The sequence below is a fragment of the Zingiber officinale genome, chromosome 6B, assembly GCF_018446385.1.
Source record: "Zingiber officinale cultivar Zhangliang chromosome 6B, Zo_v1.1, whole genome shotgun sequence".
In the NCBI taxonomy this organism is placed as follows: domain Eukaryota; kingdom Viridiplantae; phylum Streptophyta; class Magnoliopsida; order Zingiberales; family Zingiberaceae; genus Zingiber; species Zingiber officinale.
In genome coordinates, this window is record NC_055996.1 from 136,555,456 (window position 1) to 136,840,393 (window position 284,938).

At 39.4% G+C, this 284,938-nt stretch overlaps 23 protein-coding genes, 1 long non-coding RNA gene, 1 other non-coding gene and 2 pseudogenes across 47 annotated transcripts; 10 read left to right on the forward strand and 17 right to left on the reverse strand.

The window, feature by feature from the left end:
- Positions 1-1,587: 1,587 nt before the first annotated feature.
- Positions 1,588-2,711, reverse strand: LOC121990711. The gene is made up of 2 exons (XM_042544796.1): positions 2,243-2,711; positions 1,588-1,985 (listed from the first exon to the last, which is right to left on the reverse strand). The coding sequence occupies exon 1, from the start codon at positions 2,703-2,705 to the stop codon at positions 2,286-2,288; it is 420 nt and encodes a 139-aa protein (XP_042400730.1). The 5' UTR covers positions 2,706-2,711; the 3' UTR covers positions 1,588-1,985; positions 2,243-2,285.
- Positions 2,712-29,053: 26,342 nt separating this feature from the next.
- LOC121991619 (cyclin-dependent kinase inhibitor 1C-like) lies at positions 29,054-29,476 on the reverse strand. Its single transcript, XM_042545603.1, has one exon. It carries the CDS (start codon positions 29,474-29,476, stop codon positions 29,054-29,056), a length of 423 nt encoding a protein of 140 aa, XP_042401537.1.
- A 4,646-nt stretch (positions 29,477-34,122) lies between these two features.
- On the reverse strand, positions 34,123-37,601 carry LOC121989784 (annotated as a pseudogene).
- LOC121991620 lies at positions 36,435-37,499 on the reverse strand. Its single transcript, XM_042545604.1, has one exon. It carries the CDS (start codon positions 37,497-37,499, stop codon positions 36,435-36,437), a length of 1,065 nt encoding a protein of 354 aa, XP_042401538.1.
- A 3,797-nt stretch (positions 37,602-41,398) lies between the features above and the next one.
- Positions 41,399-44,927, reverse strand: LOC121989785 (probable GTP diphosphokinase RSH3, chloroplastic). Its single transcript, XM_042544027.1, has 6 exons — positions 44,104-44,927; positions 43,835-44,020; positions 42,738-43,198; positions 42,498-42,656; positions 42,075-42,423; positions 41,399-41,825 (listed from the first exon to the last, which is right to left on the reverse strand). The coding sequence occupies exons 1-6, from the start codon at positions 44,731-44,733 to the stop codon at positions 41,568-41,570; spliced, it is 2,043 nt and encodes a 680-aa protein (XP_042399961.1). The 5' UTR covers positions 44,734-44,927; the 3' UTR covers positions 41,399-41,567.
- A 7,593-nt stretch (positions 44,928-52,520) lies between these two features.
- On the forward strand, positions 52,521-54,673 carry LOC121989786 (serine/threonine-protein kinase RIPK-like). Its single transcript, XM_042544028.1, has 5 exons — positions 52,521-52,925; positions 53,007-53,142; positions 53,332-53,468; positions 53,564-53,687; positions 53,791-54,673. The coding sequence occupies exons 1-5, from the start codon at positions 52,536-52,538 to the stop codon at positions 54,339-54,341; spliced, it is 1,338 nt and encodes a 445-aa protein (XP_042399962.1). The 5' UTR covers positions 52,521-52,535; the 3' UTR covers positions 54,342-54,673.
- LOC121989787 (vacuolar protein sorting-associated protein 26A-like) lies at positions 54,492-63,911 on the reverse strand. 6 transcript variants are annotated; one of them, XR_006114319.1, is made up of 13 exons: positions 63,798-63,911; positions 62,630-62,672; positions 61,497-61,571; positions 61,275-61,349; positions 61,084-61,156; positions 60,384-60,428; positions 58,731-58,842; positions 57,848-57,914; positions 56,994-57,038; positions 56,603-56,658; positions 56,344-56,519; positions 55,177-55,427; positions 54,492-54,911 (listed from the first exon to the last, which is right to left on the reverse strand). XR_006114319.1 is itself a non-coding variant. In XM_042544031.1 (13 exons), the coding sequence occupies exons 3-13, from the start codon at positions 62,630-62,632 to the stop codon at positions 55,249-55,251; spliced, it is 906 nt and encodes a 301-aa protein (XP_042399965.1). In that variant the 5' UTR covers positions 62,633-62,672; positions 63,377-63,456; positions 63,798-63,868; the 3' UTR covers positions 55,084-55,248. The 6 variants fall into 6 exon arrangements, 4 of the variants coding, with proteins under 4 accessions (XP_042399965.1, XP_042399966.1, XP_042399963.1 ...); XR_006114318.1 differs by having other exon boundaries at positions 54,825-55,068; XM_042544031.1 differs by lacking the exon at positions 54,492-54,911 and adding an exon at positions 63,377-63,456 and having other exon boundaries at positions 55,084-55,427; positions 63,798-63,868.
- A 56-nt stretch (positions 63,912-63,967) lies between these two features.
- On the forward strand, positions 63,968-64,040 carry TRNAK-CUU. The gene has a single exon. It is a non-coding gene; the product is annotated as a tRNA-Lys (tRNA).
- Positions 64,041-64,752: 712 nt separating this feature from the next.
- Positions 64,753-69,607, reverse strand: LOC121989788. 2 transcript variants are annotated; one of them, XM_042544034.1, is made up of 8 exons: positions 69,282-69,607; positions 68,470-68,581; positions 68,229-68,348; positions 67,350-68,159; positions 66,056-66,407; positions 65,433-65,514; positions 65,090-65,329; positions 64,753-64,972 (listed from the first exon to the last, which is right to left on the reverse strand). In XM_042544034.1, the coding sequence occupies exons 1-7, from the start codon at positions 69,513-69,515 to the stop codon at positions 65,123-65,125; spliced, it is 1,917 nt and encodes a 638-aa protein (XP_042399968.1). In that variant the 5' UTR covers positions 69,516-69,607; the 3' UTR covers positions 64,753-64,972; positions 65,090-65,122. The 2 variants fall into 2 exon arrangements, with proteins under 2 accessions (XP_042399968.1, XP_042399969.1); XM_042544035.1 differs by lacking the exon at positions 64,753-64,972 and having other exon boundaries at positions 65,209-65,350.
- A 2,760-nt stretch (positions 69,608-72,367) lies between these two features.
- LOC121989789 (bZIP transcription factor TRAB1-like) lies at positions 72,368-78,430 on the forward strand. Of its 4 annotated transcripts, XR_006114320.1 has the most exons (7): positions 72,368-72,492; positions 72,577-73,664; positions 74,289-74,360; positions 76,405-76,434; positions 77,323-77,393; positions 78,133-78,237; positions 78,416-78,430. XR_006114320.1 is itself a non-coding variant. In XM_042544036.1 (5 exons), the coding sequence occupies exons 2-5, from the start codon at positions 72,666-72,668 to the stop codon at positions 77,395-77,397; spliced, it is 1,176 nt and encodes a 391-aa protein (XP_042399970.1). In that variant the 5' UTR covers positions 72,368-72,492; positions 72,577-72,665; the 3' UTR covers positions 77,398-77,545. The 4 variants fall into 4 exon arrangements, 2 of the variants coding, with proteins under 2 accessions (XP_042399970.1, XP_042399971.1); XR_006114321.1 differs by lacking the exons at positions 78,133-78,237; positions 78,416-78,430 and adding an exon at positions 75,282-75,353 and having other exon boundaries at positions 77,323-77,545; XM_042544036.1 differs by lacking the exons at positions 78,133-78,237; positions 78,416-78,430 and having other exon boundaries at positions 77,323-77,545.
- A 4,756-nt stretch (positions 78,431-83,186) lies between these two features.
- LOC121989790 lies at positions 83,187-85,685 on the reverse strand. The gene has a single exon (XM_042544039.1). It carries the CDS (start codon positions 84,819-84,821, stop codon positions 83,505-83,507), a length of 1,317 nt encoding a protein of 438 aa, XP_042399973.1. The 5' UTR covers positions 84,822-85,685; the 3' UTR covers positions 83,187-83,504.
- A 242-nt stretch (positions 85,686-85,927) lies between these two features.
- Positions 85,928-109,141, forward strand: LOC121989792 (cold-regulated protein 27-like). The gene is made up of 5 exons (XM_042544041.1): positions 85,928-87,085; positions 87,979-88,173; positions 88,271-88,439; positions 108,675-108,773; positions 108,879-109,141. Exons 1-5 carry the CDS (start codon positions 86,993-86,995, stop codon positions 108,890-108,892), a joined length of 570 nt encoding a protein of 189 aa, XP_042399975.1. The 5' UTR covers positions 85,928-86,992; the 3' UTR covers positions 108,893-109,141.
- A 3,651-nt stretch (positions 109,142-112,792) lies between these two features.
- LOC121989791 (ethylene-responsive transcription factor ERF109-like) lies at positions 112,793-113,529 on the forward strand. Its single transcript, XM_042544040.1, has one exon. The coding sequence runs from the start codon at positions 112,838-112,840 to the stop codon at positions 113,432-113,434; it is 597 nt and encodes a 198-aa protein (XP_042399974.1). The 5' UTR covers positions 112,793-112,837; the 3' UTR covers positions 113,435-113,529.
- Positions 113,530-114,398: 869 nt separating this feature from the next.
- LOC121989794 lies at positions 114,399-115,307 on the forward strand. Its single transcript, XM_042544043.1, has 2 exons — positions 114,399-114,886; positions 115,143-115,307. The coding sequence occupies exon 1, from the start codon at positions 114,401-114,403 to the stop codon at positions 114,869-114,871; it is 471 nt and encodes a 156-aa protein (XP_042399977.1). The 5' UTR covers positions 114,399-114,400; the 3' UTR covers positions 114,872-114,886; positions 115,143-115,307.
- A 404-nt stretch (positions 115,308-115,711) lies between these two features.
- On the reverse strand, positions 115,712-118,906 carry LOC121989793 (monothiol glutaredoxin-S4, mitochondrial-like). The gene is made up of 7 exons (XM_042544042.1): positions 118,752-118,906; positions 118,005-118,120; positions 117,019-117,195; positions 116,821-116,920; positions 116,651-116,717; positions 116,166-116,244; positions 115,712-116,084 (listed from the first exon to the last, which is right to left on the reverse strand). The coding sequence occupies exons 2-7, from the start codon at positions 118,065-118,067 to the stop codon at positions 116,022-116,024; spliced, it is 549 nt and encodes a 182-aa protein (XP_042399976.1). The 5' UTR covers positions 118,068-118,120; positions 118,752-118,906; the 3' UTR covers positions 115,712-116,021.
- A 2,381-nt stretch (positions 118,907-121,287) lies between these two features.
- LOC121991621 lies at positions 121,288-122,229 on the forward strand. Its single transcript, XM_042545605.1, has one exon. It carries the CDS (start codon positions 121,288-121,290, stop codon positions 122,227-122,229), a length of 942 nt encoding a protein of 313 aa, XP_042401539.1.
- Positions 122,230-122,259: 30 nt separating this feature from the next.
- On the reverse strand, positions 122,260-130,760 carry LOC121991623 (zinc finger MYM-type protein 1-like). Its single transcript, XM_042545606.1, has 4 exons — positions 129,911-130,760; positions 129,487-129,541; positions 129,200-129,358; positions 122,260-122,332 (listed from the first exon to the last, which is right to left on the reverse strand). The coding sequence occupies exons 1-4, from the start codon at positions 130,758-130,760 to the stop codon at positions 122,260-122,262; spliced, it is 1,137 nt and encodes a 378-aa protein (XP_042401540.1).
- A 25,330-nt stretch (positions 130,761-156,090) lies between these two features.
- LOC121989795 (outer envelope protein 64, mitochondrial-like) lies at positions 156,091-165,187 on the forward strand. Its single transcript, XM_042544044.1, has 13 exons — positions 156,091-156,465; positions 156,571-156,726; positions 157,645-157,769; positions 158,916-159,041; positions 159,665-159,847; positions 159,991-160,129; positions 160,548-160,716; positions 161,354-161,488; positions 161,647-161,847; positions 162,809-162,936; positions 163,017-163,068; positions 164,313-164,382; positions 164,746-165,187. The coding sequence occupies exons 1-13, from the start codon at positions 156,206-156,208 to the stop codon at positions 164,826-164,828; spliced, it is 1,827 nt and encodes a 608-aa protein (XP_042399978.1). The 5' UTR covers positions 156,091-156,205; the 3' UTR covers positions 164,829-165,187.
- Positions 165,188-165,281: 94 nt separating this feature from the next.
- Positions 165,282-167,496, reverse strand: LOC121989796 (fasciclin-like arabinogalactan protein 1). Its single transcript, XM_042544046.1, has one exon. It carries the CDS (start codon positions 166,239-166,241, stop codon positions 165,465-165,467), a length of 777 nt encoding a protein of 258 aa, XP_042399980.1. The 5' UTR covers positions 166,242-167,496; the 3' UTR covers positions 165,282-165,464.
- On the reverse strand, positions 165,886-169,720 carry LOC121989797 (heat shock factor-binding protein-like). 3 transcript variants are annotated; one of them, XM_042544049.1, is made up of 6 exons: positions 169,571-169,720; positions 169,011-169,064; positions 168,443-168,466; positions 168,305-168,347; positions 167,783-167,911; positions 165,886-166,018 (listed from the first exon to the last, which is right to left on the reverse strand). In XM_042544049.1, the coding sequence occupies exons 1-5, from the start codon at positions 169,601-169,603 to the stop codon at positions 167,784-167,786; spliced, it is 282 nt and encodes a 93-aa protein (XP_042399983.1). In that variant the 5' UTR covers positions 169,604-169,720; the 3' UTR covers positions 165,886-166,018; position 167,783. The 3 variants fall into 3 exon arrangements, with proteins under 3 accessions (XP_042399983.1, XP_042399982.1, XP_042399981.1); XM_042544048.1 differs by lacking the exon at positions 165,886-166,018 and adding an exon at positions 167,647-167,711 and having other exon boundaries at positions 169,571-169,719; XM_042544047.1 differs by lacking the exon at positions 165,886-166,018 and having other exon boundaries at positions 167,647-167,911; positions 169,571-169,719.
- Positions 169,721-177,226: 7,506 nt separating this feature from the next.
- Positions 177,227-181,878, reverse strand: LOC121989798 (UDP-glucuronate 4-epimerase 1-like). The gene has a single exon (XM_042544050.1). It carries the CDS (start codon positions 181,793-181,795, stop codon positions 180,482-180,484), a length of 1,314 nt encoding a protein of 437 aa, XP_042399984.1. The 5' UTR covers positions 181,796-181,878; the 3' UTR covers positions 177,227-180,481.
- A 1,029-nt stretch (positions 181,879-182,907) lies between these two features.
- On the reverse strand, positions 182,908-192,996 carry LOC121989799 (protein TSS-like). Of its 4 annotated transcripts, XM_042544052.1 has the most exons (23): positions 192,673-192,995; positions 192,482-192,543; positions 192,123-192,215; positions 191,944-192,016; positions 191,385-191,735; positions 191,230-191,294; positions 190,983-191,114; positions 190,856-190,897; positions 189,561-190,091; positions 189,307-189,467; positions 188,679-189,165; positions 188,305-188,367; positions 188,115-188,216; positions 187,656-187,976; positions 187,463-187,555; positions 187,289-187,390; positions 187,093-187,197; positions 186,265-186,398; positions 185,880-186,063; positions 185,629-185,760; positions 185,436-185,548; positions 185,094-185,175; positions 182,908-185,010 (listed from the first exon to the last, which is right to left on the reverse strand). In XM_042544052.1, exons 1-23 carry the CDS (start codon positions 192,740-192,742, stop codon positions 183,220-183,222), a joined length of 5,289 nt encoding a protein of 1,762 aa, XP_042399986.1. In that variant the 5' UTR covers positions 192,743-192,995; the 3' UTR covers positions 182,908-183,219. The 4 variants fall into 4 exon arrangements, with proteins under 4 accessions (XP_042399986.1, XP_042399985.1, XP_042399988.1 ...); XM_042544051.1 differs by having other exon boundaries at positions 187,289-187,555; positions 192,673-192,996; XM_042544054.1 differs by lacking the exons at positions 191,944-192,016; positions 192,123-192,215; positions 192,482-192,543; positions 192,673-192,995 and having other exon boundaries at positions 187,289-187,555; positions 190,983-191,148; positions 191,385-191,526.
- A 22,087-nt stretch (positions 192,997-215,083) lies between these two features.
- Positions 215,084-219,519, reverse strand: LOC121989800 (pentatricopeptide repeat-containing protein At4g30825, chloroplastic-like). 5 transcript variants are annotated; one of them, XR_006114325.1, is made up of 3 exons: positions 219,397-219,519; positions 216,233-219,281; positions 215,084-215,669 (listed from the first exon to the last, which is right to left on the reverse strand). XR_006114325.1 is itself a non-coding variant. In XM_042544056.1 (2 exons), the coding sequence occupies exon 2, from the start codon at positions 219,255-219,257 to the stop codon at positions 216,372-216,374; it is 2,886 nt and encodes a 961-aa protein (XP_042399990.1). In that variant the 5' UTR covers positions 219,258-219,281; positions 219,397-219,519; the 3' UTR covers positions 215,982-216,371. The 5 variants fall into 5 exon arrangements, 1 of the variants encoding a protein (XP_042399990.1); XR_006114323.1 differs by having other exon boundaries at positions 215,084-215,677; XR_006114324.1 differs by having other exon boundaries at positions 216,222-219,281.
- A 2,298-nt stretch (positions 219,520-221,817) lies between these two features.
- Positions 221,818-225,354, forward strand: LOC121989801 (putative leucine-rich repeat receptor-like serine/threonine-protein kinase At2g24130). Its single transcript, XM_042544057.1, has 4 exons — positions 221,818-222,075; positions 222,382-224,370; positions 224,452-224,963; positions 225,213-225,354. The coding sequence occupies exons 1-3, from the start codon at positions 221,832-221,834 to the stop codon at positions 224,877-224,879; spliced, it is 2,661 nt and encodes an 886-aa protein (XP_042399991.1). The 5' UTR covers positions 221,818-221,831; the 3' UTR covers positions 224,880-224,963; positions 225,213-225,354.
- Positions 225,097-240,341, reverse strand: LOC121989802 (serine carboxypeptidase 24-like). 5 transcript variants are annotated; one of them, XM_042544063.1, is made up of 16 exons: positions 239,349-239,547; positions 239,080-239,244; positions 232,458-232,561; positions 231,931-232,381; positions 231,070-231,203; positions 230,837-230,961; positions 228,969-229,122; positions 226,872-226,979; positions 226,702-226,797; positions 226,532-226,624; positions 226,376-226,461; positions 226,005-226,267; positions 225,782-225,931; positions 225,604-225,699; positions 225,438-225,543; positions 225,097-225,352 (listed from the first exon to the last, which is right to left on the reverse strand). In XM_042544063.1, coding segments are annotated over exons 4-16 (1,557 nt in total). In that variant the 5' UTR covers positions 231,933-232,381; positions 232,458-232,561; positions 239,080-239,244; positions 239,349-239,547; the 3' UTR covers positions 225,097-225,208. The 5 variants fall into 5 exon arrangements, with proteins under 5 accessions (XP_042399997.1, XP_042399995.1, XP_042399992.1 ...); XM_042544061.1 differs by lacking the exon at positions 239,349-239,547 and adding an exon at positions 239,567-240,148 and having other exon boundaries at positions 225,438-225,699; XM_042544058.1 differs by having other exon boundaries at positions 225,438-225,699; positions 239,349-239,549.
- Positions 240,342-241,659: 1,318 nt separating this feature from the next.
- On the reverse strand, positions 241,660-246,199 carry LOC121991624 (annotated as a pseudogene).
- A 2,779-nt stretch (positions 246,200-248,978) lies between these two features.
- Positions 248,979-257,331, forward strand: LOC121989803. Its single transcript, XR_006114326.1, has 2 exons — positions 248,979-249,692; positions 250,825-257,331. It is a non-coding gene; the product is annotated as an uncharacterized LOC121989803 (long non-coding RNA).
- The last annotated feature ends 27,607 nt before the right edge of the window (positions 257,332-284,938 follow it).

Sequence of the window (284,938 nt, forward strand, 5' to 3'; positions counted from 1 at the left end):
ACCGAACCAGACCAAAATTGATTCAAAATAGCTAAGCAAGTTGGATGGAAACTGAAACACCATTCAAAATAGATGCACGAATTAATTGTTGAGTTGTTCTCAAGGGATACTCAATTGGTTAGAGGGTGATAGATATGTTAAAATGGAGTAAGAGATTAATTTCCGACGGATGCATGCTTTCGAAAAAAAAAAAAAAATCCCTTAGTTATTTGACAGTCGAATATAAACTAATCCTGTGATTTATCTTTTTTTAATATAATCTGAAGACAAATTGCTGAGCTATTTGATCTAGGCCCTATTTTTTCCTTTTGATAATTTCAATTACTCATATATGAGATGGTTTGTTTCCTGCGAATTCACAATGCGTGCGGTGCCTTGTTATAGTTATTCGATTAGTTTCTGCTATCTGGCTGGGCTTAAAACCTTGGAAAATTGGCTGACACCATGAACTCAGGTAGCTAGAAAGAGTTTAAAAATAGCATTGATCAATAACATTTCTAATTTAAGTACATTGTTATAGAAATCTAAACTAATTAATTTGGGTTGTCAAGTTAAGTTCATATTGCAATTTATTTGATAAGATAATTAGAGTATCAGGGATTATATTTACACTATTATATAATAGATTATTTTTTTCAAATTAAATTATGAACCTTCTAAGAAAATATGTCTGATGCGGATGATTCTTTTATCTCTTAATAGTTAGGAACGTTTTAAAATTCTGTTCTATGTAACTCCTTTGAATGATTATGATACCTCTGAGATGGTTTAACCCCATAATAGTAATTTGCTTCAGTAAAATCTGCCCGTTCAACAGGTAATGCCTTTCTATGAAAACTCAACATGTGTATCTTATTTGGGTTTGAAAGTGGATGATTATGCTCTTCAACAAACTTATTTATTAGCCATGCATTACAATGGTTTACTTTGAACTCAATACGGGTCAAACATTTTATTTTGTTCTCTCTAATGGTCAAGGTTACTTAGTTATCTCTTTCTCTTCTTCGAGAAAGACGCCCATTGTGTACACTAAAACCTTTTCTTTTAGCATATGAATTATAGAAATTAAATGCTTCCTCTGCAGAGTGAAAGACGATACCCACCTTCTGTTCTAGGTGTACATAATCAGCTGTCTCAGACATCTTTTTCAAATTTTTTACACATCCATGGACACCAATTGTAGGGGTGTAATTGAACCGAGCCTAACTAAATTCTTGGATATTTGAATTTGACTCGTTGATAATCGAATTGAGTTCAAACTTTATTTAACGAATATATTCATGGCTCACGAGCTTATTCGAACTTTTATCGAGTCTAAACGAATATAATAAATATAAATTATAAATTTAAATATTCATTAAAAACTAAATTATATATTTTAAAAAAATTATAATATTTTTATTAAAATTTATAATTTTATTCTAATAAATAAATTTAATATATTTATCTATATTTTTCATAAATAGAGTATAAAATCCATAAATTTAATATCAAAACTATTATTATTTTTATTTAAAAAATTGATTCATAAATTAACGAACATGTTCATGAGCTAACGAGCCGAATATTATGAAACTTGAACTTGATTTATTTATCTTAACGAGCCTAATTAAACGAGCTCAAACGAATTTTTATCGAATCAAACTTCGAATAGCTCACAAGAAGCTTGATTCATTTACACACTTAACTAATTGTACTTCTTGTCGTATCTTTGTCAACTACATGTTGTTTGGAACTATCTACAGCATGGACTATTTCCTCTGCTCTGCTCCATCGAAGCAAATTTCATTTTCTAACTGCTCCATCGAAGCAAATTTCATTTTCTAAAAAAGCACTAATTCTTTTTGTTAATCTATTTATTCCATCTGTACCTTCTCCCGATACATCAGAAGCCACACTTCCTTCTAATGACCTATCCATGATCTTTGTGCTTCCCACTGACTGGCCATCATTTTAGTATTTAATTACTAAGGGTCCATTCATATCTGCAAGAAAACAAAAAAAAAAGAGTAAAATTATCGATCAGTTAAGCTTGAGCATTTGACTGCTAGTAAGCACATCAGTACATGACTGCAAACTCCAACCAACACAACCACAACAATAGGTGTTGAAGTACTAGCAAACATACTAAATCAAGAACATAAAAAATAGTCAACTAAAGAGGGGACGATGACCCCCATGGTAAGACCATATGTGCAACTAACAACTTAGAAAGTTTTATCTGCCGTTAGCAAAACCTAACCAAAGCTAAAACAAGTGATGGGGATGAAAGGGATGACGACGGATCAGCGGCGGCGGCATCGGCGGGAGGGTTGTCGACGGGGACGACGGGGGACGATGACGGGGTCGGCGATGGGGACTGGGATGAGGTCGGCGACGGGGTCGGCGATGGGGACTGGGGCGAGGTCTGCAACGGGGTCGGCGATGGGGACTGGGAGGTCGGCGACGGGGACGGGTGCGGCGACGGGGACGGCAGCAGCTGGGTAGGCCGCGCCGTTTAAAACTGTGCTGGACGCGGCGGCAGCTTTGAAGGCCAAGGCGGCGGCAGCTTTGAAGGACAAGATTGCGTCGGCAGCTGGGTCGCCAACGAGGTGGCCAAAGCCGAGGCGTTCAACTTGGTAGGCCGCCGAGGCGGCGTCTAAGTAGGCCCTGCCAGCTTTTACCAAGGCCAGAACGACTAAGCGGCGATCGCGATCGAGATCCATGGTGGATGGTAGGGTTGGAAGGAAAGGGGGTTTAAATAGTTAAGTGGGATTTAGGGTTTGGAAAGGAATGGAATAATGGAAAATTAAATTGTTTGGTTTAATAATGTTAATTAAATCTAAAATCATAATTAAATTAACAATATATTATTTAAAAAAAAACCTTTTAGAAATTATTTTTAAAATATTTTAATAATTCTTTTAAAATCTTTTTAGAAATTCTTTAAAAATATTTAAAAACCTTTTTTAAATGATTTTGAAAAAAATTAAAAATTATTTTAAAATCCTTTTAAAAAATCTTTTTAAAATATTTCAAAATTATTTTAAAAACGGTTAAAAAAATCCTTTTAGAAAATTATTTTAAACATCCTTTAAAATTTTTAAAACACTTAAAGAAATACTCAACTAAATACAAAATTCAATTAAATAACATACTTAATTAAATACGAAACAAACTAAAAATAGAATATAGAATTAAAACCTAAGGTAGTAAATTATATTTCAAGTTATTAGGAATATGTTTCTAAAAATAGAATATGGAATTAAAACCTAAGGTAATAAATTATATTTCAAGTTATTAGGAATATGTTTCTAAAAATATAATATGGAATTAAAACCTAAGGTAATAAATTATATTTCAAGTTATTAGGAATATGTTTCTAAAAATATAATATGGAATTAAATCCTAAGGTAATAAAATATATTTCAAAGGTAGATCCGCTACCTGCTAGCCCCCACGATAGAGGGAGAGTTATTAGGAATAATAAATAAGAAAATAATTACAAAATAACATAGAAATAATTTTGGAGATAAAAATATATATAATCCTTATAGGAATAATATTACTTATTTTAAGGACAAATATGATATTTATTGTATTTGTATTTCCAAACCTCTGACAAACTCAAATAACAGTATTGACAATCATACTTAATCTCAACTTATAAACTAAGCAATAATATTAGAATGGCTAAATCCATTCTCATTCCAGTCTATAAAATTCATTCTCATTCTTATTCCTGCACCTAAACCAAACGCCACCTTAATTTCATTTCTTGAATCTTGATACGGATAGATATTGAACTTCTTTGCCCCTGCATCCTCCGTCTTGTATTTCTTGTTCAGGGACTCCTACAGCTCCTTAGCCGTTCTCTTCATGCTATACATAGCATACAGCGAGTCGGCAAGGCAATTGAGGATATAGTTCGACAAAGGAACTCAGAATGGGTCCATGCCTCCACTGTACTGATGGTTTGCGCATCAGCATCGTCAGCATGCTTAGGAAGGTCCTCGATCAAGAACCGAGTCAGATTGAGCGTGGTCAGGTAGAAGAGCATATTCTACTGCCACCTCTTGAAGTTCAGTCCACTGAACTTCTTTGGCTTTTTCTCCATGACTGATTGGCATAGTTCCAATTGGGGCGGAGGGGGCCTGCACGTGTTGAGTCTGTTGCACCTCAACATTCTGTTCCGTGGCCATCTCAACAGAATCGAATCTATTTCAAGATTGTTGGATTACAAATAATCTTATCGGAGATTTTTCGGGGTATTAGTTGAATTTAAATATATCGAATTTAAATTCACTTATTTGTTGAAAAGAGTTAAGCGGATGATCTCAGGCTGCTAGCAGGGGCTGGTTTCTGCCAAGTGATGAAGGTAGTCTACACTGTGTTGATCGGGCGGGCGTAGCAGATCAGAAAGGTCGACCGAGCAGTATGACCAATCGGGCAAAGTCTTCGTCAGATCAGAGAGATAGGTCGAGCAGACCATGAGGCTGGTCGGGCAGAGCAGACCGGCCGAGCGAGAGGCAGACAGATTAGGAAGATAGGTCTGTCAGGAGGCAGACCGATCGAGCGAGAGGCAGACCGATCGAAGCAGACGGGTCGGGAAGACATGTCTGTCAGAAGGCAGACTGGGCAACAGACAGGTCGGGCGGTAGATCAGTCGAAGCAGATAGGAGCCGGTCGGGCGAACAACTGAGCTCAAGCGGGTAAAAGACCGAGAGGGCAGATCGGCCGAATGGGCGGGTCGGTTGAGCGAGCACGTCAAATCGGCCGAGCGAAAGCCGGGTCAGCCGAGCGGGAGTCGGGTCGGCCCAGAGGGCAGGTCGGTTGAACAGATGGCGGATCGACCAAGCAGTCAGGTTGGCAGAGAGAAGGTCGGGTCGGCCGAGCGGGTAGGTCTGCCGAGAGGATCAACTAAGGCCTACAAGTCGCAGTTTCCTTGAAACAGATTCGCCCCTACCTCCGGATGTATTTTGAGGCTTACTCGGGTCGTCTGTTTCCCAGGATACAACGGTCTGACCGTGAACTCCACCAAGCACTGGTGATCACGGTGAACTGAGAGGAACCCGATCGCTATCACGGGCACTTTGCCGAGCAGGAGTTGCACGACAGAGGAGGGGAATGAGGCGGAGAACTTCTTCTTATTTCTTCTGTGTTTTTTTCCGCCTATGATAAGAGCCTCCTTATATAGGAGCTCAGATCAATGTCAGGGTTAATGGTCGATTAATGACCATTACTCACCGAGCAGTGCAACGTCCACCGTTTCACTCAATATTCCTCGGTCGTTTTGCTTCTACATTAATCTCGAATTTAATGCATCCGTTTCACAGCTGCAAAAATATCAACGTGGCAAAATGTTGGTTGCTCCACTTGGGCAAGTTTTTGCCTCGATCGGTCCGACATTCGTGTGCGCAGGTCGCGCTCACACACGAGTCACCTTGGTTTAATGCAATCTGGGCCCTGGATTTGCACCCACGCGTGAGAGAGAGCCTCTCCCCATGCATTTGTTCACATCCTCAATGTATGTGAATCAATATAAACCAACAAAAGTGCCTTGAAACTCCCAATGTGGGACTAAAGTTTCATTCACAATGGAGCTTCTTCACTTCCACCTCTTTCTCCATTCACACTTATTCAACATAGTCATGTGTCGATGTTTGCCTCGGAGCCATGAGAATAGGGTTTAGTGGTTATTTAGGGTTCGTGCTTTTCATATTTTTTTGGTATCATTAAAAAAATGGGCCCTTTCTTGGATCGGGCCCTGAGGCGGTTGCTTCCTTGGCCTCATGGAAGGTACGACTTTGAATTCAATTGTAAGAGAAATTTGAATCTCATTTCTTTACCATGTAATTCAAGAAACACATCATAGACTTTGAGTTAGAGTCGGTGAAAATAGTTTCGAAACATTTGTAAGAAAGCATGAACATCGGGCTATAATAGAAATTGGTGACATCCATATTGTCGTAGTAGATGACAAGTCGGCTTTTTGTAGGAAGAGAAGTCAAGCTCGCCAAGAAGAGAAGACAAGATAACCAACGTAGTTCGGTAGTCGTGATCGTGGCAGAGCGATATTCTGCTTCAGTAGAGGATTGAACAACAATGTGTTATTTTTTTTAAGCTCTAGAAAATAGGATTTCATCTAAGATAGACAATATAAATTATAGTGGATGTAAAATCATCTTTATTTTCACCCAGACTGCATCAAAAAAGACAGGTACAGTAAGAAACGATTGACGATGAAGTAGAATGTCTTGATCAATGGTACTACCTAAATATCTTAAAATGTGCTTGAAAGCATTCCTATGCTCATTAGTATGACGATACATGTGATGGATCGTGAAAGCGCTAGAGGGGGGGGGCAGGGAATAGCGATCGAAAATTTATTGTATCTGATCCTGTCCGAAAGCTGAATCAACGGACGCTAGGCACGTGGAGCTCTCCGGTTGCTGACGTGGGTCTTCGAATGCTGGTGCGAATTTCCGGCGATCCTGCAAAGAAGTCGGGCCGGGAAGGGGTTCTCGGCGGCGACCCTCCGACGCTCAAGTCAGGCAAGCTAACAGTGAAGAAGTGACTCCCAAAGTTGTAGAACGCGTACCTCCGACGAAGTATAAGGCTCTTTATATAGAGCGGTGAAAGAGCTCACGCACACCTACTGAGGCAAATACGTGTCCTTAGCTCATACCTCGGTATGTGTTTGTCAGAAAGCTTACCTGACACCATACTGCTACAGTCCCGGCACGTCTTCGATGGGACAGCAGAACACCTTACCGCCAGATTTGGAGTATGGCCTAGTCATAGGACTTGACAGCTGTTATAAGATGTTCCTTGTCCTTCTCTCCCTACTCCATGCCGGGGCGTCCGACCGGCCGGCACTCATCTCCCGTCCGACCGGCCGGCACTCATCTCCCGTCCGACCGGCCGGCACTCATCTCCCGTCCGGCCAGCCGACACTCATCTCACGTCCGGTCAGCCGGCACTCACATCACGTCCGGCCCTCCATATGCATCGGTATGTTGGGGAGATCCTCGGTAAGGTGCTATGTGGGGACTGCTAGCAATATGTTACTTTATGTCTACGGCCGAGCATGACTTCCGCTCGGCCCTTCGTTACTGTTCAATCGAGCGTCGGAACCCCGACCCCTGTCGGGGCACCTTTTACCATCGGTTATTTACCGATCGGCCGGCCGGGGGGTCGGCCCATCCTTCTCCGGTCGGCCGACCGGTCCGCTCTTCTCCGAACGGCCACCTGGCCCTTTGACTTCCACGTGGCGTTGACCCCTCAAAATGGGAGTCCCCTGTTCTAACCGCCGGATCACTTGCCTCCCCCTCAAGTCTAGTCGAAGGAGGCGAAGTCCGACTGACTGGACTGCCGATCTGACTGAGTAACAGCCGCTGCATTAGTCCGCTAGGCCAGGCTTAGGGATGCTCCTCCGTTCGGCGGTGTCTTGCCCGTGCTTTGTATTCCCTTGGAATCCATGCCGAATCCTCTCCTCTACTGCCAATCACGTGCGCTGCGCGCGGTAAGGGGCGCTCATTAAATGCGACCCGTGTCCTGCTAACACGTGGCGATCTCGCTTCTGTCAGCGTATGGCGGTGGCGTTACCTCCGATGGGACAGCCGCCGTTTGAAATGAACGGCTGGATGATGGCTTCGTTCTTCACGACCTGAATCGGCCGATGGAAGCTGCTTGCGGCCGACGTTATAAAGCTCGCGACTTCTCTTCTTCGCCGCATTTCGGCTTCATCGATCCCCGACGCCCCGCTGCTCCTTTCTTCTCCGGCGACCTCGAGGCCCCTTGCGACCATCCTTTTGCTCGTAAGCCTTTCTTTTCCTCGCTTCCTCCCTCCTTTTCTTCCTGTTAGTTGTCTCTATCATTCCGCCCCCTTCTTTCCTTGCTTTATTTCCTTTTCCTTTCATTCCGCGTTCGTTCCTTGATTTATACCATGACTAGTACCTCACAGCCGACCGCCGGCGCTCCCGGTCTTTGGTACACGACCATGGAGAGCCGGTTTGACGAGGAGGACGCGCTGCGCCTCGCTCGGACCTATGAAATCCCTGCCGACCACAACATAGTATTAGCCACTCCCGCCGACCGGCCTCCTGAACCGCCGCCCGACACCGTTCTTTTCTTCCGAGACCAATTTTTGGCCGGGCTACGCTTTCCACCCCATAAGTTTTTCTTGCAAGTTTGCAACTACTTTCGCATCCCGCTCGGCCAGCTAGTTCCGAATTCAATCAGGCAGCTGAGTGGGGTGGTAGTTCTGTTTAAACTGAACAACATCCCGTTGGACCCCAAAGTGTTCCACTACTTTTACTACCCTAAGTAAGCTGAGTGGGGTACTTTCGTTTCCCAATCTAGGATAGGTTTTGTCCTTTTTGATAATATGCCGAGCTCCAACAAACACTGGAAGGAGCATTTTTTCTACGTGCATTTCCCCGAGCCACCGGCCTTCCGTATCAAATGGCAGACGGCGATGCCAGCGCAACTGGAGCTCGGCAAGTTTAGGGGCGATCCGACCTACCTTCATGCAGTCGACCGACTGGTCGACCAACGCTATCACATCGACAAGCTGCTCCTTCCGGGAGTACTGTATATATTCGGATTGTCTTCTATCCCAGTCGATCTGCCTTGCAGCATGAGTAAGTTCTCTTATCTTCCCGTTTCTTTTGTTCTAACTGATTTATTCTTTGTTTCTGCAGTCGAAGTTATGTGGAGCGCAAAGGCTACCGAGCGGCTGAAACTGCGAGCCGCTGAGATCGAGGCGGCCAAGAATAGGGAGGTCGCCGAGCGGAGCTTGGCTCAGCTAGTCCGGCCAGCGGAGAGGGTGAGGGGACTCAGAGTGTCCCCGAAGCCTTAGACGCTTCTGCCTCTCTAGACGAGGCTACGGGCGATATAGAGCCCTCTACTCAAGTCGAGGTAGAGGGTCGTTCGGCCGACGAAGTTCCCCTGGCAGCTCGGAAACGCAGACGGCCAGAGCCAGCCTCTCAACCAACTCCATCTGATGAACCGCAGTCCGGGCGGGGCGATGAAGCTCCAGTGCTGTCCGGGACGGTCTCTATAGAGAGTACCCCCACGCCACGCGGCTCTCCTAGGGCTACCTCTGAGGTGCCGCCCGCCAGTCCTCCTCGAACCATGCGTCGCCTTAGGCGATTGGGCGACCTTCCTTCCTCAAGCGGTGAGCCGTCTGGTAAAGCGGCTTTGTCCCAAGGCGATCCGAGCGGCCCGAGATTGATAAAAACTGTCTTGCGCCTTCCGTCGGAGGAATATATGGCGGCTGCTAATCGGCCCGTGGTCCCTGAGCAGCAGATCACCCTCACGGGTCCTCTTGCCAAAGCCTGGGAGGATGCTCGGCTCCGAATTGCAATGATGACTCCCGGTCAGCTAGGCGACAGCAATTTACGACAGGCAACCGGGGTATGTTCTTTGCCTTGTTAGTTGTTTGGATTTAGTTTCTAACTTGCTCCTGTTCATTTGCAGAATTGGGTGGAGCAGATTGCTATCAGCAATCGCCTAGCCGAACTGGAGGACGAGCTGAAAAAGCTCAAAGCAACGGGAGAAAGCAGACAGTCAACGGCCGCTCTGGAGAAGGCCAAAAAGCTGCTGAAAGCCGAATGGGGTAAGTCCTCCGGCTTGTCGAGCGAAGTGGCTCGACTCGAGGCTTTGGTCAAGAAGCGGGACAAGGAGATAAAGACCGTGACCACCCGGAAGCGCCAAGCCATCGACGACATGGATATGATGAAGGTAGAGAACCGTGGGCTAGAGCAGCGAGTGAAGGAATTAGACGCCTTGCTCAAGACTTAACGGGAGGGCCGCTCGGCCGACCAGGTTAAAGCGGAAGGGGCTTTGAAAGATCTTCAGGCGGCCCTTGACGCTTCCGGAGCCACTCTTAAAGAATATCAAGATGGGGAGCCCTGTCGGTCGGCGGAAGCGCGCAAAGCATTCGTCCGCTCGGATGAATTTGGCGAAAAGTTCAGCGACAAACTGTCCTTAACTTTTGAAGAGGCGATCAAAGTGGCAGTGGAATATCTGAAGACCAAAGGCCACATACCTGCCGAGCTGTCCGTCCCCGAATATTTGGCGGCCATGATGGGCTCCATCCCCGACTCTCTCTTTAACTTTGATGATAGTGAATGAGGGGTTTATGTAATTTCTCTAAGTGTGTAATCTTTTGTATGCCTGCCGTTCGGGGCGAAAATTATAAATTTTGTCTGTCCGCCGCTCGGCGTAAGTGGATTGTCTCCTTTTGTTATTTGTTTGTTCGACCAGCGTCCCACCTTTACTTTCGTCTCGGTCATAATTTTCTCGCGTCCCAAGTACATTTGATAAAGGAGCCGCTCGGCCCCACACTTTCTTTATTCTTGCCTCATCGGTATGCCCGATCTGAGGTCGGCCTTTACAACCGAGTAGGACCACGCAGAGAGCTACCCGTCCTGCGGCTTTATAGGCTCCGGTTGCCCGCCTTTTAACGTCGATTTTTACCATCGGAGCTCGACGGTCTTCCGCTCGGCAGATTTATAGACGCCGGCTCGTCTCTCAATTTTTAACGTCGGAGCTCGACGGTCTTCCGCTCAGAGGGTTAATAGACGCCGGCTCGTCTCTCGATTTTTAACGTCGGAGCTCGACGGTCTTCCGCTCGGAGGATTTATAGACGCCGACTCGTCTCTCGATTTTTAACGTCGGAGCTTCCGCTCGGAGAGTTTATAGACGCCGGCTCGTCTCTCGATTTTTAACGTCGGAGCTCGACGGTCTTCCGCTCGGAGGGTTTATAGACGCCGACTCGTCTCTCGATTTTTAACGTCGGAGCTCGACGGTCTTCCGCTCGGAGCGTTTATAGACGCCGTCTCGTCTCGATTTTAACGTCGGAGCTCGACGGTCTTCCGCCGGAGAGTTTATAGACGCTGGCTCTCGATTTTTAACGCCGGAGCTCGGCGGTCTTCCGCTTGGAGAGTTATAGACGACGGCTCATCTCTCGATTTTTAACGTCGGGCTCGACGGTCTTCCTTCGGAGGGTTTATAGACGCCCGTCTCTCGAATTTTAACGTCGGAGCTCGGCGGTCTTCCGCTCGAGGGTTTATAGGCCGTCTCTCGATTTTTAACGTCGGAGCTCGGCGGTCTTCCTTCGGAGGGTTTATAGACGCCACCTCGTCTCGATTTTAACGTCGGAGCTCGGCGGTCTTCCGCCGGAGGGTTTATAGACGGCTCGTCTCGATTTTTAACGTTGGAGCTCGACGGTCTTCCGCTCGAAGAGTTTATAGACGGCTCGTCTCTCGATTTTAACGCCGGAGCTCGGCGGTCTTCCGCTTGGAGGGTTTATAGCGTCGGCTCGTCTCTCGATATTTAACGCCTCGGAGCTCGGCGGTCTTCCGCTCGGAGGGTTTATAGGCCTGCTCGTCTCTTGATTTTTAACGCCGGAGCTCGGCGGTCTTCCGCCGGAGAGTTTATAGCCGGCTCGTCTCTCGATTTTAACGTCGGAGCTCGGCGGTCTTCCAGGAGGGTTTATAGGCGCCGCTCTCGATTTTTAACGCCGGAGCTCGACGGTCTTCCGCTGAGGGTTTATAGGCCGGCTCGTCTCGATTTTTAACGTCGGAGCTCGACGGTCTTCCGCTTCGGAGGGTTTATAGACGCCAGCTCGTCTCGATTTTAACGTCGGAGCTCGGCGGTCTTCCGCTTCGGAGGGTTTATAGACGCCTCGTCTCGATTTTTAACGTTGGAGCTCGGCGGTCTTCCGTCCGGAGTTTATATCTCTCGATTTTAACGTCGGAGCTCGGCGGTCTTCCGCTCGGAGGGTTTATAGGCGTCGGCTCTCTCGATATTTAACGTCGGAGCTCGGCGGTCTTCCGCCGGAGGGTTTATAGACACGCTCGTCTCTTGATTTTTAACGTCGGAGCTCGACGGTCTTCCGCTCGGAGGGTTTATAGATGCCGGCTCGTCTCTTGATTTTTCTCGCCGGAGCTCGACGGTCTTCCGCTCGGAGGGTTTATAGACGCCGGCTCGTCTCTCGATTTTTAACGTCGGAGCTCGACGGTCTTCCGCTCGGAGGGTTTATAGACGCCGGCTCGTCTCTCGATTTTTAACGTCGGAGCTCGACGGTCTTCCGCTCGGAGGGTTTATAGACGCCGGCTCGTCTCTCGATTTTTAACGTCGGAGCTCGGCGGTTTATAGACGCCGGCTCGTCTCTCGATTTTTAACGTCGGAGCTCGACGGTCTTCCGCTCGGAGAGTTTATAGACGCCAGCTCGTCTCTCGATTTTTAACGTCGGAGCTCGACGGTCTTCCGCTCGGAGGGTTTATAAACGTCGGCTCGTCTCTCGATTTTTAACGTCGGAGCTCGACGGTCTTCCGCTCGGAGAGTTTATAGATGCCGGCTTGTCTCTCGATTTTTAACGTCGAAGCTCGACGGTCTTCCGCTCGGGTCGGGTGAATCTGCACTTCCTCTTTTTCTTCATAAATTAGAGAGGGAGGCTTTTCAGTTATAGTGTTCACCTCGATCCGTGGCGACTTCCGAGCGGAATTGGCTTTTGCTCGGACCATCTCGACGTAGCATCGCCGAGCTGCTAGTTGATCTCCCCGTACTTCTCCCACTTTGTCTTCGACGGGGAACTTGATCTTCTGGTGGAAGGTGGAGACGGCCGCTTGGAACTCGCTGAGCACCGGTCGTCCCAAAATGACGTTGTATGATGAGGGAGAGTCGACCACCAAGAAGTTTGCTGTCCGCGTCCTCCTGAGCGGCTCTTCTCCCAGTGAGATAGCCAGCCGGATTTGTCCGACCGGCATGACTTCATTGCCCGTAAACCCGTAGAGGGGGGTTGTCATGGGCAGCAGCTCGGTGCGGTCAATTTGTAGTTGATCGAACGCCTTTTTGAATATGATGTTGACCGAACTTCCTGTGTCAATAAAAATGCGGTGAATAGTGTAGTTGGCTATTACCATTTTGATGAGCAGAGCGTCGTCGTGGGGCACTTCAACTCCTTCCAAGTCCCCGGGCCCGAAACTGATTTCGGGTCCACTCGCCCGCTCTTGGCTGCAGCCGACTGCATGGATCTGGAGCTGCCGGACGCTCGCCTTCCTTGCTCGGTTGGAGTCTCCTACGGTCAGCCCACCAGCTATGATGTTGATCTCGCCCCGGGAAGTGTTGTTTCTATTTTCTTCCTCCCGGGTGGACGGTCTGGGACGTTCCCTAGACATCCGGAGATTCTCCCGCCTCGGAGAGCGATGCCGCTCGGGAGTCTGTTGTTGTCGTCTGTCAGCTACCGTCCGATCGGCTTCACGAGGCCTCTGTCGCCTGTCGGCTGATGGCGACCGTCGACCGCCGCCTCTGGGAACGGGGTGGGCGATTAGAGGAAGACTACGGCAATCCCTGGTGTTATGTGTGTCCGTCCGGTGGAAGGAGCAGAACATTGGGGTCCATCTCTTCTTTGGCTTGGGCCGCGCGGCAGCTACCTCTTGCACGTGGGACCTAGCATGGGGGGAGCGGATTGCTTCGGCCCTTGGTCCCCTGGGTGGCTGATGAGCAGCGTGCGACTTCCGTTCGGCAGGAGGAGCCCGCTCGGCTGGAGTTTCTTTTTTTCCGGGCCGCTTGCGCTTCCTCCACGTTGATGTATTCGTTGGCCCGGTGTAGCATGTGGTCGTAGTCTCGGGGCGGCTTCCGAATGAGTGATCGGAAGAAATCCTCATCCACGAGGCCTTGTGTGAAGGCATTCATTAGGTCTTTGAGGTGGCCGTTGGAATGTCCATGACCACTCTGTTGAACCGCTGGATGTAGGCTCGGAGCGATTCGCGGGCTTCCTATTTGATGGCAAACAGACTAACACTGATTTTCTGATAGCGCCGACTGCTTGCGAAGTGGTGGAGGAAGGCTGTACGGAAGTCTTTGAAGCTTGTGATAGATTCGTCCGGCAACCTCCGAAACCACCGTTGAGCCGATCCGGAGAGGGTGGTGAGGAAAACTCGACACTTCACCCCATCTGTGTATTGATGCAGGGTTGCAGTGTTATCAAATTTACCCAAATGATCATCCGGGTCGCTGGTTCCATTGTACTCGTCGATCGTCGGAGGCACATAGTGCTTGGGCAGAGGGTCTCGTAGAATAACCTCTGAAAATTAGCGGTTGATCCGCTCGGGCGATGCGTCCACTCGGGGGCTTTCCCTTTTCTGCTATCTCGTCTTAGCATTTCATCCGAAGATGATCCCCGATCTCGATTAGTTGCTGCGGCTTCAGGAGTGCGGAATAGAGCTCGATGGAATGAGACCGTGGCCTGTGGTGCTTCCGCTCGGCCACCTGATGCTGATGTGCCTTGCTGCTCAGGCCGCTCGGCTAGTGCCTTCTGTTTTTGTTCCACAAGCTTAGCGGCCCTCAACTCGATCAGAGCGTCAAGTTCCTCCGTGGAAAGCGTCACCGTGTGCTGTCGTCCAGCCTCGTCCATTGTTTCCGTTCGGATGCAGGAGCGTTCCCACAGACGGCGCCTAATTGATCCTGTCCGAAAGCTGAATCAACGGACGTTGGGTACGTGGAGCTCTCCGGTTGCTAACGTGGGTCTTCGAATGCTGGTGCGAACTTCCGGCGATCCTGCAAAGAAGTCGGGCCGGGAAGGGGTTCCCGGCGGCGACCCTCCGACGCTCAAGTCAGGCAAGCTAACAGTGAAGAAGTGGCTCCCAAAGTTGTAGAACGCATACCTCCGGCGAAGTATAAGGCTCTTTATATAGAGCGGTGAAAGAGCTCACGCACACCTACCGAGGCAAATACGTGTCCTTAGCCCATATCTCTGTATGTGTTTGTCAGAAAGCTTACCTGACAACATACTGCTACAGTCCCGGCACGTCTTCGATGGGACAGCAGAACACCTTACCGCCAGATTTGGAGTATGGTCTAGTCATAGGACTTGACAGCTGTCATAAGATGTTCCTTGTCCTTCTCTCCCTACTCCATGCCGGGGCGTCCGGCACTCATCTCCCGTCCGGCCGGCCGCCACTCACATCACGTCCGGCCGGTCGGCACTCACATCACGTCCGGCCGGCCGGCACTCACATCACGTCCGGCCCTCCATATGCATCGGTATGCTGGGGAGATCCTCGGTAAGGTGCTATGTGGGGATTGCTAGCAGTATGTTACTTTATGTCTACGGCCGAGCATGACTTCCGCTCGGCCCTTCGTTACTGTTCAATCGAGCGTCGGAACCCCGACCCCTGTCGGAGCGCCTTTTACCATCGGTTATTTACCGACCGGCCGGCCGGGGGGTCAGCCCATCCTTCTCCGGTCGGCCGACCGGTCCGCTATTCTCCGAACGGCCACCTAGCCCTTTGACTTCCACGTGGCATTGACCCCTCAAAATGGGGGTCCCCTGTTCTAACCGCCGGATCAGTATCGAATTAGAGTAAGCATGGCGGAAGAATAAAAGCAAAATAATGCTAACACAAATCAATTTATTTGGTTCGGAGCTTTGGTTGACTCATACTCCAAGGCCCGCACTCGTCGAGTGCTTTCATTGGGAAATTACTAATAGTTCGCAAAATCAGATTACAATATTGAGTACAAGAACTATTAAGAAAGATATCGACAATAATGAAAGAAAGAAAACTTTAGCAGGTCGTCGGAGAAGCAGCATCGCAGGAGGACAACACAATAGAGCAGTCGTTGGAAGATGTTGTTGTTGTTCATTGCTCCAGGGCTCACCCTCCTTATATAGGAAGCTCCGGGCACCCGGATCACTTCCGGGCGCTTGGACTGTGAAGTAGCCTAGCCAACCAGTGAGCTCCACGTGCGATGACTACGACTGGATAAGATTTGCACTCCGGGCGCCCGGACCCCCATTTTCCAGCAATCAACTTCTTGTAAGAAAATGGTAGTCCGAGGTAAATGCAAATTATACTATACTGTAAAACAAAGTGTTAGCACAGTTATGACAAAAGAATAGTAATTAGATTCTGTCTCACCGAGACCGGAATCTAGTCAAAATCTCAACTTAGATTTCCTAAATGGTTCTAAGTTGGATCGGCGCCTAAGTTCCCTAACTGGGAACGTGTCCTCACCAAGTCACTCCCTTCCAATGACTTACCTTAACTTACCTGACAAACGTTCGGTCAGCCCATCGACCCGTCTAGACTTCTTGTCAGCTATCAGGTCAGCTCGTTGACCTATCTGGACTTTGCACCAGACATCCGGTTAACCCGTCGACCAGTCTGGACTTCATGCCAAACTGTTGGTTGCTACTCGGAAAACCTATAGGTTCCACTGTACAAAAATTTTGTACAAAGGTCTGAACCTTTTCCTAGCTACCATGTGTTCTTTTAAATTAAATTTTGGATCGCCTGCGGAACTTAACACGTTTGATCCAAAACTTAATCTATTTGTTCTTTTAGGTTTTGACTTGGATCTCCTGCGGAACTTAACACGTTCGACCCAAGTCTCCTTAAGTTATTAATTACATTAAATATTAATTTCCATAAAAGGTTCCCAGTACTGACGTGGCGAGGCACATGGCCTTCTTGGATATGGGAGCAACCACCACCGACTAGACAAAACCTTTAATAGAAAGCTAATATTTAATTTCCTAAAATAACTTTAGGTTAACCAAAGAGAACAATCAAATCACAAGGAAAAGAAAAAATAAAAGAACACAACTTCGAAAAAAAACATATTCGAAATTCTAGAACGTAAGCCTCTTGTATTTAGTATTATTTCCATAAATAACTAGCATGATGCGGAAATAGAAATTACTAGTTATACCTTGTAGAAAAACCTCTTGATCTTCTACCGTATTCCTCTTCTAACCTCGGACGTTGTGTGGGCAACGATCTACCGAGATGAGAAACCACCAACCACCTTCTTCTCCTCCAAGCAAGGTTCGGCCACAAAGGAAGAACTTTACCAAAGAAGAAAATCAAAATACTAACCAAGCTCCAAGAGATGCTAGCTTTCTCTCCTTCTTCTTCTTCTTCTCCAAGTAGTATCTGGCCACCACAAAAACTCCAAGAAAGATGAAGTATTCGGCCACCACAAGAGGAAGAGAGGGAGAGGGTAATGGCCGGCCACAACACCAAGGAAAAAGGGAGAGAAAACAATAGAGGTTGTATCTCATGAAGGCACCCCTACCCCTTCTTTTATATTCCTTGGCCTAGGCAAATTAGGAAATTTATTTACAATAAAATTTCCTTAATTTCCTTGACATGATTTATTTGAGAAAAATAAAATAAAATTTCCCAAATAAACTCTAATGGCCGGCCACATCAAGAGGAAGCAAATTGGACAAGTTTCAATCAACAATTAAAACTTTCCTTATTTGTTTCCGGAAATTTTTAAAAATAAAATTTCTCTTTAAAAATCTCTTCATGGTTAATAAAAGGAAATATCTATAATTTTAATTTTATTAACATGTGAATAATTTTAAAGAGAAAATAAAAAATCTCTCCAATCTACAAATAAGGAAAGAGATCTAATCTCTTTCTTTAATCTTTTGTAAATCTTTTACAAGAGAGATATTTTAATTTTAATTCTCTTTAAATTATATCTACCACATAATAAAAATTAAAATTAAATTTCTTTTTTAATTTATTTTGGCCGGCCCTACTAGCTTGGGCCGGCCACCCAATTTTATACCTAGGCCGGCCCTAGCTTGATCCCAAGCTAGCTTGGCCGGCCCCTATTGGGTGGGTATAGAAGGTGGGTATAGGTGGGTATAGAACTCTATAAATAAGAGGCTACGATAGGGACCGAGAGGAGGAATTGGTTTTGGTCTCCCGATAAAATTAAGCATCCCGTGTTAACACACAACTTAATTTTATCAATGATAATTCATTCCACTAGAGAACTATCATTGAACTACCGCACCAATCCCAAATTACATTTTTGGGCTCCTTCTTATTATGAGTGTGTTAGTCTCCCTGTGTTTAAGATATCGAATGTCCACTAATTAAGTGAGTTACTGACAACTCATTTAATTAATGTCTAAGTCCAAGAGTAGTACCACTCAACCTTATCATCATGTCGGACTAAGTCCACCTGCAGGGTTTAACATGACAATCCTTATGAGCTCCTCTTGGGGACATTATCAACCTAGTATCTCTAGGACACAGTTTCCTTCTATAATCAACAACACACACTATAAGTGATATCATTTCCCAATTTATCGGCCTTTGATTCATCGAACTAAATCTCACCCATTGATAAATTAAAGAAATAAATATCAAATATATGTGCTTGTTATTATATTAGGATTAAGAGCACACACTTCCATAATAACCGAGGTCTTTGTTCCTTTATAAAGTCAGTATAAAAGAAACGACCTCAAATGGTCCTACTCAATACACTCTGAGTGTACTAGTGTAATTATATAGTCAAGATAAACTAATACCTAATTACACTACGACCTTCTAATGGTTTGTTCCTTTCCATTCTGGTCGTGAGTTACTGTTTATAATTTATAAGGTACTGATAACATCATCTTCTGTATGTGACACCACATACTATGTTATCTACAATATAAATTAAATGAACAACTACAAACAAATGTAGATAATTAGACCAAATGTGATTCTTTATTCATAATGAATGTTTACAAAGCTTAGGCTTTCAGTATACACTCCAACACAAACATCCGGTCAGCCCGTCGACCAGTCTGGGCTTCATGCCAGCTATCCGGTCGGCCTGTCGGCTTATCTGAGCTTCTCGTGCACACTTCGTCAAAGTGTTAGATTACTATGAAACTAACTTATCTTACTTTGTCATTCATCAAAATCTGAGTTAGACCGTTAGTGATAACTGCACCAACAATCTCCCTTTTTTTGATGCAATGACAACCGGGGTTAAGTTAGTGAAAAAATATGCAAAACATAAGTAAGTGGAAGACGTGGTTTTTAAGTTAGCCTTGTTTTATGTTTGGTATTTTGTTGCTAACTAACTTAAACCACCTAACTCTCTCCTTTGGCATTCATAAAAAAAAATGACAAGCATAGATAATTTTCGGGTTGATAATAAGCTAGAAAAACTTTAGAAAAAAAATTGGACAACAGTGAATTCTGATAAAATTTGTACGTTAACCTTGGGGAGTTAACTTAGAAAAATAAGTTAGTCAAAATATGTTGAAAATATAAGTTAAAATTTTTCAAAATAAAATTTTCTAAAATAATTTTCAGAGTAAGTTAAAATAATTTTTGTTTTGCAAAAATTCAACACATTTATCAAAAATAAGTTTTATAAAATTTACTTTTCAAAACTAAGTTGGTAAAATTAAAGCAAATTTTCAAAACATTTATCAAAAATAAGTTTAAAAAATTAAAACAATTTTGCTAAAGTATTTTGAGAAATACTTTTCAAAAATAAGTTTACAAAAACTATTTTCAAACAAGAGAAAATAATAAATATGAAAATAATTTGAATTAATCCTCCCCTGAACCTAACATTAATATTTAACGTAAGATTTTCAAAGTATTTTTTTTTAAAAAAAAATGAGGTAGGATTTTCAAAAGAGAAATTTGATAAGGAAAAAAAAATCTAAGCAATTTTTAATAAAAAACTTAAGGAAATAATTTTTTAAGTAAAAAAAACTTGGATCTCTTCTTGAATTTGATATTCTTCCTTAATTTATTACTTTTCCTTAATTTATCTCTCTCCCTTATGTTAAATTAAGATTTGGGTATGTTAAATTTTAAAGTCTTAACACATTTTTCTAAGTGTTTTAGGGGATTTAGTAACACTTATGTTTATCAAGTGTATTATTTACCTAAGAATTTCTATATACTTTTTTATATAAGTTTGAATAAAATAAGGTTATCAATAATAAATTATTCTAATTAAGTTAAGAATTTATTTGTTACTAACTCAATAATAAGTAACTCAATTTAATACTTATTTAATTAACACAACTTTAAATTTTATATTAATTGATTGAGTTAATTAAAGAAAGTCTTAGTTATAATATAATTTTTCATTTATTTCACTTTTTTGTTTTTAGATTTAATTTAAGTATTAATTGAGTTAAAGTTATTAAGCCAAGTTAAGTAATTTTGAGGTTCTTTAATTAAGATAAAGTAGTAAAAATTTTAATTAATGTTTTAATGTAAAATCAAGTTTGATTTAAAATGATTTAGAATAAAATTGATTAAGTTAAATCAAGATACTAATGATCGAGAAATGATCAATCTTAGTTCTTAAATAAGGTTAGACTAAATAAATAAATTTAAATTATTATTATTATTTGATTAATTAAATTTAAAGTTTAGGTTAATTGAATTTTGATTTAAATGATTTTTTAAAAGAATTTTTAAAATAATTTTAAAATGACTTTTTAAAATAATTTTCAAGGATTTTAGAAATAATTTTAAAAGTATTTTTAAAATAATTTTCCAAAAAAATATTTAAAATTATTTTAAAAATAATTTTTTAAAAGTATTTTAAAAATAATTTAAAGTAATTAAAAGAATTTTTAAAATAATTTTAAAGGATTTTAAAATAATTTAAAAGTATTTTTAAATAATTTTAAAAATAATTTTAAAAATATTTTTAAAAAGTATTTTAAAATAATTTTTAAAATAATTTTTAAAAGATTTTTTATATAAAAACATTTATAAAAAGAATTTTAAACATGATTTTGATTGAGTGTATTAATAGATTAATTAATCTTTTAAACAAGTTAAGTGATAAGTAGGTTAGGTTAATTTTTTTTAATTAAGATTAGGAATTAAGTAAATTAAATAAGTTGTTAATTTCAAATTGTTAATTTTGGTCGAAATTTAAGTTAAGTAATATAGATTAGAATTAATTTTAATTTTAAGATTAATTTTAATTTTAAGTTTAGGTTTATTTTAAATTTTACTTAATATAATTTTAATTTAAATTTTAATTTTAATTTTAATTTTAATTTAACTTTAAAATTTAATTTTAAGTTTAAATTTTAAGTTTAAAGTTGAATTTTTAACTTAATTTAAGTTTTAAGTTTAACATAAATTAATTAGTTTAATTTAAATTAATTAGTTTAATTTAATTAAAATTTTAAAAAAATTTTAAGTTAAATACATTTTTATTTTTAAAAACTTAAAAAAAATTAGCTTAAAATAATTTTTATGTTAAAAGAATTTCTAGAATAAAATATTTTTTATGTTAAAATAAAATTTAAAAAAAATTATTTTTTTTTTAAAATTAATTTTTTAAAAAAATTTTAAGTTAAAATAATTTTGCAAATAATTTTAAAGAAAATTTTAAGTGAAAATATTTTTTTCAAATTATTTTTAAGTTAAAATAATTTTTAAGTTAAAATAAATTTTAAGTTAAAATAAATTTTAAGTAATTTTTAAGCTAAATTAAATTTTAAAATATTTCTTAGTTTAAATTAATTTTTAAGTTAAAATAATTTTTTTGTTATACTAATTTTTAAAATATTTTTTTTAAAAATAATTTTAAAGTTAAATTAATTTTAAAATAATTTATATATAAAAAGAACTTTTAAATAATTTTTAAATTTAAAATAATTTTTAAGTTAAACTAATTTTTAAAATAAAATTTTATGTTATTTTTAAAATAATTTTTTAAGTAAAAATAAATTTTAAAATAATTTTTTAAAGTTATAATAATTTTTAAGATAAAATAATTTTAAAAATAAATCTTTTAAGTTAATTTTAAAATAAATTTTAAAATAAATTTTTAAGTGAAAATAATTTTTTTAAGTTAATTGAAAATAATTTAACTATTAAAATAATTGGAAATTGAATTTTTAATTTAATTTTAAGCTAAATTTAATTTGATTTATTTTATTTTTAATTTTAATTTAATTTTTAACTTAATTTGAATTTAATTTAATTTTAATTTTAATTTTAATTTTAATTTTAATTTTAATTTTAATTTTAATTTAATTTTAATTTTAATTTTAGTTTAATATAATATAATTTAATTTAATTTAATTTTAGTTTTAATTTTAATTTTAATTTAATTATAAGTTTAATTTTAATTTAATTTTGATTTTATTTTAATTTATTTGAATTTAATTTAAATTTTCTTTTATTCTATTCAATTTGATTTGATTTGATTCAATTTGATTTGATTTGATTCAATTTGGTTCGATTTGAAGTCCTTAGTTATTTCAACAGATATATATTTTCAATTAGGGAAACCTATAATTTTTTTGAGATGAAGTTAAGTTTAATTTTTAGGGTTTGGTTTAACACTTTAACTTTGTGTTGGATTCAGATTTAACTTTGAGCTCAACAAATAGGTATTCTTTGGATAAATTTCTGGGTTGGTGAGTCACATGAACATCATTAGAGTAACTATGCCTTCGAGGTTTTCTAAATAGTCCTATCCACTGAACTTAGTATAAAACTTTGGTCTAACTAGTTAGGATCCGTAAGGGGTAACTTCGGGTAGTTCCACTAAGCCAAATGCACCACGTCGAAGTCATATCTTCCTAGACATGCATAAATAGAGTTTTTCTAACGTACTATCATACAAAACTTCACCAGTACCGTAAGTCAAGTTAAACTATTGTCCTTTTTTAAACTAGTCCTAATTACCTTGCCGGGTAGATTAGTTTTTGGTTACCCTGTCGAGTAGGTTAGTTTTGGAGGTATCAGCTATTCTAGAGCCTCTCCTTAAATTATTGATCCGATTTAGGTTTTAGTTTTGGGTTTATGTCGATTACTTTTATAATTGTATTTAACTTGATGATAGTCTGATTTTTGGTAGGTTCTAAAATAGTTTATTTTTGGTTTAGTTGGTCTAGGTTTGTATTTTGGCTTTTGATTTAGTTTATTTGATTTTACATAGTATATTTTATCTTTGGGTATATAATATTAGTTAATTCCTACTTGCATGGTTAAGCATATTTTCGGAACCCAAGCTTTAATTTGTTGTTTGTGTTGAGTTATTAGAGATATAAACGACTTATTTGAATTCGACTTAGATCCAAGTCCAGATTTATTGTAAACAACTTTTTGATTATTTAATATAAGATCTAAATTTTTAGATCTAGTTGTAAATTTCTCTAAAAGCCCTTTTAATTTATTTATTTCTATTTTCAGTGTTGAATTTTCCTCCTCAAGTGTTAAATCTTGAGTTGGATTAGAATTCGTGATTTGTTCCTTGAGGTTTTGGTTTTCCACAAGGAGCATTTTATTTTCGTTTTCAATTATAGTTAACTTTCTATCTAAACATGCAATGACTTTAAAAAATTTCTTATTTAAACTAAGGGATACTTCTCGGGACCTTTGGAAACAAGTACGGACTCGTGCCTTGTTTCGGGTTTGGACCCATCTTCTGATTTGTCCTCTGATTTGCAGGCCATTAGCGCGAGGTGGCTTTGGTGCTTCTGATCTTCAACCTCTGATTCTTTTGAAGACGAGTCACCCCATGTTACTTTGAGAGCATTCTTCTTGGTTGTCTTTTCCTTTGAGGAACCTGCAAATAAAGTGATACCTTTCTCGGTTCTGGAGTTAGTCTGCTTGTGTAACTCAAGTTTGCAAAACAACTCGTCTAATTTCAACTTAGAAAGATTCTTCGAAATCTTGTAGGCATCCACGATGGATGCCCACATTGCATTTCGAGGAAACGTATTTAGAGCGAACCTGATTAAGTCGTGATTCTCCATTTGGTGGTCTTTCGCGTGAAGTCCGTTGAGGATGTCTTTGATCCTCTCATGGAGCTGACTTACCGTTTCTCCTTCCTGCATTTAATATTAAACAGTTTATTTAAAAGAATGTCACATTTAGTTACCTTGGAGTCGTTCGTTCCTTTGTGTAGTTCGACCAACTTGTCCCATAATTCCTTTGCATTTTAGTGTGGACCCACTCGGTTCAGCTCTTCCCTCATCAGCTCACATTGCAGTGTGTTGAGGGCTTTAAAGTCCGTCGAGACTTTCTTTCTCATGTCCGGAGTCCATAGTTTTAGGTCCAGTGGATTTCTGGAGTTGTCGATCGACGCCTTGTAGCCTCTGGTGACGCTAAACCACTGGTCGAAGTTGGTCTTCAGATAGACCTCCATTCGCTTCTTCTAGTAGGGAAAGTCGTCACCGTTGAATAGAGGGGGATGAACAGTGCTATATCTTCGTTTAGGGCATATATCTTACACACAAGAAAATGAGGAGAGGAATCCCAAGACTTGGTCTTGGATTAGTAGTGCAGTATTAAATTAAAAAGAATCTAAAACTGAATTGGTGTTGCACCAGTTCATCTTAATTGCTACGAAAAAACTTCCAAAAAGGTAATGATTCCAGTTTGGATTATAACATAAAACTTAAAGCTGAAAAAATAAAAAAGAATTTCACCCCTTTGTCTGACTGGTGGTTGCACCAAGTCAGAGCGGTACCTGCTCTGATACCACTTGTTGGATCGTGAAAGCGCTAGAGGGGGGGGTGAATGGTGATCGAAAAATTATCGTATCAAATTAGAGTAAGCAAAGCGGAAGAATAAAAGCAAAATAATGCTAACACAAACCAATTTCCTTGGTTCGGAGCCTTGGTCGACTCCTATTCCAAGGCCCGCATTCGTCGAGTGCTTTGGTTGGGCAATCACTAATAGTTTGCAAAATCAGATTACAATATTGAATACAAAAACTATTAAGAAAGATACCAACAATAATGAAAGAAAGAAAACTTTAGCAGGTTGTCGGAGAAGCAACGTCACAGGAGCACAGCGCAGTAGAGCAGTCGTTGGAAGACGTTGTTGTTGTTGTTCGTTGCTCCAGGGCTCACCCTCCTTATATAGAAAGCTCCAGGCGCCCGGATTCCTTCCGAGCGCTTGGACTGTGACGTAGTCCAGCCAATCAGTGAGCTCGAGATAAGATTTGCACTCTGGGTGCTCGGACCCCCATTTTCCAGCAATCAACTTCCTGTAAGAAAATGTTAGTCCGAAGTAAATGCAAATTATACTATCCTGCAAAACAAATTGTTAGCACAGTTATGGCAAAAGAATAGTAATTAGATTCCATCTCACCGAGACTGAAATCTAGTCAAGATCTCAACTTAGATTTTCGAAATGGTTCTAAGTTGGATCGGCGCCTAAGTTCCCTAACCAGGAATGCATCCTCACCAAGTCACTCCCCTCCAGTGACTAATCTTAACTTACCTGCCAAATGTCCGGTCAACCCATCAACCAGTCTAGACTTCGTGCCGGCTATCAGGTTAGCCCGTTGACCTAGCTGGACTTCATGCCAGATATCTGATCAGCCCGTCGACCAGTCTGAACTTCGTGCCAGACATCTGGTCAGCTCGTCGACTAGTTTGGGCTTCGTGCCAACTATTCGGTCGGCCCGTCGACCTAGCTGAGCTTCGTGCCAGCTATCCGGTCGGCCCGTCAACCTAGTTGGGCTTCTCCTACACACTTCGTCAAAGTGTTAGATTACTATGAAACTAACTTAACCTACTTTGTCATTCATCAAAACCTGAGTTAGACCGTTAGTGCTAACCGCACCAACAACATGAACTAAGATAACTTGTTAACCACATAAACAATATCAGGACGAGTAAGAGATAAGTACTAAAGACTATCTGCTATAGTATAATACTCAGACGGATCAAAGAGAATTATGTTGTCGTAAAGTGTAAGAGTAGGCATGGAAAGTAGTGGTGTGGAAACTAGACGAGCATCTATCATTTTGGTATGAACAAGAAGGTTAGCAATGTAACTGCGCTGGGAAAGTAATAAACCTAATAGAATAGTTCTAAGTCGTCTGGTGTATGGAGATATTAGGTACTTGGACATGTTCGGTGCCTCGGGATACTTGGTGCTCGGGCATGTCCAGTGTCTTGGGATACTGGGTGCTTCGAGATGTTTTGGGATATTGGGTGCTTGGACATGTTCGATGCCCTGAGATATTGGGTGCTTGGAGATGTTCAATGTTCTGGGATATTGGGTGCTCGGATATGTTCGACGCCCTGGGATACTGAGTGCTCGAAGATATTTAGTGTTCTGTGATATTGGGTGCTCAGACATGTTCGGTGCCCTATGATACTGAGTTAGGGGTGTAAACGAATCGAGTCAATTCACAAGCTTTTCGAGCCGGCTCGATAAATATTTGATTTGTATTCGAACTTATTGAATTTGAGTTGAACTCGAACCTGTTCAAACTTTTTTTTAAGCCGAACTCGAGCCCAAATTATTTAGTTCGATAATTGGCGAGCCGCTCATGAGCCTTAATATTTTATTAATATAATATAATTATATATTAAATAAATATATTTCGAGCCTTTCGAGTACTTATTTTTGAGCAATAGTTCGAATAGCTCTAGAATATGTTCAAATCTTTCGAGTCGAACTTGAACCCGAGCTCTGATTCAAACCGAATTCGAGCAAAAAATTTTAAATTTTTCGAGCTTCGAATCGAAATCGAAGTCGAATATAACTAATTTGAGTTGAATTTGAGCCTTAGATTTTTCTTCATATTCAGCTAGAATTGATTCGTTTACACCCCTACACTGAGCGATCGGAGACGTTTGGTGCTATGTGATGCTGAGTGCTCGGAACAAACTGACTATAAGCCTAATAACTTTCTTATGTAAAGGCATATAAAAGCGTCATTCTCCTCTCTCTTGTTGGCTGAGCAAATTGAACGAAGCATGGAGAAAGGAGAGCATCTAAAAAGTCTATCATCTACACACTTTCACCATAGAAATTTGAGAAAAATAAGAGACGAACCTTTTCTAATGATTGAAAGAGCCGGCGAACAGAAAATGTTTCCCATAGTTTAACATATACATTAATGTTTTTCTGCCCAACATCACCTCTATCAAACACTGAAGTGGAAGGTCTCTCTAGATGCTAAATCCTAATACGGAGAGGCCGGTCAAAAAATATTATATTAGCGGAGCAACAGGGCCGACAAGGCCGGTCGGGCCGGTTGGCCTACAAGACCCTGCCCTGTCAGCCGTGCAAGCCTCGCCGGCCCTGTAGGCCCACCGGCCCAGCTAGCCTTGCAAGCCCCGCCGCTTCGAATATTTTTTAAGTACAAATTTTAAAACTATTTTTCAAAAATTAGTTTGAAATTTTTTTGAAAATTGTGAGAGAGAGTTTTGGGAAAAAATCTAAGGAAATTTTGAAAAGTTATTGAAAATTAATTTTGAAAGTAGCTAAAATTGATGGATTCATCTCCCTTAATTAAATATATCCTAAAGTCAAAGTAGATATAAAATGCATAAATTTTGAAAATATTTCAAAGAGAATAAAAATATCTATAAAATAATATTTAAATAGAAGATAGTAGCTACTGACTCCGATTAGTCAAATTGAATTTTAGTTTCTAACTAATTTGTTATTAACTAGAATATTTAAATTGATCAATCTATTTATTTAAAGCCTAGATTTATATTGAAGTATTTGAAATCTTAAATTAAGTCCTAAATATCTTACATCATTCTATGTTTCACATACCAATTTAACCTCTCTGAATAGCTATTAAAAGCTTTAAATCTTTTTGCGATAGAGTTCATCGTATCTAAAAGTTAAAAGGTCGATGGGGTTTCTTGTTCCTTGTTTTTATTGTGGGAGAAATTCTTGAATGTTTTTTGATTGCATGATGGCATGGAGTGGTAGTGGATATAAGTGGTGGTTGCCAATGTTTTCGTAAGACACCAAATTCTTGATTTATCCTGATGATCGATGAAAAACTTTCGTGGGACCAGATTAATCATCCCAAAAATAATCAATGAGATTAACTGAGATTATCATTTTTTTTATTAATTAAAGAAGTAGAGTCTTGGTTATCCATATCTACCCTTTTAAATGGATGATTCAATTTATTGTTTTATGATTCTTTTAATATAAATAAAAGTTTTTTTCCGACATTATCATAATAAATCATTAATTTGAAGTTATTATTTTATCAGATATCATTGATGTTAAATCCCTGGGGCTATGGTCATTCTTAGCTATGATTGAAATTTTTTCAGCGTGCCAAATTTATTGTTACCAAATCTGGCTATTTATTATTATTTTTTTCAATGGGCTAATTTAACACAACATCTATTAGCGCAACATCTTGGCTTAAGTTAGGATTCAACCCGTTCCAAAAAAAAACTGTCTCTCAATTACTAAACAAATTAAACCGAATCCAACCAAACCAAACCAAAATTGATTCAAAATAGCTAGGCAAGTTGGATGGAAACTGAAACACCATTCAAAATAGATGCACGAATTAATTGTAGAGTTGTTCTCAAGGGATACTCAATTGGTTAGAGGATGATACTCAATTGGTTAGAGGATGATAGATATGCTAAAATGGAGTAAGAGATAATTTCTGACAGACGCATGCTTTTGAAAAAAAAAAAATCTCTTAATTATTTGACAGTCGAATATAAACTAACTCTATGATTTATTTTTTTTTATATAATCTGAAGACGAATTACTGAGCTATTTGATCACAGTGCGTGCGGTGCGGTGCCTTGTTACTCATATCTGAGATGGTTTGTTTCCTTGGAATTCACAGTGCGTGCGGTGCCTTGTTATAGTTATTGGATTAGTTTCTGCTATCTGGCTGGGCTTAAAGCCTTGGAAAATTGGCTGACAGCATGAACTCAGGTAGCTAGAAAGAGTTTAAAAATAGCATTGATCAATAACATTTCTAATTTAAGTACATTGTTATAGAAATCTAAATTTGCATGTAGAAAACTAATTAACTTTTACTCTTAATAGCTAGGAATGATATTAAGAGTAAAATTAAAGATCAGTTAAGCTTGAGCATTTGACAGCTAGTAAGCACATCAATATGACTGCAAACTCCAACCAACACAACCACAACAATAGGTGTTGAAGTACTAGCAAACATACTAAATCAAGAACATAAAAAATAGTCAAAAATCATCATACAAAAACTTGATAAGCAAAACGTAAAAAAAAAACATTTTATAATAGCAATGCAATCTAAAAGTGAAGTTCATCTAATTCAAGATTTTTAAGAAAATAAACTTATTCCATCATCATCTATGCCAAAAGATAAAACCTAAAGAAACAACTTCACAAAAGTCACATAAAGAGGGGACGATGACCCCCATGGTAAGACCATATGTGCAACTAACAACTTAGAAAGTTTTATCTGCCGTTAGCAAAACCTAACCAAAGCTAAAACAAGTGATGGGGATGAAAGGGACGACGACGGATCAGCGGCGGCGGCGGCATCGGCGGGAGGGTTGTCGACGGGGAGGTTGTCGACGGGGAGGTTGTCGACGGGGACGACGGGGGACGACGACGGGGTCGGCGGCGGGGACTGGGACGGGGTCGGCGGCAGGGTCGGCGATGGGGACTGGGACGGGGACGGGGACGGAGACGGGTGCGGCGATGGGGTCGGAGACAGCGACGGGGACGGCAGCAGCTGGGTAGGCCGCGTCGTCAGCTTCACAGGTGGTTAAAGCTGCGCAGGACGCGACGGCAGCTTTGTAGGACACGGCAGCAGCGGCAGCTGGGTCGCCAACAAGGTGGCCTACGCCGAGGCGTTCAGCTCTGTAGGCCGCCACGGCGGCGACTGCGTAGGCCTTGGCGGCGTTTGCCAAGGCCACAACGCGGCGATCGCGATCGGTATCCATCGTGGATGGTAGGGTTGGAAGGAAAGGGGGTTTAAATAGTTAAGTAGGATTTAGGGTTTGGAAAGGAATGGAATAATAGGAAATTAAATTGTTTGGTTTAATAATGTTAATTAAATCTAAAATATTAATTAAATTAACAATATATTATTTTTAAAAAAAAACTTTTAGAAATTATTTTAAAAATATTTTAATAATTCTTTTAAAATCTTTTTAAAAATTCTTTTAAAAATATTTTAAAACCTTTTTTTAAATGATTTTGAAAAAAAAAATTTTAAAATTATTTTAAAACCCTTTTAAAAATTCTTTTTAAAATCTTTGAAAATTATTTTCAAAACAGTTAAAAATCCTTTTAGAAAATTATTTTAAACATCCTTTAAAATTTTTAAAACACTTAAAGAAAATACTCAACTAAATACAAAATTCAATTAAATAACAAACTTAATTAAATACGAAACAAACTAAAAATAGAATATGGAATTAAAACCTAAGATAATAAATTATATTTCAAGTTATTAGGAATATGTTTCTAAAAATAGAATATGGAATTAAAACCTAAGGTAATAAATTATATTTCAAGTTAATAAATAAGAAAATAATTACAAAATAACATAGAAATAATTTTGGAGATAAAAATATATATAAACCTTATAGGAATATTATTACTTATTTTAAGGACAAATATGATATTTATTGTATTTGTATTTCCAAACTTCTAACAAACTCAAATAATAGTATTGACAATCATACTTAATCTCAGCTTATAAACTAAGCAATAACATTAGAATGGCTAAATCCATTCTCATTCCAGTCTATCAAATCCATTCTCATTCTTATTCCTGCACCCAAACCAAACGCTACCTTAATTTCATTTCTTGAATCTTGATACTGATAGATATTGAACTTTTTTGCCCCTGCATCATCCATCTTGTATTTCTTGTCCAAGGACTCCTACAGCTCTTTAGCCGTTCTCTTCATGCTATACACAGCGTACAGCTAGTCGGCAAGGCAATTGAGGATATAGTTTCGGCAAAGAAACTCAGAATGAGTCCATGCCTCCACTGTACTGATGGTTTGCGCATCAGCATCCTCAGCATGCTTGGGAGGGTCCTCGGTCAAGAACCGAGCCAGATTGAGCGTGGTCAGGTAGAAGAGCATCTTCTGCTACCACCTCTTGAAGTTCAGTCCACTGAACTTCTCTGGCTTTTCTCCATGACTAATTGGCATAGTTCCAATTGGGGCGGAGGGGGCCTGCACGTGTTGAGTCTGTTGCACCTCAATATTCTGTTCCGTGGCCATCTTAACAGAATCGAATCTGTTTCAAGATTGTTGGCTTACAAACAATCTTGCCAGAGATTTTTCGGGGTATTAGTTGAATTTAAATATATCGAATTTAAATTCACTTATCTGTTGAAAAGAGTAAAGCGGATGATCTCAGGCTGCCAGCAGAGGTTGGTTTCTGCCAAGTGATGAAGGCAGTCTGCACTGTGTTGATCGGGCGGGCGTAGCAGATCAGAAAGGTCGACCGAGCAGTATGACCGATCGTGCAAAGTCTTCGTCAGATCAGAGAGGCAGGTCGGGCAGACCACGAGGCTGGTCAAGCAGACCGGCCGAGCGAGAGGCAGACAGATTAGGAAGACAGGTCTGTCAGGAGGCAGACCGGTCGAGCGAGAGGCAGACCGATCGAAGCAAACGGGTCGGGAAGGCAGGTCTGTCAGAAGGTAGACCGGGCAGCAGACAGGTCGGCGAACAGATCAGTCGAAGCAGACAGGAGTCGGTCGGCCGAACAGCTGAGCTCGAGCGGGGAAAAGACCGAGAGGGCAGATCGGTCGAATGGGCGGATCGACTGAGCGAGCACGTCATATCGGCCGAGCGGAAGCCAGGTCAGCCGAGCAGGAGTCGGGTCGGCCCAGAGGGCAGATCGGCTGAACAGATGGCGGATCGACCAAGCAGTCAGGTCGGCAGAGAGAAGGTCGGGTCGGCCAAGCAGGTAGGTCGGCCGAGCGGGTAGGTCGACCGAGAGGATCGACTAAGGCCTACAAGTCGCAGTTTCCTTGAAACAGATTCGCCCCCACCTCCGGATGTGCTTTGAGGCTTACTCGGGTCGTCTGTTTCCCAGGATACAACGGTCTGACCGTGAACTCCACCAAGCACTGGTGATCACGGCGAACTGAGAGGAACCTGATCGCTATCACGGGCACTCTGCCGAGTAGGAGTTGCACGACAGAGGAGGGGAATGAGGCGGAGAATTTCTGCTTGTTTCTTCTGTGTTTTCTTTTCTGCCTATGATCAGAGCCTCCTTATATAGGAGCTAAGATCAATGTCAGGGTTAATGGTCGATTAATGACCATTACTCACCGAGCAGTGCAACGCCCACCGTTTCACTCAATATTCCTCGGTCGTTTTGCTTCTACATTAATATCGAATTTAATGCATCCATTTCATAGCTGCAAAAAACTTAACGTGGCAAAATATTGGTTGCTCCACTTGGGCAAGTTTTTGCCTCGGCCGGTCTGGCATTCGTGTGCACAGGTCGCGCTCACACACGAGTCACCTTGGTTTAATGCTATCCGGGCCCTGGATTTACACCCACGCGTGAGAGAGAGCCTCTCCCTATGCATTTGTTCACATCCTCAATGTATGTGAATCAATATAAACCAACAAAAGTACTTTGAAACTCCCAATGTGGGACTAAAGTCTCATTCACAATGGAGCATCTTCTCTTCCACCTTTCTCCATTCACACTTATTCAACATAGTCATGTGTCGATGTTTGCCTCGGAGCCATGAGAATAGGGTTTAGTGGTTATTTAGGGTTCGTGCCTTTCATATTTTTTTGGTATCATTAAAAAAATGGGCCCTTTCTTGGATCGGGCCCTGAGGCGGTTGCTTCCTTGGCCTCATGGAAGGTACAACTTTGAATTCAATTGTAAGAGAAATTTGAATCTCATTTCTTCACCATGTAATTCAAGAAACACATCATAAACTTGGAGTTTGAGTCGGTGAAAATAGTTTCAAACTTTGAGTTTGAGTCGGTGAAAATAGTTTCGGAACATTTGTAAGAAAGCATGAACATCGGGCTATAATAGAAATTGGTGACATCCATATTGTCGTAGTAGATGACAAGTCGACTTTTTGTAGGAAGAGAAGTCAAGCTCGCCAAGAAGAGAAGACAAGATTGCCAACGTAGTTCGGTAGTCGTGATCATGGCAGAGCAATATTCTACTTCAGTAGAGGATTGAACAACAATGTGTTATTTTTTTTAAGCTCTAGAAAATAGGATTTCATCTAAGATAGACAATATAAATGATAGTGGATGTAAAATCATCTTTATTTTCACCCAGACTGCATCAAAAAAGACAGGTACAGTAAGAAACGATTGACGATGAAGTAGAATGTCTTGATCAATGGTACTACCTAAATATCTAAAAATGTGTTTGAAAGCATTCCTATGCTCATTAGTATGACGATACATGTGATGGATCGTGAAAGCGCTAGAGGGGGGGAATAACGATCGAAAATTTATCGTATTGAATTAGAGTAAGCATGGCGGAAGAATAAAAGTAAAATAATGCTAACACAAACCAATTTATTTGGTTCAGAACTTTGGTCGCCTCATACTCCAAGGCCCGCACTCGTCGAGTGCTTTCATTGGGAAATTACTAATAGTTTGTAAAATCAGATTACAATATTGAGTACAAGAACTATTAAGAAAGATATCGACAATAATGAAAGAAAGAAAACTTTAGCAGGTCGTCGGAGAAGCAGCATCGCAGGAGCACAACACAGTAGAGCAGTCGTTGGAAGATGTTGTTGTTGTTCGTTGCTCCAGGGCTCACCCTCCTTATATAGGAAGCTCCGGGCGCCCGGATCCCTTCCGGGCGCTTGGACCGTGAAGTAGCCCAACCAACCAGTGAGCTCCACGTGCGATGATTGCGACGAGATAAGATTTGCACTACTCCGGGCGCCCGGACCCCCATTTTCCAGCAATCAATTTCTTGCAAGAAAATGTTAGTTTGAGACAAATGCAAATTATACTATCCTGTAAAACAAAGTGTTAGCACAATTATGACAAAAGAATAGTAATTAGATTCTGTCTCACCGAGACCGGAATCTAGTCAAAATCTCAACTTAGATTTCCTAAATGGTTCTAAGTTGGATCGGCGTCTAAGTTCCCTAACTGGGAACGTGTCCTCACCAAGTCACTCTCTTCCAATGACTTACCTTAACTTACCTGACAAACGTTCGATCAACCCGTCGACCCGTCTAGACTTCGTGTCAACTATCAGGTCAGCACGTTAATCTATCTAGACTTTGCACCAGACATCCAAAAAGAACAACGTCCATTAAACAAGCATGTAGAGAGAATTCTGCAATTTGGTATTTTTAAGAAAACAGGAAGAAAATTCAATTATCTCAAACTTACAATTCCATGAGAGATTCATATATCGAGCAAATTGGATTATTAACACAAATGCAGTGTGATTCTTGTGAACCAAGTTCTGTTGTATGAGCAATCGCAGTACGTGTAAAATCAAGGAAAACACACCCTCCGAATAAAATAGCCATGTCAAAGAAGTGTCTTTGGCCAAAAGGATCGACAAAATCCTCCAGATACAAAGATGGTGGAAAAGTTTGAGAAGTTGAACATAAACAACAAACATCGGAATTAGGGGAAAGTTAGTGATATCCTTCCTTTTGTCAATACAAAATTAGAGAGCAAGCAAATTGACTAAATTAATCTAGACTCGCAATAAAAAAATTTCAGAGTCAGGTGGATCAGGCAAGCCACACAATCTTAAAATGAATAACTATCTTTATTAGTTAATGATTTGCAACGATGATATAAATCAGTTTTAATCTATCCTATCAAGCGATTGGTGGATGATGCTTAGCTGCTGCTCAAAAGCCAAACAGAGTCTCTTTACTTCCTCTTCATAAAAATGCTTTGTCCAACATCTGACTTTCTCCATAGGATATCTTGGCAAAAATGGACTGGTATGGTGGATATTTTTCCATCACACCACGGACCTGAAACAAAAATATAAATGCAATCATGTTTAAGGTGTGCTTGCTTTAAATGAGAGAGAAAGAAAGTGACAATTTATTTCCTTCCAACAAGCTATATTGTCTACACCAAATTAGAGTGGAACTGGAAGGAAGAAAAACCAACCTTCTTGGTTGATCAACAAATGCCAACTGGTCCTTGACAGATAGGCACGATTTAGTCCCCAACTGAAATTTCGGCTTCTATACTTCTCTCCAATTAAACACAACAAGAATTATTTCTTTCCCAATACCTATTCCTTCCTGCAACTTAAATAACTTCTTTCATCCCTTTCTCTATTCCTTCTATGAGATGACTAACATATTTTTATCCCTAGATCTTTATGAGATGACTAACATTTCAAGAAAGAGCGGATTGGCCTTTTTCGATACTAATACAACTTAGGCAATATGCATCTGAATGTGAGTGATTTTGACACTTTTTGGATGAGATGTCACCATTCCCCACCTACATTAAAATGCAACACAATGGTGTAATGCAAAATCAAATTAGATGTCTTGTTTCTTGTTGACAGTGACTGTCAAATGGCAAAGTTGATGAAGGAATTAAGGAAGGCCCAACAAGTAATATGTGGTGACTGAGATGAATGGTAAGCTTCTTTTCTAACATATCCTAGCTACCATGGCATTATAGCAATTGATACACTCATTCCCTCTCCTTTTTTGTCACTTAATCTCCCTATAAATAATTGATGCCAGTCAGCGCTATTCACCTATGCTGACCTATACCTTGTGTTGGCACAAGTTGGCATTAGTGCATGGCCATTTGAGTTTGGGACTGAAATTGGTTCCTCAACACTTTGAATTCTGATCTTCTAGGATAGGTCAGTGTGTTTCATCAAAAAAATGTAAGGGATGGTAAGACCAACACAATAATATAGATCAAGTGCTTTTCCTTATAGCTTAAAATAGTATCACAACAAGTCATGTCCTGGAATCTTGTCAATGCCCTATATTATACCCAAGTGGGCATATTGGACTTAGGCAAATCCAGCCCAATCAAACTTCTGTGGGAGTGTTATAAATAAAAGAAATTAGTTTTTCCTAAAACTCAAACTTTGGAAATAGATGATCTAATTCGACAAGCAATTTAACTATCTTACCTGGTCAATATCCTCACAGATAGCAAGTTCTTCATGGCCATAGGGATATCTGTAAAGAAAAAAAAAAATCTATAAGAAAAGTGCAAACAACCAATACAAGCTAAATGATTATATGATAGAAGGGTGAAAACCATACAACAAACCGAAATTAGAATAAAGCTTCCGACGATCATCTCTAGTCAACTCAGTGCCAATGCTATAAAACCAAGCCCTCAATTAATGAGCAAAAAATCTCATGCTTACAAATTTTTTAACTTTGATGAATGTGTTGGGTAAAAAATACGATGAACATGGCCACCACTTGAATAATCTGAAGTTTAATTTTGGCTCACCTATTTATAGTAATATTGACAGCCCTTCTATCAGCTTCAAATGCAAGAAGGTCGGGCATGATTTCAGCAGTTGCTCCACCTAGTTTCTGTTTTGACGTAACAGTTTAAGCCAAAAGTAGTAGAACAAACTATCTTTTTCAATCATAGATATTGTGATATGTCATAAGTGTTTACCTGACAGAAGTTATAGAAATCATCAAGGTAGGCCTTGTACAAGGTATTCCTCATGATCTCTATATTCATATCATCCAAATCCTGACAGAGTCAAATAAAGATAAAGTCTTTGCAATTAAACAAGTATATGTTTTTCCAATTATCCTGGTGTAGATCAAACTACAGTGATGCTCATACAGCATTTTGAAACTCTTGATATTTTGACACCAGAAACTGTTTTCAACTGGTAAATTTCTGTCGGATGTCCAAACTCAAAATATCTTTCAGCTTACTACACAGCCACTGGCTACATGTGCGATTCAAACCAGTCGAGAATATCACCAATAGGCAAGCTGGTCATCTCATGGTATGCAAACGCAAGATTTAACTCCTCCTCTACATGATCAAGCCATTCATACTTCTCCATTGAGGGATCCTTTTCCTTAAGAGCTTGCTTCCACTGAGTCGCTCGTCCATCGTTCTTCAAATATCCCCTCTCATCAATGAAACCCTTCTCCTGAAACAACTCAAATACACTGGCAGATACTGCCTCATCCAAACCAGGGATCCTTTCCGTCAAAAGCGTACGAGTCAATGGGAACTCCAGACACCTGACCTCCTTAACAGAAACACCCTTCTTCTTCAACGAAGCCATGTTCTTCTCTATCAGCCTCTTTGCACGCAGGTCTTTAGGCATATGGACAAAGAGAGTGGGAGGATACCCAACTGGAACACCCATGGAACCGAACACCCCAGCTGAAATCATGAGCGCTACGCTGCTAAAATTCACCTCCTTTGCCAGCGCAGAAACAAAATAACCACCAGATGAAGCTCCCAGAGCTGTGACAGGAAGCTTTTGGAGCTCGTGGTTCTCAATCCACCATTGTAGTATCCCTTTAGCAATGCCGACGTCCTTCTCGATAGACCAGCATCTTCCGAGGCTGGAAACAACAACGACGGCGAACCTGCGACCTAGAGCATTGAGGACAATCAGCCTGTCTTCTGGAAGACCGACGCAGTGCGGGCAATGAGCGGATCGATCCCAGAAATTAGTAGCTCGGCAGTTGCAACCATGAGCTATGAAGACGACGGCCTGGGGGGACTCGGGAATTTGCCATATGACTTCGGTCCTGTTGACGAATTCGGCGGTAGGTTGGGATCGAACAGATGCAACAGCAACAACATGATTCCTTTCGCTCTTCCTATCAGATTGGGTCAGTGATCCAACCGAACCATTAGAATTCATGGAGGTGGCTAGAAGAATCATGCCGACGAGAAGAAGAGCCAGCAATCCGACAGCAATCGACCCTCCTCTTCGCTGCGCGCTCAGTGGCTTCTTCGCTCTCTGCGCGCGATTGGGGAGAGGCGTCATGATTTAGGGCAAGATCGAAGCTTTACTGCTGAAGATTGAGCACGCGATCGTGATGCGAAGAACGCGAAAAAAACATCCGCCAGAGAGGTGAGACGCTGCTGATCGATTGAGATCGAAATCGATAGTTAAAACCTCTTTCCAAATTGGGCCATTACGTGAGGGATTGTGGCCCACAGCAGCATTATATGCGCTGGACGAATCCATAGGAAAGCCCAAAACAATCTTAATAATTTACTTTTACAAATTAGTCCTTTATTTCCATGAATATAAGTTTTCACTATTGTATTTTAAAATTAAAATAATAATAATAATTATAAACTTTAATATATTGCTTTCATTTATACTAATTCTTTGGTTTCTACATTAACAGTATATTCATAAATTTTTGAAATTTTAATCGACTTACTTTAAAAAGTTCTCTCGTATGCCATATCACACAAATATGATGTGATGTCCAAACAATGGAGAAAATAATGTTAAACTAAATAAAGTGATCGACCATTAAAAAAAAATTTCTTTATTCTAAGGAACAAAAAAAAGTGCAATATAATATTTTTGGGTTTGAAAATAATTAACCATGCGCTAACTTCATTTTCTTTATTGGTATTAGTGTTGTTGTAACTTTCATTTTAGTTTGACATCTTGAAAGAATCTATCTTTTTCTTGATTAAATGGCCATTATCTCTCCTTTTAAGTCATAATAACATGGCTTAGCGTTTATATCTCAATCAACAAAGAACAAGTGATTGCTCATCGTTTATGTAGGGATCCGCTTCAAGTAGTGCTTAAATCTTTTTTCTCCAGTTACCTTACACATCAGGGAGAAGGGTAGTCTTGGTATAACAATAAATTACTATCATATAAAACAATAGATGAATCACGCATTGAGGAAAGTTTTGTATATTATACTATCTTTTATTTTACCTTACACACAAGGAGATGAAATTATTCCTTTGTTAGGTTTTTGTAGTTCCTACAAATTAAACGGTAGCAAATCTAAAAGACGGGAGTTATGGAAAGATCTAAAATGATTTTATATCTCAAGGGATCAAAATCAATCATCTTAATTAGTCTTATTCCAATATATACCATTGTGCGACTATGTGCGATTTTAATTGTAGAAGGAATTTTTTCCTACTGATACAGTGAATATAGTGGGCCATCCAAGTTGAGTCAAAGTCAAGAAGGTCAACTGATGTGACAGTCAAAAGCAAAGAAGTCAATAGGCACGTCTGGTCATGATCATTAGGATTTTTTTTTCTTTTTATTTAGGAAAAGATAAAAATAATATTAATTTAGGCATAATCAAATAAGGTTACATTAGCAATAAAGAGATCAGAAAGGCTACATTAGCAACAAACACATCTTTATTCTGTATGTTTGCAACCAATAAAGCAGGTTTAGTTTGCCTAGATTCATAATCTTCAATGAGTTCCTTCTCACGTAGTTGAGTTAAGGCCTTGAAGTATAAATTTTGGAAGAGGCAATTTCCTGTAGAAATGAATCTTAAAGAGATTATCCATGCTTTCAGTCCATTGTTTTGTCATCATGGTAGCACAAAATGAACTGTTAAGGCAAGGAAGAGCCCATTTCTCTCTGCTCAGGTACAAATCCTTCAACCATACACTACTTTGAAGATCATGTTTAGAAATCAAGTTCCGTGTTGACCTAGGGACGGATTGGCGGGGGCGCTGGGGGCGAGCGAATCGTCTTTTGCCACATGTTTAGAAATCAAGTTGTCCCATACCTCCAAATATCCTATCTTCAAAATCATTGTGAAAGTTGAGTTCATGGTTGAACACAGAATGATTTTTTGGAACAATTTTTAATATATGCCATAAACAAAACCGATGGGATGCATGAGGGAAAGAGATAGTAACCCTTGGGACAATTCAGCACATCAATATGTGAAAATTATTTTTAGTTTTCCACCAGACATAGCAGCCACAAAAGTATTAAATAGCCAAACGAAGAATCCTACAGACTTACCTAGAATTAATGCATTCCCAAATATAACAATTTTCTTATAATGATTCACATCAACAAATATTGCAAAAGGTATAGGTTGTCAAACAAGACTACGTCCCCAAAGTAGGCAAAATCATTTTTAGACCGTCCATCTACCCAGAAGAATTTGGTCAAGCGTTCCTTTTCATCAATTTGTCCTGCATAGAAAAATGATGGGTAATCAGATTGTTTATTTTTCAGAAAATATAGAACAAACTGTGCATTTCCTTTCTCCAGAAAAGTGTTGTAGTGGTCAAAGATGACTGATTCTTCATATATAATTCATTGTACTATGTGCCATGTAACTTCTTTGAATGACTATCATGCAACTGAGATGGTTTAACCCCACTATTGTTTATTGATAGTTGATACATCAGCAGAAGACAAAAGTTTAACCACACTAATTCTTTTTGTCAATCTGTTTATTCCATTTGTACTTCTCCCGATACATCAGAAGCCACACTTCCTTCTAATGACCTATCCATGATCTTTGTGCTTCCCACTGAACTGTCCATCATTTTAGTATTTAATTACTAAGAGACCATTCATATGGTGTGTTTACTATTATTCACTAATATTATTTCCGCTCTAGACAGCTAGCTACCTTCAAGGCAAAACTCCCACAAGAACCATACATCTTCAACCCAGGAAAATACTCAATAAACTTCCAATCATATTTATTAGAGGTGCATGCTTTAGGATTTCAAAAAGGCACAATGAATATTCATTCAAACATATATGCAAGAAAACAAAAAAAAAAAATTATCGATCAATTAAGCTTGAGCATGTGACAGCTAGTAAGCAATTCAGTCCATGACAAAAGATAAAACTTAAAGAAACAACTTCAAACATTTTTTTTTTGGTTTGTTTTTTATTTATTTTTCTTCGTGTAAAAATTTTCAGATTTCGTGTTCGTAAATAAATTTAAATTATTAGTTACAGATAAACTCTACACGGCAAATAATATTTTTTTTTAATGAAAAAAAAAATTAAATCAGACAGCAGCTCAATGTTTTACTCGTTTCTTCTTCCAAATGGAGGCGATAAAATAACATGGGTCGGTTAACAAGATAGCCATAACTGCTTCTAAATTCATATGTATTTTCCATCATCGGACGTTCCTTCTTCCCTTCAATGCCGAATGCTACAGTGTTGTTCTACCAGTTATTAATAATATATTTGTAGACCAAGACATCCCCGGCGACAGGAGCGACAGCAGGGGGGTGGGGGCGGGGGCGGGGGCGGGGGCGGGCGCGAGGGCGGCGGCGGGATCTGCAGCGGCGGCGGCGGCGAGAGGGGCGGAGGCGGCAGGAGCTATGGCAGCGGCTTGAGCAGCTACGTGTGCTGCTGTAGCAGCTAGGACGGCATACAAATCCATCTCGCTCTCGCTCGCCATTTCTAAATCCTTCTCAACCCCTCCAAATCACTAGCAAAATCATCCGCAATGCTTGAATTATAAAGCCACTCCACATATAACTTTTTGACCGAGGAATAATAATAATCTTACCTACTCTTTCGATGCTAGGAGACGCCTGCGACGAATACCTTTGCCAAGAAATTACCAACTCTATTTTTTTTCGATCTGACAAAATCAGGATACATTTTCGTGTTAAATGCCAGTCTGTAGTATCAGAACATGATGCATAGAGCGGTGCTTTTGGGCACCCCTCTGACACATCCCCTTCCCACCGCAAAGGTTACGTTTATACCCTTTGCATTTTCCTTCTTTCGTACGCTTTCTCTTGAACGAAGTGATTCAGCATCTTGTTGTCCAAGTCCTCACCGTCGAGGTGCGTGCTGCCGGCGGTCTTGAAATGAATTGATGTAATAGATGATTGGAACAACTATAGGCATCTGTTGCTTGCCAGAACAAATTGCATTGGCAGAAGCAATCCACTCAAAGCCACAATTTTTCAACATCTAAAAAATCTATAAATCTTGTATTCGATCATTTCTACATGTGAGCACATATTTACAAGGAAAAAAAAAATCATTAATTTGCATATGAACACTTGAAGAAATTAAGAATGAATGTTGGAGATTATATCAATGCTAATAAACTTATCCGCCTCTGCTTGAAAGAGTCAGTCCTTGTTCATACATGCGTTGGATTTCTTCCCTGCACTTTGTCAACGACTTGGTGGGAAGAGTTGGAGTCAGCTCCACCACGTCGCCCATTTTGAGCTTCTGATTCAAGTCGGTCGCCGCCGGCTGACCGTTTACCCTCGGCCTCAGATCAGACTTCATAGAGAAAGCACCTCCAACCCTCTCCATCAGGTCGAATAAGGTGGACTCTGCCGGAAACTCTAGCACAGACATCTGCAAACAAAGTTATCCTTGTGTTACATTTTGTTAGACTTTTGTTTAAAGACAAAGAACTAATAATTTCATTGTTAAGAACACAATGAATAACTAAGAAGAATTGGAACGGTAATCACAATTTGGTCTTCCATGCTCAATTGGCTATATAACAAGGAACCGATACTCCGACAAACTAAACTTGTGTGAATGTTTTTCAAGCTGTGTTTTACTCCAATTGTTTAGGGATGGGAGTATAGAAAAGCTCACCTTCTCATTCTCCTGCATTATGACATAGATAGGACCATCGTGGGCACACCGCTGAGTGTAGGAATAAGGGCAATCTTCAGAGTGACAAGGGAACGGGCATGGTGAGTCCGTCGAGTTTGTTTCTTGGTGCGGTCCTTCGACTTTTATCATTGTGCATTGCCAACTCAAGACCCATCTTGCCCATTCCACCATTTGAAGCACATTAGATGAGTGTCTCTTGTTTCCTTCCTTGTATCTCCAATGTGCCGCGAACCCGTACTCGGCCTGCAAATGCATCTCTTTCGTTCGAATCTGAACTTCAAAAGGAAGCATATCTTCACTCGAGACAACCGTGTGAAGAGATTGATATCTGCAAGTAATGTTTACAATGAATAAGGATTATCTATATATAAGTAATTTAGTTGATGGTCAACAAAAACTTACCCATTAAATTTGGGATGAGCTATATAATCCTTGAATCTTCCCATAACTTTGGGCCACAATTGATGAACAATCTCAAGCGCTTTGTAACAATCATCCTCGTTCTCGACTATTAAGCGTAAACCATGTATGTCATGGATTTGATTCATGCTCAACTTCTTCCTGTAAAAAAAGGGTCACTGTTAGATTCATAATAAACCCATTGTCAATAGAAGATGGCAAGTGGAGACCCATAAGACATACTTGATCATCTTCGAATAAATGCTATACAAGCTTTTGTGCCTCCCCGAGAGAGAATGGTAAGCAACATCCTCGTCTCTTAGAGCTTTTCCTAATTTCAGTACTGCAGATGCAACTAGTGCTTCGTCGAAGGAATTAAGAAGCTGCTTGGACAAATCTTTCTGCAGCACAGGATGCAGATGTTTGAAGCACAAGTTCTCCAACAGACCTTTCCAAGTTGAGATTCCCAATCTACTCGCCAGCGGAGCGAAGATTTCCAGAGTCTCCTTGGCAAATCTCTGCTGCTTGTCCATTGGCAAAGCTTCCAATGTCACCATGTTATGAATCCTATCTGCTAGCTTTATTAACACTGCCCGAGCATCTGCCATCGCAAGAAACATTGTGTGCAAACGATCGGCCTCAACATTTCTATTAGCGGTATTATTATCCCGAGCAAGCTGGCTCAAGTGGCTCAGCTTAGAAACCTGCAACAACAATTTATTAGCATATTCCTGTACAAGTCCAGAGAATGTTTCTAGTCATCACAACTACCACAGAACAAAATTAAAGAATGAATTTAAACAAACAGTTTGCGGAAACGAGAAAGTTTCAGTGCTGTTGTTCAAGTGTGAAATGATGCAAACTGCATAGATAGAAAACTGAAACATGGTGGGCAAACTGAAACAAAGGGATAACCAGAAGTTCATCATGACAACAACTAGCAACAAGATTGAAATATTAATATTTGCCACTGAACTCAAAATTATGAACTTTAGAGAAAAATGGAAATGGCAAAAACTATTCAGTATCATCAAACAAGCTAACTATTAATGTTTTCACTGAATTCTTTCCTGCATGAGGTCGTCTGCTTGACAATCAACATAGTTAGAGAGTAATATATAACTTCAAATTTTTATTAGCTTTACACTAAACTTTGACAACACTTTAAAGATAGAAAAGAAAAAACAATTTGTCTCCGCAAAAAGAAACATACGGATATTCATTTGCCTTGGACAGTAGAAGAACTATGGCAAACAAAATCACATTATTAGATTCATAAGCAACAAATATAACAGATGCCATAACTAAAGGAACATTTTGAAAGAATGAAAAAAGCATACCCCTTCCACTAAATCAGCTACCTCAGCTCCAAAGGACCTTAAAATATGGTTATAATCCATGAAAGAATCATCTAGAGTATCATGTAGAAGACCTGCAGCCACTACTGTAGCATTAGCCCCAATCTGCGCCAACAGTGCAGCTGTTTCAACACAGTGCTGCAGGTAAGGATCTCCGCTTGCCCTCATCTGTGATTAAGAACAAGAAATCTACCTTCTTAGCACACCATACATGTTAGGATCCTTTATTCTAACAAGAGAAATTTATTAACCTGCCCCCTGTGAGCCCTCTCTGCTTCGTGGAAAGCCTTAACAACGATCTCCTCATGGAAAATATCATGCCTTGACTGAGCCTTTGCAAGCAACTCTTCGGCATACCGATCGGAAGGAAGCATCATGTCCATCGTACAGTCATCAAAACCAAAAGGCAACTCTTCGATGCAGAAATGGCTGCCAGAGAAGCTGGGGGAATCGTAATCCAGGCAAGGGCTGACGGCATTCCGAACGAAACGCTTGAAGAACCCATCTTTTCCCGTTCTCCAATCGCTCCCGATCGGATTCCTCATCCGAGGCGGGCTCCGGGCAGATCCGCTCCCGCTGCACGGACCGTGGAACACCGACGCGGGGCTGTGGTCCCGGCACTTGAAAGGCGACGAAGAATACGAGTACGAGCTCCCGAGCTCGTCCGGCCTGTCGCATCTCAAATCATCGCCGCCGACGTGGCGCGTGGCAGCAGAAGACGAGAAGATGCGGGACAAGCCGCCGCCGATGGGCCTCGGAGCTGAGGAAGAAACATGGGCAGCGAGGGAGGTGGAGCGGGAGTTGAGATCGAAGTCCGCGAAGCCATAGATAGCTGCTCCAGCGGACGGGCTCGCGTAGAGCGCGATCGTCGGCACGGACATCAGGATCCGATATAAAAACTCGACCTTTTACCCTCCGCCACCGACCTCGGCGATCAGAAAACCTAGCTCCAACAGATCGGGATCTGGAGAATGAAATGGCGGAATCCAGTGGCGATCGGAATCGGAACCCCAGATATAGATCGGGGGAGGGAGGAAGGTGCGAGTCCTGGTTCGTTGGACAGCGAGAGCTCGATTGATTTCTTGCGCCGGGGGAGAAGAAGAATCCTGCTGCTGTTGAAATGACTAAATTGTCCTTGATTTAGTTCACTGGTTTATCTCAACTATTTATTTAAACTGAAATTTTCACTCTTCCTTACGACTCCGAATATTTAAAAAAAAAATACAAATGACCCCTTAATGTTTACAAATTTAACATTTTCTCTTTATTATCAAAACATTTCTTATCTAGTATATTCTACTTTTAAAAAAATACAAAAAAAAGAAGAGATATTTCGCTAGCAAAATAATCAATCTTAAAGGAATTCAAAATATTTTGAAATTTATGAAAGTCAATACCAAAATAAGCATAGGACGGAAAAAAATGTCAACTTTCTTCGAAAACACTACAATTTCAACGGTCAACTCCGCCGGCGGGTAAGAGTCTAAGACAGGAGGGCATATTCGTCAACGCAAGAGGAGACAGTAACGAGAAGATTTTTAAAACGGCACGGCGCCGTTCCACGTGGACAGCGCTGGGTAGCCACAGCGTCGACGCAGCCTTCTCTAAGTCCACCACGTGGGCCGCACACGGTCTTCGATGACGACCGTCGCGCGTTACCAGCCCAACCCGCTACGCTACCTCTCGATAGCAACCGTTACTTGCTTTACCAGAAAAATCCGGTACCGATTGTAACCCGTTACCAGCAGGAATTCAGCACGTGTGGAGATTGATTTCTAGACGCGGCACTGGCTGATGTCTCATTTGGGAATAATGCCAACGGCAGTGACGTCATAAACACGAGCAAATTAATTTATCCAAATAATGCTATTTTCCCATGGATATAAGAGATAAATATGGAATATCATATCTAATTTTTTTATTAAGTTTTTGATTGTCTAGACTTTTAGATTTTTAAATTTATTTAATTAGTGTGTCAATTTGTATTTATTAATAACGTAATAAATTATCTATTAGATTTTTTAATCCAAAATTAAATAGTCAATTTAGAATGAGGAGAGATCTTCGAAGATCTGACCCGTTTAGAATGGGCTGTCATTCAAACACATAGTTAATATCATATTTCTTATTAATCTACTAAATAAATAAATATTTTATATTATCAAATTTAATAATCAAACTTAATATCAAAATTTAAAATATAAAAATTTTAAATAATCAAATAAATTTAAATGAAAACACCGAGAATATCTAAATAAATAGAGCTCAAGTCAAGTTTAGTCGCTTATTTGATCATCACAGTGGTAGCTTAGTCGTGAGTTCACACCTAAACCCGCAAGTTGGGGCTATAGTTAGTTAGTCAGACAAATTGGGCCGGGCCCAAATCCAATAGCAATGCAACAAAATTAATAAAAAAAAGGGTAAATTAAAAAAATAATTTAAAATTTCGAATTGAAACAAATAGTGGTTATTTTTCTTAATCTAAAACAAAGTGATTTTTTTTACATTTCCGAGGAAAAAAAGAACTTATTATTAATTATTTGTCCTTATCGATAATAGTCAATTATTATTAAAAGACAAATTAAATCTGATTTTGAGTGATTGATGGTTCATTGGACAAGGACTGAGGAGTCTATTTGAGTTAGGAGGCAGATCAAACTGAGAGATTCGCATAGTTACTTTTAGTTAATTATTCATTTATTTATTTATTAATGAGCCACAAATATTCAGACGTTGTGATAGGTCGAAAATTAAAGATAAATGTAATCAATTTATCTACAATTAATTAATTTCCATATTTATTTAATTCAAATTGGATAAGGATTGAAGTCGTAGCTGATCGATGTTGATTGACCCTTATTTTGTTACTAATTAGTGGATTAGATTATCCCACTTAATTAATTAATTAACTAATTACTTAATTAGTATTCTCACCATCATAATCAAGGTGGTTGGCGAAAGCATCATCTTTGGATGCTATCCTGGTTTTCAAAACCAAATCGAAGAGTGAACCGAACCAAGTCAAGGTATCGCGGCAATCGATTCGATTGAACTTGAATCGCGATTGGTCGAACCGGCTAACTTCTTTCGCGGATATTGTGTTTGACTTGATAGATCTTTTGAGAACTTTAACCGAATTGACCAACATTTGATTTTGGGTATCAAAAACATATGGATGGAAATTCAACAAACTAATTTGTGGCCTTCTACCATCCACATTAATAACTAAAAATACAAAATTGTATAAATAATTATTTTATTCTTAGATACATATAGAATTAGAGATTGCATGTTGACTCCCTTCTAAAGTCAAGTCAACGTATGTAGCCCGACATGTCATAGTTGAATATTAATTTGTTTTTTCCCAAATATTTATAATTAAGTAATTCAAGGATTATTCTTTATTTTATCTTCTTTGTGATTAATTATTATTGTCTTAATTAATTAATTAACTTCCACCAGATAATTAGTATAGTATGTAGATCGATCGGGATCTATTAATTATTCCAACGCGTCTTTTACTTCTAGCATCCATTGCTCGTATTAACTTATGATTAATTTTATTATATGAATAGAGGGTGAAAAAGAGATCTCTTGATATGAAATTTTTGACTCTATTCCTACTACTAAGGACTAATCGATTGTTCAAGCTCGACCCTGAAATCGCTTAGTATGTCGATCGATCGGGATCTATTAATTGTTCCAACGCGTCTTTTACTTCTAGCATCCATCGCTCGTATTAACTTATGACCAATTTTACTAAAATTAACTATTGATGTGCGCAATTAACATGAGCTTTAATTAGGTAAAGACATTGACTTAATTGGTAGCCGACAAAAGGTTTTAACTTTATGGTTCTAGATGAGATTAAGCTTCCTTAAATTATTCTAATTAATAAAACAATTAGAGTAGGTGGAGTACAAGACTATGATCGAGTCAAAAGGCAATCTAGGATTTCGATTACAAAATTACTCAAAGTACTAAAATCCACATAATCTATGTTAAGCTAAAAGTTTCCAACCTATACCATCTAAATAAATAGTTTTTTTTCATTATCTGAAGAAATTTTACTAATTATTAAATAATTTAATTGAATTAGTTTAGAGAAAATGAAGTGACAACTAAGAAATTTCTGAAACATTATGTCTTTATATTTTATAAAGATCTTGGAAGCAAAATTATAATTTCTTATTATTTTTTAACTAACTCTTAATTAATCTGGTGAAGTCTAAATTAATTTGATAAAGTCTAAAATTAAATTACGTTAATTTTTTTTTTTCACGTCAAAAATAATTTCAAAGTTTATTAATAATTTCTACAGATATATCAATCAAGGATCTAAAATTCAAGATTTAGCTACGATGTATTATTAGGAATCTTTCTCATTAATCAATAAAAGATCTAAAATTTGAGATTCAATTGCGACGTATTATTGAGAATGTTTACCAAAATTTATTCATAGACAAGCGGTGTGAAATTTCACAACTGTGTCCCTCATCCAAAGCCTATTCATAGGAGGCCTTGTGAAATCACATGACATTATCTTCTTTCTCAAGAAGATTCACACTTTGATCATGCCCGGAGGCACAATCGTGACATGACTAGTGCAGGAGAGCCGTGTCTTGCCTATAAAAAGGTTGTTCTTCCAACTATTGAAGGAGATGAAGATTTTATCTTTGGGGAAGATCCATTAGATTTAGAGTTGCTCACCATCCACGCTCCAATTGATGATACGAAGTTATTTTTATCTTCTCCTTTATCTCCAAAAGCATAAGATTGAATTTAAAGATCTCTCATCGCATTGGCTAAGTTTTCTTCCTTCTTCTTAGATTTGAATTTGAAATTTGCAATTATCCTATTTTGGATTCATCTCCTCTTATTAAATAAATAAGATTCATTTATTTTAGCATATATGTGTAAATAAAAATATTTTAGTTAAATTGGTTTTATTTTTCAATTTTCAATTTTGAAAATATTTTTTATTAAATAATAAAAATATTGAGATTTGTTTTTTTTAATTATTAAATCAAATAAAAACTTAAAAAACAATTACTGAATAAATTTTGAATTTTGTATTTAAAAAAAATTAACCAATTAATCAATTTTATATTATTTCAATTTTAATGACAAATTATCCGTTTAAATAAAAAAACAATTAATTCATTTTCGAGTAATTTTATTGGTTCAATTCTAACCGAATATGGGATAATTTAAAAATATTCTAAATATTCATTCATAAAAAAGTGTTTTTTATAAATTAATTATAGAATAAAAAAAATGCACAGCACATTTTTTTTACGAGAATTATATTTTCGCGTCCTCTTTCCCAGTTAATACCCGAAATTGAGTCATTTTCAAATCTTAATTGCAAATAAAATTAAAGATTAAATATTTGATTTTATTTGTTTTTCTTCAAATCCACGTGCCTCAATGGCTTCGTCCGTTCACACACATTTAACCACGTGCGCGGCAGCTGACTGCGCGGTCCGAATCAAAAATGGCATGCATTGCAATTTCCACGTCACTCGCATAAATTAATGCGACATAACACGTTGCTCGCATAAATTAATGCGACATAAAATCCCCAACCACTCGACTTTAAATTAATTAATAATTAATATCTAAATCATTTTATACGTCTATTGAATTAATTTGGATAAGTTTATACGAATAATTAAGTGTTTTGTCTAGTTTACGAGTGTGGAAACTTCTCGAGTTTTGAAGCAATTTAATTTCAAAGATGAAAATGAAAGATTTTAAGGAATTAATTTTTATTATCAATCATAAATATTAGGTAGGCTTTTCTTTTCCTACAAGGAATCATTTAATATTTATCTTTTTTTTTTCTAAATTTAAAAAGTCATATCAAAAACAATGACAACTGAAATTCAATGAACCTTCTTATATATATATATATATATATATATATATATATATAAATTGGAAAAGAACAAATGAATAACGGTGTGAGATCAATTCTTCATCTCTGACAAAAAAATCAAATTCAGTGATCCAACTTTTGAAAAATAATAATAATAAATAAATAAGAAAAAAGGGGAAAAAATCCACTGTAGCAAAGTTTGTTTGATTCTCTCTTTTATTTGGATTTTATTTTGGATATAGAAAAGGTGAAAAAGAAATAATGATGACTAATTGGGGCAGTTTGAATTTGAAGTTGACTTTATCTATTTAGGTGCATTCTGTGCCAAATGATAAATAATATATTTTTTAAAATTTATTTTTGAAAAAAATTATATATTTCAATATTTGTATCTTTATTTTTTATTTATGATAGACATTATCTATAACACTAAGGACACGTCTAGATTTGGATGTGAAAGGGATGAGCTAAGCACTAAAATAAAAATGAATAAAAATAAAATCAATTCCTTGATGTTAAATTATAGATTATGAAACATCTATAGAATTTTTTTTAGTTCGGATCTTGGTCTCTACCTATTTCAGATGCTTTTTTTTTTTATTGAATTCATCCCTAAACAAATAAAAATATAAAATATTTTAATTCAGTGCATAAATTATGATTTTTTTAGTATTTTTTACCTTATAAATGTATTTAATAAGTTTTCCCCCCAACTTTAATCCTAAAAAAGGAAAAAAATCATTAGATATATTTATAAGGTAAAAAAATATTTAAAAAATCATATAATTTCTCTTGGAACTCTACAACAACAAGTCTTTTCCTGGGAATATGAATACTTTAACGCTATTAAGTTTTATCTCCTATTATATCATTATCTATATTTAAATAAATTTTATTTTTTTTATTATTGCTAACCAAGTCTTTTTCTCTTGGGACTTTATCATAAGTTTTTTCTAAGTCAATGAATACCATGTGTAAATATTGTTTTTGCTCTCGATATTTTTTAATTAATTGTTTAAGAAGATATATAGCTTCTGTTGTCGACCTTTTAAGCATGAATCCAAATTGATTTTTTTTCACTGTAATCTCCTTCTTTAATTTTTTTTTCTATTATTTTTTCTCAAAATTTCATAGTATGACTCATTATTTTAATACCGTTATAGTTTACACAATTTTGTACATCTTCCTTGTTCTTATATAAGGGAACTAGAGTACTTATCCTCTATTGATCCGATATTTTTTTTATTTTTCAATATAATGTTAAATAATTTTGTAAGTCATTCAATACCTTGTTTTCCTAAGTACTTCCATACCTCTATCAGAATATCATTTGGTCCAACGACTTTTCTATTGTGCACTTCCTCATTCTTACAAATATATAATTTCTTATAAACTATTCGTTTTCCCTTCACTTTCTCATTCACCACTAAGATTCTTTACTTAGTGGTGCATGTCCCTTTGACTCACCGAATACACTCTTAGTTACTATTTTCAACTTTGATATCATTTTATCCCATATTGTATTAGAGTCATCGTATATCTCACCTAATGCTTGTACTTCTACCTTCTCCTTAAATATATTTTACTTCTCATCAGTTAACTTCCACCATTTAATTATAGGAATCGTATATATTTTCTTTCTATTGATACTATATTTGAGGCGTATATCTAACACTACTACCCTATGTTGGGTAGTTAAGATTTTTCCAATGATGACTTTACAATTTTTACAAATTTTTTTATCTTTCTTCCTAACCTATGTTGAATTCATCCCTAAAAAATAAAAATATAAAATATTTTAATTTCATGCATAAATTCTGATTTTTTTTAGTATTTTTTACCTTAAAAATGTATTTAATAAAAAATTTTCCCAAACTTTATCTAAAAAACAAACAAAAAAAATCATTAGATATATTTATAAGGTAAAAAAATATTTAAAAAAATCATAACTTATATACGGAATTAAGGTATTTTAAATTTTTATTTATTTTTGGATGGATTTAATAAAAAATATCCGAAGTGGGTAGGAATTCAGAGAGAACCGGAAAGTATGAACTAAAAGATCCGTATAAAATTGTTTTTGGTTGAGGAAAATCTTATCTTACATCTGTTTCGGTATACGGTATTCGATTCAGTTTGAACTATAAGTTTATAGTATAAAATATGTTTTTGATTTGATGATTGACGATGAAGATGAGTCAACTCAGTGACGTGGACTACTTAAGATGCCACGGGAGCATAATTTACCATTGAGTGTACAAAATGGAATCCTCGGTGGCTTGGCGTAATGGCCAAAACGTGTCTTCGCAAGGCGAGCAAGCAAAAGCAACGGATGTTGACTTTATTCAATCCAACCACGTGTCATTTAAAAGTCAATGTTCAAAATCAAGCCAACATGAAAAGGTCATAGTAATTTTTTTAATATATGTATTAAAAAAAAAGAAAAAGAAAAAGGAAATTGCGGTTACGATGTCAATTCATGCAGTGCTTTACAAGTTTCCTCGCAAAGGCCCAAGCCATTCATTTCTTTGTATCTTGTTTCAAACGTGTCCTATTAAGTAAATAAATAAATAAATAAATAAAATTAATTAAACACCAGAGGAAGCACCAAACGCGCCCCGTTGTGGGAATGCTATTTTAATATTACATTTTAAAATATAATAAATATTTTTTAAAAATTGGAAAAAAAAAATGAGGAGGAATCCGAAAGCAATCCCACCAAGAACACAGCCTTATGTTGACCCAAATCGGTCTATAAATATGACCCACGCGGCGGGGGAGTCAAGATATCCATTGGGTTTGATGGCGGAGCAGAGTCACCGGCGCCGGTCGTTCTCCTCCTGGCTGATCAGCTGCTTGGGCGGCGGCGGCGGAGGAGGAGGAGGAGGAGGAGGAGGGGAGTACAACGAGAGCAGTTCGGATTCGGGTCAGAGGGTGTCGTGGGATTTGGACCCGCTGTCGCTGGAGGACTTATCGCTGACGCTGGCGGGGTCGAACCTGGTGGCGTTCACCATAGCGGAGCTGAAGACGGCGACGAGGAACTTCACCATGACCAACCTGCTCGGATCCGGCGGGTTCGGGCACGTCTACAAGGGGTTCGTCGACGAGCGGATCCGGCCGGGGATCCGGCCGCAGCAGGTCGCCGTCAAGTCGCTGGACCTCGACGGGCAGCAGGGACACCGGGAGTGGCTGGTGAGGATCAGAATTTTTCGATTTAAACCCCTCATAGTTTATCAAATTCGCATCTTTAATTAATTAATTAATTAATTGCAGGCTGAGGTCGTGTACTTGGGTCAGCTGAGGCATCCACATCTTGTTAAATTGATCGGATATTGTTGCGAGGATGAGCACCGGATGCTGGTCTACGAGTACATGCCGAGAGGGAGCTTGGAGAATCAATTGTTCAAGAGTATGTTTATCTTCTCTCCCACAATTAATTAAATTCTTGTTCAAACATTGCCATCTCGACAACGATCGGATCATGTTTCAGTAAAATCCTTCCAAAACTAGACAGTGACGTTTCTGAATAATCAACATCAATTTTATATCAATTTTTTGTTATTCATAATTAATGCGATTTTTATTGAACTCGGTGAAGGATTGCTTGCCTCGTTGCCATGGTCGACCAGGCTGAAGATCGCCGTCGGAGCTGCCAAGGGACTGGCGTTTCTCCACGAGGCCGAGAAGCCGGTCATTTATCGCGATTTCAAAGCTTCGAATATCTTGCTCGACGAGGTAATTAACTAATTAACTTCTTCTTCTTCTTCTTCTTCTTGCTTTGATCGTTCGATGTATATATTTATATCAGAGTGTTTTGATGGAAATCGCAGGATTACACGGTGAAGCTCTCTGATTTCGGGCTGGCGAAGGACGGGCCGCAAGGCGACCGGACCCACGTCAGCACGCGCGTCATGGGCACGCATGGATACGCAGCGCCGGAGTACATTTTGACCGGTATGTAGAGACCAATTACTACTCGATCGATTGGAATTGGAGTGTTCGTACGTCGTCGTCGTCGTGGATCTGTAACTAACGTTGACTTGGACTGGGCGTGCAGGGCATTTGACTGCGAAGAGCGACGTGTATAGCTTCGGAGTGGTGTTGCTGGAGCTGCTGGCGGGGCGGCGGTGCGTCGACAAGAACAGGCCGAACCGGCAGAAGAACCTGGTCGACTGGGCGCGGCCGTACCTGAACAGCGCGGAGAAGCTGAGGCGGGTCATGGACCCGGGCCTCGACGGGCTCTACTCCGTCAAAGGCGCGCAGAAGGCGGCGGCGCTGGCTTACAAGTGCTTGAGCCCGACGCCGAAGTCGAGGCCGAGCATGAAAAGCGTGGTGGAGGCGCTGGAGCCGCTGGTGAGCTTGAACGACGTGCCGTTTGACTCCTTCATCTACGTGGCGCCCAAGGAGGAAGACAAGGCCAAGGAGAAGGCGCAGCTGGAGGTGGTCGAAGAAAAGAATCTGCACAACAACCGCGATCAGAGGCACAAACAGAGGTTCCCCAATTCCGTGATCCACTCCGAGGTCACTCTCCATAAGGACGGCAAGAACTTGTTTAGGAACTCTCATTTTCGAAGGTCCAAGGGCCACAGCCAAGAGCGCGGGGCGTGAGCTCAGGCAGGCAGACAGGCATGCACATACATAAATACGACATACGATAGGTTGACTATGAGTTTACAGTGCTGTTACGTTCGTTGATGTTTTTGTTTCTTGCTAGTTTCGATCTGCTGTGAAGTGGATTTTTAAGGTGTTTTGAAGTAGTAAAACAAAAAAAAAAAGAAAAAAAGGAGAAGAACGTACGATCGAGAGAGGCCATCAGCTTGCAAGAGTTGTTGATGGTTGCTTCTTTGATTTGATTTTTCATGTTTGTTGTCGCCTCTTTCATTCCTTGTACAAATCTAAGTTGAAGTAGCACAAAAGTGTGCTGTTGATCTGTTCGAATACCTGCTCATTTGTTTGTTCGTTCTGTTTTCCAACAACACACAAGCAGAGCAATCGATTTCTCAGTTCTATACAGTTTGTTATTTGAAAATTTAAGAAAGAGTCGCTTCAATCCTTAGTTTTGATGATCCTTATGGTGCCCCTTCGTAATCCTTTCTTCTTCTTCTCTTCTTCTTCCCTATGAGCTGCTGGCGGGGCGTCATTTGTGAAGGAGCCGGTTGATTGCATGGCTGGTGGTGCCTGAGGTGTGTTCATGGAAATATGAAGTTAAATAGGAAGGGGTTTTTCCATAGTGTATCGAAAGAAAAGGCAGCATCTGCCAAATGCCATCATATTCTACCCAACTCGCAAGCAAGCATTCAATCGAAACCAGTGTTTTCTAGGATTTTTTTTTAGCCTGGCAAAAGAAGGATAAAAAATCACAGGATTCGACTAAAGAATATATCGACAATAGTAAGACAGAAATTTTAAAATTCACAAATAAGTGGTTCAGTCGTTTCCTTACAATAGTCATAAGGAAATCGGAAGCTATCCCTTGTACAAAGCCATGTATATGCTTTTCTTGCAACAATGAACCTCAAGGAGCTTCCTGAAGGCGGTACACAGTGATCTCTTGCTGCTTGAAATATCGCCGATCCTCCTCGTCCACAAGAACGAGATTCAAGAAATATTTAACGCTGAACTTGTTGTTGATGTTGCGATATGTAGGTGTTAACTCATAGGGGCTCAAAAACAATCTTATAGGGATCGATTCACCTGAGGAAAAAAAAAAAGAAGTAAAGGTTACAGAAAGATAAATTAAAAACAAGCATTTGTAGCAAATATACGTAGCAACACTTTTTTTCTTTAAAACTAAAAGAAAAAAATCTTCCAGAATAATATATGATTGGTTGACAAAGAAGGTTAGTACAAAACATGCATCATCGATTAAGTTTGGTTCCCTCTGATGCTAGTGTCACTTTGACATCAAGGTTAACAAATCATGATCAAGCCTAGGTTTACAGTTAAGACTGATATATCTGCCACATTGGTCGAATGGATCACATTAGACAAAGCAGTTCTTCAAAAGAAGCAAAACTAGGAACAAATAGACAAGATACTTCAGTCAACAACATGACTCATGACTGATTGAAATTAGTGTGACTAATACCGTGAGAAATGAAAATTGGTCTGCTAAACTGTTTTTAATTATAAAACATGTCAGTACCAAAATTAATGCCTTGAAACTCAAATCTGGGAAGAGGCGTGGTTGGCCGCGATTGGATTGGTGAGATCAGATAAAAACAGTTTGTGCCAAAAATGTCAAAATGCATTCCTCTCGGTCTCATTTTGAATGTGAGGAATAATTAAATCAAAATGTTTAAGCCCGAGTTAACAATGGTAAGAAAATACACATCAAAGAATTGGTAATGGTAGTAAAGAAAAAAAGAAGGGAATCATCTAGCAAGGCAAGACTTTGCTAAAAGTGGAACATGTCAAGGTGGTTCCAATTTTCTGATTATAATGTACTCTCATTGCTAGATTCTCCCAACATTTGAAGATTAAAAATATACGAGCACAATATATGTTCAGCCTTAGAAAAGTCTGAGAAGATGACAAGCCTAGCCACAAACCAAAGCTCTAGGAAACAGAAAAAAAATGGTATAGCACAATGTTTTGAAGTCATATATACCTCTAACTGGAGCACCATCCATTAACTCAAATTTTGCAAGTGTTTCTGTCTCAACATAAGTGTTGGGCCCTGAACCAGTTGATTCTCTACGTCTGATCTCCAATTCCATATTCTTTAGTTTTATTCTCACAAGAAGAAAGTAGATTTTCCCAATTATGACATCCTTGAGATGATACCTTCAGAAAAGTTCACATAAGTAAACGAGATATTATGAGAACACACAATGCAAAATGTGATTTTGGTATAGATATGAACTTACTTGCTTTTGTTGTATTCAAACTCTATGTGTAAACAGTCTTCAATTCCAACTTCCATCTGCACCACTATCCATGGCAACTTAGAAAAAACAACTAATCATTGAGCTCAAAAAATTTAGGCATGCTCAGAAACTACCAATTTGCACAGTTCATACAAGGATACCTTGATGTGCTATTTAAAACCAATTGAAGATTAAAAACAGGAATTATTACTGCACAACATAGAGGTGAAGGATTTAAAATTCTAAACTATAAAATCAGTTTTTGAGGGAGAAAAAGACACCTAGTAGAATTGTACCATAGAATACAACCCTAATCAAATTGCATACATTTGTATCATACACTATGAGATGATGAGAAGAGATAATAAAACAAAGTTATTCAACCACAGACCTTGATACTATTGTTAATTGTTGGTGCTGGGTTATAGTTGCGAACCTGAAGCAAAAAAACATTGAAATGAAATGAGTCAGAGTATGAAAAAGCAAGGGAAGTATTAAGTTTACTGAAGAGAACTTTCAAGAAAAATTAGAGAACATCTTGATGCTGCTACTCGCTAGCATATATCATGAAACAAACTTATGCCAAACCATAGTCATAAAATAAAAAATGGGAAATAGCTGCAAATTTTATCTCAATATCACCAGTTTTTTATCAGAATCATCTTAAGTAAAATTTGTCTTGAAAATTAACAGATTAGAAATTTGTAGGTACAGAGAATTGGAGAGTTTTGTTCACTCAAGAAAAAAAGCTACAGTGTGACATGAGAAGATGTATGGTTGATGCTGCCAGCACTCTCACCAAGCAACTTCACCTGTGAGCTTAGATGGAGAGTTGACAGAATCTAGAAAGTTAAGTACATGCCTACATGGAAAGTTTGGGATTTTGAAGAAAACATAACCATGACATAAGAAACAAAGCAGAGAAACTACAACAACGGACAATAGCTGTGCAATACAGCTGTTTGGAAATGAACATGCATCATCTTGTTAAAATCCTAAAATAAAATTAGTAGCTAGATCATAATTTTTTGGTATGCCAAACAACATGGTAAACAAACAGTTACATAATATATGCTGAAATGTACATGCAGTTGATCAGTCCATGACTCCACATCATGCATCTGATAGTTCAAACCTTAAAGCATCAGTTCATTTCGATTTTGACAAGAATTGTCATATAGTTCCAATTAAGATAAGATGCATTCATAAACTACAATGTCCAAAATCATGATCAAGAGCCTTTACCCAGAAATCTTGGTACTCCACAATATTGCTGACATAATTACGACTGATTGTCACTTTCAAAACATACCTGTGAGACAATGGATGACATGCAAATCAATTCTTTGTGTCATTGATAAAAATAAATTGCTTCTCTTGCATACTTTTTCACCAAAATTGAGACCAAAAGTGTAAACTGATACACTCATCATGCAGTTCAGGCCAAAAACTCAACAAGTACAAATGTTTTTTAATCAAAATTTTCATTGAATCCTCACTTATGTGGAGTGAGATGAAAACACGACGGTAGAAACAATTCAAACAAGCTAAATAAATTTCTAGAAGAATATGTCTGAGCATTTATTGAACTTCAGCTGAGGTCTTCTTGATTTTTCTATTTATCAATACACTGTTGCAAGTGGCTAGAGTCAAATTTGGTTTGAGAAAACAGGGCAAAACTTTCTTCCTTTGACCAACTTGTTATCTAAAACCTAAAAGTTACAGATGAGAAGGGGCAAAATCTTAATTGTCAGAGCCAACTGTAATGTTATTGAAATATGAATATAGGTTATGTTAAGGAAAAGGCACAATTGGGAATATCAAACATGATTAGCCTTTTCCAGCATTCTCATATTCTAGGACAAAACATTGATAATACAGAATGATTAGAGCATAATGCCAATCACCATAGAAATGAAATTTCTAAATATTGCTTCTTTTTTAACATGAAGTGATAATCATGCATGCCAATGTCTTGGCTATACTGTACCAAGGGTTTTCAAAACTATTGCAGGCTACAATGAGTTTTACATACAAATTTACTAACTCCAACACTCAGTATGCATGATCGTTCACAATTACTATAAACGTAAAAATTATTGACTCTAGAGAAAAAGGGTATATGTACCTTAATCGGACATTGACACCATTATATGACTCATAAGGCATCTCAACAGAAGAGAACTCAAAAGGAAATGTCTTCCTTTCATAGATTTCACCAGGAACATCAAGCTCACGCACTGCAAATATAAAAGTTATTAGACTTTTGAGTACACAATTTTAAAGAAGACCAGACACCCTGACATATGTAACCATATTGGTATTCTAAACCAATTATAACAAAGGTCATTCTACTTAAGCTTAAGCTCAAGTCAATAAATGAGATTATATATATATAAATATACACTCCCTTCTAGACAAGAAACTCCTATCATTCAAAATTTCATAAAATGTCTTTTTTTTTATAAAGAAGCATCCATTTACACACTCAACAGAGCACATCCCAGAATATGACAGATATCTGGCATCTCTTCAAGATAACAATTCCTGTCTACATCAGACCTGCATGTTTGCTTCTTCTCTCCCACCAAGATATCACCCTCACTGATACAATTCCTATCTAATTTTTGTTTTTCAGAATGCTATTCAGTTTCTTTGTGGTATTGAAGGACTACTCTGATAAAGGTGTCAAAGTTCCTCTATAGGGATACAAACACAGGGGACAGCACCAATAATTTTCTCTCTTATCTCGTGTGGGCAAACATTTTTATTTTATTTTATTGTTTACAAATTCTTCTTGAAGAAAACAAACAAAGTTTGTATTTTATATATATCTTCTTTTGCTTGGGATCTTGAACAATAGTTTTTAGACTGATGAAGTTAACAGGCTTCAGCACTTAGCAGGTGCCAATTTCAACTGCAACTGGCCTTTTTAATTGGCACAAGAAAGAACAAAAGTTTGAATATATTGGGGCTATGGTCAACTCTTTCAGTCTATGATATTTACAAATACCAAGTCTTTTTTCCTACCACTTAATCTTTTGCATGTAGCCTTTGTCCCTATGCAATTGATCGTACTTAGAATATGGTTATATCTCAAAGAGTAATAACAAAAATAAGACAAATTCTCTTCTTACAAACCTGATTGAAGTAATCATGTAAGTGTGATATTAGCCATTCAAGTAAACATCATACACTAGACAAAACTTTCTCAAGTGCATACCATTGTTTATTTTTTCCCAGTCAATTAAAGAATGAAATGAATGGAATATCGCCAAAACTATCAGTAATATTTTTTAAGCACCTATACAATCTAATCTTGCACAGAAGTTAAAAAATTACACCTAAGTTTTAAAAGAACAAATAGACAGAGAAATTTTATATAGAAACAGAATCAATTTCTTATCCTTCCAAACAATAAATACTCATATCGCCATAAGCAATAACTTTACGAAGCAGCTTGTGATCAACATTCGACATCTAAATATTTTACAACTTATAAAAAACCATAAATGCATGCTCCATTATTCACAGGTCGATAGCAAGTCTAATAATTCAAACTCAATATGAGCACTTCAACTATACCTTGTGAACAGCAGAAATACTATATCTTAGTTTAAATGAGAACCCTAAAATGCACCTGAGGCAATCCATGCATGCAAATCTGATGCCTAATAATATGTTTGATGATTTTGCAATATAACAGATACCAGAAAAGTGAAATATCCACTTTAAGAGTTTGTAATAGAACTGACACAAGAAAGGTCAAATATCCACAAACCTAGAGAGGTGAAGTCATAAAAATTTCCTCTGTCGAAATAAAGCTCTGCAAGGATACAAGAAAACTAAGAAAACAGAAAGAATAGTGAAGAAGAGAAAATACACAAAACATAAGCTCAAAATGTCCAATGTCCTAGCCTTAACACATAACAACAGTTTAACAGAGAATTTATGATGCATGAACTATCCAGTTATTTAAAATGATGTAAGTTTTAGAGGAATGTCAATTTGAAACTGCAAAGTAGAATATGCTGCTTTAGACTGAAAAATGTAATCTTACGAGTTAACAACCTGTACGATTGCTTATCTAAAGAATTAGGATAGATCAATGTAAGATAAAATAACTAACAATTAAAACAAACATGATACAAAACAAATATTGATCAAAATGGGCGGGACCATAATTTAAGTACTAATCAAATTCGGTCATAGAAAATTCTCCCAGGAGATTAGAGAAACAAGTACCAGTTCATTGTTCATCTTTTGTACCTCAAGGTTAAAGCAAGCAGTGCATTCTCAATGTTTCTAAGCATCACAGTCAAATTAAACTGGGAGGTTAGATGGTCATGCCATGGTTCTAATTATGGGAAGCACAAAAAGTGTCATTTATAATTTGGATTTGTCGTTTCAAACAAAAAAGATAGGAGAAAACAAGTGTGCAAGAATCAGGCATGTCTGCAAATCGATAAAGTGAAGCATACCGATCTGACCAAGGAGCTCAATTTTCACACCAGTATGTTCTAGTTTTTTCCCTTGAACTGGATCTATAGACACCTGCATATTGCATTTCCTCTATCATTTGTTACAACAATATTTACATGTGATTTCTCACTGTATTATATTGCACTACAAATTGAAGAAATAGAAACATTCCAAAATTCAGAAAATGTACCTCACCGACAATATTTTCTAGGCTTTGAAAAAGTGGAACAATTGCAGTCTGTCCATTTTCTTTCTTTATAGAAGCCTGGCAAGTACATTAACAAAGAAGAATCAAAGTAATAACCATGTCAAAAGCCATTCAGAACATATTGCAAGACTATCTCAAATTCACACCACTAGAATGAACAAAGTCATAAGAGTGCATAAATAGAAAACTCAATATGCTATTCACCTTCTTTCTGGTTTTCCCATCAATAAATGAAATTGTAATATGACATGGTGGCTTGAAAGCTCCAATAATATAATTCTGTAACATAAAGCACATATAAAGATGTCAGATCCAAACAAAAAAATATCTTGGGAAATTTGACCATCACAGAAAACCCATCATAATGAATTCACAAGAATGGCAAACAAAATTTGAGTAAAAAATGGATATGCTGCCTTTAAATGATCATTCATCAAATGGTGAGTAAATAGACATAACAATGTATCTGCCAACAATTCATAATTGAGTTTAACTATATGTTAGCCACTAGAACTTGAGTTGGATACATAGTGGCAATGCTTTTCTGACCAGTAAATTTGCATCTATGCCGAGGAATGTCATAAACAAGGATACACTATTATTACAGGATAAATGAACATGCACCAATACAGGTGAGAAGTTGATTTGTCACAAACATAACACTGGAAAAACAGCCCTCATGGAAGTGTAGTCTACCACAGTTATCACATAATGTATATGAAATCACCAAACAAACCACTGGTAGATAGTGAAGATTAAGACATAAATAACATACTTCCCAAAATAACCCATTCCTTTTTTGCTGAGACTGGCACCAAACCATGCCACTGTCATTCCAGAAAAAGTTAAACTTTGCAAAACTGATACTCACATACTTTGGTGCAGATCCTATACTTGTAGTAGCCATAAATCGCATAGTTATTATAATAAAATGAAAGCTATTAAACCAAAAAGTCAAAAGGAGCACTAACTTTGAATTATGAGAGTTGTCTTTTTAATTTGAACACATTTCACACAGAACACAAGAACCCATGTTTGGTTATTTAACTTCTTACATGATCACCTAGGAGATGGTTATAATTTCTTGTAATCTAGATAACTCAATTATTTATCTCAAGCAAGACCATGTGGATCTTGTTGTCAGCTTGAGTTCATCCCCACAATATTAATCAGAACATACTTATGATGGAAGTATCATTTTTTGCTCTCATACATTAAGAAATTCTTTCTTCAGCGTATATGCATCACGATCAAACCAGACTCATGATCATGACATTATAATAATGTAAGCACATTCATGTCCCATAATTTCCAATATATAAATTCCAGTAACATACCATTCTCAAGGCTGACTATAGGTAAACTCCTTTCAAAAAGGATCTGCACCCAAAAAATGCAACAAGATGAACCTAAATTGAAAGTAACAATCTAAAAATTCAAGTTTTCAATGAAGCCAAAGATATTAATACAGACATATCAAAGGCTAGATAATCTTAGATCTCTGTTCTCAAACTTTTTTAGTACTTCCAATTGGCAAGGCTATAAAAAATCACATGGAAGAATACAGTTGAGTTTGAACAGCGCAAAGGTAATAAAGCAGTAATGTTTAAAGAATAATATTTCAGTAGTTAGGAATTACTTTAATTAGTAACTAATCCTTGGAAGGTTGTTCTCATTCAACAATTTCCTACTAATTTCTGTCCATTGTAGGAAACCATAGAATTTATTTCAGCATTCGCTTCATTCTCTCAAAGGAAATAGCCAGAGGGATACAAACACACACTTATCTCCTATTCATTTACTAAGAGTTTCATTCCCTTGTAGGAAACATTCCCTTGATTAGTAATACAATTTTCCCATTTAAGTATCTAAATATATCATCTTTACTAAAGATATTTATAGTTTACGTTTCCAACCTAATGCTTAGTAATATAATACAAATAAGACCTAAGTTAATTTTCTGATAATCAGAAAACTGATCAGTGATGCAAAAAACTGTGAACAAGCCATGAAAATTTACTAATATTTAATAAATATTGGAAAAAAGTTGACATTTCCATTTACTAACGTTTCACAAAACGCACTTATTTGAGAAAATGCTGACGTTGTTATAATCATTATAAATTCTTCATAGCCACTGCCATCCCCTCGTCCAATAGATCTGCTGCAGTAAATTCATGCACAAGTTCTCTAAACAGTTTGTAAGTCTCATCAGATAGATTCAACAATCAAGTTCAGTTACACAAATCGAATGTTGAAAAGAACAAAATAACAGAAACCAATCGACCACTAGGCCGAGATCGGTCGGGCACCAGTGGGAAACATCATTTTTAGTTACAGTTTAACAATTTAGTCTCGATCGAATTGAGCAAACCATTCAGGCAAAAGAAAAAAAGATTTACGATTCAAAGCGAGGGATCGACCGGAACTGAGCAGGTCCGAGGATCGGCACCGTAGTAGGAGCAACAAAAACAGAAGAACGAGGGAACGAGGACGAGCGTTTACCTCGCAGGCGACGGAGCGATCGGCAGCGGAAGGGCCAAGGTTGGGGAAGAAACCAGCGCGAGCAACCACTTGTCTAATCGAGTCGTTCGCAGGCAAACGAAGCGGACGAAAAGGATAGAAAGTTGAGACTATAATCTATAATATTTTAAAATAATTAATAAAATCAACAGGCCCGTCTAGCTCAGTTGGTAGAGCGCAAGGCTCTTAACCTTGTGGTCGTGGGTTCGAGCCCCACGGTGGGCGATTTGTTTTTTAATTTTTTAACAGCAGCGCATGGCTGCCAAACTAAAACAGGAAATTATTATAAAACGACATAAATAAACATCTTAATAATACACACTGCAATAGTTAATTTTTTCGTTTTTTTAAAAAAAGGGTTAATAAACTCTGGAAAAAATGAAAAATTCTGTAAGTTAGAGGGGAAAGTCCTGAAAAACCAATTTACTTTACAATTTCTGTGATTTTATTTTTTAGTATCGCTTTAAAATTTTATAAAGATAAAAAATAAAATCTAGAAAAAAAACTCATTGATAAAATTTTAAAAATATTTTAAATGCAATTGCTAACTAAAGTCCATTATAAATAAAAATCACTTTTTGATGATGCCGCCAAGACAATTCAAGTGAATTGATTTTTTTTTTAAAAAAAATGAACTGTATGATATGATAAACTTAAAATAGAAAAAAAAAAGAAGCAAAATACAAAAATTATTGGTAAAATTAAACTCACATTCTAACGCAAATGTTAATACGATTCATGCGAATAAATCTCTTTTTTGTGAATTTATTTTTTTAATAGTATGACTTAATAAACTCTGAAGAGAAGAAAATTTGCTGCAAATCTAAACTGGTTCGGTTCAGTCGAACAGCAATGCTGTTCGATCAAAAGCATTCTCATTCAAAGAAGTATTCTGTAAAATAAATGGTATCCACCGGTGCAAATTGCAATGAGAGGATACCTTGAAGAAACCCTTGCATACTCATTGAGAAGCTCCTGCGTTCTGGGTTTATACATACAAAAGGGAAGAGCATTATTTGAAGTTGCAGAAGACATGCACTGATCATTTTATTTTTGTACATCACCATGTTCGATCTCAGCATCATCAAATGATGCGGTCATCCATGATCAGATCCTGTATCGTAAAGCATAAAATAAACCGGCTACGGTCTCGTTCCCTAGTAGAAAACAATGAGTTAGCAAGGCAAGATAACGCATGAATTAACAAGAAGTTTCATGAATGGAAGATTTGATGAAAACAAATAACAGAATAAAGCAGTGGATGATCAACTTACTGAAGAAGCTTTGGCTCGGTTGAAATTTGTTGTCTAGAAGGCATGGCAAGTGAAACACCCACTCAAAGAACTGATCTGTCCATTTTTGCACAAGGGTGAAACCTTTTTCATTGGCTTTGCTACTTGGTTGGCTTGACTGGCAGTCATAGCACTTCTCATCTCCTGGGCTTTCTTCTGTGCCGATCGAAGCTTATTCAGAATTCTCTCCATTGAGGAAGATCTTTTCCTTTCTAGCTTCATCTGCTACCAGATTAGTTGTTTCTAAATAAGCAAGCCGCTCAGTGAGAAAAATGATTAAAATGAAGAAATTTAGTGAAAATACGATAACCGAGTTCTACAGCACCTCTAGTTTTTTTATGTCTGCCTCAGCTTTTGCCTTCTGCAAGTTTTCCCACGCTGAGATCTTGGCCTCCTCTCTCTTGAACCTTCCAAACGTGTTGCAAAGTAGAAGAGTTGGAGATATTGTAAGTACATATCGCAAACAAAATCAAGTAATACCCTATCCAAAAGCTGTCTTTAGAAAATCAACAAGCAGGTGTAGTGAATCTGCTAGTGAAGAGATTGGTCATCTTCATCTATATATGGACCAATTCAAGCAATGAAGGTTTGCTTAAGAAGACCAAGGTTTACCAGATTAACCGCTGTCAGCAAACCAATCAATGCTCGGCCTTTGTTGTAAAGATTATGTGCATCACATTCTCCAGTTACACACAAAAAAACAATTTTGCAGAAATGGTATCATTCTAAGCTATGTAGATTGATTAGAGCATGGACTCGATTACTAACACTCATCTATATCTTGTTATATCAACAACAAAGAAGAAATATTTGGGTCTGGTATTTAGTCCTTTCATCAGAAAATCAGGTACTTAGAACCTAAAACCATACTGAGTTCAATAGTACCACTGAAGAGTTTGCAACAAAATATAGAAAGACTACTACAGCAAAAGGAAAAGATGGTATTACTTTGATATGGATTTTGCTGTGTCGGTAACTTCCCAAGAGGTATTGTTTGCCTCTATAGTTTTCTTCCATTCTATGATGCTTGTCGACTGCCTATCAGAGCCTCGTGCTATGTGTTTCCTGGACCACCTAGTTACAAGAACACGATCATCTACCTGCACATCCCTAACCTCAAGCTTTGTGAAGTGGCCCTCTAGTGCCACAATTGCGGGGGCTGAAGCTGGAGAGGGGGAAGAAGGCCCGTCATGAGAGACAGAAGTACTTCCATCTGGACTCATTTGTGTTGCCACATCCTTCCTTAAAGTTGCGACAGAGATTGTGGATGCTGCTTCTTTCATGCCATCAGACTTCTCATCTGTATAATGAACCGACAATAATCTGGTGAGTTGAAAAATTGGGATCAAAGGGTTTATTTTAGTTCCACCAGAAAGAAACCACATAATTCTGCCTAAAATAGAAAAAGTTATCCAAAATGATACGCCAGATGTAACAAAATCACTATGAATATGCTATAAATAGACTATAATTTTAAAAAATAATGATGCCACCCATTCTCAAGGGGCACTTGATAATCCTTCGATCACACACACACACAAGACTTCAAATGTTCTTCTCTATTTCAACCAATCATTCTTATCTTACTAATGGAATGTGAGCACAATAATTGCTGTTAGTGTATATATATATAATGCCCTAGATAATAAACATGGCACAGGAGAACAAAAAGAACATTTTCATCACAATTATCAGCTACTCTATTTTCTATATAATTTGTGACTGAATAATTGTCTACTGTTCAAGGAATTGAGCATGGAAACAAAAAATGAAGTTGATCATGAATTATGAATACAATATTTTCACCTATAGAAACTATAGGTTTTGGAAGACTCATAGGATGCTCAAATAGAATGGACCAAGTGTGACTTGTGCTTATGCTTGTGAAACAAGCTGCGACCTTAAAAGAAAATAATCTAGTAGCCCTGCCCTTACGGCCGAGAGATACCAGAATCCTCAACACTTTGGTCTGCACTTTGCAGAATAGTATTTGCTTAATGTCCTATAAAAGGAATTCAAATACATGCTTTCTCTTGTACAACAGACAAGAAAAAAAATCCACCTTTAATGATTAGTGCAATCTAGAACACAATGCTTTCTCTTGTACTTAGAGAACACACAAACTTCTATTGCACAAGGGTGAGTTTGCTTGTAAATGATATTTAGGGTAGCTGAATGCAATATAAGAAATCTGTTCGGAAAAAGCCATTGATAGAATCAAGAGTTTCACATCAGAGAGTACCTCGAGAGCTGGGAACAGAGGAAGATGACTCGATGAGATTGTCTGACCACCCATGGATGCTTGCTGATCTGAATATGTAAGAATCCCCAACAGTGGAATGAGTTTTACCACCCATAGCATGACCACCAACACCTACTACTCCTATTCCTCCACTGCAAACACTAGCACTGCCTCCTCTTCCTCTACCACTATTGACACAAAAACCTCGTTCTGGAATCAGAACTCCAGCCAGGAATGGTGAGTTGGCTGTAATATTTCCTACCCTGCTATTGTCACAGCAAGGCACCAGTGGTGAAGCTGAGTAGGTGTAGCCTAGCCCTACCTTGGCCTGAGGTCCAAGGGGTTCACTCTTCGACTTGGGGCACCTGTGATGCGAGAGGGGCAATGGAGACTTCCCAGCACCTTCAATTGGGACTGGGCTAAAGATCCATCTCTCGGCATCCTCCCATTTGGAGGGCAGAGTCCTCCCATTGACAAAAGGCAGGATAAGCCCACTGTTACCACGCCTACGGCAGCTATGAGCTGGCAAAGGCACTCTCTCAGAGCTCCATCCCTTCTGGTATGCAGCTGCTCTGACTCCATGCCTGTAGCTGGGAGTCCTGGGGCTCGGTAACATGCTGGACCTCCTCTGAGACGAGTTGGCACAACTTTTCTTCACCTCTGTTGCTACTACACCAACAAAGAACCTCGGGGAAATGAAAGAGGCATCAGCAATTTGGCTGTTGAAGTCAAGTGAAACAGGTCGCCTCCGTTGCAGCTTCCTACTGGTCAAAACAGCCTCCTCCGATCTGCATTGTTGGCCCTGGCATTCTGCAAGAAACCAAGTTCACAACTTTCAAAATGTGGCCATGGAGTATGGATGAAGAGCGTGCCACGAACCTTTGGGAGGATGGGAAAAACAATGCTTTGAAGGGTCCAAGGACGATACTTCTTCTACTTTCTCCTCTTTCCTTCCCTCGTCATCTTCTAGTCCCCTTTGTACAAAATCCTCAGCAGTCGCTGCGAGACAAGAGAAATGCTTCAGAGATCGAGCGTCTGCCATTAAGGAGTAGGCTAGTGGGGATGACACCACGCCAGCTGTACTAGTAGAAGGGACAACAATAAGAAGAACAGTACGGACCTTTGGATGGATTATCAAGTAATGGAAGGTAAACAGGGAAAGGGGAAAGCCTGGTTTCAGGATCTGGATCCGCAGGAAGGCCACCACCGGCGTGACTACGTACCGCCAAAGGCTGCATCAATCACAAAAAAGGTGGAAGGGACTCTTGAGCAGAGGAAGCCATATACCATGTCGTTACAAGAAGTCGTAGAAACAGAGTAGATGGACATGCAAAGGGAAATAAAAACAAATGTCTTTCTCTAGAACAAAATTTTGCTCTTCTATTTCCTTTTCTCTTCTGTTTTTTTGTCTTGCCATCTCTTCTTTCCTCTTCTAATTTTCTTGCAACGCTTAAGAACATAGTTCTGATAAATTCTCTTACAAAAGAATGCCTCTTTGTTCGAATGAAAGATTGGCCGACATAGATCGAATCGTTAAAACAAACTACCAGGAACAAAAATGCAACTCCAATTCAGAAAAAACAAACATTTTTTTTCCCAGAAAATCCCTGTACACTCTCGATCTTAGCTCTTACTTTAAGCGACTTTGCAATTTCTCTTTCAAAACACATTGGGGACCGACCTCGATGCTCACTCACTATTTTATTAGTTCTAGAAGACGAACTTGCCGCACTTTGACTTCCTTTCTAAAAAGTCCTACTTGTTTTCGTCCCAAGAAACGCTGCTAAATTGCCATGCAAAGACTACAATATCTACCCTTCTAAACCCCCACCACATTCCCTGCCTGAATAATAACGAGAAAGAATGGCCGAACAATAAAGAAATGGATTTAATAACGGGCGAAATCACGGGAAAGGGATTACTGATAGAGACCAAGTCATTGCGGTCGCCGCCATCAGTGAAACTCCCTGCGGCGGAAGAGTAAAGACTACCGCTGGCGAAATCGCCGCCACCATCGCCGCTGGAAAATCGGTGGTCGGAGGAGCAGTGGATCGGAAAGTCAGGGCTGCCGTGGTCGCTCCGTCCTCCTCCCGACCTCGATCTTCGCTTCGCCTTCCTCTGCGCCGCCACCGCCGAGCCCTCCGATCCCAACCCTACGGCCGGCATCCTCGGCTCCTTCGCATTCCCCTCGGATTCCAACGCCGGAACTGGACCTCGAAGGCACCGCACAGACTCCGCTTTTATTAATATTAAAACCACCAACTAAATTACCCACATCGGAATTACCCATTTAAATAACATCATAAATTAAATGACCAAAATAACACTGTGCATAAGGATAAGAGCTATCCTATCAAAGGGCATTTTCGTCCGAATGGAATCTTAGATTTCGGTGATGGACGCTTCCGGAGTCGGATCGGATACATTGTTCCTGACAGCATCTACGTAAGTCGTACCGTCCCATTGATCTACTTGTTACGTTGCGATTTTTTAGTGGCAAGTATAGGGCAATCCATCGCAGCGGATCGAACTTAGAGATACGATGCATCTCGATCCATGATTAGGACGGAATGGTGTTGGAGCAGATTAAATCGAACAGAGCCATAGTGTGGTCCGCGGAGTATCGGAAGCATTTCTGTTATGTGTTGGCGCCGCTAGTCACGAGATGGAGTTAATTGGCTCGTGTGGCTGGGCCCGCTAAGTGTGTCGTCATTAAGACCGTAATTAAGATTTTTGGATTTTTAGGATTAAACCATGAACCATTGGACGAACTCGACTTAGACAATAATATTCATGCAGTAACTTATAACTTCATAATAATTATAATGTGTAACAATTATTAAATCGTAGTCACTGTAACTTAGACTTATTGTATTAAATAATATTCATGTATAATAATTATAAATAATAACTATTATAATCCAAACTTATTTTATTCAATAATATTTAATAATTATTATAAAACTAATTATAATATAAATTTATCCTATGCATATAACTAAGTTATATCGATCATTATTACGGACCAACTGTCATGTCATATTATTTTATTTTTATATAATAATAATAATAATGTACAGCGTGCTTAACACAATTATTTAATTTACAAGGAACTCAGGATAGGTGAGATGGATTTGTTTTTAATATTTTTGCTAAATATGTGTGAATAGAGAAGAGGTAAAAGAGGATAGAAGTTTCATTGTGAATGGAATTTTAATCCCACATTGGTCTATGTTAATTCACATGCATTGAGGACGTGAACAAATATATGGAGAGATGCTCTTTTTGAGTACTTCGACAACTGCATTATCACCATTTTCTACGAGGCGAAGGCTGGCGACCTTGCGGGAGAAGATGGAGTGGTGGTGGCAATTCGAATCGCCAGTGAAGGCATTGAGTAGTTCAAGGTAGAGCCACTAAGGGACGCCGACAAGTGGTTGGAGAAGTGTCGCGCGATCGCGATGCAGAGGGCGGTGAGAACGAAGAAGAAGAAGAAAATAAAAAGAGGTGCCGTGATGAGGCCATACAGCGAAATAACGAAGAAGAAGTATTTTACAAGGAACTCAGGATAGGTGAGATGAATTTATTTTTAATATTTTTTTTATTGAATATATGTGTGAATGAAGAAGAGATGGAAGATGATAGAAGTTCTACTGTGAATGAGACTTTAATCCCACATTGGGAGTTTCATAACATGTTGGTTGATCTATATTTATTCACATGCATTGACAATATGAATAAATACATAGAAAAAGACTCTCTCTCATCTCACGTTAGCCAAGGTTCAGATTACACGTACTAGAAACTAGTCCCTATTGGTAGTCTAAGATTATCTTTATTGTAAGTTGAATTTAAATTATGTATAATTTTAAATTTAGTTAAATCTTCAAAAATCTCCAACGACAATTTTTACCCTTTATTTTTATTTTTACCTTTTTGCCCTTTTCCCAACAATTTTTACCCTTTATTTTTTTCCGATTCTTGTTTTTGACAAAAAAAAAAAAAAAAATTGAGTAGAATCTGTCGAGGCAGATCTGAAAGTGTTGACCAATTAGTGAGTTAGGTTTCGAAAGCCTCCAAACTGCGGTGGAGAAATGGCACTCACCTAATCACTCATCGGGATATCACTATCGAGAATCCAATGCAAGACTAACGAGACAATCAATGATGGCCCTAAACTGCATTTGTTTTATTTTCATAGTCCATTGTGTTGCTACTTTTGCCCCTGAAGCAGCAATGATGCAGTAACGTATTCTTAATTTAATTAAATCTAAACTTTAGTAAATTAATATATAAATTTTTTATAATAAATAGTTACTTAAAAATATTGGATTGATGTACCGTCATTCCCTACAAAAGTTTCATAATCTAGTTTGATGATCTATAAGAAATTTTAGTGGAGCCAATACAAAAATAAATTAATTGGCTTAAAATTAGACGCTAATAAAAATAAAATAATTTTTTTAACAAAAAATAAAGTATAGAAATGCTATTTCTCCATATATTAATGCTAAGTAAGTATGAACTTTCTTATAATGGATAAAGCTAAAATATCCAAAGTGTCAATTCTTATTGTCTTACGTGCATCCTCATCATAGTCAACATCGACATCGGCCAATAAATGATAAAAAAAATTATCGAAATAAAATAAAAATAAATCCAGCAGAAACTTTGTCTGGGCATGCAGCGAACGGCGAGGATGCTCCCATGTCGCGCCTTTCGATTCGATCAGCGGTCACCATCAGCCGTCGCTCGCGCTCTCCTCCTTATGACGCCACGTCGCACGATAGCCCGCACGCCCTTTAAAACTTATTACCGGCAGTTCACACGAGCCCTTTGCCGCCCGGAGAACCGCACCGGAAGTTTGATTGGGATAATTTTCTGGGGTCCATTTCGGGACCAATAAATGTACGGTAAAAGATCAGTTTAATCTGGTCGGGAGAAGCCAACACTTTCTTGCACCAGAGCTTTTTCCTCGGCCTGACACGTGGTTAGGACCACCACCACCTCCTCCGCATACAATTAATTATCAGGCAAGAGAGTTCCAGTGTTCAACAACCACGCGAGACGAGTCTTCTTCCGCTAACACGAACGGTTTTCTCCGCAACGCGATCAATGCGAAAGCTTCGATTTGGTGATCGGAGTAAGTTTTTCTTGTATGGATGCATGTGTAGTGTTTGATTATTTGAATTTTGATGGTTATCTTGTTCGGATGTGATGATTGTAGATGATTGGATGTGAATTTTGGTGAGGATTTGTAAGTTTTTGTGATTGGAGGTGGAGAAGAAGTGATTTTTTGGAAGGATCTGATCGAGAATGAACTTTAACCAGCATTTGGTCATGGAAGGAGGATGTGAAGTTAAGGGCGGAGGAGGAGGAAGTGGTTTGGCGCGGCTGGCGTCCGTCTACTCGCTGACGTTCGACGAGTTCCAGAGTTCGTTGGGAGGATTCGGGAAGGACTTTGGCTCGATGAACATGGACGAGCTGCTGAAGAATATCTGGACCGCGGAAGAGAGCCAGGCGATGGCAGGCGCCGTTGCGCCCGGTGTCGGAGAGGGCGGCATCCAGGGGCAGGGGTCTTTCACTCTCCCTCGGACTCTGAGCCACATGACGGTCGATGAGATCTGGCGAGACCTTGTCTGCCCAGCCCATGCCGCCCCGGCTCCCGCCGCCGTTGGTGTCTCGCAGCAACATCGGCATCCGACGCTGGGCGAGATAACCCTTGAGGAATTCCTGGTCAAAGCTGGCGTTGTCAAAGAGGAACCAGCCACCATCCTGCCGCCGAGGCCGATCGGCAATACGACGGGCAATGTGATCTTCAACGATCTACCAGTTGTGAACAATGCCACTGATTTTTCTCTTGGATTTTCACCGGCTGGCCGAAGCAGTAGAGGTTCTGGTGTGAGCAATCAGATTGTTGATAGTGCTGCGGTTAATTTGGCGATGATAGCTGCCAACGAGGCAATGCCATTTGCAGTACCGCGGAGCGTGGTTGATTTGGGGAATCAGGCTATTAGAAGGGGAGGTCTTGCAGGAGTCGGCGAAGCAGGGATGAATGGTGGATTCATGCCTGGAGCTGTTGCCTTGGGCGCAGGAGCAGGTACAGTTACAGTTGCCTCTCCAGTGAACCATGCGCGCTCACATTCTTTCAGGAAGAGAAGTCGAGATCAGTCTTCTGTATCATCAGTTCCATACCCTTTTAGCGGAGGGTTGAGAGGAAGGAAATCCAGTGCTGTGGAGAAGGTATTTGAGAGGAGACAGAGGCGGATGATCAAGAACAGAGAGTCGGCTGCTAGATCACGTGCCAGGAAGCAGGTTTATCTTCTACTGCACTTTCTAATAGAGTTAGATGTAATCCAATCTCTCTATCTTGCATCGATGTCATGCTTAGGGGTGAGCAAAAGTTCGATTAAACCGACCGAATTTAAAAATTCGGTTTGATTTATTCGGAAATTTGATTTTTTATTTCCAAAAAATCGGTTAATTTGGTTCGAGTTCGATTTTAATTTTTTTTATTCGGTTAAACCGAATATACTGAATTTTTAAACCAAATTGGTTTTTTAGACTATAAATTTTAGACTGAACTAAATTTTTATTAAGTCAAACTAAATTTTTAGAAAAAATCGGCTTATTCGGTTTTATTAAAAATTCGGTTTGATTGGTTTTTATCGAAAATCGGTTCGTTTCGGTTTGTTCAAAAAAATCAAATCGGTTCATTTAGTTTGGTTCGGTTTTAACCGAATACTCACCCCTAGTCATGCTATTGCCTCCTCGGAGAATTTCACACTGCATCCACTGCAATGTTATCATTACCTAGCCAACTACTTGAGCTTGATGCTTTCTATTTTACCTTTTCACTGTTGCACCAGTCAACAACTAATGATTCAAGGTTATCATTTGGGACTTCCTTACCATTTGTTTTGGCATGATCTATATCAGGCTTATACGATGGAGTTGGAAACTGAAGTGGCAGAACTAAAAGAACTAAACCAAGAATTGCAGAAGAAACAGGTAATCCTCTGTACAACTATTATTTTGATTAGTACATGCTAGGAGAATGGAGACAATAATAAAATATAAGAGCAAGTTTATCGATTTTTTTCAAACTGGTTGAAATTCTCGCAAGATTAATCTCATTTTGTTGAGATGAGCTGTAGTTTTTCTCTCCCCCTCCTTACTTGAATCCAATCCTGCAATTTGCCTTGTAGCTAATCAGGTTTAATCCAAAAGTTTGAAATAGACCCTTCTAAGATGTGCTGGTGCTGAGCCGACCTTAGAGTTTTTTCCTTTCATTTTTTTTTCTTTCCTAATGTTCCTGAGACCATGTTTGGCCTTGCGGAGGTTTCTGACACCAGATGGGTGGACTCAGCGACAAAGCAATATCGATTCCCAAAGAGGGAAAATGATATGATGGTTGTAGATTCTAATATATTTTATCAACACTGCAATATAGATTAATTATTTTTACAACACATAGCTTATTGCCAAAAAAATCTATAATATTTTTTTTTTGAAAAATAATCACTTTAAATCTAAAATAACTGTTAAAGTTAAAATAAAAATGTGAATATTCTGATTAATTCGGTTCGAGTTCGGTTTTAAATTTTTTATTCGGTTAAACCGAATAGACCGAATTTTTAAACTATAAATTTTAGACCGAACTAAATTTTTATTAAGCCAAACCAAATTTTTAGAAAAAATCGGTTTATTCGGTTTGTTCGGTTTTATTAAAAATTCGGTTCGATTCGGTTTGCTATTGCCTCCTCGGAGAATTTCACACTGCATCCACTGCATTGTTATCATTACCTAGCCAACTACTTGAGCTTGATGCTTTCTGTTTTACCTTTTCACTGTTGCACCAGTCAACAACTAATAATTCGAGGTTATCATTTGGGGCTTCCCTACCATTTGTTTTGGCATGATCTATATCAGACTTATACGATGAAGTTGGAAACTGAAGTGGCATAACTAAAAGAATTAAACCAAGAATTGCAGAAGAAACAGGTAATGCCTCTATACAACTATTATTGTGATTAGTACATGCTAGGAGAATGGAGACAATAATAAAGTATAAGAGCAAGTTTACCGATTTTATTCAAACGGGTTGAAATTCTCACAAGATTAATCTCATTTTGTTGAGATGAGCTGTAGTTTTTCTCTCCCCCTCCTTACTTGAATCCAATCGTGCAATTTGCCTTGTAGCTAATCTAGTTTAATCCAAAAGTTTGAAGTAGACCCTTCTAAGATGTGCTGGTGCTGAGCCGACCTTAGAGTTTTTTTCTTTCATTTTTTTTTCTTTCCTAATGTTTCTGAGACCGTGTTTGGCCGTGCGGAGGTTTCTGACACCGGATGGGTGGACTCAACGACAAAGCAATATCGATTCCCAAAGAGGGAAAATGATATGATGGTTGTAGATTCTAATCTGTTTTATCAACAGTGCAATATAGATTAATTATTTTTACAACACATAGCTTATTGGCAAAAAAATCTATAATATTTTTTTTCTGAAAAATAATCACTTTAGATCTAAAACAACGCTTAAAGTTAAAATAAAAATGTGAATATTCTGCTCTAAAAAAATTTAAGAAAAAATGGTAAATTTATTCTTAAATTTTGGACTGCGTTTAGGGGTGAGCAAAAGTTCGGTTAAACCGATTAAACCGACCGAATTTAAAAATTCGGTTTGATTTATTCGGAAATTCGATTTTTTGTTTCTAAAAAATCGGTTAATTCGGTTTGAGTTCGGTTTTAAATTTTTTTATTCGGTTAAACCGAATAGACCGAATTTTTAAACCAAATCGGTTTTTTAGACTATAAATTTTAGACGGAACTAAATTTTTATTAAGCCAAACCAAATTTGCCAAAAAAATCTATAATATTTTTTTTCTGAAAAATAATCACTTTAAATCTAAGACAACTCTTAAAGTTAAAATAAAAATGTGAATATTCTGTTCTAAAAAAATTGAAGAAAATTGTAAATTTATTCTTAAATTTTCGACTGTGTCAGACTATTTGATGAAATATCTTTCTTTTTGACGTCTTCACGTGTTTACAGGCAAAAATGATGGAGATGCAGAAAAATCAGGTGAACCATTTGACTCTATTCCAACTTTCAGTTATCATATCTTTAATATTTTCTTTCCTTGCCATGGTTTGGATTTTCTCTGTAATCATGGCAGTTATTATTTCCAAGTCTAATTTAGCATTTTAATCTTCATCTTGTTAACTCGAGCACCCTAAAAGTGTTTGCCATCTGAACTTTGACTTTGTTATAAATATTCTTTCAACTGCTAGGTGAGCTGGTGATATCATGACCATATATGGTCATGGCTAGACTTTCTTGAGTAGCATTGATCCTCAAACAAGAAGGACCACAGTGACCCAAGAGATAACTCCTCGTAATCGGAGTTAGCTTCACGAATCACATCCTCCATTGAATTCCTTGCAAAACAATATTAGTTGTAACATTTAAGACTCTTAAATCACTTTTATTAGTAGAACTGAAGATTTCTGGGTTTCCTGGATCTTCTTTGTTGCACATTTGGTTTTAAAATTTCTTTATTTTGCACCTTTTGTTTTTACAATCAAAATTATTGCTAGAAGAGCTAATTAGGAAGTTATCTTCTAGGAAAACATCAAAACTATTGGAATTGGTATGATTTGAATGCAGAATCTTTTGATCTAATAGAATATTAAAGTTGATTGGCCAATCATTTATCCAAAGGTGTTGGAAAATTAACTGTTCTATACATATATGACATTTTGGTCAAGTGTACTATCGCTTGACGTTTTCTTCAGTTGCTACCTCCACAAGTTGCTTCTAAAGATTGTGTTAAAGTAATTTGTTGCTTGCATATTCATGCTTACAAATTCATAGATATATCTTTGCACGATGTGAGAAACATTATTACTTCATATTTTTAGTTTTTATTTCATGTTTAAGAGTCTAATCTGTTCTATATGGGTATAACAGGTGTTGCGGATGATCAATCAGCAACCAGGGCCAAAGAAACCGTGCCTGAGAAGGACACAAACAGGGCCCTGGTAAAGTTGTGCATGGACAGTGATAACATGATATATCCTAGCTGTTTTCTAAAAGCGATCTTGTCTATATCAGTGATAGTGTCATCTCCTGTAAATTAAACAATCAATATAGACTCAGCATCATACTTATGAGTGCTTGGATTTCATTTCAATTACTGATTCATGTTATTTTACACTTTACACTGGAATTTTCTTTCATGCAAAGTCTTTTGCTCCTGAAGAATTTGCTTTTGGATGATCTTAGCAGAAACTAATTAGACGCATCCCATAGGATCTAGAACATCTGAGTTAAGTCCAAACTCATTGGTGTGACACTTCCCAATGCAATGTTTATTCCATAATCTGCACCTGATCTATGTCATAATGTATATCCATTGGTCTTGATGATTCATTATTACTCAAAGTCATCCACTGTTTTTTTTTCTTTGCGGTATAAGTTTTTTTTACTGAATCGTCTATTTGTGCATCTTTAGTTTTGTTTCTTTAAGACTTGATTGAAGTTGTATCCACTGTGCTAATACGCTGCATATCCACTCTGTGCTTGAGTCATCCTTCTGTAAAATTCTCTTGCTTGTGTAGATGGTATTTCTGCCTTCTAACCATTCCATATGCTTATAATTTGTTACTTGTTTTGTGACCAGCAAGAAATCATGTTGCACTATCTTTCAATGTCTTTTTTTTTGCTTAAAATGAATTATACTTTCTGATTTTTCATTTTGATATTGTGATGGGCATTTAGAGGGAGAGAAGTTGCTCTTTTGCTGTTTTGATGGTCAAGGTTCAAACTGCACGAGCAAGCTCCTTCTCAGTCCATAGCCCTCATCGGAAGGAAAGCGAATCTAAGGTATGATGCCTGTTCATAGTTTCATTAATCCAGCAAGTACTTCTGGTTTCAAAACTATTTTCACTTTCTTTTTTACGTTTAAATATATTCTGTTAGTTTAAATATTTTTACACACACATGCATGAGTGAGTACTTGGTGATGATGAATTTTAAAGGTGGGTTCATTTTGTTGGTGCAGCGGGGATCGGCAAGAGGGGGTGAATTGCCTGCGATTAGTTGCGTCTTCCGCTCGACTTCCTGCGCTCCTAAGTTCCTGCACACTTAGACATAGGGATCAAACAAACAGGACCTAACCTAAACTTGGTTGATCACATCAAAACAATCACGGGGTCCAACACATTTTGCACATTATTTCACCCTCTAAGGTAGGGGTCTAATCTAAGCTTTGTAGATCAAGAAAAAATGACCCAAAATCATATTTATAAGTACAGTAGATTCGAGTTCGAATACACTAATAAATCATAGAGTTCTTAAACTTTTTTTAGTACTTATTATTGCTAATGTTATTGTACCTATTTAGTATAAATATTTACTAATGACAGTTAAATTTTAAATAAATTATATATTTATATGATCAAATTGGATCAAGTTAGATTGAACTAGATATCTAAATCCAATACATATCTGCATATGTTATATTTTTTTTAATCCGACCTAAAAAAATAATTAAAATTTGAGATTGGATATCCATTAGATCTAATTATTTTGCCCATCTATTCTAACAATAAATCCTCGAAGATGAGAAGGTTCCTCATTCATGGAGACAATATCTGTTCTCAGAATCAATCTAAACACTAAAGTGGGGCACCTCCATTAATTAATTCAAACAATCATCTTCATTCACTGTATGGATCCAAGATTTCTTTCTTTTTCTGCTGCTTTTTCTTGGTCAACCAAATTATTTGATCGAACCCAATTCTTTATCTTTTTGCTCCCAATTAGGTTTGAGCAATCTGATGAAGCAAGTGTTTCTCTAGCTGGTCCACGACTAGGCTTCTTATTAATTGCCATACCCAGCCAAACGAGGATTCGTCCAAAACATTTTAATCAGTGCTGAATACCATGGTCTCCTAAAGGCTGAAACAGTTGGGAAACAAAGAATAGGGACAAAGCAGGTCTTCCAACCTCTAATGATTTTGACGGTTCACTTATGGCAGGCAAGCTTTTTGCAACCACTATTAGTCAAATGGGCTTGATAGGAGACTTGAGACCTAACCTACATTGTAACTGTTGGGGTTCAATCGAAGCGAGTTGAGAGAGAACCGAACTTGGTTTAGGTCTAGTTGAAGTCTGACCTCAAAACAACATTTGGGCTAAAGCTCAACACTATGTCAACATGAGGCAATAGGCAGTTGAGAGAATGTAGCTGTTGCTGCAGACCTCAGTTCCTAATTTGAAGTCAAAAACTTGCACTCCTATTCAGGGGCGTAGCTAGGTGAAGGTTTGTGTCAGCTCGTGCGATCTGACAAGCTTAACGTTAGTCGAAAACTGTGTGCCTAACGAGCCCAGGTCCTATTTAACAAACATTAGCTGACCAAAGCTTAGGTTAATACTGATTGATGGCAATGGACACCTTTTGGATCATGGCCAGATCCTATTTAATTTGGTCCGGTCCCCATCTCTAGCCAAACCATTGCGATTCTAAGGAGGAACAAATGAAGAACAGCCCAGGTGAAGGGTAGGGTCAGTGTTCCCCAGCACGGAGGGGGCACCTTAAAGGATGTGGAGTCCACATCTTTCCTTCATCCACTGTATCATCAGAAACCAAACAATTTTCTGGCTGATGGTGGTCGATGATCTCGCAATTACTTGATGACTGTAAGACTCCCATGATTTGTCGATGTTGCTGACGGGGAAGAAAAGGGATGGGGTATGTGATTCTGTCTACACAAATTAGGACACCGATATCTGGAAGAATTGATCCTCCATCCTCTGCTTTAAATCTGGGACAATTAATGGTGCCTGGTCTCTGTATGTGGAAGGTGTCCCAAATCACAGACTGCTTCCTTTTTATGTATCCTTTTGTGCCTTTGGATCTGTATGGCAAGAAAGAAACTAGTGGGAAAATGTAGAGCCAGTCTTGATTAATGCAAGTGATTTGGTAGGATTGGATCAATTTGTTTTTCAGTTTCTTGTTTAACTGGTCGAACTGATACAGTCTAGTCGATTTGGATTCCAAAACGTTGGATTTGTGTTGGAATGAGGCCATCGGCACCCTGTAGGTGAGCAATACCAGGCATTACTCTAAAATGGAATTTGATAATAAGTAGGATGTGAGACTCTATGCCTTAGTTTGGTTTATAAAATAAAATAGAAGTTTTATTTCAATAATAATGCTTCTGTATAGAATATTCATAAAAGAAGTCTAATTTGAGCATTTTGATGCCAACAGCGATGAAGATTATAGCTAGTTAGATAATTGCTCAAGGTATGAAGCAATAAATGAACTTGTAGATGGTAGTTCAGAGTAAGGTGGGCCACGTTGTCTAAGAGTGTTTTCTAAAAAACGCGTATTTTCCAGAAAATGAAAATGAAAATGGTGCAAATCAAACGCACCCTTAATTTCTTTATTTTCCAATCTTCCGCTGACACATTCTGTTGAATATATGAATTAAGAAGCGGTGGAAGAGAGATAGAGTTACATTTATATAGTTGAGATTTTAATTCCATATTAAAAGTTTCCAGAGATATTAGTTTATTTATATGGATTTACATGTATTAATAATATGAATAATTATATAGGAGAGACTCTCATATATATATATATATATATATATATGCAGGGAGAGAAAATTTAGGGCTCTGATGGTACTAATCTATCATATTGACTCGTGTGTGAACGTTGGACCAATCAGGATAAATTTTGCCTAGTAGAACAATTAACATTTTACCGTATAAATTTTTTGTTGCTTATTTAAGGGTGTAACATATGCATTTAATTAAAAATTAATACAGCTGAGTGAAATGTTGGCGTTTCACAGTTGATGAATAATGATCATTAAACGATCATTAATGCTGTCTATTGGTCTGAGCTCTTATATAAGGAGGTTGTATCCACAGGCAAAAGGTTACACGTATACTCAAAAAATTGAAGCTCTTCATCTATGTTCCCCTTCTCTTCTGTCGTGCATCTTTTGCTAGGCGGTGTGCCCGTGATAGCAATCGAGTACCTATCATTTTGTCATGACCATCAGTGCTTGGTGGGGATCATGGTTCATCGTTGTATCATGGAAAACAGACGATTCGAAGAAACCTCGAAGCACAGCTAGAGGTGGGGCGAATCTGTTTCAAGGAAACTGTGACCCTTATAGGCCTCGATTCATCTGTCCACTCGAATTCTGCATTCGCTCGACCGCTAACTCGGTCGGCCTTTGCGTTCACTCGGTCGGTCTTTTCGTCCGATCGGCTGCATGCTCATTTATCATCTCGATCACTTGGTATGCGACTCGCCCGTCCGGTCGGCTACATGCTCATCTAGCATCTCGGTCACTTGGTCTGCGACCCGCCCATCCGACCACTCAATTCACTCGGTCGCTCGCTCAGTTCGCTTGACGGCTCACCCAGTTCACTTGGCCATTCGCTCGCTTGCCTGGTTGCCCACTTGGTCAACCCACCCGATCGGTCACTTGCCCAACCGCTCGCTCGGTCAGTTCGCTCGGCCGTTTGTTCACTCGCTCGATCGCTTAGTTAGTTTGCTCGGTCGGTCACTTGCCTTGGCCACTTGCTAGGCTCTTCCTCCGCTCGATTGCATGCCCGTTCGATCGTTTATTCATTCTGTCGCTCTACTTGATCTACTACACAGCATGGTCGGCTACACTGTTCCCTCAACCAATCTGTCCACTTGGTTTTCTGTTTGCTCGATCAATTTGTGTTCAGTACTTGGCAAAAATCAATTTCTTCTAACAATCAGGTCATCTCGATAGATAAATTAAATTTAATTTGATGTATTTAAATTTAACTAATTCTGATCTTTGGTAATAATAGATCGGTCTGTCCAACATCTTCAATTTTATCTCCGTTTAAATCTGATTTGCATATTGAAAGAGAGAGATTTATTATTAGTATTAATCTCGGAATACTTAAATTGATATGAACTCACATGAACTCGCCCTTCTAATTAATGTCCATGTGAGGAACATTAATGGCGGTAGATTCTTCCTCACATCTATATGTTAATGATAGTTAACACAAATAAAAATTATTTGTATCATGGTAGATTGATGAAGTATTTAAAAGTAGATTAAAGTTAAGGATGTAGATGAGGAGAACGTCTTACTCATTTTTTACATCAATGACGGATCGTAAGAATAATTTACTTTTAACTCTTTGCACAATAAGATTTACTCTTATTAAATAGTTTTCTGCTACAATTATTCTTTTGCATTAGTAGTTTTTTTAATCTATAAAGTCATTAATATTATTGCATATTTACTATCAGATCACAATCAGTGTTGTAAGTAGGAATGTAAATCTTTGATCAAGTGAAACGTTTTCCTAGGGAGAACCAAAAAGAGAGCGAATCTTTGTTCTCTCTCTCCCTATCACGATGGATTGGGTAAATCTATGTTGGATCCCCCTTGGACTTTGTATCCATCTCAATCTTCACCACCTTGTCCCAGATCTATTCATTGTGCAAAAAAGATGGGTCCCATCGCCCAACGGCCCCCTAGACCTGATCCCAGATCTATTCATCCACATGGAGATGGTGGTCCTTCACCAGTTCTCAAACTAGTCTTCGGTCCTAGCCATTGATTGCAGTTCTATTTGGAAATAAATAAATACGTGATTTTTTTTGATAAATTTGAATTATTAAGAGCATATTTTTATCTCAATTAAAACACGCACTGTTTTTTATGCGCCCTCTCAAAATTAGTGCCAGATTATTTGTGTAGTTGTACTTTAATTAACTGTGTAAGTAGTGTCCAGAGATCGTGATTACTTTAATCCCTTCTTTTCATGTGTAAGCTAGGGTTTACTTTTTAAAAATAATTGTTTTTTAAAAAATACAAAGTTTGACTTGATTTAGCTTAGATCTAGAGTCCAAGTGACTCAAAAAAACAATCATGGAAAGGATATCTTAAACTGATCCAAAAACAATTATGATGAGATAATAAGCCGTATATATTGGAAGGACTACTGTAGTTTTATACACGTACATGTTCTCCGTTATACGGTGGCTTCCCGTTCCGTATGGATGCCCCAGTTGGTTAAAAGGAGCCAAAAAGTAAAACACAAAGGCGGTTATGGATTTGGACGTTGTCAGTAAGTCAGGATCGGGTTACCGCTTTCGCTAGCTTTTCCGCCTTCAGGGCCATCTCCGACGGTATCTTCACCGGGTCCCTCTTCCCCCGTCGCCGCTGCGGCCGGAAGTCGAATCCCAGTGCGTCGGAGACGTCGTCGGAGCTCCACCCTGCTCGCCTCAGCGAGTCGGAGCAGTGATCCGCCTTCACAAGCAGCGCGTCCAGCGCCGCCTCGGAGTCAATCGCCGCTGTCCCCGCCTCGTCTTCGCCGTCGAACATTCCGGAGGCTGGAACGCCAACGATTTCGCTCACTTCCGAGTCGTCCCAGCCGGCCGATCGGAGTACCGATCCGACTCTGTCCAGGTAGCCGTCGACCCAGCTTGGCAGTCGCCTCGGAGATCGGATCTCCACGAACCGATCCGGCGACGCCGATCTGCAGGAGGAGGATGAGGACGAGGAGTAGGAAGAAGAGGAGTTCCGGCGGCGACGATTGGAGCTGGCATCGCTCCAAAACTCGATCCACCGCGGTGTCCTCCCGGCCACGGAGTCAAGGCTCCGCCGAGCAGGAGGCGGCGGAAGCGGGGGATTTGGGGATCGGATCAGATGCGGCCGCGAATCGGAAACGGTGTGGAAAGCGGGCTCCCTTTGGAAGAAGTCGGCGAGGTCGAGGCCGCAGCAGAATACTTTGTGCTCGTCGACATAGAACACGGGATTGCCGGCGAGGCACGGGGTGGCGGGGAGGTAGCAGCGGTCGAAGAGTGGGATGAGAAGCGGGGCACGGCGAAGGGCGGCGCGGGCGTGGCGGAGAGCTCGATCGGAGTCCGCCGGGCAGGCCCCCCGCGATTTCGGCCAGAGCGCGCCGCGAGCGACTTGGAGTGAAGCGGCGGCGAGGGGTAGGTCTAATCTGGCGCGGAGGAGGAGGCGGCGACGGCCGGGAGCGGCATCCGGGCAGCGCCAGTCAGGGAAGCCGGGAGCGGAGGGAAGGCCGAGGACCAGAAGGGCGCGAAGGTCCGGTGGGAAGGATAGGCCGAAGTCGGCCTCCAGGCGCGCGAGCTCAACATCGGAGAGACCGGGGAGGACAGGAATGGAGGCGGCGCGGAGGCAGGCGAGGATGGATTCCGCGAGGGGGCGGAAAGATAGTAGGCCGCCGCGATGGGAGACGGAGAACGAAGGGGAGGAGGGCGCGGAGGCTGCGGCGCGGGCCGAGAGACGGCGGAGTCCGGCGGCGTGGGCGGTGGCGAGGCCGGCCATTCGTCTGTCAACATCCACCATGGCCTCGTTTAAATGAGCGCATAGAAGAGCTGGTGGGTGCTCTGTTTCTTCGGAGGATAGATGCGGCCGCATCGTATATATACGGGAGAAGCACACCAACGGAGTGGTGGACCACCCGCCGACCCAGGTAGTGATGCTTCTTTTTAGCTAACTGTTAATTAATAAATTATCATAAGTACGTAGTTTTACATCTAAAAAGCTTTAGATTGACATATTAATCACGACAAATTATGAAAATTTCACATAATTAAAGAAACATTAATTATCATTAATTGTTCAAATATATTATTTTGTCCCACACACTAATCATAGACAGCCTTCGAACCCATCACACTGGAATATTTAATTCCAGCATTTCAATTATGCCTTGTGTGTTTCCTTCACTTCTTTAATTGTGGTCTGTGGATCTTCATGACCAGCCAATTTATATTGTTCGTATTTACCAAAACAACGACATCATTTTCAATTGGACAATGATTTCACAATCATCAAATTTATTAGAGGTTAATTAATAATTTGTCATGCACCTTTTTGCATGAATTAATTTCATGGTGTGTAATATCACAGAAATTACGGGGTGAAAATAAATTTTATCACGCCTCTGCGGCGGTGCTATCAACATGAAATCCGAGTTCCTTTTTATTCATTTGATGGCATTTATTATTATTTTGTTCATTTATGTAGTATTTAATTTTGGTTGTTTGGTGATATTAATGTTCATTGTTTGGGGTGGGCTGGCCCAATGGGCCACCCAGAGTCTATCCATTGACTATTTTAATTTATTGCATGATCTATCCATGCTTAATAATGAGTTAGGTTTGGATCGGATTTCGCCGGCAGTGGAACCCCTAACATTATGAGGTTCCATCGGTAGAGATAGAAGATATCGTCCATTGTTTCACGTAAAAATCACCCCTTCATGTTAGAATTTCTGGATCCGTCACTGCATGTTCCTATATCCATTAAAAGATTAGATATTTTCTATACTAATAATTATTTAGATATATATATAGTCTACTTCTAATATTAATAAAAATAGTTAATGGATTTTTTAAAAAAATCTTTAATATATATATATATATATATATATATATATATATATATATATATATATATTAATTATTTAATCGAGTATTCAGATCCGTTATCGGTAGTTCCTCCATATCCTCTTCCATTTGGATTCAGAAAAATTATCTTCCATGTTCCTTACTGTTAAATATTTAATTTATTATATCACTTTTTTAAAGAAGAGTTTAAACTTAACTATAAACTTGTTGTCTTGTGATCTAAAGATGAGTATTAAAAATATTTTTTTGTAAAATAGAGTGAGAATGCGTATAATAGATTCTTTCTCGAAACTTCATATTGACGGGATACGGGAGCTTGTGTACTAGGATGTCCTTTTATTCACTTTTTTATTGTCAAGGTTGGCAATGATAATGACAAGTACCCACATATATTGAAGCATGATGAAAATGAGGCAAGGGAAGTGAATGGTTTTAGCTTTAGGAAAATATAATCATAGTTTAGAAGGTTTTTATTTAATATACCAGGACAAACACTAAGTAGAAGCCCTATTAGATCGAAAACAAGCCTATCGACTAAAAGCATTAAGTGGCTTAAATTTGATTTATTTTTTTTAAAGAACAAATTGAAATTATAAAATGTAAATTAAAATATTTAGAAACTATGTAGATACCTAACCTTCAAATTGGATCCGACAGGCCTACTATTTAGAAAAGAAACCTTTTTTAGTCCCTCCAACTTCAAGAAATTTTACCAAGTTGGCCGTGAATTTTGACAACTCCTTTATTATTTTTTTGTTTGAGCATTTGTGTTGTAATATTTGTTATATATATTTTTAAAAATAATCGCACATAACCACATAAAAAAATCTGAGGGAGTAAAATAAAATTTTCACATCAGTGAAACTATTGGATAAAAAATCTGACAATTGTTAGGCGAACTGTAGGACCAAACTGAGAAACAAAAAACAACAGGGGCCAAAAGGTAAAGTTCCATCTGATGAACGGCTCGGATGGACCCAATTGGTATATCTCCTCTTGATATTTTGCAGCGTAATAGTAGGCCGTTGCACTTTTTGCGCCACGTGTCTGAAAAGGTCGTGCCAACTCGGAGTTCGGTCTGACCTTTTTCCTTGCCTCTTCCCTTCCTCTTCCTCTGCCTGCCTTCTCATCTCTCCATTGCATCTCCCTCCTCCAAATCAACGTGAAAAATCTTCAATGGACGACGAAGAGATTCCGACGGAGGTTTCCGACGAGCGGCAGGAGGGCTCCGGGGAGGCGACCGGCGGCAGTGATGATAGCGTCAAAAGTGTAAGTTTGCATTCGACCTCCTTCCTCCTCTCCCTGTTTCAAGATTTCTTCCATGTTTTAATCGTCTAACACTCGAGAGCCTGATTTTGCTCTGAAAACCGTAGGATTTGTTCTTTTGTTTGTGAAATTTTGTGACTGTGATTTGGAATCTGTTTCAGGAGTGGTTGTAGAAGTTTAGGGTTGCGCATGCTTCTAAAGATTTGATCGTACCGCTCTTTAACGGATGAACCCTAGGTTGAACCGACAGATCAAATCTCAACCTTTTTTTAATTAATTTATGAATACAAATGAACAAAAGAAAACACCTGACACGAGTAGCAGAGATTTAAGCCTTTTTAACACGCACACAAACACACGAATTTAAGCTGACTGATGATATAATGTTGGAATTTTACCTAATTGCGGGCTAATATTAACTAATGCTTCGTTTTGGTTGATCAAAATTGTACCGTAGAAGATGACCACGAAGTGTTAATCCATACAGTGTGATTGAGTTGGGTTAAAGCATATCTCATCTTATCTTGATGATCTTGATGTCATGGAAACCGTGTAGGTCTAAGATCCACTCTTCCTGTGTTGTGTTGTGTTGTGTGTGTGTGTGTGTGTGTGGGAATGGGTGGTTTTTGACTCATAGAAGATTGTCGAAGAAGCGAAAAACAAGAAAGAACAAGCTATGGAGAATCAAGGTAACTTTTTTTTAAAAAAAAAAAAATTGCAATTTGATTTTATCTTGTTGTAGATCTTACATGATTAACTTGGGAAGATTTTCACAGCTATGGAGAAAATACCTACTGTGTTGGTGTATTTACATCTGTTTCTTTCTCACTTTGATGGATGCACAACTTGTTTTTGATTGTTTAACAATTCCCAGATGAAGTTGTGTTTGCTTCCAGGACTATCAAGCTCTCTTTCTACCCACAAAATGGACTGATGAGAAGCATAATTTATATTTGAACTCCATGGAATCATCTTTCCTTAATCAGTTATACAACAATGAGAATGGATCAAGTGATCTCCTTGATTTTCTGCCACCAAAACCTATGAAGAAGTTAGGTTCAACTTCCAACTTCTGCCAGTTCTCTTGCCAGGTTTTAAAGCCAGATTTCTTTTTCATAGAAAATTTATGAGGGGGAGATTTTACTTTTCGATTAACCATTCACAATCCTTCTTGTTGATCGCGTGTAGTTTGACTTTCTCGGTACAAGTTCACATAACTTTGTGAGGAAAAGGACACAATTTGAGATGAAGAATGAACTCATAAATCGAGCAATGCCTTCACTCAATGCAAACACAAATCAAAAACAGGCCGACTCTTCGCACATGCCAAGACAGCATTATGCAGGAAATATTGCAGGTTCTACTTCAAACTAGTTGTGGTGACTTTAAATTTGCTCTGTTTATTTCCTTTGATATTCTTCTTCAATACGATACTGATCTCCACATGATTATTTACTATGAACACATGACTTAGAAACAGAGAAAATTACGAGCTAATTTATTTTCTCAGTACATTATGATACTAACAATATTGTAACTAAAATAAGAAACCTTGCCCATTCCATATAGCAGATACTTTTTGGCATCATATCGTGGAAAATATTACACATTGATACTAGTCAATTTTTCAACAGTACGTGTAGTTGAGTCCAACTTTATAACACTAGTTAATTTTTCGATTGAAGATTGTTGTTCGGTCATAGGTATGCTCCCTTAAGTTGATCGATACAACGAATATTCATACTTAGGCTTCTTTGGGTCAGCGTGATCCGGGCTTACGTTACCCATATTTCTGAGAAATTGTGCAAATCCCTACGTATTATGGCTGAGCGCACCCCCATGCCTTTTAATTTCCCTCTATTAAATGTCGGCCCGTGGCAAGGTGTCACGTGTCCCGCCCCCCGCCGCCGCATGCCTGACGTGATAGGAGGATATCCTTTGACAATGTGACCTTTGGTGTTTCGAATTCAAAGGCCAGATTTCTACCTAGGTTTTCGCGACCTAGATCGAACGGCTCTGGTCGGCCAACCCCGAGGCTTATAAGCCCGGCCGCATCGCCTTCTCCTCCTTCGCATTCCCGTCTTCGAGCTCTTCGGCGATACTCCGTCTCTATTCTCCGGTGATATTCTTCCTTTCCTGCTCCTCCAGCGACCTTCCAGTTAGATTCCTTCCAATCGCATATCACCTTCTTCCTCTACACTTCCCCATCTTCGAGTTTTTCGGCATTTCTTTGTCTGTGTTCCGGCGATATTCTTCCAGTAGGCTTCCTTCTCCTCGCATCCTTTCGCTGCCTTTGTTTTTTGCGATGACGAGTTCCTCACAGCTGCCTGTCGGCGTCCCTGGGCTTTGGTACACATCTACCGAGTCCAGGTTTGACGCTAACGACGCTGAGAGTCTGACAATCGCCTTTGAGTTTCCTTCTGGATACAAAGTTGTTCTTCCTTCTCCTTCCGATCGGTCAAACTCTCCGCTGCCCGGCTGTCTTTGTTTCTTTAGGGATCAGTTTACCGTCGGTCTGCGATTTCCTATTCACCCATTCTTTCTCGCCGTTTGTAAATACTTACGCATCTCCCTTCATCAATTAGTGTCGAACTCCTTTCGATTGCTATGCAGGGTAGTTGTTCTATTCCGCCTGTACGACATTCCTCTCACTCCTCGGATTTTTCACTATTTTTATTATCCGAAATTGTCTGAGCCGGGGACTTTTCTTTTCCAAGCCCGAGTGGGCTTAGTTTTCTTTGACAAAATATTGACCTCCAACAAGCATTGGAGGGATAATTCTTTTTTGTATGCCTTCCCAAGCGGTCAGACTTCCCGACCCACTGGTAGCTCGAAGTGGCGAGTCAACCTCTCTTGAAATAGTATAAGAGTCGGTCGGAATACCTCAACGCAGCTTCAATGTTGGTCGGTCAGAAATATGACATCCACAAGTTGCTGCTGAAGGGCGTCCTCTACATTTTCGGCTTGAGTCCGATCCGCACCCGACTTTCATCCAGCCTAGGTATGCGACTTATTCACTCCTTCCTTTGATTCTAACTGATTTTTCTTCCTATTTTACAGCTGAAGTCATGCTGCGCGTGCGTCTAGTCGACAAGGCCAAGCTTGCGGATGCCGCGATCAATGAGGCGACTATGGAGGAGTTGGAGAGCCGCGGTCTGCAGCTGGTCGACTCTCAAGAAGATCCACAAGACGAGAGCGAAGCGGCTCCAGTCTTGGTGAGTGGAGGGGCAGCCAGCCGAACACCTTCCTCCGAACGACTTCCGGTCATTCAAGTTGAGGGGGCGTCGAGCTCGGCCTCCTTAGGAGAGCCGCTGATCAGGTGTAAGAGGCACCGGGCGAAGTCTTCATTACGCTCCACATCCTCGGTGGCGCGGTCCGCTAAACATGTTGAAACTTCGACCCCCGCTCCAGTTCAAGAAACTACGACCCCCACGTCGTCTGATCGGATGCCCTCGTTATTCGGTCTGCCGCAAGGGACTCTCTGCGCGTTGCCAGTGGCTTTCATGCCACCACCATCAAAGATCAAGAAATCTGGCATCCGTCTGGCATCCTCGTCCCGACCGTCCGACCGAGCGACCTCTGCTCAATCAGCCGTGAGCGGCCAGCGCCATATAACGGTGGTTCTTCATCTTCTGACCAAGGAATGGCACAAGTCGGCTAGTGCTGAATCTCGAGCCCCCGAGCACCAAATACTTATCCAGGGGTTGCTCGCACAAATATCGGCTGACACCCGAGCCCGTGCAGCGATGATGCCTCCGAAGGCACTTGCAGAGAACCACACCCAGATGTCCACTGGGGTAAGTATTGTATTCTTCTTAATCTATCTCTGCTCAACGTTTATATTTTCCTGGTTATTCGCAGTATTGGGTAAAGAGTCTGGCCATGTGCCAGAGGCTCGCCTTTCTAGAGGAGGAAGTCAAGAAGCTGAAGGCGTCGAGCGGTCAATCCTCCGCCTCTCAGGGGCAGACGAATGCTGGGGTGGCTATGCTGCGGGCCGATCTGGCAAAAAGCACCGAGCTGCTAGAGGCCGAGCGGGGAAAGAGCGCAGAGCAGGCCTCTCTGCTGGCTCGGCATAACAAGCAAGTCAACACCTTTGATGCCAAGATCGAATCAACTAATGCGAGGAAGCTCCGGGCCATCGAAGACCTGAACCTGAAGAATAAAAAGGTTCAGGCTCTCGATAAGAAGCTCAAAGAAACTGCCCTTCGAGGCCAACTCTCCGCAAAAAATGATGAGTTGGCCACCGCGAAGGATGAGCTGGAGGCCTCCCGATCGACCTTGAAAACTTATCAAGATGTCGAGCCTAGCGGTTTGAGACTATGAAGAGGAAATACATCCGCTCGGACGCTTTCAACGACAAGGTCACCGACTGGGCACTGCGCTTGTTCGACCTGGCAATAGAAGGGACATTCTGTTAGTTAGAGCCCTAGAGCCAATCATTTGATAATTGTTATATGGACTCATTGTATCATATTCTTGTATATAAATAAAGACATTTGTTTTTTGTTATTTAACTTACTTATATTGGTGCCAAATAACTAAGTATAATAGCGTTCTTGAGTAGAGGGTTCTTACCTATATCAATTGGTTAGTTGAACCGATAGTGAGATGATATAAGGAACACTGCTCTTAATCATTCCTAGTCAAGTATTAACATTCAGGGACAATGTTAATGTGACGAGACTAGCATGTAGGTCAACTCGATGACTTGATCTCACAAGTCATGGATGTGGAGATATCAAGTTGACACATGGGTATGCATTGGAGAATGTATACTGAATGACCCGCCATGAGAAAGTATCGTGGATCGTTATATGAGTGTCATATACTTTCTCATGTGGCTATTAGTATGACTACTAGTCCTTGGACCTGAAGTCACCATGGTTCCCTACATAAGGAGTTACGTACTTTGGCTTCGTCAAACGTCACCCGTAACTGAGTGGACTATAAAGGCGATTACCGGGTATGTAATAAATTATGCGGAGGGATGTGAGTGATGTAAATGGGATCTATCCCTCCTATATGACGGGAGAGACATCGATATTCTTGATAGAGTGAGACCACTAAGTGCATGGTCATGCCCAAATGAGTCAATATAAGATATTGAGTTCATTTGATCGAGTGAGTCTACTTGGAGTTCAAGATTTAGATTGATTAGAGGATGACACGGTCTATGCCTCATATTGATCAATCTAGATGTCTAGAATAGAAGGACACTTGTCATATATTGTGAAGAGTCACAATTAGTAGTCACAAGATGATGTTGGATCTCAACATTCTTATAACTTGGGTAGTAATGATGTGTTGCTAGATACCGCTCATTACTTATGCTTCTAAATGGGTTTAGGAGCATTACTAACGTTATAAGAACCTATAGGGTCACACACAAAGGGCAATTAGATGGAGATTAGGTTCATTTGATGAACCTAAAGAATTAGGTTCATGTGATGAACCAAATTGGATTAAGAGTAATCCAAATTAGGCTAATTGAGTTGGACTCAATTTGGTTAATGTGTTAAGTGAGTCTAATTTGGACTTAGACTCATTTAATTAATTTAATTCAATGAATATAGATTCATTAAATTAAAATTGACTTGAACCAATGGTTAGATTAAATCAACCAAGGGAGAGAAGTGGTCAAGTTTGACTTGACTTGAGAGGAAGATGAAGGGTCAAGTTTGACTTGACCATTTGCCACCTCATTGGTGAGTTGGCATTAAGTGGCTAATGGTGATGTGCCACATCATCAAGGCTAGCACATGTGTGTGCCACCTTATGAGGGAGATCAAGAGTTTTTGACTCTTGAAATTCCATGGAGTATATAAACCTTTTCCAAAGGTGGCCGGCCACTTAAGTGGAGTTACAACCTTGAATTGATTTTTCATTCAAGTCATCTTCTTCCTCAAGCTCTTCTCTTCTCCCCCTCTCCTCCCTTGGTCGAACCCTAAAAGGTGCTAGCACACCTTTTTGTTTGGTCTCTCCATCTCTTGCTTGTGTGGATACACATAGAGGAGTATCTACTTTGATACTCTCGAGATCCGGCGACGAACCTTGGACGAGCGGGATTGCGAAGGGCTTCGCATCAAGGGTAAAACTCTTATCTTGTAGATCTAAAGTAGATCTAGGCATAGAAAACTCGTATGTGAAAGTTTTACGTAATTTTATTTCTTCTCATGGATCTGTGGCATGGGGGTTTCGGAGTTTCCGCAATGCAAAAAGTGGTTTTTGCGGCCAGAAAAATCCAACACGTTCGGCCAACTCCAAGCAGACGGCTACGTCTCTGTTGTTTTATCGAGTAAGGTCATCAGTCGGAACAAGTTGACTGAATTGCTGCCCGATGATGTCTTAGATTACCTTGAGTGAGGTTGAGAGTTTCGCCTTTGTAAAATTTTGAAGTTTCAATGAATGTTTATCCGTTCGGCTAAGCGTTATCTTCTTCTAGTATTTGTTTTTTTCAACTCGTCTTTCGAACATTGCATAAGCTCGTGGCCTCGTGATTCCTCCGATCGGCAACGACTAGTCTATCCAGTCGATCGATCCGTTTTGTTCTTAGGATTGCTCATTATGATTCTGTGACCTTCCGATTGGTGATGGAAGTATTTTGAAGAATAGTCCCGAACGGTCACTCTATTTTGTGGTCGATCGTTCATCATTCTTGAGTTATAAGATCGTCGCTTGACCATTTATAGAGATGAGGTTTTAAGGTCGCCGCTCGACCGTTGGTGAAGACCAAGGTTTAAGGTCGCCGCTCGACCGTTGATGAAGACGAGGGTTTAAGGTCGCCTCTCGACCGTTGGGAAAGACGAGGGTTTAAGGTCGCCGCTCGATCGTTGGGGAAGACGGGGGTTTAAGGTCATCGCTCGACCGTTGATGTAGACCAGGGTTTAAGGTCGCTACTCGACTGTTGGGGAAAACGAGGGTTTAAGGCCACCGCTCGACCGTTGATGTAGACCAGGGTTTAAGGTTGTCGCTTGACCGTTGATGTAGACTAGGGTTTAAGGCCGTCGCTCGACTGTTGATGTAGACCAGGGTTTAAGGTCGTTGCTCGACCGTTGATGTAGATCAGAGTTTAAGGTCGTCGTTCGACTGTTGGGGAAGACACATCTGAAGAGTAGCATTCTTCGCTTTTATTCATATTTGTCCTGCGTTCAGGAAACATACAAAAATACATGTATTCACTCGCGCACCTCTCATTCAGCCCTATAGGGTTGGAGATAATTCGCGCTACACGACCTCTCGAGCTACCTTCCCTCCTCATCCTCCAAGTAGTAGGCGCCTGAGTGAAGCTTTTACACGACCTTGAAAGGTTCCGCCCATGGGGCTTCGAGCTTGGTGACGTCGCCAACCGGCTTCACCTTCTTCCTCACGAGATCACCCTCCGATTGTAGTTCTGTTTCATCCGTTGCCGGTACGCAGTTAGCCGAACAACTACTTTAGCTCGCATTTTGTCCACCAAGTCGAGCTCCATGAGCCTCTGTTCAACGTTTCCTTCATCGTAGTACTGCACCCGATCGGATTCTACTCCGACCTCCACGGGGACGACTACTTCGCCGTCGTATACCATGTGGAAGGGGGTTACACCGGTCCCCTCCTTCGGGGTCGTGCGAAGGGCCCACAACACATTGGGGAGCTCATCGACCCAGTTACCTCCGGCGTGGTCGAGCCGAGCGCATAGAAGTCTGAGGATTTGTCAATTGGCAACTTTGGCTTATTTGTTGCTCTGGGGGTAAGCCATAGAGGTGAAGGCCTGCTCGATGCTATAGCACAGACCATTCTCTGAGCCTTTGACCGGCGAATTGTCTCCCATTATCTAATATGAGCCGGCGTGGGATGCCGAACCGATATATGATGTTCTGCCAAACAAATTTAATGACCATATGCTCAGTTATTCTTACAAGTGGCTCGGTTTCCATCCACTTTAAGAAGTAGTCCACAGCGACGAGCAAAAATCTCCACTAACCTGTCGCCATAGAGAATGATCCAACGATATCCATGCCCCATTGGTCGAACGAGCAAGATATTGTGGACACATTCATTTCCTCGGTTGGTTGGTGCGGAAGGTTGTGATACTTTTGGTAGGACAAGCAGATGGCTATCGTCCAAGCGGTGTCTTCTTGGAGGGTCGACCAAAAATATTTGGATATGAGTATCTTTCGAGCTAACGCACGGCCGCTCGGATGGCCTCCGCAGGAATTGGTGCACCTCCCGCAGATGTATTTGACATCTTCCGATCCGACGCATTTGAGTAGGGACCTGGAGAAGACTCTCTTATAACTCCCGATCGCAGAAACTCTATCAGAGCCGTCATCCAGTCGTTCGGGAAGGTCATTCCTTCAATTCAGTCAATATGTGCCACGAGCGAGACCTGTTCGATCAGCTGCCCTATGACGATTGGTGATAACGAACTGACAAATTTTGCCAACTTATCTGCCATCTGGTTCTCTAATCGGGGGATCTTTTGTATAATGACCTCCTGAAAGTTGGTCTGCAGCTTTTCGAAGGCTTCCGCATAGAGCTTGAGTCGGGCATTGCTTATCTCGAACCTCCCGGATAACTGTTGAGCGGCCAACTGAGAGTTCAAGTGGATAAGGACTTCAACAGCTCCCACATGTCGGGTTGCCTGTAGGTCGGCTATCAATGCTTCATACTCAGCTTCATTATTGGTGGCGCGGTAGTCAAGCCAAACGGTAAGTTGCATCTGGTCTTCCCATGATGAGATGAGCAATATGCTGATTCTGCTACCTTGCCGAGTGAACGAACCGTCAACATATATCTTCCACGTTGCCTCCAGTTCTACATTCTGGACCTCTATGACAAAATCCGCCAAGGCTTGAGCCTTGATTGTCTCTCAAGATTGATATTGTATGTCGAATTCGCTCAGCTCGGCCATCCATTTGATTAGTCTTCTTGATACCTCGGGGTTGAGGACCCGTCCCAAGGAGTTGTTAGTCAGCACGATGATTGAGTGTGGGAGGAAATATGGACGAAGCCTCTAAGCGGCGAGAATCAAAGCATAAGTTAATTTTTCCAGACCGGTGTAGCGAGACTCTGCATCCTTCAATATATGACTTAAAAAGTATACATGTTATTGCTCTTGGTCGTTCTGCCTAACTATAGCCGACCCAACCTCATACTCGTTGGATGATAAATAGATCTAGAGTGGCTCACCAACAATTGGCTTAGTTAATACAGGCAAGGAGTTAAGATATTCCTTAAGCTCTTCCAATGCCCGATTACACTCGGTGATGATATAACTCAGGAAGCGCTCACTCTTTGCGCCGAACAGACACTTACTCGGATTTAGTTTTATTCCATAAGCCCTCAACGTTCGGCAGGTCTCCTCGATATCTGCGTATCGGTTAGCAGCTCGGAGACATTTTATTAATATGTCATCGACTTATACCTCCATATTACGGTCAATCTGCTGTCAAAATACCTTGTTCATCCGCCTCTGGTAAGTGGCTCTAGCATTCTTGAGTCCGAACGGCATGACGTTGTAGCAGTACACTCCCCCTTCATCGATGCTCATTTCGGACGAGCTTGCTTCGTTTTCGTCGTCTTGATAGCTTGCTATTAACGCAAGTCCGGATAAGGCCTCATTCTCTGATTCAAACGATGTTTCGTTCCATGTTGCCTTCAGGTTTTTATGCATGTTCGCTTGGATGGGCTTCTTGTTCTTTCCTTTATCCTTGTTCTTCAATTTGTGGCAGTTGTCTTTAACGTGCCCTTCTTCATCGCAGTGGTAGTATATGATTTTTCTTCTCTTTCTACCCTGCAGATGGTTAGATTTTCTAGATTTAAATAACTTTTTAAATTGATTTACCATCATCGTTGTTTCCTCGTCGTAGAAAGAAGATTCTGACTCTTGTTCATCCATCTTCGCCTTGAGAGCAATATTGTGCTTCGGCCCCTTCTTTAAATCTGCACATCTCGATTCATGGACTTCAAAAGTTGAAAATAACTCTTCTAAGGTAACAGATTCTAAATCCTTAGAGATATTATAGGCATCTACTAATGATGCTCAATTCGTATTTCTAGGGAAAGTATTAAGAGCGTACCTTAGCGAATCTCGGTTGCTTACCTTTTCTCCGAGATTCAAAAATCTGGTGATGAGCTCTTTAATCCTCGAGTGAAGGTGTGCAATGGTTTCGTCTTCTTCAAATCGAAGGTTGGTGAGCTGGTTGCGAAGTAAGTCCCGTCTTGTGAGCTTGGCTTCGGACGTCCATTCGTGCAGCTCAAGAAACTTCTGCCAAAGCTCATTTGCTGAGTTGTAGGGGTCGATCCGATGGACTTCTTGCGCCGGTAGGACGCTCAGCAGATGGAACTCTGCTTTGTCGTTTGTCACGTAGTCGACCTGCTCCTTCTTTGTCCACTGGTATTCTATCTTACCTTCGGGTATTACAAAACCGAACTTCATTATTAAAAGTAATTCAAAATCGGTTTTAAAGAATACCTGCATTCTCTTTTTCCAACTCATGAACTCCCCCTCGAATTTCGGTGGATATATGCTTGGTCCGTCCATCGATTCAGTGCTTCGATCGGTGGTTAGTCCTCCTGAATCGTCCTTGCTCTGATACCACTTGTTAGGACCCTTGGCGTCCGACTAGAGGGGTGAATATCCCTGTACAAAAACAAACAAAAGTACCTTCCTCGGCTTATAACTTAAACAAACACTTGCATAAAAATAAAAGATAAACTAAAAAGATGAGGCTCACAGATTTACTTGGTTACAACTGGGAAGGTTGTTAATCCAAAGCAGTTGAATCGCACTAAGAATCTCTTTCAGGTGGAGAAGCCTCTTACAGCAATGGACGCATAGAAAAAGAAAGCTAAGCAAAACAGAAAGCGTCTACAAGTGTTGTTGCACTATTTCTTGTTGTTTAGAAGCTTTGGGAGCAAGGCTGCTTATATAGTCTTGCTCGGGGTGTCTCAAAGGGTTCCAGACGCTTGGAGTGAGATAAAATTCTATCCCCGATGCGTCGGTCAAAGTCCACGTCGATCTTGATAAAATTTTAGTTCCAAGCGCCCCGAAGGGGAAAGTCAACATTTTGTTGACTTTCTCTCCGGGCCTCCAGCTTCGACTCCGCTTGCTTCGGTCCGAGTCTTCCGCTTCGGCTCCGCTCGCTTGGATGATTTTAACCATCCGGAATAGGGCTTACCCGAACCCAACTTCCAGCCTTCTCGAGCAAGCTTCCGCTCCTGGCTTCTCATCCCTTAGAAACGTCGCGCGCCTCTCCTTCTCGTCCGCCCGCGTACTCTTCCGCAGCTCCTCGTCCCTCAGACGCATCGAGCCCGTCAACTCTCTCTCGTGTCATCCTTCTCGCTAGCTGCGTCTTTTACCCGACACTCTGTGCTCCTAAGTTCCTGTACACTTAAACATAAGGTTAAATATAACAAGACCTAACCTAACTTATTTGATAACATCAAAATAACCTTGGGGTACCAACACATTTAACTCAAACTTTAATTAGCTACATAATGTGTCTTCTTTTGCCTAACTCATTGTGCGCATAATATGATACTTTATATGAGTTATATATTAGTTTATAACTCACAACAGCCTTAATCAGCCACATAAGTCATATAATGTCTTCCTTTGGAACGACATATTTTGTGTATGATCTGAACAAAACAAAAATTTTATTTTATAATTGTAAGTTAACTTAAACGTATATCTTATATAAAAGTAATATTCTTTTGGGCCGATTATTTTTAGCATAAATATACATCTATCAATACAAAATATACTAAACTTACATAAGGTAATTTTTTTTTTAACTGATACAATAGTTCAACTTAATAGGACGTACATTTTAAAGATAGAACTAAGAAAACATTCAAAACTATAATCGAACATATAATCATTTAATCAACTTTAATATTTTAAAATTAGATTTATTAATTAATATCATATAATAATCAATTGAAGCATTTTTAATCTATTATTCCAATTGATCCAGAAACTTACATTATATTATTATTTAATGGGTTTAATCTAGTTATGCAATGCATTAATCGATTCACATGCATTGCACTTAATCATGTAATCCAATAATCGATCGATTCGCATTCATACATTGGGCTGTTTCATGTAAAATCACTCTTTTAATAGATTACAAAGCAAACTTAATCATGAAAACGATCTTAATCGATCACCCTTTAACCTTTTAATCGATTAGAAATCATTGATAGTCAGTTCTATCTCAAGTTTAAGGCTGTTGATTGATTAGACATCAATCCCAATCAATTGAAAGTATCAATTGATTGGTTGATCAATTCTAATAGAATCTATCACGATTTCAACTTGTTAATCGATTAAAAAAAATCTAATAGATTAATAACATTTTTTTATAGTGGCTCGAGGTTTTTAATTGATTGGAAAAATTCTCAATCGATTGACGGATCATTTCCAATCATTTTTGTATTCGATTTTAAAGTGTTTAATCGATTAAACATCTATGATCGAACTTGTAATCGACAAGAATTGATCCGTATTCGATCCTCATTAGCCAATTGATTACCAAACTAATTGAATCGATTAAGGTCAATTGATCGATTACGTCAATCGATTCCAGATGATTTTGTTTGTAATTTTGGACTTGGTAATAATTAGGCTTGATAATCCATTGTCCGACCAAGGCAATCAATTACACAATCATGATTTGACCTAAAATTAGATCAAATGTGGTGGTTTTCAACAAAGAAGTGACGATTCACTCGCTGGTCTTCACGTTCTTCATGAAAACACACAAAACTCGATAACAGATGCATTAATTAGAGATTAATACGATTGAGCAAAACGTTGGCGTTTCACAGCTCGACGAATAATGATCATTAAACGATCATTAACGTTGCCTATTGGTCTGAGCTCCTATATAAAGAGACTGTGACTACAGGTAAAAGGTTACACAAATAAAAAAGAAGCAATCGCTCTCCACCTCTGTTCCCTTCCTTCTTTGTCGTGCAAGTGCAACTCTTGCTCGGTGGAGTGCCCGTGATAACAGTCGGATACTACTCAGTTCGTTGTGACCATCAGTGCTAGTGGAAATCACGGTTAACCGTTGTATTCTGGGAAACAGACGACCCAAGTAAACCTCCAAGCATAGCCGGAGGTGGGGTGAATCTATTTTAAGGAAATTGCGACCATCACAGGCCTTAGTCCATCGCCCGCTCAGTCTCTCTGCCCGGCCAGCTGCTCGCTCACTTGATCGACCACTCGACTTTTTTGCTTGTCCGATCGCCCATTCACTCATTCGCTCGGTTGCAAGCTTGCCCGACCGTTCACTCATTCGGTCACTCTGCTGCTTTGTCCGACCGGCCGAATACTCCCTCGGCCGAATACTCCCTCAGCCACTCGCTCCCTCGGTCGTTCTCTCGCTCGGCCACTCACTCGCTCGACCACTCGTTCGCTTGGCCACTCACTCACTTGACCACTCGCTCGCTCGGCAACTCGGCCGCACATTCACTCGACCTCTTGGGTTGCTCAGCTTCTCAATCTGCTCAGCTGAACCACCCGGTCAGTTGCTCTACTTTACCCGATTGACCGCTCTGTTCGGTCGGACTCTCAGTTCGATCGATCTGCTCACTTAACTGATCTACCACTTGGTTGACTTTGTCTGATCTACTACATAGCCCAATCGGCTATACTGCCCACTTGCTCAGTTTGCCCTCTCGACCTCTCTATATGCTCGATCAGTCTGCACTCAGCACTTGGCAGAAACTAGCCCCCATTGGGAACCTGAGATTATCAGCTCAGATTATTTCAACAGATAAGTTGAATTCAATTTTATGTATCTAAATTCAGCTAATTCCCCAGAATCTCCGATAGATTGTCTAACCATCTTAAAACAGATTTGGTTCTGTTGAGATGACCATAGAACAAAGTGTTGAGGTACAACAGACTCAACACATGAAGGCCCCTCTGGCCCGATTAAAATTATGTCAATCAATTATAGAGAAAATCCAGAGAAATTCAGTGGACTGAACTTCAAAAGATGACAACAAAATATGCTCTTCTACTTAACCACACTCAATCTGACTCGATTCTTGACCGAATACCCTTCCTAGCGTGCTAAGGATACTGATGCACAGACCATTAGTGTAGTAGAGGCATAAACTCATTCTGAGTTCCTTTGCCGAAACTACATCCTCAATTGCTTTGCCAACTCGCTATATGCTATGTATAGCATGAAGAGAACGACTAAGGAGCTATGGGAGTCCCTGGACAAGAAGTACAAGACAGAGGATGTTGGGGCTAAGAAGTTCATTGTGGGCCGATTGTTGGACTACAAGATGGTTGACTCCAAGACAGTGATCAGCCAAGTCCAAGAGCTTCAGGTGATCTTGCACGAGATCTACTCAGAAGGGATGGTTCTGAGTGAAACCTTCCAAGTGGCTACTATCATTCAAAAGTTGCCACCTGGCTGGAAGAGTTTCAAGAACTACCTGAAGCACAAGCGGAAGGAGATGAATGTCAAGGAACTCATTGTTAGACTTCGCATCGAGGAAGACAACAAGAGTTCAGAGAGAAAGCTGTTCTCTCAGACTACTGTGAAAGCCAATGTGGTCTAACATGGTTAAAACTCGAAACGGAAGAACCCCAAGTCTTCCAAGATGGGTAGGGATGACAATTTCACCCGAACCCGATGGAGGATCCGATACCCGACCCGAATGGAGGAGGGTATGGAGGGACTATCAATACCCGATACCCGACCCGAATACCCGATTAGATAATATATATACATATATTAAAGAAAATTTTAATACTTTACATCAACTATGCAATTACAATAGGGGCTATTGCAAAATTTTTTGGGTGTAATTGCAAAATTTACTTGCCAAACTCCAATTTGTGCCAAAACATAAAGATAGTTCATGTAAAGTGTTTGGATAGAAAGAAGAAAAATTAAAACTATAGAAAATATTCGATCCTTTAATGGGTATGGGTATACCCATCGGAGATCCTATACCCGATGGGTATGGGGACGGAGGATATAGAATCCGACCCGAACCTGACCCATTGCCATCCCTAAAGATGGGACCTAGAGGAGGCATCAGCAGAAGAAGTTCTCTGGGAAGTGCTTCAGCTGTGACCGAATTGGTCACAAATATTCGGAGTGCAGAAAGTCGAAGAAGAAGCAAGAGGTAAATCTGAACGAGAAATCAAAAATGGACGACCTTTGCGTCGTGGTCTCTGAATTGAACCTGGTAGGTTCAAACCCGTGGTAATGGTGGATTGATATTGAAACCACCAGACATGTCTGATGCAATAAGGAGCTGCTCCACAATTTTGAAAAAGTTAATGGAGATAAGTTGTTAATGGGGAACTCAGCGACCTCAGACATCATGGGCCAAGGAAAAGTGGTGCTGAAGATGACCTTGAGCAAGGACCTTACACTGAACAATGTGTTGTATGTTATGGAGATTCGAAAGAATCTAGTATCCGGATCACTATTAAGCAAGCATGACTTTCGCATTGTCTTTGAGTCAGATAAAGTTGTACTGTCCAAGAATAGAATATTTGTTGGAAGAGGCTATGCATATGATGAGTTGTTCAAGTTCAATGTAATGACCATTAAGCCTAAGATAAATAAAAATGAAAACTCTTACACTTATATGCTTGAGTCTTTTTTTTTTTTGCATACTAGAACATGTTAACTATAATGTATTGCGTAGATTAATAACTATGTAAAACATACCTATATTTCACCTTAACCCAAAACACAAGGGTGAGATTTGTGTTGAAGCAAAATTGATAAAGCCATCCTTTCAACATGTTGAGGAAGTAATGAACCATTCGGTCTAATTCACACCGACGTGTGTGACCTCAAAGGTACTCCAACATGTGATAGGAACAAATACTTCATTACTTTTATAGACGATAACATAAAATATTATTATGTGTATCTTCTCAAAAGTAAGGATGAAGCTATAGAGAAATTTGCTCTCTCTAAGAATGAGGTTGAAAACCAACTTAATAGAAAGATTAATGTGGTTCAAAGTGACCGAGACAGTGAATATGTATCACCGTTCGCTGAGTTATGTACTGAATATGGAATCAGACACGAAATAACAACTCCTTATACTCCTCAGCAAAATAGAATTGTTGAGCATAAGAATCGAACTCTAAAAGAGATAATAAATGTTCTTCTATTAAGCTTTGGACTATCAGAGTTCATATGAGGGAGCTATGTTAACAACTAATTACGTTTTAAATAAGGTATCTCGTAAGAAAATAGATAAGAGACCTTATGAGTTGTAGAATGAAAGACAATCGTCCTATAAATATTTACGAATATGGAGGTGTCTTGCCAAAATGTTGGTGCTTGATCCGAAAAGGATTAAGATAGAACCAAAGACTGTTGATTGCATATTTATTGGATATGCACATAACAGCAGTGCGTATCAATTTTTTTGTATGAGTTATAAATATCGGATATACACAAGAACTCGATAATATAATCGAGAAATACCTTGTTCTTTGAGCATGTGTTTCCATATAAGACCCGGGAGGATGGTAGCTTCTCAAAACGGGCATATGAAACACAAGGTGAAGAAGATGATGGACCAGTTGAGGTTGAGCCTAGACGGAGTAAAAGAGCTTGGGTGGAAAAAACCTACGAATCATATTTTATTACTTTCATGTTGGAAAGTGAGCGCCGAAGTTACTCTAAAGTTGTAAGCTCTTCTGACGGACCTCACCGGAGAAAGACAATTGCATCTGAGATAGAATCTATCTTGCAAAATCACACTTGGAAACTTGTGGATCTTCCTTCTGGAAGTAAACCACTAGGTTGCAAGTGAATTTTCAAGAAGAAAGTAAAATCAGATGACACAATTGATAAGTATAAGGCCAGATTGGTAATCAAAGGATACCAACAGCTAGAATACCTTGATTACTTTGATATGTATTCTCTTATGTCGAGAATAACTTCCATTAAAGTATTGTTGGTTATAGTCGCTCTATTGAATCTCGAAATACATCAGATGGATGTAAAGACATCTGATCCTGTCCGAGAGTCGAGTCGATGGACACTGGGGAGATGACGCTCACGTTGACTGGATGTAGACTAAAGATGACGTGGACCTCGAACGAGCTAAGCCTGCAACCACAAGTCGTTAGTGCCAAGCCAGGGAGGGGTTCCCTGACGATGGCCCTCCGACGCTCAAGTCAGTCACCGTCGATAAGCGAATGAAGTAGAGAATAGAAAAAGAGCAGCAGCGTATCTGTAGCTACAGTAATGAACATATCTCCAATGAAGCTTTGGGGCTCCTTATACAGGCCCCCGGGAGCGCGCATGTACGCTTGTCGAGGCGTGCACGCTTCTCAAAGCTTACCGTGAAAGGATGTGTTAGTAAAGCGTCCCTGATACCATACCTTAACAGCCCGAGCATATCTATGACAAGACAGCGGAAGCTTCTATCGTACGATCCTCCGCCTGACCATGTCGTCTGCCAGTAGCGCGAGTTCCCAGAAGGATATCACCAGCTGCTCCTTTTGTCCGTTACTAGGCCGAGCGGGGAAGCCGCTCGGCCAATCTGTCGTCCGGCTGATATCACGACTGGGTCGAGCGAGACGCCCGCTCAGCCAATGGTCTGCTATCCTGGCTCCGTCTTGTCAAGCGAGTGAGGGAGCGATACTTGGTCAGGGATGTGTTCGCTATTCGGCCGAGCGGGACGGCTGCTCGGCCTCCATTCAACCATACTTGAGCCTTTTGAGCGTCGGAAGCTTGGTATCTGGCCGAGCTGTCGTAGTGTCGGGTCGGGTATCCCCCGCGCCGATCTGGCAGATGGGTCACTCGATCGGACGAATTCCCCAATCTTTCTAAACGGGGATTTAGAAAAGAAAATCTATATAGAGTAACCTGAGGGGTTTTCTATGTCAGGACAGAAAAACAAGGTTTATAGACTGGTGAAGTCGTTATATAGCTTGAAACAAGTACCAAAGTAATGACATGAGAAATTTGATAATACTATGAAGGAATGTGGATTTAAGATTAATAAATGTGATAAATGTGTCTACATGAAAGTCACAGAGAATGATTACGTCATCTTATGCCTATATATAGATTATATACTTATCATTGGGAGTAATGATAAGATAATTAAATTCACTAAAGATATGTTGAACTCAAAATTTGACATGAAAGACATGAGCTTAACTGATGTGATTCTAAGAATCAAAATTCTTAGAACAACAGCAGGACTTGTTCTTAGTCAGTCTCATTACGTGGACAAGATTCTTAAGAAATTCACCAAGGGTGATACTGCATTGGCATGAACGCTGATATATATGAGTCAACATCTATCAAAAAATTAAGATAAAGGTATCTCTCAGATAGAGTACTCTCGAGTGATTAGAAATTTAATGTACCTAATGAGTTGTACATGACCAGACTTGGTACTGAGTAGATACACCAGTAATCTCGGTGTTGAGCACTGGAAAGGGATAACAAGAGTATTGAGGTACTTGAGGTATACTCGTGAATATGGACTGCATTATATGAGATATCCTGTTGTGATCGAAGGATACAACCATGTGAGTTGGCTATCTGACATAAAAGACTCTAAATCTACGAGTGGATATGTATTCACTTTGGAAGGTGCAACCATTTATTGGAAATCTTCTAAGCAAACGGTAATAACCAGAACCACGATGAAATCTGAGTTTGTGGCTCTTGACAAATATGGTAAAGAGGCTGAATGACTACGTTAATTCTTAGAAGATATTCCGAGATGGCTGAAACCTATGTCGTCAATTTGCATATATTGCGATAATCAATCAGTAATCGGTCGGGCATATAACCATCTGTATAATAGGAAGTCTAGACATATACATTGTAGACATAATATCATTAGACAACTACTCTCAACGGGAGTTATCATTGTTGACTATGTGAAGTCAAAGGATAACCTAACAGATCTATTAACCAAGGAGTTAAACAGAGAGTTGTCAGCGATCAGTGCAAAGGACATCCAACCTATGCTGGCTGGAGATCCCAAGAACTAGTTTCAAAAGGACAACTAATTTTTACTGACTAGACATACTATGGGGGATAACCCAATAAAACAGTGACTATATCATAGTAAGCCGATGGGTTTTTATTAATCAAGAAGAGTAGATGGGTACTCTCGAGATATCACCTATGTGAGAAAGAAATGGGACAGCTTTGAAAAGAATTGAAGGTACAATTCTTAGAGCTTTCTCACAGAACCAGATGTGTTCATGGCCAAGAACAAACACACTCATGAGAACTGAGTTGTATCAGGAACAGTCTTGGGTAAGATTTGACAATGGTTGCACAAATGGCAGAACAGTTCAAGAACGTCGTGTCTACTGTTAGCCAGTAAGTAAACAGATCTTCACAAGAGAAGGTTCAAAGGGTAAAACCTACTTATCCTATACTGGACTCAACTGCTGAATGTTTTCACATACTATATTTCCATTCATGTGGGGGATTATTGGATATATGTGATGTTAATGGAGAAGAGGTGGAATGGGAAAGATGTTTCATTGTGAATGAGACTTTAGTCCCACATTGGAAGTTTCAAGGTATTTTAGTTGGTTTATATTGATTCACATGTATTGATGATGTGAACAAATACATGGGGAGAGGCTCTCTCTCATGCGTGGGTGCGCAAGGGGTGCAAATCTAGGGCCCGAATTGCACTTAACCAAGTTGACTCGTGAGCGAGCATAACCTGCGCGCCGAATGTTGGATCGGTCGAGGTAAAATTTATCCAAGTAGAATAACCAACATTTTACCACATAGACCTTTTTGCTGCTTATTTAGGGTGTAATGATGCATTAATTAGAGATTAATGCAGTTGAGCGAAACGTTGGCATTTCATAGCTTGACGAATAATGATCATTAAACGATCATTAACGTTGCTCATTGGCCTGAACTCCTATATAAGGAGATTACGACTACGAAAAAGGTTACACATACAAAAAAGAAGCAGTAGCTCTCCACCTCTGTTCCCCTTCTCTTGTGTCGTGTAACTCTTGCTCGGTGGAGTGCTCGTGATAATAGTCGGGTACCACTTAGTTTGCCGTGACCATCAGTGTTTGGTGGAAATCACGGTTAGCCATTGTATCCTGAGAAATGCACGACCCAAGTAAACCTCAAAGCACAGCTGGAAGTGAGGCAAATCTGTTTCAAGGAAACTGCGACCATTGCAAGCCTCGATCCATCGCCAACCGTTCGCTCATTCGCTTGGCCTCTTCCTCCTCTTGGCTGCACACCCGTCTGACCATTCACTCGTTCGGTTGCTCTGCTGCTCTACCTGACCGGCCGAATACTCCCTCGGTCGATCTCTCGCTCACTCGGTCTCTAGCTCAGCGGCTCGCTCGACCGCTCACTCGCTCGACCACTTGCTCGCTCGGTAACTCAGCCGCACATTCGCTCGCCCTCTCGGACTGGTCAGCTTCTCAGTCCGCTTGGCTAAACCACCCGGTCGGCTACTCTACTTTATCCTATCGACCGCTCTCCCCGCTTAGCTGATCTACCACTCGGTCGACTCTACCTGATTTGCTACACAGCTCGGTCGGCTATACTACTCGCTTGGCTGGTTTGCCTGCTCAGCCTCTCTGTCTGCTCGACCAGTTTGCACTAAGCACTTGGCAGAAACTAGCCCCCGATGACCCAAGTAAACCTCAAAGCACATCTAGAGGTGGGGCGAATTTCTTTCAAGGAAATTGCGACCATCGCAGGTCTCGATCCATCACCTGTTCGACCTCTCTGTCCAGCCGATTGCTTGCTCACTCGGTCGTCCGCTCGGTCACTCGGCTTCTCAATCCATCTGACCACATGTTCGCTCATTCGCTCAGTCTCTTCCTCCGCTCGGCTGCACGCCCGCCTGACCATTCACTCGTTTAGTCATTCTGCTGCTCTGCCCGATAGGCCGAATATTCGCTCGGCCGCTCACTCGCTCGCTTGACAACTCAGTTGTACATTCGCTCGGCCTCTCGGACTGCTCAGCTTCTCAGCTCGCTCGACTGAACCACCCAGTCGGCTTCTTTACTTTACCCGATCGACCGCTCTACCCGGTCGGACTCTCTGTTCGACCGCTCAGCTGATCTACCACTCGATCGGATCTGCTTGATCTGCTACACAGCTTGGTCGGCTATACTGCCCGCTCGGCCTCTTTGTCTGCTCGACCAGTCTGCACTCAACACTTGGCAGAAACCAATCCCTGCAGATAACTTGAGATTATCAGCTTAGGTCATTTCAATAGATAAGTTGAATTTAATTTTGTGTATTTAAATTTGACCAATTCTCCATAATTTCCGAAAGATTGTCTAACAATTTCTATGAAAGCATGGCATAACAAAGTAAAACATAAACTGTAAATCATGAAGGAAATATCTAATGAACCTAAGTTTGTGAAACTTATATAAACTGTAAATCCGAAACCTAATGAACCTAAGTTTGATCACTTAAACGGGTTCTGTTCATATTCATATGTACAATTTATAAATAAACCCACCAAATATGAAATATCTCACAAAGATCTTACTATTAAAAGGATTTCTTTACAGAAGAGATACAGAGTTTGTGAAACTTATATAAATTAACATGGTTTTCTACAGAAGTCTCTGATCAGAACTTCGACATTGATTCTGAAGAACCAAGTGAAGAACAAGCGGCCAAGAGGACGAAATCCCATGCTGTGGAACCCCATGTCAAAGATGAGTAAACCTCGACTGCTTCTAGTAAATGCATTTGCAGATATTTAGCTTTCCCTAGTTCCAGGATATCGTTACTGAGTCTCTCATTTTCTACTGTGTTTGCAGACAGTTCTACTTAGGATGTTCGTAGCATTGACACCGATGAGGATCATAATATCCTCGGAAGGAAGAGAACGTTGCTTTCGACGCACATCATAATGGACCATAGTTTCAGAAGAACACCTAAGATTGTTTATCAGCCATATAATTAAGAACTAGATTGGAGATTGCAGTATTAGTTCCATATAACTTCCTATTTCTGGTCACATCCATAATGCAGTAGTCTACAATAATCTTACTCTATATGATGTAATAATTCGCAAAGCAATTGGGAGTTTACTTCGTACTTTCCTCCTTCCATCCACTGCTGCTGCAACAAGTTTTTTGTATTTCTATTGGGCCAGAAAAATACAGGCCCAATGAGAAGACTATCTCGACCCAATGTTGCCGACTGGGCCGAGATCGGCAGGCCCATTTATTGCTACTGCTTCTAGAAGTACTTTGACCTTCTTCGCCGAGGAAAATCCGCGCACACTGAGAAGTTGGACTGTGACGTCGAATCTGAATGAAAGAATCCTCTAGAATATTAACTGGAAATATTCGGTTCTAGTTTTCCAGTTTTACTCGTGTGGTCTGCTGCTGCTTCTTTATCCAGTTGGCGGACAGATGTAGCTCTCTATTCGGGCGGCCGCTTGCTGACTTGGTCGGACTTATTTGCCTGTCCGGTCGTCCGTTCGCTCATTCACTCAGTCTCTTCTTCGGCTCGGTTGCATGTTCGTTTGACAGTTCACTCATTTAATCGCTCTGTTGCTCTACTCGACTGGCCGAATATTCCTTCGGCCGCTCACTCGCTTGATCACTCACTCGCTAGGCAACTCGGTCATACATTCGCTCGGCCTCTCGGACTGCTGAACTTCTCAGCCCGCTCGACTGAATCACCCGATCGGTTACTCTACTTTACCCGATCAACCGCTCTATCTGGTCGGACTCTCTGTTTGACCGCTCTGCTCACTCGGTTGATCTACCACTCAGTCGGCTTTATCTGATCTGCCACACAGCCCGACTGACTATACTGCCTGCTCAACTTATCTGTCCCTCGGCCTCTCTGTCTACTCAACCAGTCTGTACTCGGCACTTGGCAGAAACTAACCCCTATTGACAGCTTGAGATTATCAGCTCAGGTCATTTTAACAGATAAATAGAATTTAATTTTATGTATTTAAATTTGACTAATTGTCCATAACCTCCAGCAGATTGCTTAACAATTTTGAAACAAATTCGGTTCTGTTATGATGACCATAGAACAAAGTGTTGAGGTGCTATAGACTCCATACATGAAGCCCCCCTCTGCTCCGATTGGAACTGTGTCATTCAATCACAGGGAAAAGTCAGAGAAATTTAGTGGATTGCACTTCAAAATGTGGCAACAGAAGATGCTCTTCTACTTGACCACGCTTAATCTGGCTCGGTTCTTGACTAAGGACCCTCTCAAGCGTGCTAAGGATGTTGATGCACAGATCATCAGATTTGGTTCTATCGTTATGACCATAGAATATAGTGTTGAGGTGTAATAGACTTCACACATGAAGGCCCCCTCCGCTCCGATTGGAATTGTGTCATTCAATCACAGGGAAAAGCCAGAGAAATTAAGTGGACTGAACTTCAAAAGGTAGCAGTAGAATATGCTCTTCTACTTGACCACACTCAATCTAGCTCGGTTCTTGACCAAGGACCCTCTCAAGCGTGCTGAGCGATGATGATGCACAAACCACCTGTGCAGTGGAGGCATGGACTCATTCTGAGTTCCTTTGCTGAAATTACATCCTCAATTGTATTGCCGGCTTGTTGTATGTTGTGTATAGTATGAAGATAACGGCTAAAGAGCTGTGGGAATCCCTGAACAAGAAGTACAAGACGGAGGATGCTAGGGCCAAGAAGTTCATCATGGGCCGATTCATGAACTACAAGGTGGTTGACTCCAAGATGATGATCAATGAAGTCCAGGAGTTTCAGGCGATCTTGCACGAGATTCACTCAAAATGGATGGTTTTGAGTGAAATCTTCCAAGTGATTGCTATCATTGAAAAGCTGCCACCCGGTTGGAAGGACTTCAAGAACTAGTTGAAGTACAAGCAAAAGGAGATAAATGTGGAAGAACACATTGTTAGACTTCGCATCGAAGAAGACAACAAGAGTTCAGAGAGAAAGCTGTTCTCTCATGCTACTATGAAAACCAATATTCTTGAGAAATTCACCAAGGGTAATATTGCATTGGCACGAACGCTGATGGATACTGTTAGGGTCGATTTGTAGCTAGAGGGGAGAGGTGGGTGAATAGCTTGTCGCGTTTCATTTACTTGCTTCGTGATGATGATATGTAGTGGATAGAACTCAAAGCAAAACTTACAACACTAACACAAGAATTTACTTGGTATCCATCTCAATAAGAGGTGACTAATCCAAGGATCCAAACACGACACACTCTCCATTATGAAAAACACTCCTTCTCGGTAACTACCAGAGGTAGAGAAACCTCGTACAAACTCACACAATAAAATACAACACATGCAAGAAGAAAATACAAGAATACAAATGAAAAACCTCTTTTTGCTTGACTTTATTGTTGAAGAATATCTCTTGAACCTTGGAAGTGTAGCAGCACTTGTCCCCAAGAGCTTCCAAAAACTGACGGAAAAGTCGTGAGCTTGGTGGAGAAGAATTGGAAGAAGCGATTTTTTTTTTTTTGTGTTAGAACTCGTCATCGCCTTTATATCTACACTTTTAGGGCTCCCAATCGATTGGACATTCTCCCAATTGATTGCCACGTCAGATCCTAGTGATCTCAGTTATCCAAAACCTACATCCTGTGCAACGGTCACATCCAAATCGATTGGGGGGCTTGAATCGATAGATTCAAAGCGTCTCTGTGCTCTCGTTAGAAAAGCCTGAATCGATCGACCGATCGATTTAGCTTTCTCGTATCCGCACGAGAAATCCAACTCCTAATAGATCGCTCGATCGATTGGCGGTGCCCAATCGATCGACTGATCGATTGAGGATCCTTCTATGCTCGCGACATCGCTTTCCAATTGATTGACCGATCGATTGAGCCTGTCTTCACTCGTAGCATACCTCCAATTGATCGACTGATCAATTTGACTACGATTCAATCAATCGGTTGATTGATTGACCCCTCTTTGTCTTGATTAACTCAAGTCCAAAGTTCCTAAACCCAACATCCGGTCAACCGTGACTTGTTGAGACTTCTTCATGCTTAGCATCCGGTCAACCTTGACCTACTGAGACTTCTTCACCAAATATTCGATCAATTCTTTAATCCATTTGAACTTTTCTTCTCGTGTCAAGTGTCTGATCAACCTTCCTAGATTGGAGATTGCAGTATTAGTTCCATATAACTTTCTATTTCTGCTCACATCAATAATGCAGTAGTCTACAATAATCTTACTCTATATGATGTAATGATTCGCAAAGCAATTGGGAGTTTACTTCATACTTTCCTCCTTCCATCCACTGCTGCTGCAATAAATTTTTTGTATTTCTATTGGGCCAGCAAACTACAGGCCCAATAAGAAGACTATCTCGACCCAATGTTGCCGACTGGGCCGAGACATCCGCAGGCCCATTTATTGCTACTGCTTCTAGAAGTATTTTGACCTTCTTCGCCGAGGAAAATCCGCGCACACTGAGAAGTTGGTCTGTGACGTCAAATCTGAATGAAAGAATCCTCTAGAATATTAACTGGAAATATTCGGTTGTAGTTTTCTAGTTTTCCAGTTTTACTCGTGGAGAAATTATTTATTTTAGTATTTATTATTTATTTTTGATTTTTCTTAACCTTCTAATTATCCACGTGTGGTCTACTGCTACTTTATCCAGTTGGCGGACAGATGTAGTTCTGGAATTTCATTCCTGTCCGCGTGAGTCAACCCTCTCCCTCGCCGCCACTTTATAATCTCTGCTACTTTCACTTCCCGCTCCCATTCCAAAACCGCCCTGCGCCGGCCATGCCACCGCCGTCCTCCTCCCGCTTCTCGCCGGAGCAAGAGACCTCCATCATCGTCTCCGCCCTCGTCCACGTCCTCTCCGGCACTTCCGCCTCCCCCTCCGACCTGATCTTCCTCGCCCTCCCCTGCCGCCTCTGCCGCATCGACGGCTGCCTCGGCTGCGAGTTCTTCGACGGCATGACGACGACGACGACCACCACCACAGCTAGAAGCAGCGGAGGGCCGGCGAAGGCCCCGAAAATTAGTGGAAGACAGAGGAAGAGCAAGTACCGCGGCGTGCGGCAGCGGCCGTGGGGCAAGTGGGCGGCGGAGATCCGCGACCCACGGCGGGCCGCGCGCAAGTGGCTCGGCACCTTCAACACCGCCGAGGAGGCTGCTCGCGCGTACGATCGCGCCGCCCTCGAGTTCCGCGGCCCCCGCGCCAAGCTTAATTTTTCACCGCCTTCATCCGCCGCCTCTCTGCCGGCGCCGATTAATAATAATCCGCCGCCGCTGGCGGCGGAGCTCGCCGATCTGCAAATGGAGCCGCCGTGGGACGTGATCATGATCGACGAAGACGATGATATCTGTCAATTTTTTTTAATTAGGAATAGATAATTGATTTAATTTATACGATTAATTTAAGTTCTCTTATTGAATTCACTGTAAATCTTCCTCTTTTTTTTTTTGTTTTTGGAAAATTAGTGTTAAATTTAAATGATACGAAATGTTTCCTTTGACTCGTTTTGAGCTGAGTGTTGGAAACGTATGAACCTGTCCTTGTCGCGGTAGGACATTTAAGTTGTCATTTAGATATTTACGATTTAAATTATGATATATTTGTAAGAATTTTTTCTTTAAATAAGGGGTGTAACTAAAGGATGCTGGGCTTCTGGATTGATCGCCATGTGCGCTTCCCGATTTACCCTGATAACCGGTGATAAATTTTCATGAGACCTAACCGATTACCTCATAGATAGTTAATGAGGTTAACTGAGATTTTTTAAAAACGTATGAACCGAGTCGGGCTCACCGCGTTTCTGAATCCGACCCTAATCATACATAGTCATCCCTAAAGTTTGAGGCAGGATCTCCTGGACCACTTTTTATGGTCCAGGGATGTGTCATTTGTATTTGCGATCGGATTGTGGTCGCGATTCGGCCGCAAATGGTTGTGATTCCTTCCTGGGTTCACCGTCTCCACCAAATTATAATTTTTGTTCAGAGCGGACGGTCGGAGGACATCCTCACTCGGCGCCCAATAACCTGACCACTTATTCACCACCGGAGATCTCCAAGCGGCCTGCGGCCGCCCGCTCCGAACAAAAACTATAATATGATGGGGACAATGAATCCAAAAAAAATCGTAAAATTTACGATCGAATCATGACCACAATCTGATCGTAAATATAAATGGTACCTCCCTTGGACCAGTCCAAGGGATCTGTGCTCATAAAGTTTACCTTATTCCTTAATCACTCTTTTTTAATATTTTTAATTATTATTTAAAGTTTTTAAAAATTCTAAAAATTATTTTAAATTCCCTTGAAAAATAATAAGAAAACCTAATTTGAGTCTTCTCCGATGGCAAATTGCTCGAATCCCACCACATCGATGAGCTCGGGCCTCGGCGGCGGCGATGGCGACGAGAGGGAGGAGGAACGTGCGATTGCGTGGAGCGTCTTCGATAGCGTCAAGGGCTTCCCTTCTTCGTCCCCGGAAGCCCTCATGGCGGACATCGACGCTGCTATCGCCGCCTTCGAGTACGCCCGCGCCACATCCGCCGCCGTCCGCCTCCCCGTTTCCTCCTCCTCGTCCGAGGGGGAGGCCGATCGGGATCGTCCGGCCGAGGCGGCTCCGATCTACGATAGGCAGGTCGCCGACGAGGCGTACAAGGCCGCATGCGCCTCCCTTGCCGCTGGGAAGGTCGACGACGCCATACAGTCTCTCCACGTTGCGCTGTCCAAGTGCCCTCCGGACAAGACCTCCGCCCTCGCTAAACTCCGATCTCTCCTCGACATCGCCTCCTCGCAGCACCAGAAGCAGCGGCGGTAGCCGCCGCATCAAAGAGTAATGCCCTTTCTCGATCAGTTGCTTCTCTTGTCCAATCAATATTCAATTTCCTCTAATTCACATGGTAAAATTGGATCTTGTTTTGATTTTTATTATGAGTTCCTGCACATGGTAACCTTGTTTTAAACCTTGACACTATCAGAATTATAGAGTAGAGTTTTGGAGAACTAGGATTGCATCAATTTCTAGACTTTTTCTCTCTGATATTGTTTGCGGTATGATAATTGATAAATATCTTCCCCTTCTTTTGCAGCAAAAGGTATAACCCTCACCCGGGACGGGAAGGGAGCACTACCACATGACCCATTGCAATAACAGTCCGAGGGCGATGTCTTCCTCTTCTTGAAACTCTTATTTGTATTTTTCAATGATTTGAATAACATCTGAAGAGATAATACCACTCAATTACTATCAAACTTGTCCTTAATGATCTTTATCCATTTCTTCCCCATACAATAAATGAAAGGGAAGACAAAGAGAGATAGATAGAGGGGAAGGGAGGGCAAGTATAAGAAAAGAAGAAGAGGAATTAACTTCTCTTCCTTAATTGTGTGAATCAGGAGAAGGAAGAAAATAGATTTGTTTCTCTTAATTGATTAGAGTTTAGTGACTAGCTAGTGTAATTTGGTATGGAGAACCATTTTGTGCACTTCCCATATTTTAGTTGTGATTCCGTTTCAAATGAGAATGATTAAATTAGGAGTTTTAAGATTAAAATACATTTAGAAAACAGAAACTGAATGGTGTAAGTTTTGAGTGGGAAGTAAACTGTTGGCTTGAAGAACTATTACTCAATTTAGTTTTGCAAAAAGTTCAACGGTGTATACATGAGATTATATTATTTAAGAATGCATATTCAACCTGTAAACAGTAAAATATTACACGAAATAGATATTTAAGACTTCTCAGGTGTTCTCATTTTATTTTATGTTACCAGACACAAAGCACTACAAATCCACATCGTTGAACAGTCTAAACAGTTACTGGGTAGAATGTTGAGCTTCTTTATGTTGCCAAATGAGCTTTTAGCAGGGGTCTGATTCAATGCCGATAACAAAAGAATCATCTCATCCGCCGCCAGCTACAAAACACTTGAAAAATTCCGACTGTGAAACACTTGGTTTATTTATTCTCAGGTCCTGCCTTGGTTGCCGTCTGGATTGACGCCCACCAGCAAATCTTTGAGTTCGCCCTTCTGGGGATAATGAACATGTAACTCAGCAAAAGAAGTGAACGAAGAAACTGTTTAGGTTTAGAAGTGTGCGTAACCATTCACCTGATGCATATTAAGAAGGATGTCTGATCCTCCAACGAACTCTCCATTTATAAACACTTGAGGAAATGTGGGCCAATTGCTGAAAAAGAAGAAGAAGAATAAAAGAAAAATATGATAGTAGATTGAACCAAGAACAAATTCACTTTTTGTCAATAAAGAACTTATCCAGAAAAGTACAAATTTACAGGTGACCTAAGTGACTTCTCAAACTAGAAATTCTGGTTAAGAATGAAGAACAGAGGTTATATCTTTGAATAAGTGTATGTTTTAGAGAGCTACAGCATTATTTAAAACCTTCTGTAAGATTCACATAACCTAGTCATTGCTAACAATACTAGTGACAGAATAAATGGTAACTTCTTTGTTTTGTTCCAGCAAATAGAGCACAAATTACCATTAAATGACAAAATAATAAGGGGCATCAAATGCACAACATAAGTATCCATATGGGAAGATCTACTAAAGTTAGAATGCTGCGAACTTACGTGTAAGTCTTCACACTTTCTTTGAGCTTAAGATCTCCCAAAATATCTCTAGCCTTAATAGGAACACCTGGAGCATCAATTTAAATGACGTAAAATGCAAAATTACGAAGTTAAATGAGTAGAAACCTCATATTCTCATTTAGAATTCAAATGAGTTCAAGGTAGCCTACCATATTGCTGTAAGACCTTCACAGCCAATGCACTGAATCCACATCGAGGTGCATCCGGCAGACCCTTCATATATATCATCACTGGACTTTCTTTCACATCCTGAAAACAATTGTAAAAGGCTTTTACAAAAAAAAATCGATCCATGTGCTGTGTTGAGTGTCTGCTAAAAAAAGGTATCTAGAAAACCTCATAAATACCTTCTCCACGATATCCAGCAAAGAGCCAGTCCTTTTGTTGGATGGCTGAAAGTCTTCATGTGTATCTGCATCGCTTGTTATCTTCGTTGGGTATGTGGTAGAGGTGGAAAAATCAGAATCGCCATTTTGTTTGGTTGAGTATGTCATGTATTGGAGACAATATGGACCAAATCCACTCTGTGTATAAAAATAGTAAAGAACTACATAAGCAGAATCCAGATATCCTCTTCAAAATATTATAAGACTAAAAGGAAGTTGCAAAGTGAACTGTAAATTTGAATTTATGTCAGTATCAATTGTTGGATTAACATTTAAAAAAGCCAAAAACAAATACGCACAGGGAATCAATCCTTTACAAACCGAGAATGAAATGACATTTATCCATTGATTGTCATACATCCACATGGTTAATGCTAAGCCCTATGAACAAGCAATTATGAGAAGATAAACTAAGAACATTGTGGGATATTCACCATTCCACATAAAAAGTAGAATTTAAATTGCAAAATTCTATTATTTTACTCTAGATCCTAATGAAAACCTATAATGCTTTAGATGATGATCCTGGCATCCTATGACCTGCATGAGCTATTTAAGATGAAACAGAAGATAGAAGCTTGCCATGAGTTTAGTGCTAAATAGGGATGATCATAATTTACTAATATCAAGATTCAAGAGTATGTAAATCCACGTTACTAAGTGAATATATGGAAGAATCCCTTATCCTCGCCGAGTACATGTTGCAGTCACATATTCATAAATAATTAGCTCCTAATGGGGAAAGTAAAACTTCCATTTGAATAAAAAATAAAGTTGCAATGTTGTTACCAGATGCTTATTCTACTTGTGGAAAAACAAAGTTTGCATTTCCAAGAACAAAAACATGACGATTTGTTCTGACTCTGGCTGTATTACTATTCTAATTCATGTTACTAAACATATCGAGTGCATTTCCAACCGGGCAGAGGCTTTGAGTTGAGTCTTACCTTTGCATTGTCAAAGGAACTTGTCATGGCTCTCAGGATTTTGGTTGAGATTAGCTTTGCCATTTGTATGAATGAAATTGACTCTCACAATCCCACTTGACAAAGAACAATTTGAGCTGCAAAATATCAAACAAACTAAAGCAATTACAAGATACTCAATATTTAATATGGCAGATGAAATCTGAAATTGCCTAAGCAATTTATTTTCAATTCTTATCTAAGTTTCCTCTAGTAATATTTGGTTTCAATTGGCTTCAAGTGTGATGAAATATAAAGTAATTCTATAACTCAAGCAAATGGTTTCTTCTCTGATTGAAAGAAATTCACATTCAAAAGAAGTGCTTTTCGAATTGGTGTATGTTACTTCTTATCACTTTTGATTAACCTTTGTCGTCTAAGCATTGTCCAACGCAATGACCATGTTAGTTGTTACTCAGGGATCTGTATGAATATGATCTTAATCTCCACAGATGAATTTGTTGCAAGCTCAGATAGAAGACACGAAAACAACATGGCAAAACCCTAACCTTGTATCTGAGAATCAAAATCATCGAGAATGCATGTTCCTATAAAACATACAGGCATTCCTAAGCCAGAACAAACCTAGATCTAGAAACCGTCGTCAAAAACCGACCGAGCAAAACAAGCAACTGCTTTGCCCTAGGTTTTTTTTTTCTCGCTGTTGGAAAACCCGTGTAACAAGGAATGAGGAAGCTAATTGGGCGGACAACATAGGAAAGAGCGTACCGTCGGTGGGTGATCCTGAATCGCGCAGAGCCAGAAGAGCGTTGCGGTTGCCGACGAGAAGCGGGGGCGGCGAAGCGGCGTTGAGGACAGAAGGCGAACTGCAAAGCGACTCGTCGGATGTTGTGTCAGAACTGATATGGCAATTTTACCCACGGTTCGGGACCGCGGGGAAAATCGGGTCGGGTTCTGATAATTTTTTCGGATTCGGATTTGTAGAATTTTTCATGTTCGGATTTGGATTATTACGGAACAAATCCGTCCTGATAATGGGAGACGCGGAAGAACCCGGGGTGCGATGAAAATTACTCGATACAATAATAATAATAATAATAATAAATATTATCTCATTAGCTAAGTTCTAATTCTAATTATACCACCCACTATATTTAAATAAAGTTCATCTTGATTTATCACGAATAATTAAGTTTTTTTATCTTCTTCTTCCTTGTTTGATATGCGTGTTTGTTATAATTTTACGTGTTTGTTATAATTTTACATCATCTAATTAGAACATTTATTGATCATCTAAGTACATGTCATATTCTTTTAAATTTATTTTCGGGATGAAAAGGGGATAAAGATGTCGATACCTCAAGGTAGTTTTGATGTGATCAACTAAGTCAAGTTAGGTCATCTTGGTATTTAACCCCTGTGTCTAAGTGTGCAGGAACTTAGGAGCACAGGAAGTCGAGCGAAAGACGCTGCTAGCGAGAAAGACAGCACGGAAGAGAGCCGACGGGTTTGCTGCGTCTGAGAGACGAGGTACTGCGGAAGAGTACGCGGACGGACAAGAAGAAAGTGACGAGAAGTGGGAGCGGAAGATTGCTCGAAGCCTGAAAGTTGAGTTTGGGTGGACCTTATTCCGGATGGCCGAGATCACTCAAGCGAGTGGAGCCTGAGTAGAAGACCTGGACTCAAGTGAGTGGAACCGGACCAGAAAATCCGGACCAAAAAGTCAATGAAGGCTGACTTTTTGGTTTCGGGAGGTCGGAGTTGAAAACTTAGCCAAACTCTACGCGACGCGAGCCGTTCTGACAGGGATAAAATTTTATCCTCTTCCATGCACCTGGAATCCTTTCAGGCGCCTCGAACAAGACTATAAATATAGCCATGATCCTAATAGTCTAGAACAACTGATATGCGAGTTTTTTTAAAGTGTTCTACTACTTTGTGTGCTTCCAACGTTTGTAAGAGGTTTTTCCACCTATGATGAAAGAAGAATTGTATTATTTCAGAGTCTTGAATTAACAACATTCCTGGTTGTAACCAAATAAAAAATCGGTATCCTCTTATTTTTTTGTTTATTAATTCTGTTTATACAAGTATATCATTATTTTAAAAGATGGAGAAAAGTTTATTTGTTATTATAGTGTAGACAATTCATCCCCTCTTGTTAGTCACACCGACCCTAAAAAAAGATAGGTATGAAAATTTATAGAGTTAGGAATAGGGATTTTCGGATAAAAGAGTCGGGAATAAGGATTTCTAGATAAATATAATTGGGGATGGGACGGAGAGGTAATTCAGGATGAGTAGGGCTGTAAATGAACCAAGTATTCGTGAGCAAGCTTGGTGTTCGACTTGATAAGAACTTGTTTATGTTCGTTTAATATACATAAGATTAATTAAACAAATAAGTTTGAACATCTCGTTAAGTTAAATAAACAAGTTTGAACACATATATATTCAACTTGTTAACGTTCGTGAAAAACGAACGTTGTTCATGAACAACGAACGTTATTCATGAATCATATTCATTAATAAAAACTCTTTTCAATATGCTAAATAAATAATAAAATAAATAAAAAAAATAAATTTAAATTATCAAACTCAATAATCAATCAAACACGTTTGAATTGAGAGTTTGATAACATCTAAACGAACCAAACTCAAGCCAAATTTAAATTGAGAGCTTGATAACATCTAAATGAACCAAACTCAAGCCAAGTTTCAAACAAGCTCAAGCTCATAAAAAATAAACTAAGTCAAGCTTAAACATTCATTTCAAAAACTTGATTCATTTTAAGTTCGACTCAGCTTGACTCGACTTGATTACCTTATCAAATAAATTTGAATACCTTAAAATTCGACTCAGCTCAATTTATTTACAGCCCTAAGGATGAGGATGAAAATAGAGATGATAAATATGCTCCAGTGTCATTCCATCCCGTTCCGTCCCATAGTCATCCTTATAGTCCAGTTTGAGTCCAAAATGATAATAAATTGAAACTTTGGGAGTATTGTAAAAACAGAAGACGATAAGGTCCGGACCGAAATGAAAACTTTAAGCTTTTTAAAGTATAATTTTTTTTCACTACCCGCAATGTACCCAATATCTGACACAGGACCATCCTACTGAAATGACTAAATTTTCCCATTACCTAAGCCCAATTAAAACGAGGGACTCTGTCTATTATTGTCATTTTACCAGGAAAGAATCCTTCGGGTAAAACATAAAAGTAGCGGAAAGTTTTCAGTCTTACTTCCGACACGAGATCTCCGGTGAGCCTCGCAACTCCCGGCGAAAAGATCAGCCATGAGCGCCGATGGGGGTGGCCGTGAGGAGGCGGCCCGGTGGCTCGAGATCGCCGAGAGGCTACTCCGAGCGCGGGATCTCGTAGGGTGCAAGCGTTTCGCGGAGCGCGCGGCGGAGGCGGATCCCTTCGTCGGAGGCGGTGCGGCCGATCAGGTCATCGCGGTTGCCGACGTCCTCCTCGCCTCCCAGATCCGCGTGAACAACCATGTGGACTGGTACGCCGTGCTTCAGCTCGATTATTCCTCCCCTTTTGACCGTCAGCCCTCTGCCGTTCTACGCCAGTACAGCCGCTTTGCGCTCCTCCTCCGTCCGGATCGCAACCACCTCGATGGGGCATCGTTTGCCTTCAACCTCGTATCTGATGCCTGGGCTGTCCTCTCAGATCCCAGCAAAAAAGCCCTTTTTGACTCCGAGCTCGACATCGCCGTTGCGGCCGCAGCGGCTCATCCACCTCCGCCTCCTCCTCCGCCTCCCCGTCATGATTCGACGATCTGGGCGGCGTGCACGTCCTGCTTCCATCTTCACCAGTATGGCAGCGAATACAAAGGCAAGATCTTACAGTGCCCTAACTGCCGGCGGACTTTCTGCGCCACTCCTTTGCAAGCCGAGCCGCCTATAGTCCCGGGCACCGACACGTACTACTGCTCGTGGGGATTTGTTCCCCTGGGGTTCGATCCGCCGGAATTTGGCGCTGGATGGAAGCCCTTCCGGCCAATCTTCCCACTCACTCCAGTCCTTCAACCTCCATCCTCGGAACAAAAACAGGCGGCCGCTACCCCTGTAAAGGCGACACCTTTAGCTTCCAGAAAGAAAACCATGGCTAAGAAAAGTGTAGGGGGGAGCATGCCGAAGAAGGTTTCGGTATCGGATGGTGGAACGAGGAGCTCTGAGAGGCTCAAGGCTAGATCGGCCACTATCGACATGAACATCGAAACTCAATGAATCGATTTGAGACCTCGGAGATCAAGAAGCTCAAAGCTTGCTTTCGATATGGTTGCAGATGGCACTGAAACCTTTCTCACTGCATTGCCTGATGCAACAATTCCTGAATCCAAAAATGCCTTAGATTTGTGTTCACAGGAATCATGTGTAGCTGCTGCTTCAGTTGATTGCCATCATGAAGAAATATGACTTCCAAACAACTTTGTTTGAGGTAATTACTACTTTTCTTAATTTTAATTCTGTCCTTCTTCTTTGTTTGTTTGAAAAATAAAAAATTGGCATTGAATCTTGAGTCCTGTTGAACTATCCTAGGAATGGAACTGATTGTTATATTGGTTCTATTGCTCATGTGGCCATTACATAATCTTATGCTGATTTAGTATTGTGATTCTGCTCTGCTTGTTCTCTATTTCTTGGTACAGCTCTGTAATTTGACAATGATGAATGTTTATTTTCAACTAGTAGTTACCTTGCCTCCATTCCAATGAGAATCTAGGATTTGATGTAAATAGAAGGCAATTTGATGATGGTTGTTGAGCTTGTTTGTCAAAAGTTCAAGGACACAAGTTAAACATTCTCATTGTTTAGAAGTAAACTTGATGAGTTTGAATCTCAAATAGAGCCTAGATTTTTTCTTATAGTTGACCTCAAACATGAACCAATGGAACTTACTCATTTCTCTTATCAGTTTAATGGATATCTTAATACCCAAATGTGATAATCCAGTGAATGTTGGGTTTATGACTCAATATTGAAGCAATCTTATATATGTTCTGCACTGATATTATTCATTCAGATAGTGTAGTAGCTAAACTATAACTAAGCACTACTGCAATCTAGAGTATCAAATATCTAAAGACTCAAGAATGATGGAGCAATAGTGAGTATCACATGTCCCAACAGATATGCCCAGTTTGCTAGAAGTAACACATTTACTATAATGGGTAGAGATCAATTCCCGGTGGGCGCATTCTCTCAGGAAAAAACTCCTCTCACCTTCTAGCCATTTGAGGGTTAGCTATATGTTGACCCCGTAATTTATCTTTCTTCACATAATCTGGAGACGAGTAGTGAGGGGCGTCTGGGGTGAGCGTAATCACCCTTTGCTACAATAGTAAGTATCACACTCGTATGCTGAAAATCAAAATGTATTAGAAGCTCCACGAATCATCGAAGAAACTCGTCGAAATGGTAGGGACAAAACCTATATCTGGAAGATTATTTCAAATTGTTTACCCGAAAAGGAGGAACCACATTTGTAGTTGATGCCTTATGCTAAAAACTACAGATGGGTTAGCTACTGGTAGATAAATTACCATTCATGCATGTGAGATTAGGAGGAAAGTAGCTACAACAATAATAATAACCAAGTTTTATTCTACAGATGAGATCGATTATATAGATCCTTTTATATCATTTGATTCTATCTTCTGCTATATCATCATTTGTATTTAAATAAATTTTATTTTATTATATTATTACTAATCAATTTTTTTTAGTTTCCTAAAAACGCCATAATAATCTAAATCTTAGTTGCCATAGCTCCTTGGGTGATTGCCATTCGGCGAGAGTTTGGTAGTGACTGAGGATCTCCCTGTTCATTGCATAGCAACAATAGTAATGCTTACATGTGATTTTGTTGTTTGAAATCCCTGAATCTGAATTCCAATTCTTCAAATGGATCAGATAAACTCTTTGGAAGATTTCCTAGTCGAAGTATGTTTTTCCCTGTAAATGGGATGCCAGCCACTCAGCGAGATTCATTAACAATGAAAGATGAGAAAATATCAAACTAAAGAAGCAAACAAACTTAAGATGCCAAATACTAAAAACTTCAACAATTAGATTCAGATTCAACAGTTAAAGAGCTGTAGAGTCACACACAGGCATATAATCAAACAGGTTGCAGGTGTAATAATGAAAAAAGATGATTGACATCATCATTGATCCTGTCTTAAAGTAGGAAAGATGACGCACTGGTTAGACCTGACCACGGTTCGGAACCGACGGTTCGACGGTTCGGAACCGCCGGTTCGACGGTTCCAGGCAGGTCGACCCTTAACCTTAACCGCCCAAGACGGTTACGGTTCACGGTTCAGAACCGCCGGTTCACGGTTCGGTTCACGGTTCGTCACGGTTCGTCACGGTTCAAGATTAATATGTTAATAAAAATTAAAAATTAAAAATTAAACATTAAACATTAAAAATTAGAAATTAAAATTTATTAAAAAAAGGGCTTGCACTTATTTAAGTTGCCTACGTATCCCTTTAGGGGAATCAAAGCCCACGTAGTTCTTTTACATTTTTATCCTTTTACATTTTCATTCACTTCCATTTCCTGTTCCTGTCGTATTTGTTCCTTCAGTATCAAAATCTTCAACTTCGTCATCTGAAAGTTGCATTCCTTGGATTCTTTTCTCCGCTCTGGTCCAATCGTCCAGTAATGCTTGGGCTTCCAATGAGTCGGAGACAAAGTTGATCGTCGTTCATCTAATATGTTGCTGCCGGCACTGAACGTCTGCTCCACAGCAACAGTTGACACTGGCGATCACGGAGAGAACGGGAAAGCTTTGAGCCTTCTGTGACCACCACTTTAAGATATCGAAGTTTTCGCTATCTGCTTCATTAAAATCAAAAGAAGTCGTAAAATAATTCTCAAGTTCTGTGTGGAACTTGAGGATCCCGTGGACGTTTTGTCCGTTCTTTTAATAAGAGTTGTGCTTTTGTAAGTTTTAAATTACTACTAGTAGTTTGTTGAATTTAGAAATATTAATTTGTGTTCCATATTTTGCATAATATTGATTATAAATATCATATAAATAAATTCTAACATTATATATAATATTAATTGGATCAGGGGAAGAAGAATCTTTAATTGGAATTAAAGCATCATAATATAAAGTTAACATTTCTTGTAAAACTTCTAATTTAAATCTAGGATCTAAAGCAAATGCAATTAAATAAATTTCAGGAATTAAATAAAAATATTTTTCCCATTTAGTTTTCATAGCTAAGATGCAAGGAGATAAAGATTCATTATTAATATGTTCATTTAAAACTAATACTATATTAGAAAAATTTTCTAAAACTAATTGAGCAGTGGGATAATAAACACAGGAAAGTTGTTCGGTTGCATCATTAAATACTTTTAAAATTTCACAAATACTACTACAAATATTCCATTGTTGTGAAAATAAATATATATTAGTATTAGTGTTTTGTGCAAAAAATGAACATAATAATTCTTTATATTGAAATGAATCTTGTAATAATTGGTATGTTGAATTCCAACGTGTTGGTACATCACGTGGAAATTTTTTAGGTCTCATTCCATTAATTTTACAAAACCTACCCCATTGTTTCATTATAGATGGATGAGACCATAAATAAGAAATTGCAATTCTAATTGGTTTAATATAACTTTCTAAAATTTTTAAACCATCTTGAACACATAAATTTAAAACATGGCATACATAACGAATATGAAAAAATAAACCTCCAATAATAGGTTGATCTATACAAGTGGTATTAGAACTAGCATTATCTAATGATATTGAAAATATTTTATGAGTTAAACCATATTCTTCTAAAATTAAACATAATAATTGTGCGATATTATGAGCATTATGTGATTCATCAAAAACTCTATAAGCTAATAATCTTTTTTGGAGATTCCAAGAGTTATCGATCCAATGGCAAGTCACACCCATATACGAATGTGTTTGCCAATGATCACTCCAAATATCGGAACATAAAGAAACTTTATTATCTAATTTACTAAATTCATCAATTAAATTCTTTTTTCCTTGTTTTACTAATTTTTTAATTGTACGAGTAAGTGTAGTCCTAGGAACACGTTTAGCACATGGATTAAGAGATTCTTTACAAAAATCTTCAAATGTGCATTTAGATCCAAAACTAAAAGAAAGATGTTCTACGGAAACAAATTTAGCTAATGATTCTCTTAATTTATTATCCGAATATAAAAATAAACCGAAATCGGTACTACCGCTAGTTGAAGAAAATCTTGATAATTGTGTTTGAGAACGGTCGAGTCCATATTCCGTCAGGTGCTTCATTTCTACATGTCGTTTCAACGACCCATAGCTGCCGCCGGCTTGGAATTTGTAGGAAGCATTGCAGTGCTTACATTTTGCACACATTTCTCCCGACGGAAGAGTGACATTCTCAAAATGTTTAGTGAAAATAGAAGACTTTAGAGGAGGAAGTTCCCGAACCTTAGAAGTAATTGCATCGGTACTTCCTTGTGTTTCGGGTGTCGGATTCAGAAGATGCTCGATCTCATCATCGGTGGATTGAATGTTGGGGTCCTCCTCCCGCGGATTCATTATTTGCTTTCCCTTCCGAGCTCGAAATGATGCACCTCTGCGGCCTCCTTCCATTGTAATTGAAAGCGAAAGCGTGTAGAGAATACGAAAATGAGATTAAGAGTAGAGAAGATGTGTGTGAAAATGATGAAATAAGCTCTCTATTTATAGAGTTTTGATAATAAGGACACTAAATCATAGCCATTGATCAAAAAGGTCAAATGATCCTAACCGTTGAAAAAATACCTAAAAAACCCTCCCAACGGCTACGAACCGCCGGTTTTACATCCAATGAACCGGAACCGGCCCGGCAACTTGCCGGGCCGGTTCCGGTTCGACCCGGTTACGGGCCCGGGCCGGGTCCGGGCCAGACCCGGCCCGGGGTCGGGTCTAGCACTGGTAGATGACTCTGATGTTGACTAGGCGAGGACTCTTAGCTGACAAAAAATGACTGTGAGCAACCTTGTGTGTCAAAAAGAAAGTCAGCAACTGACTCAGGGAGAGGTCCTTGGTATAGACACTCCGACGCTTAAGTATCAATTGAAGTCATACAATCAATTAATAGTGGATGTATAATGTAGTTTGTGTATAGTGTCTGCGTAATGCAAGCATATCAAAACGGTCCTGTACATGTAGATGGAGACCCCTTTTTATAATATTATTGTTCCTATGTACATGAATCTCGATGCATGCCAAAAAAGGATAGACCATAAAGATGTTTGGACATCTTTCTCAAAATGAATATGCGATCTCTGTGTTTTGCAGAGTAGAAACTTTTAGTGTACGATCGAGCCCTTTTTTATAGTCCGATTGACTGTCGCTTTCAGGAACGACCAGGTCGGATGAATGCTATCAGGGACTCGACCTTCGCTCGTTTGGTTGAGAATCCGGTCGGATCAGGTATCCAGTATGCCCGATCAGACCTATGGTCCGATCAGCTAAACCACTTAGCCGGAATAGTTGATCATGTATCCTCGAGTGATAAAGAAGACTTGGCTCTGGAAGATACTGACTCAGCTCGGGGCTTCGCCAGTATTGAGGGACTTATGGGCGGATCTATGATTTTAAGTTTGGGGGCTGTATAATGAAAATCCTCCACTCCTTTAAATCTAGAAACTATCTAAAGATACTTATCAAGGACCTAAGCACAGCCTTATGATTAAAAAAAAAACAGGAGACTAAATTAGCATTTATAGTCTATAGTCCTTAGTACATAAATCTAACATACCATACTATAATCACTACATAAAATTCCATGCATCAAATTACTAATTTGTGCTATGCATCCCATAAAGTGTGACACTTTCATGCTTTTTAAAATGAATAATGCAACAACATCTACATATTCTATTAACATTATATAAAATAAACACAAAGAAGAGTAAAGCATATTTACCTTCCCATCCATGCCATTGATTATAGCTGAAGCTTCTTCGCTAGATATAAAAATCACAAAACCAAAACCCTCTAGACCTTCTACTTTCCCTGCCAATGATGGACTCTAGCAGCATTGGTAAATACCAGTGAGTATAATCATGTATTGCAAAGATTAAAAAGAAATCAAAAAGACAATAACGACTTACCATCAACAACTTCACCATAATTCATAAATGTTTCGTCATCTCGGATGGGTCTAATGGCTAGCGCATGAGGTGTTACCACAATGAGGTCTGGGGTTCGAATCTCAGCAAAGCCGAGGTAAATACCTCCCTTATGTGTTAGTTATTATTCCAAAGACTAGTAGCCGCTCGTGATTTACCTCTTCCGTGTTGACCGTGGGACGGGTTGGCAGGGACACTGGGGGCGAGCGTATTCGTCTTTTTTACCACAATAAATGCTTCTTTTAAACTCATCATTAGTGTCAAATGAAAGACCTATGAAGTAATAAGAACATCATAAGTTGTGTAACAGCAAATCAGTAGCGATATTTTGAAATGTATTTTGCCAAACCTCTAATAAAATTTTTTGAAGATGACATGTATCGTATTGATTGGAATAATAATGGTCGGGAAGGCAAAGATTTCTTCAAGAGATTTTCAACTCACAAACACCATGTTAACATGAGAATTATATGGGCAATAAATCAGATAATTCTTTTTCAACTACAGAGATAAGCACAAATAATCAACAAATGTAATGTTGAATCATTCTGACATCCCTACTTCAACCTCACATCTGAAAAGCTTGCTAAATAACCTTGAAGTCAATAGCAGCGAGACTTAAAAGCTACGAGCTTGCTAAATTTAGAGAGCAACATATTGTTATTTTCAAACAGAAATACAGAATAGTATAACTAATTGTAAAATAGTTGCATAGTCAAAGAACAAACATAAAGTTACTATACATTCAATTAAGTATCAAATACAATTATCTAACTAAAAGGAATTCGACGTTCTTTTAAAATTTTGAAGTCTTCAATGATAGATTCTATGTTTACATTTCTAGCAATTTCTCGCTCAATATATATCATTAACGCGTCTGAGAGAAAATCATCCTCTATTTTGCTCCGAAATCTTATTTTCACGATATTCATCGTAGAAAATGATCGTTCTATAGTAGCAGTGGAAATTGGAAGAGTAAACACAAGTACAATCACTCTAAAAATGAGATTGTATGTAACAGACTTGTTAGTCTTCACCAACCATTGACATAATTCTGAAATAGTTGTAAGATTGTTGTAGTTGGGCCCTTTGACTATATTATACTCGTAATGTTTCAATTGCATCTCTAATTGCTCTTTTTCATCTCTTGTAAAGTCTTTGACATAGAACTTTTCAACTAATTTACATATATCCTCAACTCTGAAAGACTCCATTGCATATTAAGGATTTAAGGCATTACTAAGAATAAGTAATTCCATAGCATCATCATTAAAGCGCCCATTAATTTCTTGCAACTGTGAATCTATTGAAGCATAAAAAAGGTCTACCTGATAATGATGTTCAATGGTGAAATTGTCTTGACGAGCACGGGCTTGACCTCGTCTATTAATATATGAAGCATTGAAATCAGGAATATTAATATCTCGAAGTTCACAAAAAGATTTCACTTTTGCAAGCAAATCATTCCACTTGTTATCCCTCATTTGTTGAAGTAAATTCTTAGCAGATAATACAAACTCCATTGCATTTATAATATCCTGAAACTTACTTTGTAAAGCTTGACAAAGGATATATGTGATTCTCATGATTTTATTTCATCATAAACAGATATTGCATCTGCTCGTTGAGAAGGAAGTCCATCATCTATAACCTTAAACAATACCATACACGATGCACTAAACATCTTAATTAAGCCTTTCAACGATCTCAAATGAGAACTCCAACGTGTATCAGCAGCTCGTTGTAAAGTACCTATCTGATTAAGTCCACGCCCTATCTTGAGTTCATTAATAACAATTAAATGTGCAATGTCATCTGTATGAGCATTATTCAATTCATCATTACGCTTACACGAAGAACCAACAATATTAATTATAAAAGTTAATCTATCAAAAAATTGATGAATAAGTGTCACATTTTTTGATGTTGCAACTAAAGCCAATTGTAACCGATGAGTAAAGCAATGAACATAATAAGCACTTCTACAATCTTTTATGATTAAAACTTGCAATCCATTAAACTCGCCCCTCATATTACTAGCACCATCATAGCCTTGACCTCTAATATTTTGAACATCCAAATTGTAGTGAGCCAAAGAAGAATATATAGCATCCTTTAAAGTCAAAGTTGTAGTATCAAATACATGAATAAGCCCAAAAAAACGCTCTTGAATGAATCCATTAGTATCCACGAACCTCAATACTATAGACACTTGCTCTCTTTTTGACTCATCTCGGGCTTCATCAACAATTATGCAATACTTGGCAACTCCAATTTCTTCACGAATTACATTTTTCACTCTCATTGAAAGCACATGAAGTATTTGTTTCTGAATATCGTGACTTGTATACTTGGCATTTTTTGGAGCTTTCGCAATTGCCTTTGAAAGTTCGTCATTGTACATGCTTAGCACATTCAAAAATTCAAGAAAATTGCCCCGATTAGATGAACTAGATTTCTCATCATGACCTCTAAATGGAATTCCTTGAAGTGCAAGCAACAACACCACATGTATGTGACCCTTTAATCGAAGACGATTAGTTGCGATTTGTTCATCATTAAAATTGTCGAATCTCCTTGATATGTGTTGTGGTTGGTTCATCAAATCCTCATATGCCTTTTTAGTATTACGATGGGTGAAGATACATTATCTTTCCCTATATGGCTGAGGAAAGCACAAGTTTTTCCATTTCGAACTTTCTTCCAACTATTAAATTCATTAACAGTAAATGCAGTTTGATTTGAGCATCCTGATGGCTTGTTGAAGATAAAACATAGAAAGCAATATGCTTTATCTTTAGCTGGTAAATACTCCAACCAAGGAAATTGTTCATACCAAGTAGACTGAAATCTTCGTGGGTGCTTAATATTTTTATTTAGTGGATATTCTTGAAGAATAGGTTGGTATGCATTCAGATTCAAATAAGCTCGACGAATTTTCTCTCGTTAGTTAGGATGATATTCCCAAATTTGTTGACGCAATCCTGGATCACGCTCTAACACCCTGTTTGGAAATAATTTAAGTCATGGAATTGAATTGAATTTCATTATGAATTGAATTCCATAAGGAATTGAATTCAATTATCATGTTTGGAATGAATTGCAACTTAAGTTATGGAATTCTTATGTTTTACCATTTTATCCTTTTCTCTTTTTTCTTTTCTTTTTTTACAAAGAAGAGAGAATGAGGGCACAATGGACATAATATGGAGAATTGAATTCCCTATTTAAATCACACATAAAGAGGTGTGATTTACTTTTACCTTGTTTGATGGAATTGGAATTGAATTCCATATCCATTCTTAGCAAAAAAATCAATTCAATTCCAATTCTAAAAGGAATTGAATTCCATATCATTCCAAACATGCTGTAAAGAATCGAGATCAACCTGTTCAATTTCTGTACTTTTGAATCTTTTAGGAGAAAATTAAGATCGAAGATCATTGTTATTTGATCTTGTCGATGGGGTTATAGCAGTAGCCGGATTTGATTCATTTGCTCTCTTCCTCTGAAAAAACTTATCAATCGTAACGGATTTTTCCATTTAAAATATATGAAGCCTTTAACAATGAAAAACTCAAATTATTTCAAATCTGTGAATAATAATTAATAATAATAATAATATTAAACCAAACATTAAGTCAGTGAATAATAACAACATTATACAATAAAAAAAACACCAAGCTTTTTTTTTCTTTTAATCAAATATTAAATCAACAATTCCAACTTTAACTATTTCATCATTTAGGCACTTTAATTTTTAAAATCATAAGATTTAATTAAAATGCTTAAAAGTAATCATTTCATAGGAGAACAGCAAACAAAAGAATCTAGCAAAAAGGAGAAAAGCAAACAAAATAAAAGAATCTGATAAAATTATGGGCTTTACATAGTTCTATTCTTAGTAAAAAGTCATAACAGAGATAAATCTATAGGTTACTTCAAAGTCACAGGCTCACAACAACTAAATGGTAGGACCATTGATGGATACCTTTTACAATATAGTATGTTTGTTTGAGTGTGCATATATTATAGGTAAAAAAATAAATCTAAAGCAGTCTTCACTTTCAACAATCAACAGCAAGAAACCAAGAAGGACAAGGAGGGCCATGTAAAATTAATTATTATAATTTTTTTCTAACAAAATGTATGGAATTGTTTTTGTTTGGTCCTCTGACTTTGTCTCATGTGTTCTTTTCGCCTCATTCATAAATAAAGGTATTAGGTATATCATAAATGATAAATCTGTGATAAGCAGCGTAAGCTTCATAGTGAGGTTAGCTTATGGGGTAGAAAGTAGAAACGAAGATGGAAAATACTAAAAAAATAATTTTCTCTTGTTCCCTTCTCAGTTCTCAGTTTTAAGGGTTTCAAAAATCAAAACCCCAAGGACTAAGAGCAAGGAGAAGAATGAAATTGTACCTTTCTTTCGAACCGGGCTCAAGAATATTTTCGTCGCACTAGACCTCCACATCCAACGTCCGATTGCTCGTTCGAAGGCACCGGAGCAATTGCCACATGACGAGTAGGGTCTGTCGTCTGCAGCGGTGCAAGGCTACAAGCGTATTTGTTTCTATCCCAATTCCCAAATGAATTTATATTTAATATTCACTAATAATATTACTAATAATTAATATTATTATTAATAGGGTTTACACATGGACTGGGGGGTCGTGCCCCCCCCCGGTCCACGTGTAAATCCGCCCCTGGAGGGACTCGAGATCCGACCGACCCAAGGGTCCAATCGAATAACCTCTTGGTAAAGACAATCGACTACGTTGGCCCGTGTGCTAGGCTCTCCTTGACTTTAACTGTCATGTCAGTCGGTCTCCTAGACTTTGACCCGACTCAGGGGCCCCACCTTATTCGTCGTATCGCAAGCCTCCCTTTCATGTTTAATTGAAGGAGACTGCACGTCTGATTTGTTGGTGCAGTGAGCACCAGATGATCGAACCTGAGTTTTGATTATGGCAAAGGGCTCAAAGTTAAGTGGTGGTGTTATCTAACAAAGTTCATGGAGCTTGCAGGAAAGTCCTAAGTGATACTTAGGCAAAAGTCCTAGCTGCGGTTAGGCAGGTGAAAACCCTAGGGGGTGGTAACCCTAGGTCATAGGGGGTGGTAACCCTATGCGGAAAGTCTTGGCAGGTCGATGACTTCAGGCAAAAGTCCTAGGGGGTGGTAACCCTAGGTGGAAAGTCCTGGTGTCGCGAACCAGGTGAAAGTCTGAACTGGCCGGTGAAGCGGATGTTCAGCAGAAAGTCCGGAAGCATCGAGTGCCGAGCAAAAGTCCAGTCGATCTGGAGGATCGTACTGGCAACAGGTAAATCTCAGTGAGGACGCGTTCCCCGTAGAGGGAACAATAGGCGTCGGGTCGACCTAGGGTTTCTGGTTGGAAACCCGAAGTCAGACCCGGACAGTTCGAATGCTGTCAAAACTTTTATTATTATCATTCACTATGTTTCTGTGCTAACTTTGTTTTGCAGGGTATGTGTTTGGGACTAACACATTTTGCAGGAACAAAGGAGCAAGTTACAACTCGGATGAACAGTGTCCGAGGCGCCTCCATGGAGCTTGGAGGCGCCTCGGGTGCGAGCCAGGAAAAGGCCAGCGCAGCAGACTGGAGGCGCCTTGAATGGAGTTCAAGGCGCCTTGGACCGGAGGTTGAAGGCGCCTTGGATAGGCTGAAGGCGCCTTGAACCAGATAGAGTTCGACCAGGTCCGTGCTGATCCACGCGGGTGACTCGGCTCGTTCAAGGCGCCTTGGTGAATAGTATAAGGCGCCTTGAACCCTCTTTATAAGGGGTCTCGACCAGCAGCTCTCCACATCTTCTTCCAAGTGAACTGTTTGCTACAAGCTGCCTACGAGACGATCCCGAAGTGCTGCAACGACACCTCGACACCCCGGAGCTTCAGATTTAGTCTTTTGGTGTCGGTATAATCTTTTACTGCTTTGAATTGTAATTAGTTTGTAATAGTTTTTGCGAGCTTATAGTTGTTGCCCACGGAAAGCGATCAAGGATCGCGGGCCTTCGAGTAGGAGTCGATCAAGGCTCCGAACGAAGTAAATTCTCCTGTCTTTGTGTGCTTGTTTTCTTTATTCCGCTGCGTTTTAACTCTTACGATTCCGATAATCGTTGAAAATAGCCACGAGCGCTATTCACCCCCCCTCTAGCGCGTCTCGATCCAACAATTGGTATCAGAGCGTTTTTTCCCTCCAAAATTATTTTCGAAAAATTCATTTTCATCCCTTCACGGTTTATTAGTATTGATAAAATATTGAATTTGGCAAAATTTGAAATAATATTTTTTAAAATATTTTTTTAATAATATTTTATTTTATTTTTTTTTTCGAAACTGGTGAACTTCTATTTCTATCCTTCCATACCGCACTGCTAATCCAGGATCAAGTCCTGGTACATTTTTTTTGCTATTTTTTTGTGGGCAAGGTTCTTTTAAATGGCCCTCCAAGAAGGCTTTAGCACTTCTCGCCCCCCGCTCTTCTCCGGCGAAGACTTTACCTATTGGAAGAACCGGATGATCTACCATCTCAAGACGCAAGTCGAGATGTGGATCATCATCCAGACCGGTCTCGAGCTACCACTTGACGGCGCTGGAGAACTCGTTTCATGCACTAACTGGGATACCAGCATAAGAAAGAAGGTCGAAGCTGATGCCAAAGCAACCTGTATGCAGCAATGCGGGTTGACAAAAGAAGAACTGAGTAGAGTCGGACCATTTTCAAGTGCGAAGGAGCTGTGGAACAAACTAATCGAGCTGCACGAGGGCACGTCAGACGCTAAAGTAAGTAAGCGTGATTTAATTTTAAATAAATTATATAATATTAAAATGCAGGAAGGTGAGACGGCGAACCAGCTTCACGCACGCATCCGGGACCTACTCAACGGGCTTCATGCGATCGGCCAAAAGGTGGAAAACCGCGACGTAATAAGGTACGCGCTAAGTGCTTTTCCGAGGAACACTTTGTGGGCATCCATGGTTGATGCTTACAAAGTTTCCAAGGATTTATCCTCAATAAAACTAGATGAATTGTTTTCTGAATTAGAATTGCATGAGCAGACTAATGCACGCCCGGTCGAGAAAGGTGTTGCTTTGGTTGCAGGTACTAGCAGAACGCGTGAACCGACGTCAAGGCGCAAATCCAAAATAACAGAGGACGAAGACGATGAATCAGACGCAGAAGACGAAGACGAAGACGAAGTTATTTCCAAGTTGATAAAACTCGTACGGAAGATGTGCAAGTCGAAGAAGGCAACTCAAATGAACACAAAGGACAGATCAGATGTCACCTGCTACGGCTGTAACCAAAAAGGTCACTACAAGCCAGATTGCCCAAACAAGAAGAAAAGAAGAAAGGCATTGAAAGCAACCTGGTCCGAGTCGTCAGACGAATCCGAGACTGACAAGGAAGAAGAACCAACGAGCTTTCTCGCATTACCGGCGCAGGCTAACATAATTGACGAAATCGAGTCCGAACTCGAGTCCGAAGCCGAGAACGAGTCAGAAACAGAGTCCGAGCGAAGCCACGGATCCGCATCCGTTTCCGAAGGCCCGATCCCCACTGTAAGTTCTTTTCTCGCCGAAACTCAAATAGATGACTTAAGAAATTTAGTTCCTTATTTGCTTAAAAAATTAGCTAAATCCAACATCCGGGTTAAGTCGCTCCAAAAGGAAGTAATAGCCCTTAAGGAAGCGACTGACTCGAGTTCTTTAACTGAGTCAGTTCAAGTTGGAAGTTCAACTCAAGTCCAACAACTTGAGGAAGAAAATTCCAATTTGAAAACTCAAATTAAAGAACTCAAGGATACGTTAGAACGTTTTACGTTGGGTTCCAAGAATTTGGATCTGATTCTTGGAAAACAGCGTGCCGTTTACAACAAATCCGGACTTGGATTCAAGCCCAAAACTAAATATAGATCATATCTGTCGTTGGTAAATAGAAATAAAAGGAACATAATTCAAGCATGGGTCCCCAAGTCCAACCTCGTTAATCAAATTGGACTTGGACAATATTGGGTCCCCAAGGATCAGGTCCACTACCTCGATAGACCATATCGAGGCTATGATCCAGGGGGAGCAAGAAGGAAAACAATTTTAATAAATTAAATTTAAAATTCATAAATCTAAAATTCACAATTAAATTAAAATTCAAAAATTAAAATTTGAAATTTAATTCAAAATTCGAAATTAAATTAAAATTCAAAAATTCAAAATTCAAAATTCGAATTCAAAATTAAATTCAAAATTTGAAATTTAAAATTCAATAGAAGGAGGATCCAGAATAGCTGGCACTCCCAACTAAATTACCCGACTGGGTAACCGAACTTAATCTACCCGAAATGGGTAAACAAGAGTAGACTACCCGGCAGGGTAATTAAGGTTAGATAAAATAGGCTAGGTTTAACTTTACTAACAGTACTGGTGAAGTTTTTGGATGATAGTACGTTAGGGAAGCTTGGGCATCGCATGTCTAGGAAGATATGACTTCGACCTGGTGCATTTGGCCAAGTGGAACTGACCGAAGCTACCCTTAAATGGATCCTAACTAGTTAGACCAAGTTTTAGTATTAAGTTCAATGGGTAAGACTATTTGGAAAACCTCGAAGGCATGGTTACTTTAATGAGTTCCTTGTGACTCACCATAGCCCAGAAGTTTATCAAAAGAATGCTTACTTGTTGAACCCAAAGCTAAACCTGAATCTAACACAAAGTTAAACCAACCCCTTAAACTGAACCACAATTCATCTCACCACAATTATAAGATTACCTGATTGAAAATTTAGATCGGGTGAGATGACTAAGAAATTAAAATTAAAATTAACTTAAATCAAGTTAATTCAAAATTAATTTCAAAACTATTTTAAAACTTAATTTCAAAATTATTTCAAAAATCTTTTAAAAATTAATTTAAAAATCATTTCAAAAATCTTTTGAAAATTAATTTCAAAATTATTTAAAAATCATTTCAAAAATCTTTTGAAACTTAATTTCAAAATCATTTCAAAAATATTTTGAAAATTAATTTCAAAATTATTTAAAAATCATTTCAAAAATCTTTTAAAACTTAATTTCAAAATCATTTCAAAAATATTTTGAAAATTAATTTCAAAATCATTTAAAAATCATTTCAAAAATATTTTGAAAATTAATTTCAAAATCATTTAAAAATCATTTCAAAAATCTTTTAAAACTTAATTTCAAAATCATTTCAAAAATCTTTTGAAAAGAAAAACTTATTTAAAAATTATTTGAAAAATCTTTGAAAAACTTATTTAAAAATCCTTTGAAAATTCATTTCAAAATTGTTTGTAAAATTCTTTTATTCATTTCAAAATTATTAGAAAAATCTTTGAAAAACTTATTTAAAAATTATTTGAAAAATTTATTTAAATAAAAAATCTTTTTAAACTTAATTTCAAAATCCTTTGAAAAATCTTTGAAAAACTTATTTAAAAATGATTTGAAAAATCTTTGAAAAACTTATTTAAAAATCCTTTGAAAATTCATTTCAAAAATCTTTTGAAAATTCTTTTCAAAATCTTTTAAAATTAATTCAATCACTGTCAAAATATTAATTTAAAAGGATTTAAAATTATTTAATTATCAAATTCTGATTGCTAAAGTTAACTCTAATTAATTTTCAATAGATTCTCAAAAGTTTAGCATTTTCTCATTTGGAACTTAAATTTTCAATATTTTCAAATAATCTCATCTCAAACTCATTCATAAGCTGCACAGGTTTGATAATCTAGAATGGATGAGCTGGAATTAGGATAATATAAAGTTCTTCTTATGCTTGTACTCTAAGACCCTAAGAATTTAATTTGGCATTAATTAAGGGGGAATGAACAGAGTCATGCTAGTACTTTAAGGCTAAACAAATTCCTTTAGGGCTCTGATACCCAATCAAGTTAAATAATTTAATTTGACTCATGCTTGGACACCTAAACTCAAAGAAGTTATTAAGGCATTAACTTAAAATTTAAATTATCTATGCAACAATTCTTTTCAAACACCTTATGAATTGAGCTAAGTACTTCACCTAAATTTTTTTAAGTCTGAGTACTTAACTATGCTACCCTTTAGGGGGAGCTTAAATTAACTAGACTATTTCTCTCTTCTTAATTCTTTTTGATTTATGTCAAAGGGGGAGAGAAAAGTCAAAGTTAAGAAATCAAGAATGAAAGGGGGAGCATAAACTTTAAATTTTATTTATGCATTGATGCTTCTGGTTAACTTTCATTATTTATTCCTTTATTTAAAAGTTATGTTTTACTTAACTTTGAACCAAGATTGCCATAATCAAAAAGGGGGAGATTGTTGGTGCAAAGTGAACACCGATGATCGAACCCGAGTTTTGATTATGGAAGGGCTCAAAGTTAAGTGGTGGTGTTATCTAACAAAGTTCATGGAGCTTGGGAAAGTCCTAAGTGATACTTAGGCAAAAGTCCTAGCTGTAGGTGAAAACCCTAGGGGTGGTAACCCTAGGTCATAGGGGTGGTAACCCTACGCGGAAAGTCTTGGCGGTCGATGACTTCGAGCAAAAGTCCTAGGGGTGGTAACCCTAGGTGGAAAGTCCCGTGTCGCGAACCAGGTGAAAGTCCGAATCGGCCGGTGAAGCGGATGTTCGGCAGAAGTCCCAAGCATCATGAAGACCGAAAGCATCGGACCGGACACTGAGCAAAGGTAAATCTCCGAGTGGAGTAGGTGAGGACGCGTTCCCGTAGAGGGAAAGAGGCGTCGGGTCGACCTAGGGTTTCCGATTGGAAAACCCGAAGTCAGACCCGGACAGTTCGAATGCTGTCAAAACTTTTATTATTATCATTCACTATGTTTCTGTGCTAACTTTGTTTTGCAGGGTATGTGTTTGGGACTAACACATTTTGCAGGAACAAAGGAGCAAGTTACATCTCGGATGAACAGTGTCCGAGGCGCCTCCATGGAGCTTGGAGGCGCCTCGGGTGCGAGCCAGGAAAAGGCCAGCGCAGCAGACTGGAGGCGCCTTGAATGGAGTTCAAGGCGCCTTGGACCGGAGGTAGAAGGCGCCTTGGATAGGCTGAAGGCGCCTTGAACCAGATAGAGTTCGACCAGGTCCGTGCTGATCCACGCGGGTGACTCGGCTCGTTCAAGGCGCCTTGGTGAATAGTATAAGGCGCCTTGAACCCTCTTTATAAGGGGTCTCGACCAGCAGCTCTCCACATCTTCTTCCAAGTGAACTGTTTGCTACAAGCTGCCTACGAGACGATCCCGAAGTGCTGCAACGACACCTCGACACCCCGGAGCTTCAGATTTAGTCTTTTGGTGTCGGTATAATCTTTTACTGCTTTGAATTGTAATTAGTTTGTAATAGTTTTTGCGAGCTTATAGTTGTTGCCCACGGAAAGCGATCAAGGATCGCGGGCCTTCGAGTAGGAGTCGATCAAGGCTCCGAACGAAGTAAATTCTCCTGTCTTTGTGTGCTTGTTTTCTTTATTCCGCTGCGTTTTAACTCTTACGATTCCGATAATCGTTGAAAATAGCCACGAGCGCTATTCACCCCCCCTCTAGCGCGTCTCGATCCAACATGATTGACTAGACACTTTCGTTGTTTGTGTCCCTTGTCCTCCGATCGGACGTCTACTCTTTGTTCTGATGCCTCGACACTATCTGATGTTATACTTAGTTGATGGTGCTTCTAGCGTTCCTTGTTTCCCGACCGAGCGCTTATTCTCCATACCGTCACTCGGCTTGAACTGACGTCACTCTGTCGCTTAGGAAACATGACGCTTAGGAAACATAGCACGTCATTACTAATTAATGCTCGATGCGATCGGTATACCTTTTTATCATAAGCTTGCTCATTGTCTCCCATCCCTTATAAATGCAGCATGTGTCTTGCTATCATGCGTCACATGCCTGTGATCAGGAATATCCGATGTAACAGGTGACTATTGAGATTTGATATGATTGTTGGCAGTTCAAATTCAACTATCTAGATTAAATCTCTATCCGTCATCTCCTTGTCCGAACGATTGTGAGTGACCGTTACTAGGGTTTTTAAGGTTCAGACTTTGACACAGTTTTATCGTTCTCTCAAGCGTCATCTTCTTCACCTTCTCCTTCGTGTTGTCGCTGACAATTTCTTCTAGCTCTGTGTTTTCATCGTAAGTTTGTTTTCTTTCGTTATTTGTTCAACTTTCTTCCTTTCCTATGGCTCCCGCTCCTCTTGTCGCTATTTATAGGCCTTGGTATACCTCCACCGTCTTTGACTTCAATGACGGGGAGGTAGACTAGATGCGCCTCACCTATCATATCCCTTTCATCGATCAAATTGCTGCGATAGTTCCAAAATGGAGGCCCTGCTGAACTAGTCTAGGCTCAAGCAAGTTACAGAACAAGAATGTTGGTGCAATATTCCCTAGGTCAAGGTTGACCTGGTTGACTGTGCTTGAATTGGTTCAAGCTCGAGTTTTGATGTTTGAGTTTCGATGTTTGACAATACATGGAGACAAGACATGGAGATTGCAGGTGCAATTGTTCATGTGGTGATATTGTAAAAGAGAGTCAAGTAGGTCAAGATTGACTAGATACTATACTGGAAAATCCTGGTGAGTGAAGCCAGGTCAAAGTCCTAACTGGGAGGTTAGGCAGACTGGAAAATCCTAGTGAGTGAAGCTAGGTGAAAGTCCCGGTGAGTGAAGCCGGGCAGCTGGAAAGTCCCGGTGAGTGAAGCCAGACAGAAGGAAAATCCTAGTGAGTGAAGCTAGGTGAAAGTCCTGGTGAGTGAAGCCAGGCAGAAGAAAAAACTCTAGTGAGTGAAGCTAGGTGAAAGTCCCGGTGAGTGAAGCCGGGCAGCTGGAAAATCCTAATGAGTGAAGCCAGGTGAAAAGACCTAGTGAGTGAAGCTAGGCAGTATGGAAAGTCCTGGTGAGTGAAGCCAGACAAATGAGAAGTTCTAGTGAGTGAAGCTAGGCAGAAGGAAAGTCCTGGTGAGTGAAGCCAGGCACAGGAAATCCAGATAGATCAAATTTGATCAGACATCTGGTGTTGATAAGTCCAAGTGGGTCAAGGATGACCAGACACTTGACACGAGGAGAAAAGTCCAAGTAGGTCAAAGGGATTGACCGGACACTTGGTGAGGGAGACCTAGCAGGTCAAGGATGACTGGATGCTAGGCGTGATGTACCAACAGGTCATGGTTGACCGGATGTTGGTTTTAGGGACTCTTGGACTTGATTGGGCAAGTTCACATGTGCTGCATCGATCAATCGATCGATTGGCTCATGCCCAATCGATCGGTTGATCGATTGGGAGAGTGGCGATCGCACAGAACAGCTCTGGATCGATCGACCGATCGATTCAGAGCCTCCAATCGATCGGTCGATCGATTAGGAGTCACGATTCTGCACAATAAGCCCTGGATCGATCAACCGATCGATCCAGGCATTTCCTGAGAGCACAGAGGCGCTCTGGATCGATCGACCGATCAATCCAAAGCCTTCCCAATCGATTGGGAGCAATCTGATCGATTGGGATTTGACCGTTGGCGTGGATAAAGCCGTCGGCGAGCATTTTTCTACGTACTTCTTCCTCTCTTCTCCACAGGTGATCACGATAGCTTCTCCACAGCGAGTTTTCTTCCTCACCGTCAATTCTTGAAGGTTCTTGGAGGCTCATCCAAGTCAAGAGGCGAGTTGCAACAAGAAAAAGAAGAAACTAGGGTTTTCATTGTAATATTGTAAGATTCATTTGTATTTTTGCTTCCTTCTTTCTCATTGTTGTATTGTGATGTTGTAAGGCTTCTCCGCCTTCGGTAGTTACCGAGAAGGAGTGTTTTTATAGTGGAGGGTGCGTGAGTGTGTGGATCATTGGATTAGTCACCTCTTTTTGAGGTGGATACCAAGTAAATCCTAGAGTTAGCGTTGTGTGTGTGTTTCTTCGTATTTTTCGCTGTATATCTTTGAAGAAACAAGCAACGACGAGCACGAGATTGCGCCGAGCTATTCACCCCCCCTCTAACTACATATTTGGTCCCAACAAGTGGTATCAGAGCGAGACCGCTCTTTACCGGAATCATCGCTGGAAGGGCAACAAAGCTAGAGGGTGTAGAAGTTGGAGCAAATTTTACAAGTCGAAGACTTCATTCAAGAAGCTCAACTTCAAATGGAATTCAAGATGGACTTGGATTCGATACAAGGGTGCCTCCACCGTTCACCATGGCAAGCTTCGATTCTTGGAAATCAAGAATCGAGAATTTTCTTATGATGGAGATAGAGCAATGGTTTGCTCTCATGGAAGGCTTTAAGGCTCCAAAGAATTCAAAGGGCAAAATTCTCAAGAGGAGCAAATGGAGTCAAGACTAAATCCAAAGATGTGAGGCCAATGACAAAGTGACCAAGCTTTTGGTCAATTTATTGTCAAGCAACATCTTGGAGTAAATTGGAGATTTTGAAGATGCCAAAGAGTTATGGAGCAAATTGGTCAAGATTCATGAGATTCCCTCCACTGTACCAATCCACGAAACATCCAAAGAGGGAGACTCAATGGAGCAAGATCAAGAGGAGGAGAATTTCGAAGGTGAGAGATGCTCATCTTCTGAAGAAGAAGTCCAAGAAGCTTCATCTTTAAATGAATGCAATGAAGAGGGCAAGGAGAGGGCATACTCCTTGTTCCATGTACAAGATGAAGATGAAGAAGCCTCCACCTCTAGGATTGAGGGGGAGTGTAGAACATTGACACCGGAGCAAGAAGAAGCCTTCACATCCGGGTCAAGAGAAGAAGAGGATGAAGAAGCTTCCACCTCCACAAGTCAAGCCAAATCAAATGGAGGATCAAGTGTCATCCCTACACATGAAGGTATAAGTGTTTCAATTAAAAATAAAATCATATTATATGTTTTGAGTGTAGGGAACATGGGCATTATAAGAGCAAATGCCCCAAATTGGCCAAGAAGAAGGACCAAGTGGCACTAAAGGGCAAAGAGAAGCCTAAGGAGACCTTTCCTAGAACAAAGAAGAGCAAGGAGCACATTGTGTGCTTCTCTTGCAATCAAAAGGGACATTATCGGAGTCAATGTCCCAAGGGGAAGAGAGCGGTCAAGGCTCAAGGAGGAAGCACAACTCAAGGGGGGCCTCTAAGGTAAAATGAAAGGTATCATTTGTTGAGTCTGCCCCTTTAAATAATGGTAAAAATCATGATAATTCTAATTTTTTTATCATTTTAATGCTATTTACCATAGAAATAGGAAGCATGATAGCATTAAGGAAAAACATGTAACTTTTCATGCTAAAACTACCACACCTAGGGTTAGGAAGGTAGATGAAAATCTAGGTAAGAAAACAAAGAATTTTAGGTATGTGTCTAGAAACAAAAATGCTCATGGATTTAATGAAAACCCAAAAACTAAGGACTTAATGGTGGAAAATCAAGTCTTGAGGTCAAGACTTGATAAATTAGAAAAGACCCTAAAAATGATGGAAAATATCCTAAAAGGACAAAATGAGTATAGCCTAGGTCTAGGAGTACAAAAGCCATCCAATGGCCATAGAGGTTTGGGATACAAACCTAAAGCTAAGAAGGATGTAATTTCTTACCATAGGGTTCCATATAGTTATGGAACCAACCCTAGGTCAAATGGTCAAGTCAAAAATGTTGGGACCTTGACGTCCGCTAGAGGGGGGGTGAATAGCGTTTCACCCAAATCGTCACTTCCTACAATGGTTAGTGTGCACAGCGGAAATACAAGATAAACACTAACAATAGAAAGCAAACCTAACACGTTGATTTAACGTGGTTCGGAGATAAAGCTCCTACTCCACGGCTGTCTGTAAGGTGGACGATCCCGATCCGTCGGTGGATGATTCCCCGGAGAACTTCCGGCTAGCTCGCGTAGCTCCTTGTGGGTGGAGAAACCTCGCCACAACCTCGTACAAGCACGCTAGATCACTTGAGCACTTGGAGACTCTAATTAGGGTTAACCACCACTAATTTCATCAACTTCAACCAAGCTTCCAATGCTTAGTTATATAGGCCACGGGTTAGAAAATCCCGCCTACCAGTCGACTGCCAAAACATGCAGTCGACTGCTCTTCATAGAAATTCGACCGTTGCAGCCCAACGGCTCGATACCAACCCTCTGTTCGCTACCAGTCGACTGCTACAGTACTGCTACAGTAACGCTACAGTACTGCTACAGTAACCCCTAGTTTTGGGATTTTACCCCGAGTACATTCACTCAGCACTCGTTCTCGCCCGACCAACCTAGACCTAGCCTTCTAGCCTCCTCCATCAGCCTTGCGTCCCTCGGATGCCTCCCCATCCTTCACGTCTTGCCTTCTGGAGCTTCCATCGGCCTTGTCATTGTTGTCGGGTCTTCCTTTGCCAAGAGGTCGCGCCTCCGGGACTTCATCCATTGCCAAGTCACACTTGGACTTACGTTGCCAAGACTACATGCTTGGACTTACACCGCCAAGACTCATCCTTGGACTTTCCTCCTTTGCCAAGATCACACTTGGACTTACGTTGCCAAGACTACATGCTTGGACTTACACTGCCAAGACTCACCCTTGGACTTTCCTTGTTGTACCTGTATCCTGCACACTCACAATGCATATCAAATACAACAATAAACCTAACTTAAACCTTTGCTCAAACATCAAAACTTAGGGTACCCAGATTGCTCCAACAATCTCCCCCTTTTTTATGTTTGGCAATTCGTTTAAGTTAGGGAAACAATATAACAATACATATGCAAATAAATATATGTAATCTACATATGCATAAATCATGAAACCTAATCCTAGGCTCCCCCTTCACCTAAGCTCCTCCTTGAGCTAGGATTTCTTGCAAAGGTAAATATCTCCCCTTTTGCTAATAAATGAGCAATCGCTCCCCTTTCACCTAAGCTCCCCCTGGAGTTAGGATTTCTTGCAAAGGTATGTAAGTTTCCCACTTAAACCTAAACTTCTCCCCCTTTGCCATACATCAAAAAAAAAAAGCTCCAACAATATCCCAATTATTGGACTCTTTGACCTCTAATGACCATAAACATCATGTATTAATCCCCCATAAGATTACATACATGTTCACCACTCTTTTGGTCATTTTCTAATGCTTGAAAAACATTTTCAGACCGTATCAGTCGACTGCAAGAAGTACCAGTCGACTGGCCCCATGAAAACGAGCTTACAGAGACATTCTGTGCTCGTGAACAATGTTACCAGTCGACTGGTAACTGTACCAGTCGACTGGTACACTATTCATGAAAAAATCAGCCTTTTCTGGCCAACTTCAGAAATGCGCCAGAAATTCCACAGACCTCCAAAAGTCTCCAAATTTTGTGAAGAGGTCTATTATATCAATATCTACTTGGGAAAAATATATATAAAAATATATCTATCACCAATCCCAAAATTGACACAAAACACAAAACTAGCTAAAAAGTTCAATTGAACCTTGACCTAAAGTCCTAGTTTTGGCTTCCTCTTGATGTATTTACCCATACTAAACCATAATGCATCACTAGCATTAGTTTATATGGCATCTATACATCAAAAACTAATTTTCATGCAATATAAACCCAATTCATATTTCTATGCATGAAACTCAACTCAATTGTGTCAACCCACTATGTTAGAGACTTAAGTTCGTCTCCTAACCACTTAGCACATTTGATAACCCATCTACCATGGGTCCCAAAGGCTCTTCCTAACCTTAGGAATCTTAACCTTAGTCACCTCCCTTGGTGACTCATCAACTATGGCTAGGCCACTTCGGTGCACCTCGGGTGATACTTGGCCTACAAAACTCACCTTCTTAACCTTAGACACCTTGTCTTTGATTAATTTCTTCTTGTCCTTAATCTTGGACACCTCATCCTTGCTATAATTATATGCTACCCTAGCATATTCCTTCTTATTGGCCTTGGATGACTCTCCCTTGTTCTTGGTAACACCTTTCATACCAATGTCATGTGCTACTTTAACACTTGACCTCCTTTTGGTCTTAAAAAAGATTTTTATGTTTCCAAAGCGTAACTCCCCCTAAAAATATGGTCAAACTTCCATCATTGCACCAACAATGACTTGGGGTTCCTAAATAATTAGGAAAACCAAAACTCGAAGTTTTGAGGTTCAAAATTCAATAATGAAACTAAACCTCAACCGAAACTTCACTTTGGTTTTTCTTAACCAATCCATACTTGTTTTCATCATGAAAACTCATATAAACATTATTTAGGGTATACTTTATCAGGGAAAAATAGTTTTCTATGAAAATACTTCCTATTTTCAAAGATTGACATAAATTTGAAAACTCTTGAAAACTTCAATGTTTTCTCCTAATTTGTGTCTAACTTTTCAATGATGATTACTATCAAAAGATAGTCTTCACCAAGGTTTTTTCAAAAGTATTTTGAAATCATTTTCAAAACCAATATCCAACCACGTTCTTTGGGCTCAATGCACATGACTTGTACATTAGCTTTCCTAATGATTGGAAGACACATAACTATGTGTTTTGATGAACCTAAAACTCAACAAGATGCACTAGATCATCATCTTGAGTTTTGTTCACCATCTTAACATCTCACTTGTATCTAACGTATATTAAAACACATACAAGTCACCTTATAGTTCTTTGTGAGATGTATATTTGGTCTTGCCCTAAACTAAGGGATCATGCATCTCTATCTAGGCATTGTAAAAATCATGATCATCCATCTAGGATGTCACTTGATATGATCCCTCTTGTTGGAACACTTCCATACATAATAAATGTCTTTTGTCCTTAATTACAAGGAAATTGACATACTGCATGATGATTAATGACATACATCAAAATAAGCAATTTTCAAAAGCAAAGCATGTTATAGCTACATGACGTATGTATGGCATGACATGGTATTTTTATATTTTTCATAATAAAATGTGAATGCTAAATATGATTTCATGACATATGATGGGCAAACAATCATGGCAAGTTATCATAAATACAATTTACCTAGATTACCTATCTAAGTATTCTTAACCCTAGCTAACTCAAAATTTAACCCTAGATTGCCTAATTTTATCAAGAAAATGTCAAACCCCAACTTGACATTTCCTTAATTTCTTTCTAAATTTTTGCCATTTTAAGTTAAACAAATTCCCAAAGTATGACACATTTTACTCTTTCCAAGAGTAAATGAAATCAAATTAAAACTTAGATTCGCCTTTAACCTTCTAAGAAAATGTCAAAACTCCAACTTGGCATTTATTATCCTTTTCTAAATGTGTCAATTTAAATTAAGTTCAAAATCTCAAAGTTTAACACATTTTACTCTTCTAAAGAGTAAACATCTTACATTAGGACCTAGATTTTCCTTTAATTACCCTAAGAAGATACCAAAACCCCAATTTGGTATTTCTTATGTTTTTCCACATTGTGTCAATTTAATTCAAACATAATTCCTTAAGATTTGGCACATGTTACTCTTTCCAAGAGTGACAATTTGGATTAAGGTTTACATTTCCCTTAATTCCATAAGAAGATGTCGAATTCCAAATTTGGCATTACTTTTGTTTCTCTCTAGTGTGTCAATTTAAATTATATTTAACTCCTCAAATTTTGACACATATATTACTCTTTCAAAGAGTAACCCTACAATCCTTTTCATTTTCAAAGGTTAACAATAACCTTGAAAATGCTCTCAAGTGTCAACTTTAACAAGTTTGGATTAAATACCCTTCGAATTGGAGTTGACATTCTCTAAATCTATCTAGGGTGTAGAGAATATGCTCTTAGGAACCCACAACCTATTGGTGCTCCTTGGATGCTCTAGGTACTCACTAGGGATGACTTCCCTAGATGCCTTCCTAAGGACCTTTCTAGGCTTTTTAGAAGCCTTGGTCACCTCTACTAGGTCACTTCTAAGAATAACTTCCCTTGTAACCTTCTTTGTGACTTTATTAGGTCTTTTTGGAGCCTTAGTCACCTTTACTAGATCAACTTTAGGGATGACCTCCCTTGCGACCTTCTTTGTGACTTTGTTAGACTTCTTAGAAGTCTTAGCCACATTTGTCTTGTCAAAAGTACTCTTAGGGATTCCTTCTCTAGTATCTTTGACTTGACCTCTAAACCTAGGGTTGACCCCATAGTTATATGGAGCCTTATGAAAAGAAGTCACATCCTTCTTGGCTTTAGGTTTGTATCCCAAACCCCTATCGCCATTGGATGTCTCTTGTCTAACTTTTCCTAGGTTATGCTCATTTTGACCCCTAAGCATGTTTTCCATTCTTGCTAAGGTCCTTCCTAAATTATCAAGTCTTGTCCTCAAGACTTGATTTTCACTCCATAAATCCCTAGATTTTGGGGTTTCATTTAATCTTTGAGCATTTCTATTTTTAGGCTTATATCTAAAATCCTTGGTGTTATTGCCTAAGTTGTTATTTACCTTCCTAACCTTAGGTGTGATAAATCTAGCATAAGGAGGAATATATTTATCCTTAAGGTTATTATGCCTCCTATTCTCATGATAAATAGCATTAAGATGATAAGAGTTATTTCTAGCATGCTTTTTATCATGTGTCAACGGAATGGATTCATTAAATGATAGCTTGGTTTTTACCTTGGAAGCTCCCTTCTTCTCCCACTTCTTCAAGTGCGCCAATTTCTTGAGCTCTCCTCTCCTTGGGCACTTTGTGTGGTAGTGACCCCACTCACCACATGTAAAACACCTAATGTACTTCTTCTCCTTCTTCTTCTTGTTCTTCCTACAACTCACATTAGTTTCTAAATTAACTTTAGTGAGTTTAGGGTTTACCTTCTTTACCTTCTTGAGCGAAGGACACCTACTCTTGTAGTACCCCATCTTACCACACTCAAAACATTTGATGTGGTCCTTTGTGCTCTTCTTGGTAGTTGAAGTAGAGGGTTGAGCTTCCAAGATCTCCTCTTCCTCGGATTTCTCTTCTTCCTCTTCACTTGAAGATGTGGACTCTTCCACTTCTTCATCTCTTGAGGATGTGGAAGATCTCTCCTTTTCCACCTCTTCATTCTCTTTCTCTTCCTCCTCTTCCTTTTCCTCCTCGAATGTTGACCTCTTGTCAACATCGGATTGGTCCTTCTCTTCTTGGATCAATGAGTCATTCTCCTTGGGCTCTTCCACTCCTTGGATTTTTATTGGGTCTTCATGATAGACAATGATCTTTTTCCAAAGATCACTTGCATTTGTGGTTTCACCTACACTCAATAAAATATTAGAAGGTAGTAAATTATGTAAAATTCTCGTTACCTCCTTGTCCGCCAACGATTGCTCTCGTTGCTCTTCGGTCCAATGCCGAGGTCGGAGGTGTTTACCCTTCTTATCCGTAGGAGCTTCAAATTGGTCACTCAAGACAACCCATTGGTTCCAATCCATTTGGAACCATGTCTCCAACCGCTTCCTCCAATAATTGAAGTCTTCTTTGTCGTACGGAGGTGGAATTCGGATATCCCATCCGAGCGGTCCTTCGGACTCCATCTTCTTCTTCCTCTAGCTTCTTGCTCTCTTGGCAGTTAGTCCGTAGAAGAGCGACCTCGCTCTGATACCACTTGTTGGGACCTTGACGTCCGCTAGAGTGGGGGGTGAATAACGTTTCACCCAAATCGTCACTTCCTACAATGGTTAGTGTGCACAGCGGAAATACAAGATAAACACTAACAATAGAAAGCAAACCTAACACGTTGATTTAACGTGGTTCGGAGATAAAGCTCCTACTCCACGGCTGTCCGTAAGGTGGACGATCCCGATCCGTCGGTGGATGATTCCCCGGAGAACTTCCGGCTAGCTCGCGTAGCTCCTCGTGGGTGGAGAAACTTCGCCACAACCTCGTACAAGCACGCTAGATCACTTGGGCACTTGGAGACTCTAATTAGGGTTAACCACCACTAATTTCGTCAACTTCAACCAAGCTTCCAATGCTTGGTTATATAGGTCACGGGTTAGAAAACCCCGCCTACCAGTCGACTTCCAAAACATGCAGTCGACTGCCCTTCGTAGAAATTCGACCGTTGCAGTCCAACGGCTCGATACCAACCCTCTGTTCGCTACCAGTCGACTGCACCAGTCGACTGATGAAACCATCAGTCGACTGCTACAGTACTGCTACAGTAAATCCTAATTTAGGGGTTTTACCCCGAGTACATTCACTCAGCACTCGTTTTCGCCCGACCAACCTAGACCTAGCCTTCTAGCCTCCTCCATCAGCCTTGCGTCCCTCGGATGCCTCCCCATCCTTCATGTCTTGCCTTCTGGAGCTTCCATCGGCTTTGTCATTATTGTCGGGTCTTCCTTTGCCAAGAGGTCGCGCCTCCGGGACTTCATCCATTGCCAAGTCACACTTGGACTTACGTTGCCAAGACTACATGCTTGGACTTACACCGCCAAGACTCATCCTTGGACTTTCCTCCTTTGCCAAGATCACACTTGGACTTACGTTACCAAGACTACATGCTTAGACTTACACTGCCAAGACTCACCCTTGGACTTTCCTTGTTGTACCTGTATCCTGCACACTCACAATGCATATCAAATACAACAATAAACCTAACTTAAACCTTTGCTCAAACATCAAAACCTAGGGTACCCAGATTGCTCCAACAAAAAATACTAGGAAGGTTATTCCTAAAAGTATTTTTGCAACAAAAGTGACTAAGACTTCTAAGAAGTCCAAGAAAGTCACAAGGGAAGAAATCCCTAGAGTTGATCTAGAAAATGTGACCAAGGCTTCTAAGAAGCTAACAAGGTCACTAGGAAGTTATCTAAGGAAGTTATCCCTAGTGAATACCTAGAGCATCCAAGGAGCACCAATAGGTTTTGAGTTCCTAGGAGCATTTTCTCTACCCCTTAGATGGGTTAGAGAGTGTCAACTCTAATTGAAAGGGTAGTTAACCCAATCATGATAAAGTTGACACTCTAAGAGCATTTTCAAGGTTATTGTTAACCTTTGAAAATGATAAGGATAAATGACTTACTCTTGGAAAGAGTAAGATGTGCCAAAAATTTGAGTATTTGGATATAATTTTAATTGACACAAGAAATCAAGACTAAAGAAATGTCAAGTTGGGATGTTGGCATTCTATTGGGAAGTTATAGGCAAGTCTAAGCCTTATTTTAATTTTTTACTCTTTAAAAGAGTAATTTGTGCCAAAAATTTGAGGAATATGCTTAATTTAAATTGGCACAAAATTAGGAAAAACAAAAGAAATGTCAAAATTGGATTTTGGCATTTTCTTAGGGCATTTTGGGCAATCTAGGGTTAAATTTTAATTTAGCTAAGGGTTAAGAATACTTAGATAATTATTCTAGGTATTTTACTTATGCTAATTTGCCATGCTTTGTTTGCCCATCATATGTCATGACATCATATTTATTTTTGCATTCATGTCTTATTATGAAAAACACAAAAATACCATGTCATGTCATACATACATCATGTAGTTATAGGAAATTTTCTTTTGAAAATTATTTCTTTTGAAAATTATTTCTTTTTGATGTATGCCATAACATATCATGCATTATTTTAATTCCTTGTAATTTAAGGACAAATGACATTTATTAACAAATAACATCCTTGGTGGATGTTCATAACCTCAAGATGCCTAGATAGATATGCATGATCCCTAGATTAGGGCAAAATCAAACTTTACATCTCACAAAAGAACTATAAGGTGTCTTGTATATGTTTTAGTGCACATTAGATACAAGTGAGATGTTAAGATGATAAACAAAACTCAAGATGTTGATTTAGTGCATTCTTCTGAGTTTTAAGTTCATCAAAACACATAGTTATGTGTTTTCCAATCATTGGGAAAACTAATGTACAAATCATATGCATTGAGCCCAAAGAACATGGTTGGAAATTGGTTTTGAAAATGATTTCAAATATGTTTTGGAAAACCTTGGTGAAGACTATCTTTTGATAGTACTCATCATTGAAAAGTTAGACACAAACTAGAAGAAAACACTAAAGTTTTTACAAGTTTTCTAGTTTGTGTCAATCTTGAAAAATATGAAGTATTTTCTTAGAAAACTATTTTTCCATGATAATATATGCCCTAAGGAATGTCTACATGAATTTTCATAATTTTTTGAATTTTGTAGAATTTTTGGGGAGTTTCTGAAATTGACTGAAATTGAATTTCAGCCTTTTCAGAGCTTCAATCGATCAACCGATTGATTGAAGTGCCTCAATCGATCGGGCGATCGATTGAGAGGAGTTTTCTCGCAAGCAGAAGCTCGCTGGATCGATCAGCCAATCGATCCATGCAGTCTGAATCAATTAGTGGATCGATTTAGTAGGGTTTAATCGATTGGGAATGCTGATTTTGGCTGGAAAAGCCTGATTTCAGCATTTTGAACCACCTTTAGTCTAGGTAACCATTCTTAACCCCTCAAAACACATTTGTATACATTTAGGAGGAGTTTTCATGATGAAAACAAGGACGGATTGGTTAAGGAAGACTAAGTAAAGGTTTAGGTTGAGGTTTGGTTTCAATATTGAATTATTGAACCTCAAAACTTCTAAATTTGGATTTTGTAAATGTTTAGGGATTCCAAGTCATTGTTGGTGCAATGATAGAAGTTACGTGCATGTCTTTAGGGGGAGTCACTCTTTAAGGACATGAAAATTTATTTTTCATACACCTTGGAAGGTGGTTAATCTTCTTTAGCGAAAATGCTCAAGATTGGGTATTTGAATGTAATGAAGAGTGGATATCTTCATTATTTATGAGGTGTTTGCTCACGGGTGAGCATTTGATGACAATGAAGGGTATGAGACATTCATTTGTATCGTGTGTAAGTATACCAAGTGGTATGCTCAAGGATGAGCGTTTAGAATAATGAAGGGTATGAGACCTTCGTTATTGTGTTGTGAACAACGAGTGAAGTTGTCAACAACGTTGGGTAACTCTTCAGGGGGAGAGTTTTTGATGTGTGCCAATAGGGGGAGAATGTGTGGTTAAGTTAGACCTTCTTTACCTAAGAGGGAGTTTGTCCTCTAGAAAAGGAGGAGAATGAAGGAAACCATCATTCTCATATTGACATGAAGGAGGTTAAGACTATGAGATTAACCTAACTTACAAGTGGTATTGTCAAACATCAAAAAGGGGGAGATTGTTGATGCAATATTCCCTAGGTCAAGGTTGACCTGGTTGACTGTGCTTGAATTGGTTCAAGCTCGAGTCTTAATGTTTGAGTTTCAATGTTTGACAATACATGAAGACAAGACATGGAGATTGCAGGTGCAATTGTTCATGTGGTGATATTGTAAATGAGAGTCAAGTAGGTCAAGATTGACTGGATACTAGACTGGAAAATCCTGGTGAGTGAAGCCAGGTCAAAGTCCTAACTGGGAGGTTAGACGACTGGAAAATCCTAGTGAGTGAAGCTAGGTGAAAGTCCCGGTGAGTGAAGCCGGACAGCTGGAAAGTCCCGGTGAGTGAAGCCAGGCAGAAAGAAAATCCTAGTGAGTGAAGCTAGGTGAAAGTCCTGGTGAGTGAAGCCAGACAGAGAAAAAACCCTAGTGAGTGAAGCTAGGTGAAAGTCCCGGTGAGTGAAGCCGGGCAGCTGGAAAATCCTTGTGAGTGAAGCCAGGTGAAAAGACCTAGTGAGTGAAGCTAGGCAGTATGGAAAGTCCTGGTGAGTGAAGCCAGACAAATGAGAAGTCCTAGTGAGTGAAGCTAGGCAGAAGGAAAGTCCTGGTGAGTGAAGTCAGACACATGAAATCCAGATGGATCAAATTTGATCAGACATCTGGTGTTGATAAGTCCAAGTGGGTCAAGGATGACCGGATACTTGACACGAGGAGAAAAGTCCAAGTAGGTCAAAGGGATTGACCGAACACTTGGTGAGGGAGACCTGGCATGTTAAGGATGACTGGATGCTAGGCGTGATGTACCAACATGTCATGGTTGACCGGATGCTGGTTTTAGGGACTCTTGGACTTGATTGAGCGAGTCCACATAGGCTGGATCGATCAACCGATCGATTGGCTCATGCCCAATCGATCGGTTGATTGATTGGGAGAGTGGCGATCGCATAGAACAGCTCTGGATCGATCGGCCGATCGATTCAGAGCCTCCAATTGATCGGTCGATCGATTGAGAGTCACGATTATGCAGGATAAGCCCTGGATCGATCAACCGATCGATCGACCGATCAATCCAAAGCTTCCCCAATCGATTGGGAGCAATCCGATCGATTGAGATTCGACCGTTGGCGTGGATAAAGCCGTCGGCGAGCATTTTTCTACGTACTTCTTCCTCTCTTCTCCACAGGTGATCACGACAGCTTCTCCACAGCGAGTTTTCTTCCTCACCGCCAGTTCTTGAAGGTTATTGGAGGCTCATCTAAGTCAAGAGGCGAGTTGCAACAAGAAGAAGAAGAAACTAGAGTTTTCATTGTAATCTTGTAAGATTCATTTGTATTTTTGCTTCTTTCTTTCTCATTGTTATATTGTGAGGTTGTAAGGTTTCTCCGCATTCGGTAGTTACCGAGAAGAAGTGTTTTTATAGTGGAGGGTGCGTGAGTGTGTGGATCCTTGGATTAGTCACCTCTTCTTAAGGTGGATACCAAGTAAATCCTAGAGTTAGCGTTGTGTGTGTGTTTCTTCGTATTTTCCGCTATATATCTTTGAAGAAACAAACAACGACGAGCACGAGATCGCGCCGAACTATTCAACCCGCTCTAGCTACATATTTGGTCCCAACAAAGAAGTTTGCCCCATTTGTACAGGCAAGATCATCGGAAAATTGGTCCTCATTCTTCCAAACCTTTCTTCATGTATTCAGCAGGCAGTCGCCTTCAATGTTGATCGAGCTAAGCAAGCCGCGGACTCGGAAAGTTACATCCTCTCGGAGCAAAACCAATTTGCAGCTGGGGAATGCCATGAATGCAAGGAGCATCCTCCATCAGTGGAGAAGGTCTGAGCCCTTTAAAAATATATTTTTATATATACATTCAAATAACTCCTTTAACATATTATCATTTATAATAAATAATTAAGTTTATCATTATTTTTTATTTTTTTTATTATTTGTAAAAAATATTAGAAAATAGATCGTTAGATTAATTAGTATTTTTTTTTTTTGGCAAATTATTGAACAATTTAAGTTTCGTATTCTCTAAATTCTTAGTCAACTTTGAAAGTATCTAAATTATGTATCCGATATTCATTTTGCCCCTTCGCTGGTTCGATTTCACTCGTCTAACAATAGCAATCGATTCAATATATTTCTATGATAAAAAAAGATTTTTATTCCATTGCAATCGAATAAAGTTATTATTTATGGTCACATAAATTTATTTTAAATAAAGTGTGATCTGTATTTAAAAAAACACATGAAAAATGATGTTTGAGAGCATAAATATAATGAAGAGACTACATATGACTTTGTTCCATGTCATTCCGAGCTCTTTACGTTCATCAGTCGATTTGAACATGAATATATTTGAAAAATTTGATTCGTGTTTCAAAGTTCGTTGCCCTTAATATGATCTATCAAATTGATTTTCAAGAATATGAATATAATTAGAAGAATTAGAGTACATCGATTTAGAAAATTCAGAATGATATGAAATCAGGTCTTATATATTTTATCTAGTTCTCTTGATTCATACTTTCAAATATCAATTTAATATAAGATTTTTTAATCGTTGTTTTTATTTTATACTGAATCGATTGTTATACTATAGTAATCAATTTTACGATCAAAAGTAACCAAACGGAACGGAGGGGTAAAATGAGTATGGGTATCAGAGTATGCTATTTAGCTTGTTTTAAAGTTATGTAGGTAATTTAGATATTTTTAAAGTTGCATTGGTAATACTAAACTTAAACTACGTGGTTAAGGAATTTGTCGTTTTTTTTTTTTTTGGTTTTTAATATATATAGGGATCTCAAAATGTCAATCCACGGCTTCAGAGAAAGAGGAAGGCACGCCTTTTCTTTCCCTTTGTTGAACCCTGCTAAAACCCTACGCCTCCCTTCCTCCTCCATCCGATCGAGCATCTCTTTCGGCCGATTCGAGATGGAGCTTCCCAAGGGCTTGAGTCTGGGGAGGGGCGGCGCCTCCACCACCGCCAAGGTCGCGATCGTCGTGGGGATCACCGTCGCTGGCGTCCTGATCGTCGCGGAGGCTGCTCGCCGCCGCCGAAGAAGGTCGCGGCATCTCGATGTGAAGGATTTCGGAGCCTTTGTCGAGCGATTCGAGATATATCCCTCCCCCCAGCCTCCGCCTCCTGCCGCTCGCCACCGTTTGTCTGACCTCAAGTTCGCCGTCAGCGACAAGTCAGTCTCTATTTGTGTTTATATCCTCCCCCCCTCAACCTTCTATTGATACTTCCTTTTTTTTTTTTTATTTGGCTTTGGGCTGTGTGTGTTTATCATCTGAAGCTTTGAGATCGAGGGCTTTGTTGCTGCTGGATACGGGAATCCAGATTGGAAGAGGACGCATGAACCTGGTAGCCAGACAGCGGTAGTGGTGTCGTGGCTTCTAAAGAACGGGGCAACCTGTGTTGGGCGGACAGTCCTGGATGAATTTGCATTTGGGTTAGCACTTAGCACTCCAGTACAATATGACGTTTTTGTGTGTGTATGTATTATTTCAAAAAGCCTTTATTGGACATCTTATTAACAAAATTCTTTGACATACACATTGAGCAACCACACGGATACTTACGAATACATGTATTATCTATCTGCTTTCAAATCATTATGTAATACATAAATACATTGTAGAGAAACCAAAAAATTTATGTAAATTAAGTTGGCTAACGGAAGAGGATTATACAATTATACGGACACATTGTCATCACTCATGTTGTTAATCTAGTATTAGTTGTCTGACATATCTATGTATGTGTTTTTTTTTTAAATTTTTTTTTTATGTGGCTCAACAACATTGTTCGTTGAGCAGAAGTTTGCATTCTTTAGGTTTGCTTACTTTTCTGTAGGCTGATGGGAGGTGTTAATGCTGGCCATTATAGTAGAGCTTCTAACTTTAATGTAGCGATCGTTAGCAATTTTTTGATCATTAGTGAAACCAACAGAGACCAATGAATCTAGTGAAAGATTGAGGGAGTTTGAAGAATTAGATTGTGACATTAGACCTTAAAATTGGTTTAGAATGAAATAATATATGATTTTAAGGTTAGAATTTTCTGAATATAACTTAAAAGTTAGATGTGTAATTTTGATATATGAACTGGAAAATATTGTCTTTTATTTATTTTCCATTTTCGTTTTGTATTGTTGCTTAATATGTTTTGCTTCTGTAAAACATCTACTGTGAAATTGGAAAAAATTGTTCAGTTCTTTGGGATTTCTGATGTAACATTGAGGTTGGTGTTTGCAAGCTTTAATGATTAGGGATTGAGTTAGGTCCTTATTACCTGCAATTGTCCATATCTTATTGTAAGCTGCCTCTAATTTAATCAGAAGAGAATGATCTAATTAATGTTTTGACAGTGTTACAGGAGAAAACTTGCACTATGGTACACCATACAACCCAGAACTGCCATCTCTGGTCCCTGGGGGATCATGTAGTGGTTCAGCTGTAGCCGTTGCTGCTGAGCTGGTTGATTTTGCCTTGGGTATGTGAGCATTTAGTGTTTGGTTTTTCAGCAATTAAAACAACTAACCACTATGTTTCTAACTGTAATAAAATTATTTATCTTTATTCATAACTTGGCTCAACTTTTTAGTTGCATGACTAACCTGAAAATTGATCTGAGGCATTGTTAGGTTGAAATATTGAATAATAATTAGTTTCTCATTCATGTCCTTTTATGCTTCTTTTACTGCTTATTGGCCAATTGAAGTTTTTTCTGATTGTACTCATCCAAGGATTATAAGATATTTTTATGTCTTTTATGTTATTTGATTTGTAAGATTATCCACCTTTAACTTAGTTTTAAATTTTCTGTATAAGACAGCATAGCATAGATGGCTCATGTTTGACATTGAATTCATTAGATTTGGTTGCAGACTTCTGTCATTTCATTTGACTCGAGTGAGAATGGTATGAAAAAAACATGAAGTTTCATGGTGTTGGGGGATGACTGGACTGTAGTTATATATGTATCCCATGACATTCACTCTTAAACTACAAGTAACTTTTGGTGAATTTCACAGTTTTATCACGTGTTTCCTATCTAGAAAGGAGAGAGATAGGTGGGGATAAGGGAAAAGGATGATGGGAGTTGTCTTTCTCTCCGTTCATTGGTAGGAAACATGCAGAGGGAAGGAAACAATAGGGGAATCAATTACCCACCGCTTTCTCGCAAATCACCTTCTGCCCAGGTCCTGTAGAAAGAGATTTTGTTGGATTCAAACTGGCAATTTTCAAAAAATTTGTTTATCCTATTTTTAATTTTGATTTGGAATGTTTTTTAAAACTGAATTTCACCTAATGAAGATTGTTTTCTTCTTTCTTTCCTTTCATGGAACAATGGAAATGATTTCCTAGATTTCCTCCTAGTATCGTACTGTCCAGAGAAACACAGTCATGATATCAATTTCCTTCTCCTTTCCATTCATACTTCTATCCCTACATAGACTCTCTCCTGCACTTCCCCTCCCTTGTAGGAAACAATGCTTTTGAGTGTATTTGACGATGGCATGCTCATTGGCAGCAAATGCCCATGAACCAGATCTCAAGTATTTAGAAATTATGGTGTATTATTGTATTCATCATGTGACTAATATCATTGTTATATTGATAAGTCTGTGGCGTGCAGGTACTGACACTATAGGAGGTGTAAGAATTCCTTCAGCTTTTTGTGGAGTATTTGGGTTTAGACCTTCCCATGGAATTCTATCTATGCTTGGCATCTTAGCAAATTCACAAACCTTGGATACCATTGGTATGGTTACATCTAACTTGTAAGCTTTATCCTGTTTTGATGCACGTGAGTAGTCTGTCATGTAGTGCACATGTTCTCTTAGTCCAGAACTTTACTTTGTGAAAAATTGAAGTAGAGATTGATATATCTTGATCATTATGGTACCCAAAGAAATTTGTTATGTTTTCTATGATGGTTATGTTTGCTGTTGTCCAGTATTTGCTGAGCAGAGTTGCATTGACAAATTTTTCATATAAGTATAGAAATGAGCATATATACTACTAAAATCTAGAAGGCGACTAATTGATTCTATAAAATTAGATAAGCAGGCAGTCACAGACTAGAACGGCAGAGATTTTTTTTATGGCTAGTTTTGTATGCCATGACTGATGACCATGCTAACTTGTTCTGGACACTACCCTGCTTCTGTGGTTGTTCTCTGCATGATTATATATCTCAATTTTTATAATTTAAATGATCAGTTGGACTAATTTTTTTACTGAAAATTTGTTCCATCTCATACTTGGTTGCTTGATAACTTATCTTTGATGATCTTGTTGAACCAAAATAACTCGTTATGTAATACTGTTTATCTGCTCTAGAAATTTGAAAACTCTTTCTACCTGCAATACAATCTGTTTCAGGATGGTTTGCACGGGATCCATCTATCCTTCACTGTGTTGGGCATATATTACTTCAAGCATCACCATTGGGACTTAAACGAACACGGAGGTTTATATTAGCTGATGATTGTTTTCAGCTTTTAAGGGTTCCTAAGCAGAGGACAGTGGATGTTTTAAGCAAAGCTATCGAGAATTTGTCTGGATGTAAGCAAATGTCTTTCTAGTTCTGTTTTTCATATAATGGCTCTGACTTCTGATAAGTTGTTGGAATTCATTTCAATGTCTCTTACTGGGGAAAATGTGACCGTATGCTATGGATTAAGTAGTCATTTACTATTTTTGTGCAGACCAACCTTGTAAGCATATGAATATCAGTCAATATTTGATGACAAATGTTTTGAGTTTGAAGGAATTCACTGAACCAACACCTAAAGAAGGAACATCCATTTTGAAGGCAGTATCTTCAGCTATGGTATTGCTTCAAAGGTAAACAATCATCATGTGGTGTTGCATTGTTAACTGAATCTAATTATGGGACATGAATCTGAACTTGAATTTAAGGCTCTCAAATTAAGAATCACACCTTTCTAATTTTCCATTGGAAAAACATAGCATAAAGGGCCAATAAATTCCAGTTTTGCAGGAATAAATGCTCACTGCTAGTGGATATTATGTTCCTTAATTATTATACATGTAACTGCAATGAAGTCATTACACATTTTTTGATATATTGTGGTCATGTGTTCACTGTTTCCTTTAGACAGGATTTAGCTAATAGTCTTTGCCTCAGTTTTCTTAAGTAGATATTTATCCTTTTCTTTTTGTTATTACATTTTTACACTAGTATGTTTGAAACTAGTTGTCAAATGGTTTATATGGTCTGAAATGTTATTCACCTTTCCAGATGTGAATTCAAGTTAAACCATGAGGAGTGGTTTAATACAGTGAAACCCAGAATAGGAGTTCGTAATTCCTCTCAGGTTCTTGCAGCTGTGAATTCTACACAGGACAACACAAAATCTTTGTACAAAGTGAGGGCAGAAATGCGAAGTGCATTGAACAGTCTTTTGAAGGTGCTTCTCTAGCTTTTACCGTTTACATAATTTTTGAATAGCCTGTAAGATACTAGTGACAATCATGCCATTTCCTCTTTGCTTATGAATACCCTTTTTTTATTGTATTCTCTTTTGAAGGTATTGTCATCATAGGATTGTGTCTGATATTTACCTGCCCGACCCATAAAATAGAAAAGAACACCTTCAGTTACATGTTGCTATATCATTTATTGTTGTGCATTGTGTAACCTTGTTCTTATCATTAGTTTTACCAGGTTCAATATTCTGCATCTATGAAAGTCAGAAAAATGTGTTTACTGAATGAATATTTTGTGTTTTCAAGGCTGAACATGTAGTGATAGGTGTCTCATGATACCACTTAGTCTTAAGCTGCCTACTGAAAACAGGAAAGAATCTTTGCAATTCTAATGTTGCACCTGAGATTGCATCTTGGTAGAATGCATGTACCTTCCGATAATGATCTTCTGATTAATGATCTTCTGATTAATTTGCTAAGGTGATAGATTTTGCTAAAGTTACTCTGCTTAATTTCTCTTCTCAAAACACATCCTGCATAATGATCTTCTGATTAAAATTTATCTCTCTTTTCTATTTTTTTCCTACTTGGAATTTTGATTCCTTAGATATTTTGTAGGATGATGGAATTTTGGTTATTCCAACAGTTGCAGACTTTCCATTCAAACGTGATTTGAGAAAAAAATTGACTTGTGAGATTGAAGATAGACTACATGCACTGTTGAGCATTGCTGGAATGTCTGGCTGTTGTCAGGTACTTGATTGCATCATACTGCACATTAATTATGAAAGCCATAGCTTTTGTTGAGAAAAAAAATGAAATCTAAAATTAGTATGCATTTTGCAGTAAAGTTGCATGTCAGTTATCGTCAAATTGGAGTGACATAACATGTTATTTACTGCACTTCGCAGGTTACGGTTCCATTAGGAAAGTATGAGGAGTGCCCCATTTCTATTTCATTTATAGCTGCACATGGAGCAGATAAACTTTTGCTTGATACTATAGTGGATATCTACCCCTCTCTCCAAGAACAGATTAGTGTTGCATCCAACTCTGGGCCAATACCATATATCAATGGGGATATGGATGCGGCTGAGCTTTTAAAAGAAAAGGTTTCTTCTCACTTCCCTTCACTATGTATTTAATGTCAATGCAGCTAGACTCCATTTGTACTTTTTCCCCCTCTGCTTCTTCAGTTGATAGATGTTATGTAGTGCCATAAATCCTCATAGGTCTTGTTATATCATACACTTATAGTTTTAAAAATGTTTAAGTAGTATATGATCAAATTGCCTAATAATGTGCACATGGCTTGCTGAAAAAGCATAGCAGCATATTTGATTTTGTTAATAAATTATTTAAGTTTGCAGAATAAATATTTATAGTTTCTTATACAAAATTAGCAACCTTGTCTGAGAGGTGGAATTATCTTTTAGTTTTTGGGGATTGTGAAACACTATATATTAAGCTAAGTTTCTGGAGTGGTACTTGTTAACTCAACATTCATATTGCAGATCTGTAGTGATATGTATTCTACGTATTTGAAATGTTCTACATAGTCGACCAGTATAGATTGTTATGCATTATTATTTTTGTTGTATTATTTATTTGTATATGGAATTATTGATTGTATGGATTATTAGTATTCTTTGCCATATTTTTAGTATTTTTGTTGGTAAAAATAATTATCACGATTTATTAGTATGCACTGCATATGCTCTGTGTACTGTACAGACACATATACCATATGCCTTTTAAGATCTTGGTTCAACTGGAAATGTTTTCTGATCAATGTCTATCTCACTCAGATGGACCAAACTGGCTGTCAGAGATGTCCATGTCTAACATAACTATCTTTAAGGCTTATGGGTAAACGGTAATTAATCATTAATCCTGTAGCCACTTCAAAATCAAATTATTTTTTCCCTTGTCAGCAAATAATTTAAACAAATGGAGAACATGCTCGACATTGCCAGTAATTGTCAAATTACTGGCTGATATTTTCTCTTGTTGTGATTTAGAAATTACTATTCAAATTTCTTTTGTTGGTGAAACTTGGTGCTTGTATTACAGGGAAATGCTGCTTACAAAGGAAAACAGTGGAACAAGGCTGCTAGCTTCTACTCTGAAGCTATTAAACTGAATGATACAAATGCCACATATTACTGCAACAGGGCAGCAGCTTACTTGGAATTGGGCTGGTATATTTTTATAGGAATGGTTAATTGGCACAGTATGAATTACAAAACAATTGCATTCATAACAAACCATTGAATTGCAGCTTCCAGCAGGCTGAAGCTGATTGCAGCCAAGCTATTTCCTTGGACAAGAAGGTGAACACATTCTTACAACCATCTCTCCGTGTGTATACAGAATTGTGCATTTTTTCTCTTCAATTTGTGTATGCGTTCCTATTTCTTTAAATTGGTGAACTATTCTTCCATGTCAATTGTATTTGTGAGATTACATGCTTGCGTGTGCTAAATTCTTCTAGATATAGTTGGTCGTGCATTATGGACTAGAAAGCTGATTTGTTAGGAAGCAACCTACAGTAAGATAATTTAGCTAGAAAGAGTGGTAAATTTGATGTGTAGGATTATTAAAAATAAACAATAAAAATATTATGATCAGGGAACAAGTGTTGCTCTGATAGTCAATATATGATAGAGACATTTAGAGATGGCTAACAGATTCTATAGTTTAGACAAAAATAAATTAATTAGTGTTGAAGGTGCAAATGTTGGAGGGATACCAAAAAAAAAAAGTGATTTAATGTAACAAAAGTTGATCTAATTGCCTTGGTGTGAAGGAGTGATTCTATTGGTGTACATATTATTAGTGATATAGCATTGCATGACATGATGCATGCTCGTATCCCCGAATAGTTAGGAGTTAGGACAAATATAACTTTTGATGATGATGATAGTGATGTCTGATTATAAATAAACCCTTCGTAACCCTATTATTTTTTGCCCATCTTTAGATGTTTGATATGAGATTGCTGGTTCTAAATCTCACAATTAATTCAGTTGATGAAGCAATTTAAGTTTTGCATGTAGTCGGCTTTCCTATTTCCATATTTTTGACACAGCTCGAATTCTAGTATTTCTCTCTCAATTCAGTGATGGAAATTTGCTGAGACACATGAGTTCCTAGTCATGTTATGGACAGATTTTTCGAACTCATGTTTGCTAGTACTTGGCTATTTTTCTTTCAAGCGCATATTGGTCAAACCATCCACGCAATTCAAGGTTTCTATGATTATTTTTTGAATGACTCGGGTGGTATTTTTGTTACTGCATTTTAATTCTGAAGCCTATGTTTATCTCTTCGGTGATGCCCACTCTTAAAAAAAAAAAAAAAAGGACACGAAGCTCCCGTTACGCGGGGTCCTGGGAAAGGATCCATTGTACGCAGCCTTATCTTGCTTTTTGCAAGAGGCTGTTTCCAGGATTCGAACCCGTGACCTTTTGGTCACAAAGTAACTTTACTGTTGAGCCAAGACTCCCCTTAACTCTAGTATTTTCTCAACCATGTCTATTGCTGTTTTTCTAACTTTAAAATACTTCCTCTCCAGAATGTTAAAGCGTATCTAAGAAGAGGTACTGCCAGGGAAATGCTATTGTGTTACAAAGAAGCTCTTCAAGGTGAGAATCTTAGTATCTTTTCAATTAATTTTATTCTTGCCAGTGGACCACTTTAAATCATGCCTATTAGTATTTGTTCTGATAACTTGCAAACTTTCCATGGGATGTCTCATTTAGATTCGTTGTAGGTAGAGCAGGATGCAAACTATGGTAATTGTTCTGTTTTACATCAGAATTTTAAGAAAATGAACATTTTTTTTGGCATTTTAATTCCTTCATGAAACAAGGCACATCTGTAGCTACCAGTGTGTGTTTCCTCCCAAAGAACCCGAGATTGAAACTTTAGTCGAATGTATTTGCGAATGATCATTTGCAGATTGCTGGCTTTCATGATGTATTTTCCTATGAAATTTGTGTTTGTAGATTTTAAACATGCCTCGGTGTTGGAACCACAAAACAAGACTGCACTTGCTGCAGAAAAGAGATTGAGTAAACTAATTGGCTGAAGGCGATTGCATGCTTACACTCACACAAGTGAAATGTTCCTCGAGTTCAACAAAAATCCGACGCCAACGAAAATATTTTTGGCTTCCTGAAACAAATCCACTTCGTTCATGAAGTCACAATTTGCTGACTTGTCACTTTTATTTGTATCTTCTCCAGAAATTTTGTGATAATGAACTATGCAATGCAGAGCTTTGTCGTGCCACATTGAAGGATTTCATTGTCCGTTTCATGGAACGGAACCTAAATTAAATAGTGTTTCTTGTTTATTTCACGAAGGAATAAGTGTCTACTTATTACATCCATATTTTTGATGTGGAATGGACTGCTAGTTCGATCAGTAAAAATCGTAATTGGATAATTTTCTAGCCTGGATTTGGAGCATCAGATGCTTTTTTTTTTCTTCAGAAAAATCAATTGCAACATTGCTTTTTTGAAAAAAATCTTAACGATCACATCCAAAGTCTCGTTCACGCGAAATGCAATCCGACAAGCACACGAATTCAAATTAAACAACAAGAAGCACAATGAATTTCCTCCTCGCCGAATAAAAACAGTGCACAAGGAAAAAATAAAACCAAAAACGAAAAAAAAAAAACAGAAAGAAAACATAAACGCGCGGTGAAAGGCAACGTCGGTCAAGCCGCCGCTGCCATGGCGACCACCCCAACTGCCAACCACAAGTGAGCACTATTACTCGTGGCGGCGCTCTTAGAAGCGGCCTTCTCGTCTGCCGGCGCTTCCTGAGCACTAGTCGGCGCCTCCGCCGTCTCTGACGATGCTTTGGCCGGCGCCGCTTTTTCCGCCACCTCTGGCGCCGGGGCCAGTGCTGGCGCCCGAGCAGGCTTGAACAGCTCCACCGGCTCAAGCACCCCGTTGATCGCGTACACCGCGAGGGGGTTCTGGTCGACGAGCGTGGCGGTGATGGTGGCCACAATGACCCCCGTCCGCAGAGTGACCTGATCCCCGTCGTTCTGCACGGCAAGCTTGTAGTCCGTGGCGGCACCACTGGCAAGGGTGGAAACGACGCCATTGCCATCCTGCAGCATCTCAAAGGAGCAGTAGATGGGGACGGCATGGTAGAGCAGCAGCGAGAGCTTGGCGTCGGCTGTGAGGTTCTTGAAGGCCGGCAGGAAGGGGCGCATGGCATCGTCGACAGGGCAGAAGGCGGTGAGACCGCTTCCGAGGTTGTCTGCGAAGGACTGCACTGCATCAGGTACCCCTGAAAGGAGGCGGGAGAAGGTGGAGCAGCCATTTCGGGCCATGATGGCTGTGAGGTTTGCGTGTGACTCTGGCAATGCCGCCGCCACCGGAGAAGGGGCGGAGGCTAGGGCGGAGCAGAGTGGTAGTGGTAGGATGATGAACACAATCAGAACGTCAGAATGGAATTGGAGGAGTCTGGGAAGGAGCTCCATTGCAGGCAGCGGAGGAGTGAGGAGTGAGGAGTGAGGAGTGGGAATGGAATCGAAAGGTGGCGTTGTCGTTACTGAAAGCAAATCTCATGCCTCCCTCCTCCACGCCACAGTCACGTGAACGAGAACATAAGTGGCAATAAATCGATTCATTGTAAAAGTAAAAAATAGCATCCACCTGATTAAAGACCCAATTGAACCGGATTGGCCCAATCGAACCGGCCAGATTAAGACCCTTTTGCCATGGGACAGCAAATTCTTGGGATTTGGTTTGACCGGGAGTAGTCTTTAATCAGATGAGATTAAGGTAGAATCCACCTTAATATTCCTTCATGTTTAAAGCTGATAAAGATGGTGACAGAGAAAGATAAGTTCCACCTTTGGCACAATGGATAGATACTCTGGGTCTGAACTAGTCCTATTATAATAACATCATCACATTATCATTTTTGCCCCCTATGAGCTAGCACAGTTAATATTTACATATAGTGTTGCTATAATTGATTATGAAGTCGATTCCTAATGTATGCAAAAGGCCTGGACGAAATTCTCTATGATTTACCTCCCTTCCAGATCATATGAGACAGTCCTAGAAGAGCCCCTGAAAGTTATCACCTTGTGCTGCAATCAAATTATCATTCTTTCACATCCCTCCTTACTTTCCACCCAAGTAAACGAACACTTACTGAAATCAAAGGTCTTTTCTAACTATTAGAGAGGCTGAGCAAATTTCTAGCACATTTTAAGGTACAAGGACTTCTAGAGGATCTAGCTTTGACCCATTCATATTTAGCATTCTTTATGATAGATCTAAGGCTTTCTTAGCTCAAACAGTGTATATATATATATCCATGATGGATTTGCCCATTGAGATTGAGGGACCTTTAAGTAGTGACTCAATGGTGTGTATTAAGGTTAGATTAAGGACTTGCACGCTGGGGTAAATTTAAAAACATTATAAAATTGCTTCCGGAAATTAGGATTGACACCCACATATTTGGTGCAATTTCTAGTAGAAGGATCGATGACAAATCGAACCTAAGAAGGTTTACACAAGCTTTAACACAGAAATATGGAACTCAATCGATATTCAACTAGAGCTTTTACATTGTGAAAGCTCAGCATGTTTACAATCCAAGTTGATATTTTAAAGTGTATTATCAATTATAGTGATGGAGATGACAACTACGGCAATTAGGTGAAAGAGTAAAAATATACTGGAAAGATATAAATGTATTTTTTTTTTTTTGAGAAATAGATTTTGTTTCCTAATGAATTATCATTAAATAACGACCAAACAAGACTATTAAGACAATGAGTAATTATTTGATTGTTTCTTTCTCCCACGCCTTATCCCTTCTACTCCATTTAAAATCGAATTAAATTATGAACTTAATTACTATAGTGGTAAGAAAACCATAATAATGTAATTAAATTAATTGTTCATAATGATTAATTAGTCTTCCAGAAACACTGCCAAAGTATAAGTAACATATTAATGACAAAATCACACTCTTAAAAATAGTTGAGCCATGGTTGATTACCTCATGCAGCATCATGAGAGAGCTTGTCTTCCTGTGGCTTTGGTTTTGCTGCATCCTCCACCCCAATCTCAGCTTTGAGGTCGTTGATGCTCTGCTCCAGCTCATCAATCTTGCTTCCCATTTCATCTAGTGTATTGAAGTCAAAGAGAGGAACAAAATTGCTGATGTAAATAGGTGGAATGCACTACAGTTAATCAAAGATTGAAGTCTCATTTTGTATTTGTGATTTGATCCCTGACCAAAGTAAGATGCAAATTGGCACTCATCAGTGAAAGGAATCAATGGGGAAGGAGGAAGTGAGGAACGGGCTAACAAAACTTCTTGGGTCATGGAGGATCTTCCACCTGAATCCTAACTTGCAAACGAACTTGTAATAGACCTTGCCAACAATCTTCAACTCATTAACATGTATGTTGGTGTAAACCACATGTTCATTATGATTTTGTCTTCAAGAGTTCTAGAAAAGAAAAAAAAAAATACTTCTTAAAGTTATACTTCTTGTCAGACTAAGAAACAGGATATTCTTCAAAAGAATGCCCTCGGACATAGCCTGGAACCTATTTTGCTGCAAAAGGAGATTTAACCATCACATACAACATAAATGAAACTTATCAGCTAAGTAAGCAAAAATCTTCCTGAACAAAGAAAAAAAGATCATACCATTTGCACAAGAAGGTTTTGGACCTGCAAAAGCCCAAAAGAAAGGGGTTAACAAAACACCAATTTTACTTTAAGATTACTAAAAGTATATGCAAATGTCCAGTTTAAACTGTTAAAACCCATGAATGAGCCCCAATCTCAACCCAAATTGCCAAGACACTAACATGTGGTCTCTTGGTAATTAAGGGGTGGAGTTTATCTTCACCTCTCACATCCGCTCCTTTTCACATGCCCTCTTAGACCCAATATTATTTTCTAAAGATGAGGGTTGAAGGTCTAACTATGATATGTTAAAGCCTAAGAAAGAGCACAATCCAATCCCAAATGCAAAATCACCAGCTGGAGAATTTTTTGACATTTAAGTATGTTTAAAGATCTCTCAATTGGAGATGTGGGTTAAAGGGATGGACTTTATCCTCTCCTCACACATCCATTCCTCTTAAATAGATAAGTTTATATAGAGTAGAAGATCAACTGCTACATTAATAAAATTGGAATGTATAAACATCTTTGCTGGAAAAATGACTGTCTCTGTGAAATTCGAAGATAGACACACAGATAAACTCACAAATGCAGTCATGTCAGCAGTGCTTTGTGTTGGGTACTCTGAATCTTGTTCGACCTGAAATTAAAAAGAATATGCTGAACCCAAATATATATAAATATGTATAGTAAATGAAGAATGAATCCACGATTCTGAACTACATTTCATAATCATACTTTACTAAGCCCACAACAAATGACATTAACGCTATCAGGTACCAAAATGTAACATTTACAGAAACGAAAACCCCAAATACGAGCAATATGGCAATGCAATTAGGCTAACTATAAAATTAAGAGTAATTTATATATGGAATTATTAGGAATTAGTCATCCTTATAATCTTCTCCGTTTCTGAAACCTAACCATTTTTATTGAGATAAACTCGAAGAAAATCGAACCCCCAATGAGATTGCAAACATGGAACCACACAGTACGAGATCTTAAGAGAAAAAGCAAGTAAAAGAGGCCAATTGATTTCCTCGATCGTTCTAGGGCAACCGAGCGAGCGAGGGAAGCGATCGGAGAGATGAACACTGTTTAGATGAGAAGATTTAGGAGAAAGTAGACATCGATGGAACTGACCTTGACGCCTCCTCCGGTGTTCGAGCCGGCCATGCCGAAGCCCTCTCGTTTCTGGCTCTTCCTCGCTCTGTTTTCGGAGAAGGAAAAAAAGTGGAGAAGATGAAAACGAATGGGATAGATATTTAACAACGTAACGGCCGTTGTAACATGACTCAGGGAGGTAACCGGAAAGTCCGTTACATTGTCTTTTGCCTGTTATATTGAGCCAATGGAGTAAGTGCGACCGATTTCTGCACCCACCGCTGCTCTTCTTTCTTGATTGTCTGTTGAGAAATCACTAAGGATACAGTTGTACGAGCTTACAAAGGTCATCAGTCATCACCTCTCTCTACAAATGATTATGAGAGGAATCAACTTATGACCTCTGACCATCAAAATTTCTATGCGCGCGATTAATTAATGTATGACCATCCCCAAATTAGATCCTGTCCTAAGATTTTGATGTCCTCGTATCATCGCAACTTAAGTGGAATGTAGTTAAGGATTTGGAATTTTACTGAACTCTCTTTTAATATTATGGAATAGCCGTCAATGCCGCTAAAGTGGTGGTACCAATTGAATGCAATAGTCGTCTGACAAAGGTATAACAATGCTGTCAGACACACCAGTAGGCATTTCAGTTTGCTCCCTATAATTTAGAAAATAACAATTTACTATCTAGAGAGTATTGCATTACAGAACTGTAACATTTTTTTTGGAAATCTAAGGAGCAAACTGAAAAACACCTAATCACACTCAATTTTTTCTCTCGCCAGGTTGTTGTTGAATAAGTGTGAATGGAGAAAGAGGTGGAAGAGAAGAAGTTTCATTATGAATGAGGCTTTAGTCCTATATTGAGAATTTCAAGGTATTTTTGTTGGTTTATATTGATTCACATATATTGAGTTTGTGAACAAATACATAGGGAAAGACTCTCTCTCACTTGTGAGTATGTAGGGGGTGCAAATCCAGGGCCCAGATTTGCACAGAACCAAGTTGACTCATGTGCGAGCGCGACCTGCGCACATGAATGTCGGACCGGTCGGGGCAAAAATTTGCTCAAATGAAACAACCAACATTTTACTACGTTGATCTTTTTACTGTTGTGAAACGCTGCCTTTGATCTGAGCTCCTATATAAAGAGACTGCGATCATAGGCAGAGAGACACAGCGAAGAAAGCAGAAGCTCTCCTCCTCATTCCCCTCCTCTGTCGTGCCTCTTGCTCGGCGGAGTGTCTGTGGTAGCATTCGAGTACCACTCAACTCGTCGTGACCACCAGTGCTTGGTCGGATTCACGGTCGACCGTTGTATTCTGGGAAACAGACGTCTTTTGTAAGCCTCGAAGCACAACCGGAGGTGGGCGAATCTGTTTCAAGGAAACTGCACCTCGCAGGCCTCGATTCTCGCTTGGTCTGTCAGCTCGTCCGGTCGGCCAGTCTTTTGACAGCCCGGCCTGTCTGCTTCGCCCGATCGGTCAGCCCGCGCTCGACCTGTCTGCTCGACCCGGTCGATCTCTCTGACAACCCGGTCGATCTCTCTGACAACCCGCTCGACCTGGTTGCTTCGACCGATCTGCCGCTCGGCCTGTCTACTGCCCGGTTTACCTCCTGACAGACCTATCTTCCCGATCTGTCTGCCTCTCACTCGGCTGGTCTGCTCTGCCCGACCTACCTCGCGGTCTGCCCAACTTGCCTCTCTGATTTGACGAATACTTTACCCGGTCGACCTTATTGCTCGGTCGACCTTTCTGATCTGCTACGTCCGCCCGGTCAATACAGTGCAAAATGTCTTCATCACTTGACAAAATCAGCCCCTGCAACCACCTGAGATTATCAGCTCAGGTTATCTCAATTGTAAGTTGAATTTAATTCGAATATTTAAATTTAGTTAATACCCCGTATATCTTCGGCTACATATTGTTTGTGTCTAACAGTTGTTTATATAACGAACTCATCTCCTTCTCTGCAACTCAACTCGCATGCTCCTTCTCTTCCTCCTCTTCCTCTTCCTCTCCTCCTCGGATTCATCAACTTCCGATCACTAATCTACGATGAACTGATCACAACTGTATCGGTGGAGGCTGCAAAAGATTGCAGCAAAAGGCGAAACCCTCGCCCCCAGGGCCTCCACCGATCGGACCCACGGTCATTGTGAGGGAGGTAAATCGTAGCACCCGAGTTAACATGGGACGGACCGTGTGAGATACATGGATAGAGGATTTATTTCCCTATTGTCACTGAGTTTCGACCCGATGATCTCATTGCAACAATCTCCACCCCATGTTATCTCGGGATGACCCACGGGGAGAGCAAATTGCTCAGGGTGGCGGTGGCGGTGAAGGTGGCGGAATCAAAGCGACCGCGCCAGCGAAGGTGGGAAGGAGGGTCAAGGATCTGCAGAGGCTGGTGCCAGGCGGTCGGGATCTGACGGTGACGCAGCTCTACCTCCGCGTGGCGGTTGAAAGTCCAAGTCTTGAGGGTTATTACTGCACCAGCTGCTTAGTTAATCTATAATTAATCCATTCTTTAATTATTAAACGGTTAATTAAAATATAAAATCCGTTCACGAATTTTTCAAACAAAATCATTTGTGAAAAGTTAAGCTAGCAAAGGCTATTATGGATCATTTGAAACCAAACTAGCAAGAAAATAGAGAGAAAATAAAATAACATGAGTCACAATCAATTTCTGATAAATGCGCAACTGATCTGATTGAAAGCGGAGAATATGGAACGGCTAGAATGATATAGTTGAAATATTAATCGAGTTATCATGATCCAAAGGATGAGGGTATGATGAGTTATCTTTTATGTTGACCAAATCATTAGAAGATCTCTGGTCAACGGTATCTGCAGATAGCGACTAGGTTACTCTGGTCCCTGACATCCTGATACTCGAGGCAGATCCCAAAAATAGATAAAGAGCCGAATAAAGAATAGAATAATGAAGTGCATGGAGAATAAGTAGGAGTGTAAATAAATTAAGTATCGTGAACAAGATTGATGTTCGACTTAATAAGAGCTTGTTTATGTTCGTTCAATATACATAAGATTAAGTAAACAAACAAGTTTGAACAGCTAGTTAAACTAAACAAACAAGCTTGAACACATATATGTTTAGCTCGTTAACATTTGTGAATAATGTTCGTAAACAACATTTGTGAACAATATTCGTGAGCAATGTTTACGAATCATATTTATTAATAAAACTCTTTTCAATAAGCTAAATAAATAATAAAATAAAATAATCAAATAAATTTAAATTATCAAACTCAATAACCAATCAAACAACTAAAAATTTCAAACAATCAAACATACTTGAATTTAGAGCTCGATAACCTCTAAACGAACCAAGCTCGAACCAAGCTCAAGCCAAGCTCAAGCCAAGCTTGAACTAAGCTCAAGCTAAGTTTGAATTGAGAGCTCGATAACATCTAAACGAATCAAGTTCAAACCAAGCTTCAAACAAGGCTCAAGCTAATAAAACATAAACCAAGTCCAGCTTGAACAATCATTTTAAAAGTTTGATTTATTTTAAGCTCAGCTCGACTCACCTCATTTATCTTATCAAACAAGCTTGAACACTCCAAAATTCAGCTCGGCTCGTTTACAACCCTAAGAATAAGTATGGAAAACATACCCCGGCTCAGGGGGCGCCCTCTAGTAGACTGGTGAGTTGATCATGACGTTGATCCAGTCGTTGTGACTCGGAAGAGTGGATGAGGAGCTGGATCTGACGACATGGAACCAGAGACGAGATATGACAATGACACACAAGCCGAATGGTATGAAGACCGGAACATAGCCTCAGCTCGAAGGCCAGAACACCATATCAGCTCGAAGGCTAGAGATAGATTAGATCGAAGCATAATGGCAGCAATGGCAAGGAGGCTCGAACAACATCAGAGGTAGATGATAGTGAAGAACTATGCTGGAGATGGTCGGATCTACACCAGAATGGTCGACAGCGAGGCAGCAAGAGAGACAGTGAGTTGTAGCGTCTTAGAGGGCCACACGGGTTGACCGTAGTGCGAGGGCAGTGACCCCAGAGCGTGAGGACGAGCCCTCGACACTAGTGAGGGTCGAGGGTGGCCAAAGGCCGCCGTGGGAGGCGGTAGCCGCGGGAGGTGGCGGTGGCCTAGCGCGAGCATTGAGGGAGAGAGGACGGAGCCCTACTCAAGCTTCGACGGAGGGTGTGGAAGAGGGAGGCGACACATGAACCCTTGTGGCAGTGGCGGGTTAAAGCGCTAGCAGAGGTCGACGAGCGAGGAGGGAGGCAGTGAGTACCCACTGGCGGTGGCTTGGTCGTAGGAGAGAGAGAGAGAGGGGGCGACGCGTGTCGTAGGGGAGATAGTCTCAGGCGTCTTGCATGTGTGAGGGAGCAAAGAGACGGCGCAAGGCGACGGTATGCCTGAGGCAGTGACATTCATGAGAGGCGACGGGTGTGGCGATGGTGAGAAGCTGTCAGCATTCCTGTGAGAACACGGTTGCTATGCTAGCACCACATGGAGGGTGCAACGAGACCGTCGACGAGGCATCGTAGGAAGAAGAGGTGGCGTGAGCGTCGACATATGGTGAAGGCGGAGAGAGGAAGTCAGCGGCCATTGGAAACGACCTCGTCGTGGAAGAGAGAGAGAGAGGGTCAGTGTTGATGTTGGAGGTAGGCGGCACTGGTTAAGGGAGGCGCCGCAGTGGCGGTCTCATACATGAGATTCGGTGGCGACCTCTAGAGGCCATGGCTGCCTACCCCCAGCATCAGCGCCGACTCTCTCTCTCTCTCTCTCCCTCTCTTCCGCGACTTCCTCTCGCCACCTTCGCCGTATGTCGGCGCTCACGCCACCTCTTTATCTTGTGATGCCTCATCGACGGACTCGTCGCAGCCTCCGCGTGGCCCTAGTACAGTAGCCATGTTCTCACAGGAACGCTAATAGCTTCTCGTTGCCTCTCATGCACGCCACCACCTTAGTCATACCGTCACCTCACGTAGTCTCTAATTGCTCCCTCACACATGCAAGACGTCGGAGACGATCTCCCCTACAGCATGCGTCCCCTCTCTCTCGCTCTCTCTCTCTCTCTCTCTCCCTCCCACGACCAGGCCACCGCCAGTGGGTACTCGCTGCCTCCCTCGTTGCTTGTCGATCTTCGCTACCACTTCAACAAGCCACTGCCACGAGGGCTCATGTGTCACCTCCCTCTTTAACACCTCTGCCAGCACCTGAGTAGGGCTTCGTCCTCTCTCCCTCAGTGCTCGCACCAGGCCGTCACCACCTCTAGCAGTCACCACCTCCAGCGGCCGCTGCCTCCAGCGGCCCTCGACCCTCTCTAACGCCAAGGGCTTGTCCTCGTGCTACGATCAACCTGTGCGGCCATACAAGATGCTACATCCCACCTCCTCTCTTGTTGCCTCACCTGCGACCATCTCCGGCGCAGATCCGACCATCTCCGGCATAGTTGTGCACTGCCGTCTACCTCTAATGTTGTTCGGACCTCTATGACCCTGCTGCCATTATGCTCCGATATGGTATGTCTCCAGCCTTCAAGCTGATATGGTTTTCCAGCCTTTGAGTCGATATTGTGTTCCGACCTTCAAGCTGAAGCTATGTTTTGGTCTTCGTGCTATTCGACCTGTGTACCGTGTTCTGGCCTGTGTGTCGTTGTCATATCCCAGCTTGCATGCCATTGGCATATTTCGACCAGCGCACTGCCTTCCCGATCCATGTCGCGTTCGGTTTTTTGCCGTCAGATCCAACTCCACATCCGACTCATATTCATCTACTATTCCAGGTCACGATAACTGGATCAACGTCACGACCAGCTCACCAGTCTACTAGAGGGCGCCCCCGGGCCAGGGTATGTTTTCCATACTTATTCTCTACGCACTTCATTATTCTACTATTTATTCGGCTCCTTATATATTTTTAGGACCTGCCTCGAGCATCGGGGTGCTAGGGACCGAGGCAATCCGATCGCTGTCTGCAGGTAGCGTTGAGCCTTCTGACGACTTGGACAACATAGAAGACAGCTTATCATACCTTCCCTGTCCGGATCATGGCAACTCGATCAACATTCCCACCACATCATTCCAATCATTCCGTCTTCTCAACTTTCAGACGGGATCATCAACTATTATAAAAAGATAGATATCAAAAGAATTACGATGATAAGAAATAAATATTTTATATTTTTACATAACTCTACTTTTTACAACTATTCAACCCGAGGTTAAACTTGATCAAATAGATGGACAATCACTAATCTCTTGGAGGACAAAAAAAAAATTAACCAGGATAGGTAACATCAAGCTAACGTAATCGGTCTGATACTACGGAAGTTTTCCATCGACTATCAGGGTAAATCGAGAAACATATACAGTGGATGACCTAGGAGTCTAGCATCCCTTAGTTGCAAGTCCCATTTAGAGAAAAAAACTCCTGCAACTACATCGTAGAATCTCTTGGAGGACAAGATAGTAGATGAGGAATGATGTGGTGAATAGTTACGGGGGCTACGTGTATGAAGGGTAGGAGGGAGATTTTACTGTAGCCCATTTTTAGGGCTCGAGTGGTTCGCAGAAAGGACTCTCCGTTTTCTTCTCTGCACGAGCACCACCCACCTTTTTCACGCCGATGCCATCGGCTCCCCCTTGCCACCGCTTCCTCTCCCACGAGCAATCACCTCCTCTCTCCCATTCACACACACCGCCGCCCCACGCTGCTTCCGATGTCGCCTCTCCCTCTTCTCGTCTACTCTCTCTTTCTCTCTCTCTTAACAAAGAGGTCGATGGCGTCGCTGGCCAAGCGTCAACCCTCTCTCTCTCTCTCTCTCTCTCTCTCTCTCTCTCTTCCACGACTAGGTCGTTTCTAGCGGCCGCTGGCTCCGCAGTCACCCCTATCACATCCAGTGGCCATCACTGCCTCTCACGCATGAGGTCGCCTCCGATGCCCTCTGGACCACTAAAGGATGCCCCCTAGGTCCGAATACATTTTTCATGCTTATTCTTCATGTACCTTATTATTCTACTATTTATTCGATTCCTTATATATTTTTAGAATCTGTCTAGAGTATTAGGGTACCAGGGACCAGGGCAACCCGATCATTGTCTGTAGGTAACGTTGACCAGGTTTTCTGACGACTTGGTCAACATATAAGACAACTCATCATAGCTTCCCCTCCAGGTCATGACAACTCGATCAACATTTCAGCCACATATTTCGACCGTTCCACCTTCTCAGCATCCGAACGAGATCAATAAAGATATATTAAATAAATCAACTATAGATGACAAAAATTGAACAAAATTGCAAATTGATTCATAAGATTCAAATACATGTATATATTGTTCACTGAAAAGAAAACTATGCAAGAGCAAAGGTCCCTCGTGATTTACCCGCTTTCAAATAATATGGAGGGACCGACTTCATCTTTTGCTCCGACTCACAAACTAAAAAACATTTTGTGCATTTATCCACATATTGGCAATGATAGACATGTCCAGAGATCATTAGCTCGATCCTTAACTTCAAAATTCGTTTGGGGATCTCCAACTCAACCAAATGAAAGTTCATGTGGCACATCAAAACAATTTCAAGTTTAGACACATTGTCCTAATAGTTATGGGCACGAATATATATTCTCACACAAGTAAACAGTAAAAACTGGTACGAGGCATACTTAAAAATGAATGAATGCTCGATCGATCGATCGAATAATTATCATTTAATTATGCTTTTCTGTACATGACACAAAAGAGGCAGCAACATCTTAAACTACGTACTATGATGTGTTCAGTTTTGGATCACAAGTTGCAAGTGGACCTGGAAATAAACAATGAAATGAAAACATGTGGACTCGCAGAGCAGCAACTAATTTCAAGTCCTAAACTAGCAATATCTCCCTCTACATGATATGATAAACTTTGCATGGGCAGGTTGGCCAATAAATTGCCACCACTTCCCCAGCTGAACACTCGCCATCTTTTCCCTGCCTATTTATGCTGCATCAACCTCCACTCCCTTGGCCAGGATCTCTTCAATGGCAGGGAGAGCTTCAAGAGTTCGACCAAGGAAGAAGAGCTCAGCCCAGCATTGGGTGGTGAGGAAGCTTAAGAAACTAGAGGGAATGGTCCCTGGATGCCAAGGTGGTGTCGGAGTTGAGGAACTCCTGCGGAGAACTGCAGAGCACATTGTGTTCCTAGAGCTGCAAGTTGCTGTGCTAAGCAATGTGTGCAAAACTGGATTGCTGGATCGCGGTTGATTTATGAGGTTAAATCAACCAGAATTCTGTTTCGACCCTTTTGGTTGGCCATTAACTGGTTGAACTGGTTAGTCTCATTAGTATAAAAACTTAATATTTTAACTGAGCTGCCCTTGAGGTTAGTGATGTATGTGTTTCCCAGTGGCCGTGTAATAATACATTGTTAAAATCCTTAAATCAAAATTGGCCTAACCATAATTTCTCTTCATACTTGCCTTCAACATGTTCTATGTTTGCCTTAATGATTGATTGGTTAATTTAAGGGTGTTTTTTCACATTAATTAGTGACTAATGAATTGATTAGTCATGGCTGAAATATTAAGAGGTATTTTCTTTAAAAATTGTCCTTCTATTGATATCTTGCCTTTAAGGTTGATTATCAAAATCATATGATCCAAACTAACCTAAAAAATCTGAATCCCAATTAGGATTTGAGGCTGGAATCATTCAGTTGGTGGTTACTCAACCAACTAGCTCTAATAGGTATAAATTAAAAGGTTGTGTTTGGAGTGGAGTGATGCATTCCTATTGAGAGTTGTCGCTCTGTTTGGTTGTGTATTTAGTGAATCAAAATGAAATCCAGTATTCTCTTTCTAAATGTAATCAAGATTCCAGGTTGTAGACCCCTGAATAAAACATTACAGGCCTAAAAAATACTCAGAAGAAACCCATCCCTCGCTCGATCCTATCCCACTCCACATGAAAAACTCATAAATCGACTGAAAAATATTTACTTGCTAAAACATTGGGTATTATGGGTGGTTCTTATAACCTCTCATCCATGTATAATTTACTTGTGCATCAAACTAATTGTGGATTAACCTCTCATCCATGCACTGTGGCCAATTACTTGGCTGTAAGTTATAGATGTATCTGATCTATGAACAAGCTTTGCAAGTTGTGAATGTGTTTGACATCAGGTTTTGTAAAAAATGTCATCCATACATATGTTCAATGGATACTTTATATCCATTTCATTCTATAATGCAACATAGGAATGGAATTAAACATTTCACTAAGGATTCCTCTCTAATCCAATCTCATTTCCATTCCCATTCTATTCTATTCTATTCTATTCTATTCACGCCTACAGAACAACCCAACCTACAGTCTTTAGTAGTTTAGTGGTAGGATGGGAACTCGTTGTTTCAATGTAGTTTCCATCTAAATTTTTAACGTAGTAGTAATCATAAAGAATCTGGTTCTGTGATCCTTCAATGTTCTCCTTAGGTAGGTTTTGATCCTCACATCCTAACCCTAAAATAGAACTCAAGGAAGCATGTATCTATCCCAGGTAATATGCCATCACGATGTGATGTAATCAATTGCATTAACACAATCTATTATCTGATCATCAAAATTTCTAAGCACAAGAAACAAATTGTATCTACCATAGACAAGATTATTAGGGTCATCAATTTGGGTGATATAATGAACAAAATTTCCAAATACATAATATACACACCAACTTACAGGTTATTAAGGACTTGATCAATAAAAATTATGATAAAGGGGTTTTGTATAAACCTCTCAGTAAAGAATAAAATTCAAATAAGCCTTTGTATCTACCTCTCAGTAAATTAACAATAACATATGGGAACAAAATATGAAATCCTGTTAAACATTGGAATGCTGGAGTATTTAGAAAGATAATCTGCTCTTTAACAACCAAGTCACGGACTCGGCCAGTATATACATGGCTAATAACACCATTAGTCAGGATTCAATATATGTGCGTTTTAACATTTTCTATAAATCATCTAAAACTCCCTTATGTTGACTAAAATTGATCTGGAAGATATAGAAGCATGAAATTATTTAACAAATCCCGACGATCCAATTAAAAGAAGTCTGCAAAATCTAGAAGGGGGTCCAAATTAAAGAAATCCCCAAGCACAGATCGGCAAGATATAGAAGTATGAAGAACAAAGCGATTGTGATCGAACTGAGAAAATACAAAGAGAGAAGAAGCGATTCGCACCTCGCCATTGTCGGACCAAGTGGGAAGGCGACAGGAACGAGACCAGCCGCTTCTGCAACGGGTGCAAAATGGAGGACGTCAAGCGCCACGTAGGCTGAGAAGGCAGGTCGGTTCTGAAAAAGGGGGCTGTTCGCGAATATTCCAGCTGTGGACATAACACGCGCTGTAAAGGCTCGGAGAGAGAGTGTTACAGCTGCGCATCATCACTGATCAGGGACGTCCATTTGGCCCATGGCCAGCTGTCTCCTCCGCTGCGACCGCACGGAATCATTCCGTGTGGTTCCACTGAAGCTGGCGCTCACTCCCCGATGCACCACGCGGTGGACTCCCGATCGGCGCGTGGGCCCCGCGAATTCAGCCATTGATACGGAAGGTGGCATGATGGGTGTTCCCGGGCACTCATAAGTGTAAAACAACGCGTATATCTCGATAAGATAGCATCATTAATGGCGACAAATTTACAAAAGAGACACTGAGCTCCGATCTTCTCCGCCGCCGGCGATTGGGAGCGGGCGGATTGCCGGAGAACCAGGATTTTGATTAATATGAACGAAGGAAAAATACTGCGAATAGAATCGCCAGGACAGAGTGGAAGTAGAATTAATAGTTTCCTTCTTTCTTGAAGAAAGAATCCATTGTGATTTTTATAAGAACCTAAATTTGAACAAAAATGTAGAAAGGAGCAGAGGGAAGGGATCTTTACAAGCTTTTGGAAGTTCTGGCGGTGGATCTGGGGTTGTAGCCGTAGTAGGAGAGGTACCACTTGACGAACTTCTTGAGGCCGACCTCCAGGTTGGTCGTTGGGTTGTAGCCGAGCTCGGCACGAGCAAAGCTGATGTTGGCATGGGTGAAGGGGACGTCGCCGTTGCCGGGCATCTCCACCTCGTTAATCGTCGCCTTCACCTTGAGGTGCTGCTCCAGGATGCGGACGAGAGCCGGCACGGTGACCGGCGATGTGTTGCCCAGGTTGAAGATGCGGAACTGGGCTGGACCGCGCTTGCTGCCGCCGCTGCCAGTGCTCTTGGACGCGGTGTCGAGGGAGGCGACGCAGCCCCTGACGATGTCGTCGATGTAGGTGAAGTCGCGGGCGAGGTCGGCCCTGTTCTTGCCGCGGTAGACGGTGATGGGCTTACCCTGGAGGATGTTGCGGGTGAAGGAGAAGTAGGCCATGTCGGGACGGCCCCAGGGCCCGTAGACGGTGAAGAAACGAAGGCCGGTGATGGAGAGGCCGTAGATGTGGTTGTAGGTGTGGGTGATCTCCTCGCCGGCTTTCTTGGTGGCGGCGTAGAGGGATGCAGGACGGTCTGTGCGGTCGGACTCCGAGAAGGGCACCTTCTCGTTGAGGCCGTACACCGACGAAGACGACGCCCAGACGATCGCCGGCTGCGGATCAGCGGACTTGCAGGCCTCGAGCAGGGCGACCAGACCAGCGATGTTGCTGTGGACGTAAGACGCCGGGTTCTCGATGGCGTAGCGGACGCCGGCCTGCGCCGCTAGGTGCATCACGTGGGTGAAGGGCACGACATCGAAGAGCCTGGAGAGGAGGCGGGCGTCGTTGATGTCTCCCTCCACCACGAACACGCCGTGGGACGCCAGGACCGCCTTGCGGGCCTTCTTCAGCGACGGATCGTAGTAGCTGTTGAAGTTATCCAGCCCGACGACGCCGTCGCCGCGCTTGCGGAGGGCCATAGACACGTGCGTGCCGACGAAGCCGGCGGCGCCGGTGAGGAGCACGGACTTGCCGCCGGCGCGGCGGGGGGTGGCGGACGTCCGGATCTGCATCTCCCACCGCATCCCGCCCCAAGAGGAGTTGAAGTAGCGGGAGGAAGAATCGACGAAGCTCTCGAAGCTGAGGTAAGAGGCGGTCAGCGCGATCAAGAAGAGCGCCCACAGGAACATGGTGCCGGTGGAGGCGAAGCACCGGTGGAACTGGCGATTTATGGAGTGCGCCCGCTCGATCTTGACCTTCCCCGGCGTCGACGGGAACATGTCGTCTTCGTTCAATCTCATCATCTCGACCGATTTGGGGCGGATGAAATGGCAGGCCAGGCGTTCGACGAAATGTCTCACTGCACCTGCCAAAGGACCGTTCCCGCTGGGGCGAGACTTTAAATAGCAGATAGGAAAAGAAAGGGGAAAAAAAATTTAACCAAATTAATGCCCTTTTTTCCCAATTTATAAATAGCTGTCACGGCTATTTACCAAACCGCTTCGCTTGCTATTTTCGGGTGGATATAATCGCGTGAATATTTAATAATAGCAAAAATCCTTTAATTGGGCGCCGGGAAAACGGATTCACCGTCGAACGCGGTGGGCCCCGCAGCAATTAGGCGGTCCCACTGGGAGACGGCGAAGCGCCTGTTTCGCCGGGATTGGTTGACGGTGGTCAGGAGGTTTGAGTCGGCGCTGCGTTGTCGGCTCCCGATTGGATGATGCTGAATTTGGATAAAGTAATTGACACGGACGTTGAATTTGGATAAAGTGTTTGACACGGGGTGTGAATTATTTTTAAGCATTTTAACATTTTTAATTTATTTTGTTATTCAAAGTTTCTCTCGTCAAGATTGTTAAATTCTTATCCGCGAGTTGGCACTTGAATATGACTTAATATTAGAGAGGTATAGTTCGATTTTTTTTGTTGATAGATCATCGGTTATCAGGATAAATCGAAAAATGCTCGTAACGATCAGTACAATATCCTTTAGTTATGTATCTCATTTGAAGGAAAAATTTTTACAAATTCATTATACCTGAGATTCGGATTCTTACAAATTCAACCGCGGGTAATTAGATGACAACCTAGATACCTTACTACTGCATCATAGCCCCGAGACTTTTCGGATTATTTCATGTCCCTTATCTAGATCACTCGTTTGAGACTATGTGACAACTTCAATGCGAAGTTTGTTTCAAATTCTTGTTATTAAACTCCTACCCATATAGGATTAACATTATTAAGATAATGACGTTGCAATTATGTTGTTGATAAATATTGAGTTTTTTTTTTGGTTGTATAATTCATATAATAGTGATTGATAACTAGTTGCATAAAAAAAATCTAACTAAAGACATAATTTCCAAGAAGAAACCAGGTGTGACTGTAGAAAAATTGCAGGGGGGGAATCTGGAATTAGAATTGAATTTTATTTCTCACATTCTTCAATTATGGAGAAAATAATAGTTATGAACATGAGCCGGGTTCCTCAAGGTACATAAGTCAATTCTATCGAAGTACATAAACATCACTTATTCTGGAACAGGGCTAGCAAGGATTAACGTTAATGATAAGCCTTGTTTTCAGTTTCATTAAGAATTTAGCTTCCATGGCAATTTCTCCTTTTTTGATGCTTAATCTAGAGGAGAAGCAAAGGTCCGAGTTGTAGGTTGATCATAGCCAGCATCAACTTATTCTCGCTTAAGACCATGCCCCTTTGTCTTCAACCCACAACCTCAACATCAGTTTCGCTGTCGCTGTAGTCAGCCCAACATTTTTGCTTGTCGATAGACCTTGCTGATTCTGGTGCATTATCTGCTAGTTGAAGGTCATCAGAGATAGTAATCTGTTCAGGAGTCTCTTGTTCAGGAGTAATCTGTTCAGCGTTGATAGTAGCATCTGTACCTTCTGTAGATTGCTCAACTTTAGTGATATTGTCAGCTTCCTCACTTTGTGACTCAGAGGCAGAAACTGGAGTTGTTGATTCCATCAAACTTTCTGGTGATGAAGGTAAACATTGAGGGGAGAGTGAAATATTGTTTGCTGATGCTTGAGAGCCGCTTGGGGACACTGGGTAGTTGCTCTGAATCAATGGCTGGGTAGGAACGAATTCGGCGGCATTAGGATTCATTGTTGGACTCAATGAGTTACCATCCTGAGAAGCCAATTCACCATTCTGAAATGGCAGTTTGTTCCGATGACTGCGATAACCTGAATGGTTATAACCCCCAGTTATCCGTGGGCCATAGGGCACCCTTGATGTGGCAGACTGGTGGAGATGCTTATGAACAGGAATTACCACCATGGGAGGAATACTTACAGGAGGTGGTAAAATTCCTCCATGATCTTTGAAGCTTGGCAAGGGAACTGAGCTAAAAACTGGTATTGTGGATGGATTGAATGGCGCTGCAGCTGCAGAAAGTTTGCTGATGGGCTCTTTGGCTGTCTCATTGTTCTTCTCTTTTATTGGCTCACTTTCACATCCACTTGATACTAGTTCCTGCATCTCCTCACCTACATTGCTCACTTCTTCGGTGGAACCAGGGACATCAGGTTCGTGCATAGCAGCAGTTCCATCTGAAGCAGATGCTCTTAATTCTAATTCTTTCACTTCATGGCATATCACTGATATTTTACAAGATTCTTGCACTGCAGGAGCTTCCTTGCTATCTTTTTCTTCCACAACAGGACTTGTCTCCTGCAGAGATGTTTCTACCACAATAGAATTCATTTTCTCCTTGCTATCTCCTTCCACAACAGAGCCATCAGACTCTCCATGAGTAGATGCATGTTTGCATCCCTCAATATTTTTATGTTTGCTCATCTCCCCTTTAGAACCATAGTTTGTTTGTTCTCTTATAGCGTGTGACATTTCCATATCGTGGTTATCTGCGACCTTGATGATAGTTCCCGGAGCAGCCAATGCCACATCTTTATATGATAAGTTTTTCCTTGTCGAGGGACTAGTGTTTGCAATTGGCGAAGAAACTGAATTGGGAGCCATAGCAGTGGTGGCAGGATCTGCATCCATTGAAACAGGAATGTTGCTTGCTTTCTGATTGAAGCTTAAATTCTTGATGAACTTCTTTGAAGCAGGGCTAGTAGCAGCAGGCATACTATCATCATTTGCTGGTGTTCCAGGAGAAGAAATGTTGGGGGAAGTTCTAGCTCGATATCGTGGACTTTCTACATTGTTCAGCGAATTTGTATTGATTTTCGCCAAACTAGGTCTCCTTGATACAGATTTTTGGTTTGCGAGAGATCGTGCCTTTGAGAAAGCTTCTTGCCATCCTTCTTCAGTTGAATATTCCTCCATGGCATCCTCCTCTGGATTCGATCTTGACACATTAATGACGACGATATTGGGCTTCTCATCCTTAAACTCCATGGGTGGATGAATGTAGGAGTTGTTTTCCTTGTCATTGGTTGCCACCCATTCCTGCTTTGGCATATCAACCTGGTCGTCGTCAATCTCAACAGTGTCAAATTGGTTTTGTTCATTTCTGCTTTTTATCTGCAAAGATAAGAAAACATAGTCGACGCATGTCAAAAAGTACTTGTGTAGATAATAATGCCTTGTAAAGACCCAATCAGAACCTTTGCAAGGGCTTGCTTCTTTTGAAGTTCTCTGGATTTTTGTTCTGCTTCAGGGTTGATATAATCTAAAAGGTCAGACACACTGCATTGAAAGTGCAGCAGAAGTCAACGAACCGGATAAACTGTAGAGAAGCAAGACAGGGAAGTAAAGAAAAGACTATGCTAGATTTATTTTCAGAACAATGCTAGACTACATTTTGACAACCACTTCTGAAACTAACTCTACTAGCTTGGTCTTCAACAATGGCTTCATGAATTGTCAAATGGAAACTTCGTGACTTGTTTCATTTAAAATTTCTGAACCTCATCATGATGTTCCTGCTTAGTAATGGTTTTATTTACCTCAGATGACCTTTGCTAGCAATGGAAGCATCAGGCTTTGGAGTACCATTTCGTGCAGCTTCCTGTTGCTCGAGAGCCTTAGACTCGAAATACTCAAGCCATGCAGCAGCATCCTGCATTATAAGAGGAACACCATAGTTATGATCAAACAATGTAAATAAACAAAATAAATCTGTACTTATGGGACGGTTACCTGTGTCCGTAGATCTTCTGATCCAAGCTTTGCTTTAAGGATGCGGAGAGTTGTCTGCTCATGCTGGACACTTAAAGAATAAGCTTCCATCAAAGACAGAGCAATGGCAATAGCATGATAACTAGCTGCAGTCTGTGATATGAATATAAAGTCAGTACATATCCAAAAGTGATAAGCAATTTCATGGTTTACTCTGTAAGATAGAAGAGCGTAGGAAACAGAAATTATGATAAACGAGGATTAGTATTAACCTGTATATGATCACTTCCAAGTAGTCTCTGGTTGCATTTCAATGCCTCATGTAGGTATCTAAGAGCAACGTGCACATTACCTAACCCCTCTTCCATCATAGCCACATTTATGTAAGTTGCAGCAGTGTTAGGATGTGAAGGGCCACAAGTCAGGTGCAATAGGTACAATGCACGATTAACGTACCTATGATAAAAAAATCACAGAAATTATGCTATCACTATTAAGATTTCAAGTTACATGTCTATATGGATTATGATGAGCAAACTCATATCATGCGCCAAAATAAATCAATCGTTAAGCAACAAATTTTGAACTTTTGGCTTAGATGATCTATGCACTGTACAAAAATATATGAATAATGGTAAAAAAAAAGACTCAACTTACTTCAGTGCCAGTTCTGTATGCTGAAGACGATAGTAGAAAACGGCAAGATCACCATAGCTTTTCATTGTATCTGGATGATCAAGACCTAGTTCCCTTTCATTAATATCCAAAGCCTTTTGTTGATAGACGGTTGCCTAAGAAGAAAATGGAACTCATCTTATTGGCAATAATAACCTAACAGGGTAAAAGTTCTCCAAAACATAAACTACTTATACAATGAAAAAAAAAACAAATTAAAATATATAAAGTAGTTAGCCAGCCTAAAAAAGTGATTTCTTCTATGGAAAAGAACTCCGAGTCTGCATTTATTACTTTCAAAGCAAAGAGAGGGTATCCTACTTTTTATCTTCCAATTACTATGGCTTCAGCTTTTGATGCAACAAGCATTGCAAATTGGCCAAACAAGTTCTGTTCAACTCATTGGCTTTATCTTTTGGTAAACTAGCCTGCAAGTTGGTAAACTAGCTGCTAGACTCATTTGCCTGGATGGCTTACAGAAGATGTATTCTGCCAACTGACTGACTGACACCTGACAAATTCTCTAAAGTTCAATAATATCTCCGTTAGGCAGTTTTTCCTATATTGTGTGACATGCTGAGCATCGATTGCATCTATGCTCAAGCCTGGGAAGTGTTAGATTTAATTATTTTATCCAAAATAGGATTTTAGTCAGTAAATATTATTTTGAGAGATAAGATATGTGAATCTAGTTTCCACTTTTACATTGATTAATACTGCTCTATCCTTTGGTTTTCATGCTTAGAACCAATTCAATAGCATAGAGTATCATAATCAAATTTCTTGATGAACATTCTCCAAGGCATGTACCTGGTTGAAGTCACCAGTATGGTAGAGAACTACAGCCAAAAGACTGTATGCACCTGCCGTCGTTCTGTGGTATGGACCACATACTGCAACTAGTTTTGCTAACGCCTAGATTTTAAAAGGAAATAGAAGGGAAATGATTAGAAGATTTTTGAAGCTAACAACCATGACAAAAGCAATAATAAATAAAAACTTGTACCTTGGTCCCATAATTAACAGCATCCTCCAGTTTTCCTTTATCTAAAGAAGTTTTAGATGACTCCAGCAAAGTGCGTCCATCAGCTGATGCACAGGTAACGTGCTGCAATTTCAAGTCAGAACAATCGCTTACAGAAAATAAGACAAGATAATATCTAAAGCTACAAATCCTTACTTTGTATACAGGAACCATGCTCACAATGTCTGATTTCCTAAAAGGATGTGGAGTTTCAAAATCATAGTCTCTTGGTACTAGCTCAAGTCCTACCTGCAGCATAAAAAGCAAAAAGTGCTTAGAAATTAAATCACCAAGAACAATTTGGCAGGAAATCTCAGACAACAATATGACGACAGATACAGTCCAGGACCTTGTGGCAAAGACCACGTAGAATTGCATACTTCCTCAAGTCCTTGCGGTCCTTATCTTTCAAATTCCACCCAAATCGCTTTAATAGGAAAGTTTCCAGCCACTTATTTTTGAGACAGATGTCATTGCTCAAGTAAATATCTGCATTATCTGCAGGCACTGATCCAAGCAATACATTTAAACAAGATGCGACGGTCCCAGCCATGTTAGACATGTCACCAACAACTGCAATGACAGCTTGAAGTATATGCTTATAAGCTCGAACTATCATCTCATGCAAACAAAGGGACTGCACATGAGGGAGCTTGTCTGCAAGGTCAACCTGTTCAGAATGTGAATGGAAGGGCAGAAAACAAAAAACTTATTATCTTAGCTTTTATATTAAAGTTAAACTTAAGGCATGCATTAACAAAGATTTGCATTGGACTAAAAATATGTTCACTATTATTTAATAGTTTACCACACGTCCAAGTGAACACATCTGCAACCCCCTGGTATGCATAAAATCTGTCAACGTCCTACCATCAACAGGAGAAAGTTCGAGTGAAGCAAAATCTGCTACCTGAAAGAAAATTGTCATAATAATAACGGACTACCTTGCAAAGCACCAAAAGATATAAAGAACTAACGTGAAAGTTTAGGAATTATACCAACTTTGGCAGTGCAATATCCTCATAATACTTGAATGCCATCTCAATCAGCTCATCTGGTGACTGACATAAAATAATTCACAGGAGTCAAGATAATGCAGAAGATTGAATACATAATTATAAGCAACGTATTCTCGGAGCCAAGGTTTTGTTGAAACAAGGAACTTGATTCAAGTAATACGTCAGAGTAAAAGTCAATCCAGACAGATGGAATCATGACCAATTATACAACTAAAGTTGAGGATGATATAAGGGATTGAACAGTAAAATATTTGTTGTATGCATTTGAAAGAATCCTGCAGCTAACAAGAACAATTTCATGTAGCTCAGTTTTAGTGAAATACAACAATGAATAAGTCAGAGAACAGATAAACCTTGACATGAAGACCAGTATTAGATTCTTTGAGGCGTATGTAGTCTGCTTCAGGAAGCAATTTTTGTAGCATCATTTCCTTATCTTCCTTAAGTTTAAAACCATCCACGTGTTCCTTAATCAAGCCCATGCTAGGAGTAGAGTTTTCATTTGTAGAATCAGTTCCCCCATTATCCTGAACCTTCTTCTTTATCTGCTTTAATTGACCAAAATGTTTACCGAGCCCTTTTACGGTTGTTTCAACTATGCTGTCTTTACATTTATTGGAATCAGTATTCTCCGATTGATTCTGTAAATGCTGCACCCAGCAAGCCCCTAGTTCCCATCTAATTGGCATTTTCCGTTCTTTAGTTTCTTCATCTAACCTCAGCATACTATCTGCTAATACTTTTAGCACCAAGGACCTGAAAGAGTGTAAATCCTCCATGTCTGTACAATGGGATTTCTGGGCTCCACATGATGAGGACTTGTGCAAAAGCATTCTCAAGCTGAAAGGCATAAAGCACAGAATTCATTATCTTCCCCTAAAGAAAAATGAATCACAGTATAGATGCCTTAAAACAGACGGCCTATGCTCATACAAGGTCATCATGAAACAGTTAATAAGAGCTTATCCTCTTAAGTTGTACCTGTTGACATTTAAAGAGTTACTACCTCCCTCAGGCTGCTCTTCAATATGAATGTCTTGTTCAATCAAGGGACTTTCACCTGAACCAGCATTGACTGGAACTCTGACAACAGCAGTATAACCACAGTGTCTAACCACCACTACACCTAGGGTGGCAGTATCCTGCAAGAAAAAACATGCTACTTCAGGTCCTAAGTCCAAGGAAAACTAGATGCAATAAAATTAACCAAGTGGTGGATTTGGAAGTAGAATTACATGAACAGTTGCACTCTCATCTGCAGTGATTCCTTTTAGTAAATTTCGTTTACAAATATCCTTAGAAGACTTTCTTGGGGCTTGAATTCTGTCCAATTTAACATCCATTTTAGAGCTGGCATCAGCATTGTCCTTTGTAACTGTAATTCTTAGATCTCTGATTTGTTCTTCATGTAAAATTACAGCGGAGGGACCATATGGTGATTCATTTGAGCACTTGTTCTTGATGATTAGTTGTTGAATAGCCTCGACAGCTTTGATAACAGCGACATCAATGAATAAGCTGTGAAGAAGGAAAGCCTTCCTATCACGGACTTGCCTTTCCTCAGATGTTTTACAAGGCATTGCTGCAAGGATTGCAAATTCTTTGGCCCACGGCCTCTCAGCATTCTTGCCATCACGCCCCTGGCCGCCATTACCACCCCAAGTTTCATCTTCTGTAGGAAGAGGAGGAAAAATTGATGGAAAATCTGCAGCTATTGGAGGAACCACCCAAGTGTTTGCTCGAAATCCATATGGAAGATTTCCAAACTGAAAGAATGCAGAATGAACAGTATAAGCCTTAACCAACCAAAGGTTGCCGTTGTTTGCTTGATGCTCAGTTTTCAAGTGGCGATAAACTGTATCTAGAAAGATAAGCAGTTGCAAGAAAAAAAATGCAAATCCCTGCGATATATTTTGAACTTTGATACTCCTTCTAAGAAGTTCTCTACCGATAAAAGGAAAAAAGGCATCATAATAACTGAGTTTGTAAGGTGGAATGTAACTATTGTAGTATTGCTCAACTTAAGAATGAGCAACAACATGTATCTCACTTCCAAGCCTAGTAGTCTTAGATTTAGCAGTCGTCCCCGATTGAACACGCTTAATTTTGGATGCTACCATGGGCCAGCACAAAGGATACTGCCAAAACATTATAAATTTCGAGTACTATAAAAGAAATGACTTGCTCCTGTGTTTCTCCAATTATAAAGATTTAACTACACAGGCTATTGATGCCCGTCCTTTCAATCCAATAAACAAGAATGTTGTAACAGGAATATCCCAGCTAAGTTGGACATTATAAATGCAACATCATCACCACTGTTGAGCCGTGTTAGCCACAACAATTTAGGTTCGTCTAAAATAGATCTTATTCAATTATCAAACTCTTTCCAAAGATATATCATAGTAATTTTTTCTCCATTTCTTAAATCATATTTAATTATGTTAACTAAAGCTTTTCAGTCTTGATAATGAATCAAGTCTTGAAAATAAGTGGGAAAAAATTGACAAAGGGCTAAAAGTAGACCAACCTTATTGTGCTCAACGAAAGCTTTCATCAGTGACTTGTATGCCTATACGTACGATAACTCTTGGTAAGAAGGGAAACAGAAAACACTGAAGGGACCATAAGACCAAAAAGTTTATGCGAAACCTTACACTATCAAAAGCTCGGCTTATTTGCTGCAACAAGTAAACTAAAGAATGACTTATAAGAGACCTTCTTCCAGAGGGATAGAACCCATCTTTCGTAGAGATTATGGTCACAAGTTTCCCATTGCAAATCTTCACCTGTTCGTCGATTTGAAGACTAAGATGAAGTTGGCTGAAATAACTAAACAAATGTAGTATTTGTTGGACCAATCTGAACTACGAACACCAAAATAAAGGGGAAAGGATAACGCACATCAATCTGAAAGAAGTTATCTTCCTTTTTATCATCCACAAATGGTCGCGAAGTCCTCCTTATATCTGGAACAATTTAGGAGAATATAATTTCAAACTCCAGATCCAGTTTTATCACAAAAGAATATGTGCTTCTTAAGAGAGAATGGCACAAACATTGGAGCGGCGGAGTAAGGTGGGAGAACGAGAAGAACTCGTAGAATTGCCCGAGTTTGGGGGGAGGGTACAACGGATCGTCCTTGTGTACGTTAACCGTAGAGGATATGAAATCAACCTTCTTTCTCCCGGCAATGCCATCGGCTTCGTCTTTACATTCCTCCCCGTTTGTCTCGCCCGACCTCGCAGCGTCGCCGGGGCGCGTATCGCCCTTCCCTCCATCTCCACCTGCAGTAGGAGGACTTGCTGGTCCTCCATTCCTCTCCGGAGAAGCGCCGAACGCGGTCGTGCAGGCTATGACGTCGAGCAGTCGGCGGATGTGGGCGACGGCGAGCTCCTCCGTATACTCCTCTGCGAGAGAAGCTTTTATATTAATAGCAATCCCCTCCCTGTCTTCTCCCAGACAGGATCCACATTTTCACCCAATAATATATAGCCACAAACACAGCATGAGTTTCCCACCCAAAATGATAAGAATTTTGATTACATTTTTAAAAAAATAAATAAATAAATAAATATTATTTAAAATTAATATAATTTATTAATTAATTGTGTTTACCTTGGACGATAGTAATATGGCATGGCTTTAGTGAGACAACTTCCACCGTATCCTTTAACTTGTCTCCTCGTGTCTGTCATAAAGAAAATTAGTGAAAATTTATAGAGCAATTAAAGAAAATAAATCATTCTATTTTCTCAATAATAAAATAGTCAAATAAATATCAATAATGAAATTACCTCATGGGAAAGGGCGAAGTTGGTTAAGTGGCAAGTGTCCACGTGTACGGCCAATAATTTACGGACGTCAAGTATCTTATCCGTCGATATACCCTATAAAGGAAATCCCCTTAGATTCTTCCTGAAATTACAAATAACCTCTAAAAGATTTTTAATTATTATCCTGTCAGAATTAGAGGGTGAGATACTAAATAGGTAAATTAAAGGAATCAAAATCAAAATTTCTTTCATGCACGGTGGAATCCGCACTAATCTTGATGCAAAGTCAAGCAATTATCATTTCGCCCCCTTCCCCCTATAATTTATTGTTGCTGACTTTTCAAATTCATCCTCATTTCCCCTGAAAATGAGAATCGAACCTTGAGGGTGAGCAGCGAGTAATCCGGCGTCTCGACGATGACATCCACCGCCGCCGGCAACACTGCAACCAAAAGGCTCCGGCAAGTCAATGCGCAGACTCATCGCCGCCGACGGGAACCATCGAAATCAACGGCACCATAAGGAGGAAAAAGAGAAAAAGGAAGGAACAAGCAATTAAAGGAGCATTCACCTTTCTCTTCCTTCTTCTTCTTCTCGCCTTTGACTCTATGCGCCTTAACCTTCCCAGCCTTGGGAGCCATCTCTCCTCCTCTAAAGCTTTCAAATAGATTTCTGTCTTAAATTAAGCTCCAAGAGGGCAAAAGGAACTGAAAGTTACAAAATTTACATAAAGAGAAGGAGGAGGAGGAGGAGGAGGAGGAGGAGGAGGAGGCAGAGGTGGAATGAGAGGATAAGGTTGTTGCTGCAGCAGCAGAGAGGTTTAAGCAAGCAGAGCGTTTGAAGGAGAGCTGGAGGGGGGCTGTAAGATCTGGGAGCCCCTCAAAATCTATGGTCAATACTTCCTCATTTGCAAATCCATATCTTCAAGTTACACCCTTCTCCATTTTCCACTGCATTTTCTTTTTCTTTTTAATTTTTAATTTATTTTTGTTTTTGTACTGTTTGTTTATCTTTACATGGATTTGAGATAAGTAGTTGTTTGGAGTTTTGTGCTTGGTGCTGGAAACGCAAGGACCAGAATTGTGGTGGCGATTTCAGGAAAGAAAATATGGATGGATGGCTTTTGGTTGTGTGTTTGCCTGTGCTTCTTATAGTTAATCAGGGTTCAAATTCATGATTCATGTAACAAATACTCTCCTTATAATTCAGGTAGTATAAATTGATTTAATATATATATATATATATATATATTGTTATGCTACGGATGTTATTTTATGGATTGCTACGGACTAAGCTCCACGTCATTTTTTTTAATACCGCTTTTTATTTTTCATTTTTTTTAATGAAACTTTTTCTCTTTCCTTCGTTCTTGCAACCGAAGCTCACCGCGGCTCCACCCTCGTGCCTCCTCGCGCCCCGCCGCCGACCGGCAGCCCCGCAGCTGGCCTCGCGCCCTGTCGCCGACCGACCGCCCCCGCTGCTGGCCCGGCAGCCTCGCGTTCGGTCGTGACGCTCCGGAATCCGGCCGCGATCACGCCAGATTTCGGACACGATCGCGACCGGAATCCGGCGCGCGATCGCAGCCGGATTCCGGTCGCGATTGCGGCCTCGCCGGATTCCGACTGTGATCTCGTTGGAATCTGGCATGATCGCGTCCAGTCGCGATAGCGTCCGGAGTCCGGCAGCGATTCCCGACGGGTTCACCCCTTGAGCTATAGTGTGGGTGGGTCCAGACGGCCGGAGGCCGCCGGCGGTGGGCAGATGGTCGGTGGGCAGGGCGTTCGGCGAGAACGAAGAGAAAAAATAGAGAAGAAGTTGTATTTAAAAAATAAACAAAATATATAAAAAAAAATCAAATTCTGTGATTGCGAACGAATCCGCATGTCAAGGTCCGCATTTTAACAAAACTCTCTCTCTCTATATATATATATTTTAAAGCTAGGTATAAGATAATAATTCAAGTTACTATCATGTTGATTTTTCACATAAGCTCTTATTCACTGGAATTATTTTTTCATGCATTTGAAAAAAAAATATATAAATCCGTTACATTAACGATCCTTCTAATATCGAACTCACGGATATGGAAAGAGATACATATAGGTACATAGACATCAGGCGCATGATTGAGTAAATCATAAATCGTCAATTCTTGATAATCAATCCAGGACAGTCTCAAGGTTTTATGAGACCCTAAGTAAAAAATTTTTGAGACCTTTAACAATTTTTTTTTAAAAAATAAAATAAATTGAAAATTTTCCTCAACTTTTTTTCGGAATTGGGACCGATGGGTTTATTTTTTTTAAAAAAAATAAAATATTAATTTAAAAATAAATTTTTATATAAAATTTATTTTTTTAACTTTTTGAAATGTAAAATTATTATTAAATTTAGTTCGACTATTACTTGCACAAATATAATAAGTAAATAAAAAATATTAATTTTGATTTCAATCGATTAATTTAAACCGTATATAATAAACCAATACTTAAAAGTACTAATAAATCATATAAATACATTTAAAAAGTATTTAAAAATATATATAAATCATATCTTATAATTTTTTAAGTGCATAAATAATCATATTTATGATGATAGTAATTTTCTTGCACCGAAAAAAAGGAAAAAAAAGATACATCTAATTGTTAATAATGTATTTTTTCCAACTATGTTTAGATACATAATCTATTCCATCCATAATTTATCATTTATATAGAATAATAGATAATATTTCAAAGAAAGAATAAAAGAGTAAACAAAATACGGTAATTTACTAAAAGGCGTACTATAGTTAATGTATTTACCAAAAAGCGCATTACAGTTTTGTATTTACCAAAAGGCGGATTTTACCAAAATCAATCCCCAGATTACCCCTCTGGCTAACCTGGCAACCGCCTTTTTCAAACACATTTTTCCAAGCATCCAAGCCGAAAGTAGAATAGAAAAATAATTTGTGGTTCGGATACACGTCTTCTCACCGTCTCTCTCCCTTCGTCCCTCTGTGTGGTGTTATAAACTTGAAAGAAAAAAAAATATGAACCCTGCGCTTGCCATTACTGCTCGTGGTGGTTGGCGATTGCAATAGACCAGTTAGGTTTATGGCATAATTGCGTAAGAGTTGCTAGAGGAGACCAAGGACAAATTAAGTTAAGAAGGTCAGCCGAGAAGGACAAACTTCTTGCAAGAGGGAAATGAGTAGAAGCACACATTTAAAGATTTAGACATGTATGTATGGATTGTTTTACTGTAAAATAGGGTAGTGAAGGTAAATAAAAAGTACACCATTTGTCTGTGAAGGGTGGCAGCAAAAAGTGGTATTATGGTTATTTTTGGTTGTGTGGGGAATAATATTCAATAACACCTGAATTATGATGTAATAGAAGACTTAATCAATTTAATTCATGTTAGTTTTTGACATTGATAGTTAAGTTTGGCTAGGGTTTAGTCAGTGGTGGTCCTAGTTTACAAGAAGTATCTGTTTCAAAAGTAGCTTGATATCTATGAGATTATGCCCAACGTGGGCCTGATATCTATGATATCAGGCCCACGTAGAGCCTGATATCGATAATGTGTTATGTGGTTAAAACTTTGCTTTTACATCAGACCGTTCCTAGTTTGAGCAAAATTACAATTTAACTACAAAAAATGATTATGTAGTTGCAAATTTACTAAAATAGTTTTTTAATTTATTTATCAGGGATGATCATATAACTGACGAAATTCTATATGAGATATGGAATACTCCTGATGCAACTTCTAGCATTGGACATGCAGATAATGTAGGAGAAGTATCCAGAACAAATATTCCATCATCTTCACAGTATAATTGTGTGCATAACACAAATAGAAATACGAGCAGTAATTTCACATTTGATCTAAATGAAGAAGCTAGTATTCAAGAAGATGAGGTTCTGAACCCGTGTGCAACACTTGTTGATTACTATGAGCCTAGTTGGAGTGAGGAGGAAGGGTATTATAACCGAAATGGAGAGGAAATGCAATGCAATACAAATGTATAAGAATTCTTTGTCGATGATATGCAGATTGAACAATATGAAATATCTCAAGAGCAGTATAGTGACTTAGAGGAGGAGTTCCCAATAGCTGATGATCCATATATTCTAAATTCTCGATTGCTCCAAAGGCCAATTGAAGAGGCAACAGATCAGCATGAATTTTTTGTAGGACAGATATTTCAGTCTCGACAAGAGTTCAAGAATCAACTTGTGAAGCATGCCATGGTTAAACATATGAGATATAACCCAGTTGACACTCGGAAAAATAAAGTAAAAGCTGTCTGCTTCAATCAACCGTGTAAGTGGAGAGTAGTTGCCAGGGGGGATGTCGAGTTCATTGTTACGAAATATATAAAGGAACACCAATGTGGCACCATTAGGGAAAGTGCTGATCATCAAGCATGCTCTTCATCCTTTGTAGCTTCTTTTGTTGAAGAGCAATTTCTTGCTAATGAACAATACAAGCCAAGTATGATTATAGCAGATATAAAAGCCAGGTTCGGAGTGACCATATCCTACAGAAAAGCTTACATAGCTCGAGAGAAAGCGATGAAGAAAGTTGTTGGAGATTATGATCAAGCATATAGAGATCTTCCACTATATCTGCGTGAGTTAAGAGTAAGGGATCCTGAAACCTATGTTGCACTACACAGGAATGGGGATAATCAGTTCCAACGATGTTTTTGGGGTTTTGGAGCTTGTAGGAGAGTATTTAGGTCTTATCTGCGTAAATTAATTGGAATTGATGCCACACACCTAAGAGGCAAATATCCGGGTGTGTTGTTGATGACTACATCAATAGATGCTAATGACAATGTCCTCCCAGCAGCCTTTGGAATCGCTGAAGTTGAATGTGGGTCTGCATGGGAGTGGTTTCTGAATCATACGAAGAGATTCTTTAATGTTGATCCAGAGTCAATGAGTATAGTATCAGATAGACATCGTGGCATATAGCAGCAGTTAGGAAAGTATACCCTACTGCCCATCATGCTTTTTGTTGCCACCACATGTCTTGCAATATGGTAACAGATCTTGCAGTAGGTCAGGGGTTGCAACACGTACAAACACAACACTACAATATGATCTCATAATGCAGTCCATACTTGAAAAACATCCAGATGCTCATAAGTGGCTTCAGAACATTGACCCTAAAAGATGGGCTAATGCACACTTTAGTGGGAGAAGGTACACAATGCTAACCACCAATTGTGTAGAGAGTTTAAATTCTTTGTTCAAGGAGACGCGTGAACTTCCGATAAACAGGTTAATTGATAATACCAGAAGAAAGGTAGCTCAATGGTTCTGTAACCGTAAGGAGGAAGCGTCGAAATGGTATGTAGCGTTGACACCTCATGCTACCAAAGAAATGCAATCAAGGAGAGAGAAAGCTAGACGATATAAAGTCCACCCCTACTCTCAATCCGAAATGGAAGTAGAGACATGGGGTGCTTCATACATTGTTGATTTGGAGAGGAAATATTGCAACTGTGGGGAGTTTCAAATTTCAGGATTGCCTTGCTCACATGCAAATGTCGTCATAATTCACCGGAACATGGATACACTCCCATATTGTGAGCATTACTTTCATTCACATAATTGGAAAACGACATACATGGATCGTATTTACCCCTGTCGAAGCAAAGAATTTTGGCCTAGGGGTGTCAACAACATTATAGTGCTATGTCCACGTAGCCTTGTGCAGCCTGGTAGGCGAAAGAAGGCAAGGATCGAGTCAAAACATAATGGGAAGGTAAAAATCAAATGCAGCAGGTGCAAACAACTGGGCCATAATCGGAGGACCTGTAGAATGCCACCAGCCCCTGGATCTTGACTGAATTGTAAATTCGAGGAGTTGAGGCATATGTTTTGTATGAAGTACATAAATAGGTTTGTAAGACAAACAGTTGTTAAAAGTGATGTTTCTGTTATATACGTTTATGGAGTATTTAGTTTGTGTTACAGTTTTATGGTAGGTATGAGAAGTGTAAACCATCACCTGCAAGGCAGAAATAATACTTCACACCATATCTCCATTGTGTCAAATAAAAATGTGATACATTTCAATTCAACAGGAAGGGGTTCGTAATTTCAAAGTCACATTAATATGTAGTGAAATATAGATGTGTTAAAACATGCACAAGGGGAGTGTAGTAATTGATTCCATAGGGTAGAAAAGAAAAGGTGTGCACTGTTCCGTGCCAACTGGCACGGAGCTATACTTCGTAATCCATGGTGTATAAATTATGTTTGACAGCATAAATACCATCTCCCCACCATGACCTTCACAGGGGACTTGATTTCATGAAAATCCAAGTAAGGGAGGGCTATCAGTGGGTTTTGGTCAAAACCCACTGATGGACCTAGACACATCGGATTGGACCCATATCAGCGCTAGTGGTATTCTGGAGTTGCAAGGACTCAGAATCTGGTGGCAAATAAATGTTTAAATATTTATAGGTGCTGGGAAAAATTTAAAATACAATCAGCCTCCGTTGGTCCAGAAAAGGACGGCAATCAGGCTCACAAGGGGCCTGATATCCAAGCATATCAGGCCCAAAGTCGCCTTGGCACTTATAAATGGCAACTGGCACGGAGCCATACTTCGTAATCCATGGTGTATAAATTATGTTTGACACCATAAATACCATCTCCCCACCATGACCTTCACAGGGACTTGATTTCATGAAAATCCAAGTAGGGGAGGGCCATCAGTGGGTTTTGGTCAAAACCCACTGATGGACCTAGACACATCGGATTGGACCCATTTCAGCTCTAGTGGTATTCTGGAGTTGCAAGGACTCAGAATATGGTGGCAAATAAATGTTTAAATATTTATAGGTGCTGGGAAAAATTTAAAATACAATCAGCCTCCGTTGGGCCTGATATCAATCATCCAAGGATATCAGGCCCAACGTGGGCCTGATATCCAAGCATATCAGGCCCAAAGTCGCCTTGGCACTTATAAATGGCAACTGGCACGGAGCCATACTTCGTAATCCATGGTGTATAAATTATGCTTGACAGCATAAATACCATCTCCCCACCATGACCTTCACAGGGGACTTGATTTCATGAAAATCCAAGTAGGGGAGGGCCATCAGTGGGTTTTGGTCAAAACCCACTGATGGACCTAGACACATCGGATTGGACCCATTTCAGCGCTAGTGGTATTCTGGAGTTGCAAGGACTCAGAATCTGGTGGCAAATAATAATTTAAATATTTATAGGTGCTGGGAAAAATTTAAAATGCAATCAGCCTCCGTTGGGCCTGATATGCTTGGATATCAGGCCCAACGTGGGCCTGATATCCAAGCATATCAGGCCCAAAGTCGCCTTGGCACTTATAAATGGCAACTGGCATGGAGCCATACTTCATAATCCATGGTTTATAAATTATGTTTGACACCATAAATACCATCTCCCCACCAAGACCTTCACAGGGGACTTGATTTCATGAAAATCCAAGTAGGGGAGGGCCATCAGTGGGTTTTGGTCAAAACCCACCGATGGACCTAGACACATCGGATTGGACCCATTTCAGCTCTAGTGGTATTCTGGAGTTGCAAGGACTCAGAATATGGTGGCAAATAAATGTTTAAATATTTATAGATGCTGGGAAAAATTTAAAATACAATCAGCCTCCGTTGGGCCTGATATGCTTGGATATCAGGCCCAACATGAGTGCATATCAGGCCCAAAGTGGCCTTGACACTTATAAATGGCAACTGGCACGGAGGCATACTTCGTAATCCATGGTGTATAAATTATGTTTGACACCATAAATACCATCTCCCCACCAAGACCTTCACAGGGGACTTGATTTCATGAAAATCCAAGTAGGGGAGGGCCATCAGTGGGTTTTGGTCAAAACCCACTGATAGACCTAGACACATCGGATTGGACCCATTTCAGCGCTAGTGGTATTCTGGAGTTGCAAGGACTCAGAATCTGGTGGCAAATAATAATTTAAATATTTATAGGTGCTGGGAAAAATTTAAAATGCAATCAGCCTCCGTTGGGCCTGATATGCTTGGATATCAGGCCCAACGTGGGGCTGATAATATAAAAAGTAATATTTCAAATTAATAATAAATAATCTTACACATAAATCGAGGTGATTAGATAAAATAAATTAATGAGATATCAGGCCCAAGTTTCAATCTGCAAAAGTGCACACTCTCCTGCTTCGGTCTTCATCTTCTTCTCGAAGCCATTCAACGCAGCTCCGGGCCAAAACCCACTCTTCCTTCACCGGCGTTCAAGAATCATTTCCGTACGGAGGTCGGTTGCTCATTTAGTTAAGCTTTCTATAACCGGTTAACCTAGGGTTTGTGTGGGTGTGTTAGAATAAGAGCGTAGAGTTTTTCTGTGTTTGGTTATACAGTACGTAGGTTCGCAATGGCAACAAAAGAAGTCTCCACAAGTCTGTGTGCTGATCGACCAACTTATCAAAGTTACGTCAACAGAGGAAGAACTAAAAGAATGAATTGGAAAAGTACCATTTGCCACTTCAGAAAGTTTATCTCTTCTGTTAACCCGACTTCAGAACAAGAACAGATGATTCGAGGCACACCTTTTTCCTGGATCCTCGACCTCCCTGATAGTTCTTTTGTAAGAGCTCAGGTACAAAATATGTTTGATAACTGGGATCATGAGGAAAAAAACTTTATCTTCCATGGGAAGAAGCTCAATTTTACAAAGGTAGATGTGGGACTGATTCTTGGCCTACCCGACAATGGAGATATAGTTCGTCTCGATTTAAATGAGGCTTCAAGCGCACTGTACATGGAGTTTTTCCGAGAATCGGATTGTTCTGCCAAACATTTAGAGAAACTGATTAGGAAGTATAGATCAAACGACAAGCTGTACTGTCAGCTTTTTATCCTGTATTTTTTTACAACAGTTCTGTTCTGTGGGAGTAGCAGTGTTCTCAGAATACATGTGCTCTCCCTAATTGACTGTGTAGATGATTTTGAGAACTTAGCTAGGTTTAACTGGTGCAATGCAGTATACAGTTTCATAGCTCAACAATTAGACTCCATTGGATTGGAGCTTACATTAAGACCAAAACCACAGGTTGCTGATGCAACGCCCAAGGCCCCCTTGCTAAAGGGATTTCCAAATATTTTAGCTGTAAGTCCGATTACATATATAGCAAGATATGTGTAAAGATTATGAATTACTTTTATAATCATATTGTAGGTATGGGTGTGTGAGCACATTATTGATCCAGACCATCCAGAAAAATTGCCAAGAATACTACGATGGAGGTGGCCTAACTATCATGTTGACACAGTAAAAAAAATGATAGACCGTGTAACTGCAGATAAAATTTTAGTAGATTTAATTCCGACAGAATCAGAGTTTAATTTACTACCAAACCGGCCTCAGCCATCTGAGTATCTTGGGTTGGTTGGCCAAGGATCTTTACATCAAGCCGAAGAAGGCCAACTCCAGTGTGACGATACCGTAGATTGTAGTTTGTGCAAGGAAAAGGATAACAAAATTGAGAGTTTAAAGCAAGAATTATATAAAGCTTCTCAAAGTTTGGAGGAAGCTAATAAAAACCTGGCAACGGTGATAGAAGAAAAGGATAGTCTAGTAGCAGCAAAGGATATTGTGATTGCTGATATGGAAGCTATGCTTAAAGAAAAGGATCAACAAATAAGTGAACTGCGTAAAGAACGGGATACGAGTGGCAACAAGGCTGACACTATAAATTCTGACGTGGATAACAGAATTTTAACTGTAAAAGATAAAATCATAGCCGATGCCGAAAATAAGATTAAAGAGCTCCAACAAGTCATACAGAGCATATCAGGGGAGCCAAGAGCATCAGAAGGCATAGACCCAGCATCAGAAGGCATAGACCCTAATCTGCTTATAATTCCAACTAATTTTCGGGTAGGCCCCAAAAGAAAGAGAACCCAGAGAAGGTTGATATCCCAATGCACCAAAAAAAAAGGCAAACAGGTTGTTCTTAGTGTCGAACCAGATGCTCTTGCACCATCAAAGACAGAAAATACAAGTTCATCACAGATAGAAACACAATGTCATGAAATTAACAAGGTCAAAACCAAAATATTGAAGGTACGGTCGAGAGTAGGTAAGTTGTTATTTTAGAATCCTTAATGACATAGTATTATTTTAATTATCTCAGCAAGCAAAAACATTTTTTAAAAAGAGCAAAGATGATGTGATAGCCGATGCATTGTTGAAGCTCAGTCAGTTAAGGTAACGTAGTTGCCAACCTAAATTCTTAACCCACATGTCAACAAAGGATTATTATTGGAGTTTAATGATAATTTTTTTATTTTCAATTTATTAAATACCATTGACTGTATACTTGTGTGTAGGGTGACGGTGCAACCAATATGGGCAAATGATAATTTCTCCTTAGATATGCAATCTTTTATGACAATATTTGATTGGACACAATATACCAATGGGGATTGCATAACTGTTTATTGGAATATTCTTGCTAATGAAGCCAAACACTCTAACTCACCATACCACTCATCCATATTTTATGGGGTTGGATTCCCAGTATGTCCCTTATCTCATTGTAAATTGTTTAAATTATATATTGGATGCAGTCACCATAATAGCTCTATTATTTGTATAGGACTTGTTCGGAATGATGCACGTGGATGCATTGAAACAAACTGCAAAAACAGATGACGACAAGGACATTAGATATATTTTTTGTCCTCTACATAACCAAGATGATCATTGGCATCTAATGGTCATGGACCTGGAGGAACGACAAATAATTCATTATAACTCTCTTGGCACCACAGAACTTTACACTTTTTCAATCAAACTGTAAGTAACAAATTTCTTATATCCAATAATCATTGTTTATGTATTAATAACTATGGTTTGATATTTGTAGGTGTTGTTTTTTAAGGAGCTGAACTGGTCATACTATCACATATGGCATAAAGGTTTAGAACCATTCTCCGGGAGAGAGTATAAAACGATGCAAGTTATTGGCCCCACACAAAGCAAATCGTAAGTATTAGTGTATGTTCCATAATAATTCTATTTGCCTTTTCTATGATGGATTGTGCATTTGTTTTGTAGGTTGGATTGTGCTTTTTTTATAATGCGCTATGCAGAGAGTTTGATGTTCCGGAGATCTACAGACTTTGTACAAGCTGATATGAGAGCTTATAGATTTAGACTTGGACACAAAATCATGTCTGACAAAAATTTTAAACTATAGAAATAGTGAACAATTGTAATAATTTATTGTAGTAATGATTTACTGTTTGTGTAACTAAAATTTATGGTGAATAAAATTATTGTAAATTAAATTTATAAGAAAGGATACCATACCAAGGCCACTTTGGGCCTGATATCCAAGCATATCAGGCCCAACGGAGGCTGATTACATTTTAAATTTTTCCCAGCACCTATAAATATTTAAATTATTATTTGCCACCAGATTCTGAGTCTTGCAACTCCAGAATACCACTAGCGCTGAAATGGGTCCAATCCGATGTGTCTAGGTCCATCAGTGGGTTTTGACCAAAACCCATTGATGGCCCTCCCCTACTTGGATTTTCATGAAATCAAGTCCCCTGTGAAGGTCATGGTGGGGAGATGGTATTTATGCTGTCAAATATAATTTATACACCATGGATTACGAAGTATGGCTCCGTGCCAGTTGGCACGGAACAGTGCACACCTTTTCTTTTCTACCCTATGGAAGGTGACTATTAAAATTGATGTTATTTTATTATTTTGATCAGGCCCCTGTAAGAATGCTTGGAGTTTATATTAGGGGGAGATAGAATACTGCTTTATTAAATGATATTCATATCAGGCCCAACGGATGCTGATTGTATTTTAAATTTTTCCCAGCACCTACAAATATTTAAACATTTATTTGCCACCAGATTCTGAGTCCTTGCAACTCCAGAATACCACTAGCGCTGATATGGGTCCAATCCGATGTGTCTAGGTCCATCAGTGGGTTTTGACCAAAACCCACTGATGGCCCTCCCCTACTTGGATTTTCATGAAATCAAGTCCCCTGTGAAGGTCTTGGTGGGGAGATGGTATTTATGGTGTCAAACATAATTTATACACCATGAATTACGAAGTATGGCTCCGGGCCAGTTGCCATTTATAAGTGCCAAGGCGACTTTGGGCCTGATATGCTTGGATATCAGGCCCACGTTGGGCCTGATATGCTTGGATATCAGGCCCACGTTGGGCCTGATATGCTTGGATATCAGGCCCACGTTGGGCCTGATATCCAGGCATATCAGGCCCAACGGAGGCTGATTGTATTTTAAATTTTTCCCAGCACCTATAAATATTTAAACATTTATTTGCCACCATATTCTGAGTCCTTGCAACTCCAGAATACCACTAGAGCTGAAATGGGTCCAATCCGATGTGTCTAGGTCCATCAGTGGGTTTTGACCAAAACCCACTGATGACCCTCCCCTACTTGGATTTTCATGAAATCAAGTCCCTGTGAAGGTCATGGTGGGGAGATGGTATTTATGGTGTCAAACATAATTTATACATCATGGATTACGAAGTATGGCTCCGTGCTAGTTGCCATTTATAAGTGCCAAGGCGACTTTGGGCCTGATATGCTTGGATATCGGCCCACGTGGGCCTGATATCCAAGCGTATCCGTTGGCCTGATATCCAAGCATATCAGCCCAACGGAGGTGATTGTATTTTAAATTTTCCCAAGACCTATAAATATTTAAACATTTATTTGCCACGGATTCGAGTCCTTGCAACTCGAATACCACTAGCCGAAATGGGTCCAATCCGTGTCTAGGTCCATCGGTGGGTTTGACCAAAACCCATGATGGCCCTTCCCTACTTGGATTTTCATGAAATCAAGTCCTGTGAAGGTCATGGTGGGAGATGGTATTATTTATGGTGTCAAACATAATTTATACACCATGGATTACAGTATGGCTCGTGCGTTGCCATTTATAAGTGCAAGGCGACTTTGGGCCGATATGCGGATATCGGGCCCACGTTCGATACGATATCGAGCCCACGTTGGGCTGATATCAGCGCGTTAAACGATATCCAAGCATATCAGCCCAACGGAGGCTGATTGTATTTTAAATTTTTCCCAAAGACCTATAAATATTTAAATTATTATTTGCCACCAGATTCTGAGTCCTTGCAACTCCAGAATACCACTACTGCTGAAATGGGTCCAATCCGATGTGTCTAGGTCCATCAGTGGGTTTTGACCAAAACCCACTGATGGCCCTCCCCTACTTGGATTTTCATGAAATCAAGTCCCTGCGAAGGTCATGGTGGGGAGATGATATTTATGCTGTCAAACATAATTTATACACCATGGATTACGAAGTATGACTCCGTGCCAGTTGCCATTTATAAGTGTCAAGGCGACTTTGGGCCTGATATGCTTGGATATCAGGCCCACGTTGGGCCTGATATCCAAGCATATCAGGCCCAACGGAGGCTGATTGCATTTTAAATTTTTCCCAGCACCTATAAATATTTAAATTATTATTTGCCACCAGATTCTGAGTCCTTGCAACTCCAGAATACCACTAGAGCTGAAATGGGTCCAATCCGATGTGTCTAGGTCCATCAGTGGGTTTTCACCAAAACCCACTGATGGCCCTCCCCTACTTGGTTCTACCTGAAATCATGTTCCCTGTGAAGTTCTAACTGGGAAGATGGTATATTTGGTGTCAAAACGTATTTATACCCCATTTCTAATAAGGTATTGCTCCGTGGCAGTTGGCACGGAACCTAGTGACGTGCTCTGGAAACCTCCGTTGGTCCGAGCCTATTTGATTTTTTAAACAATCCCAACCGTTACCATGATTTCAGTTTTGAGAAGATAGAAATGGTGCGCATTACAACTTATATACATTGTCTCTTTCCACTGATAAGCACCAGCATTGCATTTTGTATTTTGTGATTTATATTTCTGACTAATTACTATGCAATATTATTAATATTCCAGTGACAGTTTCTAATCTTCTCATACACTACATACCATCGTATTATACAACAAAGACTACATACAAAGATATTAAAAGTCCTACACTACATAATAATTGCATTTACAATCTATACAAGTTTTTGCCTTATAAGACTGGATATTTAATCCAATGTTTGAAAATATTTATCCCTCAAAATTGCTACCATTACATCAATTCTAATCTTTTTCATGTCTCCTTGTTTGAAGTCAATCTTCATATCATTTAGGAGACATCGAATGTATTGCATCACAAAGAAGCCACAGTCAACGCTGTAAAGAACAACAGCATTTTAATTGTCAATAATTTTTTATCAATTATTTATATTCACACCTTGTGCTCGATTTACCTTGCTTGTTGTTGTGGACATTCAATTGTGCGAGAGACCCATCTATCAAACGGATAATGCCTTTCCAAGTTTGGATGAATAGCAGCAACGTGCTCACGACTATATAATTTAAAATCTGATACCTGAACATTGAAGAGGAAATTTTCATTTTCCATCAACTAGCATTTATATTAAAATACAAACAATATCATTATTATTAAATGCTCACCGCTGCTTCAAATTCATATTTGTATTTACTTCCACTTGCAAGAGAATTGTACTGATTGAACGTCATTGATTTGGTGTCGACCACTAGCAAGTGGAAGTGTGCATTATCACTGCACAAAGGTATAAATATATACCTTACCTCTTCATCTCGTCTATCCGTCTTTATCATGTGTTCGAAGGCAAACTTACTTGACGATTTCATTAATGACTACAAATATGCAAAGTCATACATACATAACCAACTAATAAAAAGAATTCTATTTTTAACTATAATCAAATCAATTCCTTACTGTGAAGAATGTTGAACAATATATTGACTTGTTGTATGTGCTTCCAGACGGGAATGCCCCCCTAAATAAAATTTTACAATACGTGTCGATTACATCCCCTCTTGTCAACATTTCTCCATTCACACCAGATAAAAGGGAATACAAATTTAAACAAAAGGGTGGTTCCTCCCAAACTATATCATTTGTAAACCTACAAAGTAAACAAATCACAGATTATTTTTACAAATTTCTTTTTGATAACCTTAGCCCAAATATGTAATCAGATATGCATATATTATACTTTACTATTCAACTATTTAATTTACGTACTTTATTTCCTCCAAGGCTTTTAACAAGTACGCCACCTCTTCGTCTTGTTTTTTTTTTCTTGGAAGACTTAAATTGCTTCTTCACATACTATGCATACAAACAAAAAAGGCAATTAGATAATCCATTATATCTAACAAATTGCAAAGAAATTTGCATATATCGTCTTACAGCAATTGCTTGTTTCCTCATTTTGTCATATTTGGCAAACATTTCTACATCCTTGTCTGCCTCTTCATCAGATTTATCTTCCATCATTTGTACAATATTAATTTCTTCTTCCATTTCATCCAAACCTATTTTTCCTTTCCCCTTGCCCACAACAACATATTCTTTGACAAATTTTTTTCCTTCTCCTATACTTGTAACTTTTTCCGCAGGCTCACTTATATGTATATTTCTACGCTGCCTCTTAGGTAAAGTTTTGAGCCACAATGGACTATCAATTGGAGTATCCCTGTAATCATAGCGACTTCTATCACGTCCTCTCCTACTTCTTGTTGTAACACCTACAGGTTCAATTTGAGGATCGTCTACAGGCTCGCTATATTGAGATTCCATGCCTTTTTTTTCAACTATTTTAAGTAACTCTTTCACCCTCTCCTTCAATTGCATGTTCTCCATTGTTAGCTCTTTATTTATGTTTGCTTGCATAATGCAATTACAACAATCCTTATTAATCTGCCTTCCTCCTACACTCACTTCAATTTGTGATGCCTCCATTGCATGTGGACTGTCCTCAACGCCAGCAAGGTTCTCAACCAATGATCTTTCATCTTGGTTAGGGATTAGGTTAATCACAACCTGTAAGAATATTAAACCACATGTTAAAACCATACTTTTTTACCAAACTATAGTCAAAGTATTCTAAATTTACCTCTTTATATGAAACTTGGTTAATCATTTCTCTCACCTTACTAATATGTGAAGGAATATTCCTCCACTTATTTATTCTGGCTCCTTTTATTTTGTATGGTTTTTGGATTGGAACATGCTCCAAAAACCATGCCTGATTCACCATGACAAGGGTTAACTATTTTATAATTGTTCGCAAAATATTAAAATTTTTCACACAAATTAAACACTTGCTGCCAAAAGACCAGCAAATCCCTTTAGGTAAGGGAGGTTGGTGTTAGCATGTTTTGTCTCAGTTGATGAAAATATGTCCCCAATCTTAGGTAATTGTGGAGCCATAAATTCATGGATTGATTCAACCCAGTTGAATCTATCAAGATTCTCAAAATCATCTACTATATCTATAAGACTTAACGGGACCTTATATGTACTAGAAGAAAATAAGACACAAACAAATATATACAAAATATAGAATTTGTAAAATAATAAAACATCATCTTCGACTTCAACGCGATTGCCATAAAATTTAAGCAACTCCTCAATTCTTGATCTAGTAGCTTCTTTTTTGTTTGAGAAGTAAGTTAGAAAAAGGTCACTGGATGCTTTAGCTGAATCAATCGGAATTGAAGCTCCTCGGTCTGCAATACCGAGCAGCAATGAAACGTCTCCTCTTGTGAAGCAAATCGGAACACCTGACCAAGTTAAATTATTATTAGAATTCTACCAACACATACAAAAGTATTAGGAACACCGTGGACATGATACAATGTCATATCAAGAACTGATACTCCATCGTATCAGGCCCACGTTGGGCCTGATACGGCATCGTATCAGCCCCAAGTTTAGCAAAAGCTTAAATTTTACCATACAACTACTTTGTAATTAAAATACAAATTTATAAATTGTACCTGAGAATCTAAAGGTTTGACTACTTGAATCCCAATTTTCAAATATATTTACCAAAATCCTACGGATGTGCTGCATATCTTCTATGTCCAAAAAAATACGAAAGGGTGACTGTTTGATCAGCACTATGTGTCGGTCATGTAAAATAACACCGCCTCCATGCGTTCCTTTATTCGTGGATGGTTGAAAAAAACTTTTAAAGTGACCGAGGACACTGTTCCAATGCAGTTTCTGTCCAACATCAACTGAACCCTATACTTTATAAAAATAAAAAAATTTAAATCATACTAGTTCAGCTTCTCAATATCACAGAGTTTGTAAAATGATAACCTTTACAGCTAATTGATGTGGCGAGGATGATGATTCACCCGATCGACGTCTTTGCGCCATTATGATACTAGCTGATTAATGTAATGTAGACCCTAGAATCCTTCACTGATGGCTCACGAACACTCTTGGTTTTTAATTAAACTGAAATGCTAGCTAGATGGCGCTTGAGAAAAACTCGAACTGATGGCTCACGAACACTAAACTAGGGTTTCACAAGACCGAGCTGCACTCGCATGTCACGAAGGAGGGAGGTACCCTAATGATCGTTTTTTTTTAATATCTAAGTTTTTTAAAAATATGGTTCGGATGCCTGGGAATTGATGACTGATCAGAGGTGTTGGTTGGCGGTAGGGTTATATTCGGTAATATACATCACTTACCTGCGCCTTTTGGTAAATACAAAACCGTAATGCGCTTTTTGGTAAATACATTAATTGTAGTACGCCTTTTGGTAAATTGCCGAACAAAATATTATCAAGTGAGGGAGGGGAAGAATGTCTTCTTAGAGAATAGAGAATGAAAGAGGGAAAAATGTAAAGCATCAATGAGAAAATTACTCAATGAAGTTCATCAGTTAATATAAAATGGCCGAACAAAATAAAATTTGATCTTATATTTAGCTCTAGATTGAATTTTAGAACAGAATAAAATAATTATAAGTAATATGTAATTAATTGATAGTTGTCATTGAAATTAATTGATGAGGGCTGGAGCGTAAATAAAGTTGGGTTAATCAAAACGTGGAGTAAAATCTAAACGGGGAGCTATAATAAATGACTTTAAATGTCATACATCTTGAAGCGTCCATCTGTGGCAAAATCAAAGCGTTACATGCTCGAGCGGCATGATGCATATTGTTCTATCGGATACAAATTTTAATTATTAAATCTATTTATTTTTTTTAATAATAATGGGCCCCAATATTATTGGGGCTCTAGTCATGGGTCCTAATGACCTATGCCTTGAACTAGGTATGAATCGCCCCTTAACCATTACGTCGTAAATATCACGTGTCCATCATCTATGCTATACACTATACTGGGGGTTTTTCATACACTTTAGGGTGTGTTTGGTTCAAGTTATCATATATAACCTTGGTTATGTGATTACCTGGTAATCACATAACCAAGGTTATGGGAAATAAAACATAATTGATCCTGTCCGACCGCTGAATCAATGGACGCTGGGCACGGAGTCCTCTCCGACTGCTGACGTGGATCTTCGACTGGAGGCACAAAGCTCCGGCGAACCTGCACAGAAGTCGGGCCGGGAAGGGGTTCCCGGCGGCGACCCTCCGACGCTCAAGTCAGGTAAGCAAGTGGTGGAAAAAGTAGCTCCAAAGGTGTTCAATGCGTACCTCCGGCGAAGTATGAGGCTCGTTATATAGAACGATGGAAGGGTTCCTGTGCGTCCACCGAGGCACATACATGTCCGAAGCCCATACTTCGGTATGTGTCTGTCAGAAAGCTTACCTGACGCCATATTGCTACAGTCCAATCACGTCTTCGATGGGACAACAGAACACCTCGTTGTCAGACTTGGAGTATGGCCTAGCCATAGGACTTGACGACTATCAGAAGATGTTCCTGTCCCCCTTTACCCACCGCCAGCTGGGACGTACGTCCGGACGGCTGGACGGAGACCGTCGTCCGGACGACCCTCATCCCCTGCGTCGGCCGGGCGGCATGCCCCTCACGTCTCGCCTGTCGCTTGCATTGATATGCTGGGGAGACTTCCGGGCGAGTGCCTTCCGCTCGGCCCTTAGACATTGTTTCAACTGAGCGTCGGAACCCCGACCCCTGTCAGGGCACCTTTTACTGTTGGATGCTCCTCGGTTAGCCGATCGGTCTATCCTTTTCTTCCGAGTCCGGTCAGCTCATTCTCCTCCAGTAGACCCCCCGGCCCTTTGATCTCCACGTGGCGCTGACCTCTTGCAATGGGGTCCCCTGCCTTGACCACCGGATCACTTGCCTTCCCCTCAAGTCTAGTCGAAGGAGGCGAAGTCCGACTGACTGGACTGCCGATCTGATCGAGTGGCGACCTATACCTTAGTCCGCTCGGACAGGCTGAGGGTTGCTCGGCCGTTCGGCGATATCTTGCCCGTGCCTTGGAAATTATGTTGAGGCGTCTGTCAACCACGTGCGTTAACCCGTAACTTGCTGACATGCGGCTACCTTTCTCTTGTCAGGGTATGGCGGTGGCGTCACTTCCGATGGGACAGCCGCCGTTTGAAATGAACGGCTGGATGATGACCTCGTTATCGACGACCTGGATCGGACGGCTGAAATTGATAGCGGTCACACTTATAAAGTTCTGACTTCCGCTTTCCGCCGCATTTCGGCCTCATCTCCTCCCGACACCTCGCTGCTCCTTTCTTCTCCGGCGACCCTACAGCTTCTTCCGATCATCTCCCTTGCCCGTAAGGCTTCCTTTTCCTTGTTGCCTCTCCTTTCTTCTCTCTATTAGCTATTTCTTTTATCATCCCGCACTCTTTCCTAGTTTTATTTCTCCTTCCTTCCATCACGCGTCCATCCCTGGCCTTATACCATGACCAGTACCTCACAGCCGACCGGCGGTGCTCCTGGTCTTTGGTATATATTCGACCATGGAAAGTCGGTTCGACGAGGAGGACGTCTTGCGCCTCACTCGAACCTATGATTTGCCGACCGACCACCACGTCATAGTAGCTGACACCACCGACCGGCCACATGAACTGCCGTCCGGCACCGTTCTTTTCTTCCGAGACCAATTTTTGGTCGGGCTGCGTTTTCCACCCCACAAGTTCTTCTTACAAGTTTGCAATTATTTTCGCCTTCCGCTCGGCCAGGTAGTCCCCAACTCCATTAGGTTGTTGAGCGGAGTGATAGTCCTTTTTAAACTAAACAACATCCCCCTCGACCCTAAGATTTTTCACTACTTTTTTTATCCCAAGCAAGCCGAGTGGGGTACTTTTATTTTCCAGTCTAGGATAGGTTTCGTCCTTTTTGATAATATGTCGAGCTCCAACAAACATTGGAAAGAGCACTTTTTCTATGTGCGTTTTCCCGAGCCGCCAACTTTCCGTACCAAGTGGCAGACGGCGATGCCGGCGCAACCGGAGCTCGGCAAATTTAGAGGCGATGCGGCATACCTTCATGCGACCGAGCGGTTGGTGGGTCAGCGCTATCACATTGACAAGCTGCTCCTTCCGGGAGTAATGTATATATTCGGCCTGTCTTCTACCCCAGCCGATCTACCCTACAGCATGAGTAAGCGATTCTGATCCCTCCTTTTTCTTTTGTTCTAATTGATTTAATCTTTATTTCTGCAGCTGAAGTTATGTGGCGTGCTAAGGCGACCGAGAAGCTCAAATTGAAGGCCGCTCAGATTGAGGCGGTGAAGAACAAGGAGGTCGCCGAGCGGGGCCTTGATCCAGCTGATCCGACCGGCGAAGTAGGTGAGGGGACTCAGGATGCCCCTGAAGCCTTAGCAGCTACTATCTCTCACGACGAGGCAGCGGGCGGCACAGAACCTTCTACCCAAGCCGAGGTGGAGGGCCGTTCGGCCGATGATATTCCCCTGCTCACTCGGAAGCGCAGACGGCCAGAGCCGGCATCTGCATCAATTGCCTTTGATGAGCCACAGCCCGAGCGGGGCGTGGATGCTCCGATGTTATCGGGGACCATTTCTCTAGAGAGTACTCCGACCCCACATGGCTCTCCGAGGGCAAGCTATGAGGCGCCGCCGTCCAGCCCTTCAAGAACTCTACGCCGTATCAGGCGTTTGGGCGAGCTTCCCTCCTCGTCCACCGGTGGGCCGTCCGGTAAGGCCGATGCTTCTCAGAGCGAGCCGAGCGGCCTGAATTTAATTAAAACTGTCCTGCGCCTTCCCTCAGAGGAATACATGGCTGCTGCTGATCGGCCATTAGTCCCCGAGCAGCAGATCACCTTGACGGACCCTCTTGCAAAAGCTTGGGAGGATGCTCGGCGTCGAATAACCGCGATGACTCCCGGGCAGCTCGGCGACAGCAACCTTCAACAAGCCACCGGAGTATGCTCTTTTCCTTTGTTCGTGTATTTGAATTTAGTTTTTAACCTGTTCGCTTTTGCTCGCAGAACTGGGTGGAGCAGATTGCCATTAGCAATCGGTTGGCCGAGCTGGAGGATGAATTGAAAAAATTTAAAGCCGCAGGGGACAACCGACAACCGACGGCCGCTCTGGAGAAGGCCAAAAGATTGCTAGAAGCCGAACGGAAATGAGCTTCCGATCTGGCAAGCGAGGTCGCTCGTCTTGAAGCGGTGGTCAAACAACGAGATAAGGAGATCAAGACGGCGACCACTCGGAAGCGCCAGGCCATCGATGACATGGACCGAATGAAGGTGGAGATCAGAGGGCTAGAGCAACGCATCAAGGATCTGGATGCCCTTCTGGCCACAGAGAAGGAGGGCCGCTCGGCCGATCTACTCAAATTTGAAGGGGATTTAAAGGCTCTCCATGCTGCCAGGGATGCCTCCCAGGCCGCGCTCAAAGAGTATCAAGAGGGGGAATCGGCTCGCTCTGAGGAAGTGAGGAAGGTATTCGTCCGCTCGGATGCCTTTGGGGAGAAATTTACTGACAAGATCTCCCTCACCTTTGAAGAGGCGATCAAGGCGGCTGTGCTTTTTACTATTATTATTATTATTTTAATGTTTTTTTTACTTTTTTTTTCTGGTATATTTTTTTACTTTTTTTATGTGCTTTTTTATTTTTTTAATGTTTTTATATTTTTTATATTATTTATTTTTTTTATTTTTTTACATTTTTTTACATTTTTTGAATTTTAAATTTTATTTTTAAATTTTTTAAAATTTTTAAGTTTTTTAAAATTTTTAAATTTTTATAAATTTTTTATTTTTAATAAAATTATTTAAATTTTTTTTAATTTTTTAAAATTTTTAAAAAAATTTAAATTTTTTTAAATTTTTATTTTTATTTTAAAAAAATTATTTATTTTTAAAAATTTTAAAATTTTTTAAACATTTTTTTTTACATTTTTTCTCTTTTTTCCATATTTTTTCTTATCGGAGGGTATTTTTGGTAAAAAAAATCGTTAACCCCGGAATCAAGAAAAACCTTAGTTTTCTAAGGTTTTCTGATTCCGGGCTGCATGACCCTTTTGCTGACGTGTCGGGCATGAAACATTACTCAGGAATCATCGAATATCTAAACCAAACAAGGTTTTTGTTGATAATCTTGAATGAATAACCAAAGTTATCAAGAATAACCATGAACCAAACACACCCTTAAAGATATCATAGAAAAAGGTTCACTTCACTTTAAAGAATGAGACATATTTTTAATCCTCCATCTAATCTACTCATATAAATATAATGTTTTCTGGATCACATAAATTGCATGTCAACTCATTTCAGGAAGATTCATTCATCAATATAGTCTCATCAAGTGAGCTCTTCTTTCTTCTTCTGGTTGGATTCTTCCAACATGGAGATATGATCTTGTCCTTTCAGATTTTTCTTGGCACCATTTATTGGATTACGATATCATCAATGGTTGGTCGAAGAAAGTGAAGACAAATAGGTAAATGGTCTTTTTTTTTCTTTTTCTCTTTGGTAGATTTTAAATTCATATAGAGATGTAAATTGGATTGGGCGGTGTGGATCCGACATTATATACATGTGTTGTGCTGACCCATATCGAGTTGCTGAACAAATTCTTCAAACATTCAACACACAAAGGACACACCAAATTTAGAGAAAATGATTCACATATACCCCAAACAAGGGAATTTGCAAGTGTTCCCTCGAAATCTCACATTGCATCGCAGAAAAAAAAGCCATAACGGAAAGAAATAGACTACAAGAATATTTGGATCGTCACACGAAATCATCACCTCTGACCATGAAATGAGATGTGAATTGATTGATAAACTTCACCAATCTTCAGTAAAATACCTTGGATTGACTAATAATGCCGCCTGTTGCTATTTCTTGCCGTCGAATGAATGCATCATTCGTGAAACACACATTAAGATTTGCCTGAGTATTGATTGTGAGACGGAACATCAAGTTGAATATTAGAACGCCCAACAAATCTCTCCCTCAAATTCAGACTTAATAAGCCCTGGGATCATCCATGTCAGTGTTTCGCTTGCTTGTGATCACCTTTTGGACGTACTTATTGCTTTATTATCAGTGTGATCATTCTCATCCAGAACTGCTATTTGCTAGTTTGTACTCACCTTCTAGAAAATTGCTCATCGTCTAGAGGCTCCCTGAACATTCACTACGGTGGCCCGAATCCTCAAGTAGCCTTCCCTTGCTGAACATCTGCGTTCCTAGCACAAAGGATAGTGTCTTTCATAGTTAAGCTTTCATTTTTTTTTCCCAATGAATTCAAAAGACAGCATAAATCTGTGTAAAACTTGTGTTAGTAACTATGAAGTGGAAACAGAAACACAGTTTCCAGTTCATGCAATAAGTATCAAAACATGTTCATTTGTCTGTAGAGAATGCCAAGCTATAAAAAAATGAGCATTTGGCCCAAATGCCAAGTTCAGACAAATTTAAGCAAGGTGCAAATGTAATAAATAATATTTCTTTTAAGAAAAAACTATGGATTATCTGAACAAATACAGTATGGAAGGGAAGAAGAATGTAAATCAGATTAAATAGTTGATTTTTTCAGACATTCCTATAAATAGTTGAATATCTATGAGATGAGTTATACAAATAACATCAGGAATCCTTGAAGATCAATATGAGAACTTGAATCTGTCTTGCTTAGAAATTGCTAGCCTATAGACAATGCTTACAAGATGATATATATAATTACATATGGACCGGAAGATGTAGACAAGGATAAGCAGTGAAGTCACTAACCTGAAGCTTACCTTGTAGAGAATTCTCATTTACAGCAAAAATAAAGTTAAGACAGATGGCCTTTTTCTTATATTCAGACACAAAAGGTCCTATCTGATTGGAGCAGAGTCATATTTATCATTCATAGCACGCAATTACTGGCTGGCAGATCTATGATGGGCAGAGCTCAGAATGAGATTCCATCTGCTTCATCCACAGTGACCATTTAACAGCCTCTAGGAAACTTTCGTTCTTTTGGAGGGAGGTTATGAGGTTGGAATATGTTATTCTGTCAGGTCTAATCCCTCTACTCCTCATTTCTTGTACCACATTAACAGCCTCTTCTACCATTCCAGCAATTCCATATGCCTTGATCAAGGTGTTGTAACTATACAAATCAGGTTCAAGCCCACGATTCTTCAGTTCAGCAAGCACACAAGCAACCTCTTTGATCCAGCCCTTTGTCCCGTAGATGTTTATCATAATGTTGTAAGTATAATGATCAGAAATACACTGAGCTTCCTTCATCTTACGCAAAATATCATGGAACTCCACCAGTCGGTTATCTTTTCCATATGCATCCAGCAGGCAGTTATATGCTTCCAAGGAAACAGGGTGACCTGAAGATTGCATTTTGTCAATAACAGTTTCCATGCTCTGGAAATCCTTGCTTTTTCCGTATGCTGCTATGATGGTGTTGTAGGAAATAACATCTGCCAACCCCTGCTTGTGGGCCACGCAAAATACTTTCCAAGCCTTCTTAAGCATTCCGGTTTTTCCATAGACATCTAGCATTACATTGAAAGTTACAGTGTTGATGGCACACCCATTCCGCATCATTTCCTCAAACAACCTTGAGAGCTCATCCACAGGTAAGGCACGGGCACAACAGTTTATAACACAATTGTACATTGCCTCATCCCATACAACTCCACTTTTAAGTATCCAATAGTAGACATTTGCCAACTTATGTGTCATGCCACATTGTTGATAGGTCCGAAGCATGTCACGGAATAGAAATGTATCGGGGACTACATTCTTCTCTTTCTCCATCATTTCCAATACCACACAAGCATTCTCCAGGGACCCTGCTCGGATATACATCCTCACCACTATACTATAGGCAATCATATCAAGGGTGACACTGTTATCTTTCAACTTTAGGTACAACTTCTCAGCTTCATTAAACCTATCCATGGCACTGTAGATATCAATCATAGAACATGTTATATGAAGATTTTGATTAAACCCAGAATCAGACATCTGCAGATAGATCTTGACTGCATTCTCGTAATGGCTAGACTCCTTGCAAGAACATATTAATAGATGATACAAGTTTTCTTCAAAACTAGTATCTTCCCATTTTTTCTCCTTTAAAACTCTTAAAGCATCATCAATCAATGAATTTTTCACATAGGCAATAGCTAAAATAGAACATGACGTAGCATCTAACAATATTTTCTGATAAAAAGATGCCTTTAGAATTTGAGGCACACTTTCTATCCTTCCTGCCTTTTCATAAGCCTGAAGAAGACTACTAACAATTGAAGAATATTGGCAACCTGCTATTCTCATATCTTCAAGTGTTTGAGTAGTGCCCATCACATCCCCATATTTAGCTTGCAGATTAATTAGAGTATAGAAGTTGGAAGAGTTTGGGTGAAATCCTAAACTTTTAAGTTTCTCATAGTACCACAATGCTTCCTCATAGTTGTCAGTTCTGCCAAAACCTTCAACCATGGACCTATAGGTGGTTTCATCGGGATTTAAACCAACACTTTTAAGATTTTGAAATAAATGCTTTGCAGCCTTCATGTTAGCAACCCTCCCATACCCAGTGATCAAGGTATTATATGCAATAATATTGGGAGGCATCCCAGTTTCGAGCATGGACTTCAACACAGCTTCAGCCTCTTCTGTTTTACCTTGTTGACAGTAAGCATTAAGGCGCACTAACCAGTTCTCTGTATCTGGAAGGATTTTCTCTTCGTTCATAACCCTGATGATATCTTCTGATTTGTGGTACAGCCTGAGGCGCGTGCAAATGGTGATCATGGATGAGTATGCTTTGATGCATTTCAATTTCAATCTTCTCATGTGACCAAATGCAAATTCAGCTTGAGAAAGACAAGACTTCTTTTGGTAAAGTGCCATAAGCATGCCAATCGTAGCAACATTAGGATCAATGCCCTTCTCCAACATCATGTGAAACCATTTTGTTCCCCATCCAACTAGCCCCCTTTTGGCACATACATATATTAGTGGATTGAAGACCTTAACATCCAATTCACACAGGGACTCAGAAGTCATTTCCTGAATTAACATACTGGCTCTAGACCAATCCTCCTTCCTCGCCAAGGCTCGCAATACTAAGCAATAAGCATCAATATTTTCTCCGACTTTTCCATACTGCCTCATCCATTCAAAGAACTGCACTGTCTTTTCCTCACTTCTCTTCTCAAGGCGCTTAAGAATAGAGTTACAGTGTTCCATACTAGAATCAGGATTAGCATTAGATTCTCCTGCATCAATATCGCCTTCAGCAATCCTTTTCTCAAACACATCCTTGCTTGTAGGAATAACACTTGAAACTTTCTGCTGTGATGCTTTCTGCATTCTCTGGAGCCGATTCCATATTTTCCTCCTGTTCCTTGGACTTGTGGTCTTATCCTGAAGATCCAACGTCTTTGAGACCGGATTCTTGAGGTTCATATTCCCGTCATTTTTGTTGACAGATCCATTGGCCAAAATGGACCCATCGTTCCTATCCAATCCACAAACCACAAAATTCTCCAATCGAACACTACGTTTGAGCGACAAACCACTCGCGTCTTCATAAGAAGAAATCAAACTAGTCTTCTCCCGATTACCTACATTCAGTCGGCTCGAACCCTGCTTGCCTGCTTTCTTCTTGCCCACGATGAACCTGAAGCCAAAGCCTGATTTTGATGAGTCGAAACAAAGCAAAGCGACCGCACACGAGTTAGGGTTCCCCAATTGACTGCGTTGCTTCAGCTCGTGGACATCCCAACCGGCAGCAATCTTCAGCGAACCCATGCGATCGTCTAACGAAACTGCAACCTGAAACCACAAACCAAGTACAAGAATCGATCAGGAAAACGAGCAGACCACGAATCCAAATGCACAGAAGACAGAATAAAGGGGCGATCGAAGGAGAAGAAGCGCTAAAGCGCACCTGGACAGCATGAGCGGATCGAAGCAGCAGGCAGAAGAGGAAAAAAATAAAAAGGATTTGAAGATTTTTAACACAAACTCAATTTATAGGGAAGAGCGGAACCAGCGATTCGTTGGTTTTCTTATCTCTCTTTTGTTCGCAAGATATTTCTCCATCGCCAGATCACGATGCACGTTGGATGGTCACCACGTGTCCCATACAAACGGCGGATGTATTTGGATGAATTGGGCTGCCATAGACCGAAACTGGGCCGGATCTAGGTCATCAAGTATAGGAAGGATAAACTAACGAATAAAACAAAACTAGGTCCTGAGTGACCGATCTAATCCCATACAAAATTTTTATCAGTCATTAGGGTAAATCGGATGATAATTTAGATTTCTATAAATATGTCATAGTTGGGGATTAAACTGTAGGTGATAATCTGGATGTCCTACCATAACATCATAACCCCAGGGACGAGTTTCTTCATTTAATGCTTACTATTTAAGTGGTGAAAAAAATTATTCATAATTTATCTTTCTATAAATGACTATGGAATCGATTATGTGAGGTACCGAAGGTTAACGTATGATCTTTTGTCACCAATGTTTGCTCGAATAGACCTCATTGGGTGTCTGACTTCCCTCGTGTAAAAAGTCATTGTGCTAGGATAAAATACCCCTCATGATTTACCAACCTATATTTAGTCGAGGGCCGAAGATACTAGGCTGCCTAAGGTAAACGTTATTACCTTTTGCTCAAATGTTTGCTCCGATAGATCTTGGGGTCCATTCTTAGTGGGAGCAAAATGTCTCGTTGGATCATGGATGTCTAACCTCCTAAATGTAAAGAGTTATTGTGTTAGGACAAAATATCTCTTATGATTTATCTATCTATATTTTATCATGAAATCAATAATAATGATCATTTAGGATGAACGATATTATTTTTTACTCTAATATTATGTCACACCTTTATCCAAGCAATGCTAGGCCCCCAAGTGTATTTTTTTTTTTAATTTCCTTTGACTTAAATACTTTATCCTAACTCTTATTCCCTAACTCATAAACACTGAACCATAAGCTGTAAACGTAAATAGACTTGGTGCTCGTAAGGGGCTCACGGATATATATATAACGTAAATAGACTTGGTGCTCGTAAGGGGCTCACGGATATATATATATATATATATTAGGTTTGACTAACTACTATAAATACTATTACATCAAAATATTTTTATTAACTTTGTCAAAATTACTAAAATACTATCAAAATTATTTTAATTTGACCGAAATCACTTTAAATTTTTTATCAACTATCTAGGTAGATAGTTCAACTGTTATAACAACCAATACAACGTAATAGGAACTGCTAAGTAGTTATTACAACACTGTAATAATGTAATAATATTATATTAGTTGTTACAATACTATAGCAACTTCTATAAAAATTTTAAAGTAATTCTAAGTAAGTTAAATGAATTTAATGGAATTTAAATGATTTTGACGATATTTTGATATAATAGTTTTGTATGTATTGTAATTTTGATTAGAATAAAATTACAACCCATGGTTTTTTAAACTTTTAATGGGTTCAAAAAAAACAAAGGTAGGACTCAGGTTCGACCAAAAGGAAATTCCGTTTCCGTTCACCAAATTATTTGATCACTCTGTAGTAGCTATAACAGTTCTAAGAATAATGATATTCTCGGAATAAAATATATGATGAAATTCTTATTTGACGATTTTTATAAAAGAGACGCCCATTAAACATAGGTGTTCTTTTTTATTTTTATCCTATATATTTAACTGAAACCACACTTGAAAATATAAAAATAAAAAGTATTTTCTGATCTTCAATCATTACTTGGAGGATCCATTGAGCAAGTAACACATCAAGAGAAAGGAACGAAAGAGATGGATCACTACTGGAAAAAGGGAGCAAGATGGATCACCTGAATTGCCTAACGCATTATCTTCACATCCAGAGGCCATCAAGAGCAGCAGCAGCAGATCATTCAAATTGCCTTTTGTCAAGTGGCGGCATCATCAACAAGCATTGGCCACAATGAATAATGGGACATCAGCCATCTTCTCCACCCTCTTTAGCATCTCGTGCATTACGACATTGTGGGAGACAAACCTTGAAAAGCCAAATGCAGTGCAAGACACATCACTTAGTAGCAATGACAAAAGATTAAGAACCTCCAGGAAAATATAGAAGTTTCATGTTCAAATTCTCTTTTCTTTTCCTTTTTTTTGATGATTTATATGAAATCTTTTCATTAGTTGACTTACCACTGAAGTGTGCCATCATATTGATAGAGATATCCACAGACCAGTTCCCTTTCATCCTCCTCCACCTTTGTGATTGTGGATTAGAGTGCTACATTGCATCATTGCTTAAGAAGATTGCAGCAGGTAAACACACACTAATAACATAACCTCGTCTCGATGGATTGCCACATGATTGTCTTGGTTAAATTTGCTCTCCTCCTCTTCATTCCATCTGTTCTTCCTTTGCATCAGAGTGGCACAATTTGGACAGACCAATCTGCGCTTCTGGAGTTCAAGAAAGGCATAATTTCTGATCCGGAAAACGCGCTCAGCAACTGGAGTCGGCAGAATCATGTCTGCGAGTGGAATGGCATCATCTGTAGCCTAAGCCCTCAAAGAGTGAATAGAGTTACTCTTAAAGGTAAGTCCTTGGTAGGCACCCTCTCCCCGTCCTTGTCCAATCTTTCTCAGCTCATACTGCTTGAATTGTCGGTGAATACCCTCAGAGGATCCATTCCTGTGGAATTTGGATCTTTGTCTCAGCTACAGGTGCTTGCTCTGAAGCAAAATGACCTACAAGGAAGCATTCCTGAGAGCCTTGGAATGCTTGCAAACCTTGAATTCATTGACTTTAGCTATAATAAGCTCCACGGCCAGCTTCCTGTTAGTCTTTTGTACAATTGCACAAAATTGAGCTATGTCGACTTTTCGACCAACTTGTTCACAGGTTTCATTCCTTCAAAGCTTGGATACCATCTTCCTTGGTTGACTAACCTTCTTTTGTATTCCAACCAACTCGTCGGTGGCATCCCTGCATACCTCACCAATTCAACAATGCTGGAGGAGATTGACATTGAGAACAACTCGTTCGGCGGGATATTACCATCGTACATCTTGATGCAGTTGTCTTCTTTGAAGCTACTCCACCTTTCCTATAACAATTTCTCTAGTGACGATCGCAACTCCAATCTTGTCCCCTTCTTTGACGCCATTTCAAACTTGACTCATCTGGAGGAGCTAGAACTGGCAAGTAATCATCTGGGAGGAGAACTGCCTGCAACTATTGGTCTTTTAGGTGTCAATCTCTCTGAGATAGATCTCGGTCACAATCAAATTCAAGGAACAATCCCTGCAAACTTGACAAAGCTTGTCACTTTGGAATGGCTAGATCTGTCAAACAATCTTTTGCATGGTTCAATTCCGTCAGAAATACTCCTGATGCCTAAGTTACTGAGGCTCTGGCTGTCCAACAACTCCTTGTCTGGAGAAATCCCTTCTCCTGCTCTAAGTCAAATTGGCCTCCTCGACTTATCAAAAAACAAGCTCAATGGTACAATTCCAGCAGCCTTTGCAGATCTAACTCAACTGCGACAGCTCAAACTAAGCGAAAACCAGCTCACCGGAACCATACCTCCAAGCCTAGGAGACACAAAGTTGGAGCTCTTAGACCTGTCCTACAATAGGCTCACAGGAGATATTCCAGCTCAAGTTGCGAGCTTGAGTTCACTGCTCGTATATTTCAATCTGTCACACAACTTATTACAAGGGCAGCTGCCCGCAGAGCTGAGACAGATGAACAAGGTTGGCGCAATCGATCTGTCATCCAACAACTTCAGCGGTGAGATTCCTCAAAGCTTGGGAGGCTGTGTGGTAATTGAGCTGCTGGACTTGTCGCACAACAGTTTACAAGGATCAATTCCTCAGTCAATTGGAAGCCTGTTAAGCATCAAAACACTGGACTTGTCTTTTAACCAGCTTTCAGGACCAATTCCAGACTCTCTGCGGCGCTGCTCCAGCCTCAGACTACTCGACATCTCCTTCAACAACTTCTCCGGACCCTTACCCGAAGGTGGAATCTTCAACTTGTTGACGTCTGATCGGATCAGAGGTAACCGTTTCTGTGGCTCGCTGCCTGGAAATGGAATTCCCAGTTGTCGACACAAGAGAGGCCTAATGCATTCTCGCCTGGGACTGATATTGCTGGTCAGCATTGTGACTGTCGTAGCTTTCATGGCCACTGTCATATGTGGAACAGTTTACATGATCATGAGAAAAAGGAGTAGGAGAAGACGCGAAGGAGACGATCCAAGCAAGAATCTTTTCTTGAGTATTACCTCGGGCTTTCCGAGAATTACTTACAGAGAGCTCGTGGAGGCAACGGGAGGGTTCGAGGAGAGCAGATTGGTAGGATCCGGCGGCTTCGGCCAAGTCTACAGGGGAGTGCTTAGAGACGGCACGGCGGTAGCAGTCAAAGTCCTACAACTGCAATCCGGCAACTCCACGAGGAGCTTCAAGAGGGAATGCCAGGTCCTGAAGAACATTCGGCACAGGAACCTGATGAGGATCATCACCGCGTGCAGTCTCCCGGATTTCAAGGCCCTGGTTCTCCCGTTCATGGCGAACGGAAGCCTGGAGAGCCATCTCTATCCGAAGGGGGAGCCGAGCTCGCGGCTGAGCTTGCAGGAGCGGGTCAACATCTGCAGTGACGTCGCCGAGGGCCTGGCCTATCTGCACCACCATTCGCCGGCCAAGGTCGTGCATTGCGATCTCAAGCCCAGCAATATTCTACTCAACGACGACATGACCGCGCTGGTGTCGGACTTCGGGATCGCGAGGTTGGTGATGACGGCGGAAGAAGGGAGCGCGGAGGCCGCGACGGCGACAGCCAACTCAACCGCCAACTTTCTCCATGGATCGATTGGCTATGTTGCTCCAGGTACAAACCCTAAAAATTCAAAATTGTCGCCCCTTTTAATGATTCGAATCATACATTTCATTGCGTTTGGATTCGACGCAGAGTATGGTTATGGGAGAAGCGCATCGACCAAGGGCGACGTCTACAGCTTTGGGATTCTCGTGCTCGAGATGGTCACCGGAAAGAGGCCGACCGACGACATGTTCGGGGAAGGCGTGAGCTTGCAGAGGTGGGCGAGGCGGGGGTGCCAGAGCAAGCTGGAAGCGGCGGTGGACGCGACGATGATGAGGGAGGTGAGCGATCGAAGCCAGGAGGTGAAGAAGATGTGGGAGATCGCGATCGCGGAGCTGCTCGAGCTGGGGCTCGTCTGCTCCAACGAGAGCCCAGCAGATCGGCCGACGATGCTCGACGCCGCCGACGATCTGGACCGGCTCAAGCAATACCTCGCCGGCGACGCCACAGCGACGTTCACGTCGAGCATCGGGATGTCGTCGGCCAGCGTCGGAGCCGCCTCGTCGGACTACGGGTAGCGATCAAGGACGGACGCGATTAACCCGATAGGAGCTTGTTTGCTTTAAGATTCGCGCGCGCGCGCGCGCTGCCCGTTTGCCAAGGTGTGAATTTGATTATATTTTCATAAAATAAAAAATACATTTTATATTAAAGTTTTCTCTCTATTTTCTTACATAATTCGAACTAGAATTTAACCAAATCTCATAGAGATCAAATGTTTCCACTAATCCACAATTTATCTTCCTTTTCATTTGTAAAACTTATAATATTTAGTGAATGATAGCGATATTAGCAAACAATTTAAATCGTTTGCTACTACAATTAATTAATTTTAATTATTGATTAATTAGGAGGTGGGCAGTGGTTTCCCTGCCAAGAATGAAGAGAAGAGTTGGAATGCTCTCTTTGGCTGGAGAAGTGGAACCTCATGGCCTGCACCTCTCACTGAAGCAAATGTCATCCCTTCATACACCTCAGTCCACCCTCCAACCTGAAATTCTTTTGTATATATAATTTTTTTGACAATTTTACACCAAAAACAATTAAAGTGAAGTCTTTTTTTCTTAGAAAATTACCTGCCTTTCCAAGTACCATGGATACCAAGGGATCTTGATCTTCAGCCTCAAATGGCTGATGGCAAACCTCGTCGCGGTCACAGGAACTACCGAATCGATGTCGCCACTGCAATGCACAATGGATATGGTTACACATTGTTTTCTTTGAGCAAGTGTGAGTGGGTACCTGAACATCCATATCCTTAGTCCGGCTGCTATCAGCTCTTTGTAGGTTGGAAGCATGGAAATCTGAGTGTCGGCCCATGTCTTGATCAAGATATCACTGGATGAGAGACCGATCGGTATTCATCGAAAATGGTTTTCGAACATACGCAATGTCGGATTTAGCTATTATGTGAACGCACCTGCATGCAGTCCATTTGTAGGGAATGCCCGTGGTGTTGGCGTGCATTGCCTTCTGAACATCTTGTCGATTGTAGTATTTCTCTGCGTAATTCTCGGTGCAAGGGTCATAGCCGAAGGAGGAGCGACCATGAATGAGAGTGTTCTTAAACCTGCAGCACTCGTTTCAATCTGAAATGAGTTAGGCCATTGAATCATTGCTAAAAGGAAAATGTTTGCACGAACCTTATTTTGTGTTGCCTTGTTGTGTTCTTGGGTGATGAAGCAACACAGGAAGGGGTGTAAATGCTATACTGATCTATATCACCGAACTCGTGGTTCATTGCGTAGCTAACGACGTGGTCACACTCGTGGGATGCTTTGGGAGAGCTGAAGTTGCAGGATGAGAGTATCGATCGATACGTTTGGTCTGAGATCATGGAGTGAGTCCACCAGTATGAGATCGTGCCAATGCTGTCAAAGTAATTGTCTGTGACTGCATTGCCTACCTGCCAAAATAAGCTTGTAAATAGATTGCATGAGAACGGCTTTCAGTTGCGCGATCTTATGGCTCGACCTCATCATGAAGAGAAACATGAAAAGTGTAGCTAACTCACAAGAATTCCTTTGAGGTTGATAAAAGGTTTCAAAGAAGCTTTGTTGTATTCAACAATCTTTTTAGCCAGTTGAGGCACATAGTGTCCTGCAACAAAGCCAAAACATAAAGATGGTATTAAATTCAATATTTAGAGAGTTTATATATATAGTTTTACCTGCATAGCTTTCTCCGGAAATGTAAAAATCTCGATTCTTGTATTGTGGAAATCTTGACATCCAATGGATCAAGAACATCAAGGCATCTTGAGCTGCAACAAATAGATAAATAAACTTGATTGAACATTTTCAGAGGAAAAATCTCACTGTTTGTTATCTCATCGATTACCTGTGCGTTCATCACCGGAGTTCTTAAGGTCGGACACGGTGTCGGTGTAGGAGAAACCAACTCCGGCCGGCGATTCCAAGAACAGTAAGTTTGCTTCTGTTGTTCACATAAGAATGTTTGTGCTGGGATTTGCATTGAACCAAGAATTATGCTGTAAATGTTTTGCTAACCTCTGTTCCATGAGAACTTATTGAGGTAGAGAGATGAACCGGTTTTGTTGATCCGGAATGGTCCAATTTCTTCGGATGCGCCGTAGGCCACCGACGAACATCCCGGTCCTGGGTTGAAACAAATATGCGACCGGCTCATCAAAAGCTTTATAGCTTGTAAAATATTTGGTTTACAGTAAAACTGCCCAGAGTATCATATTATTTTTGTTAAAAAAATAGAAAAAGAAAAAGAACATTACTAAAAATAAGATAAATAAATACTTACCACTAAAGCATTACATTGACAGATGGGACGAGCAGTGGGCACAAAGTTTGGAGGGTGGAACCAATAATGGAAGGTGGACACTCAAGAGTCACATTACAAAAAAGTAAATGAAAAACCTAATTTTGACTTTAAAATTTTTTTAAAAAATGCTCTTCACTTTAAAAATATCAAAAAATTACTCTTAAGTTTTTGGTGCAGTCAAACATGTAAGGTTCAACACACAGCATGATGATACTAAGCCTCCACTTTAGTTAATGGTGGAAGCACAATTGCATGCCCTTTGAAAATGAAGCAAACCAGCTCAGAGACAGAGACAGGCCATGGTGGAAAAGTTTTACATGGAAGCTTGAGGAGGGGAGACAGGGCAACTGCTAATTCTTTTTGTCCAGGTGAATAATCCAAAAGTTGGCAGGGAGAAATAATAATGCACAAAGCTGAGTAAAAAAAGTTGCCAAACAAAGCTGTTGTTTTTATGTGTTTGGTTTTTTTCTCAAGTTGATGATGGCCATGGGAAGAAGCAAAGAGAATTTTGCAGGAGGAAAAGTGAAGCAACTTCTTGCAGCTTTGCATCTTTTGTGCAGTAGAAACCAAATTAAGTGAAGTCACATGAATCTGACCTTCTGAAATGTTGAAGTAAAAGAAAGATAGAATTTACCACATCATTTAATTGGTTTGCACAATGTTTGTTTTTTTGTTTTCAGATAAGCTAAGGTCATTTTTTTTGTTTGTTTGTTTGTTTGCCGCATCAGTGGCGTATAGAAGTCTGTGAATGGCAATGCAATGATCTGACACAACATGGTCCTTGAGACTTTCAAATTTAAAATTACTTGTTCGAGTTCTTGACACCCTAACATTCAAAGAGTTATCTACTCTTACATTTATGAATCTGATAAATATAATCCAAGGATGACAAGAGAAAAAAAAAATAATCAGATGCATGCCTATTCTGGTAAATTTCTCATCAAAAACATTTTTAAAAAATAAATCAGTGGGACACACGAAGGCTTTGTTGGAACACATCTATAATTTGACCCAAAAAGTTATTATTGCACAAAGTAACTTCATCCTCCTACACCACCATATGTGATGCACGCCTCTGCAGACAACACTAGTGATCTACAGAGAATATGCTCTCTCACACAGACCCAACTTAATTTCCTTCACATTTTCATGAGTAGTCAAGCAGGTGGGCATGAGAAAAGCTGATGAATATATAAACAAGACATTATAACTTAACCCATATATTATGTGCAAGCAGTTAGAATAGCTGACAGCAGCAAGAGAAGAAGGAATCATAGAGGAAGTCTTGTACCTTTTGTCTACAGAATATTAATGATCCATCACTATCACTGCTTCCCAAGTTGACATATCATATATATGAGCCAAAATTGAACACTCAATAAGATCTCAAATATTGTGGATGTGCAGTTTGCATGAAAATCACACCGCAGTAGACAAAACCAGTACTAATTTACAAGGCAAAGTGGATAGTTTAAGCAAGCAATGCATCTAAACCTATTGGATTTCATGACACCTGTTTTGTCGGCTAGATGCTAGAGAACCTGCCACGTGGAAAGTGGAGTAATAAATTGTGTTTGGGCTGTGCATTTATTGCGTGCAGTTATTGTCATACCAACAACAGCCTCATCATCATGGAATCAATGCTATTTCCCAAATCAAATCAATTTACATGCTCAAGTTTCTTGATTAAACAAGCAGTTGCCACCATTGATTAAACAAGCAGTTTATTGAAAAAAATATATGATAAACTAGTACTTAATAAGTCAATCAGATATAAGGGGCCACTGAAAGATGTATGAAGAAAGACTGACCTCCATTGAGCCAAAGAACCAGGGGCTTCTTGGCCGAGTAGCTAGCAGCCTCCGTAAGCCAGTAGAAGAGAGCCCTGCCGTGCTCTTTGTTCACCGTAACATAGCCGGAAAACTGCAAGAAGGAGACTGGTGGCTGTCCGGGAAGGGCCGAGATCTGATCACGAGCTTGTTCATCAGTCATGGCAGTAGTAGACAACGGTAGGAGGAGGAAAGGCAAGATGAACAAGAGAAGCAAAGAGGAGAGGCATCTCCTCATTGTGAAAAGAATAAACTCTTGACCCATTCCCAAAGTGTGTGGTTATATAGTGTGTATAGCATATGGATCAACTGGAAGGAGAAGAGGTCTATATATAGTGAGAGAAAGGAGGACAAAATTTTAAAGGACTTAAATGCTTATAAAAGTTTTCACATGTATGTAGGTGAATAGGTAAAAGGTAAGGGAAGAAGACATTAGAATTTACTGCAAAGCAACAACAGTACCATAAATGCAAAGTTTGATCATGCATCTCTCTGTATCTCAACTTGCATTTGTTGTAATGTGGGTGTGGTCCAGCAAATTAGATGGCGCAGGGAAAGGATGAACAGCTGAAGACTAAAGTTCATTCACATCTAGAAGGCATTATTTGTAATTTACATAACCTTAATTCACTGTAATCTTTGTTTAAAAAATATTAGTTACCTAATGGTTACATAATATGTAACCTAACAACCAAAACAGATGGATTTAATAGATGAACCCCACTATGTTAACCTTTTCTTCTTTCTTTTCGTATACATTGTGTCATGGTGAAAATGGTGCTGCATGGTCACAACAGCAATGAAGGGACCCTCATGCCCTTCTTCACGAGGGATTTTGACCATTTGACTCAAAAACAAATAAATATCTTAGATCACTTTATTGCCGGATCCATTTTTTTTTCTCCTTGCCTACTAGCTAAGTTGAACAGATAAGGATGGGCAGGATGGAGCTTCCTAGATCAGCATATAATTAATACGGTGATACGCTAGGCACTGCATTTATTACAACATAACGACATCTCTCCTTTTAAGATGTAGCCAATAGAGCTGGTCAAACTTTTAACAGATCTTCGTACCCCAAAAGTCCACAGTGTCTCATTATTAAATCATACCCGGATTTATGGGGGAGTTTGCCTCACTTTCAGTGTGATATAGCAAGGTCTTTTGTATTTCTTATGTTTTGATACGATTACCTTACAAAGTTGAGATATATTGCATGCACTGAACAAGTTCAGCAGACATATTAAGATGTAGAAAGATGGCAAGAAGAATTTATACTCAAACTCGAGGTTGTTTTTTTTTTGGAGGCGAAATAAATGAACAATGCAGGATCAGGAGAGGAATCCATGGTCAAAGGGATCAGGGCACCAAGTCTGGCGAGTTCATTAATAAGCATGTAAATTTTCATTCATGTGCCTTAAGGTGCAAGACAGTTTCCCCTCTGTCTCCAAGGATTGGTGAGAGCTTTATAAAAGTTCAACGGCCAAAATTGGTTTAAACATAAATACTAATCAAGAGTGGCTTGCTTCTTAAGTTCTCCTTTCTCACCTTTCAGTAACAATTTTCAAGTTTGCACTATAAATGCATGCGACACTCATGCATGCATCCCCTTCAGAAAAAAAGACAAGGTGTAGTACTAAATGACAAGGGGTAGTACATACATGCATGTACATGAACATTTTAGTAATATCATATTTATATATTAATTACATGCATGTATTACAATTCATTTCTAACTGGCCAGATTTTGACCAACAAAATTTACTGAAAAGACAAATAGCTCACAACATGCAAGGAAAAATGTCATTTGAATTACTAGGCTTGAAAGTGTTTTTAGGAATTTGATATACCTCATCAATGAAATCCAAATATAATATACATGTACTTCTCGTGCACGCAAGACCAAGAAAATTCTTGTGTATGTTCCTTTTAACTTCAGTTGTCATTCCAACGCTTCTGCAGTATGATATGAAAGCTGGAAAGAAATAGCTTCAGTATATGAATAGCCTGGTTTCTTGAGCAGCAATAGTTCATTCCAATTTCCATCACATTGGGAGGAAGAGGAAGAATTTAATGGCTTAACTGTCAGACTTAAAGGAAGCTGAGTTGTAGGATGAGACAGCCAGCAGTTTCAGTATAAAGACAATTAATTGGTGAACGATGATATCATTTGCAGCAGCCCATGCACAAGAACTGTTACTGACCTGTAGAATGGGCCTGGCCAAAAAGTTTCAAGGGTAAGTCGCGTTGTCAGATAAGACTTAAGAGTTGACTGTAAATCCAATCTGTAATTTCCTATCTTTGATTGAGCTATAACATCTCTGGTTACAGAGAATGGATGATAAACTTATTAGGAACTTAATTCTAAGATGAAACAAAGTATGCTCCCACAGTGAATAACAATGACATTCTGACGAATTTGTTCCTGCATACTTCTCAATCTGATGAGCCTTCTGTTGCAACTAAATTCTGCCAAGCTTCACATAGTAAATAACAATAAGAATGCAATAATTACATCATTTTTTTCAATTGGATGCCGACAAGCCCTTTTGCCTCAAGGATGTTCTCCATGTTTGCAAGAAAAAACAAACAAGTTAAAAGAGCCCTATAAGCTAGAGAAATGCTGGACCACATAAACAAATGAGAGACCCCTATAAACTTATAAGCTAGAGAAAAGCAAAGGTTTACAGATTGAACCATAAATATTACTTGAAATATTAACTGCACATACTGTGGAAGACAGCTAGATATGAAAATGATTCACTATTCCAGATTATCAGATGAATGTACGTATGCCAGAGCATGAGATTTACAAACACACATGCACAAACGATTAAAGAAAAAAAAAGATTAAAGACAATTCAATTGATCATAGAAAATATTTGATGCTGGTTAAAATCCATATGACAAAATCTCAAGCCAAACATGGAGGGAAGATACATACATACGAGGGGGTGATTCAGTCTTGCATGTCAAATTATACCGTCTCCAATGTCAAAAACTTTTTCCTCGAATCATCCGTCACTATGCAAAGCTCACATAGCAGCTACTTCCAAACAATAATTGCATCATCCTCTCCTGATTTGCTTCGTTCAGTCTGGAAATCACCTCCTGGCATCCATCAAGAGAAAAAGAGGAGAAAGAAAGAAAACGGAAGGACATACTTTTTTAAAGAATTATGGAAATATTTATGCTAAAAAAGAGCCAAACTTGACCTGCTACAAGACAATACAGGAGGTCACACAAGTCGGAATAGACGGAGGTCCCGACAGGTGAGCTATCATGGGCAAGGGTCTTCACCAGGGTCTAGCGTCTGTCGTCGACGGCTCCATAATGGGGTATGGAAGCGTGGAGGCATCCTGACGGAAGTCCACTGGAAGAGGGTCACGATCAGCCTGAAGTAGTGATTCGGCGGTTAAACCCGGAATGAATAACTTCGTTAGTAAAGTATCTGGTTCGGCGGCCCTCTACCCTGTTCTGTTTGGCCCATTAACTTTAAGACGTTGGACGGGGAAAACCATCCACATTGCTACAAATTTCATTTCAACCTTCAAGAACCTGTACGGTGATAGAACCTGTAAAATGGTACTGTTAAGATCTTGTGCATAAAACTATATTCTTTTGTTAAAAAAAATTTGAATTCTCCATGTGGATTAGGCATAAGCCAAAACCATTCTACACGAGTATTTCTGTGTCCGGAAATTGCCAGTATCTTTTGGTGCCATTGGTGTAGTGTGGAGATAGAGAATTTTTATCAGACAAGATGTTATGAAATGATTCACTAGCAAACACTAGGAGATTTGTGGTATATTTTTCTTATGGAAAGAGAAGAAAGTAAGATAATGCAACAAATCCCCACTAAAGAAGGATGGACGCTAGAGCATTACCGCTACCATATCAGATAAAAAAAAAACATGAAGCAGTTATAATGAAGTGGAAAGGTTGAGCAGTGCCATTAACAAGGTTCACATTAAATGTAAGATTCGCAAATCTATATGATGGTTATTTAGTGCAAATTCTTTCAATCTACTATCTGATTTGTGTAAGATAAGTGTATGAAAATATATGCAGATTTAGAACTTCATACAAGCCAGAACTTGACTGTGGTTGTGTTAATATGATATATTCCAGGGTTAACCTTGTGAGCCAATACAAGATTTAAATGGAATTAAATCGATTCCTAAAAAGGGATGGCTAGATACTACAGAAGGTTGTAGAATTTAGGGATACAAGTTTTCCTCTAGGATTAAGTGTTCTCAAGGCGTTTGGTGCTCCTGAGGTCAGAATTAGCATAGGTTTTTATTTCAGTAATCATAACTACATAACAGAAGAACTTGGATTCATTAGTTTTCTGTAATCAAACTGTAAAATCCTATTCTGATTAGATGTAAATTGAATAGCATTATATTACATTAGTACGTTTTATGTTTCATGAGATATTTGTACTTTTGGCGTTGTGATAAATTAGAGAGCTCAGACAACTACAAAGTATATGCATGCATATATGGTGTTCACTCGATGAGAGAAAGGATATAAGCATTGTAATGGTATGCAATAATACTCTGGGTTATGCTTGATAAGAGTCGAGTTGATTAGGGTTGTTGGCTGAGAGTTCACTTGATGGTAAAGATCAATCAATCCAAAGCAACTATATAACATCCTATCAAAACTGAAAATTCCATGAATCAATCATAAATATAAGATTCTTCAGTCGTGTGACACATGTAATAAAAGTGGTGCAAACAACAATTGAGAACCAGTTCAATTACACTGCAAATTGAAATAGATCAACAAAACAAAGATGGTGTCCCCATCCTATCGATCTTTCTCGAATCAAGTAGGAGACTTACTTCCCATTTCAAAGGAACTTCTGAAACTGCCCTAGAGTCATCTATGCCTAATTGCCTATACGTGTTATTAGGGACTACTAGTACAATGATATAACATGAGACCAAGAAAACTATAAAAAATACATTAAGATTGTTGATGCAATTTCCCTAGGTCAAGGTTGACCAGTTTGACTAAGCATGGATCTTGATGTTTGAGTTTTAATATTTGACAATATATGGAGATTGCAGGTGCAATTGTCCATTTGGGAAGATTGTTGGTGTAATTCCCCTCTAGTCAAGGTTTGACCAGTTTGATGTGAAGAAGAATCAAGTAGGTTAAGGTTGACCGGATACTTGACTGGGAAGTCCTAACTGAAGGTTAGGCAAGAGCAAGACTAACGGGATGGTTGGAAGAAGAAGAAAATTCAAATGGGTCAATGTTGACCGGATACTTGGTGTGAAAGTCCTGATGAGTGAAGTCAGACGGTTAAAAAGCCCTAGTGCCAGGTGGAAAGTCCTGGTGAGTGAAATCAGGTGAAAAGTCCTAATGAGTGAAGTTAGGTGACGATGAAGCCATGTGGTGAAAAACCCTGGTGAGTGAAGCCAGGCATAAGGAAATTCAGGTGAGTCAAAGTTAATCGAACACCTAGTGTTTGGAAGTCAAGTTGGTCATGGAGTATCAAACACTTGGCACGAGACGGTTAGTCCAAGTGGGTCAAGGTTGACCGAAGATTTGGCACAAGGAAAAAAATCCAAGTGGGTCAAAGGTTGACCGGATACTTGGCAGGAGGAGAAGAGTCCAAGTGAGTCAAAAGTGTAGGATTGAAAAGAATTTAGATATCTCCACAATAGCATGATATTGTCCACTTTGGGCCTAAGCCCTCATGATTTTGCTCTTGGGCTCTCCCCAAAAGGCCTCATGTCAATGGAGATATCTTTTCTCTTATAAACCCATGATCTTTTCCATGTGTTTCCAATATGGGACTATGTTTGCAACCTTGCAACCCCAACAATCCCCCCCTCAAACAAAGGACCATAGGCTTCCCACATCCGATCCTCGACCCACCAGGTCTTCCTGCCCCTCGGTCCACCCGACCTACTAGGACTTCCTTGCCTAGTGTCTGGTCCTCTTGATCCGAACATAGGAGTCCCCACTTTGTTTGTTCGAGGTCAATATTGTACCCACATGGCTCAATCAGACCATAGCTCTTGTGCACAGTCGGTGGTTAAACCTTCTGGCAGTCCGGGCTCTGATACCAATTGTAGGATCGAAAAGAATTTAGATATCTCCACAATAGCATGATATTGTCCACTTTGGGCCTAAGCCCTCATGGTTTTGCTCTTGGGCTCTCCCCAAAAGGCCTCATGCCAATGGAGATATCTTTTCTCTTATAAACCCATGATCTTTTCCATGTGTTTCCAATATGGGACTATGTTTGCAACCTTGCAACCCCAACAAAAAGATTGACTGGACACTTGGTGATGAAGCCCCAACATGTCAAGGTTGATCGGATACTAGGCACAAGGAAATCCCAACAGGTCACGGTTGATCGGATGCTGGGCAAGAAACCCTTGGACTCGAGTTCAGGAGCTAGGGTTGTTGAATCGCTTAGGGTAAGCGATTCAGCAGGCCTTAAACGATCAGGGTGATTGCTCAAGGACCTCTCTATGAGGAAACAGAAAGGGTCGTAATCGATTACGACATGCTTAGTCAATTATAGTAATCGATTAAGCCAATTTTCGCAAGTGCAAAAAAAGGTACCTAATCGATTATGCTAATTGATTAGGCACATCTTAAGTGATTAGGGTAATCACTTACAGGTTTCTCGCGATCGAACAGTAGGGTTCTTAAGCGATTAAGAACACTTGAGCGATTAGAATAATCGCTTAAGGTTGAAAATATAGTCATTCTGAGCAGGATGCAAAGGCATAAGCGATTAAGGAGATTCTTAATTGATTAAGGCGCCAACGGTAACCCTAGAAAAAGGTTTTTCGTGCGCTGTTTCATCAGAGCTCTCGTCCATATTTCTCACCGACTTCACACCAGTTCTTGGAGGCTTAGAATGAAGTATTGTTGCACTTCCAAGTTCAACAAGCAAGAAGTAAGAAGCTTCATTTGTTGTAAATCTTGTAATATTTCATATTATAATAGTTTCTTCTTGTTCTTCTTCTTGTATTTTTGTGTGTGAGCTTGCACGAGGCTTTTCCGCCTCTGAATTATTTATGAAAAGGAGTATTTACATAATGGATGTGTGAGAGAGGGTCGGATCCTTGGATTAGTCATCTCATTTGAGGTGGATACCAAGCAAATTCTATTTGTTAGCCTTGGAGAAGCTTAGCTCCGAGTATTCCGCTGTAAATCATCATCATCGAAGCGAAGCAAACTCAGCAAAGATGATGGCCGCCCTATCAATTTTTTGAAAAGAAGTAAAAGATCTATTTCACACTTTGATGCATGGAATGTCAGAAACTACATCTTAGTGTTGTTCTAGACATTCCAAGTCATCTTGCATAATTGCCTTCATGTGTCATATAGACTATCAATATGATGATATATAGCAACACTCCACTTGTGCACAGTGTGCTCATCCAGCTCGAGAAAACAACATTGTTTGTCATCATCATACCCTTCAGAATCTTTCAGTGAATAATTCCAACATCTAGATAGTTGTTTGACAGGGAATTTGTACGAGTAGCTATTTTATGAAGCTAGTATCCTCAGATTTAGCAATTAATTTTAATATTTTTTGGATCACTTCCCCAAAATCTCACCTAATGCCCAAAACTGAGAAGCAACAAAAATATTCATATTACATAATCCACTCCACTAAATACTTGGTCTCTCCTAAAATCAACCTCAATGATATTTCCAACAAATTAACAAGGATCAATATATATAATAAATAAATAAACCATTTATCTTCTAGCTTTTGATCCATTGCCAGCAATGCTATTTGGTAGAATTTTATGCATCCCATTTTTTTTTAAAAAAAAAGACAGAAACTAATGTTCCAAAAATAATGGAGCTTGTTTAACCATTCCTTAACTGAAAACTTTCTCATCCATGGTTAATTGACTGAATAATGTATTCAATAGTAAGGATGTTTTACCTACCACCAATTCGAATACCGCAAGACAGGTTTCCTGTAACTTCTAATATTACCTGCATAGGCCTGTAGCAAGCACAGTAATTTGATCCAGAGAAACTGAACTTTCAAATTTAATGTGGTCCAAACAAGCTGGGGATGGGCGTAATTTCCTATTTTCCACCAAGAGATTTTCTGGTCTCAGTGGAACATCCAATAATTCAAGTTCACTACTGATGAGTTCCATGAACCAACAGCAACTTATTCTGTCGCTAGTATAGTTATTCCATTGCTTATGAAGTGCCTTCACAATTAACAAATACACACTACACACTCGCATGCACACATAGGCACACATATGCTATGAGTTTTCAATAATTATTGATAGCCTAGTGTAACAAAACAAAAGTTTGTGGATAACCAAGTGTAACAAGAGTTAGTTGATAGCCTAGAATAACAAAACAATTGTTGATAATCAGGATCCATATATAGTGGGTAAAGAGGTAGCCATGATTAATATATTTCTGCATTTAGAAGCCCAGTGTAACCAAACAAAAGTTTGTTGAATTTTAACATTTTTAACATTAGAAAGTGAGTATGATTTAATATATGAACCAAAACAATGGCAAAAAGGTTTAAATGAACTTGCCTATCTTAAAGAGTTGCCTTCCTTTTTAGATGTATAACACTACTTTTTTCCTTTTTTACTGTATCAAAGCTGTACCCATATACTGCCCAACTTACCTACCTTCCAATTCTTACCCAATTCAATTGTGAACTAAAGTTAAATGGGAGTAGGACATTAAGGAAATTGATCATAAAGAGGTGGTGATTAATAAACCATCTTTGAAGTTAACTTATTGTACAACCTTTTGCTAATTATCCGTACTTCACTGATGATCATTTTCATGTTTCAAATTACTGTCATCTAGAAGAAAATAATTCTCTAAGACAAAGATATGTAGGATCAATCAAATACTAGTGAAGTAAACAAAGGGAAAGTATGTCATCCTAATTGAGGTCAAACAAATACAATAATTAGACTTGTTCTATGAATTGTCGATATGCACATTGATATTCATTATATCGGTCATGTCTTTGCCATAAATTAGAAAAGGGAAAAAGCATAACCTAGCCCACCCAAGACTGAAACTGATTATTTTATTTTATTTTTCATTCACCCTCAATGTTGAGTGTCTAAGAACTTTTATCCGATTATACATATTAGGTGTAGTATTGTGCAGTACAACTAAATTATTAAAGAAGGTAATGTTTGTGGTCATAATATAAGAAACAACAAAGACTGAGCCTAAACTATCTGGGGTCGGATAGAAATAAATGAATGTAGCTATGTACATTTACTATGGTAAAAGATTTGAAGCATTCTCAACAAAATCAAATAACAAAAAAAGAATTTTAGTTACTTCAATGGAAGAATATAGAAACTATAAAACTTTGTTCTAGCGGCTATACTAAACTGTTCAATGATAGCTAATCTTTTCTGTGGTTAATTTTTTAAAATCTTAATTACAAATAAATGTGCTCTAACGACTAGTAATGAGAAGATAATCGATTCCAGTCATGATGGCATAGCAGCATTGCTCACATCACAGTATTCCCCATGGCACGAAAAAACTTAAAATCAATAAAGGTCCAATAATAATTACTAATGGGATATACATTCTCTGGTACGATGGCATGGTTCATCACTGTATTCCCGACGGTGTAAAACACCTTAAACCAACAAAGGTCCTCTACTACTTGTTATTTGATTAATAAAAAAATAATTACTACTTTTTATTCTACATTGAAGTTGAAAAACAGTCTTTGCGTCTTCCAGATAAACTACTAAAAAAATCTACCTATGCTGGATCATTTCAACATAATTGCTTTAAATTTTTTAGGTATAAATAAAAATTTGAATCTGCTGCTCATAATCGTGCACAGCTTGACGTGATGCGCGTGACAATTTGTTTGAATCTTTGCGACTCTTCAGTGTTATTCATCGCGCGAGGTTCCGAAATGAGATCAAATATGTAGCAAAAAATTAAAAAAAAACACAGGTTTATTACCACTCTTTGATAATTTTTCTTCGTAAGAACCATGAACAACATTGTCAAAGTTGGGCGAGAACAATACATAAAATCAGACGATGGGAGAAAAGAAGCTATTGCATACCTCGAGCTATCGAAGCCTTCTACCCAACATGTTATGAACCAAGGAACAAAAACTCCACTCGGATGCACTTGCTTCCTCAACTTGCTTCGCCACTGACCAAAAACGGAGCCAACGACCCAGAAATCGGGGACCAACATGTCCGAAGCAGCCTTCAGCTTCTTAAAACTTAGGTTAATAAAAAAAATCAAGAAATAACATCAGATCTAGCAATAAAATTAAATGAAAAAACTTGAAAAGCACAGGAAAGAGGAGAGAGAAACAAGACCTACTAAGAAATAGAGGCAGAAGCTTATCGAGAGCGTGAAATCAGAAAGTCATAAGAACGTATTAGAAAGCAAGCAGGGAGGAGTCCACAAAAAAAACCCAAAAAAGAAAAAGAAATTCGAAGACGAGGAAGAAGAGCTTTGAGAAAGAAAACAAAGTTAACAGTGATGTCTGTTAAATCCGCACAAGAGGCAGGAGATACAGATTGGGATGTTATGCGTACCTCCCCTCAATCGTTATCCAATTCCAGTCGCCATCCAAAGTATTATTCATCTCAAAAGTCACGCTTGCACACGCCGATCCACCTTAAAAAATTTTTTTTTTTTTTTCCATTTCTTCGGTCTGATCCATCAGGTTTAGCATTTTCAACAACGATTATTAGAAAGGAAGAAAGCACGATCAAGTCCCCAAGACGTTTACGCCATAAAATGATACACTGCAACCCCTGCCTCGGAAACCCCATCGGATGGAACGTATCGGCCAGAGAGCAGCAGATGGCCGACACGAGATAAGCAAGACCAAGTCCATTGCCAGCCCTCGACCGTTTTTCTATATCATCTCCAAAGGGGGAACAAAAGGAAGACCTCGATCGATTAGTTTTCCCTCACCGGCGTCACCGCCGCCGGCCCGGGGAGATGGAGATGACAGAGAGAGAAGTGAGCACGCCACAGCGACAGCACCACCGCGATGCCGTCCCCGCCGTGTGCTCACTCTCTTCTGTCAACCCAGATCACGACCCCGGCGGCCGATCGCCTCGGCGCAATGCAACCAAACAATCAACCAAAATAGATCGAATCACACAGATCGCAAAACAAAACACGGATCGATCGAGGACGACGACGAAGAGAGGAGGAACCCATAACCTTAAAGCTAGCACCGTACGCGGTCGCCGTTGGCTGCTTTCAATTCTATTTCTAGGGCAAGGCATTCGTGCATCGCCTCGCCTCGCCTCGCCTGCGCTCAGCCGATCCTTTTATCGCTTGTCACTCGCACGGGTCGCCATTCGAGGAGCGTGGCTTACTGATTTCGTATTAAAATTTAATTACATTTTGCGACATTACTTTGTCCTCTCAATTATAATTAATTAATTAATTAATTACGTGGTGGAGTAGACGACGACAACGAGGAGCGAGAAAATCAGTTAATATTTCTTTAATATACATCTTTGTTTTGGCGGATTGCGGACGACGACGACCGTCCATTCGTCCGGATGTGCATGGCGTACGTCTCCGGGCCGTACGATCAATGGAGTGCGGGGCACCTTGCGGACGAGGCTGGTCTACCCGTATCTGTACCCGCGGCGCGGTGGTCTCCTTGACAGCTCCGCCGTGGGACCCTCTTTTTAGAGAGAGATAGAGAGTGCGTGTCTGTGTGTGGGCCCCGGTGTCAGGATGGCGATGGGTGGTCTCCGCTGTGTTTCCCTGCGCCATGGGGGAATTTGTCCTTTGGCGTGCGGCATTATGTTGGATAAAATGCCTCTATTTTAGTTGGTATTAGATAATTTAATTTATACTGAAATTGAGAAGTATTCACATTAGGACGACATAAAAAAATTTATTCGTTAATTTTTATCTTACCGCTACATTATTACCTGAAAGCAAACAAAAAAAACTGAAAATGCTGGTAGAAGATTATAAATTTTAATTTAGACTTATTTCTTTCACAAATTTTAATTAATTTATTTATTTTCTCATTATAAATCCGTAAAAGATTGATATATATACCTCGTGAGAAGCAACCTTCAATTGCCATATCTCAACATAAAATAATAATAATAACCCTCACCTAAGACCCTCCAAGACTGTGGTCTTCATGCGATATAAATCGTGAACGTTTCACCAAATACAATGGCCATTTGTATAAGATCAGATAATCCGTAATGCATTTTTCACATTGAAAATCCGCATAATCTATTACAACAACATCACATAAATATCACCTCTGCTAACTCAAGTCATGGGGCACCTTCAGCTTCCATGTCCGCATCTTAATTTGGGAGAGCAACCAGATAAATGACAGTTGTACTATTTATATAACTGGAAAAAAGATTGAATGAAATTTCACTCATCAGCAAAGTCAGCACTGTCAGTAAAACTCAGTTCAAAACTTGAAATCAGTGACAAATTTCTTCTTACTAAACTGGTATCCCAATCAATGCAGTGGCATAACTCCCTTTGGGAGAAAGGCGGTCAAAATGTTTCTTCCCCTTCAAAGATCTGAACATAATCAGGAAATGTCGACAAGTTTCTCAGATGAATTAGAGACCCATGGAGAAATTTTGATCTGACATTCATGCTGTCATTGTGAATTATCAAACTAGACCTGATCAGAAAGGAGTGAATCAGTTATATTCTCAGGAGAAACGAATTGCTCGGAGGCATCTGCAAGTGCTGTGAGTGTGTTAAGAACATCATTCGTATCGTCCAAGAAAAACCGGGCTTGGCTTGGTTTCTGGCCGACAGTGCAACCAAATATGGATGCATCAGGAGCTATCAATTTCTCTGCTACAGGTCCTGCAATGTTTTCAAACATGTCCTCGTTCGATCTATCATCGCCAATACATAGCACGAAATCAGCTGGTCTTCCTTTCTCAGACAATGATGATAGAATCTTTTCGGCCACTAGACCTTTGCTAACGCCCTGGAGAAGCAACAACAGCATGATGAGATGCTTGAATGCGAAACAAGATTCGTAAATAACAAGTATGCAGTGACAGTAGTTTGCAATGGTAGATAGTAGCATGCGAGATACAATGTCTTCAAATTATGTAGGCTACATATAGTTCAAACTTGTCAATCAGAAAACTCTAACTTCTAATCATGGTTTAAGTGTTTCAGTGAAATAAACCTGGATTAGAACGCAATGCATCTGAGAAATCAAACTCAATGCATCATGCAGATGCATACCTGAGGCTTCACTTCCACGATAAATTTGCCGCTCTTCACTGAGACTGGTTCATTTGCAAGCACACTTTCTAGATGGTCAAGCATCTCCTTTGCCTGAGCAGAACCAAAGTCTGGGTCTGCATCTCTATGGTGCCAAACTAAAGTACTTTCTTTGGTTTCAATACAAGATCCATCAGTAGACTCTATATAGATTCATCACTGGGTCAGCTATCTGCATCCATGTAAAGTCAGTGGTCTGACTATAGGTTTCCCATTCTTGATCTTGGGTCCACCTGCATATATCGAGAAGACACGAGGACACCGATATTATTTATTCTTCTACTAATAGAGCAGCATAAACTCAACACTACGAGTAACAGAAACAAATTCCAGAAAGGCAAGAAATTTCTTTGGTTAATTTGTGTTGATTAAGGATATTCATGTTGTAGCAAACTTTTCCTCACAGTTCAGTAACAGATAAATAACAATCACCACTCTAATATGCATTAGATACTTAGCACAGATCTTGGTGCCCTTCATGATCAATAACGCAATCACTATACTCACTAAACATCATAAGCAATATGCACAACAAAAGAGATCTAGATTTGTTAGATTATTTCTGCAATTTGAGCACCATACACCCAATGAGTTAATTACTGCAATTTATCAGATAGCATAGCACAGTTACAGCAACAAGAAATATACCTGATGAAGTATCCATGCTCTGCTGCAATATCGAGCTTCTCGCATGGCAGAAACCATTCATCTAGACTTTGTCGGCCTCTTCCACTGACAATAAAAACTACATTCTGCTTATCTTCACAAAGGGTACTGACTATCCTAATAACTTCTCGGCTAGGCTTCTTGTTAATGGATGTTTGTGGCACCAATGTTCCATCATAATCCAACAGGATAGCCCTACTCTTAGCCTTTGTATAAGCGGAGGCAATCCCATCAGCATGAAGCTTTCTGAAATTGGGATCGACTGCAACTACTCTAAATCCAAACCCGAGACCACTTCCCCAGCAATTCCTACTGAAATGATCCTTGCATGTTCTCTCCAAGCCCTGCATGAAGCTCTTTGACCAATAAGCAACATTGTGAGTGGAGACATATCGGTAGTGTTTCTCGTGCCGGAGTTCTTTTTCTGCATCAGAAAGAGAGATTGCCTCATTCAAAGCTTCTCCTGTAGTCTCTATATTCCACGGATTGATCCGAATCGCACCGCTAAGGCGCTAAGGGACGGAGAGCAGCCAATGAACTCTGAGACGACCAGCATGCTCTTTGCTGGGCTTTTAGCCACTGAATCTGCGGAATCAAAGATCCCCTGTCTGCAAACAATGTATTCATAGGGAGTTAGGTTCATCCCATCCCTAACCGCAGTGACAACCACACATTCTGCAATACTATAGTAAGCGACCTTCTCGACAGCAGACATGGAGCGCTCAATTAGAACCACTGGGCTGTACCCTTCGTGCCCGAAGGTCCTATTGATCCTTTGGCAGCTCTCCTGGATCTCATCTTGTATTTCCTTCAGATCCTTTCCTTGCGCCCTGGCCGGATTGGCAATCTGAACAAGAACAGCTCTCCCCTGCCACTTGTGGTGAATCTTAAGCATGTGTTCAAAAGCCAGCAGCTTGAGGTTGATTCCTTTGAAAATGTCCATGTCATCGACGCCAAGGAGCACGGTCTTTCCGTCAAACTGCTGGCGGAGATCATCGACCCGTCACTACTTGTCGGGGAGGTGGAGCACGGACTGGAGCTGGCCCATGTGAATGCCAACAGGCAGTATTTTGATCCCGATGGTGCGGCCAAAGTAGTCGAGGCCGATGTAGCCACGCTTGGATTGGTACTCGATGCCAAGTATGCGGCTACAGCAGGAGAGGAAATGATGGGCATAATCGAAGGTGTGGAAGTCGATAATGTCGCAGTTGAGGAGGGCTTTCAGAATCTCTTCCCGGAATGGAACCTTGCTTCTTCTTCTCTCCCTCTCCTCCACCTTGGCCGAAACCTTCAAGGGTACTAGCACACTCTAACGGTTTCTTCTCCACCTTTTTGTTCGTGTGGATACACATAGAGGGGTATTCACTTGACACCCTTAAAATCCGACGAACCTTGGACGAGCGGGATAAGCGAAGGGCTTCACATCAAAGGTATAAACTCCTTAACATGTAGATCTAGGTTAGAAAATATGTACACGAAATTTTTATTCTTTTAATCTTCGCACGGATCCGGTGGAATGGGATTTCGGGGTTTCCGCAACGCAAAAAGCGATTTTTGCGGCCCGAAAGTCCCAACACTCTGAAGGCCCCAAAGATGGAGATTCCAATAAAGTGCGGAAAGCCCACGACCGACGACTAGAAATCTGCGGAGTCAACTCCAGTGTAATGCAATTAGAAGGTCCTCATATTGGTTTTAGGTCTCAAGATCTCGAGGGAGTAGAAGTTCCTCATAATGATTCCTTGGTCATCAAAGTCATCATTGCCAACTGCAGTATATACCAAATTTTTGTGGACACAAGAAGCTCGGTAAACATCATCTTCAAAAAGACTTTCGATCAATTATAAATTGATCAAGGAGAACTTTAGCCCATGACAATACCTTTGTGTGAGTTCACTAGATATGAAGTACAGCCGCTCAACCAGATCCAACTGACAATATCTTGGGGAGACTTGCCTATGATAAAAATTTGACGAACCAGCTTCATTGTGGTGGATGCTCCTTCAGCTTATAATATCATCTTGGGGAGACCTGTTCTCTATGACTTCTGAGCAGTGATTGTTGGTGCAGTTAACACCAATGATTAATTTAGATTTTAATGAATGATAAATGGTTAAAGTTAGGTTTTGTGTGATCTAATACTCTTACCAAGTGTGCAAGACTTGACGGGCCTGCGAGACCTGACACTAGGCTGAAATCCAGCTAGGTCTATTAGACCTAATAGCTGCTAGGAAGTCCAGATAGGTCAAGGTATGACCCGATATCTGGTAGGAATCGGTTGGGTCTGCGGAAACTAATAGCTGACCGAAGTTTAGTTTCTTGAACTTGACAACTGACAAGAAGACCTGGTAGGTCAAAGGAGAGTCGAGAGATTCTGCATGGTAAGTGAGGTAAGTCACCGGAGGAGAGTGTTCCAGTGAGGTAAGTCCTAGTTAGGGACTTTAGGCGCTGATCCAACTTAGATCCATTTTAAAAGTCTAAGCTGAGATCAAGACTAGATACTGCTCTAGAGAACATGATCTAATTAATAATGCTTATAAATTATGCCAATTCTATTTTACAAGTTCTATTATTTTTTCTATGCACAAATATGTCTTTGTAGCAGTTTGAAGCAAAAGAAGCCTCGGATATATATTGTTCACCAGAGGCATCTCAGATGATTGGAGGCACCTCGGAGCAGCTAGCTGAAGCCTCTGAGTTGGAGGGGCCTCAAGTGGAAGGAGGCGTGAAGGCACCTTAGTGGTAAGGAGGTGCGGTGAAATCAATGAGCACACCAAATGCATTGAGTGGTCGACCACTTCAAAGGAGGGGTTTTAAACCTCCATGGGATATCAAGAGTCACAACTCTTGATCTCCCTCATGATATGACACACACATAATTCAACCTTGATGATGTGGAACATCATCATTGGCCCACCTAATGCCAATTCACAAATGAGGTGGCAATGGTCAAGTCAAACTTGACCTTTCATCTTCCCTCTCAAGTCAAGTCAAACTTGACCACTTCTCTCCCATGGTTGATCAAATCTAACCATTTGATTCAAATCAATTTAATATAATGAATCTCTATTCATTGATTAAATTGATTCAATGAAACATAACCTAAATTAGATCCATTGAACACATGAATCAAATCGAGTCCAACTCAATTGGTTTAATTAGGATTACTCTTAATCCAATTTGGTTCATCACATTGATTGCACCTGATCCAGAGCCAGGTTCTTTACCTGTCCAAGAGAATACCACATTCACTATTCTCGACCCTACAGGTACCTTTCAGGATGGTAAGGTTAATCTTTCTTTAGAATCTTTAGGAAATACCATGGAGATAATTCATTTTGATTGTAGTGGATGTGATACATCTTGTGATTCACGCTCTGTTGATTTTGTTAATATTTCTAGTCATTCTCACACAGCATGTGTGCAGGGAATGCATCCTTTTCTTTTTGGTGTGCAGGATTTCTACAGATATTTCATTTGCAGTAAATCATGCAAGGATGCATTCTACCACGTGAAGAAAGCTCTAACACTGAATGTAATAATGAAGCTTCTGAAGTGGACACTCCAACTGAACCGTCTTCGACCACCGGAGGAAATTTTTGAGGAGTTGAAGGTGAAGGGTGCGAGCCTTATTTCACCTACAGTCATTCCACTTCCAGATTGCTTCTGGAACTGAATTGACTCCAACCACTAGAATTTCAGGGGAGTCTGTTCTATCTCACTTTTACTTTTTCTTTTTGCTTATATATATGTCTTTACTTTCTTTGCTTTGTTTGCTTATGCTTGGTTGTTTATTTTTAGTTGCCTAGTCTTGTTGGTTTTCTTAATAAATTCCCTATACATTCTTTTTATCATCTTAGAAATTGTGGAAGCTAGTTAAATTTGATTGTCGAATTTGATGATTTATTGTCATGATTGGATTCTTGGATTACATGTGATTACAACTTGATAATGGATTTCATGTTGATAGATTGAGATGATAATGTTGATATACCTAATGAGGATTTTTGAGCCTATTATTCCTATTTATGTGTGATGCACTTATAGTTAATGTTACTCTAGAACTTGCTTTATTCTTTCGAGACCACATTATCATAGGCTTGCATGATTTTTATGAAGGTCATCTCACTTATTTTTATTCATCCATTTTGTTATCACATGCTTCTTGAATAAATTCATATCACTCGTCAACTCATTCTTTTCTTCCTTCCATTTATTTCGCCGATTTACTTCTTTTTATTCTTCTTTGGGATGTGGATATTTTTTGATGTTAATGATGAGTGTTTTGTCCAGGACGGTCAAAAATTTAAGTGTGGGGAGAGAAATAGCTTAGTAGAATTTATGAGAGGCATAGGTGAACCATGCTATTTATCTTTTTATTTGAGCTATTGATGATGTTGTATAGTGATGCACATCGTGTTTTGAAAAAAAAAGAAAAAAAATACAGAAATGAAAAAAAAGATTCAAAATAGAAAACATAAATGAAAATGAGAAAAAAAAAGAAAAAAAAACAAAACATGAACAGAAAAGTGAAAAAAAAAAACAAGAAAAAAAGGAAAAGAAAAAAAAGAGCTTTGACATGTTGTGCTATTTTTGTATTCATATGTGGTTGAACTTTTTGTTAGTGATAATCTTTATTATAGTGGCATTGAGATTTTATTGCATATCATTACTGTATTTTCATTGAAAAGCTATAGTAGAGGTTGCCTACATGTTTATTAGATTTATGAAAATTTTTGACATGTGATGTTTTGTATTCACTTGTAGTATAATTTTTATGAGTGATAATTTTTACTTTAGCGATATTGAGATATTATTGTATATCATGTGTAGATTTTTAGTGTGAAATGCTAAAGTAAGAGTTGTTCACATTTCTATTGAATTGGTGAAAGATGGTAGAATTTTTTGTGAGTAACAATCTTTATGGTAGCAAAATTTGGATTTTATTGTTGATTATGAGTAGATGTTTATTGAAAAGCTATCGTAGAGATTGTTCACATTTTTGTTGAGTTTTTAGAACTAGCTTGGAAGTTTGGATGAGATATATTTTTAGGCATTGTTTTCTTGTACTCAACTATGTAACATTCCAATATATTCATGTCTTCCACTATTATCTTTACCTTCCTTATTTATTCTCTTATACTATCGTTTGCTTTGATTCATGTTTCCGTTATATTTCAAATAATGCTTTCATTATTTTATTGTGCACTCGTATGTATATAGTGGTGGAGATTAGAAGTAAAGCAAGCATATGGTAGTGCATGAATCCATGAGTAGCTTGAGTGACCTCTACTATTGCATGCACAAGAGAGGAGAGCCACCATCACTTTTCTTGTGAGGTTATTCTGTTATCATTCTCAATTTATTGATTGTGGATTGAAGTTATCATGCTTGTTAATTAGTGTGTGAATTGAATTCATGAATGCTTAAGTCATTTGAATTGAACAATCGTAGGTAACTTTCTTTTCACTATTTTCTAAGCATGATTAAGAATTGCTAGGTGGATACATTTTGTTATTTTCTTCTTTTATTTACTTGCTTGAGACGTGCAAGAATAAGCATGAGTGAGTTGATAAGTAGTATTTTTATGTGATATTTTAGCTCTCATACTTAGCATTTGCATCCTTTCATCACTTAAATCTTGCTTAATATCATAATTCATGAGTTAGGATATATTTGTGAGTTTATTATAATCTTTATCTAATTTTGATATTATTTCATGATTTTGTAGGGAATTAAAGAGGAGTCATAGGCATGAGTTGAGTCAAATCATTTGGAGGCAATGCTAGGGTTGAGCATGAGCTAATTTGAAGAGCTTAGTTCATTTCATTCCAATTTGGATCAAGAAAAAAGAATCCAATCCAATCACAACAATCCACTTCTAAGCCTACACTTCTAAGCCTAATTCTAAAAGCCCAATTTCAATCCTTATTAGTTATTGGATCCAGATCTAAGCTCTAAATGGACCCAAACCCGAAACCCATTAAGAAACCTTCCCTAATACATTCACGCGGATGAACAGTGCCCGACCCCCTTTCTGTTCGCGTTTTTCTTCTTCTGCTAGGGCTCGCGACCACCGGCGGCGTCCCCTTCCTCCTTTCTTCTCCTCACCACCGGCCGGCGGCATCTTTTCTTTCCTTGCCGCCGGCCGGCCAACTCTTTCTACTTTCTTCTCTTCTCATCACTGTGCGCGTCTCTTCCCCGCACGCCGACGCCCCCTTTCCATTTCTTCGCACGATCTTCTCCGATCCGACGACGACAACAACTCCGGCGGCCTCTGTGAGCGACGGCGACCTCATCTTGGTGTTATCTGACGGCGTAGTGTTCTCCTCCGGCGGTGAGTTCCCTTGTCTCTCGACCTTGTGCCGGCAGCCGACATCTAGGGCTTCGGAGTGGTTTTCTTCCAGTGAGGCGTTTCCTCTCCGGTCCTACTGCAGAAGATTCCCTCGCGGTTGTGGGTTGTAGAAGGAGGGAGTTTCCGGCGGCTACACCAACCTTCATCCCAATTTCCGGCAGAACTCACTCACTGTGTGCTGTGGAGATTTTCTGTGGATGGCGTTCCGAAGCAGAAGAATCATCCATTTCATTGAGCAATTCCATTCCAATTTCAATCGGACACTACACTTCACCATTCGTGATCAGCGGTTAGTCATGTGTTGCTGTCCACCTGTTATGGTGTTCCAGATCTGGGTCTCCGTGTGACGACGGAGGTAGTCGATTGGTGGTTGATCACAAGAAGAGGTTTGGATAGTGTAGTTTATTTTACTGTTTAATTGTTACTACTTTCGTGTTTGATTTACTGTTATTTCCTTATGGTGCATGTTTGATTGTTATTTTTAGTACTTTGTTTAGTTTCACTATGTATGATTGTTGATTCTGTATCATAGTGTGACAATGTGATGTAGGTTATCAATTATGCATACTTAGATTTCATTTAATCGCTGTTAAGTTCATTTAGTTTAATTGCACTTGTCTTTGTTTGATTGCTGCTTTCTTTATGCATGTTTCTTTTGTAGAAGGGATCCTCACAACGTAGAGTGACACTGCGCTGTGAGTTAATTTTTGCTGGTTAGTTAGAATTTCATTTATTGCATTAGATTTAGAAAACTCCAAAACAAAACCCTCCTTGTTCGATTTTGTCTGAAAACAAATGTCCTATCACTAGTTTCACGTGAGAGACGACCCGGTCCTCTACTATACTACCTTAGTGTAGGTTAAGAGGTTCGGTAGATTAGAAATGAATTAATTTGATCCTGCGCAAGTGACAGTTGCGCGCTTATATCAAATTTTAAAAAACCATATTTCCATGGATTGAATCATGCTTATGAAGGTTATTCTATTTTTCCCCACATGTTTCTTACTAATCTCCTTGTTAATCATCAATATCATTTTCTTTCTTTCATTTCTTAATCTTTTGGATGTGGATACCTAGATTGTTATATGATGAATTATTTGGCCAAGATGGATAAAGTTTGAGTGTGGAGGAAGATTTCGCATGAGTTTGAAATTGTAAAGATTTTGTAAGGATTTACGAAGCTCGGTACATTTTCTTTGTGTTTAAGTTGTGTGGGGAAGATGTTGCTTTATTGCTTTAAGAATATTAAAAAAAATGAGAAGTCACAGAATGGATTTTGAATTCTGTACCAAGAAGAGTTTGGAGCTACATTGTGTTACAAATTTTATTTCTTCTTCAGTCATTCAAAGATTAGTTCAATCTTTACAGTAACTCAAAGTTTCTAAAATAGACAATTCAAAAATTCAATTATTTGTGCCAAGTTGTTGATTTTTTGTGCCAAGTTACTGATTTTTGCGCCAAGTGTTGACACTGTTTTTGAGTTACTAAGGTTTTGAATGTAAGCTCTGAATATTGCAGTGCTTAATGCAATCATTTTCCAAGTTTAATCCTTTGAACAGCAATATGAAATTATGGAATTGGACACTGTAGATGGAGATTTTCATACAGGAAATTCAGAGTGTAACTTCACTCAAACCATTAGGGAACATGTGTAGAAGGGAAGACTTTAGAATGATCCATAAGTTAATGAAGTTTACTTGATAAACGTGTGAACCATTTGAAGTTGAAATTGGAAAGGGCAGTGGAGAGGTTGAGAAATTGTGTCAAATGAGTACCAAAATTTTGGAGCAGCACTAAGTCATTGAAAAACTCAAGTGGAGCTCTTGTACTTTTAGTAACAAATGGTATGATGTCTTACCATGACCTCCATGAATTATATATCTGAATTTTAGAAGCTTGGAATTATTGAAACAGTGAAGGGAAATTCAGAAACTGTGAATTACTGAAACTGAAGTTAGAAAACTGTGGGTGACAGTGAGCATGTAGTGCTACGAAGCATGAAACTGGAAGCTGCTGTAATGAGAAGTAATTTGTTGCAAATCAGATAAAGTTTGGCGGTTTCAATTTGGAATCAAGTTGGAATTTTCTCTGTCATCTTTTGCTATTAAATCTTTAAAACTCCATCGAGCTTAATCCCATATCTAATCTGATCTCAGAAAAAAAAAACTCTGTCAGCAGAGTTTGTCAAGGCAGAATTTGGTGCCAAAATGTTTATGTTATTTTTGGATAGTAATAATCTTACCAAGTGTTTCAGTTCATGATGGAGAACAGTGGCAAAAAGGGAGCAAGAGCTGAATGAATGGCAGTCTTTGACAATGACAATTTCAATTAAAGCTCAACTTCTGCACGACTCAATGCCTGCAACTTCTTTGGACCTGATTTCTCAGCTGTGATTCTGAAACTTGTTGAGCTAAGTTCATTAAAAATTATTGATGGAATGCATACTCTTCTTGCTGATGCTGAGGAAACTCAGGAATAAATTGCATTACATAAAACATAATCTGTATCAACTCTTGTCTGCCACATAGCTCTTGTGATTCTTAAATCAGTGAAATGCTCAAAAATCAGGTTTTGATGCTGGAAGAGTGAAAAGATATATTAGATTGAAGAGATGATGGATTTTCAGAAATGAAGAGAGAATTGTTTAAGAGATGATGAATTATATCTCTCATTAGCAAATAGTGAAGATTAAAATGTGAGTTTTACATGGATAGATGTGTATGTTATGGACAGATAATAAAAATTCTGAAACTGAAGATTGAAGTAGCAAGGTTTAGGAATCAGTTTAATGTCTGAAATTTTCAGAATTGTTTATACACCTGTTTCCTGGAGTTCTAAATTACAGAAACTTCCTAAGCAGAGTATGGAATTGATTTCCAAATGGCTGGAACTATTTTACTGATTTTAAATCTTTGAGATCGAAAGTCCTAAATCTGAAACCTGTTGTTGCTGTAAGTTGATTTTCTGAATTCTAAAAATCAGTGTATTAAATTCTTATCAGCAGTTTTTGAAATTAGTGAGACAGTCACGTGAAGCCTTGGAAATTTCAGAAACGGAAGCAAAAACAGTGAGAATTGCAACTGTTGGTTATCTGATCATTATGGATCAAGATTTAAAATTTAATTGATGAGTACCATTCCACTCATGAAGCGGTTCAGAAGGTAATATGAATTCTGAGAATTTGAAGTTGGAAGCTGCAATTGGGAGTTAGGTTCAGAAATGCAATGCAGTAAGGCAGCACAGGAATTCAGTTTTAGGTGTTGTATCAAATGTGTATCAATTTTTATCACCAGCTCTCAAATAGTGAGGAAAAATAGAGGAGCTTTGGCATTCATAGTAACAAATGGAGTTCATTTATTTCCATGTTTTCTGCAATTGGATGGAATTGATTTATGATTTCTGAAATACTCAAATTGCTGAAATGAATTCTGCTGGAAGCCGCTGTTTGCTTTTAAATGGTTGAAAATAGTTCTGTTTGGTTGCTTTAATGCAACAAAATGAAATAATCTTATCTTCCAGCTAACCAAGGGATGAGTTCTAATTACAAAAGAGGGAAACAGTAAGAAATGCAGCTGGAAGTGAAGCTGAAAACCATAATTCTGAAACTGAATTCTGTTTTCAAGAAAGTTCAGTTTTGTGCCAAAGTTTTCTTGATGTTTCTAATCTGAAATGAATGGAATTCAATCTCCTCTTGATTCAATATCAAATGAGCTATCTTCCAAAGCTAAACTTGCTGAAAATTTTACTAAAATGACCTTGTATCAAAATCTTGAGACTGCAAGGTAGATTCAGAATTGAAACTACAGTCTTATTTTAAAATTTCTATTTGGGCCTGATTTTTCTTTGTATTTAGCTATGAATTCATTCCATTGGATTCTTAGTTTCTGGAACAAGTAGTAAAGTGAATTATAAGATGCTAGAGTTGAAGGAATTAGCTGGGACTGAAGTTGATAACCCAACTAATACTATCTCAGTGCAGAAATGGTATCAGTATGAAATGCTGTTTTTATTGGAGAACAAATCTGCTGTTTCCTTAACTACACTAAACATAGGAAAACATCTTTGAGCTGAGTGAGAAACAAGTGCTAAAGGCAAATGAAGAAACAGATTTTAAAAGCTATTATTGGGAGTTATATTCACAAAGCAGTAAAGGCATTAAGTTGAAAGACAGAATTCAGTTTTCGAGTTGTATCAATTGCGTACCAATCTTTTATCACCATCTTTCAAAATAGTGAGGCAGAACAATTAAACTCTTGTATTATCTGTAACAAATGGTTTTCATCTCTTTCTATGACTCCTCAAAATGTATGGAATTAATAGAGGATTTATGAAACTCTCAAGCTGCTGAAATGCAGAAACAGTGATGTGTTAGAGCTACTGGTAACTTGATCAAGAATAAAAATTTGAACTATAATTGGGGAGTACCATTCTATTCATGAAGCACTTCAAGATGGTATCATAAACTTAAGTGCAGCTGCAAATAAGAATGGATCAAGGAACTGAAACTGTAACAGAAATGAAAGGCTGCTGGAATTGAGCTGCACATTGCTACTGCATGGAAGTCAGAAGCTAATCACATTTATTAAGAGACATATGTTGTAGAAGAGATTTGGGAATGTTAAGGAAATCAAATGAAGCTTAATCTGAAATAAGAACTCTTGTGAAATATAGTGGGTTGTGGGGAGTTTGTATCAAAGTTGTATCACAATTCAAGAGTAGAATTCAAATCAGTTATGATCTCAAGTGAAACTCTATTAATTTCAGTAACAAATGGTTTCTCATTTCATTCCATGGCTTTTCAAACTGAATTTTGTAGAAACTAGAAGCATCAAGTATATGAAAATAGAAGATTTGAAGCTGCAGAATTAGTGGTTGACATGCTGGAAATCTGAATAGTATGGATCAAGATTCAAAATTGATTTAATAGAGTAGACTGTTAGAGAGTTGCTGATATGCATATATGAAGTACTAATGGTAATTGAAAGGAAGTTAATGGAAGTAACTCGAACTCTGAACTCTAAAATTTGTCAAAACAGAATAGCAGTGAGTAATTTTAAGTAGAGAACTTGACTTCCACAGCTATTTGATGTTTCAACACGCTCAACTATGCTTTAGTTTAATTCTTTCTTACCAATGAAGTGCAAATGAGGAAACAAAATTTCGGAATTGAAACGAGTGACAGAAATGCTGGAATGCAGTTTGGACTTTGAAAGAGTTGTACCAATCAGTGAAAATGATACTCTGAGCTGAGATAAGTAAATTTTAGTTCTTGTTAATTGCTTGCTAAATGAAGAATCAACCTGGGAATTCTGTAACTCTGAAAACAAGTTGTGACAGTTCTCTTACAAGTAATTTTCAGAAATCAGGTTTGTGATGAATTTTGGGAGGTTGCTGGATGGTGCACCAGTGAAGAAATTGTGAGAAGTTTATTAGCTGCTTATTATAGTGTTACTGTTGATTTGAAGGGAGTTCTGATTTTCCAGAAATTAAAAGAATTAGAAACTGATAGAGCTCTAGATAGAAGACCAATGAAGTTGTAAAATGAGGTATCGGCAGCAACAAGCTTGTTCTGAGATGATCAGAAATAGTATCAAATCTGCATATTTGAAACTGTTTTATTAACTTAGAGTAATATTATTGAGTTTTATTGCTTGAGATGATCAAAGTTTTAAGTGTGTGTTTGACATTTGGTGAGCTTCTTTGAATGTGATTTCTGAATTAATTGTATTGTGTGATTGGAACTTTTGGTACTGGATGGAAATTCATTTTTAAGCAAGTTTGATGAATGCTCAAGAAGGTAGTAGTAGCAAGTTTTGGAAGATTACATGAGTTGAGTTTTCAAGTTACAAGCTGAATTTGTTCAGGAAATTTTTCACTTTGAAGTTGGATCCGAATTTTGGAAGAATATTGAAGGCTATTTAGTTTGGATAACTACATATAAAGTAAAGATCAAGGCTTGATCAGAGAAAAAGGTGGAACAGAACTGAAATCTTTTCACTTAACAGATTTTGTGCCAAGTTGTTAAATTGTGTTTTGGATTTAATATGAACTGAATTTAAGCTGCTAATTACTGGGTACTAAATGAGAAAGGTTATAGAGCTTAAATTTCAAAGATTGAACTGAAAGTTTTGGGGAATAGCAGAAATTGGAGATGAAGTTTGAAACTTAGATGAAGAAGTGCATGAGGCTGAAATCTGTTTAGTATGTAGGAGCTGTAGTAACTTGATCAGATTGTTTCTAATCTGAAATGAATTGAGAACAAGTTTCAGCCAATGGAGTGTAAAACGAAACTTTTACAGAGACCCAATTCTTCAAGATTCAAACCCAGACACTTTGCCATTCAAAATTCAAAAATAACAAATGCAAAATCAGCTCACTTCTTTGAAATTCTGGAATTTATTACATTGTTATGGATTGAAAAGAAGCTGAATTTGGGAAATAATTATTGAGCATTGGAGAGTAAATCAGAAAGAAGGGACGATAGTTGAGCATGGTCAAGAAGTTCATCTATATAGCATTCTTTAGTGTCCATGTCTTCCATTATACCTTTGAATTGTATTTTCCTTATTTTTTTTCTTATACAAATTCTCATTTGATTTGATTCATGCTTTCTTTGCCATCATTATAAACCTTCATAATTATGTGTTATAATGCTTTGGATAGTGGTTAAGAGTAAAAAATAAGCAAGCTTATGGTAGTGAATGAAACATAAGTAGCTTGAGTGATCTCCACTATTGGTTACATTTGAGATTAGGATGAGAGCCACAAAACTTACCTTGTGAGATTTAGCTGTGAAATCATTCTCAGTGCAATCAGTTTGGATTGAAGTCATTATGTAGTTAACCAAGGTAAGATTTGAGTCCATGAATGCTTGAATTGTTGAAACTTGACAATCCTAGGTAACTTGTTTTAATTATTTTCTAAATATGAATGAGAATTATTAGAGGGTACAACTTTAGTTGTTTCTTAAGTTTTGTTCATTCGCACGAGATGTGCAAGAATAAGTGTGGGGAATTTGATAACTCATTTATCTGGCATATTCTTTTGAGTTGATATTGGGGTTATTGGATTTAATTGCATGTGTTAGTATACAATTTTTATCATACATGTATGTGGATGATTATTTTGAGCTTAAGTGCATTTCTCTTTTAATTCATGATATTTTCTCACAATTTGATGCTTGTTTTGTAATTTGATGCTTGTTTTGTATGACACTTAAATTGACTCCAAGTGGTGCATGATCATGGGTCAATAAGTGGTTCATCTAACCAAATGAAGAAGCTCAAACTCAATTTGATTCAACCCATTCCAAGGAGCTTAACCTAAGTCAAACTCACCTCACCAAAACCCTAAATTCCCCACTAAACCAAACCTAAACCCAACCCAAAGTCCGGTTCAAAATCTAGTATAAAAACCCAGATTTCGCGGATGAACAGTGCTTGTGCTACTGTTCATCCGTGACATCTTCTTCATCGCGCGCCCCTTCTCCACTTCTAGATCCATCTTCCGGTCAACTTCATCGGCGACGAGGTTCCCAGCTACTGGCGATCAGCTTCCGTCCATCTGAGCTCGCTTAAAGGCGTTCCTGCGGCGACAATTCGACTCTGGATGCTCTGTTTCCGTCGATGAACAGAGGCGTTCCTCCGTTTTAGCGATTTCACCCACAGCAGTGTCCTCGGCGGCATTACTCCTGTCCCGATGACATCCCATTCTCTAACAGTGCCTCATCAGATCAGAACTACAGAGTTTCATAATTGGCAGTTTGTTCTTCACAACTTCGCAGAGAGGGTTTCTTTGCGCGATTGCTGGTGAGATCGAACTGAGTTTAGTTGCTGAGATCTTCTTCGATTGTCGAAGTGAGGTTTCACCGAGCTTCCTTGTGTGACGGCAAGGAGAAGTTTCTGTGTAGAGTGGTTTGGTGTGGAGATGGTTTAGGTTTTATTTTTGCATTCTTTTTATTGTTGATAGATTTAGATTTCAATTTGTATTATTTGGATTCAGTAATCAAAGTTCTTTTTAGCTTAAGTGTTTGAATTCAAGTGTATTGGGTAATTTAGTTTCAATTGAATTTGAAGTTGTTGTTAATCTTGCTTTAGCTTAGATTGCAATACTATTGAGTAGTTTAGTTTATGTAGTTAAGATTTAATGATTGCTGTAGATCAGGTTTCATTTATGTCTTACTATTTCATTCTTAGTTTAGTTATGTTGATGATGAAACCCATTGCGTAGCGTGACAATGCTTCATGGATTGATCATTGACACTTAGTTAGATTGCGTCCAAGCATTAGATTTCATTTACGCAATAGATTAGTTTTCTATTTGCTCTATTTTAATTTGTTAGTTTTAGAATTCAAATCCAATCCCCCATTTTCATGTCAAAAATTCCAAAATTATAAATAACAAACAATTCCATATTACCATCCTACTGTTAGTTCGTTGAGAGATTCGACCCTGGGCTCGTTATTACAACATCATTGTATAGTTAAGGAGTTCATTGAATATAAATTGTAAAATTTGATTTACGGGTGTGATAGACTCATCATCAACGCGCATAGGCACCTCTCACACGAGGAGGCACCTCCAATGATCAAAGGCACTTCCCCGCGTGAGAGGCGTTTATGCACGTTGTGTAGGCAAACAATCCTCTCTCTCTCTATATATACACACACATACACCACACATACTAAAATGATATCGTGTCCAACTCTTCATACGCGATTGGGCGTCTGGAATCGATCCAGGCGCCTCAATTGTTAAATCAACGTTTTTTTTACTGAGGCACTTGAATGCTTCAATTGTTATCAACGTTTTTTTTTGTGTTTTTTTTAGCTTAGAGTTAAGCCAATTAGATTTTGTCTTCAGGGTTCAAGGATTGGACTATAGTGTTTAAGCTAAAAAAAATTTTTAGATGCTCATGAGATATATTATATAGTATTTAGGGTGCAATTTTTTAAAATATTTTTTAAGCTTTTAGTTTAGGATTTGGGATTTAGGGTGCGTAAATTTTTTTAGGGTTTAGAATTTATAACTTAGGGTATACTATTTAGGGTTTAGGATTTTTTTAAAAAAGTAATGCTTGAGGCACCTGGATTAATTCTAGGCGCCTCGAGCACCTGTCACACATATGTGTTGATATATATATATATATATATATATATATATATATATATATAGAGAGAGAGAGAGAGAGAGAGAGAGAGAGAGAGAGAGAGAGAGAGGTTATAGTCTGCACACCCATGGTGGGCACGGTGGGCGACCCTCACAAGTCGGGGCGCCAAGATCAAATTCGGGACCCTGATCATGTTTAGCATGAGGGGCGCCCACAGTGGGCACCCATCACTGGTGTGCAGGGTAAAAAGGTCATTGATGTGGCGGTAATAAGGAGCCCCCTGGCATGGGTTAACTGCCATGGTGGAGGGCAAAGTCAAGGTGGTCAACGCTCATGTGTCAAAGGGCCGAACGGTAGAAGCTTGTAATGGTCGGTCAGGGAGATCGGACTGCTAACCGAGACAGGTCCGAGCCGACCGCACATTCGGCTCGAGATGAGGAGCAAATAGTCAACACTCAGTATGACACAGCAGAATACCGAACGGAGGGAAGTACAAGACGAAAGGGGCTCAGCCTAGCGACTACCCCACTTGGCCAAGCAACAGGCCCTGGTCACGGACGGAGCAAGAGTCCCAGCCGAGCATCTGCCTCGCTCGGCCGAGCAGCGGGACATGACTATGACTAGAATAGAACCCCGGCCGAGCGGCTACCCCGCTTGACCCAGCGACAAGCCCAATGTAATATCTCCCGACATCCTTTAGGGAAAGAGCGTCACTGACACCAAGCATGGTGGACAGGAAGATCGTACAACGGAAGTTTTCACTTCATATCAAAGATATGCTCGGCTTGTTAAGAGATGGTGTCAGAGACACTTTACATACAAGTCTTTTCATGGGAAGCTTCAAGAAGTGCGCTCGCCTTGGGAAGTGTGCACGTGAGCTACAGGAGCTCTATATAAAGGGTGGTCTAAGCACCGACGGAGGTATGCTTTTCATACGCGAGATACACTGCTTGCGCTACTGTTCTCATTCTTGTTGCTCCGCTTTCTACTATATCACTGGTGATTGTCTTGAGCGTCGGAGGACCAACGTCGGGGACCCCTTCCCTGACTTGGCATCGATGTTACTTATTTTGGAGGGAAGGTCATAGCGCGGTCTACAGTTAGTCACCAGAGCAGCCACATCCCCAGCTTTCCATCTCCCCAATTTTCGGATAGGATCAATCATGTATATAAATTGCTGGTACAATCAACCTACAGGATTTCAATGTTGACAATATATCTAAATATGGTCAATTTGACCAAGAGTTGATCCAAACAGGACTTGATGTTTAGAAGAGAGAAGTTTAATTAGATAACTAGCAAGGGAAAGTCCTATTCAGAGGTTATGTAGGTAAGAAGTCTACTAAGTGACTAGTACTAACTAGAGGTTAGACAAAGGATTGTCCTAACTAGAGGTTAGGCAGGTGAGAGGTCTTGATGAGTAAAGTCAGGCAGTGAAAGTCCTGATGAGTAAAGCCAAGCAGTGAAAGTTCTAGTAAGTGAAGATAGGTCCTAGTGAGTGAAACTGAGTGATGAAGTTCTGGTGAGTGAAGTTAGGCCGTGAAAGTCATAGTGAGTGAAGCTAGGGTCTAGTGAATGAAACTAGGTCGTAAAAGTCCTGTTGAGTGAAGTCAGACGTTGAAAGTCAAGTTAGGTGTGGAAAATCCTAGTGAGTGAAGCTAGGCAGTGAAAAATCCTGGGGGGGGGGGGTGTAACCATAGGTAATGAGAAGTCTTGGAGGAGTAAACTCTAAGCATTTATGACTGAATGGTTTTCGGTCTACCGCGCATAGTCGATCGGACCAGCAAATCTTGAATACTACTAACACTATTTTACTTTAATATTTTAGATCTATTGTGCTAACTTAGTATTGTAGGGAAGTCTTAGTTGATCAGGTTGATCAATACTAAGCAAGACCAAAGAAAAATTTAAACAGTTCTAGAGGACCGGATGTTTGGCAGGTAAGATCAGGTAAACTACTGGAGGAGAGAGATTCATTGACGACGAGTCCTAATGAGACTGTAGACATTGGTCCAACTTAGATCTATTTTAAAAATCCAAGTTGAGACCAAGACTAGATTCTGATCGTGTCAGACAGGATCTAATTCATATTATTTTGGACTAACATGTTTTGTAAGAGTTTGAGCAAAAAATAAGACTTGGATGAACAGTGCTCAAGGCACCTCAGCTGATTGGAGGCACCCTGAGTAAGGCACTTGAGGCGCCCTAGATGGTTGGAGGCACATCATAGTAGATAAACTTCAATGATAAAATATCAATCATTGAAGGTGCCTTGGAACTAGTTGGAGGTGCCTCGGAGCTGGAAGCGCCTTCAAGCCTAATAGAGGCACCTTCAAGAGGATAAATGTCGATTACTTGAGATCATATCAGAGTTGTTGGAGGCGCCTTGGATTATTGAAGGCGCCCTCAATGCTGTTTAAAAGGGGCCTTGGCTAGCACTCAACACAGCTTCTCTACAAGTTTTCAAATCATTTCTGCTACACCATCTCGCTGATACTACTATGTTACAACTCTACTACGCCCCACTGTTGTAGACACACCGACATCGAGTTTCATTCTTCAACTACATTTTCGTGTCCATAAAATTAGTGTTTTTAATTAAGTTATTATTGCACTTGCATAAGAGAGTGTAGGTTGTTATACTCTCTTCATTTGTGTATTCGACATTTCTATCTGAAGGTTTTTCGAAGGATAATTTAGTGGATTGCCCAATTGATACTATCCAAGAGATCGTAGACCTTGGAGTAAGAGTCGTTGAAGGCTTCGAACTAAGCAAAATCAACTCGCATACTGAATCAAACCTTCATCCAATTAAAACCCACTTAATAATTGGGATAAAATTAGAAGGGTGTCTCATTTTTTTGAAATCATTAAATGGCCATCCAACTTTGATTTTTTATTAAAAGGACATCCAATCCTTGTAAAATGACATAGATGTCCTTTGTCACGTTGCATGTGCACTCTTGCCTATTTTCTCACCTAAATTTGGTCATGTTGTAGCAATCACAAAACTGTAGCTACTACAACTTGATGCCGAGCAGAATAATAATTATCTTGCGGGCTAATAGAAAATGAGATTGAAGGAGAAGACACCAAGAGAATTACGAAAAAAGAATCTTTATTAAATATAGAGGATAATAGCTTAAACAGTTAAACATGTTTTTATATAGAGTCTAGACTTTAAGACTTAAAAATGAAAGAAATTATAATATATAGATTTCAATTTCTATCTTGAAAAGAAAAGAAAGAAATTTTTTAAGAAAAAGAAAATTAACATAAAGAAATTATCAAAACAGGACGCTTATATAGACAAACCTTAACCTATAAATAGAAGAAATATCAATAATATCTTAAATATCATTAAAAAAATTTACTAAAACTAGTAAATAATATGTTTAGAGGCAATGGTGTCTTTTGGGCTTAAAACTTGATAGTTATAGGTTCTATGGTAATAAACGTATATTTTTAAACTCTACACGTGTGAACACTGATAAAATCTGATAGAATAATTCTCTGGACCTTGCATCCCGTAACTTGATAATTCGAAGGACACATATAAAATTCCTCCCCCAAATGGGTTATTCACAAAATTTATAAATAATCTTTCATTAAAAATAACATGTCACACGAGTCAAGACATCCTTGTAGGTCTAGAATATTAAGTTATTTTTTTTTAAAAAAATAACAATTAGTGAAAATTTCACATTAAGTCCAAGTATAAAATTACAAGTCACAGAATACCCAAATATCTAAATTGAATATTCATTAATACTTGAAAGGAACAACTTAATATAACACTTCTTTACTATATATTAACCATTATTGGCTAATAATAAGAAGCACATCCTTTAGCTCTTACCATAACACAATGTCATAAAATTCAATGTACAATGCAAAAATAACGAACTAAATGTATAAAAAAGAATGCGATAAATCTCAAGATCCACATTGAACCTTACCCTAACACTCTATATACATCAATCACAAAAGCACATCTCTTAATTGCACTAACCCTTCTCTATATTTGACTTGAGAATTAATCCTTATCTTTACACGGACAAAATTTCATTCAATCACCAAAATTGAATCAAACCTCTATCCAATCAAAATCAAAATCAAAACCCACCTAATAATAAAGCCTCGCAAATAGTCAAGACTTAAGGGATGCATTTATATATTAACTAAATTAATATTGATAATTGAATTCAAAACATAATACATATCTCAAAATAAGTCTCTGAATAATCAAATAATAAATATATAGGATCGTTGCGCTAGAGGGGGTGAATAACGCTCGTGACTTTCACATTCGTTTAAAACAATCGAGTAAAACATAGCGGAATAAAAACAAAAAAACGAGCAAACATCGCTAACACTTTGATTTACTTGGTTCAAAGCCTGTGATGACTCCTACTCCAAGGCCCGCACGTGAGAGTGCTTTCGATGAACAATCACTAATCAATCGAAAGTTACAAAAATGATTTACAATTGTAGTACAAGTAACTAAAAAAAGAATAATACCGACGACTTAGAGGATTAGATCTTCAGCGTAGTCATTATTAGAATAGCTTTCGGGCGTCGAGGAAGCGAAACTTGTTCGAAATGTTCTGAGTAACACGAAGAAGCGAAACTTGTTCGAAATGTTCTTTTTGAGCCACTAGTCGAAGACTTCTTTTATAGGTTGTTCTGGGCGCCTGGACCCCCTTCCGAGTGCCTAGATCGTGTTGACATGGCATGCTTTCGTCAAAAATTGATTTTGAAAAATTATCCACCTCCGGGCGCCCGAACCATGATGTAGGCCCATCCAATCTTGTGATTGTTGTCCTTTTGTGCGTCTTTATCTTGTTGCTTTGCGCGATCTTTTTTTTTCTCTTCCTCTTCTTCCGCACATTAGAGGTTGAGAGGTGTTACCCCCTCTTTGCGCAACAATGGTATTAGAGCAATGGTCCAGACCAGATGCCATGTGAGGCGGCTTTGAACGAAGTTGAGGATGACCTAGAGTAGGTCAAGGTGACTGGGATGTTCGCGGGGAGGACTGAAGTAGGTAAGGTTGACCGGATGCTTGCGGGAAGGTCCGAAGCAGTTTAGGGTGATCGGATGTTCGCTTGCGGGGAGGCTTGGAGTAGGTCAGGGTGATTGGATACTTGCGAGAAGGTAAGTAAGTCAAGGTGACCGGATGCTCTCAGGGAGGCCCAAAGCAGGTCAGGGTGACCGGATTCTCGCGGATAGGCCCGAAGTAGATCAAAAGTGACTGGATTCAGCTACTTGCAGGGAGGCCCGGAATAGGTCAGGGTGACTGAATGCTCACGTGGGCCCGGACCATGAGAGTAATAGTGGTCCTTCGTTTGAGGGGAGGATTGTTGAGGTTTAATCAAAGTCTCACATTGGAAAGATTTGATAAAGATCATGGGTTAAAAAAAATGCATGATATCTTCTTTGGCATGAGGCCTTTTGGGGAGAGCCCAAGAGTAAAGGCATGAGGACCTAGACCCAAAGTGAACAAAATCATGCCATTATGGAGACATGTGGACATCTTTTTGGGCACAACAGATGGTATCAGAGCTTTCCAACAAATAGGTCCTCTTGCCACAGTGAACACGTTAGAGTGTATACTAAAAGCCTAGCTTTTGTAAACATTTATTTTTGAAATAAAAGAATCACATTGGTCAATATCTACGTTTATTTGTTAAATGTAATTGTTCATTTAATTTATATAGTAGATAACATGGTGTGTGGTGTCACACACAGAAGATCATGTTATCAGTTTTTTATAAATTATAAACAATTGCTCACGACTAAGATGGAAAGGAACAAACCATTAGTATAGTCGTAGTGTAATTAGGTATTAGTTTATCTTAACTAAAAAATTACACTAGTACACTCTAAGTGTATTGAGTATGATCATTTTAGGTAAGTTCTTTTTTGTACTGACTTAATAAAAGAACTAGACTTTAGTTATTATGGAAGTATGTACTCTTAATCCTAATATAATAACAAGTATATATATTTAATATCTATTTCTTTAATTTATCAAAGGGTGAGATTTAGCTTGATAAATCAATAAGCTCAATAAGTTGGGAAATGATATTATTTATAGTGTGTCTTGTTGATTATAGAAGGAATCTGTGTGCTAGTTATCTAGGTTGAGAATGTCCCCAAGAAGAGCTCATAAGGATTGTCATGTTAAACCCTGCAGGTGGACCTAGTTCAACATGACAATGAAGTTGAGTGGTACTACTCTTGGAGCTAGATATTAATTAAGTGAGTTGTCAGTAACTTACTTAATTAGTGGACATTCGTTATCTTAAACACAGGGAGACTAACACACTCATGATGAGTAGGAGTCCATAATGTAATTTGGGATTGGTGCGGTAGTGCGATAATAACTCTCTAGTGGAATGAGTTATTATCGATGAACTTGAGTTGTGTGTTCGGGGCGAACATGGGATACTCAAGTTCATCGGAAGGTCAAAACCAATTTCTCCTCTAGGTCCCTGTCGTAGCCTCATTATAGCCTCAAGTCCATCCAAATATAAGCTCATCTTGGTGTCCAAGAAGGGGACCGGTCTAATGCTTGGTGACCAAGCAAAGGCCGGCCACATCCTCTTCCAAGGGGGTCGGCCCTATTGTTTGGTGAACAAACTAGTAGGGGTCGACCACATTAATCAAACAAGGAGGGTTGTTTTGAATTTTTAAAAATCTTCTCTTTGTAGAAAACTATAAGTTTTAAGAGAGAGATTTTAAATTTAAAACTTTCCTTATTTGAATTAGGCCACATGTTTTAAAAGAAAGTTTAAAAATTTTAAAACTTTTCTTTTTTAACCGTCCTCATAGTTTAAGAAAAAAAGGAAAAGAAGTTTTAAAATTTAAATTTTCTATCACCATGTTAAAAAAAAGAGAAATTTTTTATAGAAGTTTTAAATTTTAAAACATGATTTTAAAATTTTAAAACTTTCCTTTTTTAACATTCACTTTAAGAAAGAGAACTTGTAAAATTTTATAAGAGTATTTTTTCTCTTGTAAAAATTTTATAAAAATTATTCCTTTCCTTATTGTGGTCGGTCATCCTTGCTTGGTGCCCAAGCAAGGGGCCGGCCAAATAAAATTAAAATAAATCATCATCAAATTATTTTTGGTGATTGATTCAATCAAGAGGAAAGAAAAGGGAAAATTAAAAGGGAAAAGGAAAACTTGAGGAAGATTTTAATTTTTGTAAAAATTCTTCCCTTATTTGCCTTGGGCAAGTAATATAAAAGAAGGGGTGAGAGGTCTCATGAGACACAACTCTTATTCTATTGCTTGGTGTTCCTCAAGTGGCCGGCCCCCTCTCTCCCTCTCTTCTCCCTTTGCTCTCTTTTGTGTTGTGGTGGTGGTGGCCGAATATTACAAGGAGGAGAAGTTCTTTTGGGTGGTTTTCATCTTGGAGGATCGTCGCCCACACGACGTCCAAGGCGAGGCGAGGAATACGACAGAAGATCTCGAGGTCATTAGCATACAAAGAGAAGGTATAATTAGCAATTATTTTCTGCATCATGCTAGTTTTTCTTTTTGTAAGAATTCTAAACACAAGAGGCATTAGATCTAGTTTTTTTTCGAATTTATTTTTAAGTTTGTGTTTTTTTTACTTTGTCGAATTTGTGATTCGATTGTTCTTTTTGGTTAACCTAGAGTTATTTAAGGAAATTAAATATTATCTTTCCTTAAAACGTTTTGTCTAGGCGGTGGTGGTTGCTCCGATATCCAAGAAGGTCATGTGCCTCGCCATGCAGTCCTGGAAGTCGATTTTGGAAATTAATATTTAATGAAATTAATAACGTAGGTGGATTTGGATCAATAGTGTTAAGTTCCGCTTGCAATCCAAATCTAAACCATTAAAAACAGATAAGTTAAATTTGGAATCAACGATGTTAAGTTCCGTCTGCGATTCCTAATTTAATTTCTAAAAAACACAATTGGTTATTTAAGGAAAGATTCGACACTTGTATAAAATTTTTGTATAGTGGAACCGGTACGTTTTTCCTAGGATTAACCAACAATTGATATCAGAGCTAGGGTTTGCTTCTGTGTGTTTTGGTTTTCAAATTAATTATGCACATGTCATACATAATTTAGACAGGATAATAGTAGGATGTGCTAACTTTATGGTTGCAGGCTCCAACTATTATGACATATAGATATTATGTGTGATTGGACCCTCGGACATGTCAAGGGCATTATTTTTATGTGTGCATTATTGTATGTAACTAATATAACAGGAGCTATATTAGCCCTAGGTTTTAGAATTTTATTTTTTTCGATCTAGATTACATGTACATTCCATTTATGAAATATAGGATCGATATATATAAAATTATATATTTGTCGCGGATCGTATCTTTGTGAGGCATGGTGCTATTAGAGGACCAGAGGCGCAGTGGAATAAGAAGCAAGATAGATGCGACAACTCGACCCGATGGCGATGGCTAAAAATGGCAGCGGCTAGGGTTAGAGCACACGGAGGACAGTGATGGAAAAAGGTCATAATAGTTGAAAATTTTATTTCCATATTTATTGCTTTTATTTACTGTGATGTGTGTATGTGCATTGGATGTATGCTAGCATAGGTTAAAAATCCTCATTTTAAATAACTAAGTGAGAGAGGGATTTTAATAAATCCCGCGGTCTCCATTACTAGTTTGTAAGTGATGCAAATAAACTCGCGCGTTGACTCTGAGTGTCTTCCTCCATATCGGATGAGTTTATTTGTGGATCACTAGATCAAACTTCCATTTTGGATGACTATAGGAAATTAATTAAGAGCGTGTGATCTTTCCCATCGGAAGGGGCACAATCTTATTAATGGACTAAGTGTCAAGTAATGGTATACACTTAGGTACGTCTAATAATATCCTCCCCATCGGAGTCACTGCTATTATTTGTGTGACCAAAGAAAATCAACTATTAATTATTTGTCATAGGTTGACAAGATAATTAATGGGTAAAACTCTCCTCTTACAAATACTCAATTTTATATACGTCCACACTATCGTAGCATGCAAAATTCACGATGTTTGAGGTGTTGGTAAATTTATATAATATTGTTTGAGGAATCAATGTTATTTTAAATTTAGAGTTTTGACCATAGTTTATTTTTTGATTCTTAGGATGACTTTCAACCCACTGGTCATCATACTGAAAGAGAACAGACTTACTGGTCCAAACTATATAGATTGGAAAAGAAACCTGAACATTGTCTTGACTGCTGAAGGCTATAAATTTGTACTGTCAGAGGTCTGCCCAGATACACCTAACAGAGATTCTACCCCAGAGGAGATTATCATAGTAAATGGGTAAAAGCTGATGAGATGTGTGGTGTTACATTTTGGCTTCGATGTCAAATGTATTGCAACATCAGTTTCAGGACTTACCAACATCCTATGATATAATGAACAATCTCAAGAAACTCTTCAGGCATCAGAATCGGGCTGCTAGGCAAGAGGCAATGAGAAAACTGATGACAGCCACCATGACTGAGGGGACTCCCGTTAGGGACCATATTCTCAAGATGATGACTTACTTAAACGAAATACAAATGCTTGGAGGGGAAATTGATGGGGAAACCCAGGTCGATATTATCCTCCAAACGCTGCCTAGAAGTTTTGAGCATTTTTGCCTGAACTATAATATGAATAAAAGGATGTATTCATTGGCGGAACTACTGACAGAACTTCAGGCAGCCGAAGGGTTATTTTGTCAATATTCTCAAATTCACTATGCTGAAAATGATTCTACTTCTAAACCGAAAGGCAAGAAGAAGAAGAAACAAAATGGCTCAGCAAAGAAGGTGAATAAACCTCAAGGTGCAGGACAAAAAGCTGGAATAAAGAAGTCGAAGGGCAAGTGCTTTATTTGCAAGCAGACTGGACATTGGAAGGCGGACTGTCCTCGTAGGAATCAGAACAATAAAGGTATATCTCATGCTCTAGTAGTTGAAACATGTTTAGCGGTGTTATCTACTAGCACCTGGTGTGTAGATACAGGAGTCACTGATCATGTCTACAATTCTTTGCAGGGGTTCCAGGAAACCCGACGACTATTTGAAGGAGAGATAACCGTCTACATGGGTAATGCTACAAAGGTGGCGGCTGTTGCAGTGGGAGACGTCTACTTATCTTTTGATAGGAATAGAAATTTGGTTTTAAGAAATTATCTTTATGCACCCAGTTTTAGAAAGAATTTAATTTCAGTTTCTAAACTGTATTTGGATGGATATTCTATTTCCTTTAATAACAATGTGGTTATAAAGAGAAATAGGGTTATTATCTGTTCTGGTGCATTGGTTAGCAATTTGTATACTTTAAATCCAATTTCACCCACAAAGCAACAAATGGAAATTAATAACACATTTTCTAATTCCAATAAGAGAAAAGAACCTTCGGAGATAAACCAAGCGTATCTTTGCTATCTAAGGCTTGGTCATATTAACTTAAGTAGGATTCAAATGCTTATAGCTGATAGAATCTTGTGTTCATTGGAGTTAGAAAATTTTCCAACGTGTGAATCTTGCTTGGAAGGTAAAATGACCAAGAGGTCTTTTAAGGCCAAGGGGTATAGAGCCAAAGAAGCGTTAGAACTGGTTCATTCTGATTTGTGTGGTCCTATGTCTATCCAGGCGAGATGTGGTTTTGAATATTTTATCTCTTTTATAGACGATTATTCAAGATATGGATATATTTAGCTAATGCGCCGCAAGTCTGAGTGTTTTGATAAGTGCAAAGAGCACAAGGCTGATTTGGAGAAACGTCTAGGCAAAAGTATCAAAATACTACGGTGTGATCGTGGTGGTGAATACCTCTTAGGAGAGTTTAAGAATTACTTATCAGAGGCCGGGATTCAATCCCAGTTGTCCGCACCTGGTACACCCCAACAGAATGGTGTGGCAGAACGAAGGAATATGACTATTATGGAGATGGTTAGATCGATGATGAGTTATTCAGAATTACCAAGTTTGTTTTGGGGATACGCTCTGGAAACAGTAGCGCACATTCTGAATTTAGTACCTTCTAAATCAGTATCCTCTACTCCCACAGAATTGTGGAATGGGTGAAAGCCTAGTCTAAGACATATTCGGATTTGGGGTAGTCCAGCACATGTGCTGAAACCAGATGCTGATAAGTTAGAATCTCGTACGGAAGTTTGCGTGTTTGTGGGTTATACCAGAGGAACGAAAGGTGGTTTATTTTATAGTCCTAAAGACCAGAAGGTCATTGTTTGCACCAATGCCCAGTTTTTAGAAGAAGACTATATAATGGATCACAAACCTAGTAGTAAAATTATTCTAGAAGAACTTAGAGAGGACACGTCTATTTTAGTACCAACAGTACAAGATGTAGTACCACAAGAGACTGCAACACGTGTCACACATGATACACAACCACAGACAGTGTCTCGTCGTACTGGGAGCGTTGTAAGGCAACCTGAGAGATTCATGTTTTTGGGAGAGTCTTCGGACTTGATCCCGGGTAAACATGAACCCGATCCCCGGACATATAACGAAGCACTCCAAGATATAGATGCAGTATCTTGGCAAAAGACGATGAACTCTGAAATAGAATCTATGTATTCTAATAAGGTCTGGGATCTTGTAGAACCACCTGATGGTGTAAAAGCCGTTGGATGCAAGTGGATCTACAAAAGGAAAAGAGTGACATATGGGAAGGTAGAAACCTTCAAAGCAAGGCTTGTTGCGAAAAGGTATACTCAGAAAGAGGGAATTGATTATGAGGAAATTTTTTCGCCGGTAGCTATGCTAAAGTCTATCCGGATACTCTTATCTATTGCTGCTCATATGGATTATGAGATTTGGCAAATGGATGTCAAGACAGCTTTCCTTAATGGAAGTCTTGAAGAAAACATCCATATGAAGCAACAAGAAGGGTTTATTGAAAAAGGCAAAGAGCATCTAGTGTGCAAGTTCAATCGGTCCATCTATGAACTAAAGCAAGCTTCAAGATCTTGTAGCATCTGGTTTAATGAAGTAATCCAGTCATATGGATTTATTCAGTGTCTAGATGAGTCTTGTGTATACAAGAAGTGTAACGGAAACGTTGTGGTATTTCTTATATTATACGTGGATGATATTTTGTTAATTGGCAACAATGTCAAAGTGTTATCGGACGTAAGGGTATGGTTGTCCAAACAATTCGATATGAAGGACTTAGGAGAGTGTGCACACATTCTTGGGATCAAAGTCATAAGGGATCGCAAGAAAAGAATGTTGTGCCTATCTCAAGTTTCATATATATATACGATCCTTGCTCGTTTTAGCATGCAGAACTCTAAGAAAGGTTTCTTACCTTTTAGGCATGGAGTTGCTTTATCTAAAAAGATGTCTCTGAAAACATCAAAGGAGATAGAGGACATGAAGGCAGTTCCTTATGCTTCGGCTGTGGGAAGTCTAATGTATGCAATGCTATGTACGAGACCTGATATCTGTTTTGCCGTGGGCATGGTTAGCAGATATCAGAGTAACCCTGGACAAGGACATTGGACTGCTGTAAAGCATATATTGAAGTACCTGAGAAGAACTAGAGATTATATGCTAGTTTACCAAGCAGACAATTTGCTCCCTGTGAGTTACACGGATTTGGATTTCCAATCCGATAGGGACAACAGTAAGTGTACATCAGGCTATATGTTTACTCTAGGAGGTGGAGCCATTGCATGGAGGAGTGTTAAGTAGAAATGCGTATCAGACTCAACCATGGAGGCTGAGTATGTGGCAGCCTCTGAGGCAGCTAAAAAAGCTGTATGGCTCAGGAACTTTTTAATGGACTTAGATGTGATTTCTGGTTTGCCCAAAATTATTACAATATATTGTGATAATAGCGGTGCAGTTGCAAATTCGAAGGAACCACGAGCCCATAAGACAAGTAAACATATAGAGCGCAAGTACCACCTGATACGAGACATCGTCAAGCGAGGAGAAGTTGTCGTCGCCAAGATTGCATCAGCAGATAACCTGGTAGATCCTTTCACTAAGGCTCTTCCGGCGAAGGCTTTTGATCGGCATGTGGAGGGGATGGGAATTAGATGTATGGCAACAGATATGACAGCTTAGTCTTTTAGTATAAGTGGGAGATTGTTAGAGTATATACTAAAAGCCTAGCTTTTGTAAACATTTATTTTTGAAATAAAAGAATCACATTAGTCAATATCTACGTTTATTTGTTAAATGTAATTGTTAATTTAATTTATATAGTAGATAACATGGTGTGTGGTGTCACACACAGAAGATCATGTTATCAGTTCTTTATAAATTATAAACAATTGCTCACGACTAAGATGGAAAGGAACAAACCATTAGTATAGTCGTAGTGTAATTAGGTATTAGTTTATCTTGACTAAAAAATTACACTAGTACACTCTAAGTGTATTGAGTAGGATCATTTTAGGTAAGTTCTTTTTTATACTGACTTAATAAAAGAACTATACCTTAGTTATTATGGAAGTATGTACTCTTAATCCTAATATAATAACAAGAATATATATTTAATATCTATTTCTTTAATTTATCAAAGGGTGAGATTTAGCTTGATAAATCAATAAGCTCGATAAGTTGGGAAATGATATTATTTATAGTGTGTCTTGTTGATTATAGAAGGAATCTGTGTGCTAGTTATCTAGGTTGAGAATGTCCCCAAGAAGAGCTCATAAGGATTGCCATGTTAAACCCTGCAGGTGGACCTAGTTCAACATGACAATGAAGTTGAGTGATACTACTCTTGGAGCTAGATATTAATTAAGTGAGTTATTAGTAACTTACTTAATTAGTGGACATTCATTATCTTAAACACAGGGAGACTAACACACTCATGATGAGTAGGAGCCCATAATGTAATTTGGGATTGGTGTGGTAGTGCGATAATAACTCTCCAGTGGAATGAGTTATTATCGATGAACTTGAGTTGTGTGTTCGGGGCGAACACGGGATACTCAAGTTCATCGGAAGGTCAAAACCAATTTCTCCTCTAGATCCCTGTCGTAGCTTAATTATAGCCTCAAGTCCATCCAAATATAAGCCCATCTTGGTGTCCAAGAAAGGGGACGGTCCAATGCTTGGTGACCAAGCAAAGGCCGGCCACATCCTCCAAGGGGGTCGGCCCTATTGTTTGGTGAACAAACTAGTAGGGGTCGACCACATTAATCAAACAAGGAGGGTTGTTTTGAATTTTTAAAAATCTTCTCTTTGTAGAAAACTATAAGTTTTAATAGAAAGATTTTAAATTTAAAACTTTCCTTATTTGAATTATGCCACATGTTTTAAAAAAAAGTTTAAATGTTTTAAAACTTTTCTTTTTTAACCATCCTCATGGTTTAAGAAAAAAAAGGAAAAGAAATTTTAAAATTTAAATTTTCTATCACCATGTTAAAAAAATGAAAATTTTTTAGAGAAGTTTTAAATTTTAAAACATGATTTTAAAGTTTTAAAACTTTCCTTTTTTAACATTCACTTTAAGAAAGAGAGCTTGTAAAATTTTATAAGAGGATTTCTTCTCTTGTAAAAATTTTATAAAAATTATTCCTTTCCTTATTGTGGCCGGCCATCCTTGCTTGGTGCCCAAGCAAGGGGCCGGCCAAATAAAATTAAAATAAATCATTATCAAATTATTTTTGGTGATTGATTCAATCAAAAGGAAAGAAAAGGAAAAATTAAAAGAGAAAAAGAAAACTTAAGGAAGATTTTAATTTTTGTAAAAATTCTTCCCTTATTTGCCTTGGGCAAGTAATATAAAAGAAGGGGTGAGGAGGTCTCATGAGACACAACTCTTATTCTATTGCTTGGTGTTCCTCAAGTGGTCGACCCCCTCTCTCCCTCTCTTCTCCCTTTGCTCTCTTTTGTGTTGTGGTGGTGGTGGCCGAATATTACAAGGAGGAGAAGTTCTTTTGGGTGGTTTTCATCTTGGAGGATCGTCGCCCACACGACGTCCAAGGCGAGGCGAGGAATACGGCAGAAGATCTCGAGGTCATTAGCATACAAAGAGAATGTATAATTAGCAATTGTTTTTCGCATCATGCTAGTTTTTCTTTTTGTAAGAATTATAAACACAAGAGGCATTAGATCTAGTTTTTTTCGAATTTATTTTCGAGTTTGTGTTTTTTTTACTTTGTCGAATTTGTGATTCGATTGTTCTTTTTGATTAACCTAGAGTTATTTAAGGAAATTAAATATTAGTTTTCCTTAAAAGGCTTTGTCTATGCGGTGGTGGTTACTCCGATATCTAAGAAGGTCATGTGTCTCGCCATGCAGTCCTGGAAGTCGATTTTGGAAATTAATATTTAATGAAATTAATAACGTAGGTGGATTTGGATCAATAGTGTTAAGTTCCGCTTGCGATCCAAATCTAAACAATTAAGAACAGATAAGTTAAATTTGGAATCAACGATGTTAAGTTCCGTCTACGATTCCTAATTTAATTTCTAAAGAACACAATAGGTTATTTAAGGAAAGGTTCGACACTTGTACAAAATTTTTGTACAGTGGAACCGGTACGTTTTTCCTAGGATTAACCAACACACCTATCCTGTAGTAGATCTCCTGCTATCTAAATCTTCTGCATAGTCTGCATCTATGTACCCAACAACTGAAGGATCTTCCTGTTGTCTACTGAACATGATGTCATAATCAGTTATATTTCTCAAGTATCTGAAAATCCATTTCACTGCATCCCAATATGGTCGACCAGGATCTGAGAGAAACTTGTTTACTATACTAACTGCTTGTGCGAAATTTGGTCTCGTGCAACAAACCATGGCATACATCAAACAACCAACTGCACTGGCATAAAGAATCTTTGACATCTCTTGGATCTCGTCATCCGTCTTTGGACACTATGTACTGGATAACTTGAAGTGATGCGCCACGAGTATGTTCACCGACTTTGTATCCTTCATGTTGAACAAATCCAGCACCTTCTCCATATAGCTACGTTGAGACAACCATAATCTCCCTGTAGCTATATCCCTGTGAATCTCTATCCCAAGAATCTTCTTGGCCTCTCCCAAATCTTTCATATCAAATTCCTTGCTCAGCAGCCTCTTCAATTTGTCAACCTTTTTCATCTTCTTTGCAACAATGAGCATGTTATTTACATATAGTAGTAAGAAAACCCGTGATTCATCTTCAAAGCTCTTCATATATATGCAGCAGTCATACTCACATCTCCTATATTCATTTTGAATCATGTATGAATCAAAACGTTTGTACCATTGCATAGGAGATTGTTTCAATCTATATATATGCAGTAGTCATATTCACATCTCCTATTTCTTCAACTTGCAAACCAACTGCTCTTGTCTGGGCTGACTAAATCCCTCGGGTTGTGACATAAAAATCTGCTCCTCCAAATTTCCATGAAGAAATGTCTTCTTCACGTCCATTTGTTCCAGCTGCAAATCGTGATGTGCCACTAAAGTCAACACCGCTCTAATTGATGTATGTCTTACCACCGGAGAGAAAATTTCTTCATAGTCAATCCCCTTTCTCTGTGAATATCCCTTTGCTGCCAACCGAGCCTTGAACTTCACTTCTTCTCCCTCTGACATTGCTTCTTTCTTCTTGAATATCCACTTGTACCCTATAGCGTTCTCTCCTTTAGGAAGTTCCACTAGATCCTACGTTTGGTTCTTATGCAACAACTCTATCTCCTCTACTATAGCACCCGTCCACATGTCATTCTCAGAGCTGTGTATCGCCTCCTGAAAAGATGTAGGGTCTCCACTACTAGTGATAAGCGCATAAGATATCAAGTCTTCGAATCCGTATTTGGTGGGTGGTTTTACAACTCGTCTCGTTCTACCACCAGTTATAATGCGATGCTCCGTGTGCTCTGAGCTAGAATCATCGAAGTTATGAGTCTCTAGCTCCACCTGCATAACATCTTTCTTCATGTTACTTTATGTTGTTTCCTTTCCTTCTTCCTGAGTATGCTGTAACATAGCTTTCTCGTCAAACACCACATCTCTGTTGATCACCACCTTGTTTGCCTTAGGATCCTTTAACTCCTTTCTGATACCCCAGAAATATGCACTACTTTGACTTCGCATTCAGCTTTGATCTATCCTCACTATATATGTGCATATAGATTGGACATTCAAAAACTCGAAGATGAGAGTAATCTACTTGATTCCTTGTCCATACTTCCTTTGATACTTTGCCTTCTAATGCTGCCCTTGGTGATCTATTAATGAGATAACATGCCATGTTAACTGCTTCGTCCAAAAATTCTTTGCAAGCCCTGCATTTAGCCTGAGACATCTTGCCTTCTCTATGATTGTCCTGTTCAACCTTTCCGCTACCTTGTTCTGCTGAGGTGTCCTGCAAACCGAGAAATGCCTCATTATCCCATGCTGCTCACAAAATTCTCGAAACTTTGAATGTGTACTCAGTCCCATTATCTGACCTAAGGCATTTGATCTTTCTTATGGTCTAGTTCTCCACTTCAGTTTTCCACAATTTAAACTTTGTAAAAGTTTCCGACTTGTGACGCATAAAGTATACCCAAACCTTTCGTGAGAAATCATCAGTAAAACTCACAAAATACAAGTGCCCTCCACGTGATGCTACACTGGCTGGTCCCCATAGATCCGTATGTACATAGTCCAGAATCCCTTCTGTGTTGTTTGTTGCCGTCTTGAATTGCACTTTGCTCTATTTTCCAAGAACACAGAATTTACAGAATTCAAGTTTGCACGTCTTGACACCCTTTAACAAATCTTTAGCATCCCACGTTCACCCATATGCCCTAGCCGCATATGCCACAAGACAATAGGTTAGGGTGATTGGATGCTCGCAGGGAGGCCCGAAGTAGGTCAAGGTGACCGAATGCTTGTGGGGAGGCCCGGAACAGGTCAAGGTGACCGAATGCTTGCGGATAGACCCGAAGCAGGTCAAGAGTGACAGGATCCAGATGCTTGCAGGGAAGCCCGGAACAGGTCAGGGTGACTGAATGCTCACGGGGGGTCAGACCATGAGAAGAATGGTGGTCCTTCGTTTAAGGGGAGGATTGTTGGGGTTCAATCAAAGTCTCACATTGAAAAAATTTGGTAAAGATCATGTGTTTAAAAGGATGCATGATATCTCTATTGGCATGAGACCTTTTGGGGAAAGCCCAAGAGCAAAGTCATAGTGTCTAGGCCCAAAGTGGACAATATCATATTATTGTGGAGATATATGAACATCTTTTGGGGCACAACATACCTAAACAGAGGATAGCAAGAAATCAAATGAGCACTTTTTTCATACTATCATAATTCATGAGCCAAAAAACATCTCTATAAACTTCAATGGAGTGTGGAAGGTGTACAGTAATCAATTTGCAGCTTATAGAGAAGCTATAGATAAGAAATGAAAACTGACCAAGATAAGCAAGAGGTTTAACTAAGCCAAGCAAGTGTAGATTGGAAAGATGGTTCACTCAAAAACGATGTGATGGATGACATCAGTATGCTTTGGGTGAAGCAGATATTATCAGTAGCTTACTTTAGGTTGGACAAAGAAGTATGCGAATGTGGAAATCGTGACTATGTGCGGTTTTGTTCTTCTGAATAAATATTATATATTACATTGACATTGTTTCACAAGCAACACACAACTATAGAATTCAAACTCACAACAAAATTTGACACAAACTAGCCAGGACCAAGCTTAGCAGACTAGTGACTATAATTGGGGTTACCAATATCAAACATATGGGAATGTTGATGTTGTTAAGCCTGAGAAGACAACTACAGTAAATCATTCCAGAAAAGCAATGACGCACAACATCTATGGATGTAAAATAGATAATCCATTGTCTTTTCTGATAATTTTGAACAAATAATTAATCTATTCACAAAAATTACATGAAAAACAAGGTGAAATAAATGGTTAAGGTTGCTGAAATCTGAATAGCTGATTGCCAAAAATGGTGTAATAGTAATTAAAATAATGGAAGACAGTCTTGATTGATCTCCAGTATCAATAGATAATTCAGGACATGACGTTGTAAGGTATATTAACTAACCACTTACCCCAAAAGTATTGTTAAAACTTCTGCTTCATGTGTGAGTGATGTAGTTGACTTGATTGGCTCAAAGCTAACATATGAATTGATTAAATTCCTTTTTTGGACACTCTCCATTCATGTGTGGGTGGGAGACTTAATTTAGATTTTTCTTTGAGATTTGGACCCATCAACTTTTGTTCTGATACCATGTTAAATTGATTGGCTGACTACTTATCCTAAAGCTCAAATTATTAGACAAGGCATCGATTTTTAAATTCATATTGTAAACCATAAGGCATCTATTTTATTTTATTTTTTTTACTTTGTTGGAAGGAACAAACTTTGTATTAAAATAGTTTGTTGTTTTTTACTCTTGGTTTACCAACCTTAATGGATTATATGTTTTACCATGCAATGACAATTCAACAAAATTAAAAAAAGAAACTTGAAAACATACTCGGGATCAATATATCCCGGTGTTCCGACCACATTTGTAGACACATTAATCTCATCATCACCTCTGTAAGCCTTGGACAATCCAAAGTCAGCTATCTTTGCCTCTAGATCTGGTCCCAAGAGAATGTTAAATGACTTTATATCTCTGTGAATTATTGGTGGGTGACACTTATGATACAGATACTCTAGCCCTGAATCACGTTGAACAGAGTTAGTTGTTGGATGAAAACTATGGTGCTAAGCATAGTGCTTTCAGCCAAACCTTCTGCAGCTCCAATAGCAATTTTGAGTCGTTCACTCCAAGACAAGGTTCTACCTGCTTTACCTGTAATGGTCATTTGATGCAATAGAAATGCCTAAGCAACCATTCAGGCGAATCGATGAGAATAACTGGCATATGATTAATCTTATGTTTAACTGTACCTATCTAAGCCTAATCAGGTATAATTAGGTATAGTGGTTCGTCTACTGTCTACTTAGATTCTATTGACTAAACAAGAAGAATGTAACAAGGATTTTTGATGAGAGAATCAAATATGTGAAAACTTATGAAACAATTTTCTACCTCGTCTAAAGGCTTATCCTATAGATACCCAAGGAAAGACCTTTAGCAAAATTTTGAGATATGTTGGAAGTTTAAATATGAGAGTACAACCTAATGTCGAAGCTTAGCTAACCGCTAACAACCACTATGTCAGATCTCTCTCTCTCTCTGTTCTTTATATAACAAAGAAACATGAATATTATATCATCAAACAAACAAATATGAATATTAGCTTCAAGGTGGTTTCTAGCAAAATTGTTAGTTATGCCAATCAACTGTGTGTATGAAAATCTCATTATATGAGGGTTTGTCTTCAGAGGATGAGGCTGTGGAGGATGAGGTATTTCATATAGACTCTTTTTTCCCTCAAGATGTCTTTTTCCAGGATTAGGGACTGAACCTGTATTGCAAACCAAGAGATAATGATTACGCCATATGAAAGCCTATAGATCTTGGAAAGGAATTAAAATTGAAATTAAAGCATTTCAACCAGATTTACCTACCTGGATGACGTTTCCAAATGCACCACCAAACAAATACCACAGCCATTATTAGCACAAAACACCCACCAATTGCTGATATCACAATGATAATGGTCTTATTATTGCGGGAAGGAGGTGGGCTTGGAGGAGGAGCAATGTCAAATCTGGCACCAAGCAATTTAAGCAGCAATAATCAGATTCAGAAACCAATTGAAGGAATACTCATTTATCTGCACTTAATATCATATTGTAGATAACAAACAAGAGGATAGAAAAGATAACTTAACCAGCAACTCTGATAAAGATTGTTTATAAATATATTTATCAACTATCATCCATAATCATGTTTTTCGTAATGGATCAAGTGGATTATAACTTGTAGACATCATTCCTTGATCAAACGTCTGACCTGTAGACGTGTAGGGTGCGCCTGGTCAAAAGTTTTAGGGGTAGGTAGCAGGCGGTAGGCGGCGTTGTCAGTTTTACTGACTTGTGAGAGGCTGGCAAGTTTCGGTCGGTGGGTAGGTGGCGAATTCTATCGCTATATAAGGGTTGAGAGTAGCGTTGAGTGAGCAAGAAGTAGCTGCGATGGAAAATTTTGCGAATCTAGACACTGTAGCAGCAAACATAGCAACCGTCGCCGCCGCCGCTCCTGCTGCCGACGCGGCCGCCGCTCTTGTTGCCGCCTTCCTTATCGTCCCCCCTTTCGCTGCCACCCTTGTCGTCACCCACCCCGCAGGCCCGGGCAATGACTAGATCTTAGGTTTAACCCCGACCAATGATTATATTATATTAGGTTTAGGTGGAACTAAATAGGTGAATGATGTTAAATTGTTTGTTGTGTTAAATTTCGTTGTTGGTAAAAGTCAACACTATCAGTAAAACTCAGTTCAAAACTTAAAATGGGTGGCAAATCTCTTCTTACTAAACTAAACTAGTATCCAATCAATGCAATGACATAACTCCCTTTGAGAGAAAGGCAGTCGAAATGCTACATTTTTTCGAAAGAAAAAAAAAATTTGAAAATGCTTGTTTTTGAGTTTATATAACTGTGGTTGACTAATTGAATCAAAGTTGAGCTTAACGAATTTAAGACTTATTTTTTCCACAAATTTGTAATTAATTTATTTATTTTACCATCATTGCCATGTTGTAACAAAAAAAAACTAATAACCGTCAACTGATATCCCTCCAAGACCGTCAAATGCAATTTGAAGTCGCGAGGGACTTCACTCAATACAATGCCCCTTTGTACAAGGTTATGTGATCCGTCGTACTTTTCGCACACATTAAAAATCGATCACATGATCTATTATAACAAGTATCAACAGCGACATAATCTCAAAACGGACTGAGCCCTTTTGCTACACTCAATTGTGCCAACTTGTGGGGCACTTTCAGTTTCCATGTTGCTCGCATTTGGGAGAGCAACGAGATAAATGACAAAGTCTGCACTATGCATATAACTGGAAAAAGATGAATGAAATTTCACTCGTCGGCCGACAAAGTCGGCACTATCAGTCAAACTCAGTTCAAAACATAAAATGAGTGGCAAATATCTTCTTACTAAACTAAACGAGTATCCAATCAATGGAGTGGCATAACTCCCTTTGGGAGAAAGGCTGTCAAAATGCTACATTATTCCGAAAGCAAAAAAAAAAACTGAAAATACTTGTATTTGAAGAATGGACAAAGTGAAGGTTTATAGTTTTTGATTCTTTCCCTCCAAATAAACATAGTTAAAATATTTTCCTTCTCTCTTTCCTTCGTACCCTTGCCCCCTGTGCGCTTTCACCTAATTGCATAGGGTCTAAGCATTACATGTATTGGTATGAAAGAGAACTGAATCAATCTATACTCTTTTTGCTTCAGTGTTCCAAAGTTACAATTATATCAAGGTTATGACGATATTGAAGATAGTATTACAAGAGAACTGTCCTAGAGCTTGGTATACATTGGAAAAATTATCTATATCAGGAATGATGAAAAACATCAAATATACCTCTTTCTCCTCACAAGTCATGTTTGTACCAATTACAAGAGTGAACTATAGGTATTTTATCAGTTAGCTTTATGCAAGGTATACCACTAGCAAAATCCAAATCAACTAAAATCATATTTTATGACACCAACTAAAGTGTTCTTTGATCTCTCGCTACTTACACCTTCACTTCTAACTATAGAGTTTATTTGTCACCTTCGAATATTTCCATACCAGCTAAAAAAAACTATATACCTCTATTTTATATCAATTGGAACTACATCTAACTATTGTAAATTATAATCCTGTCTAGTACTTCATTTATCAATCTTTATTCATATTACTAATTTACTACAAATAGCTCAATATTCCAATCCATAAAGTGCAATGAATTGCACTACAAATTTTTTTTTTTCCCTTTTAGCCTAAGAGGCGTGCCTCAAACAAGAGGATAGAAAAGATAAATTAACCAGCAACTCTGATAAAGATTGTTTATAAATATATTTATCAACTATCATCTATAATCATGGTTTTCATAATGGATCAATTGGGTTATGACTTGTAGACATCATTCCTTAATCAAACGTCTGACGTGTAGACGTGTAGAGTGGGCCTGGTCAAAAGTTTCAGGGGTAGGTAGCAGGTGGCAGGCTGCAGGCTGCAGGCTGCAGGCGGCGTTGTCAGTTTTACTGACCTGTGAGAGGCTGGCAAGTTTCGGTCGGTGGGTAGGTGGCGAATTCTATCGCGTTATAAGGATTGAGAGTAGCGTTGAGTGAGTAAGAAGTAGTTGCGATGGAAAACTTTGTGAATCTAGCTACTGTAGCAGCAAAAATACCAACCGTCGCTGTCGCCGCTCCTGCAGCCGCTGCTCCTGCCGCCGCCTTCCTTGTCGTCCCCCCTTTCGCCGCCACCCTTGTCGTCACCCACCCTGCAGGCCCGGCCAATAACTAGATCTTAGGTTTAACCCCGGTCAATGACTATATTATATTAGGTTTAAGTGCAACTAAATAGGTGAATGATGTTAAATTGCTTGTTGTGTTAATTTTCGTTGTTGGTAAAAGTCGGCCCTATCAGTAAAACTCAGTTCAAAACTTAAAATTGGTGACAAATCTCTTCTTACTAAACTAAACTAGTATCCAATCAATGCAGTGGCATTACTCCCTTTGGGAGAAAGGCAGTCGAAATGCTACATTTTTTCGAAAGAAAAAAAAAATTGAAAATGCTTGTATTTGAGTTTATAGAGCTGTGGTTGACTAATTGAATCAAAGCTGAGCTTAACGAATTTAAGACTTATTTTTTCCACAAATTTGTAATTAATTTATTTATTTTACCATCATTGCCATGTTGTAACAAAAAAAAACTAATAACCGTCAACTGATATCCCTCCAAGACCATCAAATGCAATTTGAAGTCGCGAGGGACTTCACTCAATACAATGCCCCTTTGTACAAGGTTATGTGATCCGTCGTACTTTTCGCACACATTGAAAATCGATCACATGATCTATTACAACAAGTATCAACAGTGACATAATCTCAAAACGGACTGAGCCCTTTTACTACAATCAATTGTGCCAACTTGTGGGGGCACCTTCAGCTTCCATGTAGCTCGCATTTGAGAGAGCAACGAGATAAATGACAAAGTTTGCACTATGCATATAACTAGAAAAAGATTGAATGAAATTTCACTCATCGGCCGACAAAGTCGGTACTATTAGTATAACTCAGTTCAAAACATAAAAAGGGTGGCAAATCTCGTCTTACTAAACTAAACTGGTATCCAATCAATGTAGTGGCATAACTCCCTTTGGGAGAAAGGTTGTTGAAATGCAAAAAAGCAAAAAACCGAAAATGCTTGTATTTGAAGAATGGACAAAGTGAAGGTTTGTACTTTTTAATTCTTTCCCTTCAAATAAACATAGTTAAAATATTTTCCTTCTCTCTTTCCTTCTTACGCCCAGCCCCCCCCCCCCTGCCGGTGTTGCCACCGTTGATGACGCCGATCATCCTCATCACATGTTTTAGCTTTTGTTAGCTTTTGCTATCGGCAGATAAAACTTGCTAAGTCGTTGTTAGTTGCACATTTGGTCTTACCAAGGGGTTCATCGTCCCCTCTTTATGTGACTTGTGTGAAGTTGTTTCTTTAAGTTTTATCTTTTGGCATAGATGATGATGGAATAAGTTTCTTTTATCAAAAATCATGAATTAGATGAACTTCACTGTTAGATTGCATTGCTATTATAAAATGTTTTTTTTCTTCACGTTTTCCTTGTCAAAGTTTTTGTACGATGGTTTCTGACTATTTTTTATGTTCTTGATTTAGTATGTTTGCTAGTACTTCAACACCTATTGTTATGATTTTGTTGGCTTTCATTAGCCAGCAAATGTTGCTGCAAGTATCAAGTTGGAGTTTGCAGTCATGTACTGATGTGCTTACTAGCTGTTAAATGCTCAAGCTTAACTGATCGATAATTTTACTTTTTTTTTGTTTTCTTGCAGATATGTATGAATGAATATACATTGCTTTTTGAAATCTTGCACCTCTAATAAATATGGTTGAAGTTTATTGAGTATTTCCCTTGGTTGAAGATGTATGGTTCTTGTGGGAGTTTTGGCTTGAAGGTAGGGGTGGACATCGGCCGGTTTGGTCCGATTTTACTCTACTACGGTTTAATTTTTTCAATTTCGATTTTAAAAATCTTTGATCCAAAACCAAACCATATTATTACAGTTCGGTCCGGTTTTTGTTGTAATATGGTCCGGTTTATACGGTTGGTTACATAAGGTTTATATAATGAATTAAATTGATTTTGTGCGACTACAAATATTAATTTAGAGACCAAGAAAAAAAATCAATTTATTAAAATAATTATGAATTTAAAGCAATACTAAAATTTTGTTATCCGGTAACAATAAGTAAATATATAAATATATAACTTGTTTTAGCCCCATCACTTGTTTTAGCTTTTGTTAGCTTTTGCTATCGGCAGATAAAACTTTCTAAGTTGTTGTTAGTTGCACATTTGGTCTTACCAAGAGGTTCATCCACCCCTCTTTATGTGACTTGTGTGAAGTTATTCCTTTATGTTTTATCTTTTGGCATAGATGATGATGGAATAAGTTTCTTTTCAAGAAAATCGTGAATTAGATGAACTTCACTGTTAGATTGCATTGCTATTATAAAATATTTTTTTTCTTCATGTTTTCCTTGTCAAAGTTTTTGTACGATGGTTTTTGACTATTTTTTATGTTCTTGATTTAGTATGATTGCTAGTACTTCAACACCTATTGTTATGATTGTGTTGGCTTTCATAAGCCTATAAATGTTACTGCAAGTATCAAGTTGGAGTTTACAGTCATGTACTGATGGCTTACTACCCGTTAAATGCTCAAGCTTAACTGATTGATAATTTTACTTTTTTTTTGTTTTCTTGCAGATATGTATGAATGAATATACACTGCTTTTTCAAAATCCTGCACCTCTAATAAATATGGTTGAAGTTTATTGAGTATTTCCCTAAGTTGAAGATGTATGATTCTTGTGAGAGTTTTTACTTGAAGGTAGGGGTGGGCATCGGCCGGTTTGGTCCGATTTTACTCTACTACGGTTAAATTCTTTCGGTTTCAGTTTTAAAAATCTTTAATCCAAAACCAAACCATATTATTACGGTTCGGTCCGGTTTTTATTATAATACGATCCGGTTTATACGGTCGGTTATATACGATTTATATAGTGAATTAAATTGATTTTGTGCCACTACAAATATTAATTTTGAGACCAAGAAAAAATATCAATTTATTAAAATAATTACAAATTTAAAGCAATACTAAAATTTTGTTATCCGGTAACAATAAGTAAATATATAAATATATAACTTGTTTTAGCCCCATCACTTGTTTTAGCTTTTGTTAGCTTTTGCTATCGACAGATAAAACTTTCTAAGTTGTTGGTAGTTGCACATTTGGTCTTACCTAGGCGTTCATCGTCCCCTCTTTATGTGACTTGTGTAAAGTTGTTTCTTTAAGTTTTATCTTT

Excerpts from the sequence above, each read along its gene's own strand:
- LOC121989796 (XM_042544046.1), bottom strand. The coding sequence starts at position 166,241 with ATGGAGCTCCTTCCCAGACTCCTCCAATTCCATTCTGACGTTCTGATT.
- LOC121989793 (XM_042544042.1), bottom strand. The coding sequence starts at position 118,067 with ATGGCAAAGCTAATCTCAACCAAAATCCTGAGAGCCATGACAAGTTCC. Across the intron at positions 117,196-118,004 it reads GTTCCTTTGACAATGCAAAG|AGTGGATTTGGTCCATATTG; the intron begins GTAAGACTCAAC and ends TTTTATACACAG. Across the intron at positions 116,921-117,018 it reads TGCTGGATATCGTGGAGAAG|GATGTGAAAGAAAGTCCAGT; the intron begins GTATTTATGAGG and ends AATTGTTTTCAG.
- LOC121989799 (XM_042544051.1), bottom strand. The coding sequence starts at position 192,742 with ATGGCTCCCAAGGCTGGGAAGGTTAAGGCGCATAGAGTCAAAGGCGAG. Across the intron at positions 192,017-192,122 it reads ACTTCGCCCTTTCCCATGAG|ACACGAGGAGACAAGTTAAA; the intron begins GTAATTTCATTA and ends TCTTTATGACAG. Across the intron at positions 185,549-185,628 it reads CAGAAGATCTACGGACACAG|GATGCTGCTGCATGGCTTGA; the intron begins GTAACCGTCCCA and ends CTTATAATGCAG.
- LOC121989791 (XM_042544040.1), top strand. The coding sequence starts at position 112,838 with ATGCCACCGCCGTCCTCCTCCCGCTTCTCGCCGGAGCAAGAGACCTCC.
- LOC121991623 (XM_042545606.1), bottom strand. The coding sequence starts at position 130,760 with ATGAACCAACCACAACACATATCAAGGAGATTCGACAATTTTAATGAT. Across the intron at positions 129,542-129,910 it reads GCGTGGACTTAATCAGATAG|ACGAGGTCAAGCCCGTGCTC; the intron begins GTACTTTACAAC and ends ATATATTAATAG. Across the intron at positions 122,333-129,199 it reads ATTTCAGAATTATGTCAATG|GAATTGTTGCATCAGGCAAT; the intron begins GTTGGTGAAGAC and ends TTTTGGATTCAG.
- LOC121989788 (XM_042544034.1), bottom strand. The coding sequence starts at position 69,515 with ATGCCGGCCGTAGGGTTGGGATCGGAGGGCTCGGCGGTGGCGGCGCAG. Across the intron at positions 68,582-69,281 it reads GCGGCGACCGCAATGACTTG|CCTTTGGCGGTACGTAGTCA; the intron begins GTCTCTATCAGT and ends TGATTGATGCAG. Across the intron at positions 65,330-65,432 it reads CAGACATAAAAAAACTAGAG|ATGAAGCTAGAAAGGAAAAG; the intron begins GTGCTGTAGAAC and ends ATCTGGTAGCAG.
- LOC121991619 (XM_042545603.1), bottom strand. The coding sequence starts at position 29,476 with ATGGATACCGATCGCGATCGCCGCGTTGTGGCCTTGGCAAACGCCGCC.
- LOC121990711 (XM_042544796.1), bottom strand. The coding sequence starts at position 2,705 with ATGGATCTCGATCGCGATCGCCGCTTAGTCGTTCTGGCCTTGGTAAAA.
- LOC121991620 (XM_042545604.1), bottom strand. The coding sequence starts at position 37,499 with ATGACGCCTCTCCCCAATCGCGCGCAGAGAGCGAAGAAGCCACTGAGC.
- LOC121989787 (XM_042544029.1), bottom strand. Across the intron at positions 61,350-61,496 it reads ATGGGAAAACCAGAAAGAAG|GCTTCTATAAAGAAAGAAAA; the intron begins GTGAATAGCATA and ends TGTACTTGCCAG. Across the intron at positions 56,520-56,602 it reads TTTGAATACAACAAAAGCAA|GTATCATCTCAAGGATGTCA; the intron begins GTAAGTTCATAT and ends ACTTTTCTGAAG.
- LOC121989789 (XM_042544036.1), top strand. The coding sequence starts at position 72,666 with ATGAACTTTAACCAGCATTTGGTCATGGAAGGAGGATGTGAAGTTAAG. Across the intron at positions 74,361-76,404 it reads AAGAATTGCAGAAGAAACAG|GCAAAAATGATGGAGATGCA; the intron begins GTAATCCTCTGT and ends ACGTGTTTACAG. Across the intron at positions 76,435-77,322 it reads TGGAGATGCAGAAAAATCAG|GTGTTGCGGATGATCAATCA; the intron begins GTGAACCATTTG and ends TGGGTATAACAG.
- LOC121989794 (XM_042544043.1), top strand. The coding sequence starts at position 114,401 with ATGGCAAATTGCTCGAATCCCACCACATCGATGAGCTCGGGCCTCGGC.
- LOC121989800 (XM_042544056.1), bottom strand. The coding sequence starts at position 219,257 with ATGGGTTCGCTGAAGATTGCTGCCGGTTGGGATGTCCACGAGCTGAAG.
- LOC121989795 (XM_042544044.1), top strand. The coding sequence starts at position 156,206 with ATGGAGCTTCCCAAGGGCTTGAGTCTGGGGAGGGGCGGCGCCTCCACC. Across the intron at positions 160,130-160,547 it reads GCTATGGTATTGCTTCAAAG|ATGTGAATTCAAGTTAAACC; the intron begins GTAAACAATCAT and ends TCACCTTTCCAG. Across the intron at positions 161,489-161,646 it reads GAATGTCTGGCTGTTGTCAG|GTTACGGTTCCATTAGGAAA; the intron begins GTACTTGATTGC and ends TGCACTTCGCAG.
- LOC121989801 (XM_042544057.1), top strand. The coding sequence starts at position 221,832 with ATGGATTGCCACATGATTGTCTTGGTTAAATTTGCTCTCCTCCTCTTC. Across the intron at positions 222,076-222,381 it reads GAATAGAGTTACTCTTAAAG|GTTTCATTCCTTCAAAGCTT; the intron begins GTAAGTCCTTGG and ends ACTTGTTCACAG. Across the intron at positions 224,371-224,451 it reads GATTGGCTATGTTGCTCCAG|AGTATGGTTATGGGAGAAGC; the intron begins GTACAAACCCTA and ends GATTCGACGCAG.
- LOC121991621 (XM_042545605.1), top strand. The coding sequence starts at position 121,288 with ATGAGCGCCGATGGGGGTGGCCGTGAGGAGGCGGCCCGGTGGCTCGAG.
- LOC121989797 (XM_042544049.1), bottom strand. The coding sequence starts at position 169,603 with ATGGCCGGCTCGAACACCGGAGGAGGCGTCAAG. Across the intron at positions 169,065-169,570 it reads ACACCGGAGGAGGCGTCAAG|GTCGAACAAGATTCAGAGTA; the intron begins GTCAGTTCCATC and ends TTTTAATTTCAG. Across the intron at positions 168,467-169,010 it reads CTGCTGACATGACTGCATTT|GTCCAAAACCTTCTTGTGCA; the intron begins GTGAGTTTATCT and ends GGGCTTTTGCAG.
- LOC121989802 (XM_042544060.1), bottom strand. Across the intron at positions 230,962-231,069 it reads AGCTTCCTTTAAGTCTGACA|CTTTCATATCATACTGCAGA; the intron begins GTTAAGCCATTA and ends ATTTCTTTCCAG. Across the intron at positions 225,353-225,437 it reads CATGGTACTTGGAAAGGCAG|GTTGGAGGGTGGACTGAGGT; the intron begins GTAATTTTCTAA and ends AAAGAATTTCAG.
- LOC121989798 (XM_042544050.1), bottom strand. The coding sequence starts at position 181,795 with ATGATGAGATTGAACGAAGACGACATGTTCCCGTCGACGCCGGGGAAG.
- LOC121989786 (XM_042544028.1), top strand. The coding sequence starts at position 52,536 with ATGGCGGAGCAGAGTCACCGGCGCCGGTCGTTCTCCTCCTGGCTGATC. Across the intron at positions 53,143-53,331 it reads GGAGAATCAATTGTTCAAGA|GATTGCTTGCCTCGTTGCCA; the intron begins GTATGTTTATCT and ends AACTCGGTGAAG. Across the intron at positions 53,469-53,563 it reads CGAATATCTTGCTCGACGAG|GATTACACGGTGAAGCTCTC; the intron begins GTAATTAACTAA and ends TGGAAATCGCAG.
- LOC121989790 (XM_042544039.1), bottom strand. The coding sequence starts at position 84,821 with ATGCGGCCGCATCTATCCTCCGAAGAAACAGAGCACCCACCAGCTCTT.
- LOC121989785 (XM_042544027.1), bottom strand. The coding sequence starts at position 44,733 with ATGTCCGTGCCGACGATCGCGCTCTACGCGAGCCCGTCCGCTGGAGCA. Across the intron at positions 44,021-44,103 it reads AGAGGGCTCACAGGGGGCAG|ATGAGGGCAAGCGGAGATCC; the intron begins GTTAATAAATTT and ends TCTTAATCACAG. Across the intron at positions 42,424-42,497 it reads GCTCATCCCAAATTTAATGG|ATATCAATCTCTTCACACGG; the intron begins GTAAGTTTTTGT and ends CATTACTTGCAG.
- LOC121989792 (XM_042544041.1), top strand. The coding sequence starts at position 86,993 with ATGGACGACGAAGAGATTCCGACGGAGGTTTCCGACGAGCGGCAGGAG. Across the intron at positions 88,174-88,270 it reads TCTGCCAGTTCTCTTGCCAG|TTTGACTTTCTCGGTACAAG; the intron begins GTTTTAAAGCCA and ends GATCGCGTGTAG. Across the intron at positions 88,440-108,674 it reads TTATGCAGGAAATATTGCAG|AAGTCTCTGATCAGAACTTC; the intron begins GTTCTACTTCAA and ends GGTTTTCTACAG.